Source organism: Schistocerca nitens, chromosome 3 (genome assembly GCF_023898315.1).
Source record: "Schistocerca nitens isolate TAMUIC-IGC-003100 chromosome 3, iqSchNite1.1, whole genome shotgun sequence".
NCBI lineage: Eukaryota > Metazoa > Arthropoda > Insecta > Orthoptera > Acrididae > Schistocerca > Schistocerca nitens.
This window is the reverse complement of record NC_064616.1, coordinates 392,244,315-392,532,672: the sequence shown is the minus strand read 5'-3', so window position 1 is coordinate 392,532,672 and position 288,358 is coordinate 392,244,315. Positions and strand designations below refer to the sequence as shown.

General features: G+C 42.2%; 1 pseudogene; it reads right to left on the bottom strand.

Annotated features, from left to right (window-relative positions):
* Positions 1 to 49,680: 49,680 nt before the first annotated feature.
* LOC126249247 (uncharacterized) lies at positions 49,681 to 239,492 on the bottom strand (annotated as a pseudogene).
* Between the last annotated feature and the right edge of the window lie 48,866 nt (positions 239,493 to 288,358).

Genomic DNA, 288,358 nt, shown 5'->3' with positions numbered 1-288,358 from the left:
CAGGAAAATATCGAGAAGTTGTAAATGAAAATTGCAATTTTAATTACCAACATCTTAAATTTATTCCATTTGATATTCATAATTTATCAAAATACGATGTTCAATTGTTTAATAAAGAATTAGCAATTCATAATAAAGGTATTGATGCAGTTCCAAATGATGAACAAGAATATATTTCCCTTACTAAATGTGTTGAAGATCGATTGACTTTTTTTGGGTAATTTTAAATTTATGGCTTCTAGTATTTATGAATTAGCTTCTAATCTTACAAAAGAACAATATCCAGAAACAGCACAATATATAAAAGGTGAACAAGTAGATTCAATAATTAGAATATATGGACCTGAATAATAATAATAATAAGAAACTAAATAACACAAAAATAATGCTGTAATTGAAGACAGAAGCAAGATAATATATCTAATGTAGATCATCAAAGTGCAAAACTAGTTTGGAAAAATTTATATAAACGGTTGTGATGAATATATAAGATCTTGTTTCCAGTTTAGCAGATATTTTCGAAAATTTTTTAATACATATATTAAATTTTATAAACTAGAACCATCTTGTTATTTCAATGCATTGGATTAGCTTGGGATGGAAGCTTAAAAATGATGAAAGTGGAATTAGATTTATTAAATGATTATGATACGATTTTGTTTCTTGAGAATGGAACTCAAGGTGGAATTTCTCAATGTATTAAAAGATTTGCAAAGCAAATAACAAATATACAGAAAATTTTGAAACAACAAAACAACCAACTAATGAACAAAATTTAGATACAAGTAATTTATATGCATATCCTGTGTCTCAGCACTAACTATTTAAAAGTTTTGAGTCGATGGGTCCAAACTATTTTAATGGTAAAAAACTTAAAATGCCATATGATTATAAATGTGGTTATATTTTCGAAAGTCATTTAGAACATCGATGAAAATTACATGATTTTCATGGAGATTTACATTTAGTGCATCTTTAACAATGGTTCAAACTTCGATTAAAATTGAAGAAAATTAATAGAATCTTATCATTTGAACAATCACAACAGTTGAAAAAATATATTGATTTTAATACAAAAATGAGAAAAAAATGCAGCTAATAATTTCTACAAGTTAATGAATCTTTCAGTGTTCATAAAAACTACAAAAAAATGAAATAGACAAACTATTAAATGCATAACACATCCAGAGAAAAACCTAGCTATGAACTAACTACAGTATTTTCAGAAAATTTAATGGCAATTCATATTAAGAAGGTTAAAATAACGTTTAGTAAAGCAGTTTATACTGTAATGAGGATATAGACATTTCGAAAACAAAGATGTTATGAAACCTATATATGGAGAAAATATTAGTTTAAGTTATATGGGTACTGATTCTTTCCTTGGTGACATATATCTTGAAGATTTCTATGAAAATAGAAATTCAAAGCTAAATGAATTTTATACAAATGAGTATTGAATAGATAATATTTATTGGCTTCAAAAGTAACCAAGGAAGTTTTAGGAAAAATTAAAGATGAAAACTGGAAAAATAATTTTACAGCAGATTAGTTTAAGAGTGAAATGTATGCTTAAAATGTAGATGATAAAGAATATAAAAAATCTCCAGGAGTTACAAAATCTGTTGTTAAAAATGATTAACTTTTGATAATAATAAAAATAGTTTTAATCACAAAAAAACAATATAGAAAGATAAATTTAATTTGGTCATTAAAACATGATTTGGATGTAGTTGAATATAATATAATTGTTATAACTTCTGATGAAGGTTAATGTGTTGTATTACAGGATAGAATTAGTACTTTACATAATATATTTTATCATAAATTAAATACAACTAAAATAACTGGTGATAAAATGATTTTTAAAAGAATTAAACAGTTCTATAGAGATTACATAAAAAATAAAAAGTTAATAAGGTTTTTGTATTTCGTTACGACACAAAAATGTTTAAAGTCTTCATTAATAAAATTAACAAACACATATTACCCATAAACATTCAACTTTTACATAATCTCTTTCAACTTTTTTTATAATTTAAAGCTAATTTCCTATCTTTTGAATGAATGTGCTATTCATTATGAATATATTCAGAAGAATTCCTTTCCATATTCTCCAAAAATAAATGGTTTAGTATACCATTTACTTGCTTTTTAGATCTTTACAACTTGATTTATGTATTGTTACTTTAATTTCATTATGAATTTATATTCTTGACTGTACAGTGGACAAGGCATTTTATTTTTCCTTTCTACTCATAAGGAAACAGTCATGTAAAGTTGTTAGAAAAAATGTATTTTTTTTACAGAAATGAAGTCGTATAGGGCTCTAAAAATAATAAACTTATTTACAATAAGAATGTTCTATAAAGTAAGAAAGATAATAATTATATTTGATTTAATGCAAATCAAATTTCTGATATGTTAGGAATTGAATGTCCAGGAAATGTAATTAAAGGACATGTTAAACAAAAATATTGCAAAACACGCGAAAATTTTAATACCACTGAATTCATGCTACTAAAAACATTATCCAAATACAAAATATATTAATGAACCAAATTTATTATCTGTAGTTATGATATCAAAATTGCCTTTTCAGGAAAATGTTTAAGGTTGGTTTTACGATGAAGTTTTCCCATCTATTAGAAAACACTGTGAATATAAAATGACTGAAAGAATAACTAATGTACAAAATTAGAATATTATGTAAGATGAAATACCAAAAAAAGAATTGAAGAAATAAATACACGCTGTTGCAAAGTCATTAGATGAAAAAGTATATATAACGTAACAAAAACAAATATAATAATTTATTACCTTCGAAAGTTCTTCAATATCTTAGATTATTATGCGCAAAACAACAGTTTGACGATATAACTAATAATGCAAACGTTTATATGAACTAAATTTGCTAGTACTTTTCCCATAAGTGAATTTTAAACAACATTCATAAGTATTTTACACTCATCCAGTATCAAATACAACACATCCATTATTTGATTCAAGCAAATGAAATTTAAAACTGTCTAATAATAATGACATTAATTAGTTTTTGTTAAACTTTATTTGAACATACAAGTAAACTCTACCTGCTTTCATGAACCAATGTAATTAATGAAAAATGATATTTAATATCAAACAAATGTAGATTTTCAATAACAAATTCAATTTATATGTAAATATAAATTGCTTTCGCTCTACTTACCCAACCATTGAGTGTATTATGAAAACCTAACCACTTAACATAACCTTTATTTCCTTTTTTCATTAGAACTTCCTGAATTAGGTAATCATCAGGAAAATTCGTTTTCAATAGCTCTTGTTCATAAAAATTAGTTCACTGTTTAAATCTTTCAAACGAATTGTGATATGATGGAAATGATTACCATCTTTAATTATGAAACTTTCTGTTGTCCAATTTGCCGCACAAAAGTTCCTTTAAGTTTAATTATATTACCAATATCAACAATTTTATATTTAGGTTAGTATTTCAGAAATTTGTAATGTTAATTTATCAACAAGATAGTTTGAATTACTTTATTTACATTTTGGTGCCATTTTTATAGCTGAATGTTTAGTGTTATGATATACATCAACTAATTTCAAGACTAGGTCAACCCATACAGACTTACCTTGAAAGAAAATTTCTTCAACATCTTTTCTTTTGATGTTGTATTAAATAGTTAAACAAGAGTTTATTTTAATTGACTAAAAGTTGAATAAGGATTCCTGTCGAATGTTATCATTAATTCTTGAAATTCCTACCATTAACTATTTGCCAACTTTTGGTGATCTAGTGGTGAATATTTCTGTACCTGGAAAGCCCCAACCAATTTTTGAAAAAAAGTTTACATTTTTTATTTATTTTAGAAATACTTTTCATCTCTCCAGAGTCCATCAGGACTAAATCAGTTTATCAAAATTGTTGTTGCAAAAGAAATCAAATTTTTTCTTTTTAAATTATGTCTAATTATTTTATGTGATTTGTTAACAATTTTGTCTACAAATATTTAGTCCTAACTTTTCAATGTATTTATTCTTTTGGGTTTTAACATATTGAACATAGCCCTTAAATTCCTTGTGTTCCATTTTTTATGTTACTTAATCAGGATGAAGTGTTTCAGTAAAATTTTGCACTTCAGAACCACAAATGTGTTATCGTTCTTCATATATAAAGAATAAAAAGTTTCTAAATTACTTTTAATTGATTGATTGTAATGACTTCTTTACTTTTACATCACTACCAAATTTATAATTTAAACTATTAAATTTCGGATCTAATAACTTAAGTTTCCTTTGTAGTAGACATATTGAAATTTATGTTTAATGAAAACTTGCTTTCATGTTTTTCTTTCTTTATTTATTTTGATCTATGACACCATTTGCCTTAAATCTGGGAGTATTTTCTGTATTTTTCTTTGTGACCACATTGTTTAATTCTTCTATTATAATACAACCAATCAACTGTGTTAAAATGTTTGTATATTCAGTTTTTTAACATGATTTCATAATTCACTTTGCAAATAATGTTTGTTAACTACAATATTTGAATATGTGGGATGATTTACATTTGCAACTCTTCTACCTTTAAGGCCAATATAATCTCTATGCACATTAAAAATTTTTGTTTCTAATGAATCTACCGACTGTTATACTTTTTCATTAACTTTTCGATCTACTCATGATTGTAACCTTTGATTTCTGATTGATAGTCTTAAAATTTAGTAATTAAAAACAAATCATTTAGACATAGTAATATAATAATTTGAAATTTAATAGAACAAATGTCTACAAATTCCTTCGAAATTTTGTATTCGCTCAGTACTGTAGTATAGATTAATTTTTTCCCAAATAGTTAAATAATTCTTTTGGAATATTTCCTACATATGAATAAAAAACAAATTTTATTCCTTTATTATTATTATAACAGATTTAATGGGTTCCAATATGATCAGAAGCATCAAAATTTTCTACTCTACATTCTAATTTTTTTGGTTCATTACATATAAACGCCAAGAAAATATTTAATTTTAAATGATTAACTAATTATTGTATGTGAACATTATATAAAAGATTTTTAAATTTTTAATTATTTCTTTGCAAATTTTTTACCACTTTTCCTTTCTTTTCCTTTCCAAATTATATATTTCTTATTCTTATAATTCTTTATTTAAAACACTGTTTGCAATTGCTGCAGAAACACTAGCAAGCGAACCAAATGTTTCTAAATAAGGTAATGCAGCAAATAGTAATGGAAGATATGCACATTTGTGTTGTGTTAATCATCAACCTTCTCTCCCTTTTCGTGGATGTTCAATAACCTCTTGCACAACACCAATAGTTAATGAAACAAGAAAATTTCCACCAGTATTTATCTCTTCCATGCATTTTGAGCATCAGTTAAAAATGTTTCAATAACATGTAACTGTTCAATATTGGGTTGTCACTTGATAGCGAAGTATATTCAACTGAGAAGATATTAATCTATACAGATGAAACAATAATGAACTGTTATAAACGCCATCAATTTTTATTAAGTTCTAAACCCAATTGTAATTTTCGTTATCCATACATAATATTATTAACTGTCATTGCATCACTTGCATACATTATTTCTTTTGCAAATAACTGGAGTTTTTTATCAACTTCATACCTTTTTTCATAATTCAATATTATACTATTGAGAAATATTCTGTTGTTTATATGCTTCAGCTACTAGATTAAATCCTTGAACTCTTCCAACAATTCTTTCTTTTAATTTGGTCTGGACCATAAAATCTGTAGCCTGCAAGATACATTTCGAATGGAAATTTGTCAACTAAGATATTTACTAATTCTTTTCCATACCTTCCTTTTTTCAAAAATATGTTTGGCAAATTATTCACAAATATAATTAAATAACGAATAACTTTGGGATAATAAAATCTCTAAATATGTTTGTTAACATTTGTGTTATAACAAGTTTTCAATATGGTAATTTATATATCTGGCTAATTCTTCACCATGCATTACTGTAAATCTGTCAATTAAATCTCTAACATTATTCCCACAAACATATTCGACTGGTTTTTCTGAATTTTTTTTCTAAACACTCACCAACTTCAATTGGTTCAATTGGTTCTGGGCACTATGGGACTTAACATCTGTGGTCATCAGTCCCCTAGAACTTAGAACTACTTAAACCTAACTAACCTAAGGACATCACACACATCCATGCCCAAGGCAGGATCCGAACCTGCGACCATAGCAGTCGCGCGGTAATCACCAACTTCTTGTAATGAATCATTACTTTTTTTCTCAAACACTTGGAATATTGTTCAATGATTCCTTTATCAAGTAATTATAGTTATTTCTTCTACTTGATTTTATTTGTTTGGGTTACTTTCATTATATACAGCATTTGACCAATTTTCACCAATTTCTATTCTATCACCTTTGAATTCTAGTGGTAATTTAGCAATATATTTATAAGTACCAAAGGTCTAATCCAAAAATAGGATCCTCACTATCATTGATAGTTTCTAAAATAATTTCAGTTATGTATATTATTTACAACTTGGTCTTTTCTTTTTTCTCTTTCTTAACTTCTTTGTTTTCTTCAACTGCTTTCATAACTTTTTCTCCTAACCTACTTGATATCCCTCTTTTTAAATTTATGATATTTAGTTCTTGGTTGTTTTTCTCCATTTCTTAAACTCTTCTTTTAACTATTCTTTTACTTTTTTATTTCATTTGGCTTTTTTATCAATTTCTGGATAGTATTTTCATGACATTAATAGGAATAAAATTATGATATTTTTTTATCTTACATTCAATATTTACATTTATCGTTTATATACAAATGATATATTTAACGATTATGTTTAAAGTTTATGTTTTACATATAAATTCAACATTTTTATAGTGAACATTTCTATGTTCAATGCGTTTGTTTAACATCTAAGAAATTTTTATGTGAGTGTAACATTTTTGTAGACTTTAGTGCTTTATATATTTCATGTCCAACATTTCAAAAGTACTTAATCTTTTCTCGATATTTTCCTTAATTAAATTTTTTTATATATCTATTGTTAGAATACCAGATTAACATTTATTACAGCATTTGCTATGTAATTCTTTAAATTTATGAAACATTCAATGACCGCTAATAAATATATGATAATTGTGATTTAAATTTGTATCATGTTGTTTAAAAATATTTAAAAAATTGAAAGTATACCAGGTAATTGTTTTGGAGTTTTTGAAAATGCTTCACTCTTCCTCTAGTAAAATATTCTGTAATTATAGCTTCATTTTGGAGAATGAATTCATCAAAAATTGAGACTACGTTTTCTTCACATTCATCTAATAAAATAATTTCATTATTATTTTCAATAGAACTATCAATATTTTAGTTAATTTTATCTTCAGTTTCTTCATACCTTTTTATAAATTCTTGATATCTTGGTTGATCTAAGCTTTATGAGTAAACGATTAATTTTTTTCAGTACAACCACCCTGGTGCCAAAATATAATTATCAATCATTACTGTTGATTTTCCACAACCACTGGGACCATTGACCACATATCAAATAGAATTTGGTAAACGTTTACCATGATTATTTTCTAACTTATTTTCTGGAATTAGTATTTTTAGTTTCCAATCTGTCATGTATTTAGGTAATTTTTCCTAATTTAAATTAGTTAATTATTTCAATTTAGTGATAATTCTTCAGTTCTGAAAGAACGATTAACTGTTGCAATAAGGAAAACTTATAAAACAAGTTGGTCTTTATTCCACCATTCTAACGTAATATTACATCGAAAAATAAATTATTATATTGTTACAGAGAAACAATAGAAATACCTGTTGGATAATATAGTCAGTACAACTTAGAAATATTCATTCATTCAAAAAATCTAAATATTCATATTAAAGATAATAAAATTTTAACTAGAAATGTAATTGAATGTGACAATAATTATACATTGATATATTTTTTTCTATTTAATATTCAGTTCATTCAATATAACAAACTGTTGCTAAAGGTATTCTTAAAATTATTCCATTTGAATTAATTAATGTAAATTTAAATTTGGTAATGGAATGTTCATTAAACTTAAAAGTATCTTTTTGATCGAGAAACTAACATTATTGCTTCATACATACCTAATTATGAATTTAGTTGCGCAGTAGCTTATGATCCAAATTATCCTATACAATTCCTATTACCAATACTATTCAAAATTTTGAAATAACTATAACTGATAAAAATGGTAATTGGTTTGATTTCAATGGAGTTAAGGTAACAATGATTTAAAAATAGAATTAATGAATTTTTCATTGAATAAATCATGAAACAAATTGAAAGTTATCAATTTTGCTCATTTCCTGTTGATGAGAAAACAAAAAATAATTAAAATCATCCTAACAAGGACACTGAAACTAATATTAATAGTAGAGATGGTTGCATTCATTCTAATTTATCTCAACTTTATATGACATTTGATGCTATTCATACAGATAGAACTAATTTTTCTGCAAATGATGGTAAATACGTTATGAAACTAATTGGTAACTATGTTTTAAAATTGATTGATATTATTATAATTACAAAGGGAAATATTATTTTATCTAGAACTGAACATCCTTTTATTTCTTGTTCACCTCTTATTTATTTAAGTTCTTCCCACCATACCAATGGAGAAATTTAAAGTAATGAAAATGACATTCTTATTCCATCCGAATTATTAGGCGGCTTTTTTTTAAAGATTATACAGAAATTATGTTCAAAGATGATTTTACTGTTATTTTTACTTGGACTTCGAGAAAAGATCAAGAAGGTACTACTCTCCATTGGACTACAGAGAATGATAATTCTACACTTCTAAAAGAAGGTAAAGTTGTTGCTAGAACTATGGAAATTCGTGTTCTTGTTGTTAAATATGAACTAGAATATTAATTTGAATTAGACTAAAACAGATTGAAAAATCCAAAAATTCCACATTGCTGGTTTACAGGGAAAAATAAATTTTTAACTAGTTATTACTAATTATTGTAATTCAACAGTATTAGACATACATTAACTTATCTTCATAATTTTCCAAAGCAATCTAAAGAACAATCAATTAATTGATTATTCATTATTAGAGCAAATTAAAATACATATTATCAATGATAAAAATGGAACAAATGAAGTTTTTCCACAATATTGGTACACCAAATACCTTCTTAAGGGCGTGTGATTCTTTTACAGATTTTAAAAGAATAACTCAGTTAAATATTGGTGTCAATATAGGTCTTTTCAAATTCATTCAAAGTTATCCAATCTGTGTAATTAAAATGCTACTCAAATAACAACAATGAAATTATCTACATTCTTTAATGACAATATCGCCGATGACACTCTTTCATATGTTATTATGTATAGTAAAGAGAATTCAACTTATGATTTCCAACATAGAATGTACACCAAAAACCTTTAATTAAGTATATGAATGAGAAATTTTAAGAAATTAAAAATCTTTTAAAACTTCTTGCTTCATTCCTCCCTTTAAAAGTTTTAATTTTTTTATCCTCAGTTTTTTTCTGTGTAAATAAAATCGTCCATGAGTGGTAGCACTGAAAATGTATCAACTGAACTTAACAATTACAGTAGTGGTTGTGCAGAAATGTTCACTAAATTATCAGAACTTAAAGAATATAATTACCAAAGCTAACCATATACAAACAAAATTTAGAAGTAAAATTTTATTACTTCTAGGTGAAAAATATAAAATTGCTCTTCCACATCAATATACCAAAATCTTTAAAAATGATTATGGTAATCAGATATTCTTTTAAATCTACATTTTGTAAATTGAGGAAAAAGGTAAATAAAGATATTGTATTAACATATCCATATTATTGAATTTGAATAGATATTGATTTAAATTAAGATTTCCTTTCCTATAATTTTCTAAGTTTTCTAAAAAGCTCAACTTTGTTCTTCATTTTTCTTTGCATTATATTTCGTCTTTGGATGCAGAGAAATGAAATTTTTTGTTGAGGGAAACAGCCAAATTGGATTCTTGGTTTGCATTATGGAAGTTTGACTGGGAATTGCTTTTTGCACCAGAACTCTCTCACACATACTACTTGATTCAAAAGTGACTAGTGAAAGAAATTTCAGTTCCACATATGAAATTTTCTCAAATGTGCATAGCAAATTTTATCCAAAACGAGTTGGTTGATGGCAATTATGCGGAAAGGGAACAATTTGGTAACCATTTTACTCCCCTTAGATATCTAATTTCTTAGGAGATCAAGATCACATATTTACATTTGGACCAATAAAGCAGATGGTGTCATAAATAAAAAAAGTGATGTTTCTTTATGACACTGACGGAAGTTGCCAGTTACATAACTTTCCTGTGAAACTGTAAACGGTTTCCTAACTTTGTTATTGCAGAACGCAAACTATTATCTCTTGTGGATCACAATAATGTCGAGAATAGAACATACCACCTAGAAATATTCGTCTACAGTGCAACCAAATTGATGTGAGTGTAGTTCCATCAACTGCAGGTAATATGCAAGAAGCAACACCAGCCAGCAGACACACGAAGCTGGTAGTGAAATGGTCACATCAGCAGCATGGCGAGCGCGCCATATCAGGCAATCTCTGCCCACCCCACAGCGTACTTTCAACCTCAGCCTGCCCACTTTAAGGATTCGTGTTTGGACAAGCCACGAGCAAGCGCATTGGGCGTGAGTGAATACAAGCAAGCTAAATGCCCTATTTGCAGACCTCCATTTCTTGCTGCAATTTGCCACCAAAGCAATGCACAACTCAGTCTTCCTTTTTCACGACTAATTTACATGCCAGGTAAACCACTTGTAGCCTCACACAAGGTTTAAACAAGTCCATAACCAACCAGGGGACTGCGTCTACTCATCATAAGCGATTTTGTCAGAATTTATGGTATATGCAGGACTTGGTCATTAATGACTCATGTAAGTACTAGCTGCAAATGGCGAAATGTCAACAAAAAAAAATTTTTTTGGAGCAGGTCGGATGAGGCATGAACCATTTAAGTTAATATAGTTTCCATCAGTAGTGGACCAAATAGAGAGGTCGTCCATTTTGTTATTGCATGTTGCCTGCATCAGCGGCAGGTATGAACTCAGGGGCAACCTATTGTCCTCAACTCATTGACAGGTACTTAAACTATTGTTCTCCTTTGATTGAAAAGTACTTAACCTATTGTTCTACTGAAAGGTTCCTTCCTTTTGATTGACAGGCACTTAACCTATTGTTCCCAAGCCCCTCCACCAACCCACCACAACTCTCAGGAACGCCCCCCCCCCTCGCTGCTACAGGTACTTTCAGGTCTGAGTTATTGGAATAGCCCCTATCACTCTTATGAATTTGATTGACTATTTAACTAAATTGATCAATTGGTTAACCTGTCACATTCTGGTTAACCTCCTCCCCTCCCACCTCCCATCTCCTCCACAGAAAATGATGGGAACTTCAAATTCCATCAGGACAATGCAACACACCACAGATACCTCTACTAACCTAAGAAAATGGTGGGAAAAAGAAGACTTTGTCTACCTCCACAAACCTAAGTCATTTGACCTACATCTCTGCCTAGGAATTGGCTAGAAAAAGACTCAGCCTGTGCTGGATAGGATGGACATAAGCCTTTGTTTTCACTCTTTATTTAAACAATTAGAGGCAGTACTCCAATCAAGTGTGCTCATCCCAAGGTCTGGAGTCCAACTGCCCTGATACACAGTGCTGCCATCAGAGGGTGCTGTCATACATTCTGTGATGTAATCCAAGATGGCGGTCTGGTGGTGGAGAGGAAATTCAAGGGTATATTGGTTATTTATAAAAAAAATCAGTTTGTGGGGTTGGATTTACCTTGCTCATCATTATCTGCTGTTTGGAAACATGTAGGTGTTGTAAGAAGTAATTACACGGAGCAAACATGTTGCATAGTCTAATGTTCGGCACTGTACTCTGGGTGTCTTAACCTAATGTTCGGCCCTTTGTCGTCTCTTAAGCTATTGTTGTGTTATATGGTGTACCTTGTCACCCTCAATTCCTTAAACTACTGTAGCGCCTTTGATATCAAATTAAGTAATTAGTTATGTCCTCCCACCATTTTTGGGCACACTTTTCAAATTTCACATTCTTTTGAAGGCCATTTCTGGCGCATTCATAGTCACCCACCCCCACAAACTCTTGTACTGTGTTTTACATAAAAAATTATGCAAATTAACCTTGTGTTCAACACTTGACCTGCTTTTCTGCTCCGTGTCACCCACTCAAACACACCCTCCTTTTTGTACTGCTAACGCCACACTGATATAAAAAATTGTTAAAATAAATTAGATCTATATTCTTCACATGTATAGAGTAGTTCTTTTTAATTTGCAGCACCCTATTGGTCTGTGAAATCGATGGAATAGAGTTTAAACAAAAGATCGCTAGTAAAATCTTATCCTGCCACTCGACACCCAACACTGACATCACAGACACTGCACATGTCTCCAGGAGTTGGGAAGCACCAGCGGTCCCCGCAGAGTAACGACATGGCTATCAGCTGCCAAACCATGTGTAGGTGTCAGTTTGGGTCCCGCAAGGATGAGGCAGCAGCTTCTCCTTCATACATTACACCTGAGAAACGCCTGTCAAAACATGTGTTAACCGAGGCACTGTTGCTGGTGCAAAGACACATAAGTATACTGAGGGTCCAGCAAAGAGAGAATGGAGCAATACTTCTACAAATAGCAGAGAGTACATTCTTCCTAACAGTCCTAATGGGACAAGCCATCCCTTACTCAATTTACCCGTCAAACTGCTACTGCTGAAGGAGTGGGAGCACTGTCCAGCATTGTTTCCTGCAGATGAGACATTCAGCAGCAAAATTATTTGGTACACATCACTACACTGCATTGATAGTTAAACTCCCCGAAGTTGTCTACAGATCATCAAATACATACAAGACTCACAAGAATATTGGGAGCCAGGAACACATTTACCAGTGTAACTACAATTAAATACTAAGATTGTTGCTGCAGTCTGACACTGATCGATGTACAGATAATGTCTCCTCTTGACGGCACTGTTTCTGGAACGAATCTCAGTATCTGTAGTGCACATAGTTTTCCATGTATAAATCTCTCTCATACCCTCACGGTTATCGATGCACTGAATCTATATGTAACTCACGATAAGACACACACTAATTTTCTCTGGTCACGCCACAACATAAGACACAGTAACATTACACTGAAATGTCTAGACATCTTACACAAGCAATGCAGTTATCTTTTATATCTGTACAGTGCCATAAAAATTATGGTATGCCTACACTCACACCGGCTACATGTTTCGATTCTTCTCAGTCCTAAGAAATTATATGACAAAGTCTTCGAATCAACGCTTCTGGAAGGCGCTGCATCCTTCCAAGATTCTCTCAAACAAGTGTTATGAAGGACAGGAATCCGGCACTATGTGATATTGAATACTGCACTCGCAGACGTAATGCTCAGAAAGACATCATGGATGCATGTTGGTGTACTGTAATCAACATCTCTATCGAAATAACAAGAAGAAAAATGTGAGGGTACACTATGGGGTGCCAATTAGGGGACGTATTGTTAAAGCCATATTGACCATCTCGTTTGTACACTATAGCAGCCTCAATTGAACACTTGAGTTGGTATATGGTGCAGCTGTTTACGAAAATAATCTATCACAACTTACATTCGGATATGCTCCTCAGTGCATTGAAATCACAATTCACCACGTACAATCTATCCTTCCATTACGACTAGACATAAGTAATGTTTTTTGTTTTATGTGAATAGTAGTTTGATTATTTCCCACAAACATATGTCGGAACATAAGCCACGGTACCTTTACTTTCAAGCAGCAGCATGTGCACCAACAATTAAACTTTACAAAGAGGTGTACAGATCGTCAAATACGGAAAGACTCTTAGTCAAATACCCTATTTTGCCACTGGGGACAAGAGCTTGGATATTAGAGGGTGAAACCGATCTCCAACCTTCAATATATCATTGCATATGATGTCGATGTAGGAAACATATAATTCGTATCTTACTCCACACAAAAATCGCCCCTTTTACTACATTAGTATACCTATCGACCACCAGACAGTCGTACATATACCGCAAAGACAGACTCCTCACAGCATTGGATATTTTCCTGCAGCCGATGGTCACAAGTCATCCACTCCCAGCACGTGACCAGAGCGCCCTCAGTAGACTGAAGTCACTCTCAGAACCGTTCTACAAATTCGGGTTCCTTTCCCCTCGGCCAAAACGTATTAATGTTTCTGGTCCTGACGTAAATGCTTGTTTGCTTGATTTTCTACAACCATCTCCAGACCGTGGGATTAAAATAATCCATGTATTTTCGCATGGTTTGATATAATATTATACAATTTTTGCGGTAGTTCTCGACAGCAAGCATACAACAATAGCCTTCCAATCCCTCGCCAATAATTCCGAAAATATGGACTAGAAAGTATTTCTCTACAATCTCGAAACTTTAACGAGGTGGAGCGTGCTGTAAACCATTGAGTAACTAGTAAGTGATCCCGCCTGTGAAGACCTTTACGTGAGAACTCGAAAAAAATAGAGGAAACTGACATTTCCACTCATTAATACCGATGTCGGTGATGGTACAGATTCCAAACCATCATTATAATTTACGAAGTCAACTAAGCTGTATCTTATGTTTAGAGAACCAACAAACATGTCTTGCTCCCGTCTTTCACCTGCTAGAGGCACACACCACAATCGATGTTCCCTCAAATTTCCTAACAATCAGGAAAGCTATCCAACACGTACTAAGTATTGGTTTGCTATTCGACTATCTAGGTGACAACACGGTTAAGCAGCTGCATTCCTACACTCCAGTAGGCCTCTCCATTAGCATGGCTCCTAACAGTAATGGGAAACATGAATCATTCCCGCCACAGGCCACTGGTGCTGCACGCCAAGCATGCATAGACAGAATCGTCCTAGGAGAAAAACCAGCCTCATATATATTTTATGCCTGTACTTACGACTAAAGGTTACGATTTCGGTCTCAATTGACCAATATTTGACAATGAGTGAAGTATCGGAAATGTATCCTGCTGACAGCTGTGCCTCTGGAAATAGAAACATCAGTAGCATTCTTATGACATGACATACTCTTCCCTTCACTATCACAGTACTCCACGTCAAATCGATACCTTCCTTACGTCTGGACTTAGTCATTTCCTTTGTACATGTCAGAACTCAAACACATACTTTATAAGTTGGACGCTCAAGGCGAACCCATCACGCTGCCTCTACTACTAAGTATATACATTATCAATAACTGATTGCTGGCGGTACTAAATAATACTGACTGAAAATCAACAATGGGTGGACATGTCTCGTAAGTTTCTCTTGCGAGTGCTACCACTGTTTCTTAGAAAGAGAGGTGTAACCATCTTACAAACTGCTATATGTTAAAAAAAAAACACAACCATTTTACTATCACAAGTGGTCTTGGTTCTACAGGGGCACACAAGTATCCATTTTAAAAGCTATACTGGCTTTAAAAAATTTGGATATGGGATTATCTACGAATGACGTTGTTTTTCACGACAAATACCATGACACTGATTATAGACGGTGATCGCTAGAGTATGTATTATCAGACCAGAAGTGCTGTTACACGTCGCAAACGGTGCAACCTCGTAATAAAATTACCAAATTTTGGAAGTGATTCGGCTAACAAGTGTGGTATGAAACCAGTATTTACAACTAGCCTACACCGCCACCACTAGATATTTTTTCCAGTATTTGTAACATATTCTATCTCGGTGCCATGCCAGAGGTTCTGCGATATATACAATGAGTTATAGGCGGTGACTGATTGAGAAGGATTAGAAAAAGTAATAGATGGTGTGACGATTGAGGTCGTAAGAAATGTACTCTAGCTTTTCAGATCTCTAGTGCTATGCGTTTGGTAGTAATTATGTCTATGATTTGGAATCAAGTCTTTCCATTAAACCACATACCTGAGTTGGATTCTATGGTGAAGAAGACCTTTAATGATAACAGGCACTAGTGAATGATATTTCTGGCACTTTCATATTTCTAAATGAGCCAGCTAACTCGAACCTACCTGCTAGAGTAAAATTCCAATATGGGTTTAGGTAGCCCCTATGCACCTTTCAACTACCCCTCAGACTCTTCGCTACTGTCCCTGCAGCTTTGTACATGTAGTCATTCCAATGTAAGTCGGAACTGAGTAAAAGTCAGAGAAAGCTATAACTACCACCTTCTGCAACCCATGTAGAAACAGGCAAAGCTGAGTTACTGCGACAGAACTGTGTTTTGACCATTCGACAGAAAGGAAGCCTGGTCCTGCCACATGAGGTAGTATAAAAGACAGTACAGGCAGGAACTTGGGAAGGACGTGGATTTTGCTACTGCATTGGGGTGCTTCTCCTAACTACAAGCAGGTTCTATGGATCCACGTCCTGAGGGCCCATTCACGTCTATCGCCTCAACATTTGATCATCTTTATTCTGTAGCATCCACTAGAGAATAATTATGAACTATAAAAGCTCCACACACTTCATTCGATAGAGAACTCAATGAGATTTTTACTGCATCTCCCTCCTCCCATATATTGAAAACAAAAACTGTATGCATGCTGGCATTGAGCACATGGGACGATCCTATTAAATATACGGATATTGATCTACTGCACAGACCAGTTTAAAGCTTCATCACCTGTACTGTAGGAAGATGACTGTATCCCACAGACTATACTGTAAGTTGCAAGAAACGCTCCCTGTGACCCTGTGTCGTTGTTTGAAACATCGTTTCTTCCTGCTGTAACATGCTTTGTATACTGCCATACATTTTGTTTTTCAGCCACGACTTCGAGGTCTGTGTCAGGTTCTGAACTGACATTTACACATTCTCATCCATTGCCTCTCGCAGAAAACTAGACGTCGCACAGTGTAAATCATGCTGTTACTGTGGCTACCATAGCACGCCATACACATTATACGATTTTAAACAAAAGAAAGTTACAACATAAGGACCCTGAAAGAGTTTGGCCGTGTTGTGGAGTGTTTCCAATCTGCTGTCCGAAAGTGATTGATGACCTCTAGATTTAAACTCATCTGTCACAGTGACGAAATAGCTGATGGCTCTGTGTGCTGTTTCGAGTGTTTCATCATACTGCAGTCGTGTACACGACCACCGCTTCAGTGCTATCCATTCTTAGTTGCTGTCCCTCCACCAAAACTCTTTCTCCAACTCAAACAAGTGATATCAGTCAATAATTATGTTGTAACCAACAGCATAGCAGTGGGCGGATGGGGTGGAAAAGACACCAACAATGTAGTCTAATAATAAGCATCAAAGTTAATAGTGCAAAGAATGTTAGCAATTTTACAGTAATTTCGACACCGAGTAATTATGCGACAGCATGATTCCCAACAATGACTGCAACGTGAGGAATCAGTCGAAATGGAATGCAGAGCCATCAGCTATTCTGTCACTGTTACAGATGAGTTTAAATGTAGAGGTCGTCAATCACTTTCGAACAGCAGTTTGGAAACTCTCCCCAACACTGGCAAACACTTTCAGTTTCCATATGCTGTAACTGTCTTTTATTGAAAATCGTCAAATGTGTGTGGCGTGTTATGGTAGCTGCAGTAACAATGTGATTTACACTGTGCGACGTCTAGTTTTCTGCGGGAGGTAATGGATCAAAACGTGTAAATGTCAGGTCAGAACCTGACACAGACCTCAAAGTCGTGGCAGAAAAACAAAATATATGGCAGTGTACAAAGCATGTTACAGCAGGAAGAAACGATGTTTCAAACAACGACACAGGGTCACAGGGAGCGTTTCTTGCAACTTACAGTATAGTCTGTGGGATACAGTCATCCTCCTAAAGTACAGGTGATGAAACTTTAAGCTGGTCTGTGCAGTGGATCAACACCTCTAAATTTAATAGGATCATCACATCTGTTCGATACCTCCATGCATGTGGTATTTGTTTTCGATACATGGAAGGAAAGAGATGTAGTAAAAATCTCATCAAGTTCTCTTTCGGATGAAGTTTGTGGAGCTCTTATAGTTCATAATTTTTCTCTGGTGGATGGTACAGAATAAAGATGATCAAATGTTGGGGCGATAGACGTGAATGGGCCCTCAGGACGTGGATCCATAGAACCTGCTTGTAGTTAGGAGAAGCACCCCAATGCAGTAGCAAAATCCACGTCCTTCCCCAGTTCCTGCCTGTACTGTCTTTTATACTACCTCATGTGGCAGGAGCAGGCTTCCTTTCTGTCGAATGATCAAAACACAGTGCTGTCGCAGTAACTCAGCTTTGCCTGTTTCTACATGGGTTGCAGAAGGTGGTAGTTATAGCTTTCTCCGACCTCTACTCATTTCCGACTTACATTGCAATGGTTACATGCACAAAGCTGCAGGGACAGTAGCGAAGAGTCTGAGGGGTAGTTGGCAGATTCATAGGGGCTACCTAAAACCATGTTGGAATTTTACTGTAGCAGATATATTCGAGAGAGGTAGCTGGTTTCTAGATATGAGAGTGCCAGAAATATGATTCACTACTGGCTGTAATCATTAAAGGACTTTTCCATAGGATCGAACCCAGGTATGTAGTTGAATGAAAAGACTTCATTCCAATACATAGATATCATTTGTACCGAAAGTGTAGCACTAGAGATCTGAAAAGCTAGTGTACATTTCTTACGACCTCAATCATCACACCACCTATTACTGTTTGTGATCCTTCTCAATCAGTCATCACCTACAGCTTAGTGGATATCCCAGAACCTCTGGCATGACATCGTTACAGAATTTGTTACAAATACTGGAGAAATTTCTAGTGGCCGCAGCGTCAGGGAGTTGCAAATACTGGTTTCATACCACTCTCGTTAGCCCAATCTCTTTCAAAATTCGGTAATTTAATTATGAGTGTGCGCCGTCAGTGATGTGTTGCCACACCGCTGGTCTGATAATATATACCCCGGCGATCACCGTCAGTACTCAGTTTCACGGTATTTGTCTGGGAAAACAACGTCATTCGTAGGGAATGCCAGAGATGGATTTAAAAAGTCGGTATAGCTTTTAACATGGATACTTGTGTGCACCTGTAGAACCAAGACCGCTTGTGATGGTAATAAGGTTGTGTTTTTTTTTGTTTGTTTTTTTTTTTTCAACATATAGCGGTGTCGAAGACATGGGGGTAGCACTCGCAAGAAAAACGTATGAAACATGTCCATCCATCGTTGATTTTCGTATCGCCAGCAATCAGATATTGACGAAGTCTTACACTTAGTAGTAGGGGGTGCGTGATAGGTTCGCCTTGAGCATCTGGCTTCTAAAGTATGTCTTTGTGTTCTGTCATGTACAAAGGAAATGACCATGTCCAGTCGTAAGGAAGGTATGGATTTGACGTGGAGTACTGTGATGGCAAAGGGAAGTGTATGTCATGTCATTAGAATGGTACCGATATTTCCATTTCCAGAGCCACAGCTGTCAGCAGGGTGTATTTCCGATACTTCGCTCATTGTCAAACGTTGGTCAACTGAGACCGCAATCGTAACATTTAGTTGTAAGTATACGGATAAAATATGTATGAGGCCGTTTTTTTTCCGAGGACGATTTTGTCTATGCTTGCTTGGCGTGCAGCGTCAGTGGCCTGTGGCGGGAATGATTCATTTTTCCCATTAACGGTAGGAGCTGTCAGAATGGAGAGGCCTGTTAGAGTGTAGGAATGTAGCTGACTTAACCATGTTGTACTCTAGATGGCCGAATAGCGACCCAATATTTGTTATGTATTGGATAGCTTTTCTGAACGAGTGGAAATTTGAGAAGACTCAATATGGAGGTGTGTTTGTGCTGGACCGTTATGCTCTCCCACGTAAATTGTTCAGTTGACTGGTCCTGCACATTCTGCGCCTTTATTTATTTGAGGGAACATTGATTGTGGTGTGTGCATCTATCAGTTGAAAGACAGGGCCGGCCGTTATGGCCGAGCGGTTCTAGGCGCTTCAGTCCGGAACAGCGCGACTGCTACGGTCGCAGGTTCGAATACAGCTTCGGGCATGGATGTGTGTGATGTCCTTAGGTTAGTTAGGTTTAAGTAGTTCTAAGTTCTAGGGGACTGATGACCTCAGATGTTAAGTCCCACAGTGCTCAGAGCCATTTCAACCATTTGAAAACAGGAGGAAGACATGTTTGCTGGTTCTCTAGACATGAGAGGCGGCTTAGCTGACTTGGTAAATTATAGGGATGATTTGAAGTCTGTTACATCACTGACACCGGTATTCACGAGTGGAAATATCAGTTTCCTCTATTTTTTTCGAATTCTCATGTAAAGGTTTTCTCAGGTGGGATCAGTTTCTAGTTACTCAGTGGTTTACAGCACGTTCCACCTAGCTAAATTTTCGGTTTTCCATTATATATATATATATATATATATATATATATATATATATATATATATATATATATATATATATATATATAGATATAGATATAGATATAGTGCGAGCGATCAGTAGGATGCTTCTGTGTGCTTGATATCGAGAAGGACTCCAAAAATGGTATTATATTATGCATACCATGGGAAAATACATGTGTTCTTGTCATCCCAGAGTCTGGAGATGGGTGTAGCAAAGCAAGCAAGCAAGCAGGTCCTTACAAGAAACAGTAATGTGTTCGTGCTGATGGAAAACGAGCCCGAATTTGTGGAACAATTCTGAGAGTGACTTCAGTTTGCTGAGGGCGCTCTGGTCACGCGTCAGTAGTGGATGACTTGTGACTGTCTGCTGCGGGAAAATATCTAATGCTGCGAGGAGTATATACAGTGCTGTCTGTCTTCGCGGTATATGTACGACTGTCTGGTGGTCGATGGCTATTCGAATGATGTAAAAGGGGAGATTTCTGTATGGTATAGGATACGAATTGTATGTTTACTACATCGACACGGCACGCGGCGATATATTCTGGGTTGGAGATCAGCTTCATGTTCTAATATTTCAGCTACTATCTTCAGTTGAAAAACAGTGTAATTGAGTAAGAGTCTTTCCGTATCTGATGATCTGTAGGACACTTTGCAAGTTTTAATTGTTTCTACACATGCTGCTACTTGAACATAAAGGTACTGTGGCCTATGTTCTGACATAAGTTTTTGGGAAGTAATCAAACTACTATTCACATAAAACAAAAAACATTACGTATGTCTAGTCGTAATGGAAGGATAGATTGGACATGGTTAATTGTGATTTAAATGCACTGAGGAGCATAACCAAACGTAAGTTGTGATAGATTCATTTCGTAAACAGCTGCACAATATAGTAATGCAGGTATTCAATTGGACCTGCTATACTGTACAAACAGGATAGGCCAAACGGCTGTAACAATACGTCCCCCATCAGCACCCCTAAGCATACCCTCGCATTTTCCTTGTTGTTCTATCAATAGTGATGTTGACTACAGTACATCAACACCAATCCATGAAGTCTTTGAAAGCATTGCTGCAGTCCGGAACCGCGGGACTGCTACGGTCACAGGTTCGAATCCTGCCTCGGGCAAGGGTGTGTGTGATTTCCTTAGGTTAGTTAGGTTTAAGTAGTTCTAAGTTCTAGGGGACTTATGACCTAAGATGTTGAGTCCCTTAGTGCTCAGAGCCATTTGAACCATTTGAACCAAAGCATTGCGTCTGAGGGTGTAGTATTCATTATCACATAGTGCCGGATGCCTGTCCTTCATAACACTTGTTTGAGACAATCTTGGCAGGATGCAGCACCTCCCAGAAGCGTTGATTCGAAGACTTTATCAGATACTTCCCTAGGACTTAGGAGAATCGAGACATGTAGCCGGTGTGCGTTTGGGCATACCATAATTTTTCTGAGTGCTGTACAGATATAAAAGATAACTGCACTGTTTGTGTAAAATGTCTACATATTGCAGTGTAATGTTACCGTGTCTTATGTTGTGGCGTGACCACAGAAAATGAGTGTGTGTCCTATTTTGAGTTATATATAGATTCAGTGCATCGATAACCGCGAGGGTATGAGAGCGATTTTTACGTGGAAAATTATGTGCACTATAGATACTGAGATTCGTTCCAGAACCAGTGCCGTCAAAAGGAGACATTATGTGTATGTCGATCAGTGTCAGACTGCAGCAACAGTCCTAATATTTAATTGTAGTTACACTGCTTATTGTGTTCCTGGCTCTCAATATTCTTCTGAGTCTTGTATTTATTTGATGATCTGTAGGCAACTTTGGAGGGTTTAACTATCAATGCAATGTAGCGATCTGTACAAAATAATTTTGCCACTGAAAATCTCGTCTCCAGAAAACAATGGTTGATGGTGTTCCCGCACCAGCAGCAGCAGCAGTTTGATGAGTAAATTGAGTGACAGCCTGTCCTGTTAGGATTGCTAGGAAGAATGCACCCTGTGCAATTCTGGGAAGCATTAACATATCTCACTCAGTGATGGACCCGCAGTGCAGCTATGAGTCACCCTGCCAGCAATGGTGCCTATGTAGACATGTGTTTTGACAGGTATTTCTCGGGTGTCATGTATGAAAGAGATGCTGCCATCTTATCCTTGCGGGACCTGACCTGACACCTACGAGTGGTTTGGCAGCTGACGGCCGCTTCATCACTTCGTAGAACCTCCGGTGCATCCTGAATCCTGAGGACATATGCTGAGCCGGCGGTGTCGGCGTCGGGCCTATTTTGAGTTATACATAGATTCAGTGCATCGATAACCGCGAGGGTATGAGAGCGATTTTTACGTGGAAAATTATGTGCACTATAGATACTGAGATTCGTTCCAGAACCAGTGCCGTCAAAAGGAGACATTATGTGTACGTCGATCAGTGTCAGACTACAGTAACAGTTCTAATATTTAATTGTATTTACACAAGTTAATGTGTTCCTGGCTCCCAATATTCTTCTGCCTTTTTGTATCTTTTAATAGTAATTTTTTGCTAAACTATATCCCATGTATTTCACTGACCAACAAGGTGCTGCGAATTGAAAAAACTATCCCATACATGTGAAGAATATCAATTTAACATGTGGTTATATCAACGTGGTGTTAGTGGTACAGTAGTTAAGGGGAGGGTGTGTGTGAGTGGGTGACATGGAGCAGAACAGGAAGTTAAGGGTTGAACACTCGGTTAATTTGCAAAATTTTTATGTAAAACACAGTACAATAGTTTAAGGGGGTGGGTGACAAAGAAGAATGCGCCAGAAATGGCGTTCAAAAGCATGTGAAATTCGAAAAGTGTACCAGAAAATGGTGGGAGGACATAACTAATTAATTAACTTGTAACAAAGGTGGTACAACAGTTTAAGGAAATGGGAGTGACAAGGAAAACCACTTAACAGAACAATACCTTAAGAACCGACAAAGGGCCAAATATTAGGTTAAGACACCCAGAGTACTGTACCGAACATTAGGTTATGCAACATATTTGATCCAATTAATTACTTCTTATAAGACGTACATGTTTCCAAACAGCAGAGAATGATGAGCAAGAGAAATCCAACACCCACAAACTGATTTTTTTAATATAAATAACCAATATACCTTTGAATTTCCTGTTATGAAATCCTTCCTCTCCACCACCAGACTGCCATCTTGGATTACATCATGGAAGGTATGACAGTGCCCTCTGGTGGCAGTACTGTGTACTGAGTCAGTTGGACTCTGGACCTTGGGGTGAACACACTTGATGGCAGTACTGCCTCTACCTGTTTAAATAAAGGGTGAAAATAAAGTCTTATGTCCATCCTATCAAGCACAGGCTGAGTCCTTTTCTAGCCAATTTCTAGGAAGAGCATCGCTGAATGACTTAGGTTAGTGGAGGTAGCCAAATTGCCCTTTTTCCCGCCATTTTCTAAGGTTAGTGGAGCGTGCCATGGCGTGTTGCATTGTCCTGATGGAATCTGAACTTCCCATCATTTTCTGGGGAGGAGAGGGGAAGGGAGGGGGCTTACTGGTGGATGAGAGGTTAATTAATGGATCAGTTTAATTAAGTAGTCAATCAAACTGATAGGAGTGAGAGGGGCTATTCCAATAACTCAAACCCGAAAGTGTACCTGTAGCGGTGAGGGAGAGGGGGTTTTCTGAGAGGTATGGGGGTGGAGGGGAGGGGGCATTGGAACAATAGGTTAAGTGCCTATCAATCAACAGGAAGGATCCTTTTAGCAGAACAATAGGTAATGTACCTGTCAGTCAAAGGAGAACAGTAGGTTAAGTACCTGTCAATCAAAGGAGGACAATGGGTTTACATCTGAGCACATACCTGCCCCTGATGTAGGCAACCTGCACTAACAAATGGACCAACTCTCTCTTTGGTCTACTATTTCCATGCACAGGCAGGTGTAGCAAACAGTGTACAAAATGGTATCTTGTGAGCGCGAGGGCGCGTTCACACGCAGAGAGTTTTTTCTTTTTTCTTTTCCATTTTTACGTTCCTTACGCTGTCGATAAACGGAAAAAATTCTCAATATAGTGTACTTATTAATAGTTTCATAAAATGCTTGTAAAGCAAAGGCAAAGGAAAATTTGTTATTGAAAATAAATTTCCAAGAATGTATTGTATTGACAGCGTCTATGAGTACTCTGAAGTAACTTTCAGAGAAGGGATTTTAATAAAAGCGTACAGTTTCTAAGAAGAGATTGTAAGTAAAACGTGTCGGACTTCGAATTCCGTTAATTTATATTTTAACCTTCGAGTAGCCGACGACAGCTGCTCGCGAGCAATAGGTTCCCAATGCAGGTAAACTCGGCCGATTGGCAGTTGGAGACAACGCTAACTACGGCTACGAAGCCCATACGCTTGCTGGCTGTCAACCAAGTAACGTGACGTTTCCTAGAATCTTCTGAAAGCATAGTGAAAATACTGTAAAAAATACAAGTTGACCTAAATCTCTGATAACGTAAGTGACAATATTGATGTGCCTAGGACATTAGTAGAAGAAGAACTGTAACCACACGTCGATAGCATGCACTGCGAAGCGCCGAAGCCACGGATGAAAACGGTAGTAATAAACGGAGAACACGTTCAAACTGGGCATAAAATAAACGAGCAAATAGTGGAAGCGTTATCTGAGTGCACGTCTGCGTGCGACGATGAACTGATTTCGTCCAAAGAAGTCGAGGAATGGGGGGAATATGAAGAATTGGAACGTGGCTCTTTGTCAGTGACTACGAACCGGATGAGAAAACCGTGACAGAAGATTTATATTTCGTTCCACTCGATTACAAGGTAATTGTTGTTAATGTTTCCAAAACACATCAAAAGTGGATTTTTGAAGAGTCTATAAACGAAACGAGCATCTTGATTGAAATATATTGGAGATTTGAAAATTTGGAAAGAACACAATAAAAAAAGGAGAAAACGGGAAGGATAACTACGAGTATAACACAACTGATATCTGGACATACGATCGCTTCGTAGAAGCGTAGAGTCGTAACCAACACGTCACTGCAACAAACTTTCAGCTCTGGGCACTTGCTTCTGCGAGTCAGTTTCCAGATTTGGAATTCAAAGTCTCGGAAAAGTGGGCCAGAGAATTAAAAAAAAAAGATAGCAAGAGATTCGTCAAAAGAAAATTACGAAATCTGAGTCCGAAAGAGAGACTGCCATTATTAAGGAAACCCTTGCTGTGGCAGAGACGTCTACACTCGAGCTCTGAAACCAATTTACGACAGCGATTTTATTATCAACACCGATCAAACAGGTAAGTCGAGAATTCTTATTGGTGAACATAAACCTAAATACTCATTTTACGTCGTGTATGGTAAATTTTTTGCAGCTGTGTATTCTCTTTCCAGGTTGTCAGTACGAATCGATCTATAACCGAACACTGGACCATCGAGGGGCTAAAGTATTCTCGTGAAACGACAGGATATGAACAAAATAACTCGCTCGTATATAATGCAGTATCCATAACTCTTTCTGGTAATCATTACCCCAAAGTCTAAATATACGTACAAGAAAATACTGGCTGTCTTGGACCAAGGATTGTAAATATTGGTGACGACAATACGGCCTAATATACGAAAGTCGTCATTTCTTCATGAAAATCGGGGAAACAAACAGCCTAAAACAATTTTTTTTTGACTGATATAATGAAGCCCTTCTTGCAGGATAACAAATTTCTTCTGTTAAGTGGTTCTTAGGGAGGTCAAAATAATTCACAATTATACGATAAGATTTTCGAATATGATGGAGGATTCCCACTATGCAGTATTAAAGTGATTCCTCCCGAACGCACTCCGCTGGTGCAATCCTGCCATGCCTGTTTTTATGCTCAAGTAAGAAATTTCATTAAAAGTTTCAAAAGTGCTCTTATCTTATAGATAAGACATTTCACTGCAGAGAAAAAACTATCCTCGCGAATATTTTGCGAAATGATGGTTTGTTGCCAAACTGTGAGATGAAACGGAACTTTATATGAACGTAAATCAAGTCTGTTCTTCCATAGAAACTTCAAAACAACCATGTAATTCTGAAAATGCGGCATCTGTAACGCGTGCGAGATTCCGAGAAAATTACTGCTTCGCCTGGCTTTTTAAGACGTCAATTGCAAGCTAATGAAAGTATCTACACTGTCTGGAAAAACTCGTAACACCAAGAAGGAGTTGTATGAAAGTTGGTAGGCGTGTTTCTACATCTGAAATTCAATGTCTATTCAAATTTCGCGCCAGTGGCATAAGACAGCAGCTAGTAGCGCTACTATGAGCATTCAAATCAAGTTTGGTTTAAATACACGCTGTAACGGCCGTGAGCGTTAGTTACCTTTGAGACTGGACGTGGTGAGTCGATGTCAGTGAAGAATGACATTATCAGCACCTCACTGAGTTCGAGTTGGATCGTGTAATAGGGCTACGAGAAGCTGGATGTCTCTTCTGCGGTATTACACGAAGACTTGGTAAGAATGTCGCCGCTCTACATTACTGCCGGCAGCGGTGGTCCCGAGAATGTACATATGGTCTCAAGAAGACCGAATTCCGAACAGCCATCTGGCACTACTGAAAGGGAAGACCATCGTCTTCGGCGAATGGCTCTGGTGCATTGTACTGCATCTTCAGTAGCAATTTCAGCATCAGTGGCCACCACAGTGAAACAATGAGTTGTTACAAGTCGGTTACTTCAAGAACAACTAGAGTCAGACGCCCTGTAGCGTGCATTCCAATGACCCCAAACCACTGCCATTGGTGACGTCAATGTTGACAAGCGAGAGCTTATTGGAGTGCAGTGTGGCGGTCTGATGCGTTTTCTGATGAAAGTTGGTTCTACGTCGATGATAGTGATGGCGCTGTGTTGATTAGAAGCAGGCGAGTTGAGGTATTGCAACCAGGCTTCCTGTGTGCTAGACTGATTGGACATACACCTGGAGTTATGGTCTTGGTTGCGTCTTTGTATGAGAGCAGGAGCACTCTCGTAATTTTCCCATGCGTCCTGACTGCAAAATTATACAACAGTTTAGTGATTCGACCTGTCAATCATGAACAGCATCCAAAATGGTTCAAATGGCTGTGAGCACTATGGGACTCAACATCTTAGGTCATAAGTCCCTAGAACTTAGAACTACTTAAACCTAACTAACCTAAGGACATCACACACACCCATGCCCGAGGCAGGATTCGAACCTGCGACCGTAGCAGCCCCGCGGTTCCGGACTGCAGCGCCAGAACCGCACGGTCACCGCGGCCGGCGAACAGCATCCCAGGGGGTGTTTGCCAACAGGGTAACGCTCAGCCACATAACGTTGTTGTAATCCAGCGTGCTGTACAGAGTGTGGACATGTTGCCTTGGTCTGCTCGATTACTAGATCTGTCTCCAATCGAACAGGTATGGGACATCATCGGGCGAAAACTCCAGCGGCATCCACAGCCTGCATTAATCGTCCCTGTACTGACTGACCAAGTGCAACAGGCATGGAACTCCATCCCACAAACTGATATTCATCTATGCAACACAATGCATGTATTTTTGCATGCTGGCATTCAACATACTAGTAGTTACACCGGTTATCCAAGTATGAGTATTTCACTTTTGCAATGGCTTATCTCACACATTAACCTGTGATCTTAGTGTTAATCACTTAAAAATGTCGGCTACATATACGTATTCCGAAATCTCATTGTTCTATATTTGTTATTTTTTGTGTTGTGATTCATTTTCCCCGTCGATGTATGTTTATTTACAGTTCTGCTGTACGCTTTATAATTTATTCGTCGAAATTTATTTTCAAATTCAAAATTTCCTTTCCCTTTTATGAAAATATTTGTAAATACTGAATACTGAGCATTATTTCGGTTTGTTTGCAATACAAGGAACGTAAAAATTGAAAACAAAATCTGCACAGGGGCTCCATCCCACGATCCACCGATTACCATTTTGTACTCTTACCGCTGCGCCCTGCGCTGTATGTAAACAATTTTCACCTAAATGGTTCATGTCTCGCTCGACCAGCGCCAAAAATGCCTTCTCTTTTTAAACATTTGGCCACCTGGAGCTCTCACTTCTGTCATTTACCCTTCTGGCAAAGATCTGCATATACCATAAGTTTGGACGAAATGGGTGATGACGAATAGGCGTAGTCTGCCTGTAAGTAAGATGATGATTATGAGTTAGCATACTCCGAGGAGCGTAGGGGACGTTGCGGGAAACCCGCAACCGCCGTACTAGGCAAGGTCCTAGCGGAGGTGGTTTGCCATTGCCTTCCTCCGACCGTAATGAGGATGAATGATGATGATGATGATGGTGAAGACGACACAACAACATCCAGTCATCTCGAGGCAGGGAAAATCCCTTACCTCACCAGGAATCGAACCCGGGACCCCGTGGACGAGAGGCGAGAACGCTACCGCAAGACCACGAGCTGCGGACTGTAAGTAAGACAGAGCTATGATAATTATAAACATGCTGTAAAATAATAAATTTCACATTAGCCAAAAAACTAACACTTCTCCCTTATTCCATTAACTGGTGTGGCTTATCACGATATTTATCTGGCAAAATTAGTTATTTATTCACCTACCGAAACCTGTAAATATTTTTAGTTGATGATACAAAAAATAATTACGTCACATCAGCGGAAATGAAGTCAGTAACGCCATACAACTCTATGATACAGTTCAAATCAGTTTATCTTTGTTCTCCAAGTAACGCTGATTATCAGTGTCTGTGTTCAGTTACTGGTAACCTTCCAGGTTACAAATACTCAGAGAAAGGGGTTGTAAATAATTTTCAGCCACATTGCTACCTTCGGAAATTCTTGCGTGTTTCTTCAGTGCAACTTGAAATTCACCGTTTACATCACGGTGAGAAAACTTTCTGTAGGGTGCATTTTTGCATTTTGATTTACTGGATGTTTCAGTTGTATAATTATTCGAAGAATACCCTCTTGTACTGAGAGTGTACTGAAAATAGTTTTTAGTACCAGATTTATCAATTAAGTTGTTCCAAAAATGTTCAAATGTGTGTGAAATCATATGGGACTTAACTGCTGTCATCAGTCCTTAAGCTTACACACTACTTAACCTAAATTATCCTTAGGAAAAACACACACACCCATGCCCAAGGGAAGACTCGAACCTCCGCCGGGACCAGCCGCACAGTCCATGACTACAGCGCCTTAGACCGCTCGGCTATCAATTGAGTCACACTGATCTTCAGTGAATAAAAATTTTGATTTTTTAGTCGTTTAAATTTTCCAGTTTGAGCAAAGTCACAATTATTACTCATTAGTGTCTGACGGGAAGAAAAATCTGAGCTCAACGCATTAAAAAGTTTTCGTAAAAACCGTATGATGCAACAACGCTAGATTACTCCACTTCTGGCAATTAAAAGACTTTTGTTCACAAAATTTCGGGAATGTATATACCTCAAAATTCAGTTTTCAGCTTCATCACTACCTCTCTTCGGTATAATTTCATTACACTTAAACATAAAATCCAAATCATCTACACAACAACGCATTTCAAAATTTGGAGTCCATATTTCTCTCTAGTTGCATTCTGAACAAGCTGATAGAAATGGTGTATGGTGTCGGAAGTTCTTATTGAACACCCATTGTTATAAGAGGAGTATCATAATACTTATATCTTAGATTTTACTTGCAAGAAATTTATTAAGTTCCTGGGCTTTAAGGAGATGTAATTCACCTTCAGCTTTGATTTTATTCACTCCTTTTTCTTACCCACTGATACGAAGTGCTTATAATCTAATCTCACGTTCGCCACATAATTTTCAAGTATCAGATTTTGGGTTTTTTAAAACCAATATTGTATTCTGAAACAAAACATCCTCAGCACCTGTATGTGATTCTATTTTATTGATTACAAAATCGAGACAAATGTATAAAGATGTAGACGCTATGAGCCCATTTACCAGTATGACGTTGCACCTCCTCTGTCCTCTATGAATGCACCGATTCGGTTGGGAAGGGTATCATAAAGCCGTTGTATCGTCATCTGAGGCACGATGCCCCACAATAGTTTTGTGTGATGTTTACTATCCTGGATACTGACATTGATACAGAGCTGACATATGAGCTGGTCCAACATACGTTTTATTGGGCACAGATCTGTGTATCTTGCTGGTGACGGAAGAACCTCCGTATTGTGCCGACAGTCCATACAGACACGTTCCATCTGTGGACGTGCATTGTCCTGCTGAAAAATGTCATATGATAATTTCGCATGAGAGGTAACACATGGGGATGCAGGATGTCTATGACGTACCATCCTGCCTCCAGAGTTCCTTCAATCACTACCAGCCATGACCTAAAGTCATACCCGATGGGTCCTCTCACCACGACGGCAGGAGTAACACCACGGTGCCTGTCTAAAACACTGAAATAACAGGACCACTACCCATGTTTCAGCCGTACTCTCCAGCGATGGTCATACAGGGTAGTGTGGAACCGCGACTCAGCGCTGAACACAGTGTAAGGCCATTACCAGCAGTCCATGCTTCCCAGTCACGGCACCACTCGAAACACAGCCGTTTGTATTCCAGTGTCAACGGCGGTCTACTCGTGGGACATTAATAGCGTAGTACGACTGCTTCTAGTTTCCGACCAATATTCCGGATTGACACACCATATTGGAGAGAGTCCATTACTGGATCCAAGACGGCAGGCACAAATGTGAGGGACTACTGTGTGCTTGGTGCACAATATGTCGGTCCTCCCTTACGGTAGTCAGACATGGTGGACTGCAACCTTGACAACGAGTATGCTTACCCACTTGTTCCCATGCAGTCCATTTTCTCAAATTTTGATACTGCGCAGTTCGACTAGCTGCCCAAATGGAGACTCACAGTAGGATGCATTTCAAACTCTGCTTGGTGCTGATAGCGTTATGTCACGTGAGTATATGGCATCTTCGTGCCCTCTCCAGTGATAACTGAACATGTGACACTGTTCACGCAGCCTTACGTACTCAACGAAACCTTGTTACAGCATAATCATGATTAAGACTAATGCTCTCTGGGCGCTGTTCTAACTGTCACAGAGATTTACAACCCTAATAATTCTAATATCCGCGTGTCGTTTGTACATGTGCGAAGTTGTAACATCATCCTACCACGTCTTCTGGGTGCTTCATATTAATTGTCAGGCTGTGTATTTCTGTGAGTTATTCTGTGGCCATGACCCAGTGGTGGAAATACTCAGTATGCACTAATCGAATTTATGTTCTGACATAATTGTTAAAAGTAGTTCTTAGTAACAATATATAAAGCTATATCATCCTCTAAAAGACGTCTGGAAAATCTTTGCATAAAAGATTTGCTGTGCCACTATGATTAAAAAATGTTTGAAAATGCCCTTCCAAAGCAAGGACACTTACTGTTCATTTTTTCCTCAGAAGGGGAAGGTTATATAACGGCTCCATGTGAGCCGCTACATGGCTTGTTACAAGAGTCACATGCTCAAAACACACCTGGGTGCCCTTCGGACACTCAGGGAATTTTAATCCGGAATTATGTTCTATTATCACTATCAGTATAGTCTGCAAATGTGAATGTGGGTCGTCTGCTGATATATGCGTGGGCTTTCTGCTGTGGGTCCTCTGAATGTGGAGATGCAGTTTAGGCAACCATTGTATCACGTAGAGTGCAACTGCACTGGACCAGAGAGACATAAGTTCCCCGCGCGTTAGCAGGCCCCGTTAGGTTGGCAAATAGCCGCTGTGCAGACTTTCTGAGCCCTTCCGCCCACCGTGTGTGGATCCCGGACGAGGGGAGACGGTTAGGCATTCCCTGCTGAGACTGGTGAGTATAGATGCTCTGCATGATGACTCTTATATTCAACTTAGTTAGGACATATAGTCAGGTTGTATTAATTTGTAATATTTTGGTATCACCGACGACGGGCCAGCATTTCATATAACCGTACCATAAAGTAAAGTGAGTGGTCAAGGAGTTATTTTCATGATTTTATTAAATAAAATGTTGTTGTTATATAAAATTCTTTGTCTCACAGCAACGTCTTATTTCCGTTACATTTCCAGTTAAGTTATCCAAACTTTCAACTTAAAGGTAACCAATAATCAGAAATTTTGTAGTGATATTTGCTCATGCAAACGGTCGTAGGCGTCTCTCGCAAAAGATACAGGTGCAATTTTTAAGTTGAGGATGCCTCAATAAATTATTAAATTTCCACAGGTATCACAATTCCAATTTGTGAATAATCAGCGTTGCAAATACTGCGTTGCATATACCGCGTTGGTTGGTGATTTTATTTGTGTGATTTTGGGGGCAATTTTCTTTGGGTCCTATATTCGTGTATTTTGGGGAATTTCAAACTGCATTACGTGTGACAATAAATGTTGGGCTGCGTGTGACGACTGTGCTAGGTTGCGTGTAATTATAGCTTGCGCTAGGCTACGAAAAATAATTCGTCGTGATTCGCGTAGTCAAGGTAGGGAACTTGTTTTTCCTTTGAGCGAAGCTATACTAACTACGTATTTCATGCGAAAGTATGATCCCAGTATACAAAATAGAAACACGTGGTCGCTCGAGGAGCGGTGCGAGGATAAATAGGTCAGGAGCAGTGGAAGTTACCATTAATCAGGTAGCCGCGGAGAGAGAGGAGACAGGCGCGAGTGAGACAAGCAACGGGATTATCCCCGATTTCAGTTGCGCTGCGGCAATGCTGAACTTAGAAAATGTGCAGGCTACCTCACCGACGGGTAGCGGAACTTCGGACCGAAGCACGAGTGCGAACGAAACCGAGACAATAGTGAGTAGACAAAGTACGTCGGCTAACACAAACCCGAATAACATGTGGTGGCTGAGTTGGTCAGGATGTTAAAAGAAAGTGTGGCGTAACGGGAAGAAAATAATACGAAATTAAACTCAAAACTCGAGGACTTTATGCGTGAAGTAGATACGGAATTAAACTCAAAACTTGAGGGCATCATGACCAGAGTAAGTGCGAGATTTGAAGAGAATAAGGCGCTACTTGAAGAGATTCGAAAGGACGTCGTAAACGAGGTCACCGAAAAATTTGAAGTAGTAGGTAGTAGATTAAGCGCTGTCGAAAAAGGACAGAAAAGAGTTCACGTCGAAATGAGAAAACGTGGAGAAAAATTAGAAAAGGGACTCCAAACGTTAACAGAAAGATGTAATAGCGAAAAGGAAAAGGTGATAATACGGATAAAAACCGTCGAAGTAAGTCAAGAAAAGGAAGATGCAAACACTAGGGCAATCGTGGAACGTGAGGGAAAAGTAGGAGCGGTAAAAGTGCAAAATAGGGAGGAAATAAAGAAGGTGAAAGAAGAGTTATAAAAACTCGCGGAGAAGGTTGCAGATATTACAATACCGGAGAGAAGCGAGAACGCTTCGTTGCTGAATGCAGTAGATAATGAAGAAATCAAATAATTAAGGAGATTTGAGGAAGGCCAATGCGAGGTCAACAGGCGACAACGCGATGCTACAAACGAGGTATGCGAACGCGTGGCTCACGTGCAGGATCTTCTCGAGTGCGGACTCGAAAAGAGAAACCACGTGCCCAAAGGCGCACAAGACAGAAGCGAAGGACGTGATTTCGGATATTAGGAGGACTACGAAGAAACTAGCGAGCTTAGGGATATTGGGAAATGTCGGGAAGGACACAGAAATCCACGCGCCGCTTCGTACAGGAGGGAAGCGGAAGGGTTTGACTACAAACACTTTGTGCGAAATTTCGAAGTCTTCCGCAACTCGGTGAATGGGATAGACCCACGCGCTTGGCTTGAACAATACCAGTTCTGTCTACCACCCGATTTGTCGGATAAATATAAAATAGAATTCATGTGTGGGCATCTCGGGGCCGAACCCGCTGCGCCAATAAGAGGTGTAGCGCGCACGTGCACGACGGTACGCGAGTTTCTCTCGGCCTACAGGTCCGACCGGTTAAAGCGTAACATAATGATGTTACCAAATTTAAACTAATCTGGTTTGGCGAGTCCTGCGCGACTGTTCGAGCACATGCTGCAGAACAACCAGTTTCTGTACAACCCTCACAGTCCGGGTGAAATGAAATGGCTCTGAGCACTATGGGACTTAACATCTATGGTCATCAGTCCCCTAGAACTTAGAACAACTTAAACCTAACTAACCTAAGGACATCACATAACACCCCGTCATCACGAGGCAGAGAAAATATCTGACCCCGCCGGGAATCGAACCCGGGAACCCGGGCGCGTGAACCGAGAACGCTACCGCGCGACCACGAGCTGCGGACAGTCCGCGTGAACTGATAAGGCTGCGTATATGGAAACCAGCTCAGCTGCGCCATATAGTACAAGCCAGACGATGTAAGGACAATATAGAATCATTTAAACTACTCTTACAGGAGTTAGAGTACGACATCGGCGAGTGGGGACAGGGAAAGGAACAGTTCGCAGATCAGGAAACCGCTACGGTCGCAGGTTCGAGTCCTGCCTCGGGCATGGATGTGTGTGATGTCCTTAGGTTTAAGTAGTTCTAAGTTCTAGGGGACTGATATCCTCAGAAGTTAAGTCCCATAGTGCTCAGAGCCATTTGAACAGTTCGCAGAAAGAGACGAAGTAGGACAATGAAATGAAATGTCGTGTGGCTAGGGCCTCCCGTCGGGTAGACCGTTCGCCTGGTGCAGGTCTTTCGATTTGACGACACTTCGGCGACCTGCGCGTCGATGGGGATGAAATGATGATGATTAGGACAACACAACAGCCAGTCCCTGAGCGGAGAAAATCTTCGACCCAGCCGGGAATCGAACCCGGGACCTTAGGATTGACGTTCCGTCACGCTGACCACTCAGCTACCGGGGCCGGACGAAGTAGGACAAAAGCGTAAACCGAGTCGCGACCGCAGTAAAACGCGGAGACGTACGGGGTCACGGGTAGGCAAGTACTCAGACACTAATTACCAACAGTATAAAGGTAATTGGGGAAACGAAAACAAGTATGGTAAATATACACACTAATGGCGTAACGGCAATCACGACGCGCGTGATTACCGGAACAGAAGAAAATACGATCACGGTAACCGGCCGAGCTCATGACGAAATGGCGGTGAAAAATACGGGCAGGCGGATAAGAAAAGGGACACTATACCTGGTGATGTGGATATCAGACCGGCTGATCTGCGAAAAAAACCCACCGAAAATGGAGGGAAAACAACACTTATGACCAATGCAGATCAAGGGAGACGGTATTAGGCCACACCCAATGACGGAAAGTTGCAAAGTACGTTCCATAGGTCAGGAAGATATTAGGGAAACACTACTTCAGGAACAAACGGATAACAGAGTTTCAGCATTTATTCTGGTGATTGCCATCTCGGTGATAGGGGACCACTGAACTGTGTAATCGACATGGTGGGTCTGATCTCGATTATTACTGAGGCTGCATTCCGAAAATGCGGTGAGGCGGAAGCTTGGCCGACATTGCCGTTGCGAGGGACGAAGGTGAAAGGGGAAATATACGGTAAAAGTGAAGAAGTCAAGTGGCAGACTAGGATCATGTTCAAATGCCAGGATGCGGAGTTCGAGGAAGACTTCTTCATTGTGCCCTTAATGAACAAAGAAGTAATTTTAGGGGTGGACTTCATGGACGCTCACCAGGCTATTGTAGACTTGGATGGAGGTATCATGTCACTAAACAGAGAGGGGAACCCCGCTGAATTGAAGTTCGATAATTGGGTCATAAGGGATGAGTCTGAAGCCAGTTGCCTACAAATTCTCACTTGCCCGGGAGTGCACCAAGAACCGGAGACTCTCGTAAACTGTATCAGCGGAGTGAGCCTATCGCTATCCGCGCACGGAAGGGATGGGGTTTTCAGAAAAATAATCGAATAAAGCATGCACAGTGAAGGAGACATGCCAGAGGACGCCCTTTCAGTATTGCTAGAGGTTTTAAGAAATCACGAGAGATTATTTTCGGAGGCATCGGGTGCGACAAAAGGCTTTGAAATCAAGTTCCAAGTAGGGGAACAAAAAACGTTTTTTCGTCAAGCCGTACCCCATTCCATTAGCACCTAAAGAAAAAGTGAAGGCAGAGGTCGCGAAGATGCTCGAACAGGACGTAATATAATGCGCCGTGTGTTCGTACAACTCACCGCTTTTAGTGGTATCGAAAAAGGATGAATCGCTGAGATTGGTGCTGGAATCTCGGCAAATCAACATGGTTATTAAAGCAGAAACAGACAGACCGGAGAGCATGGAAGAATTATTGCAACGTTTCCATGGAATGAAGGTATTAACTTCCATTGATATGAGAGCCAGTTACTGGCAAATCGTGTTGCATCTAGAGTGTAGGCAGTATACCGCATTTTTGTTTTATCGGAACTGCTACCAACTTAAACGGCTTCCGTTCGGACTGAATGTTTCCGCGGCAGCGTTCATTCGAGGCCTGAACAGCATCCTTCCTGAGGACCTACGTGAGATAATAACATTATACACTGAAGATGTGCTGATAGCAGAAAAATCCTAGGAAGAACACAATGAGGTGTTGAACCGTTTTATTAGACGCCTTTGAACGAGCCGGTATAACAGTGACCCTAGATAAATCTCATTTTGGGCGTAAGAGAATAAATTTTCTAGGTCACATAGTATCGGTGGACGGGATACAAACCGATCCAGAGAGAATTAAAGCGAGTGCCGAATTTCCAAGGCCAACAATGAAGAGGCAACTAAGAGGATTCTTAGAAGTCGCAAATTTTATCAAGGAATTTGTGAATTTTAAGCGTGCTGGCCACGCAACGTCTCTGCGCGCTAACCGGAAAGAATACGATTTGATATTGGGACGCTCAAGCACAGGACGAATTCGAAAGGTTGAAGGAGGGATTAGTAAATGCACCTATTCTCGCACACCCAGACTTGAGTCGCGATTTCTACCTCATGATGGACAGTTGGACGAACGGTATTCGCGTGGTTCTGTTTCAAGGAGAAGACGCTAACGATTCTCCGACCTGGAAGCCCGTTTTATTCGCGATTAGAATGCTATTGCGAGCAGAAAGAAACTACGCGGTCACGGAACTCGAGGGCCTGGCGGTTGTCTGGGCGTTCAGTAAATTTAGATACTTTTGATACGGAAGGAACATGAAAGTATTTACCGACCATCGGGCACTACAATTCCTGATGTCGGAAAAGTTGGCCCACGGCAGGTTATCTCGCTGGGCGCTTTAGCTACAAGAATACAATTTGACAATCGAGTATACACCAGGGGAAAAGAACCTGATTGCAGACGCTCTCTCTCGGGCTCCTGTAGGCCTAAGAAACGGAGCAGACGGTGAACCGGGTGAAAACAATTTCAGCATTTTGTACCTGAAAAATGTCACCTTCGGAAACTTTGTGACAATGTCAGTAAAGAATGTCGGCCGCAAACAAGACAGGGATCCCATACTCAAAGAAGTGAAGGAAAAGTGGAGGGACAGAAATCAAGCTGCAATCCGGCAATATTGCAGGGTAGAAAACGGGATTCTTTTCCGGAACCGGAGAATAGAAGACCCGCGATGGTTAGTGCTAATACCTGTTGAAATGGTCAATAAACTAGTGTGGTACACCCACCTAAACTATGGACACTTCGGGGCACGGAAGAGCTTTCAGAAGCTACGCGAGGCGTGCTATTTTAATAATATGCTAAAAAGAATACAGCGGTTGATCAGAGTGTGCAAGCCGTGTCGAAGGACCAAGCCACCCACCACATCTTCTGCCTCTCCGATGTACCCGATAATTCCAAACAGGTGGCGAGAAGTCGCTGCGGTGGACTTGTTCGGGCCAATAACTCGGACGAAGTCTGTCTACGCGTACGTTCTCGTAGCTGTGGAACTAATATCAAAATTTGTCTGCTTTACTCCGCTGAGGAAAGCAACGGGGAAAACGGTGGCGGCGGCACTTGTTAACGATAACGGGAGGTCGGGCCGGTCAAACGGTAATCTCGAACAACGGGCCGAAATTCCGGTCTCAACAAATGGTTCAAATGGCTCTGAGCACTATGGGACTTAACATCTATGGTCATCAGTCCCCTAGAACTTAGAACTACTTAAACCTAACTAACCTAAGGACAGCACACAACACCCAGCCATCACGAGGCAGAGAAAATCCCTGACCCCGCCGGGAATCGAACCCGGGAACCCGGGCGTGGGAAGCGAGAACGCTACCGCACGACCACGAGATGCGGGCCCGGTCTCAACATTGGCTGCAGATGTTAAAGCGGAGAAAAATAAAAGCGAACTTTATCTCGCTGTTCCACCCATCTTCTAACCCCACAGAACGCGTCATGAAAGAGTTAGGGCGGCTGTGTAGGCTGTACTGTTACCGCAAGCACAATATGTGGGACGTGCATATAAAGGCATTCCAAGAAATTCTGAACGAGTTGCCGAATGCGACAACGATGTTGCCACCGGTATTAGTACTGAAAAATATGGAGCCTCCGAACCGAATCAAAGAACTGGTAGCATGGCCAAAGGAAAGACAACTCCGACACAAGGAGATCATAGACATGGCTTCGAAGAACATAAAGCGCGCTGCCGAAATAAGGCAGAAGACATACCAAAAGAAAGTACGAAAGCTCGACTTCTATATTGGACAAAAGGTGTGGTTTCGATCACACAAGCTATCAAACAAGGGGAAAATGATCTGCAAAAAATTCCTTAGCCTTTACAGTGGACCTTACCGAGTGTGCCGTATCCCTCACCCCAACGTTATCGAGGTCCTGACCCTACAGACAAAGAAATCGAGAGGGCTGAATCACGTATCCAACGTGAAACCCCTCATAGAATAGCAATGTACCAATGTACAATTTATGAAATATAGGTCAATATCGTTATTTTGTGTATTAAATATCACTCATAGATTTTGTGTCCCTAGTATTAGATTGTATATTGTCAACAAAGCAATGTAGGTCGTCTATGCTAGAGTCAAAATGGCAATAACAATATTTACAGGGAAGATTTAATTGTAGAAGAAAAGATAATACATTTTGTGGGGAGAATTCATGATGCAGCAAATAAGTCTTCAACAGCGTGAAGAGGAATGAAGCAAGACGCCACATAAAGGGAGCCAGGGGCACGGAAAGGAAAAACAAAAATAAGGAAGCCAGAGGAGTAAATTACCGTATAAATTTAGGTTGTAGAATGCATGGTAGACACTGAAAATAGTACTTTGAGGTAATGGTAGTTATGTGTTTGTAATTGTTAATGTAGCATTGAAATAGTCTCTAATCATTTGATATGCATGGTAGAAATTCTGCATGTTCTCTGTATTACGTGTGAAAGCAGCTTGAAATGAATAGCTATGCATACGAAAAATGTGACGTCAGCAGGAATGCTTTCCGCGTAGTTAGTCAAGATTTCCTGTGTGTGTTGCGTATCTCCGTAAAAGAATGTGAAATTTGAGGCGTGAATGACATGAGAGTGTAAAGAAACGAGTGGGTTCTTCTCATACTCGATATTCTAGCTTCCTAATCAATGTTGATGCACAAAGCATCGATAAACGATTGATGGAATTAATATTAAATTTGTTTCTTATTTACCATTAAGTAAAAATACTACAAGTGTTGTAAAAAATAGTCCCTGTTGTAAAGCTATTGAGGGAATGATTATAAAATCAGACTATTGTAAATTAATGATAGAGTATTTGTTTACGTAATAGTCGGCTGAAACACAAGCCATGGTAATACAATTTGAAAGTTAACGCCCATAAGGCATAATATGAAGAATCTTTAAGAAGAGATAAATGTTAGAAAATTATTATGAAGGGTGTATTGAGAACAGTGTTCCCCTGAGCACAGATTCCCGGCAAGAAGCAGCTAGCAGCTGGGAAAAGTGGAGGCCACAGGGGAAGGCGGTTAGCGGTTGACGATGGGGCGAGCGTGACGCGTCTGGAATTCCCTGATTGACGGACGCTGCTCGCGGCCGCCGGAGGCGACATCTACATCTACATTTATACTCCGCAAGCCACCCAACGGTGTGTGGCGGAGGGCACTTTACGTGCCACTGTCATTACCTCCCTTTTCTGTTCCAGTCGCGTATGGTTCGCGCGAAGAACGACTGTCAGAAAGCCTCCGTGCGCGCTTCAATCTCACTAATTTTACATTCCTGATCTCCTCGGGAGGTATAAGTAGGTGAAAGCAATATATTCGATACCACATCCAGAAACGCACCCTCTCGAAACCTGGCGAGCAAGCTACACCGCGATGCAGAGCGCCTCTCTTGCAGAGTCTGCCACTTGAGTTTGCTAAACATCTCCGTAACGCTATCATGGTTACCAAATAACCCTGTGACGAAACGCGCCGCTCTTCTTTGGATCTTCTCTATCTCCTCCGTCAACCCGATCTGGTACGGATCCCACACTGATGAGCAATACTCAAGTATAGGTCGAACGAGTGTTTTGTAAGCCACCTCCTTTGTTGCTGGACTACATTTTCTAAGGACTCTCCCAATGAAACTCAACCTGGCACCCACATTACCAACAATTAATTTTATGTGATCATTCCACTTCAAATCGTTCCGCACGCATACTCCCAGATATTTTACAGAGATAACTGCTACCAGTGTTTGTTCCGCTATCATATAATCATACAATAAAGGATCCTTCTTTCTATGTATTCGCAATACAATACATTTATCTATGTTAAGGGTCAGTTGCCACTCCCTGCACCAAGTGCCTATTCGCTGCAGATCTTCCTGCATTTCGCTACAATTTTCTAATGCTGCAACTTCTCTGTATACTACAGCATCATCTGCGAAAAGCCGCATGGAACTTCCGACACTATTTACTAGGTCATTTATGTATATTGTGAAAAGCAATGGTCCCATAACACTCCCCTGTGGCACGCCAGAGGTTACTTTAACGTCTGTAGACGTCTCTCCATTGATAACAACATGCTGTGTTCTGTTTGCTAAAAACTCTTCAATCCAGCCACACAGCTGGTCTGATATTCCGTAGTCTCTTACTTTGTTTATCAGGCAACAGTGCGGAACTGTATCGAACGCCTTCCGAAAGTCAAGGAAAATAGCATCTACCTGGGAGCCTGTATCTAATATTTTCTGGGTCTCATGAACAAATAAAGCGAGTTGGGTCTCACACGATCGCTGTTTCCGGAATCCATGTTGATTCCTACAGAGTAGATTCTGGGTTTCCAAAAACGACTTGATACGCGAGCAAAAAACATGTTCTAATGTTCTACAACAGATCGACGTCAGAGATATAGGTCTATAGTTTTGCGCATCTGCTCGACGACCCCTCTTGAAGTCTGGGACTACCTGTGCTCTTTTCCAATCATTTGGAACCTTACGTTCCTCTAGAGACTTGCGGTACACGGCTGTTAGAAGGGGGGCAAGTTCTTTCGCGTACTCTGTGTAGAATCGAACTGATATCTCGTCAGGTCCAGTGGACATTCCTCTGTTGAGTGATTTTAGTTTATTTTCTATTCCTTGGACACTTATTTCGATGTCAGCCATTTTTTCGTTTGTGCGAGGATTTAGAGAAGGAACTGCAGTGCGATCTTCCTCTGTGAAACAGCTTTGGAAAAAGGTGTTAAGTATTTCAGCTTTACGCGTGTCATCCTCTGTTTCAATGCCATCATCATCCCAGAGTGTCTGGATATGCTGTTTCGAGCCACTTACTGATTTAACGTAAGACCAGAACTTCCTAGGATTTTCTGTCAAGTCGGTACATAGAATTTTACTTTCGAATTCACTGAACGCTTCACGCATAGCCCTCCTTACGCTAACTTTGACATCGTTTAGCTTTTGTTTGTCTGAGAGGTTTTGGCTGCGTTTAAACTTGGAGTGAAGCTCTCTTTGCTTTCGCAGTAGTTTCCTAACTTTGTTGTTGATCCAGGTTGGGTTTTTCCCGTCCCTCACAGTTTTACTCGGCACGTACCTGTCTAAAGCGCATTTTACGATTGCCTTGAAATTTTTCCATAAACACTCAACATTGTCAGTGTCGGAACAGAAATTTTCGTTTTGATGTGTTACGTAGTCTGAAATCTGTCTTCTATTACTATTGCTAAACAGATAAACCTTCCTCCCTTTTTTTATATTCCTATTAACTTCCATACTCAGGGATGGTTCAAATGGTTCAAATGGCTCTGAGCACTATGGGACTCAACTGCTGAGGTTATTAGTCCCCTAGAACTTAGAACTAGTTAAACCTACCTAACCTAAGGACATCACAAACATCCATGCCCGAGGCAGGATTCGAACCTGCGACCGTAGCGGTCTTGCGGTTCCAGACTGCAGCGCCTTTAACCGCACGGCCACTTCGGCCGGCTACTCAGGGATGCTGCAACGGCCTTATGATCACTGATTCCCTGTTCTGCACATACAGAGTCGAAAAGTTCGGGTCTGTTTGTTATCAGTACGTCCAAGATGTTATCTCCATGAGTCGGTTCTCTGTTTAATTGCTCGAGGTAATTTTCGGATAGTGCACTCAGTATAATGTCACTTGATGCTCTGTCGCTAGCACCCGTCCTAAAAATCTGAGTGTCCCAGTCTATATCTGGTAAATTGAAATCTCCACCTAAGACTATAACATGCTGAGAAAATTTGTGTGAAATGTATTCCAAATTTTCTCTCAGTTGTTCTGCCACTAATGCTGCTGAGTCGGGAGGTCGGTAAAAGGAGCCAACTATTAACCTAGCTCGGTTGTTGAGTGTAACCTCCACCCATAATAATTCACAGGAACTATCCACTTCTACTTCACTACAGGATAAAGTACTACTAACAGCGACAAACACGCCACCACCGGTTGCATGCAATCTATCCTTTCTAAACACCGTCTGTGACTTTGTAAAAATTTCGGCAGAATTTATCTCTGGCTTCAGCCAGCTTTCTGTACCTATAACGATTTCAGCTTCGGTGCTTTCTATCAGCGCTTGAAGTTCCGGTACTTTACCAATGCAGCTTCGACAGTTTACAATTACAATACCGATTGCTGCTTGGTCCCCGCATGTCCTGACTTTGCCCCGCACCTTTTGAGGCTGTTGCCCTTTCTGTACATGCCCGAGGCCATCTAACCTAAAAACCACCCAGTCCATGCCACACAGCCCCTGCTACCCGTGTAGCTGCTTGCTGCGTGTAGTGGACTCCTGACCTATCCAGCGGAACCCGAAACCCCACCACCCTATGGCGCAAGTCGAGGAATCTGCAGCCCACACTGTCGCAGAACCGTCTCAGCCTCTGATTCAGACACTCCGCTCGGCTCTGTACCAAAGGTCCGCAATCAGTCCTGTCGACGATGATGCAGATGGTGAGCTCTGCTTTCATCCCGCTAGCGAGACTGGCAGTCTTCACCAAATCAGATAGCCGCCGGAAGCCAGAGACGATTTCCTCCGATCCACAGCGACACACATCACTGGTGCCGACATGAGCGACCACCTGCCGATAGGTGCACCCTGTACCCTTCATGGCATCCGGAAGGACCCTCTCCACATCGCCCGCATCTCGTGGTCGTGCGGTAGCGTTCTCGCTTCCCACGCCCGGGTTGCCGGGTTCGATTCCCGGCGGGGTCAGGGATTTTCTCTGCCTCGTGATGGCTGGGTGTTGTGTGCTGTCCTTAGGTTAGTTAGGTTTAAGTAGGTCTAAGTTCTAGGGGACTGATGACCATAGATGTTAAGTCCCATAGTGCTCAGAGCCATTTTTTGAACCTCTCCACATCTGGAATGACTCCCCCCAGTATGCACACGGAGTGCACATTGGTTTTCTTCCCCTCTCTTGCTGCCATATCCCTAAGAGGCCCCATTACGCGCCTGACGTTGGAGCTCCCAACTACCAGTAAGCCCACCCTCTGCGAACGCCCGGATCTTGCAGACTGGGGGGCAACCTCTGGAACAGGACAAGCAGCCATGTCCGACCGAAGATCAGTATCAGCCTGAGACAGAGCCTGAAACCGGTTCATCAGACAAACTGGAGAGGCCTTCCGTTCAGCCCTCCGAAATGTCTTTCGCCCCCTGCCACACCTCGAGACAAGCTCCCACTCTACCACAGGTGAGGGATCAGCCTCAATGTGGGCAGTATCCCGGGCAGCCACAGTCTTAGTTCGATCGGGGGATGCGTGGGATGAGGTGGCCGTCCCCGACAAACCCACATCCGGACGCCCCACAGTGATGCCCATTGGCAACAGCCTCAAGCTGTGTGACCGAAGCCAACACTGCCTGAAGCTGGGAGCAAAGGGATGCCAACTCAACCTGCATCCGAACACAGCAGTTGCAGTCCCTATCCATGCTAAAAACTGTTGTGCAAAGAACGTCTGAACTAATCTACAGAGAGCACAAACAATTCGACACAAAATTTAAACGGTTATTAAAATACAAGATTGACTAATAGATGCAGTAATACTGCTAGTTGCGCACTGCTCGGCGGCGGAAGGAGACTACGCGATTTTACACTATTCAGGTACTGGAAATGGAAATATCGTGTGACGAAGGCCTCCCGTCGGGTAGACAGTTCGCCTGGTGCAAGTCTTTCCATTTGACGCCACTTTGGCGACTTGCGCGTCGATGGGGATGAAATGATGATGATTAGGACAACACAACACCCAGTCCCTGAGCGGAGAAAATCTCCGTCCCAGCCGGGAATCGAACCCGGGCCCTTTGGATTGACAGTCTGTCACGCTGACCACTCAGCTACCGGGGGCGGGCTCTAAAACGAGATGCTACGCTCTCAAATACTATAATACGCACGAATTTATGAATTAAACAACGCACGTACCAAAAGCACGCAAAGAAATTAAGAATTAAACTATGTAACAAATAAGTGAGCTAAGAGTATACGACTTGCTGCTGCAGCTGCTTATCCAACGGCGGCAGGGAGCACACTGGCTGTGACCAACCGACACTGGCCGTTCAAAACAATAACAGAAGACAGACGACTACGCGATTTTACACTATTCAGGTACTAAAACGCGATGCTACACTCTCAAATACTATAATACGCCCGAATTTGTGAATTAAACAATGCAAGTACCAAAAACACGCAAAGAAATTAAGAATTAAACTATGTAACAAATAAGTGAGCTAAGAGTATACGACTTGCTGCTGCAGCTGCTTATCCAACGGCGGCAGAGAGCACAATGTAGGCCCTCTCCACCGAATGCCGGAGATTTGCCACACTGGACATTTGCCACCCTGGACATTTGCCACGCCGGACATTTGCCACACTTGCCCCTTCGCCAGGTAGCGATCCCTCAGGTAAGGGACGCCATTCCTCGTACTTCTTCTGTCCGCTTTCAAACCGCCGACTCCACATCTTACTCGATACAACCAATACGTAAGGGAACTTCTTCTTCGACATGTTGGCCAAATACAGAGTTTCTTTTCCGAAATCGAAATATTTATAACTTTTGGCAAACGAAAGCAATACCGACGGTTATGTCAGTATGTAATTAGTTCTGCCAAATATAAGTATAGATTCCTCTGTGTGTACGGTACCTTCCTTTCACACTTACTGATTGCGATAGAAACAGTCCATCGCCATGGGAGCAACAAGAAAGGAACGATGTAAAGAGAATGCGAATGTACGCTAATCATTTCTTTTCGATCACTGCATTTGTGCCTCCTTTAATTACTACAACTGCATGCCCAAAACACAATAAGGAAAGAAGAAATGGTTATGTGAATGTTTGAAAAGAAGAACGACATACTCCATATTAATTTACTCTCTAAAATGCGATATCCCTTGCGGTGAAACATTAGTTAATAATGTGTACAGGGACAATGTTCAAACCATGACTGAAAATACGTTCACTAAATACAGATAAGAACATCTATGATTGACATGTCATCTAAAGTCGACGTACATTTTTTAAATGTTAGAGATAAGGAAATGAAGTAATACAGAACGCTATGCTTGTAACATACGTTGTTGTTCTACATTCTTTAGCTCTGGTATTTACAGGGTCACAGAGAAAGCATCCTAGGTTTTGGAGGGAAAAGCCGTAATTGTAATGATCTGCACTACAAAAGAAACAAGAAGCACAATTTAAGAAAAAATAATGTAATGTGTGTTTCAGCTCACAAGCGACATTGAGGCAGATAGTTCCTATGACTTAATATGTGCAGAAGTTATATTCGACAACCAGAATAAATTAATAACTGGCTCCTTTTACCGACCCCCGATCTGAGATGAAACAGTTGCTGAACAGTTCAAAGAAAACTTGAGTCTCATCACAAATATGTAGCCTAGTCATACAATTTTAGTTGGCTGTGACTTCAATCTACCTTCCGTATGTTGACAAAAATAAATTTTCAGATCCTGTTGTAGATAGAAAACAACTTCCATAATTGTTCTAAATGCTTTTTTTTTAAGATTATTTTGAACAGTTAGTTCATGAGGCCATTCAAATTGTAAATGGTTACGAAAACACACTTGACCTCTTAGCCACAAATAATCATGAGCATCACGACAGATACAGGGATTAGTGAACACACAGTCGTAGCGAGGCTCAATTCCATAACAAATAAATTCACCAAAACTAAACGTGAAATACACTCCTGGAAATTGAAATAAGAACACCGTGAATTCATTGTCCCAGGAAGGGGAAACTTTATTGACACATTCCTGGGGTCAGATACATCACATGATCACACTGACAGAACCACAGGCACATAGACACAGGCAACAGAGCATGCACAATGTCGGCACTAGTACAGTGTATATCCACCTTTCGCAGCAATGCAGGCTGCTATTCTCCCATGGAGACGATCGTAGAGATGCTGGATGTAGTCCTGTGGAACGGCTTGCCATGCCATTTCCACCTGGCGCCTCAGTTGGACCAGCGTTCGTGCTGGACGTGCAGACCGTGTGAGACGACGCTTCATCCAGTCCCAAACATGCTCAATGGGGGACAGATCCGGAGATCTTGCTGGCCAGGGTAGTTGACTTACACCTTCTAGAGCACGTTGGGTGGCACGGGATACATGCGGACGTGCATTGTCCTGTTGGAACAGCAAGTTCCCTTGCCGGTCTAGGAATGGTAGAACGATGGGTTCGATGACGGTTTGGATGTACCGTGCACTATTCAGTGTCCCCTCGACGATCACCAGTGGTGTACGGCCAGTGTAGGAGATCGCTCCCCACACCATGATGCCGGGTGTTGGCCCTGTGTGCCTCGGTCGTATGCAGTCCTGATTGTGGCGCTCACCTGCACGGCGCCAAACACGCATACGACCATCATTGGCACCACGGCAGAAGCGACTCTCATCGCTGAAGACGACACGTCTCCATTCGTCCATCCATTCACGCCTGTCGCGACACCACTGGAGGCGGGCTGCACGATGTTGGGGCGTGAGCGGAAGACGGCCTAACGGTGTGCGGGACCGTAGCCCAGCTTCATGGAGACGGTTGCGAATGGTCCTCGCCGATACCCCAGGAGCAACAGTGTCCCTAATTTGCTGGGAAGTGGCGGTGCGGTCACCTACGGCACTGCGTAGGATCCTACGGTCTTGGCGTGCATCCGTGCGTCGCTGCGGTCCGGTCCCAGGTCGACGGGCACGTGCACCTTCCGCCGACCACTGGCGACAACATCGATGTACTGTGGAGACCTCACGCCCCACGTGTTGAGCAATTCGGCGGTACGTCCACCCGGCCTCCCGCATGCCCACTATACGCCCTCGCTCAAAGTCCGTCAACTGCACATACGGTTCACGTCCACGCTGTCGCGGCATGCTACCAGTGTTAAAGACTACGATGGAGCTCCGTATGCCACGGCAAACTGGCTGACACTGACGGCGGCGGTGCACAAATGCTGCGCAGCTAGCGCCATTCGACGGCCAACACCGCGGGTCCTGGTGTGTCCGCTGTGCCGTGCGTGTGATCATTGCTTGTACAGCCCTCTCGCAGTGTCCGGAGCAAGTATGGTGGGTCTGACACACCGGTGTCAATGTGTTCTTTTTTCCATTTCCAGGAGTGTATATCTATTTATAAAAGCAACCAAAAATTCGGTTGATGTCTTTGTAAGAGACAGTCTCCAATCCTCCCAAACTATGTAAGTGAAGACCATATGTGGCTTAAGTTCAGTGAAACAATATCAACAGCACACGAGAGATTCATACCAAATAAATTAATAAGAGGCGGAACTGATTTCCCATGGTACACGAAACACGACAGAAAGCTGCTGCAGGAGCACCGAAAAAGGCAAGTATAATTTAGACGAATGCAATATCTTCCAGATTGGCGAAGTTTTACTGAGGCTCGAAATTTAGTGCTGATTTCAATGCGAGATGCATTTAATAGTTTCCACAACGAAACTCTCTCTAGAAATGTGGCGGAAAATCCAAAGAGATTCAGGTTCTATGTTAAGTAAACCAGCGGAAAGGTTCAGTGAGCGATTAGGAGGAGGAGGAGGAGGGGGAGGCAAGGGACTCAACCCTTCGGAGCAGGTAAAATCGTGGCAAATGTCCGGCATGGCAAATGTCCGGCGTGGCAAATGTCCGTACACCCTCTCCGAATGCCGGACATTTGCCACGCTGGACATTTGCCACGCTGAACATTTGCCACACTTGCCCCGTCGCCAGGTAGCGATCCCTCAGGTAAGGGACGCCCTTCCTCATACTTCTTCTGTCCGCTTTCAAACCGCCGACTCCACATCTTACTCGATACAACCAACACGTAAGGAACCTTCTTCTTCGACGTCTTGGCCAAATACAGAGCTTCTTTTCTGCACCACCCGACGCAAGCGGCTGCCACTCCAGGCGGTCGAGCAGGAGCACGAGTAGCACAGGGGCATGGAGAGAGGTAGCGAGCGACCCACACCTGCCGAGCGCCCACACTGACAGGCGACACGCCCCTCAACACTGGGGGAGTCGCGCAGAAACCTCAAATAGTCACGGGCAGTCTGTACGGACGACCCGTAAGGCGACGCGCTGCCAGCTTTGCAGCCGTTTCCAAATACAAAACTGAAGAATGCAGTGACCGCAAGAGGCGAGCTTGGCTGCCCTAGGTCAGGCGTTGCGATGCGGCAGGATGGATGAGAGAAGAGGGACGGGTGCATGTAAGGGACGTGGCACCAGTGGTGACGTGTTAGCCACACCACCACACCCACAGTGTCTGCAGTACCGAATCAAGAGACATGTCAGACGCACCACCAGAGTCGGGCATGGCAGGACTGTACAAGGAAGAAAGGAGGACTACTGTAAGATGTCAGCCAGGCGGGTCCAGGCACTCGCGACGTGGCGAGAGGCGATGACACCTGGGGTGAGTTCATCCTGCACTGGTGGTCTACGCTCAACTGATGCGGAAACACGTGCAGCCATGTCCTGTTGCTGCTGTAAACACGGGGCACCACAGGTCCTGTTGAGCTGCTGCCAAATCGTGAGGGAGAGGCGAGAGGCAAGGAGACTGTCCCTCTGCGTGACAGAGGGACAGTCTACAGTCCCTACCTGCACAACGAGTTTATTCCCTCCGCCCGACAAGTAGTCCAACACGGATGTCCTGCAAGTGCCCCAAGCCAATAGTGGAGTGTATAAAAGTGCTCGAAAGTGCCACGTATTGAACAAAGGTAGTGTGTGGTGTTTTTTTTTTTTGTTTTTTTTTTTACAGCGGGCCTGATTTTATACTCATATTACCTTTATGTAATTTTTCAAAAATGTTCGTATTTTAATGATAGAGAGTGATTTCTTAAAATCTGTGATGTAGCGAAAAGGAAACTTTACTTTCAAACTGGTCTTTTTTTTCTAACTAAAGAAAATATGGACCAATGTTAAAGAAAGGACTTTTCCACAGTAATCCGACGTTCAGTAATGAAACTTAAAAGTATTTTAACCACTTTATAGGATAATATCAGAAATTTCAATCATATTTGTTGGTCAATTTGCAAAAAAAAAAAAAAAAGAAAATATTTATGAAGTGCCAAAATAAGTTGGGGAATGTTGTATTACCTGAACTTGGTTAAGTTTCTCATGTAAGTAGCTTAAATTTTTCAGGTTTAAAGATTTTATATGTTTTTCTCTGTCTTGTAGATCATTTCAAAGGGGAACACACTTACATTAAGATACTAATAATTTCAGTGCACAAAAGTTGATTATCGATTTGTATACATGTTTTATTCAAAAAGTGGTTCAAATGGCTCTGAGAACTATGGGACTCAACTTCTGAGGTCATTAGTCCCCTAGAACTTAGAGCTAGTTAACCCTAACTAACCTAAGGACATCAGTCACATCCATGCCCTAGGCAGGATTCGAACCTGCGACCGTAGCGGTCTCGCGGTTCCAGACTGCAGCGCCTAGAACTGCACGGCCACTTCGGCCGGCATGTTTTATTAGAAGTATGTATTTGTACAGGAGCATGTGAGAGATTCTTGAGATTTCGAATGTTTAGAACGTAGAAAATAATCATGTCTTTGGTAACAACTTCAAAATGGCACTCACATAACATTTAAAACGGAATGCTTGACCTAGGGAATAGATGAAATGACTTGCGTTCCGCTTAAATGCTAAATCAAATCATGTATGTTGCGCAATGATGTTTCAGAAGGGCATGCGCCTATATGTTACTGCGTTAGGGTTGTGTCGATATTCACTGAAGGAGAATAATTTGTTAATAGCTAATAATTTCCACATATTATGTTGTATATATTAGATGATTAGGATTTTGTGTAATTAAAATTAGTGGTCAACCATATATTTACATGACGCAGCTCTTGCCACTATGATTAAAATTTTTTTTGAAAATGCACTTCCAAAGCAAGGACACTTACTCATCATTTTTTTCTCAGAAGGGGAAGGTTATGTAACGGCTCCATGTGAGCAGCTACATGAGTTGTTACAAGAGTCACACGGTCAAACCACACCTGGGTGCCCTTCGGACACTCAGGGAATTTTAATCCGGAATTATGTTCTATTATCGCTATCAGAATAGTCTGCAAATGTGAATGTGGGTCGTCTGCTGATATATGCGTGGGCTTTCTGCTGTGGGTCCTCTGAATGTGGAGATGCAGTTTAGGCAACCATTGTATCACGTAGAGTGCGACTGCACTGGACCAGAGAGACATAAGTTCCCCGCGCGTTAGCAGGCCCCGTTAGGTTGGCAAACAGCCGCTGTGCAGACTCTCTGAGCCCTCCGCCCACCGTGTGTGGATCCCGGATGAGGAGAGACGGTTAGACATTCCCTGGTGAGTACAGACACTCTGCGTGATGGCTCCTATAGTCATCTTAGTTAGGACATATAGTCAGGTTGCATAAAATTGCTGTTTTTTGGTGTCACTAATGATGGGCCAGCATTTCATATAACCGTACCATTAATTAAAGTGAGTTATTTTCATGATCTTATTAAATAAAATGTTGTAATATAAAATACTTTGTCTCACAGCAACGTCTTATTTCCGTTACATTTCCAGTTAATTTATTCAAACTTTCAACTTAAAGGTAACCAATAATCAGAAATTTTGTAGTGATATTTGCTCATGCAAACGGTCGTAGGCGTCTTTCACAAAAGATACAGGTGCCATTTTCAAGCTGAGGATGCCTGCCAAAGCTTTGCAGAAAGCAAGTATTATGCATTTTGTGCTTTACTTTCTTTATACCTCCGTTCAAAAAACTCAAGACAGTAAGAATATGTTACTGACTGTTCAAAATCAGCTATATCTTGGAATTCAGAATACGTATTTACTAAAAAAAGCTATAAGATCGTTTTTCTCGGAATTTTTGATGGAGATTAGAGTCAACCGACTAAGTCTGAAACGGTCTGCCACATGTTATAAACAATACTCTCCATAACGGTCTCATAATTGAGGCGCTGGGGGCTAGATAATGGTAAGCCACATTAAATAAATTTTGTAGGGATTACATGCTAAGGTTCAAAAATTTTCATAAATAACGAGATTGACACAAAAGTATGTCCATTGTATTGTAAGGTACTGCAAAACTTAATGTAGACTTGTTACATGAAATATAACGGTTTTAACTAGTGTGCTTAGTGTGAAACACTACGAAGTACAAGGAATACATATATTTTTGAGGCTTGTCATTGTATACTATCAAAGTTTCAGATTTCCGGAAAGCTTTTGACACCGTTCCTCACAAGTGACTTCTAATCAAGCTGCGGGCCTATGGGGTATCGTCTAAGTTGTGCGACTGGATTCGTGATTTCCTGTCAGGAAGGTCGCAGTTCGTAGTAATAGAAGGCAAATCATCGAGTAAAACTGAAGTGATATCAGGTGTTCCCCAGGGAAGCGTCCTGGGACCTCTGCTGTTCCTGATCTATATAAATGACCTGGGTGACAATCTGAGCAGTTCTCTTAGGTTGTTCGCAGATGATGCTGTAATTTACCGTCTAGTAAGGTCATCCGAAGACCAGTATCAGTTGCAAAGCGATTTAGAAAAGATTGCTGTATGGTGTGGCAGGTGGCAGTTGACGCTAAATAACGAAAAGTGTGAGGTGATCCACATGAGTTCCAAAAGAAATCCGTTGGAATTCGATTACTCGATAAATAGTACAATTCTCAAGGCTGTCAATTCAACTAAGTACCTGGGTGTTAAAATTACGAACAACTTCAGTTGGAAAGACCACATAGATAATATTGTGGGGAAGGCGAGCCAAAGGTTTCGTTTCATTGGCAGGACACTTAGAAGATGCAACAAGTCCACTAAAGAGACAGCTTACACTACACTCGTTCGTCATCTGTTAGAATATTGCTGCGCGGTGTGGGATCCTTACCAGGTGGGATTGACGGAGGACATCGAAAGGGTGCAAAAAAGGCATCTCGTTTTGTATTATCACGTAGTAGGGGAGAGAGTGTGGCAGATATGATACGCGAATTGGGATGGAAGTCATTACAGCAAAGACGTTTTTCGTCGCGGCGAGATCTATTGACGAAATTTCAGTCACCTACTTCCTCTTCCGAATGCGAAAATATTTTGTTGAGCCCAACCTACATAGGTAGGAATGATCATCAAAATAAAATAAGAGAAATCAGAGCTCGAACAGAAAGGTTTAGGTGTTCGTTTTTCCCGCGCGCTGTTCGGGAGTGGAATGGTAGAGAGATAGTATGATTGTGGTTCGACGAACCCTCTGCCAAGCACTTAAATGTGAATTGCAGAGTAGTCATGTAGATGTAGATGAAACATTTGGTTTCACTGATCACAATTCATGTTGCTCTCAGCCTAATCTAAGATACTGCCATCAATTAATTCAGGTTCATTTACCTGCTCTAGGGTTTCATACTGAAGGATAAATAATGTCCATTAATGTACAGGTCCATGGCGTCAGGAAGTTCTTTTCCTTATAGAAATAGGCCTACAATATTGTGGTGTTAAGGTCAAAATCCACTGTGTCTGCGTAGGATGGCCACACTTCTTAAGTTCAATTTCGCAGGACTCTCAGTGAACAGTGTGCTTCTGGAGAACTGAATTAGGGTTTGGGACCAAAAATTTGAACTCCACGCTTCTGAAAAGTTAATAGGATGTCCACCCATTACTAGATTTCTTTTTGTTACGTTAGGCGTTGTCAGTATTCCTCCTTACAAAGGAAAAAAAAGGCAAAAGTTAGTAACAGCATGAACTTACGAAACTAAACTGAACAGTATAGCAGTATAACAGTTTGTAATGGCAAGCCACAGTAACCACTATAGCAAGCACCTAGTGGTATCCATCACAAGCGTAACAATCACTTACAATCAATGAGCTATAAATAAACATCTTACAAATTGGACCACTGTTATGATTTCATGAATTATTTGGATTATTTAGGAGTACTACATGTACTGCACTGTCGTGACAAGTCCCCATGATCACACGCTATAATATCGCATGTCACATAATTACATATTGTGGATGCCTGTTTCTGATGATGATGCCATAGACCATGGATTTGGCTGCTCATACACATCTAGAATCCTATCGTCACACATAACACACTCTTCCTTACCGGTTCCGCAAAGCATTATTTCATCTGAACAAGTGTTGCTTTTCCATCTGCAAGGCGACTAAAGCACAAAAATGATATGGTGAGTCTTGGTGCAGTACGTGAGAATAGAGTGTGTACTGTCATCTACTGATTCCTTGAAACACTAATCCACCAGTGGCTTGCCATCCTCTACGAGATATGAAAAATACAAAAGTCTCAATATTGCTCAGTGTCTGGCTTACCATTCTTTATCTCCGAGTACCTCAATTGTAATGAGAGTTGTTGAGTGATAGGCCAGTGGGGCCCAGTGACTGACTGGGGGTCGAGAGAAATACTTAATTATACTACAGTGACACATCTCGTCATTGCTAACTTGGGCAGATACCCAGACGCCCAGCAGCTGGCTGGCTTCCAGCCCAACAAAGAGGTACATGCGTCAGCTCCCCTCAATAGTGACGTCAGGCCGGTAGCAACGCACTGCCGCGTCAGTCAGCTAAGCTCATGACGTTATCGGCGCTCTCGTTCTTGTGCTGCCACTGCGTTCCCCTGTTGAATACCCTTCCCCGGGTGACTCAAGCCCAGTTTGCCTCCACAATAGTGAGAAGGGAGGACTGCCATAGACAGGACCCAAACCACTGCCCCTGGCAGAAGTCTTGGCGTAGCAGGCGTGAATGGCAGGTCGTTGGTGATGTGGCACCAAGTCCCACCTGGGGAACTTACTGTGAGAAGGAGTTACCCTACCCTGGTGTCAACCTAATGCCTGAACATGGAGGTGCCCTGTCATTTCGTCGTCTAGCATAGCTCTGGGGTCATGGTAATGCTACTGGACTCTGAATGTATCTTCTTCAAAACTGACAGTTATTTCTAAAGCTGCAGGGAGCATTAGTGTTGCTCTATTACCCACTATAACATTGTTCTAGCCTTGATGTGGTGACACTCTCCTGTCTACTGCGGCTATTACCACTGTGCAGTGCAAGGTTCTGTTGAGCATGGCTAGTCCCTCTCAGAATCCTTCTGTGTACATATTCCTATGGGCTATATGTCACCACACTGCACTTTCGGGCCAGTGGTAACTAACACAATGCCTTACGGCAGCTTGCTTACAAATTTCCACAAGTCTTACTTAAGACATTTTCCCACTGCCTAGGGGAGACTTGGCACCTTTGGTCTTGCTCGGGACCAGTTCCCCACAGTGACCACTTCCACCATCGTTACATAAAATATAAAACACACTCTCAAGATTGTACTAAATGGGCAATTTAAACACTATACATTTACTACATTAAATTTCATGGCTGCTTCGTTGAAAATTCTTCAGTAAATCTATCGTCTACTGTTTCTGTGCCCACTGCACTCTTTGCCCCTGCATGGCATCCTCTACACCTCCAGTCATCCTTAAGCTCTAAGAATTTCATTCTCCATGTCTCAGTTGGTGGACTGGGGGCACGACTCATCGTCTCAGATAAATAAAATGCGAAGATAAATCAGAGTCATTATGGCTCTAGGAATTGTGGCACTCAAGGTCATACTTAGCCATTGTTTACCGTCGAAATACTGTTCATCATGCTGCATTAGTTGCATCACTGTGATCCACCGGTCCTGGGCGGCCATCATCTGACTCAGTGAATGAACTAGACTTCATTCCCAGGTATCATTCAAGAATGTAATGTTTCGTTTATGCCACATCTCCGAGGGTTCATCCAGGCAATACAGCTTCTGTTGTGTTATACTGAAAAGATTATCTCCCATCAGTGCAGCTGGTAAATGAAATGCTTGTCCCATAATATCACATATGGATGAATTAATTAATAACCTGTGGCCCTTTAGCTCTAAACATCTTGCTCCCATGAGCTTTCCTTGTTCATAATAACTTGCCACCACTATTATATCGTCATACACCGAGTATACCCAATGTAGATCTGCTAGTTGGAACTACAGCTTTGGTTCCATCACCTCCTTTTGACATGATCGGCCCTGTGCCTTGCCTGTGAAAATTTCATGGCGCTTGAGTTTCCTCCTGTATATATCTTGCGAGCAGAACATATGGTGACCACCCCATTTTTGCACTGCTGCAAGGTCTCCCTCGGTCATTACCACATGCTGATCCCTGTCTTCTGCTATTAGTGACACACCATCTTCATTTACCTGCTCAAACGTCTCCAGTATTTGTAACCTAACTGGATAGGTGTGCTCTGTGTAACACCTGAGCAATACATACTTGTCCACCACCTGCACCTTCACTGACATGTACAACCGTGCAGTATATGTTTTTACTTCCAAAGTTGCTCTATTATAGTAGAAAGGCAGGTTTTAATTGCTAGGCTCTGCTAATAGCTGTAGTTCTGACGGTAATTCTTTCTGCACCTTCCTTCAGGTATTTCTTTGGTGACAGTATAACTGGACTCGAAGGCGTATGTAGTGCCTGATGAACAGCTCCTTGCAAGCTCATCAACTCCACTCTTGTATATCAGATACTATATCCAAGTGACTGCTATAGTCTTGTTGGCATTACTGTCACATCCAGTAGTTTCATCTAGGCTTGAACTGCCTCTAAATCTTTATTTATGGTGCTAGCTGATGTACTGTCATAATCCATAACCTCTCTAGTTAGCTGTCGAAGCATGCATATGTTGTTCAGCGCCGGCCGTTGTGACCGAGCGCTTCTAGGCGCTTCAGTCCGGAACCGCGCTGCTGCCACGGTCGCAGGTTCGAATCCTGCCTTGGGCATGGATTTGTGTGATGTCCATAGGTTAGTTAGGTTTAAGTAGTTCTAAGTCTAGGGGACTGATGGCCTCAGATGTTAAGTCCCATGGTGCTTAAAGCCATTTGAACCAATTTTTTATTTTTATTTTTATTTTTTTTATTTTTTATTATTTTTTATATTATATATATATATTTTTTTTTTTTTGTTCAGCACAGCACTCCAAACTTAAAATCAACGTGCAACGCCACTCTACAGTCACCCTATTCCCTTCTGCCAATTCGCTTCCGGCTTCCACTGTCTTATTCAGCTCACATACATCAGTTCCAAATACTGCGTTGAGTATCCTTCCTCCCACATCTATCCATCCCCCTTTTTTTTTCCTTGTAATTCACGTGGTACCATTCCTACTGTTGTTTGCATTTGCCCCTTTACGATCACATACACTATGAACAACTTCTTGTTCTTCTCTAACACAATGCTGAGACCTCCACTACTCCTTGCTGACTGTTGAAAACCCAAAGATATATTCTCGAACATGATTAATTTGTTGTGTAGTTCCCACACATTGAATATCAACTTTAATGCCCATTTGTGACTAGACACTACCATATTCTGCTGCCTGAAAGGAACTCTTCTATCCAGCTGAAGATCTTGCAGTGTCCCTCCTGCGCATGCTTAATAATATAGAGTGATGGGTACCTGCTGGTCCAGCATCGCCCCCTTCTCGATATAAAGAGAGAAAAGGTCCATTATAGTCAGCACAAAACGATTCCTTGCTGGACTTTGATTAAGTGATAGTAACACATCCAGCTCAATAAACCGAAATGATTCTGTTGCTCCCAGCAACTTCTGCAACAATATTTGTGTTTGACATAGATCTGCATGTTAAGCACACTGCACATAATTTTTTGACGTACTGACTGACATCATCTTTCCTTGTCTTCCACCAGTACTTTTCTGGTACCCTCCCACTTGTTGCCTTTCAACCCCCTTACCCAACAAAATGTAATCACGCATTTCTCTCGGTAGCTCCTGCTTTAGCATCGCTAGTACAATCACACATGGTCCTACACTCATTGTCTTACAAAACAAACTACTCCCACATGCTGAACTGCTGTTGGTTACTGTACTGCTTAAATTCTCTATCAGCACTCTGCATTGCTTGCCACTCAGCAAGGTCCTGATCTAGTGTCTCTTTCTCCACAAGTTCCTGCTAGTGTGTCCATATTTTTGTGCTTCTTACCTGATTTGTGGATCACTTCATACTCAAGTTCACCGAGCTCTAATTACCATCTCATCAGTCTACTGGATGGGTCCTTCAAACCTAGTAACCACTTCTTCCTCCTGTACAAATAACATTGCATGTATGTCACTCCATACACCAGGCTAAGCATCTCTCTCTCCATGGTGGACATAATCTCTCCAGACTCCACTCACCGTCCTTGATGCAAAGGCAATAGAATGTTCTTCTCCATTGATTTCCTATCTCAAAATGCATCCGAGAGCATGGTTTGGCCCATTGTATGATATAAATTCCTCCTGAAAATCCAGGAAAACCAAAACTGGACTCGACGTCAATACTTCCTTCAACTTATCAAATGCTTTCTGACACTCCTCAGACCACACAAATTTGTTGCTCTTCCTCAGGGGGTGACAAGATCTAACTCTAGACTCTGTGAATCCAACTCAAATCCCTCACACTTCTCTGCTAGTTTAGTATTCGCAAAAGTATTCTCTGTTCTCAACCGCGCTACCTCGTTAACTAATGATTGCACAGCTTTGTGTCTGGTGACACCTTGGGTCTCTGACAACGCTGTTACATTACCCTTACTCATATTTACGAATTCCACAATAACAACCCGACATAGAAAGAACAGATCACTCCTTCGTTACAGAGACTATCACATTTATATCTGGTGTCTAATTACGAGCCACCTGAACTTCCTGGACTGACTCTCCAGACTCTCCATATAGTCAAAAGGATGACATGTAAAGCAAAGAAGTGCCACAGATTTGGCACAACTTAATTACTCTGCGCACACCATCTGGCTCTAACTATTGATCCTCACAATTACCCATAAACTTGGAGACATCCACCGATTCCTCTAGCCTAACAGTAGTAACTTTGCAGTAACGATGTCCGTGACTCTCAACCCCTTGATTGTCACCGAAACACAAACAACAGTTTCACTCACCCCAAAACGAAGATCCCGTAGGCTACGGTTCAGACGTCGCACTGCGGTGGGTGGTACACCCTCCGCTGTCCACTGGCGGTGACATCAGATCCCATGAAACCACTGGTTAGGGGTAGAGGTGGAATGACCAGCCGGTGGGGCCCAGCGACATACTGGTGATCGAGAGAAATATTTTGTTACACTTCAATTACACATCTCGTCCTTGTCAAACAGAGGCAGACACGCAACACATATTTTAGTATATGACTCGTACATCAGCCTTCAGTATCTGTTTTACGTTCCCATATCCATATTTCCAGAATAATGAAACATGTAGCTCCGTGTATTTGTAACGGCGTCAAAGAAAAATAATCAACTGTTGGACCAAAAATAATTTCTAAATGAATATTCTGCGTTTAGTAACAATAAGAGGAACATCATATAAAATTAATATATAGCATGTAATGACCTACAGGATGCATCACAACTAATAGAGAAAACAGATACAGGTGAAATTAGACGATAGTAGAAGGAAAAACGTTCCAGCAAACATGCGCCCGCAAAGGAGCCGTTTGCCATATGAATGGGAGTGTGTCTTTGTAAGCTACCACTGACTTCAGTATGAAATATAGTTATAGTTAGTTCGAATCTATTTGAAATTGGGGTGAAATATCACGTATGGCCTTTGCGGTACATTTTACTGCTGATGTAATAAGGCATGTAATGCGTGAATATCGCCAGGGTGAATAGGTCGACGAGAGCCTGTACTTCGGACTCCAAGATATCCTGTCCGCAATTCTCACGATTTGTCTGTTTGGAGTAACTTCGGGAGTGATTTGTACAGCGCTACCGTTGATACCGTTGAAGAAGTGGAACAGCGAATTGTACAGTCTCCTCAAGATTTAAGAGATCTGCATCGAAATGCGAGGACGACACTTGAAACACCTCTTTAACAGGAATGAGTGTACAGTTTGTGACATGTAGAGTAATATAGTGAAGTAGTATTGCGTTTATTATTAAGGTAGGTAACGAGTGAAACTTGACACACATTAGATGCGGTATCAGTCGAAAATATTACGTTTCAAGTACATTTCAACTAACGAGGGCAGTATTTCATTCTGAAGTCAGTCGCGTATTTTAAAGACACGCTTGCAGTCACAGGGTTGGACAAAAAAATGGAAACATTGTGATAAATGCATGCTTGAAAATAAATGAAGATGCTAGCCAAACCAGAGGGTAGCGCTGTTGTATTTGACCTCAAACAGCACCTGTGCAAAATCCTCAATATGTTGCAAGTTCGACTGTGGGCAGAACAGAGTTCTCCATAGTTGTGTCCGAGCAAAGTGAATGCGAACGCTGGAGAGCTGTAGGTGCTTGTACAGTGGGTGCTTCCGTAACCAAGGGAGCAAGAATGATTGGTGTTTAAAGAGACATGCAGACGAAAGTTGTTTTGAGTGACGGTGACAGACGATCACTGAATATGACCGTCGCGAGAAACTGGACGACAGCTGCAAAAGTCACTTCAAAATTGATTCTCACACTTTCGAACCCTGTCAGCACCAAAACAACACGAAGAGAGTTCCATAAGGAGCAGGGCGAGTAGGAGTTTAAAAATCACTCATCAGTGATGCAAATTCCTGTATCAGGGAAACATGGTGCCGAAGCCATAAAACGTGCACTACATGGCAATGTAAGAACTTCATTGAGCCGTATGAGTCTCGTTTCAAAATCTTTCCAAATGCTGACCGATTTTACGTCTCGTGAGTGAAACATGGCCTCAGTTCGGCGATGACTGGGGCAACAATATAGTGGTACTCCATGAGCCCCATGGTTACCCTGCAAGGTCGCGTTATTGCCAAGGATTATGCGACCATTTTGGTTGATCAGATCCATCCAGTGGTACAATGTTTGTTCCTCTGATGGTGATGCCGTGTTCCAAGATAACAGGGTGTCTATTCACATAGCTCTCATCATCCAGGGATGGTTTTTTGAGGACGATGATGAATTGTTGTACCTTCCTTTGTCACAACAGTCACCAAATGTCAAATTGTTGAGTCCTTATGGTCTACTTTGGAGGGAAGGGTGCGTAATCGCTATCCATCTCCGTCAGCGTTACCTGAACTACCCCTATTCTGCAGAAAGAATGACGTAAGATTATCCTGAAAACTGTACAGAACCTGTATTTATCCATTTCGAGACTACTGGAATTGTTCTGAATGCTAACGGTTTCCTAAACAGGATGAGTCATGGCACTGTGTTGTGTTTTTGGTCCAGTGCTGGCTTGTTTGCATAGCCTTGTTTATTAAAAAAATTTTGCTTCTGCACTGGTGGAAAATATGACAACACCAAAAAATAATTAATGAAGATTAATGGAATTTGGTAATAATTTGTCTAGTCATTAACATTGCAAGATCACGGGTTGTGGATGACGCTGGAATTGTCCGGTGATATCCCATACCTGCTCGATTGGAGACAGACCTGATGATCGAGGAGGCCAAGGAAACAATTCGACACTGTGTGAAGCATGTTGGGTTACAACAGTAGTCTGTGAGTCAGGGTTGTCCTGTTGGAAAACATCCCATGGAATGCTGTTAATGAATGACAGCGGAGCAGGTCTAACACCAGACCATAGTACAGTTTTGCAGCCAGGGTGCGTAGGAAAACCACGAGAGTGTTCCTGCTGTCATGCGAAATCACATCCCAAACCATAACTGAAGGTGTAGTTCCAGTGTGTCTATTACGCAGATAGGTTGTTGGCAAACCCTCGTCTGGTCTCCTAATCAACACACGGTCATCACTGTCACCGACGTAGAATCAGCTTTCTTCAGAAGATACAACAGACCCCCACTCGGCCCTCCAATCAGCTCTCGCTTGACTCCACTCAAGCGGCAAACGGCGGTTGCTTGGGGTCAGTGGAATGCACACTACAAGGTGTCTATCTCGGAGCTGTCCTTGAAGTAACAGATTTTTAACAGTTCTTAGTGTCACTGTGGTACCAACTGCTTTTCAGATTGCTGCCGCAGATGCAGTTCGATGGGCCAGTGTCATACGACGTAGACGATAGTCTTTCTTCTCGGTAGTGCCACGAGGGCGTCCGGAGTCTGACCTTCTTACGTGCATACATTTTCGTGACCACCGCTGCCAGCAATACATACAGGACTATATTCCGGGCGGATCTTTCTACAATATCACGGAAGGAACGTCCAGCTTCCCGTAGCCCTGTTACACGACCTCGTTAAAACTCAGTGAGGTGTTGATAATGGCGTCTTTTTCGCCTTAAAGGCGTCCTTGACTAACGTCAACTCACCACGTCCAATCTCAATGGTAAGTAACGCTCACGACCGCTACAGCGTACATTTAAAGCAAACTTTGTTTGCATCCTCATAGTAGTGCTACTAGCGCCACTCATGTGGGACTCGCGTCAAATCTGAATAGACATCATCTTCAGATGTAGAAACACGTCTACCAGTTTTCTTTTATATCATACGACTCCTTCTTAGTGTTGCGAGTTTCTCCGTCAGTATATTATCTAGCCTTTCGCCAGTTTCAGTTTTCACTGTTAACTGTGTTACATCTTCTATATTTCGCAGAAGTATATAATTAGAATTCCTGCATACAACACAGACACAAAACAGAATAAGAACCAGAGGTTGAAAATGCCGCTACAGTTGTAAGGTGAACACGGGGCCACTAGCACGGCAGTTCATTATTTGAATGAGTGATTGATATTTAAAATGAAAAACGAAGAAAAGGAAACACTATGCGTGGTAAAGGAACATGTTGAAGAGGTCAGTACAGAACTACAGTAAAACTGACGACGTAAAATGTATGTCTACACCATAAAGCGCAATGAAAATTTTCCTTTTACGCGAGTGACATGCAACTTTTTAATTTTTTGGGGGTTTACAGGGTGATTATAATTAAACTTGCAAAACACTGTAGAAATAACACCACTGGTCAGAATGAATTCAAATTGCAACGGACTATTATCGGAAAAGAGGGAAAACGTATGGCAGAAGAAAAAACATTGTGTGAAGATTGACCAATAGATGGCGCTGTATGTGTCAGAATACGTAACTGAAAACACCTGTCACGCAGACGACACATTGAAGTTGGTATAAACATGCCGGGTGCACGGCTTTTCCTCCTTTCGCGTCTGCGACGTTCGCCATGACTGTCTCAGTGCGGGATTGCGCTCTGCTTGTATTACAAGAATGATGAGTGTGCACACGTCGCTCTGCAGAAGTTCCGGACACTGAACGGTTTGAAAAAAGGCGTTGGTCCGATGACTGCCGTTAGTATGGAGAAAATGATTCGAAAATTCGGAAAGACGGGTCCTTTTGGTGTGCAACCTGGTAGACGGAGGAAACGAATTGATTTGACGTCAGTGGAAGCAGTGGCCACAGCAGTGCAGGAGCAGACGAGTGGTGGTGTGCAAACGTGTAATGCACGGAGAATTGCCCGAACATTGGACGTACCCGTGAGCACGGTGCGTAAAAACCTACGAAATATTCTTCTTTGCTATTCATTCAAAATTACCCATGTGTACGAGTTGCTTCCTGTTGACCTGCCAGCAAGAGAGACCTTTACTTCAGGATTTATTGCTATCATGGAAGTGGACAACAATTGGCAGTGGAAGATTTTGTGGACAGACGAAGAACATTTTCATATGATACGACATGTCAATACACAGAATTGTCAAACGTGGGCAACGGAAAATCCACACGCAAATCAAATAGTACCACTTCATTCTGAAAAAGTCACTGTGTGGTGTGAGTTTAAGGCATCATTTGTCATAGGGCCATATTTTTTCGATGAGACAGGTGCTTCCGGTACTGTAACCTGTACCGTCACTGGTAAGCGCTATATATAAGGTCCATCGTCGGAGGCGTGTTTGGAGGCAACCAGGTCAGGCTCAGCCTTAGACTACGACTGGGCGAATACCGTTTCGTGAGCGCAGGAGCTCGCAGATGCCCGCAAGGCCCGCCGCGGCTCTCTTCCCCCCCCCCCCCCCCCACACCTACCCCTATGCCAGCCAGCAGTACCCGCCCAGCCACGCACGTCACTGCACCGCGCGGAGCCACTCGGTTCGTTTAATTACCGTCGTTTCTGCTGTCTGTGTAGACATAGCGTTCGGTGTTTGTGATGAAACATAACTAGAGGGTGGAGAATGGCTGAGGAGGAGTTAAAATCGTTGAAACAAAAGTCCTTTGAACCCATACTCGTTAATCCACAGTGGGAAGAAGAGTACTTTTTTGTTGGAACGCAAAGCGAACCTCAGTATTTGATCTGCAATGCAACATTGTCTTCACGGAAGAAGAACAATGTGAAGCGACATTATCAACTGCTTGACGAGAAGGATATTGTTGGTTTGAATAACGAAGAAAGAAAAGCCAAACTAAACGAACTGAAGCAGAAATAGGAGAAAGACGTACGTATACATGTAGATAATTATGACATCGATTTATGTTATTACTTTTACTAATAATATGTTATGTGCGTTTTCCGGCACTTTTACCTCCTCCTGTGCGTATTTACAGGACGAAAACCTCATCATCCACAACGATGCAGCGATGACGGCAAGCTAACATGTAGCTCTTAAAATAGCTAAAACAGCATGGCCCTTCGAGGATGGAGAATTTGTGCAAGAATGTTTTGTTGCTGCCAAAACAATTTCGTGCCCAGCAAGTCCTCCTGTTCTTGAAACCGTAGTGCAGGTGGAACACAGATACGTCCGAGGTCGTGTCACACTTATGAACTCGGCACTGGTACACGGTTATCGGGATGCTAATCATATGTGTCACAACGTGGGTGTGTGGGACGCAAATGTAAAACGTGCTTACCCGAAGTTTGTGTATCCTCTGCCATGCAACGGCTATCCATGGACGGCTGAAACACAGTTTCGAACCACTGTAACACGTTCTGCTTTCATGGCCACAAATAGGATACAGACGTAAAAGATTAAAAAACTAACGCACTTGTATTTTAAACGTTACGTTATATTTACACAGACGTGTGTAGTTCAGAGGAGGGTTGCTACGTACGGATAGGACTTAGATTTTAATTTACATCATCTTGGATGTTTTTACTGTGATTCTGAATTAGCATCTCGATATTTGGTGTGAAATTACTGGTCATTAGGCGCACTGCACTAGTCAGATGAGCATCAGTAAGACTACTCCTAAGCCTCGATTTTGTCAGTTTCTTCATGGAGAAAACACTTTCGCACAAGTATGTTGTTCCAAAAAACTATACACACAAGCAGCTATTTTAAATAACAATGGAAACTGCTCACGTGGGAAATATTTGTAAAAGCTTCCCAAGGTTTCTGCAGTGCGGAACTTATCCTTCAGTACACGATTGCACTGAAATTCAGTGAGTTCCAACTGAATTTCAGAAGGCACTTTTTCAACGTTAAATGCTAAAGGAGTCGCAAGAAGGTTGACATCGCATTCCAGTCAATTTGAGTCCGGAAATCTACTATCAAAAATGCCTTCGAGAGACTGTAGCTCCGTTAAAAACCCATCAAAATGTTCTTTGAACCTCTCCTGTACCAAACTGTTTTCGCTAACAACTAGTGCAACACTCGGGAAGTGTACACTCGACACTTCTGACAGTTGCTTTGCCCACAAAAGCAGTTTTCTCTTGACTGCCAAAATAGTGTCAAACACTTCCCTAATTACCTTATATCTCTCATGCAAAGCTACATTTAAGCTATTCAAATGCTTGGTTACGTCAGTTTAAAACTTAAGGTCTAAAATCCACTGTGGGTCGTCCAATTCTTTCACTGGTTTTCCTTTCGCATCCATGAATAACGCCACATCTTTACGTAAATTAAAAAATCGTTCTAAAACAACACGTCGACTCAACCAGCGTACTTCACAAAAATATGGAACATCGCCGTATTCAAACTCGAGATCGTTTTGAATTGTCTGTGTCCCAAACCGCGCGGTCTGAGAATGTTAATTGTTTTCATAACCACGTCAATGATGCCAACTAATTTGGCACATTTTGCAAGCAAATAAGCACGGTGAAGAACGCAATGTATTGCTAGTAGTTCCTGCTGGAAACCGACGGCTTTCACCTTTTTCCGTATCAAAGCCACGACACCAGACTTACGACCAATCATTGCAGGAGCCCCATCTGTTGCAAATGATGAAATTTTTTCCCAACATAACTCGTATTTCTCTATTATATGTTCTACGCACGAAAATATATCGTCGGCCGTTGTTGTGTAATGCATTGGCACTAAATCGAGGAGTTCGTCAATCACATTAAACTAAACATCAACTCCTCGCAAAAAGACTGCAAGTTGAGCAACATCACATACATCAGTGCTTTCGTCCAATGCTAATGAAAAGAAAACCAAATCTTTGATCCTGTATCTCAACTGAGCTTCCACATCATGTGCCATTTCTTCACTGCGCCTGCTTGCTTGCTTGTCCGTACTCGGTTGTGAGTGCGAAGCGCTCTCGCAGCGGCACGGTTACCCCTCGTGCAGTGTGCATACCCAAGCAGCCAGACACATCGCACAGCTCTGCTACCCGCACTGCGTGGCCTTATAGCTGCTCAGCGTTGCCCTCGCGGCTCACCATGCGGGCAGCTCTCGTGCCCACCCCTGCCTTAGATACACTGTCCAGCGAGTGCAGCATGGGGGAGATTCCATGTTGTTTTGGAGTGGCATTATGTGGGGCCGACGCACGCCGCTGGTGGTCATGGAAGGCACCGTAACCGATGTACGATACGTGAATGCCATCCTCCGACCGATAGTGCAACATTTTCGGCAGCATACTGGAGAGGCATTCGTCTTCATGGACAAAAGTTCGCGCCCCCATCGTGCACATCTTGTGAATTACTTCCTTCGGGATAACGACATCCCTCGACTAGAGTGGCCAGCATGTCCTCCAGACATGAACCCTATCGAACATGCCTGGGATAGACTGAAAAGTGCTGTTCAGGGACGACGTGATCCACCAACCATTCTGAGGGATCTACGCCGAATCGCCATTGAGGAGTGGGACAATCTGGACCAACAGTGCCTTGATGAACTTGTGGATAGTATGCCACGACGAATATAGGCATGCATCAATGCAAGAGGACGTGCTACTGGGTATTAGAGGTACCGGTGTGTACGGCAATCTGAACCACCACCTCTGAAGGTCTCGCTGTATGGTAGTGCTACATGCGATGTGTGGTTTTCATGAGCGATAAAAAGGACGGAAATGATGTTTATGTTGATCTCTATTCCAATTTTCTGTACAGGTTCCGGAACTCTCGGAACCGAGGTGACACAAAATGCTTTTTGAATTAAAAACTTGCATCCTACTCGTGCAAAGGGAAATGTTTCATTGCGTTTTATAGTTTATACATAAATTTTAGATAGCTTCCACTCAGTTTTACTGCAGTTCTGTACTGCCCCATTCAACATGTTCCTTTACCAAGCACAATGCACTCTTAATGTCTTTCAAGTAACTTTCAATATCATCTTTCTTTTTTTTTCGTTTTTCATTTTAAATGTAAATCACTGATTCAAATTGTGCACGGCCGGGCTAGTGGCCCCGTGTACTTCTTCCCATCAACAGAAAGCAGTACTTTTGCCGCTCTGGTTTACCAGTTTGCTTTCCCCTTCGCGTACGCTACTCAGTGTTCTGCACTCGCAGGTAGCACACCGCGTCTTGTACTGCGCTCCGAGTCACAGCACGAAGTGTAAGTGTCAGCCGGCCGAAGTGGCCGTGCGGTTAAAGGCGCTGCAGTCTGGAACCGCAAGACCGCTACGGTCGCAGGTTCGAATCCTGCCTCGGGCATGGATGTTTGTGATGTCCTTAGGTTAGTTAGGTTTAACTAGTTCTAAGTTCTAGGGGACTAATGACCTCAGCAGTTGAGTCCCATAGTGCTCAGAGCCATTTGAACCATTTTGTAAGTGTCCTGGTATTCTTGGCATATTTCTTCAGCCAGGCAGTTGTCTGTAGAACTATCTGGTGTCACTCTGGCATTGACATGGGTTTTACAGCACCTAGCCCGACCGGTGGTTTAAAAAAAATGGGATATTTCTTTTTGTTTTTCATGTGTATTGCTGAGTGTTAAAATTATTTCCCATCTTTTGCTATTTTCAGTAAGATACCTGAAGATGGGCGTATAAGATCCCGAAACCGGTCGTATCCTAAATAAAAGAACCTTACAACTGTAGTGGTATTTTCAACCTCTGGCATAATGTTCAGTTGCGGATGTTCCTCCGACAAGATTGTATGTAGAATAAAAACATTGAAACAAGCTATAACTAAAATACCAAGAACACCTCATTTTCTAAAAATTCACCGGGAGTCTGTCTCTCATCTACATGTAACTATTTGTTTATTTCCTGCACAAATGGTGTCCAATGAGGATTGGTTGTTCACTCCAATGTTACTAAATCATTGCATATCATTCTTGTCCATCAGATGAACAGTGGTTACCTTAATTCTGATTTTATCTTTCTTTTTAATTAATCTGAAGGAAAACTATGTAGCATCATACTGTCCAAAGGGATGGAATGCCTCACAATCTTCCATTAATTCTTATAATGCAGAATAATTTAAGTAGTCGGCATAATCACATTTATTTCTAACAACATTTTCAGTTTGCGATGGAATCGGCCGTCCTCAGATCATAAAAATCCAGGCTGTTCTTAAGAAACCACGTTTCCGTCTCCGTCTAGTAAAGAACAATGATCACATTAAGTCCTTTCTTTTGCAGAAGTAGCTTGTACTCTATCATACAACAAGTAGCACTTCTTTGAAAGCATGTAGTATACTTAACTAAACAAGATTGGAAGCAAATATAATTTTTTCTAATGAAGTTTATTACGTGCAGTATTGTTTTTCTGCTTTAGATGATATGCAAGATTTTAATAAATAGTAATTTTACCCACTGAATTGATATATAATTAATGCTCGTTTTATTGCAGCTCCACAAAACCACAGAGGAAGGACTCAAGGTAGAAGTAGGCTTTGACGGACGATGAAAGTTGTTTCATTGCTTAGGTGCCCTAGACCTCATCAAATCAGTAGGATACGATATTTCAATTATAAACGGACAGGCAGTATTAACCTCCCGGGTATCGCAGATGAGAATTATACATTTATTCGTGTTGACATTGGATGCAATAATAGAAGTTCTAATAATCGTGTTTTCTCAAGTAGCTATTTGTGAATAGCTCAAAGCAAACTATCACCCCCTCAGCTCCTGAAACACTTTCTCTTAGGAATGTTTCAGTGTCGTTTAGTTTTGTTACCGATAATGAGCTCATTACGAAAACATGTTTACCGAAACCGTACCCTCTTACAGGTCAGCCAGTTTCCAACCTCATTTCATTATGACCAGGCCAGAGCTAGAAGAAAAGTTGAAAGCAGCTTCGGTATTTTCGCTGACAGTACTCCGTCAGATAGAGCTTCTCCACCGAGACACAGTGCTGAACATATTACTGACAATATGCACCTTCTAAAACTTTTTATCTTAAACGACTCCACGTATTTGTGCAATGGAGCAGTTGACCTGGAGGTTTCCGTGAAACGATGGCTGATAGAGAAGTGAGAAACAATCTTAGAGATTACTTTACGACACTTGATGGTGAACGGACATGGCGGTACCTACACATTGCAACCGAAATGTGAAACTGTAGTCCGATAAATGTACTTACGAAATTCCCCTCTGTAGTTAAAGGAGATAGTCTAGCATCTCTGGAATTCAAAGCATCAGAGAAAGGGCTTTTAATTTAGTAAATCTGATCACTTCTGTTTCCCCTTCATAGATTCCGAAGCTTCTTCAATTCGTGACAACTTAAAACCAACGAAATATTTATACGTGACGTAACTACTGTCACAGAATATATTTCAAATGGTTCAAATGGCTCTAAGCACTATGGGACTTAACTTCTGAGGTCATCAGTCCCCTAGAACTTAGAACTACTTAAACCTAACTAACCTAAGGACATCACACACATCCATACCCGAGGCAAGATTCGAACCTGCGACCGTAGTGGTCGCGCGGTTCCAGACTGAAGCGCCTAGAACCGCTCGGCCACTCCGACCGGCACAGAATATATTTGCTACTGTACAAAATGAAACTGGTGTTGTTGACTGAAATGTTAAATTGTGCAGAGAATGAAAATTTTTTTACGGTTGCCTTCAAAACTTTATTATTCGTTCTGTCACTGTAATCGGGCATTTTTCATTCCACAGCATTTTTGAGTCGGTGAAATTCGAATAACAACTTCGTTTCGTCCACAGACCAAAGGTTTGATGCTATTTCCTTTATGAGCGAAGTGCAGTCACGATATCTACTCTTAGAATACAAAAAGTAACCGAATTCTGTGAATTCTGTGACTTTGTCTCCGAGACTGAAGATAACGGAACTGCTGTTTCCGGTACATCGACTCTTAGATAGCGAAGGGTAGCATTCAGGAAGTTTATCTCCGATCGGTGTCCATTTGTAATTTCAGCGAGAAAAGTGTCTCCGCGACAGTCGCCGATATTTGGTGTCAAAACAAACGCATCTTTAACTGTGACGGTCCCGCGGCCGAAGGAACGGGCTCTCAAATGTATGAAGTTGTGTCAAAACTGAACTGCAGAGCCACAGTCCTACAAATAACGCCTCTATCGCCTGCTTTTAGTCATAGAATTACTTCAGTTAAAGTCAAAGAGGCAAATGGCTTCATAATATGATATGTAGCCGGGTGGTAGGTTCCAATTACTGTTCTCCATTAAATTCTTTGTGCTGGTCTGAAGGCGATGTGGATCTATGATGAATGGTGTTTTTTCACGATGACCCGCGGCCGCCAGAAACTATATAATTTCGATTCTTCTTAATTCTGATGTATGAGTACAACATTTATTTACTCATCCAGCGATCAACTCACAAATATATAGGATTTGTCATCATAATACAATGAAAAAGTTAAAAGTTCAGTGCAAACAGACACATTCCAATAGAACGGGGTTTGGAGAAGTAGCAGGAATCGGTTTGGTGGCTGGCGACTGGTGATGCCAGTGTGGGACTTGTACCAGATCGGACTGATAGAGGCAACAGGGAAGGTTCGAAGAAGATCAGCACGTTTCTTTATAGGTTCATTCAGCAAGTGCGAAAGCTTCACGCAGCTGTTAAGCGAACTCCAGTGGCAGACGCTGGAAGAGAGTCATTCGGCATCACGGTTTGGTTTACTGTTGAAGTTCCGTGACCGTACATTCCTAGAAGAGTGAACCAACATATTGCTTCCTCCTACGTGTATCTTACGAAAAGAATCTCAAGATAAAATTAGAGAGATCGGAGTCCATGTGGAGGCTTACCAGCAGTCGTTCTTCCCGCGAACCATACGCGACTGGACTAGGAAAAAGGGGAAGTGACAATGGTACACAAAGTGTCTTCCGCCACACACTGTGAGGTGGCACGCGGAGCATAGATATAGAAATAGGTAAAGATGATGTCGTTACGTAAAACTAATTCACACGCCATTAAGATGATTAAATAATTCATTTCTTATACAGGCAATGCGAATTTCTTGTCTATCTTGCAGGAGAAGTTCGTGTACTGTAATTAGAACTGATAGTAACCATGTACTGCAAGAAATGAAGTATCTCCTCCCTAGCGTTGTCACTAAACGTTATAACATGATGGATTTGTCATTGAAAAAGAAGTACCGAAAGTTTATTACTGAATTTAGCCAACAGTACATTTTTGGGCTACCAGAAGCATGTTCAATATTTTTACGTTTGCACCTAGCTGTGGGCAAAGACAGCTCTGAATTGGACTAAAAAATTAGAAAGGAGCCCGCATACAGACACGTAATAGGGTAAACTTAGTTACAGCACATTGATTTACTGCAGCTAGTCCCCATAGGAATCACTTGAAGAAAGGCCTAAACCGTGAGGGGGAGACATGAGGGGACGACTAACCACATGGCTAATATCCCGAACATCGGTTTGAGGCAGAATCCTTGAACAAATTCTCATTTCGAATATAGGAAATTTTCTTGAGACCAAGAAGCTTATGTCCAAGAACAGCATGGTTTTAGAAACCATCGCTCGTGTGAAACTCATCTTGCCTTTTTCTGACTTGATATATTGCGGACTATGAACGAAGGGCAACAGGCAGGTTCCGTATTTCTAGACTTCCGGAAAGCGTTTCACACGGTGCCCCATTGCATGCTGTTGAAGAAGATAAGAGTGCATAGAAAGGGTTCACAGATATGTGAGTGTCTCGAAGGTATGTTAAGTTATAGAACGCTGTATGTTGTCCTCGACGGCGAGTGTTCGTCAGAGACAAGGGTACCGTCAGAAGTGCCCCTGGGAAGTGTGACTGGACCGATGTTAGTGTCTGTATACATAAATGATTTGGCGGCACGGTGGGCAGCAATCTGCGATTGTTTGCTTGTAATGTGTTGTATGGTAAGGTGTCGAAGTTGAGTGACTGTAGGAGGATGCAAGACAATTCAGACAAAATTTCTGGTTGGTGTGATAAATGACAGGTAGCTCTAAGAGTAGAAAAATGTAAGTTAATGCGGATGAGTAGGAAGAACAAATCCGTAATGTTCTGATACAGCATTAGTAGTGTCCTGGTTGTCACAGTCAAATCGTTTAAAATCTGGACATAAAGCTGCAAAGTAATATGAAATGGAACGAGCATGTGAGGATTGTGATAGAGAAGGCGAATGGTCGACTTCGGGTTATTGGGAGACTGCTAGAAAAGTGTGGTTCATGCGTAAAGGAGACCGCACATAGCACCTATTCTTGAATGAATGTTTGAAATCCGTACCAGGTCGGATTAGTGGAAGACATCGAAGCAATTTAGAGGCGGGCTGTTAGATTTGTTACTGGTAGGTTCGCACAGCACGCAAATGTTACGGAGATGCTTTGGGAACTCAGATGGGAATCCCGGAGGAAAGGCGACATTCTTTTCGAGGAACACTTTTGAGATAATTTAGAGAACAGGCATTTGAAGCTGACTGCAGAATAATTCTACTGCTTTCAATATACATTGCGCGTAAGGACACGAAGATAAAATACGAGAAATTAGGGCTCATACAGAGGCATACAGACAGTCGCTCTACCCTCGCTCTCGTTGCGGGAGCAACAGGAAAGGATGTGACTAGTAGTGTGTAACAACAACAACGTTGTCCTATTGTACATATAATAATTTTTTTCTTCTGAATTTTGATAAATTAGTGTAATCGATATTCTGATTTCATTTCTTTTCTTTTCATGTCATTGTGTTAAGAAAACTGTAAACAAATTTCTATGTGAATATTAATGTTTATGTCAAATTTCAAACAATATTGTAACAGAATTGAAATGTAAGAAACGTTGAATCTGTTGTAAGATGTTAAAGTTGTAATTGTGCTTCTGGTCCATACGTAGGCAATGTATTGGGATATGTAGAATGCAAAACCTCTGGTGAATACCCTGTCTGTAGGGGAGCGGTAAAAGGTGGATGGCAGGCGAGCGCGGGAAAATGCACACGGGCGCTGCACGGCATAACGGGCTCAAAAGTAGTAGTCGGAGTTGGCATTGGTCTGAGCCACACGTTCTGGATCGAGGAGGCTCTCCTGGAAGACGTAGTTTCATTGAGCCACGGATGTGCCGTCCCGACGCCTATACAGCATGGCAAAATTCCATAGGCACTAAATGGAAAAGAATTGCGACGTTAAGAAGAAGCAAAGTGCCGATACATCAAGAGCCATTGCTATGATTGTATGTGTGCCCTGTGCCTCGCCATCTCGCTGCCTGCCGACCGCCGCATCGATAGGAACAGATTGAAACTTTTAGTACTGTATTCGTGTGGACCAGTGTTACTTTTGTTCCATACTGTTCAATAACAACTTAAATTTTACCAGAACTGTCCTATCATTTAATTATCCTCACAACTAACCTCCTTTCCACATGTTCCACATGTTGTGCAATCCGAGTATCCCGAGATGAAGATTTAAAGTTTATGTTAATAATAATTACTTGCAGACCTAGCTATGTTAGAATGATGTTTAAAGAACTGTTTTGTTAATGAATCTATAGGTAAATAACAAAGGTCTGATAAAGTGGGAAAATAATTTTGAAATTGGTTTAGTAATGAAGTTTAATTATTTTGAGGCAGATATCATGGTATTTTAAATGAGCAGGAAATAAGATAAAAAGAGTAGTAATTCATATATTGGAAATCTTGAGTGCTTAATGCTTTCAATAGTTAATATTTACAATACAGTGATCATAACAGTTTCAGGGCCCCTCCCCCCTCTCTTTCTTATTCATTTTAATTCTGAAGTGTTCTAAACTGATTAGACTAGCAAAGTTAAAGCCAATACAAAAAACCAAAAATTTATCAGTGTTTTATATTTATCAAAATTGACATTGTGTGTGTGTTTCGAAATTGCTATTTCTAGGGTAACCTATGCCCGATTTTAATCAGATCAATAGACAGTACGAAGTTTCGTAGTAAACATTATAGTGTAATGTTGTGGTTCAAATGGCTCTGAGCACTATGGGACTCAACTGCTGAGGTCATTAGTCCCCTAGAACTTAGAACTAGTTAAACCTAACTAACCTAAGGACATCACAAACATCCATGCCCGAGGCAGGATTCGAACCTGCGACCGCAGCGGTCTTGCGGTTCCAGACTGCAGCGCCTTTAACCGCACGGCCACTTCGGCCGGCCTGTAATGTTGTGTATTTATGGTTTATCCATATTGGTACAGAAAGTGAAATTATCAGTTCAGTAGATTTTCTGGTTCTAAAATTTACCATATTATGCAGTGTTACTACGTGTTGTTATTAGTGATGGGGAGCTCGTGAATGAGTCGTTCAAATGAGCGCTTCACTCCAGTGAAGTGTGAACTAACCACTCAATTTCAATGAACTGACACTTCAAACTCTTCACAGATAGCATACTCTACACTTTTGTCTAGTTCACTCACTCTCTTCCACTCTCCCTTTTCCACTACATCGGCGCTACGTCACTCATTCTTCCTTCACTTCAGTCCTCCCTCTACTGCCTGTCGACGAATCGCGCGGTGAAATACACTTAGAGCAACAGTTGCACTTCGCTTTCCCATCACCTAAACCGGCGAAGAAACCCCAAATTTCACTACTTTTAGGCGATCGTGAGTTGCTAGCCATTGTATAAGCGTGAACAGAAACAAAAGCTGCTTTCCGAATAAAATAATGAGGGATGTTACCTGAAATCGTACCAATGACTACAGGTGACAGTTTACGTTTTGAATTTAGAGGATTATTATTCTCAACAACAATAAAATATACAGGAAAACTTCTGAATAATTACGTAACGTAGGTATATAGACTTTGTGACAGTGGTAAACACACTCATTCCATTTTGGATTAAATTTTAAAAGGAACATAAAATTGGACTGCATTTCGTTGGTAGCCCTAGTTTTCAGGCCATGAATAAAACAAATAAGGTTTCACTTGGCAGATGAAGACTTATTTTGGCGCTTCATGAGAAAATGTCGAGCAAGATTAAACGTAATACCTTCTTTATATGTGACATGCTTCTCTGTTCATCTTTCCTTTGTCCTCTTCGACCATGCTCTATTTAAGTTAACTCACGTCAGACGCTGTAAGACGCAAAACGTTGCGTGCACGTTAATGCATAGTTCGGCCATCTGTTGGTAAAATTATGAAGTATTACGAAGCTTTATTGTACGAGCGAGGCGAAGCGAGCGTAGCCGCGGCTGAGCGGCGAACTGGGCAACTTCGCCAGGCTTCCGTACTTCATGAATGAACTACTTCATTTGAATGCTTCACGGCAAAGAGTGAAATGAATGAAGTAGCTCACGGGAATGAACGAGTTCGACCCATCTTTAGTTGTTATGCTCGAACGTACATCAACTTGTACAGGGAAGAAACTCAGTTAATGCCTGATTAGGCTGGCGACAGTATTATTAACAAATTGGTAACATCTTCTGTGTTGTTTCTTGTCCGTCCTGACGTGTAGTTGCATTTCGGACTTGCTTGACGTATCATTGTTATTACTGAGTGGGTGTAAGTCTGATTTGCCTCCATTCAGGTACACGCGGTCAATGTCTATACAAAAATCCTTTCTCTTAAGGTGAAGCCCGTCAACTTACTATAGTACAGGCTTTAAGGAGTATCGTGTGCACTAGCGCAACGTTACAAGTGGTACGAGGTACCCTCCGCCAAGCGTCGTACGGTGAATTGCGGAATATCGATGTAGCTGTAGATGAAGATGAAAGCTCTTCTCATGACGTCGCAAGGCGACGGAGACGTACTACGAACCGTCATGTAACTCGAAAAACATGAAACATATTCGCACTTGCGAATATCATCAACCATCAGGTGTACAATGGAATGACAACATTAAAAACTTATACTGGACCGTGACTAGAAACCGGATTCCGCGCTTTCTCGAGTGGTCGCCTTACCATTAGGTTATCCGAGCACGACTCACGGTCCGATCCAAACTTCCATATGTCGTCAGCCATGTCTCTACAGCCTGCACTCGTACACCTATTATGTATATTCCCGTACAAGTGGGACATTGCAACTGAAAGTCTCTTGCCCCAAGTCGACAGATAAATGCGATATTGCAGCGTCTGTGTTGTTTGGGAGTCCGGATCAATGCATGTCTGAAGGAACTTTGTATCGTACTTCTGAACAACACAGACACTGCATTATCGTAAAACTCGAAAGGGGTCTCCGAGAAACTGAGACACAATGAGGGAGAACAACCGGATGCTGGTGCTTTATAGACTCGTCTTTCGAATTTCCCTTTGAGTCAAGCCCCCAATTACGGCTCCGGTACGAACACAAGCGACTGTGACCTGAAAGAACAGCCCCCGACTCTAGTCTGAGTCAATGGCGAGTCTCCCGTACAACTTGCAACACCTGCCCAAGTCGTACCGGAGGCAGCGGACTGTACAATAACACTCCGCCTAACGGACAAATTCGGCACTCTGTCTACTGGCCTAAGGCTAACGAGGCTGCTTTCCCGCTCTTATTTGCAATATCACCGCCTACTCAAATAAATGCTCTATTATTGCTGCACTTCAAGCGATGAAAGTGGAAGTAGATGTGAGATTTGTGCAGTGAATAGCTCCTTTGGAGATTTACAATTATGTTCAAAGAAAGGCAGCACGTTTTGTATTATCGCGAAATATGGGAGAGAGTGTCACTCAAATTATACAGGATTTGGGCTGGACATCATTAAAAGAAAGCCGTTTTTCGTTGCGACGGTATCTTCTCACGAAATTTCAATCACCAACTTTCTCCTCGGAAAGCGAAAATATTTTGTTGACACCGACCTACATAGGGAGAAACGATCACCACGATGAAATAAGGGTAATCAGAGCTCGTACGGAAAGATATAGGTGTTCGTTCTTGCCGTACACTATACGAGATTGGAATAATACATAATTGTGAAGGTGGTTCGATGAACCCCCTGCCAGACACGTAAATGTGATTTGCAGAGTATCTATGTAGATGTAGAATACATTTAATTGGCCAACTAACGTTTATGTTTGAAACACAGCTTTTCAAAGAGAGAAACAGGTCAGAATATACACTCCTGGAAATTGAAATAAGAACACCGTGAATTCATTGTCCCAGGAAGGGGAAACTTTATTCACACATTCCTGGGGTCAGATACATCACATGATCACACTGACAGAACCACAGGCACATAGACACAGGCAACAGAGCATGCACAATGTCGGCACTAGTACAGTGTATATCCACCTTTCGCAGCAATGCAGGCTGCTATTCTCCCATGGAGACGATCGTAGAGATGCTGGATGTAGTCCTGTGGAACGGCTTGCCATGCCATTTCCACCTGGCGCCTCAGTTGGACCAGCGTTCGTGCTGGACGTGCAGACCGCGTGAGACGACGCTTCATCCAGTCCCAAACATGCTCAATGGGGGACAGATCCGGAGATCTTGCTGGCCAGGGTAGTTGACTTACACCTTCTAGAGCACGTTGGGTGGCACGGGATACATGCGGACGTGCATTGTCCTGTTGGAACAGCAAGTTCCCTTGCCGGTCTAGGAATGGTAGAACGATGGGTTCGATGACGGTTTGGATGTACCGTGCACTATTCAGTGTCCCCTCGACGATCACCAGTGGTGTACGGCCAGTGTAGGAGATCGCTCCCCACACCATGATGCCGGGTGTTGGCCCTGTGTGCCTCGGTCGTATGCAGTCCTGATTGTGGCGCTCACCTGCACGGCGCCAAACACGCATACGACCATCATTGGCACCAAGGCAGAAGCGACTCTCATCGCTGAAGACGACACGTCTCCATTCGTCCCTCCATTCACGCCTGTCGCGACACCACTGGAGGCGGGCTGCACGATGTTGGGGCGTGAGCGGAAGACGGCCTAACGGTGTGCGGGACCGTAGCCCAGCTTCATGGAGACGATTGCGAATGGTCCTCGCCGATACCCCAGGAGCAACAGTGTCCCTAATTTGCTGGGAAGTGGCGGTGCGGTCCCCTACGGCACTGCGTAGGATCCTACGGTCTTGGCGTGCATCCGTGCGTCGCTGCGGTCCGGTCCCAGGTCGACGGGCACGTGCACCTTCCGCCGACCACTGGCGACAACATCGATGTACTGTGGAGACCTCACGCCCCACGTGTTGAGCAATTCGGCGGTACGTCCACCCGGCCTCCCGCATGCCCACTATACGCCCTCGCTCAAAGTCCGTCAACTGCACATACGGTTCACGTCCACGCTGTCGCGGCGTGCTACCAGTGTTAAAGACTGCGATGGAGCTCCGTATGCCACGGCAAACTGGCTGACACTGACGGCGGCGGTGCACAAATGCTGCGCTGCTAGCGCCATTCGACGGCCAACACCGCGGTTCCTGATGTGTCCGCTGTGCCGTGCGTGTGATCATTGCTTGTACAGCCCTCTCGCAGTGTCCGGAGCAAGTATGGTGGGTCTGACACACCGGTGTCAATGTGTTCTTTTTTCCATTTCCAGGAGTGTATAAGTATGGTTTTATGAGGATAAGACAGGAGGTCGGCTGCGACTTTGCTGAATGAACTAGCTAGGCATTTATCAAAAATGTTTTAGGGATACTACCGAAAATCTAAATCAGTATGGCTTTACAGAGCAAATTCCATCGGCCCGGTTATGAGATTAGTGTCTTAACTAGTACACTGTCTCACTCGGTTAGTCCCTGCTGTAATAGGGCTATCAAGAAGTTCCCGTTCTAAGGCCGTACAGTTTAGAATCGGTATGCCAATGAGGCAGAATCCCCGTGAACATTGAGTCAATCGTCCCGCCGACGCACATGCTAAAGATACTCGTCAGGTAAAACACCGCATCCTACTACGTGCGGAACACTTGTAAGTAGTTGCTGCACAACTTCATCCGACGGAGTAGTCGACCCTGCAAGGCCTTTTTTAAGGGACCGGAGGTGTGGTAATCGCATGGGGTGAGATAAGGACCATAGGACGGGTGCTCGTGTGTCTTGCACTTGTCATCTGTAATGGGTGTGGCTGGACTCCCAGATCCATCGGCGTCTTATGTCGAATTGCGACTAGCACAGCATTTGGGACATTATTCCACAAGGTGGTTTCCGACAGATAAGGCGCCCGATATAGATTCTTCATTCTCCGGTGGATGTCTACAGATTTTTGTCCCCCGACAGCCAAGAAAACAAAAACGGCTCCTTAGTCGCGTTTGGACGCAGTTGAGAATAACGTCTCCTTACTTTACGTTTTCACAGCTACCGCATGCACGTCGGAAAGACACGAATGCCGCACTGAACTCTTGACTAAATGTTGGTGATTATATACCCCCGTCGGAGTCGCGCTACGTTGCATGTACGCCGCAGCAGTGACCTCAAACTGAAACTGTTTGATCGCCATTATATAATGTAGTTTGATTTACGCACATTTTGCACCAGATAACTTATATTATAAGACAGACGGTTGCACTGCATTAGTGCACACTCTATTGTCTCCCGCTAGTGACTACTGGGTCACGAATATGCAGCTATGCCCCTCGCACTGGTTTCAGTCTGTTCGGAAAACTGGCTATCGGCCCGTAAATTTGCAACTATGCCCCATGCACGTCTTCATGTCCACCCCTCATTCTACCTGAAAAACTGAGTCAACATCCCCTCATGATAACTGAGATATTGAGATCAGGACAATGACACGACATTGTCATCACCTACTATAGATCTTGGCACTGCTCCTTGTAAAAGCATTACACTACCATCACATTTGTAACATGACACGGTTTCCTAATTGTCCCATTTCATTATTAACCATGAGTTCTCTAAATAATCTTTAATAGTGCAGTATGCTTTACTCATGATTAATGTTTTAGCTGCGTTTTTAAACACATGTATTTTAGTGAAATTTATTATCTCCCTGGGTAAGCAGTTACTCAGTTTTATTCCTTGACAGAAATTGCATATCTGACTTTTCTGTCTATTTTGCCTTGGTAAATCTAAGTCCAAAGTGGTTCTTGTTCCATGATTATGTATAGAACTTGATTGGTTGGTTGATCTGCGGGAGGGAACGAAACAGCGAGGTCATCGGTCCCATCAGACTAGGAAAGGATGGGGAAGGAAGTCGGCATTGCCCTTTCAAAGGAACCATCCCGGCATTCGCCTGAAGCGATTTAGGGAAATCACGGAAAACCTAAACCAGGATGGCCGGATGCGGGTTTCAGCTGTCGTCCTCTCGAATGCGAGTCCAGTGTGCTAACCACTGCGCCACCTCGCTCGGTTATATTTAGAACAATTAGTGAAATACTTAACAATATTTTCCATGATTTCAACAACAGATTTGTAAATGTACTCGCTTGGTACAGTAAAGACATTCAGTTTTTACCACTTCTAGTTAGTATTCTTACGAGAATCCCATTGCCAAGAACAGAGGGTCCACAGGAATTGTCTGTCACCACGACATATTGGCTGTTACAAACTGATGATACGAACCTAAGAGCGCAACATGATGATGACACTCTTTCTACGAGTATGGTTGTGTGTTCATTCCATGTTAAATGACAAACAGTATTCAGCGCTAAGAATTTTGTCTTTCTTACACAGTCTAAAGATTTTTCATCTATGCTTCGTTTTCTCTCTTGATGCTGAAATGCAGCTGTTTGTTTTTCTTGTATTCAATACAAATTTATTGCATGCTACCCATACGTAAACGTCCTTCATGTTTTCACTTCCTTTCTGTAACAGGAGTTCTGGTGTTTTGTCAGTAACTATGATCTTGTTGTCATCAACAGAGAGAACCTTTTCTCCGTGTATAATACTGTCTATACTGTCTGTAAAGCCATTTGTATATATTAAGAACAGAATTCGACTCAGTACACTACCCTGAGGCACATCTGTGTTTAGGTGTTTCTTAGCTGCCAACCGTTCTACAAAAATGCATTATCGGCAGAAACGTGTACTATCTCTACCTCTAACACCCTGTTTTCCATGTGAGACCAGAAACATTTGTTTCATACTCCCGTTACACGTAGTCCTAGTAGCACTTTAGTAGTTTCGTATGGTCAACAATGTCACACGCTTTGGGCAAGTCGAAGAATATATCCCTAACACAGTCACCCCGTATTGTACTTCCCCAACTTCGGAAAAAACTGTGCTTCTTTAAAAAGGCTCTATTTATTCATGTAACTAATTAATATATTTTTCATGATTGAACCAATTATTTTTCAGAACGCAGACAGTAGTGAAACTGGCCTGCAGTTTTCAATACTCTTGGCATTACCATCTTTCTTAGTATGGGCACAACTCGTGCATTCATTAGGCACTCTGGTACAATACCTGAAATAAATGCCTCATTTACTATATTTGTTATTGGGGGTTGTACGCTGTTTATAAACTCCTTCATGACAGAGAGTGTAACCTCATATAGCCTGCTGACGACTTATTTTTTATTTCTGTGTTTTTCTTATGACTTCAGACTCTGTTCTGGGAAAAACGACAGTGTGTTTGCTGTATAACACTTTGTGAGTGCTACATGTATTTTAGAACGATTTTACCACAACTTCTCCGCAGTATCAGAGATATAGTCATTTAAAAAATTTGTCAGTTCCTGTAAAGTTTGTATTATTCTACCTCCACATTGATTTCTATGTTATTTTATTGGCTGCGTTTTCCAGTTTTATGTTTTACGACATACCATAACACTTTGCTTTTATTTCCTGCATTGCAGATCATTTCGTCATTAAATGAGTTTTGCAGCAAGCAGTACTTTCTTTATTTTTGTGCATATGATAGTAATACAGGAACTGTGAGCTATTGTAGTGCTTTTGTAAAAAAAGTAGTTGTGTGGGAGGACTTTCTAATACCCGGAGCTAACCATCTACTTACCTCACCTATTCTTGTTGAAGTCACTCATTAGGAAAGGTCCCCTCAGAAATAAATTTAAAGGCTATGCAGAAGTTGGAGAAGTTAGCATCTACACTGTTTTTCGTATACATTTCATCCCAGATTTGATTTGGCAGTTTCTTCTTAAACGTATGTAATTCACCACCCGAGAAGATTCTTTCGTAGGTTTGCAGTTCTGTGGGTTTTACGAAACCTGTCTTTAGCTTTATTATCTGTCAGAAATTGTCAGTAAGGCCAAGATCTTTTATTAATAATTTAGAATTTTCCTTCTCCATATCTCTGAGTGCATGATCTAAGAGTGGTTGTGAACTGTTTCTTACTCTAGTAGCGGTGTTACCACTGGTTCCTCCGCGTGGCTCCCCACCCTCCCCCACCCCCCACCCCACACCCCGTCGGAGGTTCGAGTCCTCCCTCGAGCATGGGTGTGTGTTTTGTCCTTAGCGTAAGTTAGTTTAAGTAGTGCATAAGCTTAGGGACCGGTGACCTCAGCAGTTTTGTCCCATAACACCTTACCACAAATTTTCATTTCCATTTGTTCCACACCAAAAGCGTTCAAAATACGACGGCTATTCCGAAAGTAAGGTCCGATAGGTCGCGAAATGGAAACCACGGTAAAAATCAAAAATGTTTTATTTGCAACAGTTAGATACACCTTGCAGCTACTTATCTCCATAGTCGCCGACCCGACTTAGACGTGTATCGTAGCGTTGTACCAACTTTCCCATACCCTCGCTATAGAAGGCAGCCGCCAGTGCTCTCCGCCAATTCTCTACGCTGGCCTACGGCTCGTTGTCTTGTGCCGAAATGTTGTCTTCATAACCAGCGGTTCATGTGACCTGAGCTGAAACTCAGAGGGAGACAATTACGGGCTGTATTGTGGGTAATCTCACATTTCCATTTGAAAACGATGCAGGAGAATCTTCATTGCCCCTGCAGAATGCGGCTGAGAATTGTCTTGAAGACGAAACAGCACGACAGTTATGTAATGTTAGCTGCATAGCTTCAGGGGAAATTTCTCACCAGGCCCCCGTACTTGGCGGCAGACACTATTTTCTAGACATCTTTACGCACTCACTGCGAGCTCAGAAATGAGAAGAGCGACGTGATGCTAACTGGGGTTATACTAGAGACACTACCCAACACATTTGTGCAAAGCATTATCGGATTTTCATAGTCGTTTCCATTTCGTGACCGATCGGACCTTACTTTCGGAATAGCCCTCGTATTTTGGAAGTTATTAGCAATATTTTCCTCAAGACTTGTGTTATTGTTCAAGCCTCCACATCTTATTATGTTAGTTTTTGGAGCTGAGACTCTTTCTAGGATTTCAATCAATCTGTTGAAGAAACTGTCCACTTTACCACTAGGCACGCGGTACACTTACAGAATACTTAACTTCTTGAAAACATCTAGCTTTGTTAGTTCAACAGCTGCCAGTTCAGAACGTTTATCTACCCTAATTGCGATCAGATATTCTCTAGCTTAAAAATGTGTGCCACCTCCGATATAAATACCCTATTGCCCACACTTTAAGGTAGTTCTGATTCCTGAAAAGAGCGAGGAATTACGCAAGAATTGATATACTTAGGAATGAAAAATTCGAAATGAGTTTTATGTATATGCTATTAACGACGAAGAAACTGAATACACAGTAGGGTCGAAATATCTTAATAACATGGGAGACGAAAAACTATCCAAGATAATCCTGGACTGCTGTCCGAAAGGAAGCAAAGAGATGTCATAACCTTTATGAAGAGGAAACCGACAGATGGCTAAACTCCGTATGCGAGACAACGACAGCGTACAGAAATTTTATAAAACACTTGGTGACCTGTTAATTAGCATAAAGATTGCTTTGGTGTAGTCATTCGTCCCACTTTCTGTATAACTCACAGCCTGGCAGTCTGTTACTTTATCATCCAATTTTCTAACTTGAGTTGTGTGATGGTTGTAGCATATAGTGTAAAATAGTAGCCTTTAATAGTCAATTCCAGTAAGTATTATGCAGTTTTATAGTAAAAATTCTGTACTTCGTTTTCTTTCAATTATGGATTTCCAGATTTTGGGTACGCAACGGATATTGGCGTTTTTCTTAGTCATTTGCTGATGCTGCTTCTTATATTTCGTTTGGTGTGATGGCTGCGTCTGTCATGCTATGGTGCACATACGTTGAGTTTAGTTCAGAATAGTTAGCGGGATGTTCAATAGCTAATGTTTCCGAGTTCTTGCTTTGATTAGGGACAAGTCAGTTTCATAATTATGGTATATTTTCTCAGTGAAAAATATGGCAACTTTCTAACCAGATGAGATGGAGGAAGAGGCAGCCAGTGTTTATGTCTGTATAGTGTACAAGTAAATCTCGGAGCTATGGTTACACAGATCGCTGAACACGGACATACTAACAAAAGCTTAATCAATACACACAGTTTACTGCCAAAACAGTGGACAGATCTAACCTGAGTTGTGGGATTACGCTGAAGGAAACATAATGACCTCTGGGGCCTACAGTCTGGCAAATACTGACTAACGTCGTACTATATTATTTCGAATGGCAGTTGAGGAAACCAGTTGCGGAAATGTCTGTTAAAATTGGTGTGGCTTACGAAACGGTTTTTGAGTAGTATGTGGAACAATAGAAAGTAACGGTAACTGAGCAGACCGCATTGCGATGACCATTCTCTTCTGTTCTAAATGTAATGCAGAGCGGTCATAATAACAGCCATCTATTAATCGTAAAAAAGGTTGTCAAGCCAGTGTTTATGTAACTAGTAGCTTAAACCCTCAGCCGTAGGAAAGGCAGCGTATATCTCTGTCGTTTCATGTTTTCACACGATGTGATTTTTTCAAGTTGTGGTACTGTGAACAGGCATACAAGAGCTGTGAATTGTAAAATATTGGTCTTTGCACGCTAAGAAGTATAAACTACTTTTTGGCTTAGCGTAAAGGTGAACCAGGATTCTTGAACAGATATCCGAAACCACTTGCACCAGCCGCGCAGGGTAGCCGCGTGGTCTGGGGCGCCTTGCACAGCCCGCGCGGCTCCCCCCGTCGGAGGTTCGAGTCCTCCCTCGGGCATGGGTGTGTGTTTTGTCCTTAGAGTAAGTTAGATTAAGTAGTGCGTAAGCTTAGGGACCGATGACCTCAGCAGTTTGGTCCCATTAGACCTTACCACAAATTTCCAATTTCCACTTGCACCATAATACTATTCACTCAGTCCTTTAAAATCTTAAAGCATGTTAACTGGCAGTGTTCCTCTGTAAGCCATTGGTTCTCTGCTGTTGACAACAGCTATCTTTTTACCGTGGTATTACGTCGCTGGGAGGCGGATTACCCGAGAGCTGTGACATGCCACGAGACATATATATTTTCTGTTTTGTATTTTTAGTTTTATCGTGAGTGAGGAACGTTTTTCAAGCAGGCTGTATCACTTCATTTCTATAAACGATTTACATGTATATACACATCTGTTTACACAAGAATGAAGTAATATTTTAGGCACTGGAAGAACTTAATTGTTTTCGAGGAACAGCCTATAATTTGTGCATAAAAATAAGTTAATATGAATGATTCATTACAACCAGGAAGCGCCATTTATTAATACCATACTAACATGTTTCATTAACAATTTAAAGCCATACTCAAAAGAAATAAATCATATTACAAAACGCTTTTGTCCAGCAGGTTCGAACAGTGTTAACCTCTATATTTGATAAAGATAAATACAATTATTTTTAAATAAACGGCTGATATATAACACCTCATTGTGGAATTAAATGATTTTTGAAGGTAATATATCGATTACACCCAAGGGCGCCCATACCCATGAGCAAAGTTAGGCAGCACGCCTCCCCCTCCCCCCCCCCCCCTCCCAGCTCTACGGGGCAGGAAGATATATAGTTTATCCAAGTGTTTTTCTTTCAAGAACACGATTTAGAAGACTGTGTTACACGGGTTTCTAACAGGGCTGGAAATGGAAATTTAGCACGGCTACTTGCACGTCGCCATTCATCTTTCAAAGTATTAAAAATACACCCTATCGCCAGGTCTATCCCACCCAAACGTACAAACTGCCGTATGGATGTCCTTGGTTATAGCCAAACTCTTTGTCATCGAAATAAGAATAAAAACTGAATACCAGGATGCTCGAAGCTATATTTCGACACCACTAGGCTGCTGTATGACGTCCTTATTTTCTAATGCTATTGCCACTTGTAACATTCAATTTCCACTGATTTTTAGTGGGTTAACATCTCTGTTGACTGTAAACCCTTAACACATTTAACTGTTATTATTTACTCTACATATTCGTTTTCACTCTCCTATCCACTCCATTACTTTGAAATTCCAAACTACAAGCGTTCTCTCTCTTTTTACATAGTTCTTTTTTTCTCATATCTCCTGAACGTTAATGGTGCTTCTCCCCGCAATCCTTTCTGTATATATTCAAATACGACTCCGTGAAAAAAGATACTAAAAATTGCTCTTCGTACATTACTGTACATAACTCAACCTTCAAAGCACCATCGAATCGTGTTTACAGCGGCTTAGTGGGAATGCCAGTAGTGGTGTGCGAACATTTCCGCCTTTGACGTGGTCGCAAAGCGCAAGGAAGCCAACCTACGCTGGCGCTCGCCGTATGACGACCTCTGGCATTTTGCGTGGGTGTATGCTCCGGGGACGCTGCGCCGCGTATTGTGCGCTGGACCTAGTTTCGCTCTGTGTCGGGAAGTTGGCGTTCACTTAAGGAAATGCAGGGTATGCTGCCAACACCTTTTTCCTCTTCTCTGTCACGTACACAAATTGTGTGCACTAAGTGTCACGCAGCAGTTCTAAGCAAGTTACCGAACACACGTTGTAAATATGATAGCGACTACTTAAGTCTCTATTTCTGTCTATCTGCTATACAGGGAAATGTCGCAATACTTAATACTAACTAAAAAAATAGATTCTTAGCTGCTACATTTCCTTGTCCTCTAACAAATACGGGATTCAAGTAGAGGGTTTCATTTATCAATGTTTGTTCTCGATTAAAGGCACTGATATGGTCACTAAGGGCATAAAGCGAGGGATGCTTGCATGATCAGACGTTTTTAATGTTTGAAATAGGATCTGATGAGCGCATACTCCCTCTAAAAATAAATTCTTATATATAAAAATACCTTTGTCATCCGAAAAATTTAGATGATACAATTTCAGGCACAAAAATTAAGACATCTGGTTCCTGAGTTTTAAACCTGGAAGCTATATTAAAACTGATACAAAAATTTCGGTAGAAATAAAATATCGAAACTTCATTTGTGCACTACGTCGATGCTTACTCTGTTCCAGTGGTGATTTAATATTGGATGGAAGGATTCGATTTTAAAATGTGAATAACGTTCTAAGTGAGGTAATTTATCCATCGATGAAAGTAATTCAGTAATGCTTCTCTTGACCCTTTAAGTTACTAAGGTTTTGGATACAATTTAAATGTTGGCAGTAATATCCTGTCAGTAAGCGATCAGAACAACGTGATTGCTGTCCTTCCTTGAATGGCGATATTAAGTAAATACTATTAAAAACAGTCTTGATCATGATTTATTTAACAAGGTGACCGGTTTCAACCACTACTGTGGTCATCTTCAGACCATTGAGTAGGAACCTCTTTCTGTTGAAGAATCACTAGAATCACATGAAAAGTAGTGATTCTTCAACAGAAAGAGGTTCCTACTCAATGGTCTGAAGATGACCACAGTAGTGGTTGAAACCGGTCACCTTGTTAAATAAATCGTGATCAAGACTGTTTTTAATAGTATTTATTTATAAGACATTGATCACTGCTGTGCCCATAATGTATTCAAAAGGCGACATTAAGGATTTTGCACCTTAATATGAGTATTTCACACGCAGACAGGAAGAGGAAATGGATGTACTCGACTTATAGGCTGAAGACATAGTAGTAGTAGCGTTAAATGAGAGATGATCATTGTCTCTGAATTTTAAATCTTCGCCAGTTATATTCCACATTTATTATTGTTACGGCGTAACATCAAGCGCCGGCACGTCGGGCATGAATGGAAGAGCAGAGAAGGCTGTGAAACGACGTCAGCCAATAGTACGCTGACGGATCCCTCTCTAGGACGACACCGTGACAGCAGCAGCATAGGGCAGAAAAGAATATAAGCGCATCGCCGCGCCGCTCCGCATAGCCGCCGCCGGAGTTGAAGACAAGCCGTCCTCCGAACGCTACAGCAGTGACTTATGAACGTTATTATTGTACTTGCATTGGAATTGTGTATACGGAAGGACACTGATTATTTGCATGTCGCCACTTGCTTGCGACACGCCTATGTGAATACGCAAAGTTAAGTACTGTCATTTATCTTACTTTAATAAACTCTATTAATACGATTTGTTTGAATTGTCTAGCGATTCGAGAAAGGAGCTTCCTAGGCACCCTATATTACGCGAGTGGGCAGAACATAACAATTACCTTTATTCTTTCCTTCTAAGACTTCTTAATTTGAGATATTAGTTTCACATGTAGGGCACTTAATAACTTCCAGGCAATAGACCGGAATTTTCGCAAAGATTCTTTCGTTTTTCACGCAGTCATTACTATATTATTCGATGAAATATTATTCATCACCCCTTTCTAATAAAGTCAGTCGTGAGAATTGCCGCCGCACGCAAGACATTTTATATACAGTTATTCATCCCACAGATTGTGTGCTTCTTAAGGTAACATGCCTATAATATCGATTATGTGGCTCACACTCATTTCTCAATATTCCGTAGCGTCTCCAGAAGTTTTTACAGGTGTTTCTTTGTATTGACAAATGCATAGCCAGACGGTGCTTCATATTATGAGCTTCTGTGGCCACGTTTAAGGTCTTTAATTAAGAAACAAACATTCTTAAAATTCAGCATTCATGATGCTCTAACATAATAAATTCAGTTTTTGTATGTTAATTGTCGAACTTTAGAATGACATATGTTTCATAACACGAACCTTTCTGTTACATATGTCACCTCAAATAACCACTATCTTACAGCGGTCAACTGACAAACGCACTCTGTATACGTATCCGTTTTAACAATATTTTTACGTAATGATGTTTACCAGAACTTTTCACTAAATTTATTTTCCTATCGTAGAAAGTTACCAGGAATACCAGTCTACACCGTACAATGCATCCCTCGAATTTTTCGTGTGAAATAGGAAGCTATGAATACAGCTTTCTAATATATATAATTAAGATTTGAATAATGTCATCAGTAGCAGGCGTGGATTATATCCAATTACATGATTAACTATTGACATAAAGAAGTCATGGTGAAACGGGATAATTTCGGTTCGACATCTTATGATGTAGTACCATGTACTTGTTAACTGAGGGTAGCACGGAGGATGGGAAAAGCCATATTTCAGGATATTTGATATATGAGACACTTCGTCTCCGCTGCCGGAGAGTTATTGATTGCTTATTGGACCAAAATGTCAAGAGACTACCACAAATGTCTTAGTGTTGGTAAGCCTGCGCGCAAGGGTTAATTCCAGTCATAAAAAGCATATGAATCACCCAAGCTACCACCTCCTACCTTGCATTATACCAACGGATAGAACTGTCACAAACCAGCGTATCACTCACCAGTTCACTTCTGAAAGAAAACGTAAGAAAAGCCATCTTCCCCCGATGTCATACAAAATCAATCAGTCCACACAAATATCTGGTAACGTATCGTACCAGCGCCACCGAACAGAGGAAAACTTTTATTAGACTTCCAAAGATTGGCAGACATCGTGTGTTAGGAGAAGTGACGGTACATGAAACTGATAGTAAGTGAAAACAAACGTGACGTGATTCTTCTCTCTGCAGTGACATAGGTAATAAAATGATCTTACTGGTGAGGGAACTGTTTCTAAGAGAGCAACTGAGAGCCTTCGCAAATCTTCCGTCTTGCGTGACAGGCAAGTCTTGTGAACAACTATCCCTGCCCGAGACCTCTAGTAACAGGAATCACCATCACCCGATGCTCTTCAACAACCTCAGATTCGTTGAATGAACAATCCTTGGAAATGGGTTTACCTAATCCTGCATGGGATGCTGTTTAGGAAGATATACGGGTTTTGGATTATACCGCTCTCTCTCTCTCTCTCTCTCTCTCTCTCTCTCTCTCTCTCTCTCTGTGGTTTATGGGAAGATGTTGAACTATCGTGTATAAGAATAGCTACCGCGTAAACGGCTAGTCGGAGTGAAACGTTGGACTGTACTCTGATAGAGATCGGCGAATGTAGATAATAAGGCGTGGTGGAAATTTAACGGCCTGGCACAGAGGTTGATCTCTCCGAAACTATGCTGCAATAAAATAAGTCAGGTCTAAAAACGCCTGCGGAACAGTTCCGTTCTATGTGAATTTTTAAAATAGTGGCGAAATGTGTGCTTCTTTTAAATGGTTAAATTGGGAACTTATGCTCTATAAAACCTTTTGCTGTTTATTGGTAACACAAATTCATCCAAATTTGGGGAGACTTTATGAGTAATCAGCCCCTTCATATGTTTCTCACTTTTTATCGGGAAATGGGTGATTATATTCAATCTTGGCCTAGCCTCTTAATCAGAAAATGTAATACGGGAAAATTGCTACATAATCAGTTGGACATTGAGTGACTGAAAACGACACTCACACCTATGTAAGATCAAAAGAAAGGTAATGATGCCTTTTTCGTGAATGGTTTTGTAAGGAAAATCAAAATGTGACTCACATTATTTCGTAGACATATGTACAAAAATAAATGCGAAATTGAATTTCTCAGAAATGTTTCCACCGTTTTGAAGAGAACCTTGCTAAGATATATTCTGGTTCATTACTACAAATGATTCATGAGTTCACATCTTCACGTGAAGATTAAAACTAAACTCAAACCTGTTGGTGGAAGATGACGACGTTGCACCACAAAAGGCACAGGTGACTTCATGGACTGATGAATTGAAACATCATAAGTACCTGCTTAACAGCGTTTGTTCTACATTGTAACGCAACGATTCTGTAGGTCAAGGATCTGCTAAGTGCTTGTTAAGTTCCCGCAGGTTCATTGCAGAACATATCTATACACAGTTAATCCAATCCCGCAGATTACGGGCCTGTGACTTACGAGCTCGGACATGGCGCCCTATAAAGTCCCAGATATGTTCCATCGCTTTCATATCAGGCCAGTTTGGTGACCAATTAATCATCGTGAGTGTACTATTATACTGATCCAACTACTGTACCATGATTCCAACCTTGGTTCAAATGGCTCTGAGCACTACGGGACTTAACTTCTGAGGTCATCAGTCCCCTAGAACTTAGAACTACTTAAACCTAACTAACCTAAGGATATCACACACATCCATGCCCGAGGCAGGATTCGAACCTGCGACCGTAGCGGTCGCGCGGTTCCAGACTGTAGGGCCTAGAACCGCTCGGTCACTTCGGCTGGCTTCCAACCTTGAAACACGGAGAGTTATCCTGCTGGAAGGTGACATTGCAATCGAGGAAGACACCAAGCATTAAAGAGTCCAGGTGGACTGCAAAAATGTTGGCATGGTCCTCAGATGTCTTCCTGCCTTCGATTACTACCACCGATCCCACGGAAGTCCAAGTGAACGTAACCCATAGCATAATACTGCCCCCCACCGGCCTTTGTTCGTGGTACGATGAATGCTTTGGGCATACATATACAGACACGACCATCGACCTGGTGAAATAGGAAACATAATACATGCGATGAAGCGACACGTTTCTATTCACCCAATCTTGATGAACCGGTGCCCACTGCCGTCTTAACTAACGATGCCGTTGGATCAACGTGGGAACACGTAGGCGTTGTCTGCGTTAGAGCCCCAGGTTCCACAATGTGCTTTTAACAGTGTGCCCCGAAACAGGTATACTTGCACCATCATTCTACTCTATCGTCAGATCTGCCTCAAATCTCCGTCTGTCCTGCTGTACAGAGCGGGCAACCTTCCGACTTCCATGTTATGTGATGATGAGTGGCCGTCCAATAACTTGTAGCATACTCGAAGTTTCACCATTTATTAGTATTTTCCCATGGATGTTCACGATTGCATCACGCAAACAGCCGACTATCTTCGAGGTATATGAGATGCTGGTTCACTGGCGACAGGCCATAATAATCTCTCTTTTGTCAAAGTCACTTACGCCAGCAGACTTTCTCATTTGCGGCCCGTATCCTCACAAGGATGATGCCCCATTGGTCTCATATGCTTTCCTTATCGCGTCACGCGCCTACAACACCACTAGATAGCCTTTAAACCCGCAGTGGGCAGTGGTCATGGCATTTGAGCTCATCAGCGTTGAGTCAAAAAAACGATGGTCGGTGATGTCTAGAACTCATAAAGGATTCTTGTTATTTATTTTCACGCTAAGATAAACCAATATCTCCCATACCTATGCATATGTTCTGGGGAAACCACATCATAAGTAGAGCTGCTGCACATCCACCCTATTCTCGAACTATCGCTTGACTTGAGACTATTCTCCCATCTGAAGGTATTTTCCGGTTGAAGAATTCACACTCCAATAGCAGCTGAACATTGGAGTCACGCTGGAAATCTAAAAACAGCAATTCAAATATGTAACTAACAATTATAAAGATATTTGCACTCAACAAGACATGTTACTATGTGTGGTGGAAAGTAGAGTCGAACTCAAAAATATCCGAACGACCTGAATTGCATTTCACCTGATTCGCATGCAACCCACATTACGCAGCTGTCTAGCAGGTGCTCTAATCGCTCCTTGGTACAGTCGTTTGACTATTGAAAATGGCTCCAACAAGTCACCACTAGAAAACTCGGCTCTGTATCGCAATAATTCAAGATGTAAAGTAATACCACGATACTACAAATATCAGGGAACACCTTATCACAGATATGACTGTCCTTAAGGCTTGTAAGCTAACATTTATTGCAATAAATGACATACCTGAAATGTTACCACTCTCATTAGTACGTCAGATAGGTAATGCACGTAGTAAGTTCGTCATATTCACGACTTCCTCTTCAAAGTAACATACAGTTCTTGTTAATAAAGAAAAATGACATTAAAATTGAAGTTATTCAAAAGCAGCTAGTTGAGAATATGTATGAACTCCAAATGACACGACGAACAGCCTCGTTCTGCATATGGATTGAAACCCAGGTCATGCAGACTAAGATTTCGTGACTGACGGAAACTAACAGTCATTCCTGACAAGGCATACAGAGAGTGATATACTTCGATTTTAGACAGTATCAGTTAGCAAATATCAGCTTTAAATTACATAACGTAAACATTTTCAACGGACGCGAATTCCTACCCAGCATCTATTATTCCTGTTAACGAAATACGAGAGATGTTAAATATTGCTTCTTCACAGGTAACTTACTTGAAATGCCGTGAGGTAAAGCTTTGTGTTTGACAGGGATTCGAACCCAGAACCTAATCGGATTGTTATCGAAGCACAATCAACTGTGACATATCGGATTTTCTCGGCAGTAGCTAAGTGTTTTTACTGAAATGACGAGAAGAAACATTAATTTTTTGCTTCCCAGGACTCCAACCCGGAACCTATCGCTGTTCTATTCTAGAGAAAACGAACGTTAACTATGTGTTTGTTACATCAGCAGCGACATGTGAGCATGTTTGAACTAGAAATAATATGACGAAGAGTTCAGTGCTGACTGGGAATCGAAATCCACACATACCGTTGTTGACTACACACAAAGAGACGACACCTACAGATTTTTTCTCCACCAGCAGCTCGGAATAACATCCGAGAACTTACAGTGATCTCTCAAATAGCCCTGTGTCTCACTGGGAGTGAAAACCGTCATATATCGTTAGTGTTGACAACGAATGAAAATGCATTAAAAATCAAAATTATTATCCACCAGCAGACAGGTGATCTCATGCTAGAGCTTGATAATACATAATGAAAACTTTAGTGCCAGGACACCATTCGAACCCATTCAAGCGCAATATGTGGAGATGTCGAGGAATCTACAGTTCTGAACTAACAACAAATTATAGTCGAGCTGTATTGTCACAAAGGGATCAAATTCCGCCTTAAGGGCGGTCTGAGTTGCATTCCAAGTTCAGAACCAATTTTATCGACATACAGAAGCTCAAATAAAAGATGGAATAAGAGTCCTTACTGGTGATAGAGTTCCCACATTTCGCCACTCCTGACTTTATTGTGGTTCAACCTTATGTCTACTTGGTAGAGAAGGAATATCATGTTTAATGTGAATTTCAGACCACAATGCCATTATACCTTCTTCACTTGGCGTAGCTAGAAGATATTAAAATCTGTCTCTCCCTATTAAAAATAATGGGCAGAAGTTGGAATCGAACCCAAATCATCATTTTAAGAACCCATCACCAATCCAAAAGACCACCAACACCACTTCCGTACTACCCATTTTCTATCATAACACTATTGCGGCACACTCGATAAGAATTCTGACTCACAGGCTCCCTGTAGTGGTTTGCACCATGTTCAGCAAGTTCATTTACTTGGTTGACCAAATCGCCATGAACTAGGTGCCTCGGCTACCCACCGCATACATTCGACTCTATTTTGCAATCACCAAAATAAAATCACGTACTGCCACCTACACAGAACTTTCTACAGTGTAGAATGTAGATATTGAAATTGGGTGTGTTCCTTTCCAGTTGAGCTACTCTGTTGCCCTATCTGTTTGTTGAAAACGTCCTGCAATGCAAAAGAAAAGCTGTAACTGTCTGTCTCTCAGAAGTCTAGATCTGGTCATATGGATTATCTCACTGCAATGTTCTTGACTTCTGGATGCGCTCTAGTAGATGACAGCTAGTAGCTTCACCGTAGATAATATGTCGCGAGTTCTATTACATTGCCTGCTACGTTTTTTACAACGCAATTCTGGTGTCTGCTGAAGTTACCAATTTAATGGGACTTTGAACATAATTCCCTTCACTTCTCAACCTAAAATAGCCGCATGTGGAAAAAGGGCTAACTTATGCGACTTTTTGTTCTTTTTAGGTTTAATAGACAGTCAGGCAGCAGATGCATCTCGAAGCTTTTGTATTATGTATGGGGAGAGCGCATCGTGCCAAAATAGCCAGAAAAGTATTTTCTACATTAGCTGTCGTCTGGTAGTGGCATTTTATTCTTCGTCAAACCTTGTTTGGCAGCTTTATCTCAGAACAAGTTTTCTACATGCATGTAATCAATAAACTGCATGTGCATTATCAGACTGTCATAGATAACATCAGGGAATTCGCATGTATCGTTGATGATTAATTTCTCTCTCATGTTTAGTATTGTTTTAACAACAATAAAAGAAACCTCACGAAAATTGTGCACTACTTTATAAGAAATGAAATAAACCTACCCATGACAACCTTACATACCCTTACGATGAGAGTCTGTTTGACAAAACTGAGTATCTGTACACAAGCGAGCATCTATCGGCACGAATTAGTAAAATACTACTCACTTAGATTTCGATTGGGTTTGTGTTTAATTGGTATACTGTGTCATACTCAAGAGGTAAGCAAATGTGGCATTTCATAAATAAAGTTATGTATTCCTAGAGACCAAAAATTTGCTTGTCAGCAGCGGAACGAGGCGTTACCTGTTGTGCAGCATTGTAAGTTTTTTACCATTGCACTATGAGCTGAAAGTATTTTCTTGCGATTTCCTTACCTTTCACAGAAGGGATAAAAACGTTACAATCAGCGAGAATGGAACCGCAAACCATAACAGACGCTTCTTCAGAGGTTGTAACAACAACGACACTGTACTATTGTACATATAAGTAATTTTTTTTCCATCTGATTTTTCGATAAATTAGTGTAATTGATGTTCTGACTTCAATTCTTTTTCGTTTCATGCAATTATGTTAAGGAAACTGTAAACAATTTTCAATGTGAATATTAATGTTTATGTCAAATGTCAAGCAATATTGTAATAGAATTGAAATGTAACAAATGTTGAAACTATTGTGAGATGTTTAAAATTGTAACTGTGCGTCTGGTCCATACGTAGGCAATGTGTTAGGATATGTAGAATGCAAAACCCCGGGTGAATACCCAGTCTGTAAGGGAGCGATAAAAGGTGGATGGCAGGCGAGCGCGGGAAAATGAGCATGGGCGCTGCACGGCACAACTGGCTCAGCAGTAGTAGTGGGAGTTTGGCATTGGTCTGAGCAACACGTTCTGGAGCGAGGAGGCTCTCCTGGAAGACGTAGTTTCATTGAGCCACGGATGTGCCGTCCCGACGCCTATACAGCATGGCAAAATTCCATAGGCACTAAATGGAAAAGTGTTGCGACGCTAAGAAGAAGTAAAGTGCCGATACGTCAAGAGCCATAGCTGTGGTTGTATGTGTGCTTTGTGCCTCGCCATCTTGCCGCCCACCGACTGCCGCATCGATACAAGCAGGTTGAAACTTTTAGTACTGTATTCGCATGGACCAGAAAATGAACTATTCAATAATAACTTAAATTTTACCAGAATTTTCCTATCATTTAATTATCCTCACAACTAACCTAGATAGGGTCATTTCCAAATGTTGTACAACCCGAGTGTCCCGAAATGAAAAATTGAATTATGTGCTAATAATAATTACTTACAGACCTAACTATGTAAGAATGTTGTTTAAAGAACTGTTTTGTTAATGAACCAGTAAACGAATAACGAAGGTCTAACGAAGTTGAAAGATAACTTTAATATTGATATAGTGCTGAAGTTTAATTATTTCGAGACAGATATAAAGGTATTTAAATGAAAAGTAAATAAGATAAAAAGAGTAGTAACTTATATACTGGAAATCTTGAGTGCATAATGATTTCAGTAATCAATTTTCTTAATACAGTGATCATAACAGTTTCAGGGTCCCCCCCCCCTTTTTTTTATTCCTGTGAATTCTGAAGTGTTCTAAATTGATTTGACCAGCAAAAGTTAAAGTCAATATAAAAGCCAAAATTTATCAGTGTGTTATCTTTATCAAAATTGACATTGTGTGTGTGACTCGAAAGTGCTATTCCTAGGGTAACCTATTCCCGATTTTAATCAGATCAATAGACAGTACGAAGTTTGGTAGTATACATTATAGCGTAGTGTTATGTATTTATGGTTTTTCCATATCAGTACATAACGTGAAACTATCAGTTCAATAGATTTTCTGGTTCTAAAATTCTACTATACTATACAGTGTTACTACTTGTTGCTTTGCACGAATATCTGCCGACTTGTACAGGGAAGAAACTCAGTTAATGCCTAATTAGGCTGGCGACCGTATTATTATTAAATTGGTAGCATCTTCAGTGTTACTTTTGGTACATACTGACATGTAATTGCATTTTGAACTTACTTGACGGATCATTGTTGTTAGGGAGTGGGTGTAAGTCTGATTTGCCACCATTCAGGTACACGCGGCCAATATCTATACGAAAATCCTGTCTCGTAAGGTGAACCCCACTCACTTACCGTAGTACAGGCTTTAATGAGTATTGTGTGCCCCACGCGCACGTTACAAGTGGCTCCCGGTGACAGGACATCCAGTTGTTTTCGGTCACAAATTAACGTCAATACCGAACAGTGGAGGTTCAGTGGCACGAATTGTAATAATATTTAGTAAAGTAAATAGCAGTGAACGTCAAGTACGGTAGTGGGGTATAATTGGCGTTCAGTATGGACAAGAACGTAGCCACAGTAGATGTGCCGAGCGTAATGGAATATGCGGCTGGCAATGACAGGAGTTTATGCGGGCAGATAACAGATGGCGATAGCGGTAGACAATTGGCGTACATACAATACCACGAACATGTTAACGAACAGATTGAAATGTCGAGATTGCCTAAAACACAGCAAGGAATAAAACAGGAAGTAGAGGGTGACCTTGTAGATGATAGTGGGTATGTGAATGAATCCACTGACATGTTTGATTCACCACAGATAAAGAAAGAACCGAAAGAAAATTTTGAAATAGGATACACCGATTCCGTGGAACAAAACAGTGTGAAAATTTTAAGCATGAACGACTTATTTGAACGATTAACCAAACAAACTGCAGGACAGAGTGAGCAGCTCAAAACACAGAATGATCAGCTTAAAACACACGTTGAGGAGCAGCTTAAAACACAGAATGATCAGCTTAAAACACACGTTGACGAGCTGCTTAAAACACAAGTTGGTCAGCTTAAAGCACAGGTCGAAGAACAAGGAATTAAAATTAGTAAACAAATAGAACAGGTAGAACAAAACGTGGGTAATTTAAGCTCTGTAGTAAATACTATGAAGTCTGAAACTGATACAGTTAATAAAAATATGAATACTATGCAGGGGGAAATTGATAACATTAACAGCAGGTTTGATGTTGAAAATCCCAACATCCAAGAGAAAGTAGAGCCTCTAGTTGAAACAAAAGTAGACGAACAAGTTTTCGGTCTTAAAACCGAGATCGTAAACGAATGCGAACATGGAATCTCACAGTTGAAAAAGGCAGTTTCAGATACTGAAAGAGATTTAGGCGAAATAGTTACTGTATGTGTACAAAAGTGAGAACAAATTACATCGAAAATTCAAGGCAAAATTTTCGATATCGAGAGTAAAATCAAAGATAGGCCTGGTGTTGTCTGTAATGGCACGCCACTTGCGAAGCTGTTGGAAGGTGAGGAACGCTTCGATCCCGCCAAGAAACAAAACGGATGGCATCCGTTGGATTTCATCAAAAATTGCGAGAGGATGTTTCCTCAACACTTGTCTGTCAGGAGAAGATAAAAGTAGTAATTAGCGCCTTAGCAGGTGACGCTAAGCGCTGGGGAATTAACTTGAATACCGAACTAATGACGTTCGAAGAGTTTAAACAAAAATTTACGGAAGAATATTGGTCCGAACAAAAACAGGATCATTTGTGGCGCGAGTTTATCATGGCCAAACTTCATGATAACAGGGGCAGGAATTCTTTGAAAGATTTCTGCGAATATTGGTACCGAAAATTGACACATTTAAGAGGGAGAGCTATATAAAAAGCTTCCAGAAGATTCGAAGAGATATGTGGGAAGCAATCATCGTAGCTTCCAAGCGTTTCTCGAAAGGGTCGAAGACGAAGATCATTGGCGCGAAAATCGTGCCAATTATCAGAATTTTATTAACAGGAATAACCGCAATAATGGCGAGAGGAAGGACGGCGATGGGTTTCGCGTCAACATGATACAGAGAGGTAGAGGCAGAGGAAGAGGAAGAGGGGGTTATCCAGGTCGCGGTAGAGGGTACACCGCGCAAAATAATAACGACGCGAGAAACTGATTTCAGCGAACGTTGCGGGCCAAACGGAAGCGGACAGAACATACCGGCCCCGATTTAAGAAATGTTACCGGACTGACAGTAAAGTTATGAGACAGCTTAGAGACAGGCGTGGAACGACGCAACGTGTTGTTGCGAAACAAGCGTCAGGTGCGAGCGCAGATGACTCTTCTTCGCCACGCAGAGCACTACATGTTAACAGGCGAGTGGAGCATCAGAGGGCAACGGCCCAGCCTAGCAGAACAGCTGTTCAGAGAGAAGCCGCTAGCAAGGCGGCAGAATTAGGTACAAACATTGCCGTAAGAGCTGGTGAATACATTACGGAGTGGTAATCCCGTGGCGAAGGAAATAGTAGATGGAACAGTGGATACACAGAGAGGTGCGATTAGCAGTGTTAGCAATGAAGTAAATGGCGAAAATGAATTAGGAGAAGTAAGTGATTGGGCTGTGCAGATCGAGAATCTGTACAAGGGCCTCCAGAAATGTGAGTGGGAGGATTTTAAGAAGCAGTATGAGGCAAGGATGTTAATTAGTGAAATAGGAGATAGTAGGGACGTCGATAAGGTGACGTGGCCCGAATTTGAAGAGGAGAGAATAAATAGCGCCGCGCAAAGTACGCGTGCTGCCGATAGGACAATGATTAAAGATAGGAAGGAATTGGAGGATGAAATCCTAAGCATTGGACGAGGAGGTAACTTCTGTTAACTATCCGCCAACAATACAAGCTGTTACCGAAAGGCACCGTGGGGAAGGGGCAGGTAATTACCTACGAGTAACTGAATTTCACGATGATTACACTAAATATGAAGTAACAGTGGATGTGAGTAAAGCTGATAATGAGGCCGTTTTGCCAAAAGAGGATATTGAGTTAAAATCAAAATCTGACGAAAATGCAGAGGAAGAACTTAGTGCCTGTCTCAGAGAAGCTTTTATGTTAGAACCTGAAAGCGATCTAGCATGGTCGGATTCTGACGATGGTTCAGATGACGAGTATTTCGGTACTAGTGAAAATAATGGGATTACAGCTAATTGCGATATTGTACCTACTGATGACGAAGTTTCAAAACACAGAAAAAAGGAACCACCTGACGACTCAGTGTTTATTTTGCAAAGAGTTCAAGTAAGTAAAGACTTTGAACTCCTGAAACCTAGAAAGCCACCAGATATAAATGGTTCACAGGTCAGGAATGTATCTTGGGACGATGTCACAGTCGACCAAGGTGCGTTGCGGAAAAAGAAAAAAACAGGAAGGGGCATGATTTAGAGTCTGGGGTAGGTTTATATTGGACTTTGAGAATGTCATGAACACAGTACATCATGAATCTACTGGGTTCCCACTGGAAGAAATTTTGTTAGGCAGCAGAAGTAAAATTTTAATTGAGGAAAAACTAGAGTTTCCACCTTGTACAAGCTTGGGGTTGAGTCAAAAGAAAGAATTAGTCAGAAAAAGGGCAAGGCAAAAAGCTGAATCTAGATCTAAAAGACATGATAAAAACCTGAAAGTTTCAAAATTTAAGATTGGGGATTATGTTCTTATAAAAACTCATGAAAAATCTAGTGAACTGAACCATGAAATTTCCAAATTTAAATACATTTATAATGGACCATATATAATACAGAACATTCCACACAATAATGCTTACTACCTGATCTACCCAAAATCCAAGAGACCTTTAGGTGTAAGAAACGTTGTGGACCTGAAACTGTATGTTCCTAGGAGTGAGTGACCTAAGTACACTCAGAAAGCAATCTGCAGTAAATATGCTGTATCTAATGATGAAATTATTTTATTCTAAATGTAACAAATCTTTGTAAATGTATGTATACTAATGTCAGTGTGATAATGTACATATGTAAGTTTCAGATTACCAAATGTACTATAAATGTAAAGATGTATGGAAAAAAGGGCTAAAAAGAAAAAGCAAATGCTGCAAGCCAGATAAAAGATGGGACTGCCAAAATCAAAGTGGGCAGTACGTGAGTCGTGATATAAAGGACTGCCAAACACCAAAGAGGACAGATAACTAGTCAAAGGAGAATTGTAAGTGTGGTGCAGGTGATGTAATAAAATGATGCGAAATGGACTGCCCAAATCTGAATAGTAGGCAGCAAATATGTGTAGTAATTTTTCTAAATATTATTGTGTGTTTATTAGTAAATAAGTAAATGGACTGCCATTCAATGCAAGCAGCAACAAATTGTCTTATAGTGTATATAGGTATTTGTATATGCTTTGTAGTTAAGTGTTTGTGTTTCAGCTTTTGAATTTAATTTTCTGAGAAATTTAAAAATAAGTAATTTGCTATTTAAATCATGTTCTGATAGGAGGTTGGACTGTGCCAAAGGCACTTAAGTAAATGATAGGTAAATGTTCTCGATATATTAAAAAGTATAGACCTGTATGATGTGAGTGAAAGGAAGTTTTGTGATATAAAATTTTATGATGGCACATTCACACAAAGATTCAGAATCCCTGTATAAATACAAAGTTCAGTGTTCCCATCAAATTTGCACTTAGTGAAATATACTGGAAACAGGGGCATGTGTAACAACAACGACACTGTACTATTGTACATATAAGTAATTTTCTTTCCATATGATTTTTCGATAAATTAGTGTAATTGATGTTCTGATTTCAATTCTTTTTTGTTTCATGCAATTATGTTAAGGAAACTGTAAACAATTTTCAATGTGAATATTAATGTTTATGTCAAATGTCAAGCAATATTGTAATAGAATTGAAATGTAACAAATGTTGAAACTATTGTAAGATGTTTAAAATTGTAACTGTGCGTCTTGTCCATACGTAGGCAATGTGTTAGAATATGTAGAATGCAAAACCCCGGGTGAATACCCAGTCTGTAAGGGAGCGGTAAAAGGTGGATGGCAGGCGAGCGCGGGAAAATGCGCACGGGCGCTGCACGGCACAACTGGCTCAGCAGTAGTAGTGGGAGTTTGGCATTGGTCTGAGCAACACCTTCTGGAGCGAGGAGGCTCTCCTGGAAGACGTAGTTTAATTGAGCCTCGGGTATGCCGTTCCAACGCCCACACTGCATGGCAAAATTCCATAGGCACTAAATGGAAAAGTATTGCGACGCTAAGAAGAAGTAAAGTGCCGATACGTCAAGAGCCATAGCTGTGGTTGTATGTGTGCTTTGTGCCTCGCCATCTTGCCGCCCGCCGACTGCCGCATCGATACAAGCAGGTTGAAACTTTTAGTACTGTATTCGCATGGACCAGAAAATGAACTATTCAATAATAACTTAAATTTTACCAGAATTTTCCTATCATTTAATTATCCTCACAACTAACCTAGATAGGGTCCTTTCCAAATGTTGTACAACCCGAGTGTCCCGAAATGAAAAATTGAATTATGTGCTAATAATAATTACTTACAGACCTAACTATGTAAGAATGGTGTTTAAAGAACTGTTTTGTTAATGAACCAGTAAACGAATAACGAAGGTCTAACGAAGTTGAAGGATAACTTTAATATTGATATAGTAATGAAGTTTAATTATTTCGAGACAGATATAAAGGTATTTAAATGAGAAGTAAATAAGATAAAAAGAGTAGTAACTTACATACTGGATATCTTGAGTGCTTAATGATTTCAGTAATCAATTTTTTTAATACAGTGATCATAACAGTTTCAGGGTCCCTCCCCCCCCTCCCCTTTTTTTATTCATGTGAATTCTGAAGTGTTCTAAATTGATTTGACCAGCAAAAGTTAAAGTCAATATAAAAGCCAAAATTTATCAGTGTGTCATCTTTATAAAAATTGACATTGTGTCTGTGACTCGAAAGTGCTATTCCTAGGGTATCCTATTCCCGATTTTAATCAGATCAATAGACAGTACGAAGTTTGGTAGTATACATTATAGTGTAGTGTTATGTATTTATGGTTTTTCCATATCAGTACATAACGTGAAACTATCAGTTCAATAGATTTTCTGGTTCTAAAATTCTACTATATTATGCAGTGTTACTACTTGTTGCTTTGCACGAATATCTGCCAACTTGTACATGGAAGAAACTCAGTTAATGCCTAATTAGGCTGGCGACCGTATTATTATTAAATTGGTAGCATCTTCAGTGTTACTTTTGGTACATGTTGTTGTGGTCTTCAGTCCTGAGACTGGTTTGATGCAGCTCTCCATGCTACTCTATCCTGTGCAATCTTCTTCATCTCCCAGTACCTACTGCAGCCTACATCCTTCTGAATCTGCTTAGTGTATTCATCTCTTGGTCTACCTCTACGATTTTTACCCTCCACACTGCCCTCCAATGCTAAATTTGTGTTCATACTGACGTGTAATTGCATTTTGAACTTACTTGACGGATCATTGTTATTACGGAGTGGGTGTAAGTCTGATTTGCCACCATTCAGGTACACGCGGTCAATATCTATACGAAAATCCTGTCTCGTAAGGTGAACCCCACTCACTTACCATAGTACAGGCTTTAATGAGTATTGTGTGCCCCACGCGCAGGTTACAAGGTCAGATCCTCACAACAGAGCTAGCGAAGAGATATGTGTTGTGCAATCATCATACGAGGCCAGTAGGGCCTAGAACTCGTAAACCGCTATTTAAACGACGAATTTAGTGGCGATTTCCACATGCAACGACTTTCCTGGGCTGAAAACCGTAAATTTACAATCTTTTGTTACACCTCAAGCGACAATAATTCAGATTATTCGATGGAAATGACAGGAAAATCAAGTGAACTTTGAGGCTTAATTCCGTGCACACCGGGAAGTAACTCGCCGACCACAGAGTTTCCAAATATACCTTGCCTCGTTGCCAAATCTCAGTTACAGTACTAGCAGGAATAAGACGAACCGATGTGATCCTATAGCGGGCTGGGAAGTAACCACAGCCGGCTTCTCAAAGACGCGGCTGCTACGGCCTGGAATACGTAATGGGTCTGATTCGCATTTCTGTGACCAGGTTTAGGGACTGGAGCGTAGTTACTAATAATACTCAGAACTGACTGCAAACTAAGCATCATAAATCAGTAACTCTTATAGTTGTTTTTATATTTCTTTCGTAACTGTATTCAAAACTAAGAAACTCATTCACTGACGTTTTCGTGCCTCGCCGATAGTCGAGCACACCAAACAAATAAAAATGAAAAAGTATGTGTATGTGTGTGTGTGAGAGAGAGAGAGAGAGAGAGAGGGAAGAGAGAGAGAGAGAGAAGAGAGAGAGAGAGAGAGAGAGAGAGAAAGTGTGAGAGGGGGGGGGGGAAGAGAAAAAGAGAGAGAGACAGACAGACAGGCAGACACAAATAAAGATTAAAAAGAATGAGGGAGACGGTAAAAAATTGAATACCAGTATGTAAACAAACCTTTAATTAAAATAACACATTCCACATCATTACGAAATGTCGTATTCATGATCTATGGAACAAGTATTAATCTCGTCTAATCCAATCTAATCATATTGCTGACTAGCCATGAAGAGTCATGAATTACCGAAATTTTCGCCAATATCGGTAACCGATTCTAAACTTGAAAATAAAAGACGACAGTTTTTGTAATAAACCGGGACTCCTATCTAGACCCTTTCACTACTGTTAACTAATCACGAAAGATGTCTGATATACCTCCATTCAGAAGTAACAATGTGTGTATGCATGTAATGATGAAGTGCAAGATGTGAAGGTCTGTGACGGAGGTACGAACCCAACACGTAATCGGATTGTTAACTAAGAAAATCAAACGTTAAGCATCAGTTTTTCTTACCAGCTGGTAGGTGTTTGAATCTGAAATGAGGATACTAATTTTTGTGCTTGAGCGGCAATCGAACCGCACTCCTATCGTTCTCCTTTATCGTCCATGCTTAAGTATCAATTGCTTACTCACCAACTGTAAGACGTGTGCGTGTTTGACCAGAAATTGTTGGCAAAACATGAACTGACATTAAAAATAAACGTTAATTTTCGCTAGCAGGCCGGTGTGCACGCAATAGGCCTTGAAATGAAATTATGAATATTTTTGTACTGGATCAGGAATCGGACCCACATACTTACCTTTGGAGACGACCTAGAGAAGACTGCAGTCTTTGAAAAAGGAACGCAATGATTGAACTGTACTGTTCCTAGAGATTCAGATCCTCGAAGGGGGAGATACGAATCTGAATCACAGTCCAGCACCAAATTTTTCAACGTCTCCAGTTCAATCAAGTACAAGTACAAGTAAAATTAAAGCCCTGTTCCTTTAAATGGCTATCGGTTCATCAAATAAAATAAGATTTTTTAATGTAACTAAGTTTACTGACGACAGTATTTTTGTTTACAATGACCTCCGCCTATGTCATTTCCTAAAGCAAACCGGCTCTGTCCAGTTGGGAATGAAGGAACGTGATGTTTAATGCGGATTCTGGATTATAACGTCTTTCTCTTGAGGTTACCAGAGGTAAAGTAAATATTTTTGTGCCTCTTAAAAGTAAATGCCTGAACCCACGCATTGCACTTGTGATAGTTCGCTCCACTAGACCATTGTGGCCACATTTCCCAGCCCCAGGTGTGTGCTGTAACGGATGATGTTCTTAGAATACAAAATCAGTCACGGCGAAAAAAAATGCGAGTCTATTAAATGGTTAAGTAGAAGCAAGTTTCTGGCGCGGAGATTATGCTATTCTCACTTCAGCAGGATGTAAAGACTCTTCTAGGCATCATAGTCTTGATGTGAAGCAATTTTGAACTTTTCACTTATTCAGGAAATTTCTTAGTTCAAGAAAATCCACTGTGAAGTGTGAAGTTACCGGATAAATGGATTATTACCGTAATTATTACTATCATTTTCTTCATGCCTCTGCTGGAACACATGTGCTTGAAGATCATTTCAGGCATTTTGGCCATTATAGAGGTAGTTGCCCAAGAACAGGTTCTTTCCTTGTCAACTGAATCCTTTTCGTGTGAATATCAAACATCAGAAATTACTCATAGATTACATTAAAACTAAAGTAATTGATGAAGACGTTACTTGATAACAAAAACGTACTGTTTTCTTCATTTACTTGCGCCTAGAAATGGCTGTCGAATGCTGCCAAACCTAAAGCCAGCAGATCTTACTGCCTTCCGATATACGTCGCTGTCAGTTCTTCCATATGATTTGGTCGACGTGACCTATTTCAAGTTGTGTATGACAGAGAATGTTTTAGAAAATCAATTGTTTCCCTTTGCAATAAAAAGAACGATTTTCATTCTTAGCTGTCCAAGTTCAAAATTTTCGCATTATAGTTCAAATGTAACATTCGCTTCTATATTACAGGAAAGTACTTCACAGTTCCAAAACCCGCATCCGACTCATTGTCCTTACACTCAGTTCAAAATGGTTCAAATGGCTCTGAGCACTATGGGACTTAGCTGCTGAGGTCATCAGTCCCCTAGAATTTAGAACTACTTAAACCTAACTAACTTAAGGACATCACACACATCCATTCCCGAGACAGGATTCGAACCTGTGACTGTAGCGGTCGCGCGGTTCCAGACTGTAGCGCCTAGAACCGCTCGGCCACGACGATTGGCTTAGAATTAGTCACTGACCATAAATTCTAGCTCAGAGTGACACCAGTTTAAGTAACCTAATGTAGCTAAGACTGTTTCCTAGTGCTCTTTCTCACCGGGAAATATGCAGTTCACTCATTGGGCTCCATAAGTACACTGTAACAGTAATTTCTGTGTGTATACAATGCATACGGATTGTAGAATTTAGTGGTGCTCTCTCTTCTACTTCTGTATACAATATGCGTGACTTAAACGGGCCTTTCATCATTACAAGCCCTGGGCGTTGCAACATCATACTGATAACAGTAATGTGCTTATACTGACAACCTCACTGTTCGTTTTAGCTGATTTTGTAATCATTTAAATAAAACAACATGACCTTCCAGTGGGAGACATTTCGTCCCCATTTTCCTCGTGTGAAATTTGTCACTAAGCTTTTTGCCTTCCAACCAGCGAAATGCGGCAGAGTACGGCCGGTAAACGATTCACAAACCACGAATTAGTGTCGTTAAGACGATTTCTTTAAACACTGGCGCAGCTAAAGGAATTTAGTTTCTTCTTAAATCGTCTTATGCAGCAACATTCACAGGTATCTCAAATAGGAAAAGCTCTTTATCCAAGTACGAAGGTTGTAAAACAAACTTCCCACAGTTTGTGTGAGGTTGATCTTTTCGTCTGATAGCACTGCGTAGGTATTTTGTCTAAGAGGTATCCCAAGTATTGTTCCTGTAGCTGTGGGTTTAATTGGTTGAAAACGAGTTTAACAGCAGTGGGTACAGCACTGCTAAATATTCAAAATGATTATCAACCTAAGTCTGAGTCCATCCACAAACTGAGGCGTATTTATAATATTGAAGCTAGACCGTGTATCCTTGTCTTCCTTGAGTGTGCATCGGAAGGCGTTTACACGCACTTGTACGAGGGTAATCCCAAAAGTAAGATCTCCTAAGGGAGACGCATGTGCCAACGCAGGCTCGAATGAGAGATCCTTAATTTTAATGCTAAGCTGAGACCACACTAGTAGCTGCATAGTGGCAAAGTGATATAGAGCAAGAGAACGAATACTAATGTCTCAGGTTCAATCCCTCTTTAAGCCCACGATTTATATGTGTCATTTTACACTTATGTCCCGTCAGGCAGTGTTTGTTGATGTGAAAAATGCCGAGTCGCACAGTGGTGCGAAAGCCACGTTAAACTGTTGCTTCCCCTATTAACTGGCTAGGTAAGTCAACTCAAAGGTCGGAGGAAAGCAACGGCATACCACCTCCAACAAGACCGTGCCTATTAAAGCACTGTGGTGTTCAAACCACTCTTCCATCTGATGACTGCTTTACTTTCTATGCGTTCCAAAGTTAATGATCTTCAGGTTATTAACATTTTTGTGCTTTCATGCTGTAGCTTTGATACCAGTAAATGTAAGTAACTGGCCGAGCGCTGTCACCGTTGGAGTTGTTAAGGTGGTAGACTACGATGCTGTCGACCCCAGTTACAGTCTTGGTCATGGCTATGTTACAGTCGAATACCTCCATGTGACTTTCTGCGTATTTCAAGATAACAGTTTTATACACTTGGTACGCATCCAAATTGATATCTGATAGAGCTGTATTTAGCAACATGATTCAGATATGTTTTCTGTGCAATATACCGGTCAACACGTCAGTGCAGCGAGATTTCGTTTGTGTGATGCGCATGGTGCAAGAAATATTTGTGTTTTGCTTGCTTCTGTGTTAGGTTTCACCCCACTGAACGCAAGCAAGCTCACGAATAGACTGTCAATAACTGGAATTACGCAATAATACACTTAAAAGTTGTATTTTTGCATTATGTGTCCCAATGAAAATAACAGTAAACAGGATATATGCCTACTTGCTTATTATTCGCGCTTCTCGATGCTTTCCTCAAAAAATAAAAGTAAAAATAAAAAGAGAGAGACAGAGAGAGAAAACAGAAATGTAATTCAAACATCAGCTCTGTGACGCCATGTTCGTCTCGTGATTTAAAGCAAGGATAATTGATAGGTAATATCCCGTTGTACTAGTGATATGTATGCCCAAAGGGTTCTTTCTTTTCTCTCTGCAAACAACCAGAACAGAATTCAGTAACAAAGTGGTAAGAAGACGGTTACTGATACTGGCGAAAATTTCGGTAATTCATGGCTCTTTATGGCTAGACAGCAAATTGATTATATTAGATGAGGTTAGTACTTGTTCCATAGATCATGAATACGACATTTCGTAATGATGTGGAACATGTCATTTTAATGAAAGATTTCTTTACATACCGGTTTTCAATTTTTTATAAAAAATTTTACCCACCCTCTCATTCCTTTTTATCTTTATTTCTGTCTGTCTCTCTCACTTTCTCTCTCTCTCTTTCTCTCTCTCTCTCTCTCTCTCTCTCTCTATCTCTCTCTCACACACACACATACACATACTTTTTCATTTTTATTTGTTTGGTGTGCTCCACTATCCGCGAGGCACGAAAACGTCAGTGAATGAGTTTCTTAGTTTTGAGTACAGTTACGAAAGAAATATAAAAACAACTATAAGAGTTACTGATTTATGATGCTTAGTTTGCAGTCAGTTCTATTATTAGTAACTACGCTCCAGTCCCTAAACCTGGTCACAGAAATGCGAATCAGACCCATTACGTATTCCAGGCCGTAGCAGCCGCGTCTTTGAGAGGCCGGCTGTGGTCACTTCCCAGCCCGCTATAGGATCACATCGGTTCGTCTGATTCCTGCTATTACTGTACCTGAGATTTGGCAACAAGGCAAGGTATATTTGGAAACTCTGTGATCGACGAGTTATTTCGTGGTGTGCACGGAATTAAACCTCAAAGTTCACTTGATTTTTCATGTCATTTCCATTGAATAATCTGAGTTATTATCGCTTGAGATGTAACAAAAGATTGTAAATTTACGGTTTTCAGCCCAGGAAAGTCGTTGCATGTGGAAATCGCCACTAAACTCGTCGTTTAAATAGCGGTTTACGAGTTCTAGGCCCTATTGGCACTCGTATGAGGATTGCACAACACATACCTCTTCGCTAGCCCTGTGGTGAGGTGTTGACCCCTGAAGAAGCGTCTGTTATGGTTCGCGGTTCCATTCTCGCTGATTGTAACGTTTTTATCCGTTCTGTGAAAGAGCTACAAGCAGTCAGATCAAACACCGATAAGGAAATCGCAAGAAAATACTTTCAGCTCATAGTGCAATGGTAAAAAACTTACAATGCTGCACAACAGGTAACGCCTCGTTCCGCTGCTGACAAGCAAATTTTTGGTCTCTAGGAATACATAACTTTATTTATGAAATGCCACACTTGCATACCTGTTGAGTATGACACAGTATACCAATTAAACACAGACCCAATCGAAATCCAAGTAAGTAGTATTTTACTAATTCGTGCCGATAGATGCACGCTTGTGTACAGATACTAAGTTTTATCAAACAGACTCTCATCGTAAGTGTATGTAAGGTTGTCATGGGTAGGTTTATTTCATTTCTTATAATGTAGTGCACAATTTTCGTACGGTTTCTTTTAGTGTTGTTAAAACAATACTAAACATGAGAGAGAAATTAATCATCAACGATACATGCGAATTCCCTGATGTTATCTATGACAGTCTGACAATGCACATGCAGTTTATTGATTACATGCATGTGGAAAACTTGTTCTGAGATAAAGCTGCCAAACAAGGTTTGACGAAGAATAAAATGCCACTACCAGACGACAGCTAATGTAGAAAATACTTTTCTGGCTATTTTGGCACGATGCGCTCTCCCCATACATAATACAAAAGCTTCGAGATGCATCTGCTGCCTGGCCATCTATTAAACCTAAAAAGAACAAAAAGTCGCATAATTTAGCCCTTTTTTGGTTTGAGAAGTGAAGGGAATTATGTTCAAAGTTGCATTAAATTGGTAAGTTCAGCAGACACCAGAATTGCGCTGTAAAAAATGTAGCAGCGAATGTAACACAACTCGCGACGTCTTATCTATGGTGCGCAAGACTTACCGTGATGCTAGCCGGCCGAAGTGGCCGTGCGGTTAAAGGCGCTGCAGTCTGGAACCGCAAGACCGCTACGGTCGCAGGTTCGAATCCTGCCTTGGGCATGGATGTTTGTGATGTCCTTAGGTTGGTTAGGTTTACTAGTTCTAAGTTCTAGGGGACTAATAACCTCAGCAGTTGAGTCCCATAGTGCTCAGAGCCATTTGAACCATTACCGTGATGCTACTAGCTGTCATCTAGCTAGAGCGCCTCCAGAAGTCAAGTACAGTTCCTCCAGAACTTCCGCATTCCACAGTGCTGTGAGATAATCCATATGACTGGATCTAGATTTCTGAGAGACAGACAGTTACAGCTTTTCTTTTGCATTGCAGGACGTTTTCAACAAACAGATAGCACAATAGAGTAGCTCAACTGGAAAGGAATACTTCCTATTTAAATTTCAGCATCCTACCCTGTTGGAAGTTCTGTGTAGGTGGCAGTTACGTGATTGTGTTGCGGTGATTACAAAATAGAGTCGAATGTATGCAGTGGGTAGCCGAGGCACCTAGTTCATGGTGATTCGGTCAACCAAGTAAATGAGCTTACTGAACATGGTGCAAACCACTACAGGGAGCCTGTGTGTCAGAATTCTTATCGAGTGTGCCGCACCAGTGTTATGATAGAAAATGAGTAATACGGAAGTGGTGTTGGTGGTCTTTTGGATTGGTGATGGGTTCTTAAAATGATGGTTTGGGTTCGATTCCAACTTCTGCCCATTATTTTTAATAGGGAGAGACAGATTTTAATATCTTCTAGCTACGCCAAGTGAAGAAGGTATAATGGCATTGTGGTCTGAAATTCACATTAAACATGATATTCCTTCTCTACCAAGTAGACATAAGGTTGAACCACAATAAAGTCAGGAGTGGCGAAATGTGGGAACTCTATCACCAGTAAGGACTCTTATTCCATCTTTTATTTGAGCTTCTGTATGTCGATAAAATTGGTTCTGAACTTGGAATGCAACTCAGACCGCCCTTAAGGCGGAATTTGATCCCTTTGTGACAATACAGCTCGACTATAATTTGTTGTTAGTTCAAAACTGTAGATTCCTCAACATCTCCACATATTGTGCGTGAATGGGTTCGAATGCTGTCCTGGTACTAAAGTTTTCATTATGTATTATCAAGCTCTAGCATGAGATCACCTGTCTGCTGGTGGATAATAATTTTGATTTTTCATGCATTTTTATTCGTTGTCAACACTAACGATATATGACGGTTTTGACACCCAGTGAAGCACAGGGTACTATTTGAGAGATCACTGTAAGTTCTCGGATGTTATTCCGAGCTGCTGGTGGAGAATTATTCGGTAGCTGACGTCTCTTTGTGTGTAGTCAACAACGGTATGTGTGGGTTTCGATTCCCAGTCAGCACTGAACTATTCGTCATATTATGTCTAGTTCAAACATGCTCACATGTCGCTGCCGGTGTAACAAACCCATATTTATCGTTCGTTTTCTCTAGAATAGAACAGCGATAGGTTCCGGGTTGGAGTCGTAGGAAGCAAAAAATTAATGTTTCGTCTCGTCCATTCAGTTAAAACATCTAGCTACTGCCGAGAAAATCCGATATGTCACAGTTGATTGTGCTTCGATAACAATCCGATTAGGTTCTGGGTTCGAATCCCTGTCCAACACAAAGCTTTACCTCACGGCATTTCAAGTAAGTTACCTGTGAAGAAGCAATATTTAACATCTCTCGTAGTTCGTTAACAGGGACAATAGATGCTGGGTAGGAATTCGCGTCCGTTAAAAATGTTTATGTTATGTAATTTAAAGTTGATATTTGCTAACTGATACTGTCTAAAATCGAGGTATATCACTCTCTGTATGCCTAGTCAGGAATGACTGTTAGTTTCCGTCAGTCATGAAATCTTAGTATGCATGACCTGGGTTTGAATCCATATGCAGAACGAGACGGTTCGTCGTGTCATTTGAAGTTCATACGTATTCTCAACTAGCTACTCGTGAATAACGTAAATTTTTAATGTCATTTTTTCTAAAATAATAAGTACTGTATGTTACTTTGAAGACGAAGTCGTGAATACAACGAACTTACTACGTGCATTAGCTATCTGACGTAATAATGAGAGTGGTAACATTTCAGGTATGTCATTTATTGCAATAAATGTTAGCTTACAAGACTTAAGGACTGTCTTATCTGTGATAAGGTGTTCCCTGATATTTGTAGTATCGTGGCATTACTTTACATCTTGAGTTATTGCGATACAGAGCCGAGTTTTCTAGTGGTGACTTGTTGGAGCCATTTTAAATAGTCAAACGACTGTACCAAAGAGCGTTTAGAGGACCTGCTAGACAGCTGCGTAATGTGGGATGCATGCGAATCAGGCGAAATGCAATTCGGGTCGTTCGGATACTTTTGAGCACGACTGTACTTCCCGTATCACTGTTACTTTCCTTCTGTCCTGTTATACTCGCGGAAGGTGTGTACCGAGAAGGAATGTTTGTAAGCTTCCGTTTGAACTTGAATATTTACAATTTTTCTTTGGTGGTTTGGTGTCGAGACACGTTTAGGGAGAAACGAGATGTTGGTGAATTACTCTATAATCGACATTGCTGCAATTTAGCAGCAAACTGTAGCATTACGCACAAGGTCTCTCTTGCAGTGTTTGCCATTGATGTGGATAAGAATCACCGTGAAGATTTCGCTCTTTCAACGCGAACCCTTGACGAAACGCGCTGCTAGATTTTGGAGTTTCTGTATTCTCTCAGTCACTCGTGCCTGATAAGTGTCCAAAACTGAAATATAATACTAAAGTATTGTTCTCACGAGGCTCTTTTGAACTGCTTCCTCCGTCGGTGTAGTAATAGATGTGGATTCTTCCAATAAAACTATATGGCATCTATCTTTCAAGTGGTTATTTTTACGTAATGGCTCCATTATTAATGGCTCCGTATGCCTACCGCTACCTTATCTAATGAGTGGGCCTGTTTCCAACCATTGTTTGGTAATCGTCTAATCTAACAACAACGGGTATCTCAGCCCATTTATGTGTACTGCGTTACATTTCGTATCAGAATTTAAGGTCCGCCACTTGCTCGTACAAAATAATAATGAATTAAATGTGACCGCCTCCTTGAAAGAAAACAGTTGACTTAATTCCCCAAACGTGTTTCACCACAGTTTGTAGTGTGTTCAGTATTTTTTTTTTTTGTTACTTCTAAAAGATATACGTACAAAACTGTATGCAGTTTTTGAATATGAAGCTGTTGATATCAGAGCTTTTTCTGTTGTTCAGAAATAATGTGTCCGTTGGATTTTAGCTTTCGCTACCTGATGTGTCCCCTGTGGTGGTCAATCGAAATCAGCTACTAGTCTAAATTAATACAGCATGGTACTAAAACACAGGACTGTCAAGCCATTGTCTCCATTTTTTCCTTTTTTTCACCTAGAATATAGCCAAAGAGCCATGTACAGTCGTGCTCAAAAGTATCCGAAAGACCTGAAATGCATTTTGCCTCATGCAACCCAAATAACGTAGCTGTCTAGCAGGTCCTCTAATCGCTCCTTGGTACAGTCGTTTGACTATTGATAATGGTTGCAACAAGTCACCACTAGAAAACTATGCTGTGTATGCAATAACTCAAGATGTCAAGTAATACCAATATACTAGAAATATTAGGGAACAACTTATCACAGATAAGACTGTCCTTAAGGCTTGTAAGCTCACATTTATTGCAATAAATGACATACCTGAAATGTTACCACTCTAATTATTACGTCAGATAGGTAATGCACGTAGTAAGTTCGTTGTAGTTATGATTTCTTCTTCAAATTAACATACCGTACTTGATATTTAACACAAAATGACATTAAAAATTCAAGTTATTCACGAGCAGCTAGTTGAGAATATGTATGAACTTCAAACCCAGGTCATTCTGACTAAGATTTCGTGACTGACGGAAACAAACAGTAATTCCTGACTAGGCGTACAGAGAGTGATATACCTCGATTTTGGACAGTATCAGTTAGCAAATATCAACTTCAAATTACATAACGTAAACATTTTTAACGCATGAGAATTCTACCCAGGATTTGTTGTCCCTGTTAACGAAATACGAGAGATGTTAAATATTGCTTCTTCACAGGTAACTTACTTGAAATGCCGTAAGGTAAAGCTTTGTGTTGGAGAGGGATTTGAACCCAGAACCTAACAGGATTGATATCGAAGCACATTCAACTGTGACATATCGGATTTTTTCGGTAGTAGTTAGATGTTTTACCTGAAATGACGAGACGAAACATTAATTTTTTCCTTTCTAGGACTCCAACCTGGCACCTATCGCTGTTATATTCTAGAGAAAACGAACGTTAAATATGGGTTTGTTACACCAGCAGCGATATGTGAGCTTGTTAGAACCAGAAATAATATAACGATGAGTTCAGTGCTGACTGGGAATTGAACACCACAATTATCGCTGTTGACTACACACAAGGAGACGTCAGCTACCGAATTTTTCTCCACCAGCAGCTCGGAATAATATCCTTGAGCTTATAGTGATCTCTCAAATAGTTCTGTGTCTCACTGGGAGTCAAAAACATCAGATATCGTTAGTGTTGACAAGGAATAAAAATGCATTAAAAATCAAAATTATTATCCAACAGCAGATAGGTTTTCTCATGCTACACTTTGATAATACATAATGAAAACTTTAGTGTCGGCCCAGGATTCGAACCCATTCACGCACAATATGTGGAGATGTTGAGGAATCTGCAGTTTTGAACAAACAACAAATAGTGGTTGAGCTGTATTGTCACGAAGGGATCAAATTCCGCGTTAAGGGCGGTCTGAGTTGCATTCCCAGTTCAGAACCAATTTTATCGACATACAGAAGCTCAAATAAAAGATGGAATAAGTGTCCTGTGACCCTACATAGCGTTTGTTTCGTCACTAGAAATAAATAAATAGTATAAGAAAGGTTACTGGTGACAGAGTTCCCGCATTTCACCACTCCTGACTTTATTGTGGTTCAACCAAATGTCTACTTGTTGGAGAAGGAATATCATGTGAATTTCAGACCACAATGCCATTATACCTTCTTCACTTGGCTTGGCGAGAAGACAATAGAATCTGTCTCTCCCTATTAAAAATCGTCAGTAAATGTTGGAATAGGACCCAGACCATAATCATAGCAATCTATCAATCCAACAGACCACCGAACCCTCTTTTCTGAGACTCATTTTTCCATTATAACACCGTAGCAGCACACTCGATGACAATTCTGACACACAGGCTCCCTGTAGTAGTTTGCACCATGTTCAGTACATTCATTTACTTGGTTGACCAAATCGCCATGAACTAGCCGCCTCGGCTACCCAGTGCATACATTTGACTCCATTATGTAATCACCGAAATAAAATCACGTAACTGTCACCTACACAGAACTGCCAACAGAGTAGGATGCAGAAATTTAAGTAGGAAGTGTTCCTTTCCATTTGAGGTACTCTATTGCGTTATCTGTTGGTTGAAAACGTCGTGCAGTGCAAAAGAATAACTGTAACTGTCTGTCTCTCAGAAGTCTAGATCTGGCCATATACATTATCTCACAGCACTGTGGAATGTAAAAGTTCTGGAGGAACTGTTGTTGACTTCTGGACCCGCTGCTGCTACATGACAGCTAGTAGCGTAAAAGGTAAGCGTCGCGCAACGTGGGTGAGACGTTGCGGGTTCTATTACACTCGCTGCTACATTTTTTAAAATGCAATTCTGCTGTCTGCTGAAGTTACCAATTTAATGCATCTTTGAACATAATTCCCTTCACTTCTCAACCCAAAATAGCCGCATGTGGAAAAAGGGCTAACTTATGCGACTTTTTGTTCTTTTTAGGTTTAATAGATGGCCGGGCAGCAGATGCACCTCGAAGCTTTTGTATTATGTATGGGGAGAGCGCATCATGCCAGAATAGTCAGAAAAGTATTTTCTATTATAGCTGACATCTGGTAGTGTCATTTCATTCTTCTTCAAACCTTGTTTAACAGCTTTCACTCAGAACAAGTTTTCCACATGCATGTAATCAATAAACTGCACGTGCATTGTCAGACTGTTATAGATAACATCAGAGAATTCCCATACATCGTGGATAATTAGTTTCTCCCTAATCTTTAGTATTGTTTTAACAACACTAAAAGAAAACTTACGAAAATTGTGCACCGTATTATAAGAAATGAAATAAATCTACCAACAATAACCTTATGATGAAAATCGGTTTTAGTAAAACTGAGTATCTGTACACAAGCGTGCCTCTACTGGCACGAATTAGTAAAATACTACTCACTTAGACTTCGATTGGTTCTGTGTTCCATTGGTATGCTGTGTCATACTCAACAGGAATGTAAACGTGGCATTCCATAAATAAAGTTATGTATTCCTAGAAACCCAAAATTTGCTTGTCAGCAGCGGAAAGAGGCGTTATCTGTTGTGCAGCATTGTAAGTTTTTCACCATTGCACTATGAGCTGAAAGTATTTTCTTGCGATTTCCTTATCGATTTTTATCTGAATGCTTGTAGCTCTTTCACAGGAGGGATAAAAACACTACAGTCAGTGAGACTGGAACCTCGAACCATAACAGACGTTTTTCACAGATCAGCACGTCACCACACAGACAGTGAAGAGGTATGTGTTGCGCTTACCTTTTTTGGAGCCAATAGTGGCTAGAGCTCGTAACCGCAATTTGAAGGACGATATTAGTTGCGATTTCCATGTTTAACGACTTTCCTGGGCTGAAAATAGTAAATTTACAATCTTTTGTTACACCTCAATCGATAATAACTGAGATTATTCAATGGAAATGACAGGAAAAATCAAGTGAACTTTGAGGCTTAATTCCGTGCACAGCAGGAAGTAACTCGTCGATCACAGAATTGCCAAACATACCTTGCCTTGTTGCCAAATTTCAGTTACAGTAGGAGCAGGAAGAAGCCGAACCGATGTGATCCTACAGTGGGCTGGGAAGTGACTATAGCTGGCGTCTCGAAGACGCGGCTGCTACAGCCTGTAATACGTAATGCGTCTGATTCGCATTTCTGTAACTATGTTTCGGGACTGGAGCGTAGTTACTATAATACTTAGAACTGACTGCAAACCAAGCATCATAAATCAGTTACTCTCATAGCTGGTTTTATATTTCTTTCGTAACTCTACTCAAAACCAGGAAATCATTCAGCGAAGTTTGCATGCCTCGCTGATAGTGGAGCACACCAAAAAAAATAAAAATAAAAAAAGAATGTGTGTGTGTGTGTGTGTGTGTGTCAGAGAGAGAGAGGAGAGAGAGAGAGAGAGAGAGAGAGAGAGAGAGAGAGAGAGAGAGAGAGAGGGACAGAGATAACAATAAAAATGGATGAGAAAGAGGGTACAAAATTGTTGTAAGGAAATTGAATACCGGTACATAAATAAATGTTTCATTAAAATGCCACGTTCCACAACATTACGAAATGTCGTATTCATGATCTATGGAACAAGTATTAACCTAATCTAATCATATTGCCGACTAGCCGTGAAGAGTCATGAATTACCGAAATTTGCGCCAATATCAGTAACCAAATCTTAACTTGAAAATAAAAGACGACAGTTTTTGTAATAAACCAGGGCTAATATCAAGACCCTTTCATCCCTGTTAACTAACCACGAAAGATGTCTAATATACCTCCATTCTGAAGTAACAAAGTGTGTATGCATTTAAAAATGAAGCGCATGATGTGAAGTTCTGTGATGAGATGTGAACCCAACACGTAATCGGACTGTTAACTAAGTAAAATCAGACGTTACGTATCGGTTTTCCTTACCAGCTGCTAGATGTTTGAATCTAAACCCAGGATACAAATTTTTGTGCCTGAGCGACAATCGAACCGCACTCCTATCGTTCTTATTTCCTATACTGTTCCGACATATTCAGATCCTCGAAAGAGGAGTTACGAATTCGAAACACAGTTCAACACCAAATTTTTCAACGTCTCTAGTTCAAACAAGTACAAGTAAAATAAGAGCCCTGTTTCTGTAAATGGCTATCGGTTCATCAAATAAAATAAAATGTTCTAATGTAAGTAAGTTTACTGGCGACATAATTTCTGTTTACCAAGACCTCCACCTATGTCATTCCCCAACGTAAATCGACTCTGCCCAGTTGGGAATGAAGGAACGTGATGTTTAGCAACCTTCTGACGCGGAGATTATGCTATTCTCACGTCAGCAGGATGTAAAGACTCTTCTAGGCATCATAGCCTCGATGTGAAGCCATTTTGAAATTTTCACTAATTAAAGAAATTTATTAGTTCGAGAAAATCCACTGTGAAGTGTGAAGTAACCAGATAATTCGATTATGACCGTCAATATTACTATCATTTTCTTTATACCGCTGCTGCACATGTGCTTGAAGATCGTTTAAGACCTTTTGGTCATTATAGAAGTAGTTGCCAAAGAACAAGTTCTTTCCCTGTCTATGGAATCAATTTCATGTTAATACCAAACATCAGCAATTACTCGTAGATTACATCAAAACTAAAGTAATTGATGAAGACGTTACCTGATAACAAAAACGCTCTGCCTTTTTTCATTTACTTCCGCCTAGAAATGGCTGTCGAATACTGCCAACCAAAAGCCAAGAGATCTTACTGCCTTCCGATATACGTCGCTCTTAGTTCTCCCATATGATTTGGTCGACGAGAGCTGTTTGAAGTTGTGTATGACAGAATGTTTTAGGTAATCAGTTGTTTTCCACTGCAAGAAACAAAGATTTTCATTCTATGCTATCCAAGTTCAAAATTTTCGCAATATTAGTTCAAATTTAATATTCGCTTCTATAATGTAGGAAAGTATTTCACAGTTGCAAAACCTCCATCCGACTCAGTGTCCTTACACTTAGTCGCTGACCATAAATTCTAGCTCAGAGTGACACCAGTTTAAGTAACCTAATGTAGCGAAGACTGTTTGCCAATGCTCTTTCTCACCGGAAAATCAGCAATTCACTCATTGTGCTCCATAAATACACTGTAACAGTAATGTCTGTGTGTATGCAATGCATACGGTTTGTAGAATTTAGTGGGCTCTCTCTTCCACTTCTGTATACAATTTGCCTGACCTAAACCCTCGCTTTATCAATACAGGCCCTGGGCGGTGCAAAGTCATACTGACAACAGTAATGTGCTTGTATTGACAGCCTCACTGTTCGTTTTACCTGATTTTGTAATCATTTAAATAAAACAACATGGCCTTCCAGTGTGAGACATTTTGTCCCCCTTTTCCTTCTGTGAAATTTGTTAGTAAGCTTTCTGCCTTCCAACCAGCGAAATGCGGCAGAGTACGGCCGGTAAACGATTCACAACCACGCTTTAGTGCCGTTAAGACGATTTCTTTAAACATTGGCGTAGCTGAAGGAATTTAGTTTCTTCTTAAATCGTCTTATTCAGCAACGTTCACGGATATCTCAAATAGGAAAAGCTTATTATCTAGGTACGAAGGTTGTAAAACAAACTTCCCACAGTTTGTGTCAGGTTGATCTTTTTGTCTGATAGCACTGCGTAAGTATTTTGTCTATGAGATATCACAAGTAGTGTTCCTGTATCTGTGGGAATCATTGGTTGAAAACGAGATTAACACCAGTGGGTACAGCACTGCTAAATATTCAAAGTGATTATCAACCTAAGTCTGAGTCCATCCACAAATTGAGGCGTATTTATTATATTCGAGCTTGTCTGTGTATCCTCATCTTCCTTGAGTGGGCATCGGAAGGCATTTACACACACGTATACGAGGGTATTCCTAAAGTAAGGTCTCCTAAGGGACACGTAAGTGCCAACGTAGGCAAAAATGGGAGATCATTAATTTTAATTCCAAGTAGAAACCACAGTGGCAGGTGCATGGTGGCAAAGTGATGAAGAGCAAGACTACGTATACCAATGTCTAGGTTCAGTCCCTCGTCAGGTCCACAATTTTTATGTGTCATTTTACACTCATTTCCCCTCGGACAGTGTTTGATCATGTGAAAAATGCCTAGTTCCACTGTGGAACGAAATCCACGTTAAACTGTAGGTTCCACTATTAACTGGCTAGGTAATTCAACTCAAATGTTGGAGGAAAGCAACGGCATACCACCTCCAACAAGACCGTGCCTATTAAAGCACTGTGGTGTTCAAACCACTCATCCGACTGATGACTGCTTTACTTTCTATGGGTTGCAAATTTAATGATCTTGGGGTTATTAGCATTTTTCTGCTTTCATGCTGTAGCTTTGATACCAGAAAACGTAAGTAACCGGCCGAGCACTGTCACCGTTCGAGTTGTCTGGGTGGTAGACGACGATTCTGCCGACCCCAGTTACAATCTTGGTCATGGCTATGTTTCAGTCGAATACATCTATGTGACTTTCTGCGTATTTCAAGATATACTTTTATACACTTGGTACGCATCCAAATTGATATCTGATAGAGCTGTATTTAGCAACATGAATCAGATATGTTTTCCGTGCAATATACCGGACAACACGTCAGTGCAGCTAGATTTCGTTTGTGTGTTGCGCATGATGCAAGAAATATTTGTATTTTGCTTCCTTCTGTGATAGGTTTCACCCCACTGAATTCTAGCAAGCTCACGAATAGGCTGTCAATAACTGGAATTACGCAATAATACACTTAAAAGTTGTATTTTCGCATTATGTATCCCAATGAAAATAACTGTAAACAATTTATATGCCTACATGCTTATTATTCGCGCTTCTCGCTGCTCTCCTCAAAAAATAAAAATAAAAATAAAAAGAGAGAGAGAGACAGAGAGAGGAAACTGAAGTCTATTTGAAATATCAGCTTGGTGACGCCATGTTCGTCTTGTCATGTAAAGCAAGAATAGTAGATAGGTAATATATCGTTGTACTAGCGATATGTATGGCTGCAGGTTTATTTCTTTTCTCTCTGCAAACAACCAGAACAGAATTCAGTGACATAGAGGTAAGAACACCTATGCAGTGGGCCATTTAAACACTCAGCCTTTCTTGGTTATCTTGTTAATCGTCTGTAATGCAGTAAACATCCTTGATTACTGATTTGTTATTAAGAACATTTTTATTGTTATTCGTCACCTCACAACAGCTTTCCTACCACTCATTGCTGCCTACACACGTAGCGAATGGATCAGGATGAATGGAATGTGGAATGTTTTGTCATGGAGAATATACACATTTACCTCGGCGTCTTGTGTACAGGGTTATATGAAAATGTCAATAAGAAAAGAGGACAACGGGATGCCGGTGATGCAGGCAATAACACCCAACTATTTCTGTCGACTTAACACCACGACGACAGACAAATTGGCGTCTCACTGTATTTTGATTATACACTACTGGCCATTAAAACTGCTACACCACGAAAATGACGTGTTACAGAAGCGAAATTTAACCCACCGGAAGAAGATGCTGTGATATGCAAATGATTAGCTTTTCAGAGCATTCACAAATGGTTGGCGCCGGTGGCGACACCTAAAACGTGCTGACGTGTGGAAAATTGCCAACCGATTTCTCATACACAAACAGCAGTTGACCGGCGTTGCCTGGTGAAACGTTGTTGTGATGCCTCGTGTAAGGAGGAGAAATGCGTACCATCACGTTTCCGACTTTGATAAATGTCGGACTGTAGCCTATCGCGATTGCGGTTTATCGTATCGCGACATTTCTGCTCGCGATAGTCGAGATCCAATGACTGTTAGCAGAATATGGAATCGGTGGGTTCAGGAAAGTAATACGGAACACCGTGCTGGATCCCAACGGCCTCGTATCACTAGCAGTCGAGATGAAAGGCATCTTATCTGCATGGCTGTCACGGATCGTACAGCCACGTCTCGATCCCTGAGTCAACAGATGGAGACATTTGCAAGACAACAACCATCTGCTCGAACATTTCGACGACATTTGCAGCAGCATGGACTATCAGATCTGAGACCATGGCTGCGGTTACCCTTGACGCTGCATCACAGACAGGAGCGCCTGCATGGTGTACTCAACGACGAATCTCGGTGCACGAATGGCAAACCGTCATTTTTTCGGATGAATCCAGGTTCTGTTTACAGCATCATGACGGTCGCATCCGTGTTTGGCGACATCGCGGTGAACGCACATTGGAAGCGTGTATTCGTCATCGCCATACTGGCGTATCACCCGGCGTGATGGTATGGCTTGTCATTGGTTACACGTCTCAGTTACCTCTTGTTCGCATTGACGGCACTTTGAACAGTGGACTTTAGCCGGCCGCTGGTGGCCGAGCGGTTCTGGCGCTATAGTCTGGAACCGCGCGACCGCTACGGTCGCAGGTTCGAATCCTGCCTCGGGCATGGATATGTGTGTGTTGTCCTTAGGTTAGTTAGGTTTAAGTAGTTCTAAGTTCTAGGGGACTTATGACCTCAGCAGTTGAGTCCCATAGTGCTCAGAGCCATTTGAGCCAACAGTGGACTTTACATTTCAGATGTGTTACGACCTGTGGCTCTACCCTTGATTCGATCCCTGCGAAATCCTACATTTCAGCAGGATAGTGCACGACCGCATGTTTCAGGTTCTATACGGGCCTTTCTGGATACAAAAATGTTCGACTGCTGCCCTGGCCAGCACATTGTCCAGATCTCTCACCAATTGAAAACGTCTGGTCAATGGTGGCCGAGCAACTGGCTCGTCACAATACGCCAGTCACTACTCTTGATGAACTGTGGTATCGTGTTGAAGCTGCATGTGCAGCTGTACCTGTACACGCCATCCAAGCTCTGTTTGACTCAATGCCCTGGCGTATCAAGGCCGTTATTATTTGTATAGATCTGAAAATGAAAAAGTGCAGATCTGCACTTTGGTTTCTGTCGTAATGGGCATAATTTAAGTTTCTTCTCTTCTGAATTTTCAAATGAATTGATTATTACGTGGTACAGAATAATTATTTAACTATGTTTCTTACAGCTTCCATTTGCACCAACATTTTTCTACATTCTCGTGCAATTCATGAAATTCTACTTGTATGATCACAAGACTGCACATATATGCAATTGATTTCGAGGTGCAAAGTGTTTGTTATCTTACTTTTCGTGACAGGTTTGCAAAGTTGATTTCAATAGACTTTTTATTGTACTGAAATAATCTTTTGTCACAAAGTAACAAGGTAAGTGTTTTATTCGTATATATTTTGTGGGAAACTGTAATCGTGATGGAAGATTACACACCTGAGTGTTTGACACAACTGGTAGGAGAAAACGCTGCATATTAACCAAAGCCCGCACCGCTCTCCGTATCCTCCTATGACACAAGCACAGGATTCTCCTCCCATAACGCTACAGAGCTGTTCCTAAGACAGCTGAGAATTGGCAACATCGTCACAAACATCTGGCAACACTGTGACAGTGCAATCACTTCCGCGTACGGTACTGAATTGACTCGTTAAATTTACGTTACATTCCCTTTCCATTTGAATGACTCGTGCTACATAATCCTCATGTAATCTAAGACACTGAGACAGAAAATTCAATTTTTTTACTAAAGAAATGCTATTCTTCACATAAGTGACAATTTTGTTATCTTTCACGAGCATTATGAGGCTGAGCGACCAACATCATGATGAGAGTAGCATGCTGGCAGCAGTGTGTCCGTAGCCCCGTGGTACCACCCATATCTCGTGTCGCAAGGGTTCAAGGAGTCCTCAGTTCTAACTGTGGTAGGGAAGCTTTTTTCTCTGATTTATTTTATGGGGATGCGAATTTCCAGGAAAATTCTGTAAGGAAATCAGGAGGAAACCTTTACACATCAAATCCTCTTGGGAGCTCGACACAGTAATTTGTGTTAATGGTCATCGATCTCGGCTTTCTGACTGCCAAGCTGCTTCACAATAAAAGCGTCTCTGAAGAACTTCGAATCGACTACCAACGATACAAAATTCAATGTTGTTCTTCGCTTAAGGCTCATATGCCAAGGTGAAAAGTATGAAGGAAAGGAACCTCTTGGTTACTACAGGGCCTCTATGCTAAATTTCCACAGTAGCAATTAGGAACTCTCTGCAGACATTTGCTAATAGCGGCTCTAGCAACTTACTTTGTCTCTGGGTAGCTTCAAATATGGGCAGTTTTGTCGCCTTAAATCCAATTGAATATTTTAAATATCACTTTTGAACAGCATTCACTTTTCCATTATTTAATGTATGGACCTCAAAACAAGCAATTTGCCTTAGGAACTACAGAACAGGTTATGAAAGGTATTGACACAATGTTTCGCATCCACTTACCATAGGGAATCAAAGAAAGAAACCAAACACATTACACTGCACTTACTCTCTGTGCCTGGACACATATGAATCCATGACAAAAATAAATTATTTGAAGAATCTCCCGTGAAAGGAAAAAGAACAGGATGTGATGCTTTAATTATAGCGCACTGGATCAGAAACAATGCAATTAATCCCGTGCCACATTGATGTATTGCATACTAGTGTAATAAAATACTCATCAAATAAAAACGGTTTTGTGTGAAACACAAATCGTAGACAGATTTTATGGATCACCACTCAACAACATTAAAGCTTTTACACCGTCGAGAGTGAGGAGTGCAGCAGACATTGTCGGCAGAAGGCGAGGCAACACAGTGCCTCAGCATCCACTAGTAGGCAGCAAACCGGTCCCAGAGAACTCACAAGCATACAGTGTTCAGAGGCAGATGGTCGGCCAAGAAATCTCTGGCTAAAATAATGTTGAACCAAACTGTTATTACCGATGTGACAGAAAGCGAAAAATATTGTAGACTCGCTTGATATATACTCATAGCTTCAGCAGCGAGAGGAAAGGGGCGATAAAAATACTGTCGACGTGTGCTTTTGGTTACCAGATGTCGTATTAGCTAGTCTCGCGTTTTACCTCAAGACTAGTGTCGTAGACAAGAGTGATGTACTCAGACTGCAGTCACGAGTTCCTTCGGGAAGTGTAGCAGTCTACAATGTTGCCAGATCGGGCATATTGCCGAACATAGAATTCAGAGGGGAGCACAACTCTATTGTCCACCTTACTTGTACGACTCGGCATCAGTTTTTTTTTTTTTCCTAAGACTGTATCTGCACCACCTATTGCACACTTAAGAACCAGAAGAATTAAAAAAACAAAATTAGTTTATGAGAGCATCGTTATATATAGCGTTAGAAGTATTCATTGTATTGTATACATGTGTGTCTACATCTACATCTACATCTACATTTATACTCCGCAAGCCACCCAACGCCCCGATGCCCACTCAAGTAAGACAAGGGTACACAGTCTAGCTTCAAAATTATAAATACAGCTCAGTTTGTGGATGGACTCAGACTTAGGTTGATAATCATTTTGAATATTTAGCAGTGCTGTACCCACTGGTGTTAAACTCGTTTTCAACCAATTAAATCCACAGCTACAGGAACAATACTTGGGATACCTCTTAGACAAAATACCTACGCAGTGCTATCAGACGAAAAGATCAACCTGACACAAACTGTGGGAAGTTTATTTTACAACCTTCGTACCTAGATAATAAGCTTCTCCTATTTGAGATATCTGTGAACGTTGCTGAATAAGACGATTTAAGAAGAAACTAAATTCCTTCAGCTACGCCAATGTTTAAAGAAATCGTCTTAACGGCACTAAAGCGTGGTTTGTGAATCGTTTAACGGCCGTACTCTGCCGCATTTCGCTGGTTGGAAGGCAGAAAGCTTACTAACAAATTTCACAGAAGGAAAAGGGGGACGAAATATCTCACACTGGAAGGTCATGTTGTTTTATTTAAATGATTACAAAATCAGGTAAAACGAACAGTGAGGCTGTCAATACAAGCACATTACTGTTGTCAGTATGACGTTGCACCACCCAGGGTCTGTAATGATAAAGCGAGGGTTTAGGTCAGGCAAATTGTATACAGAAGTGGAAGAGAGAGCACCACTAAATTCCACAAACCGTATGCATTGCATGGAAAGGATTCCGTAGCCAAGGAAAGAACCTGTTCTTTGGCAACTACCTCTATAATGACCAAAAGGCCTTAAACGATCTTCAAGCACATGTGTTTCAGCAGCGGTATGAAGAAAATCATAGTAATAATGACGGTCATAATCGAATTATCCGGTGACTTCACACTTCACAGTGGATTTTCTCGAACTAATAAATTTCTTTAATTAATGAAAATTTCAAAATGGCTTCACATCGAGACTATGATACATAGAAGATTCTTTAAAACTTGCTGACGTTCGAATATCATAATCTCCGCGTCAGAAGCTTGCTTCTACTTAACCATTTAAGAGACTCGCATTTTTTCCACCGTGAATAATTTTGTAAGCTAAGCACATTATTCGTTACAGCACACTCCTGGGACTGGGAAATGTGGCATCAATGGTCTGGTGGAACGAGCTATGACAAGTGCAATGCGTGGGTTCAGGCATTTACTTTTAAGAGGCATAAAAAATTTACTTTACCTCTGGAAGCCCAAAGAGAAAGACGGTATAATCCAGAATCCGCATTAAACCTCACGTTCCATCCTTCCCAACTCGACAGAGCCGGTTAACATTGGGAAATGACATATGTGGAGGTCGTGGCAAACAGAAATACTCCCGGCAGTAAACCTACTTACAGTAGAACATTTTATTTTATTTGATGAACCGATAGCCACTTTAAGGAACAAAGATCTTATTTTACTTGTACTTGATTGAACTAGAGACGTTGAAAAATTTGGTGTTGGACTGTGATTCGAATTCGTATCTCCGCTATCGAGGATCTGAATCTCTCGGAACAGTATAGTTCAATCGTGGACGACAAATAAGAACTATAGGAGTGCGGTTCGATTCTCGCTCAGGCACAAAAATTTGTATCCTTATTTTAGATTCAAACAACTAGCAGTTCCTAAGATAAACCGATACATAACATTTGATTTTACTTAGTTAACAATCCGATTACGTGTTGGGTTCGCATCTCCGTCACAGAATATCACATTATGCACTTAATCTTTAAATGCATACACATTTTGTTACTTCAGAATGGAGGTATATTAAACATCTTTCGTGGTTAGTTAACAGGGATGAAAGGGTCTTAATATTAACCCTGGTTTATTACAAAAACTGTCGTCTTCTATTTTCAAGTTTAGATTTGGCTACTGATATTTGCGCAAATTTCGGTAATTCATGACTCTTCGCTACTAGTCAACAATATGATTAGATTAGATTAGATAAGATTAATACTTGTTCCATAGATTATGAATACGACATTTTGTAATGACGTGGAACATGTCATTGTAATGAAAGATTTCATTACATACCGGTATTCAATTTTCTTACAACTATTTTGTACCCTCTCTCTCATTCTTTTTCATATATATATATACATCTGTCTCTCTCTCACACACACACATTTTTTTTTTTATTTGTTTGGTGTGCTCCACTATCGGCGAGGCACGAAAACTTCACTGAATGAGTTTCTTACTTTTGAGTAAAGTTACGAAAGAAATAGAAAAACAGCTATGAGAGTTACTGATTTAAGACACTTAGTTTGCAGTCAGTTCTGCGTATTATTAGTGACTACGCTCCAGTCCCTAAACCTAGTTACAGAAATACGAATCAGACGCATTACGTATTCCAGGCTGTAGCAGCCTCGTCTTCGAGAGGCTGAGACGGTTCTGCGACAATGTGGGCTGCAGATTCCTCGACTTGCGCCATAGGGTGGTGGGGTTTCGGGTTCCGCTGGATAGGTCAGGAGTCCACTACACGCAACAAGCGGCTACACGGGTAGCAGGGGTTGTGTGGCGTGGGCTAGGCGGTTTTTTAGGTTAGATGGCCTTGGGCAAGTACAGAAAGGGCAACAGCCTCAACGGGTACGGGGCAAAGTCAGGACATGCGGGGACCAAGCAGCAATCGTTATTGTAATTGTCAACTGTCGAAGCTGCGTTGGTAAAGTACCGGAACTTCGAGCGCTGATAGAAAGCACCGAAGCTGAAATCGTTATAGGTACAGAAAACTGACTGAAGCCAAAGATAAATTCTGCCGAAATTTTTACAAAGGTACAGACGGTGTTTAGAAAGGATAGATTGCATGCAACCGGTGGTGGAGTGTTCGTCGCTGTTAGTAGTAGTTTATCATGTAGTGAAGTAGAAGTGGATAGTTCCTGTGAATTATTATGGGTGGAGGTTACACTCAACAACCGAGCTAGGTTAATAATTGGCTCCTTTTACCGACCTCCCGACTCAGCAGCATTAGTGGCAGAACAACTGAGAGAAAATTTGGAATACATTTCACATTCTCAGCATGTTATAGTCTTAGGTGGAGATTTCAATTTACCAGATATAGACTGGGACACTCAGATTTTTAGGACGGGTGGTAGGGACAGAGCATTGAGTGACATTATACTGAGTGCACTATCCGGAAATTACCTCGAGCAATTAAACAGAGAACCGACTCATGGAGATAACATCTTGGACCTACTGATAACAAACAGACCCGAATTTTTCGACTCTGTATGTGCAGAACAGGGAATCAGTGATCATAAGGCCGTTGCAGCATCCCTGAATATGGAAGTTAATAGGAATATAAAAAAAGGGAGGAAGGTTTATCTGTTTAGCAAGAGTAATAGAATGCAGATTTCAGACTACCTAACAGATCAAAACGAAAATTTCTGTTCCTACACGGACAATGTTGAGTGTTTATGGAAAAAGTTCAACGCAATCGTAAAATGCGTTTTAGACAGGTACGTGGCGAGTAAAACTGTGAGGGACGGGAAAAACCCACCGTGGTACAACAACAAAGTTAGGAAACTACTGCGAAAGCAAAGAGAGCTTCACTCCAAGTTTAAACGCAGCCAAAACCTCTCAGACAAACAGAAGCTAAACGATGTCAAAGTTAGCGTAAGGAGGGCTATGCGTGAAGCGTTCAGTGAATTCGAAAGTAAAATTCTGTGTACCGACTTGACAGAAAATCCTAGGAAGTTCTGGTCTTACGTTAAATCAGTAAGTGGCTCCAAACAGCATATCCAGACACTCCGGGATGATGATGGCATTGAAACAGAGGATGACACTCCTAAAGCTGAAATATTAAACACCTTTTTCCAAAGCTGTTTCACAGAGGAAGATCGCACTGCAGTTCCTTCTCTAAATCCTCGCACAAACGAAAAAATGGCTGACATCGAAATAAGTGTCCAAGGAATAGAAAAGCAACTGGAATCACTCAACAGAGGAATGTCCACTGGACCTGACGAGATACCAATTCGATTCTACACAGAGTACGCGAAAGAACTTGCCCCCCTTCTAACAGCCGTGTACCGCAAGTCTCTAGAGGAACGGAGGGTTCCAAATGATTGGAAAAGAGCACAGGTAGTCCCAGTCTTTAAGATGGGTCGTCGAGCAGATGCGCAAAACTATAGACCTATATCTCTGACGTCGATCTGTTGTAGAATTTTAGAACATGTTTTTTGCTCGAGTATCATGTCGTTTTTGGAAACCCAGAATCTACTATGTAGGAATCAACATGGATTCCGGAAACAGAGATCGTGTGAGACCCAACTCGATTTATTTGTTCATGAGACCCAGAAAACATTAGATACAGGCTCCCAGGTAGATGCTATTTTTCTTGACTTCCGGAAGGCGTTCGATACAGTTCCGCACTGTTGCCTGATAAACAAAGTAATCGTGCGGTAGCGTTCTCGCTTCCCACGCCCGGGTTCCCTGGTTCGATTCCCGGCGGGGTCAGGGATTTTCTCTGCCTCGTGATGGCTGGGTGTTGTGTGCTGTCCTTAGGTTAGTTAGGTTTAAGTAGTTCTAAGTTCTAGGGGACTTATGACCACAGCAGTTGAGTCCCATAGTGCTCAGAGCCATTTTTTTAAAACAAAGTAAGAGCCTACGGAATATCAGATCAGCTGTGTGGCTGGATTGAAGAGTTTTTAGCAAACAGAACACAGCATGTTGTTATCAATGGAGGGTCGTCTACAGACGTTAAAGTAACCTCTGGCGTGCCACAGGGGAGTGTTATGGGACCATTGCTTTTCACAATACATATAAATGACCTAGTAGATACTGTCGGAAGTTCCATGCGGCTTTTCGCGGATGATGCTGTAGTATACAGAGAAGTTGCAGCATTAGAAAATTGTAGCGAAATGCAGGAAGATCTGCAGCGGATAGGCCCTTGGTGCAGGGAGTGGCAACTGTCCCTTAACATAGACAAATGTAATGTATTGCGAATACATAGAAAGAAGGATCCTTTATTGTATGATTATATGATAGCGGAACAAACACTGGTAGCAGTTACTTCTATAAAATATCTGGGAGTATGCGTGCGGAACGATTTGAAGTGGAATGATCATATAAAATTAATTGTTGGTACGGCGGGTACCAGGTTGAGATTCATTGGGAGAGTGCTTAGAAAATGTAGTCCATCAACAAAGAAGGTGGCTTACAAAACACTCGTTCGACCTATACTTGAGTATTGCTCATCAGTGTGGGATCCGTACCAGATCGGGTTGACGGAGGTGATAGAGAAGATCCAAAGAAGAGCGGCGCGTTTCGTCACAGGGGTATTTGGTAACCGTGATAGCGTTACGGAGATGTTTAGTAAACTCAAGTGGCAGACTCTGCAAGAAAGGCGCTCTGCATCGCGGTGTAGCTTGCTCGCCAGGTTTCGAGAGAGTGCTTTTCTGGATGAGGTATCGAATATATTGCTTCCCCCTACTTATACCTCCTGAGGAGATCACGAATGTAAAATTAGAGAGATTCGAGGGCGCACGGAGGCTTTCCGGCAGTCGTTCTTCCCGCGAACCATACGCGACTGGAACAGAAAAGGGAGGTAATGACAGTGGCACGTAAAGTGCCCTCCGCCACACACCGTTGGGTGGCTTGCGGAGTATAAATGTAGATGTAAATGTAGACGCCAGCTATAGTCACTTCCCAGCCCACTGTAGTATCACGTTGGTTCGGCTTCTTCCTGCTCCTACTGTAACTGAGATTTGGCAACAAGGCAAGGTATGTTTGGCAATTCTGTGATCGACGAGTTACTTCCTGCTGTGCACGGAATTAAGCCTCGAAGTTCACTTGATTTTTCCTGTCATTTCCAATGAATAATCTCAGTTGTTATCGATTGAGGTGTAACAAAAGATTGTAAATTTACTATTTTCAGCCCAGGAAAGTCGTTAAACATGGAAATCGCAACTAATCTCATGCTTTAAATTGCGGTTACGAGTTCTAGCCACTATTGACCTCGAAAAAAGGAATGCGCAACACATGCCTCTTTGATAGCTCTGTGGTGACGTGCTGACCTGTGAACAAGCGTCTGTTATGGGTCGCGGTTCCAGTCTCACTGAAGTTAACGTTTTTATCCCTTCTGTGAAAGAGCTACAAGCAGTCAGATCAAACACAGACAAGGAAATCACAAGAAATTACTTTCAGCTCATAGTGCAATGGTGAAAAACGTACAATGCTGCACAACAGATAACGCCTCTTTCCGCTGCTGACAAGCAAATTTTGGGTTTCTAGGAATACATAACTTTATTTATGTATTTATGGAATGCCACATTTACATTCCTGTTGAGTATGACACAGCATACCAATTGAACACAGACCCAATCGAAATCTAAGTGAGTAGTATTTTACTAATTCGTGCCAATAGAGTCATGTTTGTGTACAGATACTCAGTTTTATTAAAAACTGACTTTCGTCGTAAGGTTATTGTGGGTAGTTTTATTTCTTTTCTTATAATACAGTACACAATTTTCGTAAGGCTTCCTTTAGTGTTGTTAAAACAATCCTAAACATTAGAGAGAAATTAATCATCAACGATATATGCGAATTCTCAGATAGTATCTATAACAGTCTGACAATGCACGTGCAGTTTATTGATTACATGCATGTAGAAAACTTGTTCTGAGTGAAAGCTGTCAAACAAGGTTTGAAGAAGAATGAAATGACACTACCAGACGTCAGCTATAGTAGAAAATACTTTTCTGACTATTTTGGCATGATGCGCTCTCCCCGTACATAATACAAAAGCTTCGAGGTGCATCTGCTGCCTGTCACAGAAGTTAGCCCTTATTCCACATGCGGCTATTTTGGGTTGAGAAGTGAAGGAAATTATGTTCAAAGATCCATTCAATTGATAACTTCAGCATACAGCAGAATTGCATTTTAAAAAATGTAGCAGCGAGTGTAATAGAACCCGCGACGTCTCACCCACGTTGCGCAACGCTTACCTTTTATGCTACTAGCTGTCATGTAGCTGCAGCGGGTCCAGAAGTCAACAACAGTTCCTCCAGAACTGCCGCATTCCACAGTGCTGTGAGATAATGCGTATGGCCGGATCTAGACTTCTTAGAGAAAAAAATGGCTCTGAGCACTATGGGACTCAACATCTGTGGTCATAAGTCCCCTAGAACTTAGAACTACTTAAACCTAACTAACCTAAGGACATCACACACATCCATGCCCGAGGCAGGATTCGAACCTGCGACCGGAGCAGTCGCGCGGTTCCTGACTGAGCGCCTAGAACCGCTAGACCACCGCGGCCGGCTTCTGAGAGACAGTTACAGCTTTTCTTTTGCACTGCACGACGTTTTCAACCAACAGATAGCGCAATAGAGTACCTCAAATGGAAAGGAACACTTCCTACTTAAATTTCTGCATCCTACTCTGTTGGCAGTTCTGTGTAGGTGACAGTTACGTGATTTTATTTCGGTGATTACATAATGGAGTCAAATGTATGCACTGGGTAGCCGAGGCAGCTAGTTCATGGCGATTTGGTCAACCAAGTAAATGAATGTACTGAACATGGTGCAAACTACTACAGGGAGCTTGTGTGTCTGAATTGTGATCGAGTGTGCTGCTACGGTGTTATAATGGAAAAATGAGTCTCAGAAAAGAGGGTTCGGAGGTCTGTTGGATTGATAGATTGCTATGATTATGGTCTGGGTCCTATTCCAACTTTTACTGACGATTTTTAATAGGGAGAGACAGATTCTATTGTCTTCTCGCCAAGCCAAGTGAAGAAGGTATAATGGCATTGTGGTCTGAAATTCACATGATATTCCTTCTCCAACAAGTAGACATTTGGTTGAACCACAATAAAGTCACGAGTGGTGAAATGTGGGAACTCTGTCACCAGTAACCTTTCTTATACTATTTATTTATTTCTAGTGATGAAACAAACGCTATGTAGGGTCACAGGACACTTATTCCATCTTTTATTTGAGCTTCTGTATGTCGATAAAATTGGTTCTGAACTGGGAATGCAACTCAGACCGCCCTTAACGCGGAATTTGATCCCTTCGTGACAATACAGCTCAACCACAATTTGTTGTTTGTTCAAAACTGCAGATTCCTCAACATCTCCACATATTGTGCGTGAATGGGTTCGAATCCTGGGCCGACACTAAAGTTTTCATTATGTATTATCAAGGTGTAGCATGAGAAAACCTATCTGCTGGTGGAAAATAATTTTGATTTTTAATGCATTTTTATTCGTTGTCAACACTAACGATATCTGACGTTTTTGACTCCCAGTGAGACACAGAACTAATTGAGAGATCACTGTAAGTTCAAGGATATCATTCCGAGCTGCTGGTGGAGAAAAATTCGGTAGCTGACGTCTCCTTGTGTGTAGTCAACAGCGATATGTGTGGTGTTCAATTCCCAGTCAGCACTGAACTCTTCATTATATTATTTCTGGTTCAAACAAGCTCACATGTCGGTGCCGGTGTAACAAACCCATATTTAACGTTCGTTTTCTCTAGAATATAACAGCGATAGGTGCCAGGTTGGAGTCCTAGAAAGGAAAAAATCAATGTTTCGTCTCGTCATTTCAGGTAAAACATCTAGCTACTACCGAAAAAATCCGATATGTCACAGTTGAATGTGCTTCGATATCAATCCTGTTAGGTTCGGGGTTTGAATCCCTGACCAACTCCAAGCTCTACCTCACGGCATTTCTAACATCTCTCGTAGTTCCTGAGCAGGAACAATAAATGCTGGGTAGAATTCGCGTGCGTTAAGAAAGTTTACGTTATGTAATTTAAAGTTGATATTTGATAACTGATACTGTCCAAAATCGAGGTATATCACTCTCTGTACGCCTAGTCAGGAATGACTGTTAGTTTCCGTCAGTCACGAAATCTTAGTCTGCATGACCTGGGTTTGAAGTTCATACATATTCTCAACTAGCTGCTAGTGAATCACTCAAATTTTTAATGTCTTTTTTGTTAAATAACAATTATGGTATGTTACTTTGAAGAAGAAATCATAACTACAACGAACTTACTACGTGCATTACCTATCTGACGTAATAATTAGAGTGGTAACATTTCAGGTATGTCATTTATTGCAATAAATGTGAGCTTACAAGCCTTAAGGACAGTCTTATCTGTGATAAGGTGTTCCCTAATATTTCTAGTATATTGGTATTACTTGACATCTTGAGTTATTGCATACACAGCATAGTTTTCTAGTGGTGACTTGTTGCAACCATTTTCAATAGTCAGACGACTGTACTAAGGAGCGATTAGAGGACCTGCTAGACAGCTACGTTATTTGGGTTCCATGCGAATCAGGCGACGTGCATTTCAGGTTGTTGGGATAATTTTAAGCATGACTGTACTTCTGAATATTTCTCTCCGTTAAAAGTGTAATGCTATCCTCGCACACGCTATGCCCGAACTCGTACGGGACTTGGTAGATTAATCTGCCACGAGTAAAGAGTATGATGGGCAAAACATCTATTAGGAGCACTACGTATGTAGTGGTGAGGACATGTTGGGAATGTGGATCTCACGGGGAGCGTGCAAGGGATAAGTCCCTGCAGACGCGCTATCCTCTGTGCCCGCGGTGAATCAGATGGATAGAGCGTCTGCCATGTAAGCAGGAGATCACGGGTTCGAGTCCCGGTCGGGGCACACATTTTCAACATGTCCCCAATGAAGTACATGAACGCCTGTTTGCAGCTAGGGTGTCCATTTAACTATCATTTCATTTCTACAAAGCTGCATGGTCATCCACGGTAACTGTTCTTTCGGGAACAGATAGTACCGTCATATATAGTTAAAATATGACTTCCCGGCCATTGACCTTCTTGTGCGAACGCACACGCTATGCCCGAACTCGTACGGGACTTGGTAGATTAATCTGCCACGAGTAAAGAGTATGATGGGCAAAACATCTATTAGGCGCACTACGTATGCAGTGGTGTGGACATGTTGGGAATGCGGATCGCCCGCATCTCGTGGTCGTGCGGTAGCGTTCTCGCTTCCCACGCCCGGGTTCCCGGGTTCGATTCCCGGCGGGGTCAGGGATTTTCTCTGCCTCGTGATGGCTGGGTGTTGTGTGCTGTCCTTAGGTTAGTTAGGTTTAAGTAGTTCTAAGTTCTAGGGGACTTATGACCACAGCAGTTGAGTCCCATAGTGCTCAGAGCCATTTGAACCATTGTTGAATGTGGATCTCACGGGGAGTGTGCAAGGGATAAGTCCCTGCAGACGCGCTATCCTCTGTGCCCGCGGTGGATCAGATGGACAGAGCGTCTGCCATGTAAGCAGGAGATCACGGGTTCGAGTCCCGGTCGGGGCACACATTTTCAACATGTCCCCAATGAAGTACATGAACGCCTGTTTGCAGCTAGGGTGTCCATTTAATTATCATTTCATTTCTACAAAGCTGCATGGTCATCCACAGTAACTGTTCTTTCGGGAACAGATACTACCGTCATATATAAATTTTAAAAACGTCACCAACTCTGAATTTACCTGTACACAGTAGACCAATGGCTGTTGTCTTTCACGTCAGCAAGTTTCATATTAATTTCTTTATGTTTTGTGTGTTTATAAAGAACCCTCATCGGTAAAACTTTTAAACATCTTTTTTTCAAGAGTTCTATTTAATCGTTCCACAACTGAAGCTTTCAACCTGAAAAACGATGAGTTGTGATTAACCTTATTTTTACCATCATCTTCTTGAAATGGCTATTGTAAAATTTCCTACAAAAGTCTGTTTGTAAATGATTTGGAATCCCATGAGTCATTCTGTAAATTATTCTAAATGTATCTACAGTGTCAGTTTTAGTCATTAAAGCTGCAACCCCCATATGCCCGGAGTGCACATCAATTACAGTTAATAAATATTTATAACCTGTACTGTAGTTGGAATATGCAGTGAAGTCAACCAAATCGGCTTTATTAAGGTTATCAATTTCTTGCGTGGTAGCTGCTCTGCTCGCATAAGCTTTACGCACTGAACGATGCAGTTCTTCACGTATTCCTGCTATCACGATGATTACAGTGTCAGTGAGTGAAAACAGCAAGCTATCTCGTCAGAATGAGGTATCAACAATGACTCATTTCTTTATGTAATATGATACAGATTGTGACAATAAGTAAACAACACAAAATTTTCTAGTTACAAATTTTGCCACAAAAACATTATGTTTCTTCACTGTCCTAAAACATTAAAACTCTTTCACAACAGAATTAAAATTTCACTCTTCAAAACACATTAAATTTCTTTCACCGTTCAACAACAAGTCCATTCTGTTCTTTGCTGTCTTATGGGAAATCTCAAAAGTGACAATTACGACACCACTGTTCCAACAATTTCGCAATTAATTTTGCAGTCGCTGCATTGTGTTCGTCGACACGCCTTTAGATTTCAGCGCAGGAAGTCAGGGATAACCTATAACCTCTGTTATATGTGCATCATATTCTGGCAACAAGTCTTTAATCCACTTCACTTCCTCCAATATTTTCATGTGGATCCATGACTCTGGAGGAATAACTGCGCTGTAGCGGTCACTGCTCGGAATAAGATTTTTAGTGGGCGTCAAGGCTGTGTAAATGAGCTGGAGACAATACATGTGCAGGAAGTCTAGCTCGGGAGTTAGCGAGGGTGGCTGTCGTACACCCTGTAGCGTCAGTTAAATAGCGTTGTCTGGTAGCGTAATTCTTACTCATGATTTTGTTGTATGGACTATCTTCTCCGCCGCAGCAGAAGGAGTGCTGAATCGCACACTGGAGTACAACAAGGAATGTGGATGCAGCGCTCAGTCTGCTGCGGCCGTTATACAGGTCATGACCCAGAAGTGATGTCCTTCAAGTAGCCGGATCAGGAGTCTGCAGTAGTGAGTCTACCGCAGCTTACCTGTAACTCATGCGACCCGCTGGAGTACTCTTGAAGATGGACGTGCTCTTAGATATGTGCCAACAGCATATTACGGATGGCAGGTGTTGTGAATACGGATGCCAGGGACCCAAATCAGCAACACAGCGTACTGACATGGAGGCAGTGCCACATACAGCAGTGCAACATACGGCACTCGTAAGATGCCTCGACCAAAAGGTTGAAGGCAGTAGTTCTCAGGCCCCTAGAACGTCCATATCTTCTACCCGTCACGGAGGTGACTCGACAACAGTGACAGCTTGCAGTGGTGAGGTCCCACTATATCTGGCTAGCAGCTTTCTCACAGACGCAGTTGTCACTCAATCAGCGGGCTGCACATCACGATTCGCCAACCAAGTTATCCAGTAACCAGCCAGAGCGTCATTTTGTCGGAATCAGGGAGGCAGACAGACAGGATGACAGGACACTGACACTGAGATGAGAGTAGTTAAGCTGCACATAAGTTATCGCAGCTCGAGATGTGATCATCTGTCATAATTATCCGAAGGTGTCACAGAATTTGTCCTTACCTTGATGTCTCAGTTAATGTCCTTTTTTCTTCGCACTTTTGTCATTGTTAGAACGCTACAGAGTAGCTGAACTCGAATCTTCGATGTTATGGCACTGTATTGCAAGACTTGCAGAATGACGTATTGCGAGGTGTCATATTGCGCCATTTGCACTCCTTGATTATGACTCGGCTGAGTGTGGCAACGTATTACGAGCAGTTCCCTGACTTATGCAGCACCGGCAAACGTTGCGTGCCCCAGATACTGACTACGACACACGGTATGAGTCGGATCTGAGTCTGTGCTGTCTGCTCCAAGTAAATTTTAAAATATTATATGTGCATCTGGGAACTGGATCTGCTGTGTAGTAGCCCTTACTTCTTCAAAACTTCGTCCCGGATTTTGCTTCGGTGTCGCCTTAGAACGCTTCATTGTACATATATTAAGTTTACACTGGTATGTACTTTACACTCTCAGTTAATATCTGACTAGAGTGACTTACACTACTTGTTTTCACATAGATCTAGGTTTTGCTCTCTAATATAGTCGTGATCTTTCTCGTCCTACTTGCTGTAATCGAATCACATGTATCAGTAAAACTAATTCGTTTCCTACTTCTTGGTGAGCGCATCAAGCCATTCCATGGGGATCTGGTAAAAAGGTAGGTCTGGAAATCTGGTGACTTTACACCTCAGGCGTAGGTAGAGCATGAAAAGGACTAAGAAACATGGCTATGCTAGTAGTAGGCAGACATAGCAACGCTTTTCTCGTGCTGTTTATCTCTAAAATGTTGGATACGTTTGAATATATGTTCCATAGTAATACACCCCATCTCTGACGCAATTAGTTCGTCTACTGAGTGCAAGAGGTCCAGATTCAAGGTGTCATTAAGAAAAGATAGATTTTGGGTACTTTTTTTTAAAGTCTTATGGGACTTAACTGCTAAGGTCATCAGTCCCTAGGCTTACACACTACTTAACCTAAATTATGCTAAGGACAAACACACACACCCATGCCCGAGGGAGGACTCGAACCTCCGCCGGGACCAGCCGCACAGTCCATGACTGCAGCCCGTTAGACTGCTCGGCTAATCCAGCGCGGCGGTACTTTTTTCTGGCCAGTCCAACACTAGTGTCCAACCTAACAAATATATAGCAATTAGACTGCTTGTTTGAAGTTCTTTCCGCAGCTGGCCTAAAGTGTAATAAGGAAAAATGCTCATTCATCCAGGAAGAATTGAACTACTAAGATCACACAATTCCTTCAAAAGGCATTCACCTCACTACATCGCACTTGGCTGCAATTAGAGATTTGGCAGCGACACGTAATATAAAGGAGATCCCATCAGTCATAAGGTGTCTCGCCTATTATATCAACTTTATTAACGTGCTGCGCAAATTGCTGCACTGCTCAACCAGCTGCGTTAGAAAAATGTTTCTTTTGTGTGGTCCAAAGAATGCCAGAATGCATTTCACCAATTAATGGACGCATTGCTATGTCATTGATGTTTGATTGATTTTGAGCCAGCTAGCTGTGGGTACATCTTCTTATGGGATTGGAGCTCCTATAGAGCTTATTCTTCTTATAAAATTATTGCTTTTGCATCGAAAGCTCTTAACAAAGTGTAGAGTAACTACAGTTAGCTTGAGAAAAAATATTCACCATCATCTATGTTGTTACCAATCTCCACCAATATTTGTATAGACTCAAGTTATATTTGCTGATAGATTATTGGGCTGCAGTTACACTCCCTGTCTGCTCATCTTCATCCACAATCAGTCTCGTGCATCTGTTGTACACGACCATGTTGCAAAGGATGGTGTACGATGGGTGGGGTATGTGTTTTGTCGTTCAAAGAACGGACTGCCGAAACAAGGTAGGCTCGGTGCAATGAAACCACGGAAAAGTATAGTTTCTGCATGCCGTACCGATCAATGAGCAGCACTGGCGTAGCCACGCCTTCTAGAGCTTCACTAAACTACCACACTCGATGGAATGCTCACCCCAGTTTGCAATCAATAATAGAAACCACAGCCACAGCATAGTCTTAGATAGGCGACAAATGTATTAAATGTCTTATGCAGAACTTTGTCTAAACATTGTGTTAATAGCTCTTCTAGCGAATAGTCATGTAAATTTGTCTGTATCTGTTGAGACTTTAACACTCAGAAATAGTTGTAAACACTCAGAAGATTCCTGTGGATATGGATTGCACAATCTTCAGCGATTCTCCACATCTACATTATAATAAAGTGAACTAACAGTCTAAGGCGCTGCAGTCATGGACTGTGTGGCTGGTCCCGTTGGAGGGTTGAGTCCTCCTTCGGGCATGGATGTGTGTGTTTGTCCTTAGGATAATTTAGGTTAAGTAGTGTGTAAGCTTAAGGACTGATGACCTTAGCAGCTAAGTCCCATAAGATTTCACACACATTTGATTTTTTTGAACTAATAATTTATAGGTCAAAGTTCCACTCAGTCTCCTCACAGAGTGAACCAGAGAACCTTTCATTGTGCTGGGTACTTTTGTATAGCACAAGAAATAAAATGGCCCAGGTACATGACCTGAGCCTGTGCAAAATTACATTTTTCAGTAAATAGCTTAAGACGTATTGCCTGTAGTTTATTGAATACGTCCTCCAACTGTGTTACATGTTGGTTCACATCTTCCGAAAAAATTATAGTATCATTGAGAAACACCACGCATTTTTGAGGTTTTAGACGGCATAAAACCCCATCTAGCAATCTTTAGAATGTCACTGGTGGACTGTAAGCCCGAATCTCACGCTGCAATATTGAAAATGCCCGCCTGGGACTGTAAAGGCTGTTACGTCTGTCCTCTGGCAGTACTTCCATCTGGTGATCTCCGCTCCACAAATTCACTGTTGAGAAATATTTTCATGTCCGTAAGTTATGAAATGTCTCAGTGATATTAGGTATCGTGTGGGCGATGGTGGTGGTTGGAGCATTCTCGTATCTATGGTCGCAAAGAAAGCAATGTTTTTTGGTGCCATTTATCAGTTATTTTTGGAGAAGGACCATGAGTGTCCACAAGGGACTACCACTGCTTCTGTGATACTTTCTACCAACTGTCAGTCACTGAAATATTCCATGAGTGGTCACAAATGCTTTTGTATACGACACACCTTCCTATAAACTGGAGCATTCTTGTCTTTTGGTATGCAGTGTCGCGTAATAAGGGTCTTGAGTGATAGACCTTGTGCATCAAACAAATCATTAAAGTGTAACAGTAGTGCTTACTTAGCTCACTAATCACCACTTTGCAGACGACCCACTTTGTCACACAAGGAAGACTCACTGTCAATATGCTTATGGCTCTGATTGGTACAGAACCTATCTATTGCCCCTTCATCTCAAATATCCCCTGGTGTAGGCAACCTGCAATGTGTGGTGACAACCCCCTTGCCCTACTACTAACATAGCACATCTACATTTAACAGTTTCATGCCAAATGGCACCAATGTCAAGTGAAAGATATAGATAGAACAGCCTTCGTGCATGGCAACTCACACTCACAAAGATTGCAGCATGTAGACCTGGCAGGTTTTAAATACAATTCATGACAGGCACCCTTAAAACCAGGCAGTTCAGGAGGTTCACAAGGCATACAAGAGTTACCCTCAGATTAAACCGAACGTATCTACGATCCACCATGACGAGCCACTTACTTAATGAAAACTGTCAGTTACGAGGTAAACAATAAGCTTCTCACTCACCACCCCATGTTATGTATAGCACTGGCTGCAAGATGAGTGAAGCAGCATGGCAGAAGGCATGCTAAAAAGCACGCTCGAGTGCAACAAGGAATGTGGACGCAGCGCTCTGTCGGTTGCAGCTGTTGTTCAGGTCAGGATCCAACAGTGAAATCATGAAGGTGGTCAGATCATAAGTCTGCAGGCGCACGTCTGTCATGGCTCATCAGCAACCCACGTAACCCGCCCCAGTGCTCTCCCAGACGGACTTGCACTTAGTAGGCATTTGGCAACAGCATAGGGCGGGTGTCGTGAAGGAGGATGCCCTGTATCATATCAGCAGCTCAGCGTACAGCCAGGAAGGCAGTACCATCTACATCCTGAGAGGGGCTACTCAGGTGCCTCGCCTCAAAAGCTGAATGCAGTAGTTTGTAGGCACTTCATAGAGCCCTTCACCAAGGGAACCTAGGCTAGCCCTCATCTTTTACCAATCACGGAGGTGGCTCAACAACAGCGGCAGCTTGTAGCTATGAAGTCCACTTACAGCTTGCTGGCAGAGGTCTCGCAAGCACAGTCTTCACTGACAGCAGGCAACACATCATGATCTGCCAACTGAGTTATCCTGTGATTAGCAGGACAGTCTTTCGATTGGAACCAAACATTGAGACTGTGGCTTCATAAATGTGGGTATTTAAACTAGAAATAACGTCATTACGGCCAACGATGTGGTTATTTGGCCTGATTATCCGGAGACCTCAGCGGACTTGTACCTACTGTGGTGTCTCAGTTATTGACAGTTCTCTTTGCCTTCACTTTCCTTCAGTGCTAGGAAGTCACAGAGTGGCTGAGTTCAGATGTTACATGTTATGGTTCTGTGTTGCAAGGCTCGCAGAAGGACGTAGTGGGTGCTGTCAAATGACACTCTTTGAACTCCTTGATTACGGCTCGGCTCGGTATTGAAATACACTCCTGGAAATGGAAAAAAGGACACATTGACACCGGTGTGTCAGACCCACCACACTTGCTCCGGACACTGCGAGAGGGCTGTACAAGCAATGATCACACGCACGGCACAGCGGACACACCAGGAACCGCAGTGTTGGCCGTCGAATGGCGCTAGCTGCGCAGCATTTGTGCACCGCCGCCGTCAGTGTCAGCCAGTTTGCCGTGGCATACGGAGCTCCATCGCAGTCTTTAACACTGGTAGCATGCCGCGACAGCGTGGACGTGAACCGTATGTGCAGTTGACGGACTTTGAGCGAGGGCGTATAGTGGGCATGCGGGAGGCCGGGTGGACGTACCGCCGAATTGCTCAACACGTGGGGCGTGAGGTCTCCACAGTACATCGATGTTGTCGCCAGTGGTCGGCGGAAGGTGCACGTGCCCGTCGACCTGGGACCGGACCGCAGCGACGCACGGATGCACGCCAAGACCGTAGGATCCTACGCAGTGCCGTAGGGGACCGCACCGCCACTTCCCAGCAAATTAGGGACACTGTTGCTCCTGGGGTATCGGCGAGGACCATTCGCAACCGTCTCCATGAAGCTGGGCTACGGTCCCGCACACCGTTAGGCCGTCTTCCGCTCACGCCCCAACATCGTGCAGCCCGCCTCCAGTGGTATCGCGACAGGCGTGAATGGAGGGACGAATGGAGACGTGTCGTCTTCAGCGATGAGAGTCGCTTCTGCCTTGGTGCCAATGAAGGTCGTATGCGTGTTTGGCGCCGTGCAGGTGAGCGCCACAATCAGGACTGCATACGAGCGAGGCACACAGGGCCAACACCCGGCATCATGGTGTGGGGAGCGATCTCCTACACTGGCCGTACACCACTGGTGATCGTCGAGGGGACACTGAATAGTGCACGGTACATCCAAACCGTCATCGAACCCATCGTTCTACCATTCCTAGACCGGCAAGGGAACTTGCTGTTCCAACAGGACAATGCACGTCCGCATGTATCCCGTGCCACCCAACGTGCTCTAGAAGGTGTAAGTCAACTACCCTGGCCAGCAAGATCTCCGGATCTGTCCCCCATTGAGCATGTTTGGGACTGGATGAAGCGTCGTCTCACGCGGTCTGCACGTCCAGCACGAACGCTGGTCCAACTGAGGCGCCAGGTGGAAATGGCATGGCAAGCCGTTCCACAGGACTACATCCAGCATCTCTACGATCGTCTCCATGGGAGAATAGCAGCCTGCATTGCTGCGAAAGGTGGATATACACTGTACTAGTGCCGACATTGTGCATGCTCTGTTGCCTGTGTCTCTGTGCCTGTGGTTCTGTCAGTGTGATCATGTGATGTATCTGACCCCAGGAATGTGTCAATAAAGTTTCCCCTTCCTGGGACAATGAATTCACGGTGTTCTTATTTCAATTTCCAGGAGTGTATATTAACACAGACGCCCCACTCTCTACAAAGTTGGCACTCTTTGCGTTGTCCAGATACTGATGATGACACACGGTAAAGGTCGGGTCCGATTCTCTGCCATCTGCACAAAGTATTATTTATAAAAATGTTTATTTAAACCTTATCATTGGATCTACAGAGCAACAATGTGTATACTATTCAGCACAGTCTCCAATGGCACACTATCTGAGCCTATACTGTGATAATGGTGATTTTTCATCAACCATAGAATGATTCCACTATAGAATGAGATCACCAGAAGCACCATGCTGTTTCTGATGTGTTGGTGAATGTGCCAACACCTTGTAGATAGAGGAGGCCGAAAATGCACGCTATCTAACGCAGACGGGCGTGAATTCTGGAACAGGATAAGTAGTGAATTCTAATAAGAAAAGTATGCAGCTCCTCTAATACTTAACTTTTATTTATCCTTGTTGTGAATACAGCATTCTTGATGAGACATTTCATACGATAACTATCAAACTATGTAAGGCTAATGGCGCCTTGCTAAGTCGTAGCCATTAACTTAGCTGAAGGCTATTCTGTCTCTCGGCAAATGAGAGCAAAGGCTTCGTCCGTACAGTCGCTAGCAACGTCGTCGTACAACTGGGGCGATTTCTCGTACGTCTCTCGAGACCTGCCGTGTGGTGGCGCTAGGTCTACGATCACACAGTGGCGACACGCGGGTCCGACATGTACTAATGGACCGCGGCCGATTTAAGCTACCACCTAGCAAGTGTGGTGTCTGGCAGTGACACCACAGTTTCTAATACCACCCAGCACCTGAAATGAAAGTTCCTTCAGAAAAAAATCTTTTGTCGGTGGTGTAGAATCCTTGGCAGTTAAGGAAGTCATCGAATATGTTTATGGAGCGAAAAAGAAAAACAGCAATGGAAATCTCACGCAAAATCACATTCTTTTCCCAAGCATGAGAAATGTGGTTTTCTCCCCTTACTTTGAGTAAGATGTCTGCCTCCTGCACAATCATCGAATATGTTTCTGGAGCGAAAAAGAAAAACAGCAATGAGAAATCTCACGCAAAATCACATTCTTTTCCCAAGCATGAGAAATGTGGTTTTCCCCCCTTACCTTGAGTAAGATGGCTGCCTCCTGCACACTCAAGTGTGAAGTGACTCTCTACTGTTAGAAGCCTCCACAATCGCTAGTGTCTTATCAGTGTACTTCTCAGCAATCAGAGAGGTTTCTGGAATGAGCAATATATTATGTAAATCAAATTATCTTCCTAAGCATAAGAGAAGTGTTTTCTCCTCCCCAGCAGACTACTGATCATTTGTGACTATCAAGACTCGTTATTTAAGAAATGAATTCGCAGCTGTAAATATGATCAAACTCCAACAGCACAATGTACTGGTTACTATTAAAATTTGTGCCGGACTGGGACTCGAGCCTTAATCGTGTTGTCCATCTGAAAACGCCTCCAGGACCTACGTAAACATCCACATGTCACCGTGTGTCTACGTCCCGTATTCGCACAATTACTGTGATTCCCGCACTGGGAGAGACTATAATCATAAGTCGCGGACTTTTTTGGCATGAAATACTGTATTGAAGCGCCTGTGTTATTATGATGTACTCTGGGATGTCATTCAGACGTGCATTCGAGTCTGAAGGAAAAGGCACTGCTGCGATCGACAGGTGTATGAAATCCAGCAAATGTATTCGCAATTGCGAATATGATCAGACACTAATGTATTAGTGACAACTTCGTATGCATGATGAGATAAATCTAGAACGGAGTGAAAGACAGGAGATGTAATAGTTTTTACCAGACCGGCTAACGTTAAACCATGCTCTGACGTCCATTGTGATACTGATAGTAGTGCTAATAGAGTTGATAATTTATCTAGAGTACAGAAACTTTAAATAAAAATGATCATAACTTTGGTTTTAGGCGACTGAAACGTATTATAGTTACACTTTATTGCATAATGATTTAAATATCTTACTATTTCTGAAGGAGGCAGTAAATTGTCAAAGCTGTTAAATAGTATACATTACCCTTCTTCATGTTTGAACCAGGTTCATGTGAACCGGGTTCACTTTCCGTCTGGAAGTTAACAATCGCATTCTCATAGTTTTTAGGCGTTTTGGGTAAAGAATCTCCCTTAAACATGTCTCAAAAATAATATTCTTAATCAATATTAGTAAGCGCTCTTGTTGGAAGACTGTTTAAGGAGAATTTTTTTCCACCAAATACAAAGTCCATTTTTCCTACAGCGTCCTAAGTGCAAGTGCTTCCCTTCACGAAGTGCTATCGCTTCGGTTGCATCATTATGACTTTGCATATAAGCCAATTGTTTGTGAGCAGTCTTTGCACCATTAACTGTCTCAGCAATGCCTGCCCCTCCAACAGCTAATCCTCCTAGGCTGATAACGCAGCAAATATTGGAATGAGTGGTAATACTCGAGTTTTGGGAGTGGGTAACATACGTTCTCTGCAGAGCGATTTTGCTTTTGGAACAACTTGGGAAGCAATTTGACGACCTATTTTCGTGGCTGTTACGTGATTGCTGCCTAACTTCAGACACTTTAGACTACTTCAGACTGTTTCAGTTATTCTGTTTATTGTATTCTCGGCGATCTGCTCTTTTGTCTTCTTCTTTTACGTACCCATACCAATTTTAATTTTAACTTCCATTGCATCAGTCACAGCTGAAGCAGTTAATTTCTCACTAAAATTAACATCTTTTACCTTCACTCTGCAACATGCTCTTTCTCCCAGAATCACAAATTGTTTGGTTGCATTTCATAAGCACTTTTATGGCCATCACACGACGCATCTAATGGATTGCCTCGAACATCACCTCTATTTAACAGGTCGATCAGCTTTGTACCTGCCCCAAAGTTTGAGCAGTCAGGTATATGAAGTTCTATGAGGCAATTATTAATAATACGATTTAGAAGAGATCAATTTTTCTCGTTCGTCCTCATCTTATAGACACTGCTCAAACTCCACCACAAGACTGACGTCTTTCAACCTATGCAATGGTCTTATATAAAGGGTGACCCAACCGTCCATTAACATGTGAAAATTAAATACTTCTTGGAATAATGTAGGTAGACAGGTAAAAAATTGCACACTTGCTTGAAACGACGTGGGGTTTGATTAAAATAAAAAAAATTACACTAAATGATCAACAGATGGCGCTTCATATGTTACAAAAGCAATTAACATAAAAACTGATTTTTAGCAAAGAAGATTATCTTCGTAACAAATTCTCAACATGTCGGCTGTCATTCATCAATAATACCTGTAGTCGAGGGACAATGTTGTGAACAGCACTGTACAGAATATCAGTAGGTATGGCGAGAAATGATCATCGGATGTTGGCATTTAGGATCCCTAATGAGGTCGGACGATCATGTGTCGCAATTTAGTCTGTAGTACCATCCTGCATAAAAGTCGTACCATCCAGAATATGTTTATCAGCCATGCTAGGGATGATGCGATTGTGTAACATACCGACATACCTTGCACCTGTCACACTGACAGTCTGAAAAACAGCAGCTCACGATTTCTTGAAGAAAAATGGCCAGATCACGTTTGATGTGGTAATTCCACATCACACCGTGGCTTTGTTGTCATCCAATGGAGTTTCCACGACAGTTATAAGATTTTTCACAGGCCAAATTCTGCAGTTGTGGGTGTTGATAGACTGTCAGTGTATGAAATTGGCTTCATTGGTCCACAACACGTTAGACAACCAGCCGCCTTCTTACCCCAGTTTTTGAACTGCCCGCATACAAAATGCTCTCCATATCAAAAAATCGGTTGCTGACAGTTCATGATGACACTGGAGTTTGAACTAATAGCATTGGAGGGTACACCTTGGTGCTCTCCAGACGGTAGTGCGTGGAATGTTGATGCGACTTGCCACTCCACGAGTGCTGTCTTTACCATCTGGAGATCAACCTGCTAAGGTCTGCATTTCTTCCTGAACTGTCCGAGCTGCAGTGGAAGTTGTCTGGTCGGCCACTACTGGTCCAATCTTCTAAACAACGAATGTCTTCGAACTTCGTGATCATTTTATTCACAGTGACACTTGGTTCAAATGGTTCAAATGGCTCTGAGCACTATGGGACTTAACTTCCGTGGTCATCAGTCTCCTAGATCTTAGAACTACTTAAACCTAACTAACCTAAAGACATCACACACATCCATGCCCGAGGCAGGATTCGAACCTGCGACCGTAACGGTCACACGGTTCCAGACTGAAGCGCCTAGAACCGCACGGCCACACCGGTCAGCGACACTTGTCACAGACCTTTGCCCGTATGAATAACCTTCTTATGGCGATTAGGATCGTAAAGCTGGAGTAGCGGATTCTCTGTTCTTATAATAAAGCTTCAATAACAATGCCAGTAATAGTAAAGTCAACACTCGGCGAGTGCTGACGTATCTGACTCTCTCTCACAACAGATCAGATTATACACTAATCCCATGCGGCGTCACTGGCGTGTTGCTGTCCAGCGCCATCTGTTGGTTTGTTTTTGCACCCGTTTTGGTTTCAGTAAAAACCCGTGTCATTACAAGGTCAAGTTTTGTCTGTCTATCTACATTATGCCACGAATTAGCGCATTTTCAAATGATGAAGGAGTTTTGGGTCACTCTATATGTAGTTACCGTAAGGTAAAGGAATTTTTCTACAGTGTATGCAATTCTCATACATAGTAATGACAAAAATATCGCAACACCAAAAAAGAAACTAATGTAGAGTAATAAAACCTCGGGAATACATTTGTCTAGGTTACATATTTGAGTGATTAACATTCCATGTTTACAGGTTAATGTAAGCGTGAGATAAACCATTGCAAATGTGAAATGTTTGTACATTAATAACCTGTGTCCCTCCATAATCTTGAACGCAAGCATGCAAACATGCATGTATTGTCTTGTACAGCTGCTGGGTGTCATTTTGTAGGATGGAGTTCCATGTCTGTTGAACTTGCTCGGTCAATATAGGGATCGTTAGTGTTGGTTGTGGACGAAGCTGGAGTTTTCCGCCGATGATGTCCCACATGTACTCAATTGGAGACATATATGGTGTTCGAGCTGGCCAAGGCAACATGTCGAAATTCTGTAGAGCATGTTGTGTTACAACAGTGGGACGTGAGCGAGCGTTATTCAGTAGGAAAACATTCCCTCGAATGCTGTTCATGAATTGAGGCACAGCAGGTCGAATCACCAGACTGACACACAGATTTGCAGTCATGGTGGGTGGCATAGCCAAAAGAGTGCTCTTGCCGTCATACGAAATCGCACCCCAGGCCATAGCCCCGGGTGTACGTAGCAGGTAGCCAGGTTGGTTGCAGGCCATCAACTGGCCTCCCCTAACCAACACACGGCCATAGCTGGAACGAGGCAGAACAAGTTTTCATTAGAAAACATAACAGACCCTCAGCATGCCCTTCAATGAGCTCTCACTTGACAACACTGAAGTCGCAAACTGCGGTGGTTTCGGAGTGGTCCTTGATATAACCGGTGTGTACAATTCGTTGTGTCACTATGGAGCCAACTCCTGTTCAGATTTTTGCTGCAGGTGCAGTACGATGCGCCAGAGCCGCCCGCCGAGAACGATGGTCTTCTCTCTTGCTAATGCCATGCGGTCATCCGGAGCCCTGTCTCCTTGCGACACTACATACCCGAAACCACCGCTGTCAGCAATCGTGTACTGTGGATTCATTCCTGCAAAGTCTTTCTGTGGTACAGGAACATCCTGTTTCTCGTATCCCTCTTACAACACCACGTTCAAACTCAGTGAGGTTTGATAATGGCGTCTGCGTTATCTTAATGGCATTTTTGAGTAACTTCAACTCGCCACGTCCAGTCTCAAAGGTAATTAACGCTCACGAACGTTACGACGTGTATTTAAAGCGAATTTGATTTGTATTCTCGTAGTGGCGTTACCAGCACTACTCCTATGCGACAGGTGCGAAATTGAATCAGACATTAGCTGCCGGGTGGCACAAGAATCCTCAGTATGTTTCGAGACACAATTCAAGGAACTGCACTTCAATTTATAGTCAGTCCTATTAGTGATGACAGTGCGTTGCAACCACAAAATCTCAAACGTGGTGCTCTATTTACAGCTACAGTTACATGTATTATATCGTGTCGTTCCAACTGTGGAAAAACAAACGTGATTACTAATCTTCTCCTTCATGAAAATAGCCTCAAATTTAAGAATATCCATGTATATTCCTAATCGCTTCAGCAATACAAATATAAAATTCTAGCAAGGTGATTGAAAGATAAGACAATGATTGCCAAAATTAGCTAGCACAGTGGTTACCCGTATACTAAAAGTGATTAGCTAATTTCTACTTTTATTTTGCTGTGACAATTACAACTGTATTGAACATAGCTTCTAAGGTTCAGTGACCGTGTCAGAATTATATTGTAACAAATAAGCCCTCGGTCACAAATATTAAGTCAAAATTGACCTGGTTTCGACGCTACTATGAGCGTCGTCTTCAGAATTAGACTAACTGTACTAAAACATTAGGTATATAGTACATTAATAAATTTAAAGTTTTTACTGACTCGAAAAGATGCAGTACTTACAAGTCACATATTAAAAAAGATCTCGGCCGGAAAGGTGACGTCATGAACACTTGTGCGATGGCGAGCCGCTAAGGGCTGCTCGTACTGTGGACAAGGGTTGCCATCGCACAAGTGTTCATGACGTCACCTTTCCGGCCGAGATCTTTTTTAATATGTGACTTGTAAGTACTGCATCTTTTCGAGTCAGTACAAACTTTAATTTTATTAATGTACTATATACCTAATGTTTTAGTACAGTTAGTCTAATTCTGAAGACGACGCTGATAGTAGCGTCGAAACCAGGTCAATTTTGACTTAATGTTTGTGACCGATGGCTTATTTGTTACAATATAATTACAACTGCATTACCTGATCTATTACCGCTAACTACCCTGTAATCAACCAGTAGATCAGGAGGCTCTCACTAACCTCATCACACAGCTCCCTCGACCATTCCACGTAAGTGGGGAGTTTAATGCACATAATTCGCTACGGGACTGCCTCCACCTGTTATCTTGCTAGACAAGTTTAGAACCTTTTGTTCACAGAAGAGGTTTGTCTTCTTCTGAACAGGAGGCAGAGTACCCACCTCAACAATTCTGCAATGTCGTTGTCTGGCATCATTCTTTCGATGTTACGCTTCGTACTGAAAAGTGATCGAAGACTTGCAGTCTAGTGACCACTTCTGCCAGGTAGAGCAATGTTCAAAAATAAACCACCAAAACAGAGTCTCAGCGAAGGGAATTAGGCGTTATATAGTTAGCTCATTGTAACTCTAGCGTACAGGAAGGGCTGGATCATATCACAAAAATAATCCACCATGCCGCTGATACGTTCATTCCACAGTCTTCAGGCCGGCTACGAAGACAGTTCTTTCACTGGTGAGTTGGTGAATACCTTTCTTCCTTGAGGGACATGCGGGCGACTCTATGTATTGTCAGATATGGACCAACAGCAGAGAAACTCGCAGCCTTTAGCGCAGTGAGGGTCAAATTTGCCGATTCGTAAAGGACTCTAAAAGAGGACCATAGAAACATATCCTGAACTATATAGTTCGCTCAACAAAGAGAACGGTTGTATGGGAGGCAGTCAGGGAGATTTCAGAGAGACGTGAGAGGAGTCCAGTTACTCCTGCAGTCTAAACCAGCCTGAGACAAGTAATGCAGACAACTGCAAGCCAGGGCATAAGATCTTTTCTTTTTCTTCTCTTTCAACCACCACAAAATGCCGTTACCGATTCCTACCAATCAATATTCATCATTAAACTACTTAAAAAAAACCTGCTACCAGTTAGTGACGTAAGGTTTCTATTGAACTGTGAGCAAAGTAATGTTTTCGCAACTGTTGTCGAAATAAGATGAAGTTAGAAATTGTCAACCATATAGTCTCCACTGAAAAATGTCTAATTTTTTCTGAAGAATTATTTTAGAATTGACTGTGTATCACGACAGAACGCATTTCAAATACAATTTTTACCTCTGTTTTCTGTAATATGGTAGTTTTGATAAGCACAATGTTTGTGCAATGTAAACAAACGGCTAGAAACAAGCGGAAACACTCGACAGCTCAATAGTCCAAAGAGGGCAAGGAATTTAAAAATCAGTCGCAAATCCAATCTCTATCTGCAGCTGTAGGTTTCAGCTATTGAATATCTATCCTCTGGTTATGAACGTGCTAAAGTGATATAGTAACTTGTGCTTTCACAAGTTATGGGAGTCTGTGTCTTTCTTTAAACGCACTCAGGACAGCTATTCAATAGCTGAACTCTCGATCTGCAATAAACAGAAAATTTACTTTGTGACTGATTGCTGAATTCCTTTCCCTCTTTCGAAATATACTACAGTTGCTGTGTAAAAGTGTTCCAATGGAATCCAGATTAGCTCAGTCCTACTCCCTGACCGTGTCTTCAGCTACCGACTCCCAGGCCAGCGTATAGTATTTAGTGTTGAACTGTATGTGATCCTGAAGGCAGATCAGGCGCGACAAAAGAAAATGTTTCTCGTATGCCGCAAATGTGCCCAGCAGAGAAGATTATGCAAGTAATACGGACTAACTGCTCCTCATACAACAGCAGGCCGAGCATTTTTCATTCTGCTTGGTACTGAGGAATGTTAAAATTCAATGAAATGAGCTACGAGATACAGCAACCAAGGAGGCCTACAGGGAATATTATATCCCTATACACCGGTCCTCTTCAGGCTATCACTTCACAGTTGAATTAAAAAAACCTGCAGCAGAGATGAAGGGGTGGCAAAGATTGACGGACAATAAACTGAAATCGATAAACGTCCATGGCATACCTCATACCGGTCACTAGTGTCGCATGGAGGCATACTGATACACCTCCAAAAATTGCACTGTTTAATACTCCCGCATGTGGATCCGCTAATCTGTAATATTTTTGGTGTACGAATATCAGTATACCATGTTTCAACTGAGAGCATTTTATATCTGATCTAGCGCGGCAGAAAAGTTAAATGGGGACCGACCTTCTGCTTTAGCTACCAACGAGACTAATGTCGCAAAGCTTTTAAGATGTGCTTTTTCTCTACTCCAGTCTAACGTTTGGATTAGAAATTAAAGTGTTTCGCAGACTGTCCAGCTCATTCTTCTGATGTTTATGTGTATTGATCAGCCAGTGTGTGTGTGTGTGTGTGTGTGTGTGTGTGTGTGTGTGTGTGGTTATATAAAACATCTTTAAGGAACATATGTTAGGCTTTTTAGACTTTTAGGCACATTAAGAAGTGTAATTTCATCAAAGTTCAGTATAGGCGTTCACTGTCAGCTGAGACTTTTGCCTCTCTTGCCACAAAGCGCTGATAATTTTTCATTCAATCACTTTAAAAAAAATAATGTGACAACAATGAATCCAACGCCATCGACTGCCATCAATCATAGACACCACCCCGTTATTTCGATAATATACCAGATGTCTGCAGATATCTGCTGTTTCATTTTTTCAGTGTGTAGACAGAATCGGCCTACACATATACAGCTCAGGACATGTTTCATGCGACACCAAGTCTCAACGAAAAGCATCGCATGTTTCCCGTTACAAGCAAAATAATTTTTAAAGCGGAATGTTACGTACCCATTTTATAGAACGCTCCAAAATTAGTCTACTGCGACAGTCGTTTCAGCGATATATAATATTAGGGACAGTGAAACAGGAAAGATAACCAGCACTCTAGCAGCGACTTGCGTGCCGCCCTGGCCAGCGCAGTCTGGTACCGCCAAGCGTCACATGTTGAAGTACTGGTTATTCTTCCCGTTTCACCGTCCGTGTTAATACGTATCGCTAAAACAAGTGTCGCACTGTACCAGTTGGTGACTGCTATATAGAGTGGACAAGTAAAATGCCTACAATTTCTCCACCTTATCACTGAAATTTTTGTCTTCTTCATCTACCTCAGAGTCAAGTATCCCAACTTCATCAGAAATTTTGCCCATTTCATCCCGAATGGTTTTTAATTTTCCGTCTATCATTTCCTCGATTTCACTAGCCATTTTACCTACTTCGTCTTTCACAACAGAAGCTATTTCGGATTACACCGAATAAATTTACGTCACCCATATCGGTTCTAACAGAATCAATTTTGGATCCCAATCCTTTTATCATTTGCATTAACTGCTACATCATGTCTCCCCCAAATTCGTCTCCCTTGCCTGATTTCTATTTGCCCTACTACATTCACCGCCGATCACGCTCTTCCGCTCCGACTTAGGGATAAGCGGCTCGCTATTATTTTCGGACCTACAAAAACTGGCCGACTGCTTAATATTAGCGACGTCTACTACAGGCGATTGAACTACATAAGCTACAGCTTATTCTACATTACTTTACATTTTAACATATTTAAATAATCAAATAATCAAGGCTTGACCACTTTCACGTTCTAAATAAAGTAACAATAATATCCATTACATAATAAACGTAAAATTCGTCTTCATAAAACCAATACAATTGCCTTCCTAACTTCGAATGTCACGACCAGTAGCCTTGCACCAATATACTTTCTGATAAATAAATAAAGAACAGAAGTAACTACTATACACTAAACTTTACAACAAATATGTTTCAAATGGTTCAAATGGCTCTGAGCACTATGGGACTTAACATCGATGGTCATCAGTCCCCTAGAACTTAGAACTACATAAACCTAACTAACCTAAGGACATAACACAACACCCAGTCATCACGAGACAGAGAAAATCCCTGACCCCGCTGGGAATCGAACCCGGGAACAGAGGCGCGGGAAGCGAGTTCACAACAAATATTCTGTTACCTAATGATTCACTAACGTGTCATGCTGTCATCGTTCAATGTGTTTTGTGTGGAGGAAATGATGATCTGATGGTAACTGAAAATACTGATAATTTAAATTTACTATATCTTTTAAACAAATAAAGTCACAGAGTTGATGTCTACAACGTTTGTCATTTTAATGATGCGCATCTATACGAAATGTCGATCCTAAACTATTATGGACATGATCAATATTCAAGTTTTATTAGGATCACCATGAAAATGTATGGAGGGTAGCAGATTAAAATTACTGTGGCTTGATTCCCTGCATTACTACAGAATTAAATTCACTATTGGCCATTAAAATTGCTACAACACGAAGATGACGTGCTACAGACGTGAAAATTTAACCGACCGCAAGAACATGCTGTGACATGCAATTGATTAGCTTTTCAGAACGTTCACACAAGGTTGGCGCCGGTGGCGACACCAACAACGTGCTGACATGAGGAAAGTTTCCAACCGATTTCTCATACACAAACAGCAGTTGACCGGCGTTGCCTGGTGAAACGTTGTTGTGATGCCTCGTGTAAGGAGGAGAAATGCGTACCATCACCTTTCCGACTTCGATAAAGGTCGGACTGTAGCCTATCGCGATTGCGGTTTATCGTATTGCGACATTGCTGCTCGCGCTGGTCGAGTTCCAATGACTGTTAGCAGAATATGGATTAGGTGAGTTCAGGAGAGTAATACGGAACGCCGTGCTGGATCCCAACGGCCTCGTATCGCTAGCAGTCGAGATGACAGGCATCTTATCCGCATGGCTGAAACGGATCGTGCAGCCACGTCTCGAACCCTGAGTCAACAGATGGGGACGTTTGCAAGACAACAACCATCTGCACGAAAAGTAGGACGACGTTTGTAACAGCATGGACTATCAGCTCGGAGACCATGGCTGCGGTTACCCATGACGCTGCATCACAGACAGGAGCGCCTGCGATGGTGTACTCAACGACAAACCTGGGTGCACGAATGGCAAAACCTCATTTTTTCGGATGAATCCAGGTTCCGTTTACAGCATCATGATGGTCGCATCCGTGTTTGGCGACATCGAGGTGAACGCACATTGGAAGCGTGTATTCGTCATCGCCATACTGGCGTATTACCCGGCGTGATGGTATGGGGTGCCATTGGTTACACGTCTCGGGCACCTGTTACTCGCATTGACGGCACTTTGAACAGTGGACTTTACATTTCAGATATGTTACGACCCGTGGCTCTACTCTTCATTCGATCCCTGCAAAACCCTACATTTCAGCAGGATAATGCACGACCGCATGTTGCAGAAAATGTTCGACTGCTGCCCTGGCCAGCACATTCTAGAGAACTCTCACCAATTGAAAACGTCTGGTCAATGGTGGCCGAGCAACTGGCTCTTCACAATACGCCAGTCACTACTTTTGATGAACTGTGGTATCGTGTTGAAGCTACATGGGCAGCTGTACCTGTACGGCCAGAGGTGGTTGTTCTGGGTACTGATTTCTCAGGTTCTATGCGCCCAAACTGCGTGCAAATGCAATCACATGTCAGTTCTAGTATAATATATTTGTCCAATGAATACCCGTTTATCAACTGCATTTCTTCTTGGTGTAGCGATTTTAATGGTCAGTAGTAGTTTTCATAAATGTTTTCCGTTATGGTTGGTCTTAGGTTCGCATATTTAACACTGCTACGTATCCCTGGCCACAAAAGCCTTCTACTGTGTTTCCCTATGAAGTAGGTTCTCGTCTGTCTCAGTCGCACAGTACAGCGCTTAGGCCTCTATAAACATTAGACGCCTGTGAGTTTCCCCATCTCGTGGTGAATCTTCACCGTTTGTGGCACTCGGTATTGGACGACAGGGTTCGTTTCACAATTCCTGTCGGCTGACTCTTTCGGCCATATATTTGAATGAGAGCGCAATGCCCGTTAACTCACAGTAGCGATTAGTGATACTACATTAGACTTGTGGTCGCACCCGCCAGGGTAGCCGAGAGCGGTAATGCGCTGCTTCCTGGACTCGGGTAGGCGCACCGGCCCCGGATCGAATCCCTCCAGCGGATTAACGACGAGGGCCGGTACGCCGTCCAGCCTGGATGTGGCTTTTAGGCAGTCTTCCACATCCCGCTAGGTGAATACCGGGCTGGTCCCCACGTTCCGCCTCAGTTACACGACTCACAGACTTTTGAAAACGTTCGCACTATTTTATGACTTACACTAGACGCAGACAGCTGGGGTACATTACTTCCATCCGAGGGGGCTCGGGGTGGCGTCAGGAAGGGCATCCGACCACCCTCTGCAATTAACACTGCCAACTCCGTACTAACACAGCCGACCCCGCGTTGGAGCGGGACAAAGACCCGAGAAAGAAAGATGAGACTTGTGGTCGCTGATTCATATCTCTACGTTTGTTCTAACGAAAAATTCTGATATTTTTGTTGCCTTAAGACTGATACTTTTCCATTGTGAATAGGTGGCATGAACAACTGCTAAAAGTAATTCTCTAAAAATTCGTTCTACTGCAGTGTGTCAGGATTTCTAACCCTACCTACTGCTCAACATATGTACATCACCCAATCTGTACATCGAAGATACACAAAACTTATCTGGCCATTACTGTATAATTGGAGAATTCACTAGTGAATCCTTTTTCTTTTAAAGACTTTATCTATAGAGTTTATCTATAGCGCTATCTGATGACTTGGAGAATTCAATAGTGAGTTCTTCTTTTTTCCAGACGTTCTATAAAGAGTTTATCTATAGCACTATTTGATGACAGTGGGTGGTGGATACAGACAGCACAGTTCATATTCATTCCAACATTTACAGACGAAATCGATATAGACGTGTATGTATAGTTTCTTTGGATACTGTTTGTATTTTTATTTTTTTAGTGACACAGGTAAAATAGTGTAAGAGGCATATGACGCATAATATAGTACAGTAAGGAAATGATTTCGGTTCATGTTTATGTGACAAATTGTATCAAAAGTTAGGAGTTTTTGGATTATGGTGATGGTCGGATAGTTCAGTTGAGGAAAAGACAAGGTAAGATGGACCCAAGGACAGGATTTAGGCGACGGTTGTCGGCTGCACAAAGACGCATCGTGAAGGACAGGATCCGGACAGTGGGTTTGATGATAGGAACAGAAGGTAGGATGCTAGAGCGCAGTTTGGTTGCATCTCAAAGAGGCATCAGATCCTCCATCGTAATCAGGTAACATGTAACAGCTGTACAAGAGAATCAGAAATACTTAATGCAAGACTTAAACTTGTTGTGCTGAAACGAAAAATTTTCTTGACATACAAGCGATCTTTCACATAAGTGAGAATAACAGAGAATGACTTAAATACACGAAGTGAAGTTGTGTTTAGCTTGGGGAGACCATTTATATGTCATCTTCATAGCACTGCTCAGCGTTCAGCACTCTACTGTTTAAACTGTATTTCTCGCTTTGAGTCAGCAGATGAGTTCAATCGCAGCCTTGTAAAATTAATGTAAACGATATGCATGTGGAAAGTGTCTCTGTTGCGCCATTTTTCATCAGTTTTTACTTTACAGTTTAAGTCAATAATGACTGCGCAGAAAGTAGTTCACATCGTCAAACAAGTTTCGCCAGAAGCGGAAGTGACTGTTGGTTACACCACGCCCAAGCAATGAAATCGTTCAGTGTCCAACTTAGTGGGCGCTAGTGCAGATAAAACTTTCTCGTCACATTATGAGAGGATTTTAATCTTACTCACAGCACCAGGAGTGGGAAAATTGCTGATCTCGTCTCCGGTAAGCGCAAAATTCTTTACAGGGTTTTTGTTGGTGTGCTAGTCTGGTTGTCCATTTCAATACGGGCTAACACCATATATTGTTTAAGACTGTCTTACAGTTTCACTGCGCTCTCACGAATGCAAAAACGTTTTTTAAAATCAAGTTCACAGAATCGTAGTCTTTCGCGACATTTTTGTTACAAACAGATCCATTAATGTCGTCCCTACGGATCGAAATATTCTGTTGAAATACAGTAAAAGTAAGCTATTTATGGGATAGGCAAACACATATTTATGCCCTTTTACCTGTCTATCTGCTTCCCTCCCCTCTCCCGATCTATCTTCTCCTTCCCCCTCACACTATACATCAGCTTCTCCCTCTTTCTGTCCATAACCCCCTTCCCCCTTCCCTCTAAGTTCATCCCCTCATCCCTTCTAACTCAGTCATCTCTTCCTCCCTCTCTCTGTCCATCTCCTCCTTCTCTATCAATGCCAGTCACTTAATACGCCTTATAGCTGCCCATCCCCTCCTCTCCACTCTCTCTGCCATTCTCCTCCTGCACACTCTCTCTGTCCATCTCCTCCTCTCCCTTCTCGCTATCTGTCTCCATCTCCTCCTTCGCCCTCTCTGCCCATTTTCTCCTCCCTACTTTCTCTCTCCGTCACCAGGTTATCACCTCCACCCCAACAGTAAGTAGGCTGGTGGCTCTTACCTCCACAATATTTCTTTCGAGACTGTAGGTAATATGTGTACCAAGTTTGGTTCAAGTCGATTCAGGGATACAGGAGGAGCTTTTTACCCCTGGCTTTGCTAAAGTAAACACATGTCATATTCGTTTAACGTATATTAAACATATTTCGCACACATTTGTACACATATTTCGCCTGTATCTGTAGCGAATCTCACCCTGCTCTTTCGTTTTCACACAGCTCAGTATTTATGACGTTATATCTCCTGAACTATGTGTCCTATAATGATATACTTGTATAGCTACGTTTAGTGGTATATTTGAATACTGTCTGCAAAATGTTTAGAAAGAAGTAACAAATTAGAACACCATGCCTGATGCGGCAGTTCTGCTACATTAACAACGAAAATGTACTAAATGATTAACTTTTTTCCTTTCAACATTTAGTGAGGACTGTCAGAGAGTAAACGCTTCGTTAAAGTTTGAAACTTCATGTAAAATAACTTGCCAGTCACAAAGTGCATGCTTTCTCAAATACTGAAGGACTGAAGTACCGTATTCGTGCGTCCAGAGCTACACAACTTCTTCACCTTCATATGCGCTTCTTTCATAGGTACGTGGTTCTTACCCCTACAGCAATGATTTACAGACAGTAAGTGACATGTGTACCAAGTTTCGTTGAAATCCGTTGGCTTACATATGTACATACATTTTTACATACATAGATGTCTCCCTTTTTCGAGAACGGTCTTTGCAATCTGATAGTAAATTTCTTACAATGAGCTTAATTTAATTTTGTATTCAGTAGTACAAATTAGCACAGAACTTGAACGTGAATATATCTATATTGCATACTCATAAATATTGTTACTTCCTAGTGTCACTTCTGCCATTGCGAATGATAGGTACAAGATGCAAAATGCACACATTTGGTGACATCACTGTGTGAGAATGGTGGAAAACATCACTCCCTGTTCCCAACTATGAGGTAGAATGCGTGCTCACTAACCCCCCGGATCAAGGAAAGACAGACAGACTGTAAAAGTAACCCTCGGCACAAATCCAAGCACATTACTGCACTGGTATTTAATGGAAAATGGACTCTGTTGTGTCATATATTTAGAATGAGTGTAATATTTCATTTTCAGAACACGTATCAGAAGTGTTTCACTCCCAAGAATCCGAGGCTTTTTCATCGTCAGCCATTTCCCTTCTGCTAGCTCGTCATTTGTCAGGCACATCTGGCACATACAATATTCCTAAGAACCAAGAACTGCATAACTCAGTGCTGCATGTCGCACGGAGCGTGTCGTCTATTGATAATATGGCGAAGCCATTCACACAATACCTAGTGCAACCACCGAAGAATGACGCGACCTGACGCCCTCCTAGCAGCTACGTCTTTAGTAGGTCATGTGCTCTGCTATTGTTAGATAGTTATCGTGACGTGACATACTGTATATAGTTGAAGTGAACACAGTGTCAGTGTAGAGTGGGACACGAGCCCCACTCTGTAACATGTGTGTCTGTGATGGTGTGCAGAAAGTGTTAACGTTTTAACAACAGTGTTTGATTTGGCTTCAAGTTTATTTGAGTTTCCGGAACAGCTACTCAAGCACCTTGGATTTTTTTTTTTCCAAATCAAGGCAACAATGAACCTGTTTCTTGCAACTTGTGTGATAAAACTTACAAAACTTGTGGTAACACAACCAACATGGCTACTCATCTGAAACTTAAACATCATTTTTCCTACTTGCAAATGGCGAAGAAAGCACAGTCGATGTCGTCAGTACTAACTGCATCAACATCTGCAAACAGGCAAATGACTTCCGATGAAGGTGATGTCGACCGTGCAACAGCAGATGTTTCAGTGATGGGTCACATGGATGATTCTACGGTTGACGATGTAAATGTTATGTAATGGTCACACAAAATCAATGTTATCAAGTTATCTACGCTAATAGCCCAGATTTTCATAATGAAAATTGTATTTTACTTTCTTGAGAGCGCCAGCCGGTGTGGCCGAGCGGTTCTAGGCGCTTCACTCTGGAACCGCGCGACCGCTACGGTCACAGGTTCGAATCCTGCATCGGGCATGGACGTGTTTGATGTCCTTAGGTTAGTTAGGTTTAATTAGTTCTAAGTTCTAGGGGACTGATGACCTCAGATGTTAAGTCCCATAGTGCTCAGAGCCATTTGAACAATTTTTCCTTGAGAGTGTCGAGGTACATTGTCGTGTGCACACACACAGTAATAATTATTATATTCCTGAATTACTATATAAAAAATCATTTCGTCTTTCTCTCCGTCCGAATTCACGCATGAAGACCGTAATAATAATGAGACTTTCGAAGTAACAATGTCTGTTTGTTATTATTATTGTATTTATTAATTATTAGGTTATGAAGTAAACTTTTCTGCCTGCATCTTTTTGTTTTTAGCCTACATTGTGGAGTAATAATAATTCGTAAGTCACAGCCAATACTGGGGCAGAGATCTCAATTGTGCAAGGCTCTGATGCCAAGAAAAGGAAGCAACCGATCCTAAGACATTCTTTTGAGAGACGTACAAGGTTTTAAGGTAAATTGAGAGTACCGTACTTTGATTTTCAATCTGAATTTGTCGAAGATATTTATCTTTTTTTCATAACTAAATTTCAGTTGTAAAATACAATTATCTGAGTCAGGGTAATAAAGTTTCTATTCTCTTTTATTATCGTTGGACTAAAATTAACGAATCATAGTGGCAAATACTAAATTTTAGAGAGGTCTACCCCAAGCTTTAGAAATCTCGATAGTTTTAATATTATTAATTTGTGTTTCTAATATTTCTTATTCAGTATCGATTATAGTTTTTCAGAAGGTGGCCAAAAGCATTGTGACGTTACACAAGACTTTTATCTACATGATTTGTAAAGATGATTTGCCGTTTTCTGGCACGGAAAAAGTAGGAATGAAAAAAATTGTGCACACAATAATCAATAACTGTATTTACTTCTAATTGTAGGTGATTCAGTTAGTAGAACAGAGATATTACACAAGAAAGGCCATTCTTTAAAAAAAAGACCTGACTGAAGCAAAATTTATTTTACAAGTGACATACTGTCACCAACTCCATATCGAGTTTCTTGGTTTGACAGTTCACTTGCTTGATAACATCGCTGGTTCTTCTGTGAATATAAGAATATAAATCTATCTGTGGACAGACTGTCTCAGGTAAATTTTTTTAATAAACAGGTACATTCTAAATTATTATATCGAGTATATTAAGATAGCTAAGTTATATATATATATATATATATATATATATATATATATATATATATATATATATATATATATCGTAATTGTATCGAATACTCTTGCATGTTGGGCATTATGTTTCAGGCACACAGATGGCAGTATACCAAAGCTCGCTGGGAGGAAATTATAGAAGACTTTGGAATAGACAAAAATAAAATTATGTCTGTAAACGCAATGGAGGTGCAATTGTAGTGGTAGCGGCACGATTGCTTTTAAGAGATGGAAAGAGGATTCCTTGTATGGCACACGTACTAAATTTAGTAGTTCGTGGTGCACTAAAGGAAAATAGTACGTTTTCAGTGATTACAGATCAAGTCAGAACCATTGTGACTTATTTTAAACAATCAGATAATGCTTTCGACTTGTTAAGAGCTGGCCAAGAAGCATCTGGAAAAAAAAATGCGGCGATGTGTTGACTTTAATACAAGCTGTCAGGACAAGACAAGCTTTGTCATGCCAGACAGATTTAAAAGATTATCAGCATTTGTAGCTAAAATTTTGGCTACAAAACGTCAGTCAGATAGGATTACACCTGATATAGTTGCAACATCGCAGCTCAGTGTGATAATAGATCTTGTTGACTTTCTTACCCCTTTCAAACAAGCCACTGAAGAGGTTAGTGGCTCTTACTACGTGACTGCAGGTTTACGCATTTCTATAACAAACCTGCCTCGACAAGAAATGAAGGATGCAACTCCTTCTACTGGTTTAGGAGTGTCTTTAAAAATTGACTACGTGCAGGAGTATTAGATCTTTGGAAAGAAATCATTTTCTTGCCATAACTGCAATTTGGGATCCTCGGTTCAAGTGCATTCACTTTAATTCTCCTCGTGTAATATCAGCTGCACTAGTGGAAATAACTAAGGCAATTCGCTACGAGTATATGCCGATTGGTAAGTTGTCACCTGAACGAAGAGCTTCAGATGTAATACAAGAAGATTTCGACAAGCCTTCAGTTTTGTCTTGGCATGAAAAACTGATGTCCGAGAGCTCAGACGCACAAGAAATTCCAAGCTCTTATTCTCTGTCAAACGAGCTAAAACGGTACCTCGATCAACCAGATTTAAGACGGAACTGTGATCCGGTAAAGTTCTGGTTTGATAGTCATCATTTAACAATTTCTTTGTCAGAAATTTCTCTAAAATATTTAATACTACATGCCTCTTCTATTTCGTTCTTCCATATAACAGAAGCAGACTTAAAGGGGAGCAAAGTAAACAAAGACTTCTGTTAATGTCTGTTGTTCATGATTATTGGTTTTATTAATTAGTTTCTTGTATGTAAGTGATTTTATAGTACACTTTTTGCCTTTCATTGGTCAATTTTGGCTATAATAACGTATTTGTCAAATAGTTCAAATGGCTCTGAGCACTATGGGACCCAACATCTCAGGTCATCAGTCCCCTAGAACTTAGAACTACTTAAACCTAACTAACGTAGGGACATCACACACATCCATGCCCGAGGCAGGATTCGAACCTGCGACCGTAGCAGTCGCGCGGTTCCAGACTGAAGTGCTTAGAACCGCTCGGCCACCAGCGGCCGGCACGTATTTGACAATTTTTAAACATCTGTTAATCTGACTTCGATCAATTTTTTTAAATCCCTTTAAACATTGCAAATGTCGACACATATAACGGAATATCGATATACTTGTATCTATAGTACGGAGTCCTTTAAAAATATCGATCTGATATATATCGATATTTTTCAAAATTTGCCCATTCCTATGTCAAAGAAAAGAGATCTCTAGTTGGATAGCTGACTATGGAATTACGCTACATAATGGAAAAGCACCACTCTGCACATAGAAGTATCAAGGGATATCCAAAATCTTAACTTCATGAAGTATACAGGTAGCTGTATTCAGTGAAATCAAAATTGCAGCATTGTGGTAAGAACTTGCGAAACTTCAGCATAGGAAAGGCAAATTCTAATATTGTTTGGCAAGCCTCTGCAGACAAATTAAATGAATTTTTCTCAGTAGCTATCAGGAAACTATAGGCATCAGAATTTTCCGGCATTAGCTAAAGACGCTGAGAACATTGTTCATGAAGAGGTGACGAACTATCTTAAAACCTCTAATATTCACAATAAATACCAACCATACTGACAAAACCACCGCAGCACGGCCACTGTATTAATTACAATAAGTGACGACATCAAACATACCATGGCTATACTGAAGCGATCATATTAACACTACAAAGTTCATTGGTGAAAATTTTGGAAAAAGCAGTTTCTGTTATAGATCTTGATATGATTCAGTTCAAAAATGGTTCAAATGGCTCTGAGCACTATGGGACTCAACTGCTGTGGTCATAAGTCCCCTAGAACTTAGAACTACTTAAACCTAACTAACCTAAGGACATCACACACATCCATGCCCGAGGCAGGATTCGAACCTGCGACCGTAGCAGTCGCACGGTTCCGGACTGCGCGCCTAGAACCGCGAGACCACCGCGGCCGGCTGTGATTCAGTTACCCTGTGGAAAATAATAAAACATCTCGGCGTAATATTGATTGAGCGTCCACAATGGGAAGGAAATCTCTCTCTTGCCTCAATGCTTTCCAAAACTTTATATAAAATTTCCATATGAACTAAAGCAAAAGTCAGTCCAGTCCTTTAGTCATGCCAAATCATTACTACTGCTTTGCTCATCACCATAGTACAGTCCGCCCTCATAGCTGAGTGGTGCCGGCACGGTAGCCCGGCGTGTTCGGTCAGAGGGTTAGCAGCCCTCTGTAATAAAAAAAAAACTGAGTTAATCGATCAACAACGAACTTAAACGAATGTCTTACGACTTCCGTCCTGACCAAATGCAACGAACTAAAATTAACAAAATGAGATTAAAAAAATAGAAGTGGTCAGCGTGACGGGTTGCCGTCCTACGGGCCCGGGTTCGATTCCCGGCTGAGTCGGAGATTTTCTCCGCTCAGGGACTGGGTGTTGTGTTGTCTTCATCATCATTTCATCCCCAGGTCGCCCAATGTGGCGTCGATTCGATGAAGACATGCACCATGGCGGCCGGACCTGCCCCGCAGGGGGTCTCCCGGGCAATGACGCCAAACGCTCATTTCCATTTACCATAGTACAAACAGCGAAAACTCGAGACGACTGGTGATAACCACTAATTCTCGGGTAAGATACGTGTGTAACACGAGGTGATTTGGTCACGGCAGAGAGGAATCGATCAAATGGGCAACGTGCTTTTCACAAGCTTTGCTTCCTTCATCGCTTTCTTAGGCGTTGTCGACAGTGCTTCTTCTCTCACACCAAATACCTATTACTATACCATTACTTCTCTATTACATTGGATACATCCACAATCTTCACTGTAACTATGCATATCACTAAATCTTTATCCATTTTGTTCTTGGTTACAGCTATACGACTCCGGATTGAAGTTCCCAGCATTCTGCGTCTAATCGAAAACTACTCTGCATTACGAGGATATTTGTTACTTGGCTTCCGCGATATAGCTTCTCTCTCGGCATAGCTTCTCCTCTGAAACTCCCTGCCACATTAAGTGTGCGTCGGACAGTGACTCAAACCTGAGACCTTTGCTTCTCGAAGGCAAGTGCTCTACCGACTGAATTATACAAGCTCGACTTACAACCCGCCCTCATACCCTTACTTCCACAAGTACCAATATCCTACCCTCCTAGATATACAAATTTTCTCCTGCATGTATTGCTGGACTACCACTCCGGGAGGAAAGGGTTTTGTGACGAAATGACTTAGCCACTTCCCATGGGATTCTTTCCAGAAATTCGCTCTCTTGCAGAGTGCGCACAGATTTGAAACTTACTGCCAGTAATCTTGCAATAGTTGGAGGAATTTTGTAATCCAATAAACGAAAATGCCATTTAAATTAAATCCTTCACGATAATGACTCATAAAAAACTGTTGCAAGTATTTACTTATTTATTTCGAAGAACCGTTGCTATTTCACGATGTTCGCGGCTTTGGAACTGGGATAACATGGCCTTATGGTTCTTTATGTGTCGTTCACAAAAACCAGTTGCTACTAGTGCTGATATTAAGGTTTCCACTTTGCATACTGGACGTATATTGATGGATATGAGTCTCGTTCGCTCTTATTGTTTGTCAAAAATCTTTACAGAAGCATTCCATTGCAACTCTTCTTCACAAGTTACATCCTTTCGGTGGTTTGTCAGCACGTTCGCTTGGTCAGACACTGCCGGAACTTCTAATGAGTGACTTCTGTGCCACCTCCGTCCCGTCTCCAGTGCTACAACAACTATCGGTTATCCACTCACTTCATCCGTTTACAGCCCACACGGCTACACCCTTCTGACCACGCACGTTTGCTGCTGTAGCTGTGAACACTCTAAGAACTTTTAAGTGTATCTGTTCTTCATATCTGGGACACAATGAATCCGAGCAATGGTTCCTCCTGCAAAGCACTTGTTGCTATGGTGGTCAGGCTGGGTAACACGAAGGTGAAGTACAACAAATGAAGATACCTAAATCATACCGAACTGGTGGGCCATACATCCTTGTCAGCTCTTGCCTGGTACGTCGCATCGATAGAGTCTAAAGCGTTTCCTCCATTCGATATGTCTTGGGAGGAAAACTGACTTACGAAACAAGGAAAACAGTATTTACCACTCTACTTGGTCTGTACCAGAACTGATGGCGAATTCTTTCTGATTTCAAAATCATTATTCTTCTTAAAACAAATAAGTTACAAATACGATGAAGTTCCCTCTATAGATAAAATATGAAGCGTATCTATACTAATAAAAAAAGGCTGAATAGGTTTAGCGATATCCAGTTCATAAATAGAGCTCATAGAAGACTGAAAATGGTGTAGGGAATTTTTCGTCGTGATCTTTCATTGCAAACAGACGAGGAATTAAGGAGTCCATTTTGATGGGAGAGAGTTCACTTGATCAACTGCGCTCAACGAAGTCTGAAACAAAACAGAACGAACATTCATTGTGGTCTTCAAAGGGTATGCACTTTAGGAAAGATTGCCTATCCGTGCGACGTTGAACCATACTGTGTGTTAGTTGAAATACATTGGGCATGAGTAACCAGGTTGTACGAACGATTCAACCTGTGAAAAATAACGACTTCGTATTATATGTTCGGAAGGTCATTCCCCCCGTTCACCGACTTCCAGACATTTAAAAAAAACAGAGGAAATATAAGAGTAAACGATTAATTGACATACTATAAAGCGTGGAAGAAATACGAATGCTTATATCTTGTACAAATGACAATACATTTCACATAAATATTAGGTTTACAACTTTGCTTCTGCCGTTTTTCTCAAAATGCAAGGCTTCATAGTGAAAAGCCCATAAAAAAATTACGATTCAAAGTACTGGCCATCGCTGGCCTCTGCTTTGTTCCATGTTTCGGGGACAATACGAATCCCGTGACGGAAGAACTGGGCGTCTTTTCAGGAGATCCATGAATCGATCCAATTTTTAACTTCTTTATACACTCCTGGAAATGGAAAAAAGAACACATTGACACCGGTGTGTCAGACCCACCATACTTGCTCCGGACACTGCGAGAGGGCTGTACAAGCAATGATCACACGCACGGCACAGCGGACACACCAGGAACCGCGGTGTTGGCCGTCGAATGGCGCTAGCTGCGCAGCATTTGTGCACCGCCGCCGTCAGTGTCAGCCAGTTTGCCGTGGCATACGGAGCTCCATCGCAGTCTTTAACACTGGTAGCATGCCGCGACAGCGTGGACGTGAACCGTATGTGCAGTTGACGGACTTTGAGCGAGGGCATATAGTGGGCATGCGGGAGGCCGGGTGGACGTACCGCCGAATTGCTCAACACGTGGGGCGTGAGGTCTCCACAGTACATCGATGTTGTCGCCAGTGGTCGGCGGAAGGTGCACGTGCCCGTCGACCTGGGACCGGACCGCAGCGACGCACGGATGCACGCCAAGACCGTAGGATCCTACGCAGTGCCGTAGGGGACCGCACCGCCACTTCCCAGCAAATTAGGGACAGTGTTGCTCCTGGGGTATCGGCGAGGACCATTCGCAACCGTCTCCATGAAGCTGGGCTACGGTCCCGCACACCGTTAGGCCGTCTTCCGCTCACGCCCCAACATCGTGCAGCCCGCCTCCAGTGGTGTCGCGACAGGCGTGAATGGAGGGACGAATGGAGACGTGTCGTCTTCAGCGATGAGAGTCGCTTCTGCCTTGGTGCCAATGATGGTCGTATGCGTGTTTGGCGCCGTGCAGGTGAGCGCCACAATCAGGACTGCATACGACCGAGGCACACAGCGCCAACACCCGGCATCATGGTGTGGGGAGCGATCTCCTACACTGGCCGTACACCACTGGTGATCGTCGAGGGGACACTGAATAGTGCACGGTACATCCAAACCGTCATCGAACCCATCGTTCTACCATTCCTAGACCGGCAAGGGAACTTGCTGTTCCAACAGGACAATGCACGTCCGCATGTATCCCGTGCCACCCAACGTGCTCTAGAAGGTGTAAGTCAACTACCCTGGCCAGCAAGATCACCGGATCTGTCCCCCATTGAGCATGTTTGGGACCGGATGAAGCGTCGTCTCACGCGGTCTGCACATCCAGCACGAACGCTGGTCCAACTGAGGCACCAGGTGGAAATGGCATGGCAAGCCGTTCCACAGGACTACATCCAGCATCTCTACGATCGTCTTCATGGGAGAATAGCAGCCTGCATTGCTGCGAAAGGTGGATATACACTGTACTAGTGCCGACATTGTGCATGCTCTGTTGCCTGTGTCTATGTGCCTGTGGTTCTGTCAGTGTGATCATGTGATGTATCTGACCCCGTATGTGTCAATAAAGTTTCCCCTTCCTGGGACAATGAATTCACGGTGTTCTTATTTCAATTTCCAGGAGTGTATGACCGGAAGTGCTGCTCAGTCAGGTCGTGTGCCATCGATCGTAAAAGGGGTAGTCAGAGGGAGCAATGACTGTAGAGTACGGCAGATGGGATAGGACGCCCCTTTTAAAAGTTTTCAAGTTCGTTCTGACCCGCTTTGAGGCGCGGAGACGAGCTTCTGATGCTACAAAATCACCTTTTCATATATATCTGTGTATTGTGCCCGTTTATCTTTCAGTGTTCGGTTCAAACACATCAATTGCTTTCGAGAACGATCTGCTGTGATGGCTTCCGTTTGTTTCAGTGGCTCCGAAAACCTTCTTTCTTCCACTGCCATGCCAGTCTTCGACTCCAAAATCACCGTTTCTTAAGAGTCGAAACCACGTTCTTTCACTAATAGGTGCGTCATAATAGGCATTAAACATCATTTTATGATCCTCAGCCACAGATTTCAACATGTTAAAGCAGAAAATTAAACCTTACTGCAAACGACGAGAATTGGGATCACATGCTGGCATATTCAGTCGAGAATAACTTCATGATGCAACCACAAATCAAATAGTATTTTGATAGTGTTATGTTTACAAACGCCCAAGTTTACTGTATGACACTTACGACTCACCACATACTCCACCAGTTGCTGCTACTGTCATTTATTTGAAAATGGTGAAAGAAAAGTTGTATATCTAATACCGGGTCGTTATAATTAAAGTTCAGCTACTTACAGAACTCAAGTGTAGACTGCAGCTATCGTATGCCAGTGAAACTTGGGAGATATTCTGATGCCTTAATGTGCAACCGATTTATGCTGGGAAAATAATTAGTTCCAGTTTTGGTATTGTTTAGAAATGTTTCCATATGAAATGGGTTAGGAACAGGACGTGTGCAGAAAAGTTAAAATAGATGAGTAAGGTATGATATTGATTTAATTAATGAGCGCCACTTATTAAGCGCCGCCGGAGACGATGACGAGACGCTACATTCTTAAAACGATGTGATCAACAATTGCTCGCAGCATATCCGGCGGAATCTGAGCAACGGGTTCCTGTATACCGGCCTTCAGATTAGGTAGAGACCGAACGTGTTCTGTTAAACTCGTTCCCTTACGTAACTCCAAAGCCAAAAGTCACATGGAATCAGGTCGCGAAAACCTCTGGGGGTAACATGTTTGTGGGAGGTTACATTAAGCAGATCTTTCAGTGGGCGAGCGATATGAGGTGTTGCCCTATCTTGTATGAAAAAATTTGTTCTCATACAGCTGTAGTAGGAGACCTCGATAACGTGCAAACCTCTCGGTGTATTCTGCTCAAAGATGAACGGACCGAGAATAAAGGTGTTTGTGAATCGACACCGCACAGCCACATTCGGCGAGTGCAATGGCTTTCCGTGCACCACACGCAGTTCAAACAGTACCCCCGATTCGGCATTTCTATGTATTCACTGCACCCTGTAGTGTAAAATGTGCCTCGTTACTCCAGAGTGTTGCCCAGCCACATGTCATAGGCTTCGATCCGTGCCAGAAACCGAAGAGCAAATTTAGAACGTTGCTGTGGATGATGAGGTTTCATTTGCAGCACCGTGTCGATCTTGTACGGTTACCAGTGTAAAGCACACGGCGAAACGTTCCGTGCTGGTGACCATGGAATTGGCAATTCTCGTGACCCTGCACGAGCACTAGCACTACCTGGGGCACGTGCTGCATGGTTACTTACAGTTACAGTAATCTAGTCAATAACTTCCGTTGGGATAGGGTGCCTCCCTCTTCCAAGTGCCACACTAAGCTCACCCCTGTTCTCCAATATCATTATCATGTTCTTTGAACCTTTCAGTTTGCGACACTCACTGAATGCAGAACTGCAATTTCTGCTGCTCATATAAAACAGTTTCCTTAACAGCGCACAGCCTCTGTTCTAGATAGCCATACTGTTCACTCACGTAACGTTTAATCAAATGACAGAGTGGATGTCATACCGTCATACAAACAGTGTACAGCGCCAGATTTGCACCTGGTGTACACAGCTGGAACAAGTTTGTTTTCCAACGTAAATCCGTTCCCCATTAACGCATAAGCATATGTATGAGGTTTCGTTGTCATACAGTAATTACAGCCCCAACTAGATCTCCGTGGGTAGCTGAACTTTAATTATAACCACACGTTATGAACCGATGTCCCATATACAAGAAAACAAGTGGTCACTCTAACCCTTCAGACAGGGGGAGCCGCGAGAACCGTGGCAAGGCGCCTCAGACGACGCGGCGAAGAGACCGAAAAAAGACTCTAGGGCGGATCATTCATCTTCACTTCCATAAATCAGTTCAGACTCCCATACATTTTCAAACTGGAACTAAGACACTATGTGGAAGAGAACGAAAAGGACGAAGAGCAGACATAAAAGGGAAAGAAAAATATGGTAACCTAAATATCACCTACATAAATTATAAAGATTGACAATTCCTTACAAAAGGTAGTACAGGGATTGAATTACATTGTACATTTTTATAACTCACCTGAGCCCCACCTGAATACTCACGTGGCGACTATCCAATGGTGCTGTAACGACTACTTCTACCACCTCGACAAAACTGAACACCTTATAACGATTGGTTGGTATAACCAAACACGAAACTCACTTTCCAGCAAATTACTCCTATTCACAGAGATTATAAAGCTTACATCAAAAACCGAGCTTATCGTGGGAGTGCATCGGGTGTGGTTTATATGTTGGACGACGCTGCATGACCTCCACGACCTCGTAGTCGGCGGACATTAAATTTCGCTTCTCTCCTTCCTTTCTATGTTGGGCCATGAGACCAATTTTACTGAAACGGTATCTTTCAGTACTTCCCTAGAAATGTTAGCAAACGCATATACGGACACTCATAGTTTTCACTAATTTTAATATTCATCTGGTTGTGGATAGCAAGCCACACATCGCGCTTTTATTGATTAGAACGATGGAATTGGTCCGCCTCTACCAATCCATCGGTCACCGAACCTGTCGTTGAGAAGAGTACGAACACTTCGAGTGAAATGTGCAGGAGCTCCATCGTGCATGAATCACATGTTGTGTCGTACTTGTAAAGGCACATGTTCTAGCAGCACAGGTAGAGTATCCCGTATGAAATCATGATAACGTGCTCCATTGAGCGTAGGTGGAAGAACATGGGGCCCAATCAAGACATCACCAACAATGCCTGCCCAAACGTTCTCAGAAAATCTGTGTTGATGACGTGTTTGCACAATTGCGTGCGGATTCTCGTCAGCCCACACATGTTGATTGTGAAAATTTACAATTTGGTCACGTTGGAATGAAGCCTCATCCGTAAAGAGAACATTTGCACTGAAATGAGGATTGACACATTGTTGGATGAACCATTCGCAGAAGTGTACCCGTGGAGGCCAATCAGCTGCTGATAGTGCCTGCACACGCTGTACATGGTACGGAAACAACTGGTTCTCCCGTAGCACTCTCCATACAGTGACGTGGTCAACGTTACCTTGTACAGCAGCAACTTCTCTGACGCTGACATTAGGGTTATCGTCAACTGCACGAAGAATTGCCTCGTCCATTGCAGGTGTCCTCGTCGTTCTAGGTCTTCCCCAGTCGCGAGTCATAGGCTGGAATGTTCCGTGCTCCATAAGACGCGGATCAGTTGCTTCGAAAGTCTTCCTGTCGGGACACCTTCGTTCTGGAAATCTGTCTCGATACAAACGTACCGCGCCACGGCTATTGCCCCGTGCTAATCCATACATCAAATGGGCAAATGCCAGCTCCGCATCTGTAAACATTGCACTGACTGCAAAACCACGTTCGTGATGAACACTAACCTGTTGATGCTACGTACTGATGTGTTTGATGCTAGTACTGTAGAGCAATGAGTCGCATGTCAACACAAGCACCTGACCTCAACCCTCTTGACTTTCAGTTATGGGGACATTTGAAAGCTCTTGTCTACGCAACCTCGGTACCAAATGTAGAGACTCTTCGTGCTCGTATTGTGGACGGCTGTGATACAATACGCCATTCTCCAGGGCTGCATCAGCGCATCAGGGATTCCATGCGACGGAGGGTGGATGCATGTGTCCTCGCTAACGGAGGACATTTTGAACATTACCTGTAACAAAGTGTTTGAATTCACGCTGGTACGTTCTGTTGCTGTGTGCTTCCATTCCATGATTAATGTGATTTGAAGAGAAGTAATAAAATGAACTCTAACATGGAAAGTAAGCGTTTCCGGACACATGTCCACATAACATATTTTCTTTCTTTGTGTGTGAGGAATGTTTCCGGAAAGTTTGGCCGTACCTTTTTGTAACACCCTGTATATCGACGGAGTATTTCACCTCTGGTCTCACAGAATATTAACTAATGAGTGTCACACCACTACCAAGAGATTCTTCGAATTAGTTCCTTAATAGTTGAATCAACATATTGTCAGGAGCATGGAAAACGCCTCTGCATCAGTTATTTTATTTTAGGTCATTCCATAAATTATCAATTTTTTAAATACTGCATGAGGTGGCAAATGTGTTCTCATATTGTATGAAATTTCATTTCTTCGCCAGTAACACCTTACCCAAGGCAAAGTCTGGCTTTAGACTGGCTTTTTTAGTATACGTTTCTTTAAAAATAAACACTTGAAATTTATTGTTTCAGGTACGAAACACAAACCTCTGTACTGTGAGCAATCATACTGAGTCGTTCATTACAAACCTTGCAGCTTGGGAAATCCGTTTAAATTCCAGTCTAACTGAGTGATTCGATACTCTTAACAATTTTCTAGTAGAAATTCATCTTACTCCGGACAAAATTGGTTCAAATGGCTCTGAGGACTATGGGACTTAACTTCTGAGGTCATCAGTCCCCTAGAACGTAGAACTACTTAAACCTAACTAACCTAAGGACATCACACACATCCATGCCCGAGGCAGGATTCGAACCTGCGACCAGACATTAGTGCCGGACAAAAATGTTAAGAACGTAATTAGTGAACATTAGAGGTTTGGAAAAACTTAAAAGTTTATTCCCCTGCTCTGTCTAGTAATAACAATTGAGTTCGCTGTGTCTTGGAAGAGATCACAATTATGTAATCCACATGAAATGTGAATTAAAACGAGCAGTTTCTCGAAACTTCCCGTTACTATAAGTTACAGAAACGTTATAAATCAGTGTTAGCGTTAAGTTTCTGTTTAAGCTCCAAGACTGAGTTCCCAATGTTCTCAAATAAAGTGGTAAATAATTTATTACCTCTGTCGTCTGCATATTTGAGCGAAAACGTTTTTCCTTCTTACGCTTACACAAAAAATAGATACGGAAAATAAATTCTCGTCGGAAGTGATTTGGGACTGTCTGCAAAATCTGAGGTTCCTGACTTCAAAATTATGTGCCATGCAAGACATTCAGGTCCTTCTTACTGAATTCCAAGAAAGTGTTGAACTAGATAATTGGATAATGAAAACCTCTAGGTAAACAAAAGGAGTAAAATGCTAGATCTACATATTGGGCGAAAGCCTTCATCAGCCGTTGTTGTGTGTTGTAACTGAAATGAAAACAACATGAATTCATTAAGGCTATTAAAACATGTACTTGGACTTGAATTATTTGCATGTTGTAGTAAGTACTTTCTTTAACAGGTGTCCAAGGATATCAGATTATTGTAGCACGGGGTCACAGGTCGAAAACGTTTAGGAACTACTGCTCTTAGTTATCTGCAAAATTAGCTACGTGGCACCACAGGTGAACGATACATCCATCAAATATACTTCTTAAAATTAAAAACAGAGTGATGAAGGGACGCGAACCGCAGACAAAGATATTCGAAGTTTATTGAAAATTTTCTTGCCTCACGTACGTAAAGGAATATTCTTCATCTGGTAATGATGTAACGACCTTCTGGATGAATTTATTCCTGAAACAACAATTAACACCTTAGAGATTTATGATAACGAAATTAGAATGTTATGGTATGTTATTTAATGTATCTGAAACTTATTATGGTATTGCAATACGCCATAAATAAGTCATCCACATTTTCGAAGATATTCCATTATGTTTATCGATAATGACAAACACAGTTCTACTAATTGCACTCTCGCTAGAGGCACTGCAGGTGCCGGCTGTTGTGGCCGAGCAGTTCTAGGCGCTTCAGTCCGGAACCGCGCTGCTGCTCCGGCCGCAGGTTCGAATCCTGCCTCGGGCATGGATGTGTGTGGTGTCCTTAGGTTAGTTAGGTTTAAGTAGTTCTAAGTCTAGGGGATTGATGACCTCAGATGCTAAGTCCCATACTGCTCAGAGCCATTTGAACCATTTTTGAGCAGTACAGGGAAACAGGTATAAATAGAACTTCTTATATCACTTGCGACGCACCTGTGGTACTAGAAACAATACAAGCAAATCCTCTGGCATTATTTACAGTTTTTCGGTCAAGAGATTCTGAGTGCGTGCGTTCAATAGTACTATTTCCTGCAAATGACAATATTGAGGTATACCGTCATCTTCAAATAAGATCTCCTATCCAGTTCTGCTTGTTTAAGGCACTTAACTAATAATTTAAATTAACGAAAAGCCCTTCTTCGGACTTTTTCGACGTCGTCAATCCTATCCGATAATTATACCGTACCGCACAGCAATAATCTAGCAGAGAACGGACAAGTGTGTTGTAAGCAGTTCCTTTAGTAGACCTGTTTCATCCTCCAAGTGCTCTTCCAATAGAACGTAGTCTTTCATTTGCCTTCCCCACACCATTATCTATATGATCGTTTCAAGTTAAGTCGTTCGTAAGTGCAACTTAAAGGTATTTAGCTGAACTGACAGGCTTCAGATTTGAGTGATTTAACGTGTAACCGTAATTTTGTGGATGACCTAATAATTTTCTTTATTCAGAGAAAATTGATACGTTTCCCACCCTACAGATACCAAGTCTAGCTCATTTTACAATTGGTTTCGATTTTCTGATGACTTTGCTAGACAATAAATGACAGCTTCATCTGCAAACAATGTAGTTTGGCTGTTCAGATTGCCTCCTAAATCGTTTATATAGATTAGGAAGAGCAGAGGTCCTGTAACATTTCCTTACAGAACGCCAGATATCACTTCAGTTTCACTCTATCGTTCTCCGTCGATTACTACGTCCTGCGATCTTCCTGACAGGAAATTACAAATCCAGTCTCAGAACTGAAGGGATACTCCATAAGCAACAATTTCATTAGAAGTGTCTTGTGAGGAATGACGTCAAGGCTTCTGGAAATCAAGAAATATGAAATCAGTTTGACATTCTCTGTCGATAGTACTCATTACTTTGGCGAATAAAGAGCAAATTGTGTTTTACAAAAACGAATTTTTTTGAATTCGTGCTATGCACAAATAGACCGTTACCTTCGAGGTAATTCATAATGTTCTAAAATCCTGATGCAAGTCGACGTCAGTCATTTGGGTATGTAATTCATCAGATTACTCCTACTTCCTTTCTTGCGTATTGCTGTATCCTATCCAGCTTTCAGCCTTTTGGAACGGATCCTTCGTCAAGTGAGCGCTTGTATCTGATTGCTAGGTATGGGGTTATTGTCTCAGCATACTCGGAAAGGAACCTAATTGGTATACTATCTCGACCGGAAGACTTGCCTTTATTTAGCGATTTAAGCTGCTCCGCTACATCGATGCTACCTACTTCTAAGTCACTCATGTTGGCGGCTGTTTTTGATTGGAATTCTGGAATATTTACTTCGTCTTCTTTGTGAAGGGATTTCGAAAAACTGTGCATAATAACTTCTCTTTAGTGACGCTGTCATCGGCAGAATTACCATTGGTATAGCACAGTGAAGGTATTGATTGTGTTTTGCCGCTGCCGTAGTTTACATACGACAAGAATAACTTTTGATTTTATGTCGGATTTTGAGGCTGAGTTTCGTTTTGGAAGCTATTAAATGTGTCTCACGTTGAATTCCGCGCTAAGTTTTGAGCTTCAGTGTTCTTTTAAATTGAGCATGGTTTTTTCGTTACGTTTGGAGCAGTACCCTGACCTATTCTGTGTGCCATGGGTGATCACTACCAGCTTTCATTAATTTATTCGGTATAAATCTGTCAATTGCCAGTGATACTATTTCTTTGAATGTAAGTCACACTTCGCCTAGTCACATTTCACGTAGTTGGGCGTCAAGTGAATTTTTACCTGCTTTAAAAACAGATATATTTTGGGTTTACTTTCGTTGGATTTGCATTATGCGGTGTCCAGTCTCATTACAAAGAACTTGCGGTCACTAATCCCTGTATCCATCATGATGCTCTCTATTTGCTCAGGATTATGTGATGCAAAGAGGTTAAGTACGTTATCGCCACCATTCGCACTTCGAGGGGGCTCTTGAACTAATTGCTCAAAATGAATTTCGGAGAAAGCACTGATAACAATTTCTGACGATGTTTCATATCTGCCACTGGCTTTGAACATGTATTTTCACCAACATATCGAGGAATGACATAAGTTACCACCAACTATAATTGTATCAGTGAGGTACCTATTTGATATGAGGTTCAATTTTAATTTGAACTTTTCAGAAACTATATCATCTGAGTCGGGGGCTCGGTAAAAGGAACCAGTTATTAACTTTTTCCGATTGAGAAGTATAACCTTTAACTGTAGTACCTCATACGAAATATTCTTCAATTTTGTCACAAGGTAAACTACTTCTAACATCAAGAAACACGCCACCACGAAACGTATTTAATCGAGCCATTCCGAATACCGTTAGCTCCTTTAGAAAAATTTCGGCTGCGCTTATCTCCGACTTCAGCTGACTTTCGATACGTATAACAATTTGAGGTTCAGTGGTTTCTACTGGCGCTTGGAGCTTTTGTTCGTTCCCAACACAGCTACGACACTTTAAAACTACAATACTGATAGTTGCTTGCAATATATACCCTCTTCCTGCGTTTGCCCTACACGCTACACAGTCACCTACTGTGTGAAGTCGACCACTGACCTATTAAGCAGAGCCCAAAAATCCACCATATTATTTGGCAAGTCGAGAAATCTGTAACCCACGTGGTCGTAGATGCATCTGAGCCTTTGATTCAGACTCTACGCTCGGCTCTGTACCAGAGGTCCGCAATCGGTTCTGCTGACGATGCTACACATGGGGAACTCTGTCTTTAACTTGCAATTAAGAATGGCAGTCTTTAACAGTTCAGCAAGCCGCCTGAAACCAGAGAGAATCTCTTCCCATTAAATGCGAACCACATCATTAGTATCGACATAACTGGAGTTGATTGCACCTGTGTTCTTCATGGCAACTTGAGGAACCCGCTCCACATCTGGAATTAATCTTCCCGATATGCACACGGAGGATACACTGGATCATTTCCCTCCTTGGCAGCCATATCCCTAAGGAAGATTATTATGCGCCTAATACTGTAGCACCTCACTATCAGTAATCATACCCTCTATTAACCTTCAGATCATGTGGCTCTGGAGGCTTCCTCTAGAACAGGGCAAGTGAATGCATCTATTGCAGTACATTCGTCAGCTACGGACAGCGCCCAAAACCTGTTTGTCAGACCAACTGGGGAGGCCTTTCGATCAGTCCCTAGGACTTGTCTCCCACACACTGAAACGACTTCCCACTCGATCACAGGTGAGGTGTCATCTTCAGTGGGGGCAGTAACCCAGTGGCAACAGCCTCAAGCTGCATGCCGCCTGGAGTTGCGAGTAAACCATCACCATTCTAGCTCGCATCTGAAGGCAGCAAGCACAGTCACAGTTGATACTGAAGATGGTGGGACTATAGATGAGACAGTTACTGAAAATGGTTCAAATGGCTCTGAGCACTATGGGACTTAACATCTGATGTCATCAGTCCCCTAGAACTTAGAACTACTCAAACCTAACTAACCTAAGGACATCACACACATCCATGCCCGAGGCAGGATTCGAACCTGCGACCGTAGCAGTCGCGCGGCTCCAGACTGAAGTGCATATAACTGCTCGGCCACAGTTACTGAAGCACAGGACTGAAGGTACAAACACTCTCCTGCTGCAGACACGGAACTATCAAGTTCCACAACTGTAACTAGCTATACACATGAAAGACAACGTCTGTCGCGAAACCAAACAGCGGGAATGTACTCTAAACAGTTAAAATAAAACTCCTCCTGAAGCTACTAGATACACAAACACGCAAGAGATTTAAGAATTTAGAATACAATGCGCACAGTAAATAGAAAAACTTAAGTCACTTCCTGTTATTAAACGCTTGTTACAACCAACAAACGAAACACTATGATCTGACTTACTGTGGCTGATAAGAGAGCTGCTGCCCACCGTACGACTTCGACAACTGAACTAACTGTTCACGCGAAAACAAAATGCAGTTATCGATTAAAACTTGGAACTGTGGCTGCACATAGGCTCTTGGTGCTGTTTCCACCTGGCGTCATTCTTGCATTCCTGAAACGTTGTGACCACTTCACCATAGTGACAGTTAGTTATTCCTAATTTCGTAAATATTTTTACATGATTTAGAAATGATTCGAGATGATTACATTTGAAAGCTTCGTATTTGCATGTGCTGTGTACATGGTAAGAGGTACAGAGCGATAAGAAGAGAGGCCGCCGTCACACAGGCACATCACGCGCCCGGCGCCTTTTGAGTTTGAGAAGCCGTCTCTTGATGGCGCTCGCTATTCCGGACTATCTTCTACTTCCACTGCCACGTCCATCAGCGTATCGTTCACGTCTGCTAGTAGTGTCACCAGCTGCCAGAGAGGGAACGCTGTCACCAGTGGACTACTTTGCTTCCACCTAGTACCGGCGCGGATGGAGACTTCCCGCAACAGGCGCAAAACACTACGCGCCGCTGACACACTCGCAGTTCCTGCAGCACTACCAGTTCCTAGATTTTGTGCAGTTCAGCCGTTCCTACAATGTAGTTCTACGCTACGTAGCACAGTTCCCTGAGTTCTTTTCAGAAGACTACAGTTCCGACTTGGCACACGCCATTTACTGAGTAATAATTACTGTCAAATACGAGTGTCTGAGTAATATTTTGTCTTACTGTCTAAATCATAGACTGCCAAGAGACAGCAAAGTTAGAGTTTCATTGTATTAGGTATAGGATATAAATTTCCACCCAACAAATTGTTACCAAAGTAAAGCATAATTTTGTATCATAACCATTAGTAAATGTCATTGATTATTACTTTTTGTGGTGAAAATTTCTGTTCAAGTGGCGCCATATCAAACACGTGTAATAGTAGATATTAACTGGCGCGCATACTGCCACCTTTTTAGTGAACTATAGTAATAATACGTTTACTGCTACCGTGGATGTTTGAGCTGAACTGATAGTAACATTCTGTTGCAATATCTCAACATTGGCGACGAGGTAAACATTTTAAGACCATAATACCAACATTGGCGGTAAGGAAAAGTGAAAATTTCTAACAGTTTCTACCGATACCCATTACTGGTGTTATTGGACAGATCTCAACACATCAAATACGAACGCCAAAAGTAACTATTACAATTTCAGCTGTTCCCGCCATCATTTTCGGCATGTGATCGGAAACTACAGGCCTGTAACAACTATATACGTCTGGACAGCAGTTCTTCACACATTCACACTTCAGCTAATGTAGAACGGACATTCTGTTAACTAGCTTATTCGGGCACCACTGTACTTCAACTGCTCCGTAAACCGTCACCTACTTCTTAACCTGAGATTTTCTCCTATTCCGACATTAAAGATATGTCCGAGAAATATTTTCAGTCCCAAATCCAGGTTGGCTGCTACTGCCAGACATACTTCCTGAATGTTTCACGAAGTCAGATCAAAGCTATACAGAATAGATTCCTCAATAGCTGGACCTGAGTAGGGAATGAAAATTTCAGTATCAAAGTGATATGCACTTTCATGACGATAAATTAAGGAAGGGTCCTCTTAGTATAACAAACACTTATGTAGGGTTTACCATTCATTTTGGCATACGGGCAAACGCATGTATCTGTTGAGCATTACAGCGATAGGGCGCTGACGTGTTCACTACATGTCAACAAACGGCACGGCAAAGCGACCGCCGCAGCAAAACCTGGAAAATACAGGATGAGCAGACCGTCCGACTTAAACAGGCAACAAGTTTAAAAATGCTAAATTACAATCTTGTTCACGCTGTGGAAACGGCCAATAAGTTTAGGACTGTTTAATTGCAGTCTTGTTCACGCTTGGCGTAAGCCACAAAAGATACTATTGGTTCTATCGAAACGCATATTGTAATTACCGGAAAAAGACATGATATATGTCTTGGGTGCAAAACGAAGTACAACCGACAAAAAAGTCAGACACTCAACCATACCTCAGTGGTTAATAACAAAATGGCTCTGAGCACTATGGGACTTAACATCTCAGGTCATCAGTCCCCTAGAACTTAGAACTACTTAAACCTAACTAACCTAAGGACATCACACACATCCATGCCCGAGGCAGGATTCGAACCTGCGACCGTAGCGGTCGCGCGGGATTAATAACAAAAGTTCAAGTACAGTTCATAACGAACATGGCCCAATTCATAAACTTTTGCTGGCGAAACGTCAAGTGAATGGTATCTTTCCTGTCAATAACAAGCCGTTACCTGTGACTCTTATAGTTAACGAAGTGCCGATCAATTTTCATATTGGCACAGGATAGTCAGTTTCAATCAGCCAACTGACCTACTGAAAATTAGGACTGCCAAAACTAACGCAAAGTCAGAGTTCGCTGTTCAGTTGCAGCATTTAGGAGATTCAAGTAAACGGTCAACTTTCAACAGCTGTACGAAAAAATTACGAAAGAGGTTACATTATTAGTTTTAAAGTCAAATAACACAATGAACTTAGTATTCATAATCTAATCAGAAACCTTTTCACATGAATCACCTGAGTACAAATGACACCTCCACCAATACACTGACCTTTTATAACTCTTCTACGGGAACTACCGCCACTTGTATATGTACATATCGGTATCCCATTACTTTTTACCTCAGTGTATGCAATGCGGCAAGCAAGGAAGCAGGATGCTAATGAAGCCAGCCAGCTTCATCTGCATCCCTCTCCCTCACCCCCGCCCCTCGAGGGGAGTGACGCTGTGTGCGTGGCAACAGGTACAAAACAATACCCGAGAGGCCACTACCACAGAGGCACATCACTCCCTTGTGCCTTCTCCTCCACCTCCAGACAGCCCTCGCTGTTAGGAACTACCTTCTTCTTCTGCCGCCACATCCACTGCGAACAGTGCTGCCAACCTTCTGGCAACAGGTGTAAAATACGATGTGTCACTGACACACTCTCAGTTCCTGCAGCACAAGCACTACCCACAGTTCCTGCAGTTTAGCCGTTCATGCAGTGTCAATATTTCCTGCAATTACGCTAAAGAACACAGCTCCTTCAGTTCTTTGCAGAACGTTTACTTAGTAGCCACTATTTACAGAGCAGTAAGTACTGTCAAATACGAGTGTCTTAGTAATACTTACTGTTGCACTGACTGTAATAACACTTGTCAATACAGTGGTGGATTTGTGGCTTTATTCTTGGGAGGCCAACATGATACTACAGCACATTATTACTATTTGAACAAGATGGAACACCTAACTTTGCTACAATCCATGTCCACAGGAATATCATCAGTATTTGGACTGGTCGCAGGTTCGAATCCTGCCTCGGGCATGGATGTGTGTGATGTCCTTTGGTTAGTTAGTTTTAAGTAGTTCTAAGTTCTAGGGGACTGATGACCACAGATGTTAAGTCCCATAGTGCTCAGAGCCAGTATTTGGAGTGTCACCGAACATTGACGTATCACGTGGCACAGAACTAGATACTAGTATCTTCTCACATAATACAGTTAACAATACACTTTTATGCAGAATTCTGTCCAGTACAATTGCCGCACTGCTAGCCCGGTAGGGAGAGAGACGAGGTTGTCGTCTTCAGTAATGATTGCGGACTGGGCTGAGCGGTACTCTACCCTCCCGTAAGTAAGCGTGCTGATGTGGTAAAGTATGGAATCTCTTCTGGGCTTGTTACGCCACCGCCTCTAATTCGTCGTTACTTCTGGCAGCGACTACGTTTACTTTTGGTTCCGTCACAAGGTACCTCGCTTTTCGGACGACACCACACTTTCAGCTTTAGTGACTAAATATAGACTTCCAAGAGACAGAAAAGTTATTTAGATTTTCATTCTATTTGGTATCGAACATCAACTGCCAAGTCCGCCTCCATAGCTGAGTGGTCACTGCGGCAGAACGCCATACGAAGGGCCCGGGTTGGATTGCTGGCTTGGTCGGAGATTTTGCCCGCTCGGAGACTGGCTGTTGTGTTGTCTCCATCGTCATATCATCCTCATCGACACGCAAGTCGCCGAGGTAGTGTCAACTAAAAAGACTTGCACCTGGCGACCGGTCTAGCCAACGGGAGGCCCGAGCCACACGAAATTTTATTTTTCATCAAATGCCACGCAACAGAGTTACCAAAGTTAAGCACAATTTTGAATCAGAACTATTAATAAATATTATTGGTTATTTTTTACTTTGTTGCCACGTTTCTGTTCTAGTGCCACCCTATCGAACAAGTGTAATAGCGGATTTTAACTGGCATGCATACTGCCACTTTTTTAATGAGCTATAGCACAAATACGATTTCAGATATTGTGGATGATTGGATTGAACTGATAGAAACATTTAGTTAAAACATCTCAACAATGTGTTTACTTAGGCATCATCTACTGAGTTTTAAGTCCTTAAATGGCTTGAATTTACAAGGTTTACAAGGTATTTCTATACAGTTCTAATTACCATCTCTAAAAATAAAGTTATGTAATTATTTGTTCGTCCTCGTTCTTCCTACACATTGGAATTCCTGCGCCACAGTATAGTAGCACGCCGCCAGAGGAGCCAAAGCTGAATGGAGATAAAGTGGGGTATAGTGCGATAATTTGTAGTCTGCATTTGAAGACGAAAAACTATGTAAGAATCCAAGTCGAATTGTTGGAAGTGTATAGCAACGATGCGTCGTCATATAACATAGTGGTAGTCGGTACAGAGTCTTCCGGTGCTGTCAGTCAGGTATGAACAACGAAGACCGAAATAGCAGATAAATCTCCTGCAAAGAACGGAAAATTGCAAGAAATGTGAAAGCACTGGTGTCCAAAGGCAGGCTATGGTTGGAAATGTGAAAATCATTCACTAAAAAATTTTCTACATCTCACGCGACATTTGGAAAATGAAGATCGCTTTTCACTGGGGTCTGCGACTGCTTTCATCCATTCTAAATGCACATCGAGCCAGGGTAGCAGTGAAAATATTGCAGTTATTTCGTGTAAATTGTGATGACTTCTTTAGCCGCCTAATAACCATTGGTGAGTGCTATGTATCAATATGATCTAGAGGCCTAGGAGCGTTGCAAGCACTGGAAACCTATGGACTCACCAACGAGGTAAACGCTGAAGACTCAACCATCATCAATCAAGCTGATACTGAGTAGTTTCCGGGCTGTCATGATTTGTTGCTTATAGATTCTGATCTTACGGATCATACTTCCGAAACATCCTACTCTAGTTACGAAAGGCTCTCCAAGGGAACGCTTTATTGCTCCACCCTCTCTCCCCCCAAACACTAAACACCGACCTGCCACAGTATTTTCTTGACATGGCACCCAGTGACATCTTCTTTTCTCGGATGAAGAAATGTGTGGCAGATATTTCACAGAATGACGCTGAGGTATGGAACGCTCCCTGAACTGTCAAAACGACGATTAAACTTGTAGACAAAAACCGACTCCACTACGAAGATTCTCGACGGAAGTTTGATTGTTTCTAGACGGTAATTGATACTTTATGCCTAACTCTCGTCATAACAACGAAGAATATAGTATTTGATACTATTTCTGATTGTGGAATCCATTTTAATTTAACTACAAAAGTTAACATTTTAGTCAGCGACCGTGGTGGTCGAGTTACTATCGGATAGACTACTGGCTCCAGCACTCTAGGTCCCTGTTTCAAGCGTTGTAAGGAGCAGGAGCTTTTCCTTCTTCCAAGACGGCCCCAGGTCTGCTCAGCATGCTATACAGTTGGTACTGGGGACCGCGAACAAAACGCGGCCGAGTCACTGGGCTCGTCACCTTCTTCTTCCTAATACGGCAAGGTTGAGTTTGTCGTACCACAGCCTAAGTCGCACTCCAGTAAAATCTGATCCCAAGTTTACAAAATGCAAAATCAAGTAGTGTAAAACTGAACTAAATGGTCGTTCGAGTAAGAAAGACACGTGAGCGGACCGCTGGCTGGCGTGACAGAAAAATAGCTAACAAGTGCTTTTGTTTGACTGCTATTATTACTTTCCCTTGCTAATTTGTAAGCAATTTCAGAGAAGAATATGATGATAAAGTAATTGTTTTGTATCACGCCAATTTTCGTGGTACTCAGCCATTCACCGAAGCATAATCAAACGGTAGTAAACTTTGATGTTATGCCTGTAGTTCTTGTTTGAAACGGTAGAGGTCTCACTGCCTAAATCGAACCTGTGGAGAATTCGTTACTCGTACCAGTACGACTTAGGCGTTGATGGAAATTGCACACCAAATACAAACTGTTTGTTTCATCTGATCAATATGACGAAGGTGGTGCACAATAAGTGGAAGCAGGAGGATAAGCACGAAGCTCTACTGAGACATCGGAATGGTGAAACAGGGTTTAATGAAGCATGTAGGAGATATAACATACCGAAGACTACACTGCGTCGTCATTTGAAGGATTTAAATAAAACATCATCATTTGGAAAACTAATGATATGACAGCAGAGATGGAAGAGCAATTATCGCAGCATATAATTAATTTAGGGACTAGTTTCTTCGGAGTAACCATCGCGGAATTAAAGAAACTTGGCTGCCAGCTCACCGAGAAACATTAGCTGCAGCATCGTTTCGATAATGAAAAATGATCGCCGGTAAAAATGGTATTACAGATTTATGAAAGATCATACCACTCTGTTCTTGCGATTTCCCGAAGGTATATCGATGGCACGATGGAAGGTGGTTCATGAAGAGCGTGTTAATGGTTTTTTTGATAAATATGAGAAAATACTAGATAAACATAAGATTACTGCTAGCAAATATGTGGCGTGGATGAAACCGCATTTTTAACAGTTCACAAACTGTCTGAAATAACTGCCCCAAAAGGCAAATACCAAGTGGACGGAATCACAAGTGGAGAAAGGTATTCAAGAATGACATATCTATCTGCAATGAATTCAGCACGTGACTTCATACCTCCGATGCTTATATTCAAGCGCAGAAGAACGAATGATGTCTTCAAAAGGGAAGATCCACCAAACACAGCATTTGGATGCTCGAAAAACGGATCGATAACATCAGCACTGTTTGCCCGGTGGGTAGAACATTTCATAAAACGTATAAAAAGCAGAAAAAGGGACCAGAAACAAATTTTACATTCTCTGGGTGCACACAGCACACACATAAGAAATTTAGAGGCAGTTCAGCTGACTTGTTATTGTGATATAATCATGCTATGATTTCCTGCCCACACGACTTATGGTCTACAGCCACTTGACAGATCGTTCTTCAAAACATTAGAAAACACCTATAATGAAGTGACATCTTCGTGGCTACGGTCAGATCATACCAGTGTTATAAAACAAGCTAACATCACAGAATTCCTGGATAATGCATTCCCCCACACAGTTTTAAGGTAACAGGTTTCTGGTCATATGGCACACAGGACATTTTGACTTCTGCTGTATATATTGTTGATCAATCCGACCAAGAATAGGCTGAGGGAAATGAAGCATAAAACGCGAACATCTGTAAGACCGCCTAACGTTGTAACAACTTCCAGTGACCAGTCTGGACATTCTACAATGTCTCAAGAATGTGGACCGGAAAAATTTGCCGAAATTAACTGTCAACAAATGGTCTTACTTGAGCGTTTTATCTCGTCACCCGTGCACAACAACAGTGTTATAAAAAAAAAGAAAAAATAAATACGAAACGTCCTAAACCAACAATGAAATTAACATCAATTCCTTAAAGAAAGCAAACAGAAGTCAAAGAAATGGCAAATAAAAAGAAGAAACCTTCGAGTAAACCCACAAAAGAGAGACAGATGGGTGAAAACTTCAACAAGAATAAAAAATAAAGGACAGAGTTGACTGGTTACGTCAGCTACATAAGATAGACCGAGAAGAAGACAAGATTCAGTGTATCAAATGTAAAGGTTGGGCACACGACCTATGCGCTGACGTGTAAAGTAAAGTTAAGAACAGTTTCTGTGACATGTGTTCGGACTAACTGATTTTCCATATGCCGTTTAAAGGAATTTAATTTGTAAAGAATTTATATTTTGTTTCCTATGTGTAATTCCATTACGCGTAACTATGGAAGTAACCTTACGTTTATAGTTCGTAATTCGTTACTGTGACGTTTTGTTACATTATTCCATCGATTTATTATGTCGTCGCTGAGTTCGTATCTTAAGTACGACTTAGGGTATAGAGAGTACGGATTAGGAAACCTGGCTTCTTAATCGTACCGAAGGTACAGATCTCAAACATATTGAAAATACATTTTGAGAAAAGGTTGTTGTATTTACGTGGAACCTGCTTCATAGCTTAAAAAAATAAAGACCCTGTGTACACCAAATAAATTGTGTTATTTAAAGTACCCAACGACATACAGTCATTCTAACTTAAGAGGTACGTCTTAAGAAACCTTATCCTACCACGACAAACGAAAGGTTGCATAGTACCTGCAGTCAGGCCAAAAGCCCGTCCACTAATTGAGCACTACAAAATTTATCTTTCTTTTAACAGTTTGGTTGTTTTATGCTACACACACTACCAGTTTGCAGTTAAACTTTCGTGTAAAGAATAAGAAAGCAATTTCAATAAGGTTTGAAATTTCTTTTGCTGCGTTCCATTTTAAAACGTCTCTAGGAGGAACCACAACTCTTTTCTTCCTTCTGTAGTACGTGCAAGATAGCGACCATGTGTCTCAGAGACACAGGTGTTTCTCCTTCCTTTTCTGAGCTACAATCTTATTCTCTGACTCTTCTCAAACTTGGACCGGAAGACGGACTGACTGATGTCCACCTCGCTTTTCTATAGCGCCCTGATTGTGGTTACTTACTTTTCTCCCATCACACTTTATTTTGCTCAGTCATTTCAGTTAACTCAAGTTTGATCTCCGTTTCCGTGTTTGACCTCAATTCTTACAAAATTTATAGTACAGTTAATGCAGTGAAGATCGCCAATGTGGCACATGTTTCGCGTGCTGAGTAGTTGTATCTTAACCATCTCGTGTTTAACCGGATTGAATTCCTCACGCAACACATTACAGCCATTACACTGCAAGAATGGGAGGAGATGAGGGTGAAATGTTCAGATACCCGCACAATCGTAGTCCCTGAAAATGCTGAGAACGCACTGTTGGTGCCACAGCTTAATACATTCTATTCATAGAAATATGTGCCTATTTAGATCACGAGGTGTCTGGGAAACGGTTATCATGACAGGCAGCCGCTGCTGTAGCGGAGTAGCACCTATGGGAAGACAGCTCCTATCGAAATGGTTGCCACCATGGCGGATGGTCCGCAAAGGGTAGGATCAAACTTCCTCACGCTGGTGGCCGCGAGATCCCAGTAGTCAAATCTGAGGGAATATATGGTTTCAAGACAGAAACGTAGGACCCAAGACTTTCCTTCATCTAATACTGACCGAGCGAGGTGGCGCAGTGGTTAGCACACTGGCCTCGCATTCGGGAGGACGACGGTTCAATCCCGTCTCCGGCCATCCTGATTTAGGTTTTCCGTGATTTCCCTAAATCGTTTCAGGCAAATGCCGGGATGGTTCCTTTCAAAGGGCACGGCCGATTTCCTTCCCAATCCTTCCCTACCCCGAGCCTGCGCTCCGTCTCTAATGACTTCGTTGTCGACGGGACGTTAAACACTAACCACCACCACCATCTAATACTGAACATCATAGTAGGAACATAGTTTCAGAATAAATAGTAACAATTATTATCCTCAGTACTTAGTTTGCACCTGAACTTATGATGGGTTCGTTTTAGCTTCAAGACTGTTTTTTTTTTTTATTTAGCCGTTGAGTAAAGGTTCTGGGAAGTAGCATGAATTAGCTAACCGATGAATGGCTCTATTCTAACCTCCAGTCAATCACAGACACTGCTCTCATCTCAGAATTTAAGCGACATTTCTGTAGCGATCACCAAACACAAGAGTCTACACTGTGCAGGGTGTAATTTTTCACCGAAGCAACTCATTTCGGACAGATGAAGTGCTGCATCTAAACCTGGAACCTCTTTTTGTCCGCAGTATCGAGGGGTGGCCAATAGATGCGATATTGATGCTTCTATTCTGGCTTTCTAAGAGGTCGCATAATGTGAAAAGATAAAATTAATAATATTAAACATTTGGTGTTCCTACTTCTGCAGTGGCCGTTTTAGCAGATAAAATTAATGGATATTAGGCCCATCTGTTATGCAAACACCTTGTTACATTTAAATTCAAATATGTTTCAGCACCTTTGTCCCACTGAACAAGTTCTAAGTTATAGTTATTCTACGAAAATTAGACCTAAAAATAGCTGTTTTTTGAGTTACTCTTGTATGCCGATCCTCTGCACATTAATTAGCTTATGTTAATGTGAATTTGGTTTGTGAGTTAACACATCACTTTATATTTAAAGTGTAATTCTGTTGTGCGAAACTATGTTTTTCAAACCAGTTGCGAAGAATTGTGGAACGATGGCAAGGCGCACTGTCATCCATAAAAATTCCATCCTTTTTGGAACAGGTATCCGAACATAACCATTTCCAGTCAATAATCGATTCACTTGGACCAGGGGACCCAGTCCATTCCATGTAAGCAAAACCCGCACCATTGTAGGGCCAATACCAGCTTGCACACTGCCTTGTTGACAACTTGGGTCTGTGGCGTCGTGGTCTTTGCACCACACTCGATCCTTACCATCAGCTCTTACTAACTGAAATCATCTGACCAGGCCACGTTTTCCCAGTAGCCTAGGGTCCATCCAACACGGTTACAAGGCCAGGCGAGACGCTGCAAACGATGTGCTACTCGCAGGGGACTAACGTCGGTCGTCTGCTGGCACAGCCCATCGAATCCAAATTTCGCCACACTGTCCTAACGGATACGTTCATCGTACGTCCTACGTTGATTTATGAGGTTATTACACGAAGTGCTGCTTGTCTGTTAGCACTGACAACTATACGGAAACCCCGCTGCTTTCGGTCGTTAAGTGAAGGCTGTCGGCCAGTGCGGGTCCATGGTGAGAGGTATTGACTGAAATCTGGCATTCTAGTCACACTTTTGACATTGTGGATCTCGAACTATTGAATTCCCTAACGATTTCCGAAGTGGAATGTCCCATGCGTCTCGCTCCAACTACGATACCACGTTCAAAGTCTATTAATTCCCGACATGCGGCCATAATCACGTCAGAAACCTTTCACGAGAATCACCCGGACACAAATGACAGCTCTGCCATTTTATACCTCGTGTACGCGATGCTACCGCCATCTGTAGATGGGCATACCGTTATCACATGACTCTTGTCGCCTCAGAGGATAAGCCTACCATATGAATTTACATGTGTGTGTTTCCTGTGTTCTGGGTTTTTACTTTATTTTGTGTATTCTGTATCCTGTTTGAAATTCCTGTTTCTACAAAACGTTGTATACTCTGAGAACCATTAAATCGTAGTATGTGAGAATGTGACATCTTGTTTTGCCTGTAGGTTCTTGCTCTCTTGTGTCTTGCATGTGGATATTGTCTACTCGTTGCGTTGTTGTGTGCTGTTGTGGAAGGTCTTTTGTGCGTGAGTAATATTCGTTCTTTTTTCATTTACATATTTGATGGTTTACTATCTCTGTCATAGAGGAATCAAAACCATTTTCCAATGATGTTTGTCTTACTGTGTTTAGCTTATGTGTGTAATGCAGTGTGCTTGTGGGTGTTGTGATTAATGGGTGGAGTGTGAATCTGAAGTTTACTTGTTTGTGCTTGTGTGTGGTGCTCGTGGTTGTCAAAAATGGTTCAAATGGCTCTGAGCACTATGGGACTTAACATCTATGGTCATCAGTCCCCTAGAACTTAGAACTACTTAAACCGAACTAACCTAAGGACATCACACAACACCCAGTCATCACGAGGCAGAGAAAATCCCTGACCCCGCCGGGAATCGAACCCGGGAACCCGGGCGTGGGAAGCGAGAACGCTACCGCTCGTGGTTGTCAATTTCCTGATTACAGTGATTATGTGGTGAGTGCAAGGTATTTTAGTGTTGTCTATTTTTGTTTATAATTTGAAACATATTTTCGTTGTGTACCTGTATGTGTATGACGGTAATCAGTAACGCATATTATGTCATTGACATAGCGGTACCTGTATATAACTTCACATTTTTGTTTTGTTTCATTACCTGTCTGCTGTCTGAAGATTTGTTCTCTAAGTTTCATGAATGTTTTGGCTAAGAGGCCACTAACCAGGTTTGTTATTTTAGTCCTTGTATGATAATGTTGTGCTTTCTGTGTCATTCTTACTATCTGGCCTTTTAATTTTTAATGTTTATCAGTGTTTGTTGTATATTACTCTGATACCTTGATGTTGAGTTGTTTTTTAATTTGGTGATATTTCTGTCATTCAGGAACTCTATTGGTTTATCTATGCATTACTCTTTATTTATGATCACCGTTATGTCCATTTTTTGTGCATTTATTAGTAAGGCATTAAGCTGTTTTAGTATTTGTTCTAGCTCCTTGGATGCGATTTCTCCGTGTATTCTATTACCAGAGATTATGGTGGTCTTATATGTTTCGATTACTTGTGTTATTTCTGCAGTAACTAGTTATCTTCTTAAGTTTGCAGTATAGGTTGATGTGTTCAGTTTTTCTTGTTCGTTTATAATGCTTTCACATTCTGTTATGAGGTCTTCTGTTGTTTTGTGGGACATGTGTGTGTTAATGTCACTGTTTGCTACGTTGTCAAACAGGCATTTTTATTGTTCGGTGAGATTATGTCAGTCAGTTTGATGATTTTGTCATGAAGATTATATGTTTGATTGTGATGATGGTTTACAGTGGGTATAAGTGTGCTGCTTATTGTTCTGTATAATTTTTTGTTCTTGTGATCCTGCTTCTCTTACATTACTTTTTGTATGTGTGCGTTTGCTCTTTCTTTTATTTCCTCATGTGAGCTGATAATGCATATTTATTGGCCAGTTCTTGGTGTGATTTGTAAACATCAGTGTTGAGCAACATTTTTTGGCTGAAGTTTCCCAATTTCTTGTTTTAACCACATTACCTCCAACTGACTTATCACTTATCTTCCTACAGAAGACACGCAGCTCACAGAGATTTTTATTCGTCTGGAATTACACTGCGGTGACTACAGTCATGGTGATATGCACATATGCAGATGTCGGTAGTATCGCCAACACAACATACAAAAGGACAGTGCATTGGCGAAGCTGTCATTTGTATTCTCGTGATTCATGTGGAAAGGTTTCCGACGTGATTATGGCCGCACGGCGTGAAGTAACAGACTTTGAACGCGATATGGTTGGCGGAGCTATACGCATGGAACTTTACATTTCGGAAATCTTTAAGCAATTCAATATTTTGAGATCCGCAGTGTCAACAGTGCGCTGAGAACTCCAAATTTCAGGTATTACCTGTCACCACGGGCAACACAGTGGCCGACGATCTTTGCTTAACGAGCGAGAGCATCGACGTTTGCATATAGTTGTCACTGCTAACAGACAAGCAAGACTGGGTGAAATAACCACTGAAATAAATGTGGAACCTGCCACGAACTTACCCATTAGGACAGAGCGGCGAAACTTGGCGTTAATGGGCTAAGGCAGCAGACGACCGACGCGGGTGCCTTTGCTAACAGCCTGATATCGCCTGCAGTGCTTCTCCGGTAGGTTCCTACACCACTGGAAAACCGTGGCCTGGTCAGATGAGTCCCGATTTCAGTTAGTAAAAGCTGGTGGGCGGATACGAGTGTGGTACAGACTCCACGAAGCCATGGACACAAGTTGCTGGTGGCTCCATTACGCTGTGAGTTGTGTTTACATGGAATGGTCGGGGTGAATCGATCACTGCCTGAAAATGGTTATGTTCGGCTACTTGTTCCCAAAAATAATGAAATTTTTTTGGATGTCAATACGCAATGTCACCGGTGCACAATTGTTTGCGATTGCTTTGAAGAACATTCCGGATAATCTGATCGAACGATTTGACTAACCAGACCTCCCGATGTTAATAGCATCGAATATTTAAGAGACATAATCGAGAGGTCAGTTCGTGACAAAATCCTGCACCGGTCACATTTTTGCCATTATGGACGGCTTCAGAGGAAGTATGACTCAATATTTCTGCAGAGGAGCAGTGGACTTCCAACGACATGTTGAGTCCATGCCATGTCGAGTTGCTACACTGCGCTGGTCAAAGGATGTTCGGCACGATATTACGGGTATCCCCCGACTTTTGTCTCTTCAGTATGCATTATGAGCAACCCATTTTTTACTAAAATGTCTACTGAGGACTGTCTTATGAAGTATTGTTAAGGTATTCCTATATTTATCGTAGGGCTTGCTGGGATATGCCTGGCTAAACAATGAAATATTCATCATTTGGTTTCGCTGCTTTTTGAGATGAAATAACTGGATATACTATCTACCTGTTATTGAAACACATATAAACAAACATATTTCACCACTTTTGTGCCGTTGTTCATGGATATTGTTTATAAAAATCTGTAAAACGTAAAAGTGCTTCAAATTGTAATTATTCTATGAACATTAGACCTGAAAACAGTTTTAGTCTGTCTTTTTCATTACCTTATTTGTTCATATTATTGGGTTATGCAGGTTACTCTATACATTACTGGATGTTGGTAGCCTGTTATCTGCAACTCACGTGTATCGTGTCACATAAATGTATACCTGCGTTCCAGTAAATGAAACAGTCAACATCATCACACAAGAACTAAAACAACAGACCACTCTTACACATTGAGGAAATAGAAACCGTACTTAGGATCATAAGATTACAAAACTATTTTGTGTTCGACAAATAATTTTATTCACAAAACGAAGCACTGTCAATGGAATAGCCAATTAGTAGCCTCTTAGCCAATATACTCATGCACAGCATAGAAAAGAAGATAAAAATACAAAATTACTTAATAATTTTTTCATAATGAGGGACCACAGTCATAATAAATTTCTTCAAAGGCAGTACCGCCATTAGACTATTGTTTATTGTAATAAACAGCAGACCAGTGGCCATACTGACTTTAAAGAGACAAAATTACTTACTGGTAACCCTCCCGGATGGCCGTGTGGTGTAACGCACTGCTTCCCGAGCGAGAGGGCGTGCCGGTCCCCGGCGCGAATCCACCCGGCGGATTAATGTCGAGGACCGGTGTGCCGGCCAGCGTGTGGATGGTTTTTAAGGTGGTTTTCTTGTGATTTGTCATGCAGTAATATAGGTGATTAATTTTGCTCGGCTGATGTCACTGGATTTGGCGCAGTGTCGTGAGAGCCAGGATGTCTGGTTAGCACGGCAGCACGCAACTGTGATGCGACTGGACAGAGCAGCGATTCTAGAGGTCCGCACGTGATCCTGTCAGATCTGAATGCTCCAGAAATGACATCTGTTCTTCCCAGTGGCGCACACAAAGGATGGATTTATATTGTTCACATTTGCGCACGAGCAGCGCAAACTATTATAGAAAAGCGCAATATATCGTGATAAAGAGGATGCAAAAGCGAATCTGTTGATATGGATGCGTGTTCTGCAGATATAGTGCCACACAGATTAGTTCAAATGAAACGCAGCAATCAGTTAATAACTTTTACAGTTTTTGTCAAAACAAGTGAGATCAGGTTATCAATTTATAGTGCCATCGATGCACATCGACTGAGATATTCACATGTTTCATAAAGTAATTAATTAACCTGCGAGATAATTTTTAATTGAATTTTTGACTGAATTCAGATAGGTACAGTAAAAGCAAGTCAATACACGTTGGCAGATGTGTAATCACCACACAACCTACAACATTTTGTTTTAATTTTTAGTTAACTGTTTACAAATTTGGGTAGTATTGCCCATTATTCGGAATTGATCACAATTATGTTAATTCTAATTGTAGCATTGGATACAGCAGACAAATTCCTGTAAGGTAGAGGTGCCATAAGTGTCTATGCTGCAATTGGTGAAGGCACAGAGATAATGAACTAATATGATCACTGCTGCTAAAACTTTGTCCAAAGTTTTGAAGGTAGGAGATCAACTGTTGGCGGAAGTAGAGCTGCGAGGTTAGGTCTGGCACACAGCTTTAATACGCTAGAATGTTTCATTAAGACGTGTTGCTAATTTATAAACGTCGACTTCCCATCTTTCAAGCCCTCATAGCAGGCCGAATGATTGGGGCTTTCAGCCTAGGGTGCGCGTTACTGGCCAGCTGAAGACAACCACACTTTTACTCATCATTCACAGGATCTCAATCACCTCCTAATACCTTAGCATACTCTGCTAGTGCACGGTTACGGAACTGATAAGTGTGGATACTTTTCACACTTTGGCTTGGCTCTGTCAAACTGAAAGAAGAAGACGTGTGTTCGGCAAGCTTCCACCCACACGTGAACAGCCTGTTTCCACTCTCTATCTGTCGGTACAGAGCTGTTCGATTCTCATCTTTGTCCGCTGTTGCGACTGTTGCCGTCACTGCTCTTGCTGACAGTGGCAAGTGCTGTGTTCGGTAAGCCTCTCGCCACTCACTGCAATCCGGCTCGCGTCGGCGACACATCCGCCTTGTGATGTAGCCTCATGGCTGTACGTGTCTTCAGAAATGTGGACGCAAAATTCGTCCACTGTAAGTGTCGCTTCACGTGCCTCTCACAGCAATAAAGCGTTATGAGTTGAGAGAAAGTCGGCTGATAGCCACCACCATCTTATGCAGCCATCGGTGAGAGACACCATGCATGTAAAATATGCTTTTATGATCTTATTATTGCTTGATATTTTCCGAGTGTGATATGACATGGATTTTTAATCAATTACAGTATCATTATCTCCCTACGCCTTGTTGAAGAACGCAAGATACTGTGTCAGGTTAGTTTGGTTCGTTGCAAACATCATGTTTCTCAAATATAGGGTACGAAAACTTTACCGCAGTCAGCTCGTATGCAGCTAGAAATATGGGAGCGAAAGCAGTGGATGTTTTGAGGCATTGTAGGAGCAGATGAAGACGATTGACGCGAACATTGTCAGAGTTAAGACTCAAAGGTAAGGAATCAGCAAAATTTTTCACGTTTAAAAGCTTACTACAAATTAATTATGACGGCGGTTACAGTACTGTTCATTCAGCAGACAGTTAACTCATGAGTACGTACCTCGTCGCATGCGAAGTATTTGTGTCGGTCTTATGGTTTTATTTCCTTTGACATTTTCACCACACTCTCTTTTCAATAAACTGTGGACGTATTTTCCTTTCTACGTTCCGTTTTTTGTGGATCATCAATAGTCCGTTGAGTATGCATTCATTGCGCAAGACAAGAAGAATAGATCGTTTATTAATTGAAACGTGGTAGGCTCGAACCACAGTATATAAAGAATAGGCTCATACTGTTAGCAATACACCATTCGACAAAAAATTGAAGCATCTGTCTGTTTCTCGTTAATACATTGCGTTTTGTATCACGTTGTTCCCACCAGTTGTATGTGCCTCCTACATGGGTACTGAATTCGGAGATCAGTGTCTATGAACTACTCTGAGTTATAATGAAGACGCAGTACAGAACGATAATATTTTGAAAACTATTCAGGAAGCACAGTGAGAAAAAAATGGTTCAAATGGCTCTGAGCACTATGGGACTTAACATCGGAGGTCATCAGTCCCCGAGAACTTAGAACGACTTAAATCTAACTAACCTAAGGACATCACACATAGCCTTGCCCGAGGCAGGATTCGAACCTGCGATCGTAGCGGCCGTGCGGTTCCAGACTGAAGCGCCTAGAACCGCTCAACCACACCGGCTGGCGCACAGTGAGAGATCATGTTTCTGCACATGGACTCTACTTTTGGCCGACTAGCTCTGCATGCTCTCTGTAATTCCGCCTTGTTCCTAGACTGGCACAGTTTCTTTCGAATATAACTTTTGACTACAGCCCTTGTTACCAGTGAGATTAGCATTCGAAATAAGCCGACTTTTCCCGAAATTTTCCAGCGTAATCCGTATAATTCAACAAATGAAGTCTGCTTTTGATTCTGTTAATCCGTTTCAGTAGCCTTTTGCCCAATAACCTACTCCATCCTGCCCGAGTGCCACTGAGGATATGATACACACCAACAAATAGCTCTGAGCTCTATGGGACTCAACATCTGAGGTCCTCAGTCCCCTAGAACTTAGAACTACTTAAACCTAACTAACCTAAGGACATCACACACATCCATGCCCGAGGCAGGACTCGAACCTGCGACCGTAGCAGTCGCGCGGTTCCGGACTGAAGCGCCTAGAACCGCTCGGCCACAGCGGCCGGCTACACACCATCGTTCTGGAAAAGACTCAGAGTACTGCAAAATAGTCCTGAAGCACGTCAAAGTCACTTAAAAAGGCTAGAACTCAAATGAATTTGTAGTGTGAATTACCTTTTCGAAAAGAGCTAATCATTCAGTGTTACCGCAGGGGTGAGCTTAGAAAGCACGTCTGCATGGAGTTGTCTGATGTTTAAGGAGGTTTTAAAAAAGTTGTGTGTTATGGTCACAAATGTGTACAGGAAGATGGCATGGTTTATATTAAGATTTATAAGTTTTATGTGATAAAAATGTGTCACAGTGGAGTTTGTACTAAAGCCCTCTGCAGTATTATTAAAAGGGCGTGCTAAAAAGTAATGCCTCTGAATTTGTTACGTGAAAACTCTTAAAGCTTTTCAAATAAACGAAAAGCTATTAACATACTACATCTCTGTTCTTCATGTCTGCACATCTGCAGCCCTCTGACGCTAGAGGACTTCGAATTGTAGCGTACATCATGGTGATGTGTAACGTAACTAGGTCGGTGCGAGAGAAAAAGCGTGCTATAATCGAGTTTCGAATTCGAGAAGTTCGTCCACACGTGAGACACCTTTTCCTTCAACATGACAATGCCAGACCACACACGACCGTTGCGACATCTGCAAGAATCCTACGCCTCTGGTTCACAGTCATCGATCATCCTCCATAGCGTCCCGACTTGGCACCAGCCGATTTCCATCTGTTCCCAAAACATAAATAACACCTTCGAGGACTTCACTTTCATAGCAATTAAGCTGTGTAAACAGAGGTGACGCTAGGGTTCCGTGAACAAACTCAAAAATTCTACCATGACACTGTTAACAAACCGGTTCCCGTTGACAGAAATATGTTCGTCGCCTTGGTGACTATGGTGAGAAATAAATATGTAGACATGATGAATAAAGATGTAGAATGTTAAGAACGTATATTTGACTGAAAAAGATTTAAAAGTTTTCATATCCGTGTCCAGTCCAAAACTCAAGTATCCAGAGTACGTCCGAATGGTAAAATAAGTCTTTTGCAAAGGCTTTCGTTGTAAGGACAGACGGTAGTTGTGAACTCCGGTGCCATTTCCAAGCCCCCTTTAGCCACAGCACCCAACAGCAGAACCCGCTACCGCAGCCTAGTTTCACGTTCTTCCTGTACACGTCTGTGACCATATCCTTTTCAGAACCTGACCGCGCTCTAGGTAAGAAGTCTAGTTGTAAAGTATCACCATGCATTGCCCAGTCAGCTTCCTCAAAACACATTAAAAACCTGCCAATAACTGCACAGCCGATTGACGAAATGGCTATTTCCCAAAACATAAATAACACCTTCGAGGACTTCACTTTCATAGCAATTAAGCTGTGTAAACAGAGGTGACGCTAGGGTTGCCACACGTTGACGTAACGCTGCGAGTGTTAAACAGCTGGGGTGTGTCGTCAGCCACGTGCCTTCGTGACGGTAAGTGGATCATCCTGCCCTGAAATTACTCTGCGTCACGATATTCAGTCTGCACCACGCCACTAAAGACGCTCTGCCGACCGGAGAACTCAAGAAAACTCCACTCAGAACTGAAAACATAGAACTTATGGGCTTCACGCTCTGACAACCAAAACTTATATTCCAACCTATTTTCTGAGCTGACTAAAAGTTCTTTAACACGAAGACTTTTCCCTTCAAAACAAAAAGTATCTCTCTAAACGCAAAATTGTCCAACTTACACCACACAAAGATTCAGTACGCATAAAGTCCTCAATTCTTGACTTCCACATTGATCTGCTGAACACATAGTCTATGAAACACTTTGGGATGTCCCTCTTAGCCAACCAAGCCCCGAGCAACCCCTGCATTCACGTTACTCGTTAATCCTCAGTGTTGTAATTAGTTAATCGTATGACTACTGTAGACGACTTTCCCAAAAGCCATTTTTGAACACTAAGTCGTTGACGAATAACGCTGAATGACTTGTGCCTTATTTTCCGGACGGTCTCAGGTGCTGAGGTAACCGAGCGGTATTTGTTGGCTTTGTGCAAATCATTTCAGCGCCGTTTGTGGTGGCGTTTCTTGCCACTGTCAAAACTTCACAATGCACTGACCTTAAAAATTATAAACTGTTAATCTCTGAACAGAAATCTTTTCTATTAATAGGTTACTGTACTGACATAACCACATAAATTTCAGACTTGCATTTTCCACTAAAAAGTAGACATCTTTCAACGGCTTTCAACATTTTTTTTTCTCTACGACTTAAGTGACATGTTGCATCTGATTTACTTACTGTTTCTTCCTTGATACCTGAAAAAAATATCAGGTTTTCTGCATATATTTCTTACTCAACTAATTTAAGAAATGAAAATAATGATAAAAGCAGGTCTTCCGGTCCAGACGGTATACCTGTTAGGTTCCTTTCAGAGAATGCTGATGAAATAGCTCCATACTTAACAATCATATACAACCGCTCGCTCGACGAAAGTTCCGTACTCAGTGATTGTAAAGTTGCACAGATCACACGAATATTCAAAAAATGCAGTAATAGTAACCCACTAAATTACAGGCCCATATCATTAAGGTCGATATGCAGCCGGATCTTGGAACTTATATTGTGTTCGAACATTATTCATTACCTCAAAGAGAACGGTCTATTAACACATAGTCAACACGGATTCAGAAAATATCATTCTTGCGTCCGGCCGCTGTAGCCGAGCGGTTCTATGCGCTCAGTCCGGAACCGCGCTGCTTCCACGGTCGCAGGTTCGAATCCTGTCTCGGGCATGGCTGTGGGTGATGTCCTTAGGTTAGTTAAGTTTAAGCAGCTCTAAGTCCAGGGCACTGATGACCTCAGATATTAAGTCCCATAGTGCTTGGAGCCATTTGAACCATTCTCGCGTATCTTTATTCACACGAGGTGTTGAGTGCTATCGGCAGGGTATTTCAAGTTGATTCCGTATTTGTAGATTTCCAGAAGGTTGTTGACACCGTACCTTGTAATCAAATTGCATGCCTATGGAATATCGTCTCAGTTATGCGACTGGTTCATCATTTCCTGTCAGAGAGCTCACAGTTCGTAGTAAGTAACGGAAAGTCATCGAGTAAAACACAAGTGATTTCTGACGTTCCCCAAGTTAGTGTTATGGGCCCTCTGCTGTTCCTTACCTATATAAAATATTTAGGAGACAATATGAGCATCGTCTTATGTTGCTTTCAGATGATGCTGTCGTTTATCGTCTAGTGAAGTCATCAGAAGATCAAAACCAATTGCTAAACGATTTAGATAAGGTATCAGTATGGTGCGAAAACTGACAATTGACCCTAAACAATGAAAAGTGGGAGGTCATCCAAATGAGTGCTAAAAGGAATCCGTTAAACTTCGGTTACACGATAAATCAGTCAAATCTAAAGTCCGTAAATTCAACTAAAGGTATAGAATTACAATTACGAACAACATAGAAAATATTGTGGGAAAGGCGAACAAAAGACTTCGTTTTGTTGGAGGAACGCTTAGAAGACACAACAGATGTACTAAAGAAACTGCCTACACTACGCTTGTCCATCAGCTTTGGAGTGCAGCTACGCGGTGTGGGATCCTTACCACACAGGATTAACGGAGTACGTTGAGAAAATTCAAAGAAGGGCAACACGTTTCGTACTATCGAGAAATAGGGGAGAGAGTGCCACGGACGTGATATAGGACGTGCGGTGGAAGTCATTAAATAAAATACGTTTTCGTTGCAGTGGGATCTCCCACGAAACTTCAGTCACAAACTTCCCTCTCCGAGTGCGAAAATATTTTGATGTCACCGATCTGCACTGGGAGAAACGATCATAATTATAAAATAAGGGAAATCGGAGTTCGCACGTAAAGATATAGGTGTTTGTTCTTTCCGCATACTTTTCGAGAGTGTAATAAAGAAGAATTAGTGTGAAGTTGGTTGGATGAACTCTCTGCCAGGGACTTAAATGTGATGTGCAGAGTAGCCATGCAGATGTTGATGTACGAGTAGATGTAAAGTGTTAACAGCTATGTGGACAGAATTAGGATCACTTGGCGTAGGCATTCGATGGGTTGCAAACAATACTGATCATTATGTAACGTGTGAAGAACGTAGACCATTCATATCATGCCTCAATGCTGAATGTATATGTAGTGGAAAGTATGCTCTCAAGTCATTATTTCAACGAGATTTGAGAAGCGTATTTGATATCACTTCATCACATCAAAATTCACTGTAATCCAAAGTAATAACTTTTTCACTTACTTTTTGTAGGATGAGACCTGTTTGAATGCTTCACATACGATCTGTTCTTTTGACCGAAGCAGAATGGGCGCTTCGTCAGAGCCAGAGCGCAGTTCAGTTACTTGCAACATTTAAGTTGTGCAAAAAGTCTGTAAATGACATAGCTTTCACTATCTCGTTATGTAGCTTTTCAAAGCATTTCTTAAGGTAGGGAGACCTTCCTGTGCACCAAAGATGGATAGCAAATGCCTTACACATATTGGCTTCTCACCGTGTGATGACTTCTTGTAAGACTTGGCTGGAATGCTCGATTTACGAAACTTACGAAATAACCACTGTACAATCCAAAATTCACGATCCTACCTTTTCAGGTAGCACAATAATTCTACCATAAACTCCCCAAGGTCAAGACATGTATCAGTTCATGAAAATCAAAAAACAGGTTTTGTTCATTTAATCTGAATCAATTCTGACAGAGGCAAAACGTCAATGCGTGCGAAAGCTTTTAATTCGTACACAATCAAATATGTGTGGGCAAGAGAGCATTAATTATAACTTCCGTATAACTGATGCAATGTATATTCTTCTTATACGGAATATATGCAGATTGCTCGATCAAATGTCTCCCATATTCTTCGGGGATGTAATAATGGTCAAATCAACAAAATTTCCAGTAAAAATCTGTCCGAAAATAATACTTGTTGGCGTAAGGAAGATATTTTAACTGTGTCTTTTTCTGCAGGATTCGTTTACTTCTGTAGATAGTCCTCTGATTGTTACGTCGTTTGACACAGAGGGCATAAATTTGTCTCCTACATCAACGATTCCGTATGAATAATTTTGAGGTTGTGCTGACATCACAAGGGTAATGATTCAGTAGAGTGTGAAAATGTAAACATTGAAACACCGACCTATTACACCACGAGGAGAATGACAGCCTTAGTATTCGGCTAAGGCTTATAACAATATTTCATTTGGAAAGAAAGTTGGAAACCAGAAATTTTAAGTGTCTAAATAATGTTCATACACTGCATAAATTTTCCATATTTCTGTTTGACAGGAGATCCACGTCGACATTGGTGAACAGGGAGGCACATGTGCCACTAGATTTTGATTCAGGAATAATCTCGTATTTTTAAATAATGTGTCGAGAAGTCTCTAATATTATTCTTCCAGTACAAACTATGATCACGCTTCGTTTCGAGAGAATTGTCTCAGGATATAGCAGATTTTCGTCATTACTGAACTACACTCCGTTAGATTTTCTTCTTTTGATTGCATAAATCTTGACGAGTTCTCATACCAGAGACAGCTTAGAAGCTAAAATTTCGATCGGTTACTGTGTAGTGGGGCAACGGCCTTGCCCCAGAGGATACACCGGTTCCTGTGAGATCACCGAAGTTAAGCGCTGTCGGGCGTGGTCGGCACTTGGATGGGTGACCATCCAGGCCACCATGCGCTTACCAGGTGGGATTGACGGAGGACATCGAAAGGGTGCAAAAAAGGGCAGCTCGTTTTGTATTATCACGTAGTAGGGGAGAGAGTGTGGCAGATATGATACGAGAGTTGGGATGGAAGTCATTAAAGCAAAGACGTTTTTCGTCGCGGCGAGATCTATTTACGAAATTTCAGTCACCAACTTTCTCTTCTGAATGCGAAAATATTTTGTTGAGCCCAACCTACATAGGTAGGAATGATCATCAAAATAAAATAAGAGAAATCAGAGCTCGAAAAGATAGGTTTAGCTGTTCGTTTTCCCCGCGCGCTGTTCGGGAGTGGAATGGTAGAGAGATAGTATGATTATGGTTCGATGAACCCTGTGCCAAGCACTTAAATGTGAATTGCAGAGTAATCATGTAGATGTAGATGTAGATGTCATTTTTCGGGGTGCACTCAGCCTCGCGATGCCAATTGAGGAGCTACTCGACCGAATAGTACCGGCTTTGGTCATGAATACCATCTTACGACCGGGAGAGCGGTGTGCTGACCCCACACCCCTCCTATCCGCATCCTCCACCGGGGATGACACGGCGGTCGGGTGGTCCCGGTAGGCCACACGTGGCCTGACGACGGAGTGCTTTCCTTTCTCCTTACTGTGTAGTAGAGACTAAAAAAAATTAACAGACAATGCGGAAAGTGAAATGTCTGTGCCATCGCTACTCACTGGCCCGACTGATTTTAATAAAAAGAGAGGAAGACTAAAATTCCTGCTCTCTAATTCCTTGATTTTCTCCATGAGTCTTTTCCATCGCTAGTATATGTTGTTGAAAAAATAACAAATAACCAACCAGTTACAAAATGGAAGGTTTATTTCAGCTCCTTGAGCATGGTTTCAACGTTTACGCAAATGTCTTTTTCAGAGGGAAGTTATGACAATCCAAACAGATTAACAGTGATTTTATTCCTTTTTTGGACAGGCAGTACAGTTAAAAACACTTGTGAAACACTTGAACACTAAGCACCTGAACACTTGGAAAACACTCAGCACGACAGAAGATACAATGACCACTAAAAACAAAGCACCGTGTACTTACACTAAAACTGGAGAGGGACCTGCCGTGGCGCTGTTGATTGTAGATGAAAAGAAGTGTGAGTGTGGAGGGAGATAGGAGAATGGTGATGATAAGAACTGAGGTGTGTTGAGAAGTGTGGACGAGACAGGAGTGGCTGTGGGGGACAGGGACAGAAGGATAAGTGGTACCTGGAACTATAAACTGCAGACGAAAAGTAGGTGGCGGAGCAACAGGGAAGATAAAAGGAGGTGGTGCGATATGGGGAGAGAGGAGGAGGAATAAGAGGGTGAGGAAGATGAAAATGAGGCTCTTGCGGAGATTTGGGGACGGTGGGAGGATAGGGTAGAGTGGATTCATAACTTGTAGGACTAGCAGACGTCGTGCAGGAGTTCGTGGTCCAGGAGAGAGAGAGATGGTTGAAATTTCTTGGGATGTGGAGGGTACACAGATTACTGGAGTTTTTTTTCTTTATTGTGATGTCATTCCCCTGCCCCATATGGGCAGGGGAGGGCTGTCAGCGGCACAATCCGCTGCTCTTCAGCCAAGTGACATGACAACTAATACAAGAATAAAATGTTACATATAAGGCGATAAAAAAGGGGGACATAAAACAGAGTAAGGGGAGATAATGGAGGTAAAAATACACTGACATGGAGACGTTCATGAGGGGACATTTAAAAAAGTCGACATAAAGTTTAAAAAAACAGTTGGCGATTTTTAAAACACAAAGAAGACACTGAACTCAAACCCACAGGTTAAAAGTCGGCCACAGTAATAAAAAAAACTCCAGAACAACACACTTTAAACCCACTTGGAGCACACACGATGAAGAATAAGTCTGCCAGGTGGCACCGGCCGAGGGAGAGGCTGGAGAGGATGGAATAGGAGGGGAGAACAAGGTGCAGCAGGCGAGGGGGCAGGATGAAAATATTAGGAGGGTACACCAAGAGGCAGAAGACTGGTGGGGCAGGAGATGAAGAGGGAAGACAAGGCAGGAAAGAGTGCAGAGACACTGAAGGGGAGCACATGAGAGGGAGGGGGAGTAGGAGGGGAAAGCTGTTCAGGAGAAAGAAGGGGCAGGAGAGGGAGCTCTGAGGAGGAGGCAGGAGGAAGATGGGGTTAGAGTTGGAAGGAAGGGTAGATGTCAGGGCGAAGCTCATCATCCAGAAGGGGTAGATGGTGGAAGGGGAGTTGGGAAAGGAGGCCAGAGGGTGTGGAGATGGAGAGAGGGTGGGACACAACGGAAAAGGCGCGCCAACAGGCTGGGGATGGAGAGGAAGGGAGACACCAGGGGGTGAGGTGGATCAAGGCGGCAGACAATATACAGTGTGCGGATGAGTTCAAGGAAAAGGAGAAAGTGGGGCAAGGGGATGAGGTCCTAAAGGATGCGTGTGGGGGACGGAAGGCAGATGCGGAATGCGAGGCAGAGCGCATGGCGTTCGAGGATTTGGAGGGGTTTATAGAACCTGGGAGGGGCGGAAATCCAAGCAACGCTGGCATAACAGAGGATGGGGCGGATCAAGGATATTACTGCAGGAAGAATGTGTTACCTACATATAGGTACAATAATATCGAGTTACGAGTACAAAAAATTATACAAACTTAAGGAGGTGTGTTAAAATATATCCAAAGGGCGACAGTAAAATATGAAATTTCACTTCCATAGTAATTAAAACATGCACAACATGGTGGTTGTATTTCCCGTCACATCAGCAACGTACTGCTTGTGCAGTAGAGTCGCGTACGCAATGCTTAAGCTAAGAAAGCTGCCGTCAAGAGAGGGCACTTGTAGTGTGCGCAGTCATTCACAGTCTCGCACCCTCTGAGTGCTGTCCCTTGCCGGCAACTTGCCTTAGCTCAAGCGTTGCGTACGCGACTCTAATGCAGTAGCTATACATTGGTGATACACACTGCGTTGACAAAATTCATGGGACATCAATATGCACGTATACATACGGCGGTAATATCGCACGCACAAGCACACAGGGTACAAAAGGGCAGTGCCACGGCAAAGCTGTGATTTGTACTCAGGTGATTCATGTCAAAAAGTTTCCGACATGATGATGGCCGCACGACAGGAATCCATAGACTTCGAACGCGGAATGGTAGGTTAAGCTAGAAGCATGGTACTTTCCATTTCGGAAATCGTTTAGGGAATTCATTATTCCGAGATCCACAGTGTCAATAGTGCCCAGAATACCAAATTGCACCACGGACAACGCAATGACATTCGCCCTTCACTTAAAGACTGAGAGCAGCGGCGTTTGGGTAGGGTTGTCAGTGCTAAGTGTGCTATGTAGCTGAGCCGCAATTGTTCGCCACTGATTTGAAGAATGTTCTGGACAACTCAAGCGAACGATTTGACCACCCATCGAACATTTATGTTTCATAGCCGAGAGGTCAGCTCATTCAGGAAATCTGCAGCACCCATATTGCGAAGAGCGTGCCGAGAATACCAAATGTCTGGCATTACCTGTCACCACGGACAACACAGTGGTCGGCAGCCTTTATTTAACGATCCAGAACAGCGGCGTTTGCGTGGAGTTTTCATTGCTAACAGACAAGCAGAACTGCGTGAAATAACCCCAGACAACAATGCAGGACGTATGAGGGTCGTATCCGTTAGGACAGTGCAGCGAAATTTGTCGTTAATGGGCTATAGCAGCAGACTACTACGCGAGTGTCTTTGTTAACAGCACTACATCACTTGCAGCGCCTCTCCTGGTCTTCTAACAACATTGGATGGGCCCTAGGCAACTGGAAAACCGTGGCCTGGTCAGATGAATGTCGATTTCAGTAGGTAAGAGCTGATGGTAGGGTTCGAGCGTGGCGCAGACCTCACGAAGCCACGGATCCAAGATGGCAACAAGGCACTGTGCAATGTGTTGGTGGCTCCATAAGGGTGTGGGCTGTGTTTACATGGAATGGACTGGGTCTTCTGGTCCAAATGAATCGATCACCTCTCTCATAATATTAAAAGGGAGCCCTGTCAGGAAGACACAAATGTAAAACTTCCAAAGAAGTCATCGCTACCCTCTGAAGGTGGGCCCAGCCCCGAAACTACTAGTGATACAATGAAATTATCCCAAAAAAGAAACATGTGGCTGGTTGCAGTATTCGCTACAATGTAACTTACGAAAACAGCTGTATGTTCTATAACTAAAATCGATAACATAAAATCGTGATCAAAAGGTTTATATAAACCTTTAATTTTGCAAATGGCTGGCAATTTGTTGTTTCTTCAAAAACATTTCATCCTACAGTTGCTGCTCCAGCCACGTATAAAATTTACTAATATGTGTACGATGCTACAGGATGACAATAACATAGGTTAAGCTAGAAGCATGGTACTTTCCATTTCGGAAGTCGTTAGGGAATTCATTATTCCGAGATCCACAGTGTCAAGAGTGCCCAGAATACCAATACTATCATACACCGTATCAGCCAACATGAATCGTATTCTTCAGGTCGTTTAGATACGTTGCACCGTCCTAACTGCAGTGTTTATCTGGTTCTGAAGTAAGAGAAAAAAGCTTGGGACTAAATTCAATGTTGGCATGGAAGTTATTTCATGTCGATGGAATAAATTATTTCAAATGTAACACCCTATTAATTAATAATACATTAGGTCTGTCATTGAACAGATTTTAATATGGATAAACTCACTCTGGGATGCCTTACGATCATTACCGACAATGTTCCTCATTCTGAATCAACGTTCTCTTGCGGTAACAGAAGAGTTTGCACTAAAGGGAAAACATTACTGTTGGAAGGTACTAACATGTTGAAAAGTATCCAAACGATCAGAATGGAACTCCGCCCGATTTCCATGTATCCGACATAACGTAACGTTCTTACAGGTTATCTAATATATTTTCAGTATTGTCGTTCGACAGCACGGTGTGGTTTCCTGCAGGCGAACACTACAGAACGTTGTTCTGTATGGTAATCAGTCCAGATGTAAATTAATGTCATGACATCACAAATAGGGACGAGACATTTGTGAACTTAAATGTATTACAGTAAGTGCCATTTCAAAGATGTTCCCACCCTCATTAATATCTGAGACAACTATAGCCTTAATTCTGCCATACAAAACCATTCAACGGTGACTAATCCAAACTACGTATTTCTGTACGTAAGTGAATCCGTAAGAATGTCTTGTATCTCAAAATTCAATGATAACCCGAAGTATTTAGGTTCTCGAAAGGTTTTTCATCATGTCATTCGTTTGGAGAGGAGTTTTGAATTAACCAGTCACGAAAACCACGATTAAAAGTGTCAAGAGCTCTATGAAAACCTCAACACCAACTACGTATCACTAGTAACTTCAGCGTACCGATATCGACACGTAGATCTACGTGCAGGTCTAAAGTCAAATGCCGCTTTTGTTATCTTACACAAAGTTATATAAAGTACCTAAGGTATTATTGAGCAACTAGTTTGCATATGTTTGATATTTAAATAACGTGTCAAACTAATGTCTTCTGCATACAATTCAAACCCAGCACCTACAGCCAATGCTAACTTAGTATACCTTTCGTCCCTGACCGAAACTCAAATTAAGAACACATCATCATTATTAGCTATGCATAAAGAGACATGAAATATCTCGTTTCTCTTCAGTATCAATTATAGTTCTCTACTTGATATTACATGACAAAATGTTTTTGTACAGGAAATGTAAAATATGGGTTCACTCAAAAGTAACGAAGTGTGTGCATGCTTAAACTTGACGTCAAGTCTTGTGCTAGACCGGGATTCTAACCCAGAATTTGATCGGAATGTAAAACAAGCACAATCAGGTGTCAGATATCGATTTTTGTTTTCACTAGAAACGAGATGATAGAAACTGAAATGATGAGACGGAATGTTTTTGGATCATCGGGATTCGAAACGGGCATTTATAGGGACGGACGGGGAAGGAAGTCGGCTGTGCCCTTTCAAAGGAACCATCCCGGAATTTGCCTGAACCGATTTAAGTAAATCACGGAAAACCTAAGTCCGGATGGCCGGACGCGGGTTTGAACCGTCATCCTCCTCAATGTCATAATGGACGCGACAGTTTTCAATAGAGTAGGCTTCAATTGATCAGGTTTCTTCTGCACCCTGGAATGAGCGACATCAATTTTTTAACCATCGGGTGGTAAATGTAGAGGGTCTTCCTATTCTCTGCCATCTTGTAAGGTCACTCTTTCTGTTGTGTTTCATCGCCGAAACGCCGAATGGAGCCTGCGACGGTAAACATTGCACTGTCCCTACTTACAGCCGGAGTTACACTACTTGTTTCGCCACGAATAGTGACGCACGAGAAGGCAGCGTTTATAACCGTCTCGGCAAGGAGGGTGCCTTGTGCAGGGCCTGGGGTGTGTGGTCGCCTCTCCCATCACCATGTCTTCCTCTGATTTACGATAACGGTCCTCGGTAAGAGAAGGTGCAGCTGCCTACTTGGGTTGCAAAGCGACATCAGTGGGCGTTCGCGTCTTCGCGACAGTGGACACGCTAATCTTTTCAGTCAAAACATTGCACGAGAGCGCGTCAGCGTAGCACTTCGACCGTTGGAACAGCAGCAGCCGGCTCGTTGCGCGGGGAAGTTGCGTTGGCCTACGCTCACTATATTTTGCTAGCACATGCCCAGTCGAGCTGCAAGAAGAACAGGTGGGTGGCAGCGCACTGTACGAGATGCATATCCGAATGCCACCGACGGGCAGATACGATGGTATATGCTTCTTCAGGTCGATGCGACCTTTCCAACCTGATACATGTAAGCAAACGACCACTTTTCATTAGCCACGCTAAGTACGGTATCACAGGTACGTAGCCATGATGAGATATTGCCATTTAAAAATTCGAACGTCAGATTGAATATGTGTGCATTACATATCTCACGGCAAGTATGTACGATTTGTACGTCACTAACTGAGCGATCAAGGTGATCAAATTTTTGAAATCTCAAGATCCTCAAGTATCCATTTCTGAATGTCTAGAGCATTATGAAGCGCAGTGTTCCGATCGAAAATGGACTGGATACAATCTGTTCTATTTAACATGTTACTTACAGAACGCCATTACGGCACACACGAAATGCTGACGAACCTCACGCGATACACAAACACACAGCGGCCGCAGCGGTGGACGAGAGACCGCTGCCCCATGTCTGCTCGCTGTCACGGCTGCCGTTCGACTGATCAAATACACTACCGAACGCAACATGCGGCTTGCCCACAATAGGGATGCGCTACACAGATGAGAATTCTATCTGGAGGTGTATTACAGCCCATTCAACACATTGATTTTCTTGTTCGACGGCATCTCCGCTCACTAGTTACCTCGACTGCCCATATGTACTTTCGACTTGATTTTGTAATTATTCAAACAAAATCACGCAAACTGCCGTCTGCATGAATTGGCAACACTCCAGTATGCAAAAATTCTATAGAAAAGGTTGCTTTCCACTAGAGCTGAATTGTTGCTGCTTGTACTGGTTGTCTGGTAGTACAAGTCCTGCAGCGTACACGCAAAGCCGAAATATCGACACAGACACCTCTTTAGTTCAAATAACTTACGGTCTCACCTCTTTAGTTTTTTAAAACCGAGTTTCATCTGATGTAATTGCATAGGTAACCGCGTTATGTGCACTGCTCATGCGGCATATGACGTAAATAATACAGAGGTATCCAATCTATCACCGCGGAAAATTTACCTCTAAAAAGTAGGTTAATGCATATGTTGGTACAGATTTTCTTTGCTGTGTTCTAAGATACATTCACATCTACATGCAACGAAACTTCGGGTTTAAGGTAACAGATAATTATTGTGAGAACCATCGTTTCATAAAATCAATTTGTTGCTGCGCTATGTGATAAAAGTATCCGGACAGCTGGCTGAAAATTACTTACAGCCGGACGCGGTTCTAGGCGCTTCAGTCCGGAACCGCGCGACTGCTACGGTCGCAGGTTCGAATCCTGCCTCGGGCGTGGATGTGTGTGATGTCCTTAGGTTAGTTATGTGTAAGTAGCTCTACGTTCTAGGGGACTGATGACCTCAGATGTTAATTCCCATAGTGCTCAGAGCCATTTGAACGATTTCAATGACTTACAAGTTCGTGGCGTCCTCCATCGGTAATGCTGGAATTCAACATGATGTTACACCACCCTTAGCCTTGATGACAGCTTCCACTCTCCCAGATATACGTTCAATCAGGCGCTGCAATGTTTCTTGGGGAATGGCAGCCCACTCTTCACGGAGTGCTGCACTTAGGAGAGGTATCGATGTCGGTCGGTGAGGCCTGACACGAAGTCGGCGTTCCAAAACATCCCAAAGATGGTCTATAGGATTCAGGTCAGGACTCTGTGCTGCCCAGTCCATTACAGATATGTTATTGTCGTGTAACTACTCCGCCACAGGCCGTGAATTATGAACAGGTGCTCGATCGCGTTGAAAGATGCAATCGCCATCCCCGAATTGCTCTTCATCAGTGGGAAGCAAGAAGGTGCTTAAAACATCAATGTAGGCCTGTGCTGTGGTAGTTAAAAAATGGTTCAAATGGTTCTGAGCACTATGGGACTTAACATCTGTGGTCATCAGTCCCCTAGAACTTAGAACCACTTAAACCTAACTAACCTAAGGACATCACACACATCCATGCCCGAGGCAGGATTCGAACCTGCGACCGTAGCAGTCGCGCGGTTCCGGACTGCGCGCCTAGAACCGCTAGACCACCGCGGCCGGCCGCTGTGATAGTGCCACACAAAAAACCAAGGGGTGCAAGCCCCGTCCATGAAAAACACGACCACACCATAACACCACCAGCCGGCCGCTGTGGGAAAGCGGTTCTAGGCCCTTCGGTTCGGAACCGCGCTGCTGCTACGGTTGCAGGTTCGAATCCTGCCTCGGGCATGGATGTGTGTGATGTCCTTAGGTTAGTTAGGCTTAAGTAGGTCTAAGTTCTAGGGGACTGATAACCTCAGATGTTAAGTCCCATAGTGCTTAGAGCCATTGAACCATAACACCACCGCCTCCAACTTTTACTGTTGGCACTACACGCGCTGCCAGATGACGTTCACCGGCCATTCGCCATATCCACACCCTGCCATTGGATCGCCACATTGTATACCGTGATTCGTCATTCCACACAACGTTTTTACACTGTTCAGTCGTCCAATATTTACGCTCCTTACACCAACCGAGGCGTCGTTTAGGATTTAATGGCGTGATGTGTGGCTTATGAGCAGCCGCTCGACCATGAAATACAAGTTTTCTCACCTCTCGCCTAACTGTCATAGTACTTGCAGTGGATCCTGATGCAGTTTGGAATTCCTGTGTGATGATGTGAATAGATGTCTGCCTATTACACATTACAACCATCTTCAAGAGTCGGTGGGCTGTGTCAGTCAGCAGACGAGGTCGGCCTGTACGCTTTTGTGCTGTACGTGTCCCTTCACGTTTCCACTTCACTATCACATCGGAAACAGTGGACCTAAGGATGTTTAGGATTGTTGAAATCTCGGGTAGAGATATATGACACAAGTGACACCCAATCATCTGACCACGTTCGAATTCCGTGAGTTCCACGGAGCGGCCCATTTTGCTCTCTCACGATTTCTAATGACAAATGTGGTCGCTGATATGTAATAGCTGGCTGTAGGTGACAGCACAATTCACCTAATATGAAAAACGTATGTTTCTGGGGGTGTCCGGATACTTTTGATCACATCGTGTACATAACCACCAGAGGTCTAGTGCACAAACTTAAAAAAGGGTTCAAATGGCTCTGAGCACTATGGGACTTAACTTCTGAGGTCATCAGTCCCTTTGAACTTAGAACTACTTAAACCTAACTAACCTAAGGACATTACACACATCCATGCCCGAGGCAGGATTCGAACCTGCGACCGTAGCGGTCGCGTGGTTCCATACTGTACCGCCTAGAACCGCTCGGCCACATCGGCCGGCCACAACCTTAAAGAACAGTAATTTACATAAATTTATATGAAAGTACAGAGTGGTCATAATTAAACTTACGCTATTTGAGCCATTGTATACGGAAAACTGTTTACCGAAGAGATGTCAAACTTTGTAAGAATGAAACCCAGACCGAATGCTGCACGATTTGCACTGTTGACGGGTTCCAGGAGAAATAAGGAACCCTCAACGAACTTGTGACATCATAATAGTCGGGTTGTCCACCACTGTTTGCGAACGATTGGCTTCGTGGAGAGCATACGAGCAATCAATATGTAATTAAGGAGGAACCAACTAAAGGTTATAACTGTGCCGTGTGCTGGCGAAGGCTTACATAAATTTCAATGCTCAGTCAAGGATTATAAAATTCTTCTGAAATTGTTACTCGCCCCCAGCTGGAGACGGCTGCTGCCACTCGTAAGACCTGCAGTGTCACTTGCTGTGACGTACCCGCACCGGATAGTTTCGTCGTACGCCTCGGTTGTTGGAAGTGTTAGTGTCATGACTTACCGTTAGGTGCCGGTACTAGTACGGTGGCGTAGGGTTGAAACACAAGATGGCGTTCATTACAGTTGCAGACAGGCAACATGGGTCTGGACAAGGTGAGTAGGGTGTAAAACTGTGTTATCAAAATAGCAGAAATAGTGCTGGTGCCCTTCGCGTGTGTCGACGCATTAAAGGAATGCGGAGGGGTCATCTTTCTGCACCGGTGTTGAAGGAGAAGAACTTGATTCAGAATTCGAATTAACTGCCGATTTAGGAATTGTTCCTGAAAGATGCCGACGGCCAATTGAGCCATAAATTATAGAAGTTACTGTTGCAATGTCTGATAATGCTGGACGCAATGTGCAATCTTCAAGCAATGCACGAGCTGTGTCTCGACAGTTGAACTTCCCAGGGTTCATGGTTCGAAAAGTGTTGCGAACAATTTGGAAATGGGATCTCTAGTGCGGCTCCAGGCTGTGGTGGGTGCAGATGGTCGTTACATTGAGTAACTTTTGTAACTTGGAACCCAAACGTGGTACACGCTTAACAAATGTTACTCTCTATAGGCGAAATTAAAACGTGTTTCTTTCAATGGTTTATTCATTGTTTCTTTTTCGCATGTTCTTACCAATATCATTACAAAGTTTCATTGTCTTACGTTAACTCGTTTTTCATGGGGGCCTTCTCAAGTAGCGAAAGGTTACGTATAAACCCCCTGTATTTAAATAAAGGAAATAATGAAATATATCTCAGGATTTTAATGCAGCCTTACCACAGGATTAAAGTGCACTATCAGTTTATCCAGATTAAGCACAGGATATACACATAGAAGCAAAAGAGTTATGAAGTAACGGACCTGCAATACCAAGCTGAGTGTTCGTAGGTAATGGCTAATGTAATCCAAAGGCATTACGCAGTGCACCTAAATCAACTAAACCGGGTGAATCCCTAATGCTCAACGCGTTCACCCAAATCTGTATCCAATAACCAGGTAACCATAACGAAGTTCAGTCGCTGTTAGCAGTACTAGCACTCACCAATACACAAGATGACGAAGTCCCGCATGAGTGCACATCGAAATATTCTAAATACCGAATACACTTGAGCACAGGAAATTCTGTGGCAATTCAGCGTAACAAGAATCTTAACCAACCAGCTAGGGACATCAAAAGGTCGTGAAACTTGCCCTGTTTGCCTCTTTATCACTTTCCTCACATGACCGACTGCTGCAGTAAAGTGAGTATCTGGGAGTTCAACCACCTGTCCATTGGATATCAGAATGAGAGTTTCACTCTGCAGCGGAGTGTGCGTTGATATGAAACTTCCTGGCAGATTAAAACTGTGTGCCGGACCGAGACTCGAACTCGGGACCTTTGCCTTTCGCGGGCAAGTACTCTACCAACTGAGCTACCCAAGCACGACTCACGCCCCCTCCTCACAGCTTAACTTCCGCCAGTACCTCGTCTCCTACCTTCCAAACTCTACAGAAGCTCTCCTGCGAACCTTGCAGAACTAGCACTCCTGAAAGAAAGGCAAAGGACCCGAGTTCGAGTCTCGGTCCGGCACACAGTTTTAGTCTGCCAGGAAGTTTCATTGGATATCAGTTTTCACAATTTTAAATATTTCTGATACACATAATTCACAGATTTAAACAATTTTCAGATCGAAATTATTTCGCTATACATTAAACATCATAAATTATTCTATGTACTACTTTACTGAACTTGCCACTTCCTCACCATTTCTCTTAAACTGATATCTTACAAATATTACCTTACAAATTGTTTATAATATTTCGTGTATTTGTGGAGAACTCTTTATTTTTACAATCAGTTGTTATTTACTAACTAATTTATTCATAACAGTTAGTCTCTCTGTTCTGCACTGTGATAAATTTACCATTTAATAGATGGTGTGCCGTGTACATTTGTGGTGTGCTGTTGTAGATTTTTTCACTGTTGTTATCAACAATTTTACACATAAATGTTTACAATTTTAATAACATTTCTTGTGTAAATGAGTTAAGAGTTTTATTCAACTCGTCTCTTTTTCTATTTCAACACTGTTGTCAGATTTTCAGCAGTTTGTCTGGAAGTAATATTAGAGTTTGTAGTGAATATTTGAAGCATAAATTTTAATGCAGAATCTCACCATATTGCTTAGCATCCGTACCCACATGGCAAAACCACTTTCCTTTGCCGATGCGGAGTTTCCAGTTGGCTTCCGCTTAACAGTCCTCTACTCTTAACCATAACTCCTCTCCTCTTTACTGCAGCAGCTTGGAGCTCACCCCACCGCTTGCATACCTACTTGACCTAGTCATCTTGCGAATACTTCTCACATACATTACGCTCAAATGAACCTTTACCTCTTTGATAAATTTATATATAGCGGGCAGACTACTTGTAATGTTGCTTACATCTACAAAGATACAGCGCAAGCGGTGGGTACCTTGTACCATTGCTAGTCAGTCTCTCTCCTGTTCCACTCGCAAATGCAACGAGGATACATCACTGTCTGTGTGCCTCCATGAACGAGCTATAATCTCTCTTATCTTTTCATCGTTGTCCTTGCACGAAATATACGTTCACGGCAGCAGAATCATTTGCAGTCAACTTTAAATGCCAGTTCTCTAAATTTTGTCAATAGCGTTTCGCGAAAAGAACGTTGTCTTACTCCAGGAATTCCAAGTTGAGTTCACGAACAATCTCTGTAATATTCGCATGCTGATCAAATCTGTCAGTAACAAATCAAACAACACTCCTCTCAATTCCGTCTACAGGGTGGTCGAAAATTCGCGTTACAGTCTTCTAGGACTTGTAGAGGGTAGTGAGTACATAACATTTTGAATAGGAACCTATGTCCGGAAACGTATCGTTTCCGTTCTACGACAGTTTCAGTGCAGATGATTATCGCATCCACACCCACATGAGGAATGTACTTAGACGTCACCCAGTACAATTGTTTCAGTTCATTTGAAAAGAAGACTGACTCGTTCCTTTATTACTTACGCATTTACATTACAACTTACACCTTATTGCTTGCGTTAGTTGACAACAACAAGAACCCAGTTTCCACGGCACCAGCCGCAACGTACTGATGCATTACAACAGCGGCTCGATGTGGCGACCACTAACGTGGTTACACACATTGTATCTCCGAAGCATGTTCTGGTGCACTCTCTCCATTCCACGTGGTGTCTCTTCAATGTCTTGCGCAGCGGCCAGAGCTCGTGCCAGCAGATCTTCCTCTGTCTCTACAGGTGTCTCATAAATTAGGCTCTTCATACGACTCCGCAAGAAGTAGTCCATAGGGCTTAAATCCGGCGACCGTGGCGGCCACGTGGTTGGACCACCACGGGCTGTCCATCTTTCACCATACCGTCTGTTGAGATGTCTCCGGACAGCTAGTGAAAAGCGAGGTGGTGCTCCATTATGCTGAAACGACATTTCATGACGGGTATTCAATGGCACAGCTTCCAAGAATGGGTCCATTACGTGTCGTAGGAAGACTAAGTATGCGGGACCCGTGAGCTTGGATGGAAGGAGGTATGGTCCAGTCACATGACCGTCCATAATACCTGCCCACCCGGTAATTCCAAACCTGTCTTGAAAACCCTGAACATGCGTGGCATTAGTGTTTTCGTCCGCCCAGACAAGGCTATTTCGAGCATTCAGAACGCAATCCCTTGTGAACCTACATTCATCTGTGAAGAGAACTTGACGTGGAAACAGGGGCGCGTCGATGCAACGGTGCAGGAACCGTGTGCATAAGGCGACGCGTTGTGGAAAGTCTGCTGGACCTATAGCGTTTGTAACTGATACGGATGTAATTTTTTCTCATGCAGGACGTCCAAGACGGTACTGTGATTAACAGCCATTGCAGTCGCAATTCTTCGCGAGCTAGTTGACGGGCTATCTTCAATGCGACGCAGTACACCTTCCTCAAATTCGGGAGTGCGGCGTCGCCGTGAGGCACCACAGTCCTGCCTCCCCACGGTGAAGGCACCCGTTTCTCGTAGTCGTTGTGTAACTTGGTCAGTTTCTACGATGGAGTGTGAGGGTGTGGAAAACGTTCGTGATACAGCCGACTAGCAGCTCTTCCGCTACCTCCAGCTTCTCCATACTCAAGGAGCATGTCTGTGTATTCCGCAAACGTGTACTGCGCCATGTTTCCTCTATCGGTGATCCACAGGTATTGACTCGGTCTCACAGCAAAGCGGTCAATAAGTGACATCTGGGGATCGTTTGACGTAGTACACGTCATCGTGTCTATCCTGTTGCATAACAGGACAGAGAACTCTGAGACGTTTCTCTTGCCCTAAGCAGACGTTGACGAGGTACACATCTGAATTGACACTGTCGTAGAACGGAAACAATACTACCCTCTAAAATGGTTCAAATGGCTCTGAGTACTATGGGACTTAACTTCTGTGGTCATCAGTCCCCTAGAACTTAGAACTACTTAAACCTAACTAACCTAAGGACATCACAAACATCCATGCCCGAGGCAGGATTCGAACCTGCGACCGTAGCGGTAGCGCGGTTCCGGACTGAGCGCCTAGAACCGCTAGACCACCGCGGCCGGCTACTACCCTCTAAATGTCCTACAAGTTTGTAACGGGAATTTCCGACCACCCTGTATGCCCTCCTTTAATTCGACCTGCTGGGAATCCCAAACGCTCGAGAAGTACTGAATGATAGGTCGTACTCATATCCTGTACACGGTCTCCTTTCTAGATGAGCCGTGGAGGTTGTTGCATAACTGGCACATCCATCTTTTTATAGACGCACGAATTTCTACTGACTTCTACATGTAGACGTTTACGTTTCCGTTTTGAACAGAAAGTGCAAAAAATCTGCTTCTCAGCATCTTTCGAATTTTGTTACAGAACCACGATGAGTCCTCTTTGCCCTTAATCCAGTTACTCCAGACGTACTTCTACATAGTGTGATTTACAATCAGTTTAAACGCTGCCCATAGTTCCTCGTTGTCAATCATACTTAAAATAAATGATGTCCATGCATTGTCTAAGTAGGATGCTAACAACTGCTTATCTGCTCTTTTCAAAATAAAGCTCTCCTAGCCTTCTTGATGGATTTATTAACTTTAGTAACGATCGTCACCACGATGACAGCCCTATCTATTTAGCGAGCGTGTGAACTACAAGTGCTACACTCTAGAGGACAGCCCTGCTACCGTCTTCAAGGAGTAAATGGTTACTCATAAAGCAGAGTTGTAGTGCAAAATCCAACTGAATTTACAGCTTCAACATGGAAGAAGGGTAACTGTAATTGTTCTGTCACTGAAAACCAACGCACCACTAGACGGAAAGCTTGGCTGACGGCACTGAAGAGTAAGGATGGTGAGCAATTGACTCCTGCCACTGTGCCGTGCGGGGTAGTCGACGCTCGGCCTTGGGCGTCTTGTCACGGTAGGTTAGTTTAAGTAGTGTGGTGTCACCGCCAGACACCACACTTGCTAGGTGGTAGCCTTTTAAATCGGCCGCGGTCCATTAGTATACGTCGGACCCGCGTGTCGCCACTGTCAGTAATTGCAGACCGAGCGCCACCACACGGCAGGTCTAGAGAGACGTCCTGGCACTCGCCCCAGTTGTACAGCCGACTTTGCCTGAGATGGATTACTGACAAATACGCTCTCATTTGCCGAGACGATAATTAGCATAGCCTTCAGCTACATTTGCTACGACCTAGCAAGGGCCGTATTCAGTTGATATTGAGATTCTATTAATGTATCATCAAGAGCGATGTTCTACAAATGTGGATTAAAGTTAAGTATTCCAGAAGCTACGTACTTTTCTTTATAGCATTCATTACGTATCCCGTTTCAGACCTCACGCCAGCCTGCGTGAGTTTAAGCACGTGCCTTTCGGCTTCCTCTCATTGTGTCTAGGCTGTCTTGTCTAGACACAACAAGTTGTGTGTAAGATTAGCGACCGATGACCTCATTAATGTGTCCAGAAGAGAACCTCACAGCCCAGGATATGTACCAGTATTGCACATTACATCAAAATGATCTTGGTTGTAGGTTTCAACAGATGATACTACTGCGAGATACAAAAGAAGAAAAGGGAGGCACTAGAGGAAAGAAGAATCTGCACGGAACTACAATGATGTACTTCTTTATGAATCTAAAACATTTCAGGCAAGTACCCAGACGGAGTACAACAACTTAAATCCTTGTAATGGCATAAACATACCCTTTTGTAGTTTAAAAAGTGAATGTGTACTGACTGGTTTAATGTGGCCCGCCATGAAATCCTCTCCTGCGCTAACCTCTTCACCTCAGAGTAGCACTTGGGCCCTACATCCTCAATTATTAGTTGAATGTATTCTAATCTCTGTCTTTCACTACAGATTTTACCCTTTAAATTTCCCTCTTGTATCATGGAGATTATTCCCTGATGTCTTAAAGCATGTCAGTGTTTCCCATGTATTCCTTCCTTCGCCGATTCCGCGGAGAACCTCCTTGTTCCTTATCTTATCAGTCCATCTGTATGTTAAAGTTATTCTGTAGCAGCACATCTCAAACGTTACGATCCTCTTCAGTTCCGTTTTCACCACTGTCCATGATTCACAACCATAAAACGCTGTGCTCGAAACGTAGATTCCTAGGAATTTCTTCCTCAAATGAAAGCCAGTGTTTGCCACAAATACACTTCTCTTGGCCAGTAAGGCCTTCATTGCCTGTGCTAGTCTGCCTTTATGTCCACCTTGATTCGTCCGTCATGGACAATACTGCTTCCAAGGTAGCCGAATTTCGTAACTTCATTTACTTCATGATCCCCGATTTTGATATTAAGTTTCTCACTATACGCATTTCTGCTACATCTCACTACTTTTTCCGGTTTACTCTCAAACAATATTCTGTACTCCCTAGACTGCTGACTCCATCCAACAGATCCTGCAGTTCTTCTTAACATTTATTGAGGATATTAATGTCATCAGCAAATCTTATCACTGATATCCTCTAATCCCGAATTTTAACTCCAATCTTTAACTTTTCTTTTATTTCCGTCACTGCTTTTCGACGTATACATCAAACAGTAGGGGCGAAAAACTGGGTTGCTGTCATACATCCTTTTTAATCCGAACACTTCGTTCTTTGTCTTCTATTCTAATTGTTCCTTCTTGATTCTTGTACATCTTGCACAATTTTACATTGTCAAACACTTTTTGTAGGTTGACGAATGGTATGAGCACGTCTTGGTTTTACTTCAGCCTTGCTTCCATTATCAAGTACAACGTTAAAACTGACTTTCTGGTGCCTTTACCTTTCCTAAAGCCAAATTGATCGCCATCTAATTAATCCTCAGTTTTCTTTTCTATTTTTGTGTGTATTACCCTTATCAGTGGCTTGGATGCACGAGGTGTTAAGCTTATTTTGCTATACTTTTCGTACTTATCTGTCCTTGATATCTTCAGAATTGTGTGATGATATTTAAGTCTGATGGGACGTCGGCGGTCTCATAGATTTTGCACACGAGTGTGAATAGTCGTTTGGTTGCCGCTGCCCCCAATGATCTTAGCAATTCGGATGGAGTGTTATCTACCCCTTCGACCTCATTTCATCTCAAGTCTACCAGAGCGCTTTTAAATTCTGAATCTAATGTTGGATGCCCTATGTCATCCTTATCAACTCCAATTACTTCTTCTAAGACGTCATCAGACAAGTCTTCCCTCCCATACAGGCCTTCAGTGTACTCTTTCCACTTATTCGTTCTCTCTTCTGCGTTTAACAGTGAAATTACCATTGCACTGTTAATATTCCCGCTCGTGCTTTCAGATCTAGCGAATGTTATTTCGACTTTTCTGTATGCTGAATCAGTCCTCCCGGCGATCACTTCTTTTTCGATTTCTTCACATACTTCCTCAAGCCGTATCGCTTTGGCTACCCTGCATTTTTTACTTATATCACCTCTTAAGGGATTTATATTCCCGTATTTTTGTCTTTTCTTGAACGTTTTTGTACTTCCTTCTTTCGTCGATCAATTGAAGTATTTCATATAATACCCAAGGTTTCTCCGCAGTTACCTCCCTTGTACCTATTTTCGTGTCTTTCCTTTTTAGTAGTGTCCACTCCTCTTCAATTGAGCTACTTACTCTGGTGTCCGTTTTCCCAATATTTACATCCTTAGCGAAATTAAAACTCGCCTCGTCATTCCTCAGTACCTCAGTATCCCACTTCCTTCCACATTGATTCTTTCGGACGATTCTCTTGAATTTCCCTCTTGTCTTCATCATTACTAAATTGTGATATGAGTCTATATCTGCATCTGGGTAAGCCTTACTATCCAATATGTGATTTCGGAATCTCTGTCTGGCTATGATGTAGTCCAGCTGGAACCTTCCCGTGTCACCCAGTCTTTTGCAAGTATACCTCCTCATCTTGTGATTCTTGAACAGAGTATCCGCTATTACCATTTAAAATCTATTGCAAAACGCAGTTAGTCGTACTCTTCCGTCATTCCTACCATCAAGGCCAATATTCCATAATCCTTTCTTCTATCCCTTCCTCCAAAACCGTGTTCCAATAGTTGTTAGGATTTCATCTTCCTTTATATACTGAATTAATCGATCAGCATCCTTATATACTTTCTCCGTCTCTTCATCTCTTACTTGCAGCGTCGGCATGTACATCTGAAATATCTTTGCCGGCGTTGGTTTGCTGTCGAATCGTATGAGAACAATTTCATAAATCAACTGTTCACAGTACCTCTCTCTCTCCACCCTACCTCCCTATTCATAACGAATCTTACCTTGTTATGCTATTTACTAGTGCTGTTGACATTACTCTATATTCGTCTGTGCATGAAACATTCCTTTCTTTCCCTTTCACTTACAAACATCCAGGTTGAGCCTTTGCATTTCCCTTTTCAGGTTTTCTAGCTTTCCTACAGTAGTGGAGATGAGTTTGTAAGAGCGCATTTCGTTAGTGTGGATTGCCTACATCAGCGGCAGGCACGCACTCAGGGGCAAACCTACTGTTCTCCTTTGATTGACAGGTCATAAACGTATCTCCTTTGATTGACAGGTACTTAACCTATTAATCTGCTAGAAGGATCCTTCCATTTGATTGACAGGCACTTAACCTATTGTTCGCCCAGCCATTCCCCCTCCCCCCACCCCCTCCACCCTCTCTGCTACAAGTACACTTTCAAGTCTTAGTTACTGGAATAGTTCCTCTCACTCTTATCAATTTGATTGACTACTTAATTAAATTGATCAATTAATTTACCTCTCACAAACTAGTAAATCCCCTCCCCTCCCCCTCCCCTCCCCTGAAAATGGTGGGAAGTTCAAGTTCCATCAGGACAATGCCACATAGCACAGGTACCTCCACTAACCTAAGAAAATGGCAGGAAAAAAGGGCACTTGCTAACTCCAATAACCTAAGTGATCCAACTGCCACCTCCTCCTCCTAGGAACTTGCTGGAAAGGGACTCAGCCTGTGCTGGACATAAGCCTTTATTTTGCATCCAATATTTATTTAAACAATTAGAGGCAGTACTTCCATCAGTTTATTCACCCCGAGGTCCGAAGTCCAACTGATGTAGTACAGAGTACTGCCACCAGAGGGTGCTGTCGTCCATTCTGTACTGTATTCAAAGAGAGCAGTCTAAGGTGGGGGGGGGAATAGCAGGGAACAGTGTAGTCGCCATGGGGTCTGGAGGCCAACTGACTTAGTACACAGTACTGCCACTAGAGGGTGCTGTCGTCCGTTAATTGACATAATCCAAGATGGTGGGGAAAATGGCAGGAAACAGTGTGTTCAGGGGGTCTGGGCCTAGTACACAGTACTGCTCCCAGAGGGAGCTGTCGTCCATTCTGTAACATAACCCAAGATGGTTGTATGGATGGGAAAATAACTCAGCCTGCACTGTGTTGCTGAAAAGAGGAAGGCATGTACTTTATTTATTTTGGAATAGTTTGATTAGGGATGAATTTGAGATATCATAATTATCACACCAATACAAAACACACCCTCCGACATGCTTGGGGTCACGCCACACAGCCTACAAACCTGTAAACTACTCGTAAATTATTGAAATAACACTCTGCAGACACACAAACAACTCCTAAATTACCGAAATAATTTCAGTACACAGCACACAGGCATGCCAACTCCTCTTAAATGATGCAGAACACTCATGTGCAGACACTAAGTCAACTCATAAACTGTCCAAATAACACATAGTACAGCCTACAGACCTGCTTGCAAAATAAAGCAACAGACACGCAAACAACGTGTGAAGACACCGCTCGCTGCCCCCTGTCCACTGGACCTCACAGGAGGCTACCGCACGTGCTCCCAGAAGTCGGTATGCACCAGCAGCCCCTGCGAAGTGATGTGGCTGTCAGCTGCCAGGCCACACACAGGTTCCTGTTCAGGTTCCTCAAGCATGAGGCGGCAGCATCCCTTTCATACTTGGCTCCTGAGAAATTCCTCTCAAAATAGGTGATCACCTAGGCACCGTTACTGACGTGACCGGATGGGACCAAAGACCTATTTACAGAGCACAGACACTCCAAGGGCACGCGTGCATTGACACCACCATGAGCCATTGCCAGATGCAAGCCTGCATAAGCCATCACTCTCATGCCACTGCCGACGGCATGTCAAAGTCAACTCTACAGTTAAAGTTCTTCTAGTGTTATACTGACGTCACATGTCTATCTAAATACACGCCAAGTCATCCTCTGGGCTACATGTACATGTGTTCACTTCTGCTGTTATGATCCCTCTCTCTTCCTGAGGTCCAGCAAAGACCTAATTGTCGAGCGACTCACCCTCACAGATGCTGCATAAATCCATTCCAGAATAGCACAGGGTGCATTGTTCCTCACGATCCTAGCAGGACATGTGTGATGCACATACTGATGTCACAGATCATGCAATAGAAATCTGTTTGACCACTCGCGATTCTAAAGGGACATGTGTGACTTGTGGCTGACGCATCATTACACATAGCTACATACCATCGCAAGTGCATCTAGCAATGTTCTCAATGTTATATGGAAGTCAAATGGCTGTGTAAAATAAGTACTAAGTAGCAATCTTGGAAACTATATAGTCTCCCAGAAATACTAAACGTGCACCTTAATAGCAGCTTTCGTGATGTCTCGGCTTGTATGCACGGAAATTCTTGCCCTAACAGAACCTGTTTACGAAAATAGCGCGGTATAACGCCGAATGCATTCCTTCTGATGGTCCTAACGTGGCACCCCTTCCATCTTGTAATACCCTTTCCCTTCAGCATCAGGCTTATAAAGTATGTGTTTGTGTTCTAACATGTAAAAAGCAAATGACTATGTCCAGTCGTAAGGAAGGTATGGATTTGACGTGGAGTACTGTGATAGCAAAGGGAGGAGTATGTCAAGTCATAAGAATGGTACCGATATTTCTATTTCCAGAGCCACAGTAGTCAACTGGTTGTATTTCTGATTCTTCACTCATTGTCGAATGTCGTTCAACTGAAACCACAATCGTAACATTTATTTGTAAGTACAGGGATAAAATATATATGAGGCCTTTTTTTGTTTTCTAGAACGATTCTCTCTATGTGTGCTTCGCATGCAGTGCCATTGACCTGTGGCGGCAGTGATTCAAGTTTCCCATTAACTGTAGGAGCCGTCCAAATGCAGAGGTCTGTTGGAGTGTAGGAATGTAGATGACTCAACTGTGTTGACCTCTAAACGACCAAATAGCGAACTAATACTTAGTATGTGTTGGATAGCTTTGGTGATTGTATGGAAATTTTTGAGAAGATTGAATATGTATGTGTGTTTGCACTGGACAGTTATTCCCTTCCATGTAAATTGTCCACTTGACTTTTTCTACACCTTTATTTAGTTGAGAGAACATCGATTGTGGTGTGTGCATCTAGCAGGTGAAAGACAGGTGGAGAACACACTTGCTGGTTCTCTCTAGACATGAGAAACACCTTAGTTGACTTTGTAAATTATAGATATAATTTGGAATTTTTCACATCACCGACATCGACATTCACAAGTGGAAATATCATTTTCATCTATTTTCGTCGAGTTCTCATGTAACGGTCTTCGCAGAGGAGATAAGTTTCTAGTTACTCAGTGGTTAACAGCATACTCCACCTAGCTGAAGTTTAAGGTTTGTAAAGAAATAATTTTGGGTCTGTATCTTCAGAATTATGTTACACGAGCGATCGGTAGGATACTGCTGTGTGCTTGATATCAAGAATTACAGCGAAAATGGTATAATATTATGCAAACCATGCGAAAATGAATGTGTTCTTGTAATCCCAGAGTCTAGCGATGGGTATAGAAAAGCAAGCAGGTTTGGACCTGAAACAATAACCCCTTTTGTGCCAAGGGGAAACGAGCAAGAATTTGTAGAACAGTTCTGAGAGTGACTTCGGTCTGCTGAGGGCGGTCTGGTCACGTGTTGGGAGTAGATGACTTATGACCATGGCTACAGATGAATATCTAGTGCTGTGAGGATTATATATGGTGCTGTCTGTCTTCACAGTATATGTACGAGTGTCTGGCGATCGATAGCTATATGACTGATGTACTAGGAGCGATTTTTGTTTGGCACAGTATATGAATTGTATGTTTGCTACATAGACATGGTAAGTGGTGATATATTGGTTAGTTGGATATCGGTTTCACGCTCTAATACTCAAGGTCCTGTCCTCAGTTGGACAGCAGTGTAATTGAGTAAGAGTCTTTCCGTATTTGACTATATGTAGGGCACTTTGCGAGGTTTAATTGTGGGTGCAATATGGCTACCTGTATGAAATAGTTTTTTGCGGCTGAAAGTATCACCTGCAGAAAGATAAAAAAAGGCGGACAGTGCTTCCACACCGGCGGAATCAGTAATTCGGCGGGTAAATTCGATAAGAGCCAATCGTAGATTCATTCACAAGACATCCTTTGTGCTGGGATATACGAGTCTCCACATAGTGGTGAGAACGTTTGTATATGTTGAAAGCAGGAAGGGTAACCATGATGCATGGGGTGCCACGTTAGCTCCATCAGGAGGAATGCAGTCGGCGTTATTCCACGCTATTTTCGTAAACATGTTAGGGCAACATTTTCCGTGCATACAAGCCGAGACATCACGAAAACTCCTACAAAAGCACACATTAAGTATTTCTGGGAACTATACAATTTCCCGAGAGTTTGACGTAGTTCTTATTTTCGATAGACATGTGACTTCAGTATGACATTGAGAACGTTGCTCGATGCACTTACGATGGTATGTAGCTACACACAGCGATGCATCAGCCACACGTCAAGTATGTCTCATTAGGACACGAGTGGTCGAACAGATTTCTATTGCACGTTCTGTGACGTATGTTTGTGCATTACAAATGTCCTGCTGGGATCATGAGAACAATGCACCCTCTGCTATTCTGGAACGGATTTATGCAGCGTCTGGGCGGCTGACTCGCTCAGCACTTAGGTCTTTGCTGGACCTCAGGTAGAGAGAGGGATCACAAAAGCAGCAGTGAACACATTCGTACGTGGCCCAGAGGATGACTTAGTGCTTATTTAGATAGACATGTGACGTCAGTATAACACTAGAAGAACTTTAACTGTAGAGGTGACTTTGACATGCCATCAGCAGTGGTGCTAGAGTGATGAATCATGCTGGGGCTTGCGTTCAGCAGTGGCTCGCATTGGTGTCGATGTGTGCGCGCCCTTGGAATGTCTGTGCTCTGGAAATAGGTCTTCGCTCCTATCCGGTCACGTCAGCGCCAGTGCCTAGGTGATCACTCATTTCGAGAGTAATTTCTCAGGTCTCAAATATGAAAAGGATGCCATCACCTCACACCTGAAGGACCCGAACGGGCACCTGTGTGTGGCCTGACAGCTGACAGCCACATCACTTCGCAGGGGCTGCTGGTGCATACCGACTTCTGGGAGCACGTGCGGTAGCCTCCTGTGAGGTCCAGTGGACAGGGGGCAGCGAGCGGTGTCTTCACACGTTGTTTGCGTGTCTGTTGCTTTATTTTGCAAGCAGGTCTGTAGGCTGTGCTATGCGTTATTTGGACAGTTTATGAGTTGACTTAGTGTCTGCGCATGAGTGTTCTGCATTATTTAAGAGGAGTTGGCATGCCTGTGTGCTGTGTACTGAAATTATTTCGGTAATTTAGGAGTTGTTTGCGTGTCTGCAGAGTATTATTTCAATCATTTACGAGTATTTTACAGGTCTGTAGGCTGCATGGCGTGACCCCAAGCATGTCAGTGGGTGTGTTTTGTATCAGAGTGATAAACATACTATCTCTAATGCAACCCTAAATAAACTATTCTAAAATAAATAAAGTACATGCCTTCCTCTCTCCAACAGCCCAGTGCAGGCTGAGCCATTTTCTCCTCCAAACAGCCATCTTGGGTTATGTAATGAAACAGACGACAGCGCAATCTGGAAGCGGTACTGTGTACTAGGCCCGGACCCCATGGTGAACACACAGTTTCTCTCCATTTTCCCCACTATCTTGGATTACATCTACATCTACATACATTCTCCGCAATCCACCATACGGTGCGTGGCGGAGGGTACCTCGTACCACAACTAGCATCTTCTATCCCTGTTCCACTCCAAACAAAACGAGGGAAAAATGACCTCCTATATGCCTCTGTACGAGCCCTAATCTCTCTTATCTTATCTTTGTGGTCTTTCCGCGAAATGTAAGTTGGCGGCAGTAAAATTGTACTGCAGTCAGCCTCAAATGCTGGTTCTTTAAATTTCCTCAGTAGCGATTCACGAAAAGAACGCCTCCTTTCCTCTAGAGACTCCCACCCGAGTTCCTGAAGCATTCCCGTAACACTCGCGTGATGATCAAACCTACCAGTAACAAATCTAGCAGCCCGCCTCTGAATTGCTTCTATGTCCTCCATCAATCCGACCTGATAGGGATCCCAAACGCTCGAGCAGTACTCAAGAATAGGTCGGATTAGTGTTTTATAAGCGGTCTCCTTTACAGATGAACCACATCTTCCTAAAATTCTACCAATGAACCGAAGATCACTATCCGCCTTCCCCACAACTGCCATTACATGCTTGTCCCACTTCATATCGCTCTGCAATGTTACGCCCAAATATTTAATCGACGTGACTGTGTCGAGCGCTACACTACTAATGGAGTATTCAACCATTACCGGATTCTTTTTCTTATTCATCTGCATTAATTTACATTTATCTATATTTAGAGTTAGCTGCTATTCTTTACACCAATAACAAATCCTGTCCAAGTCATCTTGTATCCTCCTACAGTCACTCAACAACGACACCTTCCCGTACACCACAGCATCATCAGCAAACAGCCGCACATTGCTATCTACCCTATCCAAAAGATCATTTATGTGGATAGAAAACAACAGCGGACCTACCACACTTCCCTGCAGCACTCCAGATGATACCCTCACCTCCGATGAACACTCACCACCGAGGAAAACGTGCTGGGTTCTATTACGTAAGAAGTATTCGAGCCACTCATATATTTGGGAACCAATCCCACATGCTCGTACCTTAGTTAGGAGTCTGCAGCGGGGCACCGACTCAAATGCTTCCCGGAAGTCTAGCAATATGGCATTCGTCTGATACCCTTCATCCATGCTTTGCTAGATATCATGTGAAAAAAGAGCGAGTTGCGTTTCGCAGGAGCGATGCTTTCTAAAGCTGTGCTGATGCATGGACAGCAACTTCTCTGTCTCAAGGAAATTCATTATATTCGAACTGAGAATATATTCGAGAATCCTGCAAAAAACCAATGTTAAGGATATCGATCTGTAATTTTGAGGATCCGTCCTTCTACCCTTCTTATATACAGGCGTCACCTGCGCTTTTTTCCAGTCGCTCAGGACTTTACGTTGGGCAAGAGATTCGCGACAAATGCAAGCTAAGTAAGGAACCAATGCAGTAGAGTACTCTCTGTAAAACCGAAATGGAATCCCATCAGGACCTGGCGATTTATTTATTTTCAACCCATTCAGTTGCTTCACAACCCCAGGGATGTCTATTACTATGTCCTCCATACGGGAATCTGTACGAGACTCGAACAGCGGTATATTTGTACGATCCTCCTGCGTGAAAGATTTCTCAAATCCTAAAATTAAAATTTCAACTTTCGCTTTGCTGTCTTTCGTTGTCAGGCCAGACTGATCAGTGAGTGACTGGATGGAAGCCTTCGACCCGCTTACCGATTTTACGTAACACCAGAATTTCCTTGGGTTTTCAGCAAGATCTTTTGCTAAGGTATGAGGGTGGTAGTGGTTGTATGTTTCGCGCATCACTCTTTTTACAGCAGCACGAATCTCTACTAACTTTTGCCTACCCTCATTCTCCCGATCTTTCTTGTACCGTGAGTACAACTGTCTTTGCTTCCTGAGCATTCTCCGAATTGTGCTGTTAAACCATGGTGGGTCTTTTCCACCCGTAACCCACTTTTTCGGCACATACTTGTCCAATGCGTGATTTACAAGTTTAAAATTTGCCCATAATTCTTCCACGTCCATCGTACCGGAAGTAAATGAAGTCGATTCATTTACTAAGTGGGATGCTAATAACTGCTTATCTGCTCTTTCTAGTAAGAATACTCTCCTAGCCTTCTTGACCGACTTTTTAACTTTCGTAACCGTAGTCGTAATGACAACATCATGATCACTAATCCCTGTCTCAGCACTGGCACCGTCGATGAGGTCTGGTCTGTTCGTGGCTACCAGATCCAAAATATTTCCATTGCGCGTAGGCTGTCGATTTAGCTGCTCAAGACAATTTTCGGATAATGTGTTCAAAAGTAATTCACCCGACGGCTTGTCTGTACCACCTGTAATGAATCCATAGACATCCCAATCTATACTAGGTAGGTAGAAGTTACCCCCGACTAATATAGCATGTTCTGGGTACTTCTGCGATACAGAGTGTAGACTCTCTTTGAATGATTCTAGAACTGTCATGGTGGAACCTGGTGGCCGGTAATAACACCCAACAATTAATTTTATTTCTCCTAGTACTGTTAAACGTGTCCAGATAACTTCACAATCACACTCTACTTCGACCTCAGTAGACACAATATTTTTGTCAACTGCAATGAAGACACCACCTCCTACGGTGTCTAATCTGCCTTTCCGAACATCACGGAACGGACACCAGCACCCTCTGGTGGCAATACTGTGTACTATGTCAGTTGGACTGCAGGTTTCGTGGTGAACACACCTGATGGCAGTACTGCCTCTAATTGCTCAAATAAATAGTGCATGCAAAATAAAGGCTTATGTCCAGCACAGGTCAAGTCCTTTTCCAGCCAGTTCCTAGGAGGAGATAGCAGTTGGATAATTTAGGTTATTGAAGGTAGTCAAAGCGCCCTTTTTCCCGCAATGTTCTTAGGTTAGTCGAGGTAGCATTGTCCTGATGGAACTTAAACTTGCCACCATTTTCTGGGAGAGGGGAGTGGAGGGATAGGGGAGGGGAAGTGGTGGGGAATGGGATGGGAGGGGGAGTGGAGGGGTTTACCAGTGCTTGATAGGTTAATTAATTGATCAGTTTAATTGAGTAGTCAATCAAATTGATAAGAGTGAGAGGAGCTATTCCAATAACTCAGACCTGAAAGTGTGCCTGTAGCAGCGACGAGGTAGGGGAATTGGGGGAGGGGGAGTGGCGGGTAAACAATAGGTTAAGTGCGTGTCAGTCAAAAGTAAGGATCCTTTTAACAGAACAGTAAGTTAAGTGCCTGTCAATCAAAGGAGAACAATAGGTTAATGACCTGTCAATCAAAGGAGAACAATAGGTTTGCCCCTTAGTGCATACCTGGCACTGATGTAGGCAACCTGCACTAACAAAATGCACTCTCACCAACTCTGTTCCACTACTTCCTACTACATTCAAACTTCTGCCACTTCATGCTCTGACTCATAGAATGTTACCCCATCATTGGTTATTCCATCTTTTGTCATGTTCTCCCCCGCCTTCGAAGTCCCCTCCCTGAAATCCGAATGGGGACTAATGTGGAATTTGCCAATGGAGAGATCATAATGACACTTTTTTCAATTACTGGCCACATGTCCTGTGAATACACATTATGCGTTTTTAATGCAGTGGTTCCATTGTCTCCTGTATCCTCATACGACTCATCATTGCTCATTCTTTCGCCTTTTCAGCTGAGTTTCCCACCCCAAGGATGTGCGAGTGCTCTGAACCTCTGTCCCGTACTCCTCCATCTTTGACAATGCCGTTGGCAGAACGAGGGTGACTTATTATGCCAGAAGTCTTCGGCCACCACTGCTGATGATTTTCATACAAAATTTAAGCAGTAACTGGGTTCGAACCTGGGACCCAAGATGTTTTGATTAGTAGTCACGACGGTACACCTAGATAAGATGTCCATAAAAAATAATGAAGGAAACATCACTGTGCAGCTGGTATAAAATCAAAGGCGTTTCATATTTTACTTTCGTTGTAAACTTGTGTTCATCCAAATTGCGCTTTAAGCAAAGTGAATATGCTTCTAGTCTTTTTAATGAAAATGAAATTAGGAATTAGTTTTACTGTTTTTGCGATGTTTTTTAACAGCAGCAGGACAACTGTGTCGGCTATTTTCAAATTTATTCTGTAGTCGTTGTATTAAAAGAACTAAGTAGAGGGTATTTTGACCTCAGTAATCTACAATACACAGCACTATATCAAATTCATTCGAAAACGTTTTGAAAATTCTACTTGTATAATAGCCAGGAGAAAAATTAATTTGGAAAGTTCCGTAACTGTTCTTATAGAGTTGGACGCCATACCCAAGGCACGCATTGGAGTACAGCTGACCTCTCGGTCTCTCATTCATGAAGTTTTCCTCTTGTGCTGCTAGAGCCGGTGGCAGTTATAAATGCTGCATTCTCTCGCTCCCTGTATTGACATTGTTGGCACAGCCCTCGCCGATGTGGCGTGAACCGGTTTATTGCCACCACTGGCTCATGCAGACTGCCACCAGGTGGACCGACTTGTTATAGAGGATGTTTCCGTAGGAGCGTGCAAAAATTTAAATTGACATAGAGGATGCTCCACTGAACAATTTGAGGCAGGGACTTAGGGAAGCCAGCTCAAGGAGATAACAGGAATAAAATCAAATTGCTGTGTAATTTTTTTACATTAGTTACAGTAATTTTCAAATACCATCATTGACCTAATGAATGTACCATTTGTACTGTATCTTACAAAATATGCTGAAACTGACGGCAATTAACCTCAATGCAAGCAAGGCACCGGAGAACAAGATTCTGACGCTCCGTGACAAAAATCCTTGGTGTGTTTCGAATCACATCACAGGCAGATACAATTTTGGCAGCTAACTCCATCTCTGTATTCACTGGCGTTTCATACAGAAGTGACGTTAGATAAACCCATAGGAAATGATCATCGGGATTTAGGTCAGGTGGCCTTGCAGGCCACGGAATAGGTCTTCCCTGTCCAATCCAGCAACCAGCACTGAGACTGTTGCGGACATCCACACTGAAGTGAGGAGGTGCACCGCCAGGTTGAATGAGTCTATCGTTGATTCACAGCACGTTCCGTCATGGAACAATGCAAATACCATAGAACAGAGCCACCTTTTGGACAGGTAATCGTGTTCGTCCTCCTTGTTGCATTGCAGGTAATAGAGAATGTACATGAAAATAAACAGCATAGTACGTGTAAACGTGAGCGCACGTTAATTGTAAATAAGCTGGAAAACAGTAATGCTACACAAAGCGGTAGATAAGTTTACTTCCATATCACCTTAAGCTTGCTTATACGGCGCCAAGTTCCCCACCTCAAATTGTTCAGTGGAGCATGCTCTATGTCCTGTTACATTTTTGCAAGCTCTTACGGAAACACCCTGAATACGCAGTATAACGCTTTTCGAGACAGCCACTGAATTTTGGTGTGCTGTATGTGGCTATTTGCGTAAGACTTGTTGTACTTAAGACTATGCGTATTTTATCGAAACACTCAGGAGTGGCTTCGAGTTAATGACGCCACGCTGAAATGGGATCAACGTTGTTCTACCCGCTCGTGAAGTGGAGTAGCTGCTAACGACATGAGGTTTTTTTTCTTTTTAACTGCTTAGCTACCTAAAGCTGCCATGCGAAGCTGCGGCAGTAGGTCAGAAAAAGTTCGTAAATTGAGGAGGAACTGTCCATAGCCTTTTGTAGATTGCGACGGCGACTAGCTGCCTCGCAAAGGGAGTCTTCAAACATATGTTGTACTTATGACGCAAACTTCAAACGTCATTACAGTCTTAGCAACTTCATCCAGCCTATGTCGAAAGCGCTTAATGTTTCAGTGCGGACGTCCTGGTCTGGAGCTAACCGCACTAGAACTTCTCGAATCAGAAAATTTGTATTTGAAACTTTACAGTAAGAACAGACAAACTGGAGTTTTATACTTAGGCTCGATAGATCTGCAGTCCTGGTTACGTGTGGTCGGTGCTTTTTTGATACTAGCTGCCTTTGCGGCGGTGGGCTGAAAAGCAACGCCTCCGAAATTTTCATGTGAAATCTCTCAACTTTTTTTTCAATAACACAAACGTTATTAACATTCCACGCCATTATTCTTCATGTCTACATATTTACAGCCCTTTGCCAGTAGAGGGCTCCGAATAGTAGCGTATAACATGGTAGTGTGTAACGTAACTATGTCGGTGCGTGAATAACAGTGTTCTGTAATCGAGTTTCGAATTCGAAGAGTTCGGATAGTCCACACAAGAAACACTCTCCCCTTCAGCATAACAATGCAGACCACGCGCAAGAGGTGCGCCATCTGCAACAATCCGACGCCTTGGGTTCACTGCCATCGATCATTCCCTCCACAGTCCCCACATGGCCCAGTCTCCCTTTCACCTGTTTCCAAATCTTGAAGAACGTTTTCGAGGACTTCACTTTTATAGTCAGAAAGCGATACCAACAGAGGAGGGGCCATGGCTCTACAGTGACGTTATCAACCAACTGGTCTCTCGTTGGGAGAAATGGGTTCTTCGCCAGGGTGATTATGTTGAGAAATTAATACTTATATATGAAGAATAAAGAATTTGACTCTTAATGACAATGTTTTATTTTAAAAGATTTAACAGTTTTCCCATAAAAGATTCGGTGACATTACTTTTCAACATGCCCTCCTATTTGCATTGTGTCCACAGCAGCTCGACAACAGATTACAGAGAGCAGAGAAATCTTTGCTCAGAAGGGACTAATAGCGGGCGAAGTTTTTGCGCTACTTCATATATATCACTACTTAAAGAGAGCAGTAACGCTCGTTGAGGAGCTGAGTCGACTATAGTGTTTTCTTCACAGCACACCAAAAAGATACCAGTCCCTGTATTCCATTCGCAGAGAACAACTTTAAAAGTCTACAAAAACACTTGAAGTGAGAAAGGCTGCTGGACTTGATTGGATATTCATATAGTTAACTAAACACCTGGGACAACATGCTACAAACTTGTTACAACAATTCTACACAAATGTTTTGGAAGTTGGTCAAGTTTCTATCAAGTTAAAAATATCCAAAACATTTGCCAGTCTAAAGCTTGGAAAACAGCATGATCACTCATCAAGCTACTGTTTTATACCACTGCTAAATGTCTGCTATAAAGCTATTACAAAATCTAGTCTATAACAGAATTTATCAACGTATCGATGAGGCTGTCCCTTCCTACCAAGCCCGATTCCCTACAAGGCGAAACTGTCGTGAGTAATTTCTGGCCCTAATCTCCTATACTGAAACCGACTGTCAGAAGAAACTAATATCTAGTCTGGCATTTGTTGAGTTAACAGCAGCCTGTGACGCCGTATGGCTAGATGGTGTGATTTCGGATTGAAGACAATTGTTGTAAGTGTCAAATTTGCTAGAGAATATACTGAAAAACCTCTACTTTAACGCCACAGTCAAGGATGTCACTAGTAAATCCTTCATGACCAAGAACGAATTACCGCAGGAATCAGTTCTGTCCCCACTCCTCTTCAGCAGTTATACACATGACGTCCCAGATGCAAACTGCGAAACACTCTCTTATGCTGATGACATATCGATACCCACACTAACTTAGGACTATGGGAAGGCGAGCGAATACTCAATAAAGACCTAGCTACCTCAATTAAAAATCCCAAGAAGTGCAGGCTATGGTCGAAAACTGAAGTATCGTCTTTCCATCCAAGCATTCGCATAGCTACTAGAGAACTAAACGTATTCTTTTATGGTAGAAAGGTAAAACACAGTCAGTTCTCAAATATTTTGAAGTATACCTAGTTAGTTCCCTTACCCTTAAAAAGCACTTCAAAACCACACAACAGAAACTGAAAATCAGAAACAGCTTCATTAGAAAAACTGCTGGAACATGCCGGGGAACACATGCGAAGATACTATGCATGGCGACACAAGCACTGCTCTATTTTTTGCTGAGTATTGCTCTCCTGTATGGAGTAGAAGCTGCCACGTTAAAAAGATAGATACAAAAGAATGATACAATGAGGATAACATCTGGAACATTCAAATCCACATCTCTTCCATGGCTACCTGTTCTCTCGAATATTGTCCCTCCTTACCTAAGACAACAACTACAGATGTCTCAAGAGTGTAACAGGATTAATCATATCACCAAAGATCTGTCAGTAAACAATACATTAAACTCCTTGACCTATAATAGGCTTAAATCTAGGGAACCTGTCTAGAATAAGATTCCAGCTACCTATGACTGGTTCTAGTTCTAGTTCATAGTGCTTTTTGCAAAAGGTTTTACTCCTTTCATTGTTTAAAAGCAGCGTTCTGGCTCTGATGTAGTTATACGAACTGTAAAGAGGAAGTTGTCCGCAGCTCGTGGTCGTGCGGTAGCGTTCTCGCTTCCCACGCCCGGGTTCCCCGGCTCGATTCCCGGCGGGGTCAGGGATTTTTTCTGCCTCGTGATGACTGGGTGTTGTGTGCTGTCCTTAGGTTAGTTGGGTGTAAGTAGTTCTAAGTTCTAGGGGACTGATGACCATAGATGTTAAGTCCCATAGTGCTCAGAGCCATTTGAACCATTTTTGTAAAGAGGAAGTTCATCAGTTTTGTAATTTCACTAAGAACCCAGATGAATTCCAGCAACTCAGTTAATTTCCAGTATTCATGAATATCAGACCTACAATACACTTCTAATCCAGTTTCAAAATTTTCTTTGTCAATCATAGGATGTTCTTGAGTGGTCACTACTATCTCTCACCGAGCGAGGTTTCTCAGTGGTTAGCACACCGAACTAGCATTCGGGAGGACGACGTTTCAAACCCTCGTCTGGGCATCATGATTTAGGTTTTCCGTGATTTCCCTAAATCGCTTCCCCATCATTCCCTAATCTGATTGGGGCCGATGACCTCACTGTTTGGTCCCCTTCCCCAAATGAACCAACCAACCAACCTATTCTCTCTTGCGGTAGATGTTCATTCTTAATACTAGCGAAGCATTTCTTGTTGAACAATGCAAAAGTTACTAAGTGTTTAGTGAAAGAAATCCTGTCCATTGTATCAAAACATATACAGTCACACTCCTCGTTAGCTTCTACCATGATTGTCTTTGAAGGATTCTCACAGTACTTTGACTTCCTTAATTCTAACATAGCAGTTTTGAATATTATTGTATATTAATGAACTTTAAAAGACTAATTTGTCAAGACTGCTTTCGTTGATAAATTAATTCAAAATGAAGCTTAATCTTATGAAAAAGCTGTAGCCAAAACTTGAAATTATCATCATTCTCGTATTTTAAAATTCCTGTTAATTCTGCAATGGTTTGATCCGTATTCGATGTTCACTGAATTTCAGTAAAACTGTTCTTTAAAGACTGCAAATTTTCATACTCTATCTTTGTGGTCCGTATGTTGAAGTTGCGCCTTGTAGAAGACTGGCGTGGAACGCTCACGTCCATAACCTTCTTGAGAATGGATACACGTTAAGATTATGTTGGGACGAATATTGGAATATCCAGAACATTAAAGAAAAATATTCTTGCGTTTCGTGTAATACTTGCTGCATTTCTCATTATTAAGTTACGATGACGTGCGTAACAGTGAACTAAATGTGCATTACTACAAACAACTTCGATTTTTGCTTGGAATTCTGCTTTCCTCCCTTTCATGACATTTGCATCAACAAATGTCTGTGCCATCTGTTTTTGTCCATTTTCCTGAAGGATTATGTCCTATTATTCTAAAATACGTTTTGATACGCCATCTGCAATTTGATTTACTGGAGTAAAGAATCTTCAAAATGAATCAAACATATCCCCTCTCAATTCGTACCGTAGAACAGTAAGCATTTAAGTCTGTTCCGAAACATCTATTGTACCAAATGGTTGAAATGGCTCTGAGCACTATGGGACTTAACATCTGAGGTCATCAGTCCCCTAGAATTAGATTTACTTAAACCTAACTAACCTAAGGACATCACACACATCCATGCCCGAGGCAGGATTCGAATCTGCGGCCGTAGCGGTCGCGTGGTTCCAGACTGAAGCGTCTACAACCGCTCGGCCACAGCGGCCGGCTCTATTGTATCATCAAGCATGAGAGCTACAAATGAAATTTTCTTGTTTGTGTTCTTACCTCCTTTCTAGTAAGCAGTCAAGTACCTCATTGTGAATCACCCCACAAACACCTTCGAAGAGTGCTTCGGTTTCTACGTGTTTCTTTAAACCTGAATCTAATTTAGATGCAAAAATTACAATTCCTGTAAAACCCTTGGACGCACTGAAAAGTATCTCATCATGTCCATGTAAGAGAGTTTCAATGTTTCCAAGAAAGAAAAGGCAATCTATCATTTTCGACCAAATTTCACATTTTTTTTCATCTTTATATTATGTTCTTTGGTTGAAAGTCTATAGCCCTCATTTAGTTTTTCCTTAATACTAACACTTGCTAATAGTGACAGTGAAGCTACATCACAGCGTGCGTCTTTGAATACTCATGGTTTTCAGTTCTTATATCATTTTGTTTAGATTTCTAAAACCATCTTTTGTCCACCGTAGATCACCTCCTAACAGCAAACACGTAAACTAAACCAATGCATTCCTTGCTTCATAGGCGCAAAGCCATCTTCTCCGTTGGTACCATTCAGAACTGAAGCAACAAATATATTTCTTGTCGTTCGTATGCATGGCCGAAATATTGCTAGGGCGTGCTAAAAAGTAATGTCACTTAACTTTTTGTGGAAAAATCTCTTTAAGATTTTCAGATAAAACAAACGGTATTAAAATTCTATATTTTTAAATTTTTATTCTTCATGTCTACATATTTGCAACACTATGCCGCTAGAGGGCTCCGAATTGCAACGTGCAACATCCAAGTGTGCAACGTAACTATGTCGGTGCTTGAGATACAGCGTGCTGTAATCGATATTCGAATTCGAAGAGTTATTCCATATATGGAGTACCCTCTCCTTCAGCATGGCAATGCCAGATCACACACAAGCGCTGCGACATCTGCAACAATCCGACGTCTTCGGTTCACTGTCATCGATCATTCTCCATACAGTTCCCTCTTAGCATCATCCGAGTTTCGTCTTTTTCCATAACTTAAAGAACACCTTCGAGAACATCACTTTTTTACTAATGATGGGGTGCAAGCAGAGGCGAGGTTGTGGCTCCGTCAACAACGTCAAACATTCCACAGCAACGGTATTAACAAACTTGTCTCTGGTTGACAGAAATGTCTTTGTCGCCAGGGTGACAATGTTGAGAAATAAATATGTAGGTATGAAGAACAATGATGCAAAATTTTAATCATGTTTGTGGTATCTGAAAAGCCTTAGGGGTTTCATACAAAAATTCGGAGACATTCCTTTCCAGCACGCCCTCGTACAATACTAGATGAACGACCACATTTCTTAACTGTAACTGTCTTATGGCCGGAGAGCTGTGAAAACGTAAGTTTTTGAACGTTACTTACAGTCATATAACTTATGTCTTGGAGATGAAAGACCATAGATACAGTACTTTTCTTAAATATGGGAACCCAAAAATGAGTCTCATACAATAGCTGCAAGCAAGATAATAGTCCAATTGCACACTTTGTATCATTCTAGAAAATGGTTCATGGTTAAGCACAACATACGTGGAGTAAGAAAAGATACTATCTTCCACAAGCGCGCTATGTTTCGTACTGCAGAAGCAACAGTGCTCCCTCTTCCCTCTAGCGTCGCGTGTAACTCCCTATGAGCGCCTGCACACAACAAAAAACGCACCACTGTGATGGTACAGCGCACAGTTCCATAAAAATATTTTTATATCTTTTTCGCAAATCTGGGAAAGACTACTGACATTAAGCTTAACGATTATATATTGTATAAGTATATCGCAAGAATTAAAGTAAAAATGGCTCGTTATAATGAATGGTATTGATAATGTCAAGTGGAAATAGAGGGTGATGCAGTTCCACACTGTTTATACTCGAGCCACCACTGGTAGGATGTTACTACGACAAAAAGCGTATTTATTAGATTAACAGTTTTCTTATTACAGATCTCAGACAGCATTGCATAGTGATCAAACATGGTCTAATACTGCTGTAAGGTGAATCACAAAGACTGGTTTTGTGTCTTTAAATTCGTGTATTTAATATATGGGTGAAAACTGCTGTCGGATCTATCCATGAACATTATACTTCAGTACCACGCAGACAGAAGGAATATGTTCCTCCCTACACCGAGCAAGGTGGCGCAGTAGTTAGCAGAGTGGACTAGCTTTCGGGAGTACAAGGGTTCAAACTCGCGTCCGGCCATCCTGATTTAGGTTTTCCGTGATTTCCCTAAATTGATTCAGGTAAATTCCGGGATTGTTCCTTTGCAAGAGCACGGCAGACTTCCTTCCCCATCTTTCCCTAATTCAATGGCACCGATGACCTCTCTGTTCGGTCCCCTCCCCCAAACCAACCAACCAACCATTCCTTCCCCCCCCCCCTCTCTCTCTCTCTCTCTATCTCTCTCTCTCTCTCTCTCTCTCTCTCTCTCTCCTCCTCCTCCTCCTCCTCCGTCTGTCACTCACACACATACACACACACACACATTATACACTCCTGGAAATGGAAAAAAGAACACATTGACACCGGTGTGTCAGACCCACCATACTTGCTCCGGACACTGCGAGAGGGCTGTACAAGCAATGATCACACGCACGGCACAGCGGACACACCAGGAACCGCGGTGTTGGCCGTCGAATGGCGCTAGCTGCGCAGCATTTGTGCACCGCCGCCGTCAGTGTCAGCCAGTTTGCCGTGGCGTACGGAGCTCCATCGCAGTCTTTAACACTGGTAGCATGCCGCGACAGCGTGGACGTGAACCGTATGTGCAGTTGACGGACTTTGAGCGAGGGCGTATAGTGGGCATGCGGGAGGCCGGGTGGACGTACCGCCGAATTGCTCAACACGTGGGGCGTGAGGTCTCCACAGTACATCGATGTTATCGCCAGTGGTCGGCGGAAGGTGCACGTGCCCGTCGACCTGGGACCGGACCGCAGCGACGCACGGATGCACGCCAAGACCGTAGGATCCTACGCAGTGCCGTAGGGGACCGCACCGCCACTTCCCAGCAAATTAGGGACACTGTTGCTCCTGGGGTATCGGCGAGGACCATTCGCAACCGTCTCCATGAAGCTGGGCTACGGTCCCGCACACCGTTAGGCCGTCTTCCGCTCACGCCCCAACATCGTGCAGCCCGCCTCCAGTGGTGTCGCGACAGGCGTGAATGGAGGGACGAATGGAGACGTGTCGTCGTCAGCGATGAGAGTCGCTTCTGCCTTGGTGCCAATGATGGTCCTATGCGTGTTTGGCGCCGTGCAGGTGAGCGCCACAATCAGGACTGCATACGACCGAGGCACACAGGGCCAACACCCGGCATCATGGTGTGGGGAGCGATCTCCTACACTGGCCGTACACCACTGGTGATCGTCGAGGGGACACTGAATAGTGCACGGTACATCCAAACCGTCACCGAACCCATCATTCTACCATTCCTAGACCGGCAAGGGAACTTGCTGTTCCAACAGGACAATGCACGTCCGCATGTATCCCGTGCCACCCAACGTGCTCTAGAAGGTGTAAGTCAACTACCCTGGCCAGCAAGATCTCCGGATCCGTCCCCCATTGAGCATGTTTGGGACTGGATGAAGCGTCGTCTCACGCGGTCTGCACGTCCAGCACGAACGCTGGTCCAACTGAGGCGCCAGGTGGAAATGGCATGGCAAGCCGTTCCACAGGACTACATCCAGCATCTCTACGATCGTCTCCATGGGAGAATAGCAGCCTGCATTGCTGCGAAAGGTGGATATACACTGTACTAGTGCCGACATTGTGCATGCTCTGTTGCCTGTGTCTATGTGCCTGTGGTTCTGTCAGTGTGATCATGTGATGTATCTGACCCCAGGAATGTGTCAATAAAGTTTCCCCTTCCTGGGACAATGAATTCACGGTGTTCTTATTTCAATTTCCAGGAGTGTAAAACGAACCAAAAACACTGTGACAAAATGATAATGATGACTGTGTATAACAGCTAATGTTAGACCTATACCAGCCACTATACCGTGGCGGTTAAACTATCTGACATTAAATGCCATAGATTCTTCAATATTGTTGCCCCAGAAAAGTCTTATTAACTCAAATTTAGTTTATGTTAGTTAAATAAGGAGCAATTATCACCCTGACTACGCGTGCTAATGACACTCTTCTACTAAATAAATCACTTTGTTACCTCACTGTCAGGCAGGGTAGTGGCGACACGTCCCAGACTGAGATTACCTCGTGTCTTGTACTGTGATTAGGGGTTCCAACGTCTTTGATTTATCTCTGGTGGGATGCTGAATTATAATACGGTTTCCCCAATATTTAAATCCTGGTGAAAGTAATAAAACAGAATTCTTCTTATAATAAATTCTCAAATCAGTTTGACATATGTTGGTAAGCAAGCAAAAACCGGAGGCCGTTTAAAGAAACGCACACCCATTACGTTATGATACAATTAAACTTTAGCAATGGTATTTCCTGTCGTACAAAGGACAAAGCTTTTATTCCATTTCGTTGCAGTATTAATATCAAATTGGTTGCGAGATAAACTAATGGGAACTCAAATATGCGACGATCCAAAGAAAAGTGGAGTAGACAAAAATTTGCCTTAAATGACGAATCCGATTTTGTTACAGTGTAACGAAGTTTTAAAATTAAATAAATTGAAGACCAAGAGTACTATAATATTGAAACATCGTAGTAAAATTTTACCCTGAGTCTTCCAGTTGTTTTTTGATACCTCTAAGCTTTTTTCACGACTGTCAGAAATGAATAACTGAAGCAAATCCACGAAATGTGTGAACAGTACTTATCGCAGAGCGCGGTCCCTGCACAGTCATCACAGCGATACCGCCATTAGCCCGAGGTTCTTCCAGCCGTCACATACAGAGCATCTGGCCGGCTAATTTACACTTCAAACACAGCGAGCTAATATTATTACAAGCGGGAGTGGACACGTGCTCGACAAGTCTCGTTCCACCGGTGGCTGCCACAAAGCCTTTCAGTACCGCCGACACCCACGCTTCAGATTTAACTGACTTTTAGGACAAAGAACGTGACAGAGCAATTCAGGTGACCTCGATAAAAGAAACTCTACGGCGTATATGTATTTTTAATGATTCATCCACTCTTTTCGATTGCTTAAGGGACTTCTACCAAACGTAATGGTCAATCAACGTGCAAAAATGCAGGTTGGAACAATTATTGCTTTAGTTATTTCGGACGCCGTACGGAAACTTCTTCTTCTTTCGATTAACCCATTCGGAGGATACGATGAATCAACTTTGGCTACTCTTCATTGCATTAGATTTCCTTAGTTTCTAAATTTCCTTCTTCTATGTAGAGTGTTGTTCTCTTTTTTCTCGAGTCCACATTCGTCTAGTTGTTTTCTTTCTCTCCTGAAATTCTGCCTTTTGAACTGCCTTTCTGAAATGTGTTCTGTTTTCTGTTGTGTCTATTGTAGTCCCACCGTTTTCCACGTCCTTTTCAGTCTCTATGAACCATGCGGGCTTGGATTTGTAGATATTGAGTAATGTGAAATCCTTTTGCTTGGTCTGTTGTTTTCCATTCTGAATATATGTCCAAAAAACTGTAGTCTTCTCTTACTCATTACATCAGTTAGTTTTTCAGTTTTCAAGTATAGATCTCTGTTTGGTCTTAACCTGTATTCACCGTTATCGTTTCTTTTAGCTCCCTGTATTTTCCTTCAAACTCCTCTTACGACCTTCTCAAGATCTCCATTTCTTGTTAGTTTAAGTGTTTCCGCCGCATACAGAGCTTCAGTTCTGGCCACTGTTTGGTAGTGTCTTAATTTCGTGTTCCAGGACAAGGATTTTTTGTTATAAACATTTTTGGTCATTTGAAACACTCTTTCCATTTTGTGCACTCTAGTTTCTATAGCCGTTCTCTTCTTTTGCATTGTATGTAATCTACTCTCCTAGGTATTTAAAGAATCTGTTCTGTGTATTGTATTGTTGTCAACTGCAATATTTTGAGGAGCATTACAGATGTTTGTCATGAACTTTGTTTTTTCAAATGATATTTGTAGTCCTACTTAAGCTGATTGTTTTTGCAGTTCTCTTATTTGTTGTTGGGCATTATCTAGCGATTCTGTAATCAGTGCCATGTCATCTGCGAAGGCTAAACAGTCGACAGTGATCTTGTTTGGATTTCTTCCTAGTTGAATCCGTTTAATATTGATGGCCTTCATCCATTCTCGAACTACTTTCTCTAACAAACAAGTGAAAAGCAAAGGTGACAAACCATCGCCCTGTCGGACACCTTACTTTATTCCAAACGATTTTGAGAGCTCTCCCCATATTTTACACTCGATTTTGTATTCGTCAAAGTTGCTTTAATTATTTCAGTTGTGTTAGTATCGAGCAGTATCAAGCAGCGTATATCTGTCAATTGAATCACAGGCTTTGTTAAAATCCACAAAAGTATTTAGATATTTTAAGTTCCTGAGTTTCCTTATTTCTATTATGTTCTTCAAGTTTAATATTTATTCTGCACATGACCTTCCCTTCCTACATTCAGCCTGATACTCTCCTAGCTGTTTGTCAAGTATTTCTTTTGCTCTTTTTAAAAGCGCCTTAGACGAGATCTTATAGGTCACTGGTAAGATTCCCCTATAATTGCTAGGGTCTGTTTTCTTCCCTTTTTTATGTAGTGGATGTATTAGTGCAGATGTCCATTCTGGTGGTAAGCTGCGTGTTGTCCAGATTTCTTTGAGTATTTCTGGTAGACATTGTATCATGTTGTCACTAGAGTACTTCCATAGTTCAGCAACTAAATTATCCTCTCCAGGTGCTTTATTATTTTTAAGGTCTTTTATGATTTCTTTTATTTCTTCTGTGGTTGGCGGCTTTGAGTCCGGTGGTGTTGGGTTGACAATATCGAAATTAAATCTTTCTTTCGATGGATCACAGTTATGTAGTTCTTCAAAGTCTTCGGCAAGTATTCTACAGTTCTCTATGCTATTGTATACAGTTTTCTGCGATTTTGGGTCCGTGAAAAATAGTCTAGGTGCAGTGAATTTCTTTAAGTTACTTTTGAAAGTTTTGTAAAAGTCCCTAGCATTGTTCTGTTTGAAGTTGGAGTCTATCGATGCCAGTTGGTCTTTCATGTATTGTACTTTGATCATTTTAAGGCCTTTTGATGCTTGCTTCCGGGCTTCTTTTATGGAGTTCCTAATTTTATCATTTTTATTTGCATTCCATATGTTCCACGCTCGTTGTCTTGTTAGGATTAGTTCGTCACACTCGTCGTTCCACCAGCATGTTTCCATTTTTTGGTAAGGAGAATGGTTTCTTCTGCTGTCTGTACTATGTCTTTTTGAAGTTGTTACCATGTTTCAAGTGTTCAATTTTCTAAAAGTGTCCTGAATATATCTTCCTTAGTTAATTTCTGAGTCCAAATTGGGGTACATTCATCATAACTCTTGGCTTCCCTTTGAAGATGCTGAATCCCTCTGAACCAAATGAATGTTTATCAGTATACCTTGTTTCATGTACTGCTGTTATCATTATATTTTTCTGTTTTATAAAATTTATTAACGTTTTACGTTTTCCTGTTTTTAGAAGTGAGTTTACGTTGAAAGGTACCAAATAGTTTATATTTTTGTGTTTAATTTTATTTGTTGCTGGCTTAAGGTAGGTTTCAGGACGCTCCGACTCATCCTTCGCACATTGCTGTAGGCCCCCAGAATCCGAATGCCTACTTTTAATTTCCTTAGAAATTGGAGATTGGTTACTCCCTGGCGAAAATCTCTTACAAGGTGCGTATCAAGAATTCTAGTCGAGATTATTAGCTCCGAGGAACGGTTTTCAGCCGCACCACTGGTGGACAGACGCTGACCACTTAGCCGCTTGTTTCAAGACAGACGCCAAGTGGATTTTTATTCTTTGGTTGTCTCTTCCGCTAGTTCCGCCGTACCGAGAACTATTCCGTCCGCCTTCACCACCGTTGAGGTCTTCACTGTAGTCCTATCAAGAAGCCCTTACAAGGTACTATCACCCGGACCAGATGAAACTTAGTTTTTTAACGAGGTTGTTACTCCTCTCCCTCCTCCTTCCTCACCTCTTGTATGGTGAGGCCCCGTGATTGGGACCGGAAACTATTTTAATTTATTGAAAACTTATGCTGTACTGAGAACTGAAATCACAAAACGCTTTACGTGTAAATGATGACTGATTACAACATTGATTAGGGCCGGTAAGCTGATGAGAGTATGCTAGGGTATTGATCATAATCGCTGCTCATGAATATCAGTTTTATTCTGCCATGTAGATTCAAGCTACTAATTTATTCTTTTTACCGTTTTATTAATGTACTGAGGTCAGTTTTAACATCGTATAACGTTTATTGTGACTTTCAGAAATTTTTGTGGACTGATAAACTCTCTTTACCGGCCTAAGCATTGATATCTCATCAGAAGTGAACAATTGTTTCACATACTGTCATTGTGTCACATCAGGTTCACTTTAAACTAGGAACAACCTGTAAAATATTGACGACCATATGACTGGGCTACGATGTCATACATTTCCTAAACTAACTTTTCGCTTATCACTACACTTAAATTTGGGCTCCGTGAATATGGCTGAGGGAACATTTTTTCCTAGCCCCTTCCTATACCGCCGGCAGGGGTGGCCGAGCGGTTCTAGGCGCTTCAGTCTGTAACCGCGCGACCGCTACGGTCGCAGGTTCGAATCCTGCCTCGGACATGGATGTTTGTGATGTCCTTAGGTTAGTTAGGTTTAAGTAGCTCTAAGTTCTAGGGGACTGATGATCTCGGAAGTTAAGTCCCATAGTGCTCAGAGCCAGCCTTCCTATACCATTTCCGCACTATTATCTGTAAGCCATATTGTCAATACCCTCTAATTAAGGCCGAATTTCTCTGGCTGTGCCCTAGTCGTCATACTGTGAAACGTATTTTGGAGAAAGTAGTGTGTTTCTTGTCTCATAATGGAACGTGGGTCCTTGCAGTTTCGAGAATAGAGTCGCACGCGAAGCATAACGTCTTTCTTATAATATCACCCACAGGAGTTTCTTGGCCATTCTTGCGACGCTCTCACTTTCGACAGAGAAGCCTGTTACGAGTCATGTAGTTCTTCTTTGAATCTGTCTTTTCCATTGACCCATAATGCTAAGTGCTCCTGGTCGAGAAATGAATTTCAGAAATTAGTCGACTGAGGAGTTGGAAAGAAACCACCGCGCGTGAAATACGCCTCCTGAGGGGTATTCTGGTAACAATCAGTGTGGCATCTGATGCCCCATACCTACTCTTACGTACTACAGTCGTTCCTGTTCAAATCGTTCAAGATTGATACTCCGAATTACTTAACGTCTATGAATGATTATAGTAGTTGATTATAATTATACAATCATAGCTTTCTTCTTTTTTCGCACATTTCATTATGTAGATTTACGTTAAGAATCTCTGCTGCAAGTTTTAGTACCAGTTATTTATTTATAGAGTGCATTATATCTATTCCCTTAGAAGCTACCCTGATAAGCCAAAACGTTATGAACACTGCCCACTGCAAGGCTGGATGCCTCCTAGTGGCTTTGTGAGCACGTGCCACATTAATAAAAGTATGTAAGCCGAGCAGAGACGGATGGGGGTTTACCCTAGCGAAGATATGCATTGTAAATGGAGAAATCCACTGAGACAAGTGACTTTTCAAAGGGCTCATTATTATCACGCAGAGTCTGTGAACGAGTACCTCGAAAACGGCGAAGCTGCCGGAATGTTCACGTGATACTGTCGTGAGCATCCACGGAAAGTGGTAGAAGGACATTGATGGTAGTGGGCTCGGGATCATCGAGATTGGACCGTGTACCACTGGCAACGTGTCAGCTTGTCAGATGAATCACGGTTTTGCTATACCAGGTCGACGATCGTCTCCACAAACGCCATCATCCGGGTGAACAGCTGCTCGAAACGTACACCGCATCACGGACGGGGACTGATGGGAACAGTATTATGCTATGATAGACATTCTGCTGAGCTTTCATGGGACCTGTGGTAGTAATCGAAGACACCAGGTTATCTGTGGACCATCTGCATCCCCTCATGTTGGATATATTGCCTGATGCGATGCCACCTTTGAGCAGTATAATTGTCCTTGTCTCGAAGCGAGAATCATGCTGCAGTGGTTCGAGTGGCATGATAGTGAAATCACGTTAATATTTGAACACCATATTTGTCTGATGTGAATCCGAGGCTCCCATATGGGTCGCTATCGAGTTCCATCACCGCATACACAAATCAGCAGCCAGTTATTTACGGGAATTACATGACTTGTGGGTAGCCACTCGGTGCCACATAGCTCCACAATCTACCAACGGACTGCAGAATCTATGACATGCAGAATCGGTGATATATTGCGCTACAAAGATGGTCCAACAAACTATTAAGAAGGTGGTAATAATGTTTTGGTTCGTCAGTGTATATTGTTTATAAAAAGCGGATTTTTCGTCTGTACCTTTTCTAATAAATCACACAAGTTAGCTCATTATTGCACACACACTATGGCCCAACCCTGGTCCTATTATCAGCTAATTATTTTTTTTCTTGTTATTCATATTATAAATGCTTCAAGCGAAGCTGAGTTAAAAATAAAAAAGAGCTAGTACGGCTTGTGGAAACGGATAGGCTCTTGCAACCTAGCATATAGTATTGCTCTCTGGATAGTCTTGTAAACTAGAATTGTCATATAAAATTTAATATGGCTTTCTTTCGGAGACGACGCACGTTCTTTAGTCCCCTACAAATAAGGTCAAGTAGTCGCAGAAACCAAGACTCCTAGGAGACTTGCTCATGTAAGAAAAGAGGAGAAAAGGAAAGAGGAATTATGATAAAAGTTTACTGAACATCGACATCATTATCATTAGAGGATCAGCAGTATGTCAGTTGCAGACGCGAGAGGCGAGGAGCTGTCCCAGCACTGACCTGAAGTGATTTAGAGAAACTGCAGAATACCTAAATCGGGAAAGATAAAAGAAAATTTAAATCATGCTCTTATACAATTTCATCAAAATGCGTTAATCTCCACGTCGAATTGCTAGTTGACAGAAGCGCTGAAAAGTCTCTGCATTAAACCGCCCAAGTGCAGAAAAAACATACACAGCTTCTACAAAGTTATAGATCTCTTGCATCTGCACATTATTTTGAAGTAAGTCACAGTGCATCTTGCGGCATTCACTGATGAGCGAACATGTGCGTCTTGCTGTGTCGTCAGACGGAAGAAATTGCTTCTAGTCGACCAGTTGCTGAAATTGTTTAAGAAATTTTGCACCAAACATCCTGACAGAGTGATACGAGTTTCTTTCTGCCAGGCTGACACACTGATTAAGGGTTGTTATTAACTGGAGAAGAGGTTGATCCAAGAGAAAACACAAGTTTTGACATATAAACTAATCAGTTTACAACCACAGCATTAGTCGACTATGTGGCCTCGATGTTTGAAACAATTTGAGATCTTTTCTGATCCCACGTAGATCGAGGAGTTGATGAAGGACCCACACAGATATTTCAAGCCTCATCCAGAGGGATCTGGTCGCATGGTGTTGTTGGAAGTTTCAGTTTTCTATGACAGAATTTCATCATTTTGCTGTAAACTGCGTGATTTTGTTGCAGCAGCAGTTATAATATTACACCCAGTTCTCTGAAATGACGTTCACAGTTTTTGTGTAAACTAATGTAAACGGCGATCAGAATGTTTCCGTCCGAATGCCACACTAACCTCTTGCCTAAATGTACCTGCATCGGGATCGCGTTGGGTTGCATATATATGCTGCAGCGGAAACATTTTGATCGCCCCTTACACACGGTCTAGATGTGCAATTGTTGAACAGCTGATCGTCTAGACGAACCGAGTGGCCTAACAGTATCTCCTCAACGACTGTTCAGCGAGCGTTGCTGCGTATGGGCCTACTGAGCAGGCGCCTACTTCGTGCACCCATGCTCACTGTTCTTCATCGGCGCCGAAGGCTGTACTTTGCACGCCAATACGGTAACCGGACGTCCACTGAAATGCGACAGGCGGCCTTTTCAGATGAATGATGTTCCATGCTACATCGGACAGATGTCGGTTGGCGTGCACGACGTGAAAAGTTTGAAAGCAGGCACCCCGCAACAATCGTCGGAAGGGCCCAGGCCGAAGGACAGAGCGTTATGATCTGGGGAGTGTTGTCGTGATATGCCCTGCGTGATCTCGTCATTCTGGAAGGCACAATGGATCTACACAACAGGTATGCAACTGTCCTTGGGGCCACGTCCACCACTACATGTAGTTTTCTTCTTTTTCTTCAAATGCACAATGAAATCTACCAGCAGAACAATGCAGCATGCACACACAGCTTGTAGTGTGGCTTGAAGAACTCCAGGATGAGTTTATTGTACTCCACGGGCCACCAAACTCCTCGGATTTAAACCCAATCGAGAGTCTGCGGGGCCACTGCGCAGTTCGCGCCATGGACCATCAACCGAAAAACCAAGCGTAGCAAGCCGCCGAACTATAGTCGGCATGGCTCCAAATCCCTATCGGTATCTTCTAGTATCTCATTTCCTCTTCCTGCACCTATCGCAGCTGCCCGTTCTGCCAAAGGTGGTTATTAAGGCTTTTGACAGCTGTCACATTAATGTGTTACAGTGGATAAGGTGATATCAGCAACTTTTTGCTTCAGGACGTTGCTGCAGCGTATATGCAACGTAGCGTAACTTCGATGCGGGTGTACCGGGTGATCAAAAAGTCAGGATAAATTTGAAAACTGAATAAATCACGGAGTAATGTAGATAGAGAGGTACAAATTGACACACATGCTTGGAATGACATGGGGTTTTATTAGAACCAAAAAAATACAAAAGTTCAAAAAATTTCTGACAGATGGCGCTTCATCTGATCAGAATAGCAATAATTACCATAACAAAGTACGACAAAGCAAAGATGATGTTATTTACAGGAAATGCTCAATATGTCCATCATCATTCCTCGACAATAGCTGTAGTCGAGAAATAATGTTGTGAACAGCACTGTAAAGCATGTCCGGAGTTATGGTGAGGCATTGGCGTCGGATGTTGTCTTTCAGCATCCCTAGAGATGTCGGTCGATCACGATACACTTGCGACTTCAGGTAACCCCAAAGCCAATAATCGCAAGGACTGAGGTCTAGGGACCTGGGAGGCCCAGCATGACGAAAGTGGCGGCTGAGCACACGATCATCACGAAACGAAGCGCGCAAGAGATCTGTCGGACATTTAGAGAACTTTGTTTTTCTTTTGGTTTCTAATAAAACCCCATGTCATTCCAAGCATGTGTGTCAATTTTTACCTCTCTATCTACATTACTCCGTGGTTTATTAAGTTTTCAAATTTATACTGACTTTTTGATTACCCGGTATATGCACCGACATGTAGGTACGGGATTAATGTGGCATTCGAGCCTTTCCAACGTGCGTACGGTAAATGCGGAAATTTGAACTATAGCGACGTTATTACCAAATGCGTCCAAACAGGACCGAGTGCTGTTATTCTTTTCTTGGCTGCCGAAGGACTAATACCGGTAACCATCGGAGAATTAAGAATATGTATGGGGCAGCATGTCTGTTGAAAAATACCGTTGTGGAATCGTGCAACAAGGGCTGCCGCTGCTTCATGATCCCCATATCGCTAATGTTGTAACGGTAAAGTTAGTCAACTCAAGTGGAAGACACTCGAGAATATTTCCTTTTGTCCTCCCTCCCTCTCTATGTGTTTATGAAGTCTTCGATCCCTGAAAAAGGTCTTGAAGGATCGGTGATTCCCGTCGGACGAGAATGTGCAGCAGACAGCTACGGACTTCTTCACGCAGCAGGACACGGTGTTTTGCCAAACAGGTATCTTCAACCAGGTGTAAAGGTGGAATTATTTCCTCAACGCTCACAGAGATCTTGCTTGACGTCGATTCTAGACTGTGCGGTCTTCGAGCAGAAACTCTTTGATGGCCCCTTATACCACCTTACGTCGCTTAGCATTAACTACAGAAAAGTCTGGCTTATGCGTAGCTGCCCGGCCATTGTACCCCAATCTTTCTAACTCCCTACGTACAGATATTGTGCTAGCTGAACTACTAGTGGCACCTTGAAACTCACGAGTGATTCCTTCCACCGATTTCATGTGATTTCATACAGTCATCCCCCGCAATGCTCAGCGGTTTCTGTCCACGGTCATGGTTCAGCTGTGGTCGTTCCTTCCCGTTTCCACTTCACGATCTCATTGCCAACTATCGACTTGGCACCTTTATAAGAGCTGAAATGTCTTTTATACATTTGTCACCCAGGTGACATCGATCGATTCAGCATTACATAGGGGCGTCCGGATACTTTTGATCAGATATTGTAATTTATGGTGATTAAAAGATGATATTTATTAGAAGTAAGAGATAAGAGCGATGAGCCATCAGCTGCAGTTGACCCTACGGGCTGACATTCACCTCGACAAGTTTATTCTGTCCAATTATAAGCCCGCTAGGCCAGATTGTGTAGGTCAAGCCATGTAGGTTGCACGAGCAAAATGATCTGTTTCATGTTGTGGGTAGGCACGCGCTTGCTGCGGCTCATGCAGTCAGGCACACTGCTGCAGTGGCTGCAAAGTAGGCGACATCGGTACGAAATAAAAGTTCTGACTTGGTGTCCCAGGGCAAAGCCAAATCTCCACAGGCATGGAAGAGCAACTCGTTCTCGAATGAAAACGTCTTTAATGTGAGCAACCAGTTCCTCGAGGGAGTCCTCAGGGAAAGGCCGAACCATCGAACCAGTAGATTGTGCAAGAATGATGCGGCACTGATACTCAAAAACTTTATTGAAAAAAGCAGGAAATGGTTACCACAGACGTCGATGCATCACTGTGTGCGATTTATCAAACCCTGAGCCATACATAATGGCTCTGTCTGAGGGATGACCGCAGTGAACACTTCTCTGCTCTGCTGTGGCTATAACCTGATTACATCTGAACCTTCAAATTGCCCTGCGGATGAAAAACGCAAGACTGGGCGATCGGGCCGGGAAGGAGATGTTACTGTCTTCACTTTTCTCACCGAAAACGTGTGCGTACAGTGAATGACTGGTGTGTGTTGTTGCTCTCGCTTCTGCTTTGGTCGCTCTGTATTTTAACAATGTAACGGGCTCCAGAATATTACCGCTAGTCTTGTAATACAACCCTTTAAAACTTTTGTGGTTTGGTATGTCTTATGTTTATTCATATTTAAGGAGAAATATCATTGAAATTTTCTGGCAGATTGAAACCATGTGATGAACCTTTGTCTTCGGGGTCCAGTGCTTTACTAACTGAGCCACCCGAGTGTCGTCACAGCTGCACTGTCACCAGCACATCTTGGGAGATCTGTGGCGATCGATGGTTCCTCATGAGATACTGGCGAAAGTAAAGCTGTGATGGGCTGGCGTGTTTCGTCTTGGGCTGGCCACAGACAAAGGTGCGGAGTTCGAGGCTTGTTGCAGAATACAATTTTAAATTATCAGAAAATTTCATACCAGCGTACACTGTGCTGCAGAGTAAACATTTCATTCTATAACTGACATTAATTACACCAAATGCAAGCGCTGCCTAAGTCATTCCTGTTATTCTTACGATTATCCAGCTACAATAGTCTCCTGCATAAAGCACCCTCATCGGAAAAATATTGGGCAGCAAACCAAGGCTGATAAATATTCCCTTTGTCTGAAAAACTCTAGGACCGGTTTTTTATTTAAAATAGAAAATTGTGCTTACCAAGCAATGGTCCTGCCTCCTATGGAAGTAGTCCTGTTGGCTATCTACACACAGTTGCCAACTCTTATGGAGGTCTTAGAAGTAAGCAGGGAAATTTTCAACCTCGATGCTTGTAAGCTCATTTGTCACAGCCTATTGGATGTCTGTGATATCTTGATGAAGCTTTCCTTTCATTCGCCTTTTCACTCGCGGAAAAAAGAAAAAATCGCAAAGCGAGGTATGGGGCGAATATGTCGGCTATGGGATAGCAATAACAGAATGTCTGGCCAGATACTAGGTAACAGATAAAGCAGTATGGGCTCTTGCATTGCCATGTAGTAAGAACCAGTTCTGAGAACGCCACAAATCACGGCAGCGACGTCGAACTGCTTGTAGCAAATGTTTCCCAATTTTCATGTAAAGAGTTTGGTTCACTGTTTGACCTGGATGAACATACTGATGGTAAACTAATCTTTTACCGTCAAAGAAATCGACCGACATTGTCTTTGCTCTCCGAGGTTGTCTTTTGACTTTTTTCGCGGCTCGTGATCCAGGACTCCGCCATTCAGCACGTTGACGCTTCGTGTGGCGGTCATACTGGTAGCACCTACTTTCATCCTCAGCAATAATATTTGACAGAAGTGTGGGATCAAGTCTGGCTCTATGCAGTAGTTCAGCAGAGATTCTTCGTCTTCCCTCTTTCTGTTCGTCTGTTAGTGTGTGAGGGACGAGTTTTGCATTAATTTTCCGTTTCCCTGAATTTTCGAGTAAAATTTTATGACAGACGTCACGATTCAAATTAAGTTTTTGTAATATCGCACGCACTGTTACATGGCAGCCTTCTCGCAGTAAGTGACTTACACAATACATGTTTGCATCGACATACGCGGTCGACCGGCGACTAAATCTGGAATCGTATTGCACTGAATCTCTGCCCCCACGAAAGCTTCTGTGCCACAATACGAATTCTTGGAAGTGCCTCGTCTGCATATACTTGCCTAATCATTGTCCACGTTTCATTAGGGGCTTTTCCGAGTTTAACGCAGAACTTAATGTTCACTCTTTGCTCACAATCAGCATCCATTATGTCACCGTAACTAATGCCTCAAGAAACCAAACAGTATGCTGCTAAGCACAGCCCTGCCACCTAGTGAGTTTGCACAGAAACATGGCCAAGGTCATTTCAAAGATGCACACGTACCAGGTAACATAAAACCACCATTTATTCCCTTTTAGTAGTGCAAACTCAGAAATAAAAAGAAACCTGTACTGGAACTTTTCTGATGAAGGCAGTATTTCATATGTTTTGTAAATATGAGTTTTCCTCTTTTGCTTCGTTTGCACATAAGCGAAATTAATTTCATTTGTATTCTTTTGCAGCTGAATGCTATATTTGTGTATTTGTGTCCAACATGTCTCGCCTGTTCATGTTAGGCATATATATATTGTTGGGAGACCTCCAGTGGTACTACTTGGCACATCATTTAAATCTCACCATTTCTGTTTACAACTATATGGTTCTGGTTTTTTACACTTAACGTTCATTTTCTATCCTTTTAATACACCCATGTGCTGCTCTGTATCTACTAGATCCATATAATACAGATTTCTTCAGATTGATGTGTCACCTTGAAACTTACGTTGAGAACATATGTTAGGGCTAACTGAGGGATAATAGGTGTTATGTGGGAGTTATAGAAAATGAGAGTAGTTTGGGTTTGTTGGGGTGGGGATAAACGGAGAGGGTATGTTGTGGGGCACTGTTTGTTTGTGTGTATGTATGGATTTCTGATGATAAAGTATGAATTAATGAGAATATTGTTCTCCTGTTATTCCTCTTCTACTCACTGAGCTTATTTTGATTTTTTATTTATGGCCTTCTGCATGAAACATCTAGTCGAAAACGAGGTCGTTAGAGATGGAGCAAAAGCTCGGATTACGGAAGGATGATGAAGGAAAGCACCTGTAACCTTTCGAAGAAACCATCTCGGTATTTGCCTTAAGCGATTTTGGGGAAATCACACAAAACGTCAATCAGGATGGCAGTACGTGGGTTTGTGGGTTTCAACTGTCGTCCTCCCGAATGCGCGTCCCGCGTGCTAACCACTGCGCTACCCCACTCAGTCGGAGAATGGAGTCATTGACTGGGTTAACTCATTTAATTATACCTATGTGGCAGTCTCATCAATCCACTCACCCTTATAATTATTGTCTTGAGTTCATCTAGAAAAGAAAAAAAAAAAAAATTTCATTTGTATTACTTACGAGTATTTGTGGTGGTAAGTTCAGAAAGTGTTTCAAATGGCTCTGAACTCTATGGGACTTAACATCTGCGGTCATCAGTCTCCTAGAACTTAGATCTACGTAAACCTAGCTAACCTAAGGATATCACACACATCCACGCACGAGGCAGGATTCCAACCTGCGACCGTAGCAGTCGCGCGGTTCCGGACCAAAGTGCCTAGAACCGCTCGGTCACAAAGGGGTAACTTCCTATGGGAGCAAACTGCTTAGGACATCGGTCCCTTGGCTTACACACTACTTAATGCACGTTAAACTAACTTACGCAAAAATCAACACATACACCCATGCCCGAGGGAGGACTCGAACCTCCGACGGGGAGAGCCACGCGTACTGAGGCAATATGTCTCGGACAGTGCTGCTACCCCGCGCGGCTGCAAGTACGTGTAACAAATGTGTTATTGAAGAAGAGAACGAAAATAAACTACAACTGCTACCTACGTATTTTCCCCTCGACGACTGGCAACAAACATCACGAGATAACGCTGGAGAATAGTGTCGGGTTATGTAATTGGATATCGGCAGCTGTTGCTGCAAATAACCATCTCCCAGAGGCAAACAGACATCGATTGCATCTAAAAAGAAACAAAACAAAATATCGTGAGTAATGTTTGCAAACGTGTGTGTGTGCGTGTGTGTGTGTGTGTGTGTGTGTGTGTGTGTGTGTGTGTGTGTGTGTGTGTAGCCAATCTATTGTTGTAGAATAGATACAGAATGAGCTACTATAACTTAGGTATTTGCCACTCAGCAACTGGCATCATACGCCAAGAGCCTATGCTGGAGTCAGCTCGATTAATTTTGTTGTTCCGAATGAAGTAACATCTGTCAGCACAGCGGTGCGTTCATTAATTACTTCTGGAGGACTCCGACGTCAAACTACAACACATACAAGATATTATATCACTTTATTATAGCTTGAACATGACGAAATATGTAACTTTGGAACAATACATAACCACAGGAATGTAATATGTGTTTGTTATGACCTCTGAATATATATCACTTGATGCAGTGCAAGATAATAGTCTCTTCTCTCAAAATAAAGTTATCTATATATTATGTTACATAGTGTATGTAACATAGCCCTTTCATAGCTAACACTGTAGAGAGACGGTGCTGTCTTCTTTGGCAATGACTGGAAAACTCGGCTCAATGGTACTCCATTCTCACGTAAGTGAGCATGCTTGGGCCCACGAGAAGTAAAGCCTTCTCAATGATCTTGTGATGTCACACAAGTGGGCTTGTCCGCCATACTTTACGAACACTTTCATCCTTGCAGGGACCACGGGTAATCAACACATAATTGAAAAGCTACCCACTAAATGTCTTAGCTTTGTCGTGTGCTATCGAGAGCTTGCATGCATTTAAATATGCAGTCAAGAATTATTAAACTCGCCTGAAATAATTTCTCGCTCTCCACCAAAGACGGCTGCTGGCAATTGTAAGACCTGCAGTGTAATGCGCTGTGACGTAAGCACCAAAGCCTGTCTTTCTTGTGGGCCTCGATGCTCCCTCAATGGCGTATGGAACTTCTTGAGGGCAGATGTGCATCAACGACTTTCGTTCGTCATTGTGTCTGGCAGCCACTATGTTTCTTGTGTTCCATCGCGAAGTGCCAACCTTGCCTTGGAATCTCGTTCTTTGGATGACATCACAACTTGGATATCTGGTACAGAAGGACTTGGAATGGGTCAGTTACTTGAACCTACAATTTAGCAAACTGGGAGCTGAACCAATGCCAATAATGGACGGGAGCATGGAGTGTATAGTTATTGGGCTGGGTGCAATTCATCCATAGCCATAATAGCAATTTCACTGAAAAATTCTACGACAAACAGAAAAATAGCATTTCCTTCAATAACTACAGTACCTCGTCTCCCACATTCCAAGTGATCCACAGAAGTTCAGGGCATAGTGTGGGCTGTGTCAGTGTGAGTAGAGCAGTGCAAACGGAACGACGGTACTCACAGTGGAGCAGTGGGTGTTCGTTGTGGAAAGTTAAGTGACAACAAAGTCGTGGAAATTGTGGAGTCAGTTGTTTGCTGAAAAGTTCAATGATGTCAGCAAAGAGTTCCATGCAAAGCTTCGTCCGAAAATGGCGACACAGTGGATGTGTTTAGAACAAGTCAAAAAACATTGCGATACGTGCCTGCGCGCCAAAAAATGTAGCTGCATTTCACCAGAAAATGCTTCAGAGTCCTACCAAATCATTCCAATACCTCTCACAAGAGACCAGCATATCACTTCGATAATGTGGACGAATACTCCACATGGACCTGCACACACATCCCTACCGAGTGTCCATTGTTCATGCATTAAAACCAGGACATTCTTCTCAGCTCCTCCAATTTTGTGAGTGGTTATTCAAAGAGATAACAATGAGTTCCTTCGACATGGATCTGCTCTTTGTGTCTGATGAAGCCTGGTTTCCACTGAGTGGTTATGTCAACTTACAAAATCAAAGGTTCTGGGCAGCGGAGAATCAGCATAACTTCTATGAAACACCATTGCATAATCTAAAGGTTGGGATTTGGTTTACAGTGTCTGCACGCTGCATTATTGGTACCATTTTCTTTCATCAGATGCTGACTTCGGCGTGTTACGTTGCCAACGTTTAGAAACCATTTGTGCCAGCATTAATGGGGGAGGAAAAGATCTACAGTTACTTCCAACAGGATGGAGCAACTGCTCAACGGCCAGCAGAACCTTGCAGCAAATTTACACAATCTTCACGCCTAACAGAATTGTTAGTGGAGGTCAGTCCGGTGGCGGCCCTAGCTAGCCAGCCAGGTCACCTCATCTGTTAGTGTGCGATTACTTTATGTGGGGAGCCCTTAAATCTAAGGTATATTGCAACAATCCTCATACTCTTCAAGAACTGCAGCAGAACGTTTCGGATGAGACTGCAGCAATTCTAGCTGTCCAGCTTCGATCTACCTCCTGCAACTTTCTGACCAGAGCCCAAAGGTGCCAAGAGATGAATGGTGGTCATTTTCAACATCTGCTATAGTCAGGGAAGACTGTATTTTCCTTCCACTGCTGTGTTTCTTTGTATGCTGCAGTTCTGTTCTCATGGCCACTTTTATTTGCCACACCCTCTACCTTCTGTTAGTGGGTTAAGCTCTTCAGAGAGAGACCATTCCTAATCCAGCTGCTCTAATTCCAACAATTATCCTTCTGCAACACAATGACTTTATATTTTGTCGACACGCCTCTGCATACTGGGCCAGCTAAGGTGCTACACATCTTATGAACTCCTATGAAAAATTTTCTCTGTGTCTGTTTATAACTTTTTCAGTCTCAACAGTCAATGCATTTACTACATGCAATAACTCAGAAGGGTTTCCTTGCTTTCTTCTCCAGTTTTTCTTTACACAATACTTACAGGAGGAGTTTTTTTACACCTTCAACCTTTTTTCGATATCATGAACCTTTACAGTTACCATTTTCATATCATCTCGCAAATCTGCATATCAGCAGTATGGGGTTTCGGGGTCTCACTGATATATTCAGTACAGATTTTTTAAGATTTTGAAGATTGTAAGGCATCCGCATTTTACGGGCCTTACATGAGCTCAGTCCGTAATGACAGTATGATACAGCATAAAAGGAGAAAACAATATTATCAACAAAAAGCAATTTCAGTAATCTCATGTACTGGTAACTAACAAAACAACACATCGTTGAATTGGGTTGAGTTCTGTCTCAACTCCAGTAACCAAAAGGCTATAAAAGACGAGGAAACGAATTGAATATAGGACCGTGGATGATATTTTGGGTAGAATCAAGTCTTATGACCAGATGTTAATGTGTAGTCAGGTTCGAAAAATTCGTGAACAGCAACGCTTAGAAGGGCACTCAAAAATGGCAGAAAATAATAGATTAAGACAAAGAGAATTAATGGAAGATCTTGATAGGATCGAGTTGGATATGCAACAGGTAGATCAGCGTGAACAACACGAGACAGAATAAATAGAATTACCGAATGGGACCGAAAATGCAACACATGATGTTCAGTATGGTCTAATGAATGGACATGAGAACGGTATTGCTAATGAATCAGATGCTGAGTCTATAGATAGTGATTTACAGCAGAATGAACCAAATGTAATCATATTGAATCAGTCAGGCTTGCAATTGCATGAAAGAACGAGTCTTAGTGCTCCGACACTATGTTTGGAAGTGAAAGAAACGGTTCATGAGAAACGAGACAGGGAATGATTACATCAGATGACAACAGGCGAAAATGGTGTAGCTGAAAACGCCAACGTATCTGGAATGTTGCAGCGTTTATTACAACAATCTCAGGAATCAGAAAGGCGTATAAAAGGGCGCATAAGACAAGGCCAAAAGGAATCAGAAGGGCGCATAACATTAGGGCTGAAAGAAACTAACAAGGAAATACAAAAAATGCATGATAATATTCAAGACCAATTAGATCAAATACGAACTGAAGCTAAGGAAGTAAAAATCACACTTCAGACGCTCGATACAGGGCACAAACAATTGAGAGCACACATTGACACTGTCCTAACAGACATGATTACGTTACGTGAAGTTACGCAACAGAGTGTTAAAAAGGTTATACAACAGGTCGAAGTTTTTGCCATCAAAGCACCGATACATGTTATTGCTAAGACGACGTTTCTCAAAAGAACGACAAAAGCAGCATTAAAGAAATTCGATGATCGTATTTTAAAAATACAGGAGAAAAACGAACATCAATTTCAACGGCTGAGATTGGAAGTTTTACGTTCGATCGAAAGTCGAGATGACGTAAGGAGTCGCAGAAGACGATAGATTCCACTCTAGTGTCGGTAGATGCTACTGGGAATATTGCAAAATCAACATATGTCGGTAATACCACAGAAAGGGTACGCGAAATTACGTGTGACGTAAGACGGAAAGACACATGTGGATGTCAGTCCGAAACTGTAAACCGAGAACGGGAAATTAGTCCAAACCAGCGTATGACAGAACATCATGGTAACCGTAGGGAATAGTGTGGATTGCGACAACTTGTTCAAGAAAGAATAACAAGTCAATCGGGAATTCAAGAGTGTGGTTTGCAGCAAAGGTTCAGTACGTCAAGCACAAATCGTGACATACGGTGATCAAACCATAGAGACGCGTTACGCAACGCCACAACCTGTAGGACGAATATCGACGGGTTACAGTATGGCGTCTAACGAGCCAGAATTGCTTACACGTCAAGATACAGAGCCGGTCGCAGGCGTTATGCATGCATATTGTGCAGTGAGATCTGCAAGTGATTCTACGGCACAAATGACACAGGATGAGTAGATTTGATGCAAACCTAGGACAGAATTCCAGTCTTCAAAACCCAGAAGGTACATTACAGAGAGAAGCCAGAGGTTTTGATGGTAATCACTTTCTTACAGTGCGGAAATACCAGCACTATAAGGAAGATGCAAATATTCTCCATCCCCGCACATTTATTTGGCAATTTAAAGTAGGAATACCGACACATTGGCCATTGAAACATAAGTTAGATTTCATTTGTGCACATATGGAGGGAAGTGTTGCTGAAACTATGCAGAAGATAGCGGAAACTTGCGGTTCGTATGATTCGTTTAGAGCTGCCTTTATAGCAAGATATTGATCACCTGAGGCTCAGATGAGATTAAAAGATGGATTATTACAAAATTTCTCACTCGAAAATTCGCTTGAGAAAACAGCAGTAAAATTCTTTGAGAATATGACTGAAAGTAACAAATACTTAGATAACCTATACAGCGACGGACAATAGATTCAAACATGCAAAACGAAAGTAAAATGAACTATCAACAAGCCTTGATAGGACGTGCGGGCAATAATGTAGAAACTTTCAAAGGTGTTTGGAGATATGTAGAATTCACATATGAAAACGACGCTCAAAGACGTCACGATTCAGGACAGAATAATTTAGAAAGAACACGTAATAATTAAGAGAATAATTATATTAGTAACAATGGTAGGCCGGTATTCGGATTGAATTCTGGACGTAAAGGGAATAATTACGGAAATGGGAGTAGTGGAAACACTAGACCACAGCGTAATGGATACGGTTTTAATAGTGGTTGGAACAGGCGGAATATAGATGGAAATAGGAATGGAAACAGGAGAGTTCGGGATAACCGAAAGACTGATTTTAATTAGCGATCGCCAAATCCATGGAGAGACAGAAGATGGGGAGGTGGTGCGAGAATGCAGCCACAGGCAAATACTTCGGGTAATTACCGGAAAAACGAACCACAGACGGAGGTTGAATTACGTCCACCAAATCCTGGGAAGCGTGAGGATTGACTGACGTTAGGTATTGCAGGAGTTCAAGCAGATAATACACTTCCTGCAGAAATGAATGACAAGGCGACGGCAGCAATAAACAGATTAAGGTGTGATGTACAAGAATCGAAATTGGGAACAGGAACGACAGAAAGATCATCAAAGGTATCCGTACAGATACTGCGAATAGGGAGGAAGGCGCAACTGAAGTGTTGGGACGAGACAGAGTGGATTGACAGTGACCATGAGGTTGAACTCCCAGCATTACCTAGTAATGAACCATTCCGTTTGACGAAGAATTAATGTATATGGTGCACATGTTTGGTTCTGCACAAATGAAAAATGATTTTCAGCAGGATAATGCAAATCCTACTGTAATCGGTAACGCTACGATTGATCAAGACGATAGGATTAACCGACAAAATACGGCTAATATATGTCATGGGAAAAAAAGGGAAGTAGGGATAAGTACACCTGATCAAAAGTGCGACATGCTGCAAGATCTAAATTACTAAAATCCTTCCACAAAACTTTGGAAGAAAAGCAGAAAGAGTCTGAGGCGTTGTGAATACAGGGAATCGAACAAAATCGTGAAGAACAAGTATATAATGGATAGGAAAATAACAGGGCAAATATTTCGTCTGGATCGGAAAACGAAGCAGATAATAAAGTATGTGAACAGTCTGATAAATCAAATTCAAAGGTATACAATTTTGGCACATATGAGGACATAGTATGGTAGTATTACCGCGACTGTGTAATCATCACACCAGACACTGAAAACAACGTTGTAATAAATGACGCCACAGCTGAAAATTTGAATCAGCAACTCTCAGTGACAGAGAACAAATATGATAACGGGTTGAATCAGGGTGCGAGTACAGACACAATTAATGTAGAATCTGACAAATCCCCAGAATCTAAGTGTGAAGTACTGTCACACTTGAATATTTGCCAGACTCTAAAATCCAAATTCGAACAGAACAAAGATCCAGAAGGGTTAAGGGTGAAACATAAGTGAAGAGACAAGATACCATTTTTATTTGTAGAGATAACGATTTAATAATTGCCAATTCAATATGTCCGAGTGTTAAATATTTCGTTATTGAATGCTAAAAGTAATTGAACATGATTGTTGTGTATCCCTTGACCCCTGAAAGCACAGTTAATAAATTATATGTGCGATGAAAAAGGGAACAGCTGTTTTGTCTTCCTAGAATAGATCCCAAACTTCCACTTTTATTAATTCATGCATTCTAGTTATGTAAGAGCAGCATTTCTAATTAATTTGTTATGACTCACACCTAATATTAGCTACCTTACAGGGTCTGATTCATATTTATATAGAATATCAGAATATCCGTTGAACACCCTGGCCTTGAGAAGACAGTTTACATGCGATATCCATTTGCATGTATAGCTTACAAGATTTGCAATTTTCTGTCGACGTATAAACTGATGTTTGGCTTATGCTTCATCCCATGAGAATGAGAACATTGTATACATGTATTTTTGTCTACAGGCTGCAATATTTGTTACATTTACGCACTGGTACACTACCTTTTCAGCAGAATCTCCTGGAGGTTTCATTTATATTTACTTTCATTTAATTTCCTCATTTTGTCAATAATGAGAAAGCCATACGACATGATGTTTGGGCCATCATCGCTTATGGTAACAAATTCATTGAACGTCTTGGTTGCTACATGCTCTTGGTAAATATGGTTTAAATTCATATTTCCGTGTTTGAAACTGACAACAAAGTTTGCATTTTTCTCTATCAACTGCTTCAGAATCAAGGAGTATGTCTAGTGCAGATAGAAGACTTCGACTTTCATGAGATGGCCAAAACAAAAATATTTCCGTACCTGATCCTAATTTCCGACTGCAACATCATCAAATAAGAATACGCAGTTTGACTTCACTTTCTCAGGCAGTTGAATTTCACTTTTTTCGCTGAATCGCCTACAACCACTAATATTTGGGTGAAATAATGTTTTTGAAAAAGCACGTACATGCTCGTAGCAGATCCCCACAGGATGTGATAACAATTCTCTTCTTACAACCCGAAGGTCCAAAATTACAGCAAATATTTTATTGCGAAGTAATAATCCATTACTTTCCTTCTTCTGGTTTGAGCACCATTGCAGGACCAGGCGGTTACAACAAGACTCTTGCGGCAGGAATTGTTCGTTCACTTAGTCGTGGCCACAAATATGCGCTCACATTAGCATACAGGGTATTTTATAGAGCACACACACATGTAACTCTTCTACTTTTTATTAATTAACTCTTACATGTAGCAGAGTATATGGGCATACTTATTACTTTTCCGCCTACATCCGTGCAAGGCACGAATCATGCTCTTCTGATGAGTGAGGAGTTTGAGGAACTAAGGCCATCAAGTTACTCCACAATGTCTCTTATAAATGACAGACATGCGTTTGCCAGCGAAGTCAACGGTCTAGGGCACGCTTAATCGCATAGCTGGTGTACACTAGATTCTTAAACATCTGCTCCTGTAAATGTATACACTCTCTGTTATTACAGAGCGGCTTTGAGTACGAGTGATACTTGAGACATGTCACAAAAAATCATCTAAACACAAGTTTGGTAAGCTAAAGTGTGGATCTATTCTAAAACAAGTACAAGCGATTTCTTCATACAGCTGCACTCTGTGATGATAAAGTTTAACCTCCAATCCCATGCCAGAACTGCATTTAAAATACCACTAGTATAAGTGAACTTGTGGGTGGAAGGAGAATTGGAGATTATAAATTTGTGGTAAAGTCTTATGGGACCAATCTGCTAAGGTCATATGTCACTAAGCTTACGCTTAGGGACCGAAGGAGGGTGGAAGGAGAATTGGAAATCAGAAGTTTCTGGTAAAGTCTTATGGGACCAAAATGCTAAGGTCATCGGTCCCTAAGCTTACGCACTACTTAATCTAACTTAAACTAACTTACGCAAAGGACAACACACATACCGATGCCCGAGGGAGGACTCGAACCTCCAACGGGGGGAGCCGCGCGGACCGTGACAAGGCGCCTGAGACCGCACGGCTACCCCGCGCGGCGAAGGGGAATTGCTGCAGTCTTTAATGAAGATTCAAGTAGATATATTTTTAAGTACAGCAATAGCCTAATGCGCATGCTTCTAAGAGTTCTTATAGTAATATTTAATGCATGTTTAAACAAGCCGTATTTTGAAGTACTGGATGCTGGATATACAGGGTGATTCTAATTAAAGTTATACTTTCAAATCGCTGTAGAAATAACACCACTGGTTAGAATGACGTCAAATTGCAACGGAATATTGTCGGGGAAGGAGGAAAACGTATGGCTCAAAATGTAGGAATAGATGGCGCCGTAAGCATCATAATTTAAAAGTGGTCGACTACAAATGACAAATGAATCATACAACAATGCCTGAGGTATACGTTTTACGTTAAACAAACTGTACTACTCAGTGTGCATGGGTGTACAGGTATGATACTGCTGGTTACGTAAGTTCATCCACCACGGCAATGCCATATCACATCGGGAGAGAAAAGTCGGTTTTTAATTGTCCTGAGGACAAAAACAGCATAAAAAGCATCAACCAAATTCAAATCGGATTATTCATTTCCGAGTTACTGGCACGAAACATGTTCAATATGCTGTCCACCGTTCTCTCCAACAAGTTGAGATCGAGAAAAGCACGGTCCACAACTGATCGAAGTGTTTTCGGGGTCACATTCACAATGTGTTGCGCAATGTGTGCGTTCAATACAGCTAAGTTTACGGTCGGAACACTGAACACGACATCTTTCAGATAACCCCACAGACAGAAGTCACATGGATTAAGGTCAGGTGATCAGGATGGCCAGGCTGTAGGGAAATGGTGGCTGATAATTCTAGCACTTCCGAAATGACGCTTCAGCAGCTGCTTGACTGGATTAGCAATGTGCAGAGGTGCGCCATCTTGCATAAAAATGATCTCATCATCACATCCACGCTGTTGGAGAGCTGTAATGACGTGGTTGCGCAAAAGACACTCATAGCGCTTACCAGTGACGTTACAGGTAACAGGACCGGAAGCACCTGTCTCTTCGAAAAAATATGTCCCTGTAATAATTGATTCCGTAAATCTTCACCATACCGTGACCTTTTCAGGATGAAGTGGTACTGGTTGATTTGAGTGTGGATTTTCCACTGCCCATATTCGACAATTCTGTGTATTGACATATCCTGTCAGATGTATGTGGGCTTCGTCTGTCCACAAAATCTACCACAGCCAATCATTGAGCGCTTCCATGAGAGCAAGAAATCCTAAAGGAAAGGCTGGCAGGTCAACAGGAAGCAAGTATTGCACATGGGTAATTTTGAATGGATCGCAAAGATGGGTATTTCTTAGGATTTTACGCACCGTCCTCACGGGTATGTCGAGTGTTCGGGCAATTCTCAGAGCACTACATGTTTGCACAACACCAATGGCTCAAATGTCTCTGAGCACTATGGGACTTAACTGCTATGGTCATCAGTCCCCTAGAACTTAGAACTACTTAAACCTAACTAACCTAAGGACATCACACACATCCATGCCCGAGGCAGGATTCGAACCTGCGACCGTAGCAGTCGCGCGGTTCCAGACTGTAGCGCCTAGAACCGCTCAGCCACTCCGGCCGGCACAACACCAATAGTCTCCTCCTGAATTGCCTTGTCCACTGCTTCCACTGACGTCGAATCAATTCGTTTTCTCCCTCTACTAGGTTGCACACCAAAAGAACCCGTCTTTTCGAATTTCCCAATCATTTTCTCCAGCCCCACGGCAGTCATAGGACCAACGCCTTTTTTCAAACCCTTCAGTGTCCTGAACTTCGGTAGACCGAAGTGTACACAGTCATCAATCTTGTACTACAGCTTTACAAGCAGAGCGCGATCCTTCATTGAGACAGTCATGGTGAACGTCGCAGACGCGAAATGAGGAAAAGCTGTGTATCCGGCGTTTTCCCCCTTCTCCGATAATAGTATGTTGCAATTTGACGTCATTAAGACCAGTGCTGCTATTTCAACAGCGTTTTGAATATTTAACTTTAATTATAATCACCCTGTATACCTTGAGTAAAAATCAACATTCCGACGCAGTAGATCACAGGACTCTTGCCATACATACTGTACTTGGATTTTGATAGTGATTTTGGTCTATCTGAAAAGGTAAAGAACACTTCAAATGTGTATGCGTTCAGCAAGACACAGCGTAAGCAGTGAAGGGGGTCACCAGAAAGCTTTCCAAAGCGAAAATGAAAACAGAAAACTTTCATTCAATCGAAGCCATCAATACCATACCAGACGTAAAAGTTGCTACGGTCACAGAATAAAACAAAACACAGTAGAGGAGAATCAGGTGGATCTGAATCAGCGATAAAAAATCTTTAGAAATAAAGAACAACATACCTCTAATTTACAATGAGTTCTACAACAATATATCCCATTCGCAGACAGCAGTTATCATTGGTGTAAGAAAAGTAAGTGGAGAGAGAAGAGGACATCGTCAAACAAGGGGATGAGGAAGAGTGAAAAACGCACAACACAATTGTACAGCATCACGAATGTTCCCCAAGAAGGACATTATTCGAGAGATATCACAGAAGAAAATGATAACGAGTCTATAGGCATCGACTGTGAGGGGATTATGGAAAGTGATTACGAATAATCTCGTCTGTGTGTTAATATATTTCAAAAAATGATGTAAGGGCATTACAATCTCTAACCATGTCTACAACTGTACACAGACAAACTGATCATAAGGGTAGATACCTGATGTCTCTATAGCATCTCACATAATTTGTAAACAGCCGTCGAAATTCGGGAGTCATTTGCTCAGGTTGCTTCAGCAAGCATTTGCACCACTTGCACTCTCAGCCACTCGAATATTTTACAGCAGCAGCGTATGCAACTTTAGAAAACGTACAGATAATTCATATGTCATCTTTGGTTTCGGTATAAAAGACGGTACATTGAGTTCTAGAGTCAGTTCATCACTATCGACAGTGTCAAAATAAGCAAGGTTACGATCATTGATGTTAAATGCAGAGCAATGATGCTCATTGTTAACAGCATTGTGCTGTGAATGCATGATGCCGGGCTAATGGACCCCCTCCTATTAAACTTTACTTTGTGGCTCTAAAAAACAAGATGAGGTACATAAGTGATTGCCATCTTCACGTATTTTTTCTTCCTTTCTTAAAAATAATAATATGTGCATAGTCACAACAGAAGAAATCTTCTATAGTCTATAACACAGAGAAATTTATTTAATATTACGTATTTTGATAGATCTGTAGTGATTCTTAGCAGCGGATTTAAATCTAATTGTTTGTTGTTACAGCTGTATGGCTGTGTTCTTGACACACTTATTTTATGTCTGTTTCTTATATACATGTGTTGACGCATACTACTAACAGAAAACCCAGGGAACTCCAAACACCACTACAGACAAACTGGTAATAATCGTAAAAGTAACCACCAAGCAAAATTACTTTCAATTTAATAGTTCATTCTATTTACAATAGGAATTCCTTCCAATGGAAAGCCCAGTTTCATACGCAGTAGGGGAGGCTGTATTGTTGTTCGTGTTGGATGGCTAGAGGTGAACTCCATCTAGTTGCTTACAAGGACCTAGGATGCTGTCCTGTTGTATTGACCGAGCGTGATCACTACAAGAGAGATCTTCAATACTTTTTACATGCCATTAGCAGATGGATGTTTGAATGACATCACTGTGGCGTGCACCAATTCAGCAGACAATTTCCTTTTGCTGTAAGGCGGTAAAGCCCACATAGTATAAGCTAGTAATAACCCTTCGAGATGTGGACAGACTTAACATTCTACATACGCCGCATTAACACATTTACAACTGGAAATACATTGCTCTCTACTGATCTCCACTGTGAGTGTAGGTTGCCTTCATCTCTGTTACATCGTTGGCAGTATTTGTCGATTTTATGTCATCAGAGAAGCATTAAGAAGAAGTTTCCGACATAAAATGAAATACAAATTATGTTGTCGCATGGCCTAATCACCTCAAATAACACGAATGAAGCCAAGAAAACTAACGCCCGATCTGACGGCCAAAACACAGCAAACTGTGCCTCATGACTTAACTAAATAATATACTCAAAAAAAGAGTGGATTGTAATCCAGGAAACCGGTGTACAGTTCGTTCATTAACAGCTGTAAGTCCTACCTCTCTTCCCATGAACCCTTTCAACATTTACCATCCCCATTTTTGCTACTTGATTCTCTCCATTCATCAAAAAATTATCATCGCAGATTAACACTGCATGGACATCCTCGACTTATAAATCTGCCAAATCGGGTGAAAGTCAGTTGTTGACTGTTAGCCTTTGCCATCATCCCAGTAGTGTGTTGCCAATGTGAAATGTCTGTAAGCTTTCTCTGTCACATCGAACAATATGTCGCAAAGTTTAACATGCAACACCTTTATTCGGAAGGAGTACGGTCAAGATTCTGACTGTGGCTTTCCGGGATTTCCCCAAATTATTTCAGGCTAATGCTTGACTGGTTTCTTTTCATGCGTTATGATTGGTTTTCTTCCTCATCGTTGTACAACTGGGCTACAGCTCCATCTCTAAGCACGCCATCTACGGCACGTTAAACCCCAAGGTTTATTACAGGCTACGTCTTGTGCTGATAGACATAGGAAAGAATATATCTTTAACAATGTGTGCTTCACAATACCATTCATTGTCAGGATGCTCTTACTGTAGAAACGCTCATACAGAGTGCATGCACAGCAGGCTACCGTACGAGTACTGCTATTTCATGCACACTGGCTGTAGAAGTTTCATTCATTACCTTCATGACTTACAGGTTCTTTACATACTCAACAGATCGACCTGAAAAAGAAAGCGTCCAATACTACATGTCGAAACCTTCCCTGAATTTTTTTATAAACGACGAATATATGAAAGAAATAGATTGTCATAATATTACCTGCTAAGACACACTCAAGTATTTTTCTTTCAATGTTGGAAACTGTCAAATTCCTTACTCGCCAGGCGACTGGAGAAATGTACACCGCTGCCGTACCTGTGGCATACAGCACATGTGCAACACTGCTGACACGTATCCTTGGCTGTCGGCACATCAGTAAAGCGAATTTCAGTTTCCGTTGATAGTTTCAATGACATAGTTGTTCGTAGTTACTATTCAATCGAATTTGCAACTCATTTAATGTCCATAATACAGGGTGATTCAAAAAGAATACCACAACTTTAGGAATTTAAAACTCTGCAACGACAAAAGGCAGAGCTAAGCACTATCTGTCGGCGAATTAAGGGAGCTATAAAGTTTCATTTAGTTGTACATTTGTTCGCTTGAGGCGCTGTTGACTAGGCGTCAGCGTCAGTTGATGCTAAGATGGTGACCGCTCAACAGAAAGCTTTTTGTGTTATTGAGTACGGCAGAAGTGAATCGACGACAGTTGTTCAGCGTGCATTTCGAACGAAGTATGGTGTTAAACCTCCTGATAGGTGGTGTATTAAACGTTGGTATAAACAGTTTACAGAGAATGGGTGTTCGTGCAAAGGGAAAAGTTCTGGACGGCCGAGAACGAGTGATGAAAATGTAGCACGCATCCAGCAAGCATTTGTTCGCAGCCCAGGAAAATCGACTCGCAGAGCTAGCAGAGAGCTGCAAATTCCACAATCAACTGTATGGAGAGTCCTACGAAAAAGGTTAGTTATGAAACCTGAACGTCAACTACCCGAGGCGATGGATCGGCCGCCAGGCAGCCCGTGACAGAGCACTTCATCACTGGCCTCCAAGAAGCCCTGATCTTACCCCCTGCGATTTTTTCTTATGGGGGTATGTTAAGGATATGGTGTTCCGGCCACCTCTCCCAGCCACCATTGATGATTTGAAACGAGAAATAACAGCAGCTATCCAAACTGTTACGCCTGATATGCTACAGAGAGTGTGGAACGAGTTGGAGTATCGGGTTGATATTGCTCGTGTGTCTGGAGGGGGCCGTATTGAACATCTCTGAACTTGTTTTTGAGTGAAAAAAAAAACCTTTTTAAATACTCTTTGTAATGATGTACAACAGAAGGTTATATTATGTTTCTTTCATTAAATACACTTTTTTAATGTTGTGGTATTCTTTTTGAATCACCCTGTAATTAGCAGTTTCCTTTGCGGAATCACTAGGCGTTAACAATGAAGATAAAACTGACTTACTTTTCTTTGTGATTTATTTGAATATATTTGCCATTAGCATCTGTATTTGTGCAGGTTACACAGTTTCACAGTAATGTCGAAGCATTTAATGATTTCATGTTTGCTAAGATCAAATATGGAGAACGTGGTATGCAATCGAAATCACCTACTTCTCCTAAAACTCATATATGTATTATTTAGTAGTTAATTTCTTGGACATTCATCTCAGTAAAGCCGACATTTCGTCAGAAATTATGAAAACACTACAAGAAACTGAAAATAACTCGGATATTCCCATGAATTTTGGTTCAGACGGTAATTTTTGTGCTACTTAAAGTCCAGAACTAAAATACAGTACATTCCAGGCCCAAAGGGAACATGTACAGTAATAGCTTTCAGTGAGAAAAAAAATGCTGTAAATTTTTAGACTGAACGAAGCAGGGAGGAAACGCTTAATCTGAAGCGGTATGCAAAGTTGGTTTCATTTCGTAAAATCTGAGCATGAATAGTATAAATGAAAGAAAGATTTACACAAAGTACGAAATATGCCCCACAATGTAGCTCGTGAAAGTTTGAAACAAAAGTTATTTAGACGACTTAGGACTGCTCGTGATAGTCAATGCACCATTACCAATGGAGAAATACGGGACTAGGCGCTCTGAATTGAAAGTGCGCTGAAAATTACTGATTTCCAGGATTCTTCGACTTGGTTAACCACATTCAGGAAACTGCGCGGAAAATTAAGTAGCAAAATTTTGAAGTTTACCTCAAGTAAGCGTCTAGAGGGGATGTCATCATTACGTACTACCGTAGAGAAATTCGTAGTTGATATGAAGGAGAAGCTTCTTACTATCCCCTAGAAGCTCCATATAAATCCAGTCAGCCAGTAGATTTATTGCAAATCGCACTTCATCATTTCGAGCGAAAAAAGACATAATAACTAGTGCTATCGATGAATGCTATGGCACATTAGCCAGTGAATAATATCAGTGGATTACTGTTTCCGAAGCTTTATCCTTGTCTTGAGAAACACCAAGGTAAATTAGGACAAAAAATTTTAAAAAATTCTGCTTACTTTGTAACGCTCCCGTCCTATTCGAACGTACGTTAGCTCTATGAAGCCTGTACTATAATAAGTTCACGGGCTTCACCTTATAAACAAGGATTTTAGTACATAAGTTGACCGCGTGTACCTAATAGAAGCAAGATCGGACTTATACTCAGTCAATAACTACAGTGATGCATCAAGCAAATGTAAAGTATAATTGCTCGTTCGCATGGACAAGAAGTATACACAGTAGATGCTACCTATAATTAATAATTCGGTCGCCAGCCTACTTAGGCAATGAGTGAGTTTTTTCCTTGTACAAGTGGTTACATGTACAAGCATAGTAACACGCAGTAATGATGCGTTATATGGCAAAGTTTGGAACCAGAAAAATCCACTGAACTAAAGCTTTCTCTTTTTATACTAATTTGGACGAGATAAATTCACACAACACCACACAGCAATGATTACTACGAACTGCATTTTGTATATTGATCAGACTGAAATCGGGCATAGATTGTCCTAGAATGAGCAGTTTTGAAAGCACACATACAATGTCACTATTAAAATTGGAAAACAACACTAATACCCTTAGGTTCAATATAGAACTTAACTTTACTGGTCAAATCTGATCAGCACATTTCAAGAATTGAAAGAACGGACAAGAGAAGGGGGGGGGGGCCCTGAAACTGTTATGGTCGTTATACTGAAACTATTAAGTACTGAAGGCAAATTAACACTCAAAATTATCAATCTATGGATAACTACTCTTTTGCCTTACTTCTGAAAAATTTAACTGTCATTATTTCTGTCTCAAATTAATTACATAACATCGCTAACTCAATTCAAAAAACTCTCTTCCAATTTAGTCATACTTTTGTTCTTTACCAACATTTGCAATAACACACAGAACTTTTAAACTTCTTTATAGCATAGATTTATCTACTGATAATTCTTATTAACACTAATTTTTAAACTTTCAGTTCAGGATACTCGGGTTGCACAATACGAGGTAAGGATCCTGTCTAGGTCAGTGATCAGGATAAGTCATGGCTAAAGCAATTCTGGTAAAAGTCACGTTATTATTGAACAGTTAGAAACATTTTCGACACTGGTCCACACAGATACACTTCTAAAGATGAAATAAATGTTTGACCTGTGCAAGTCGGTGCAGCGGTTGGCGGGCAGCGAGATAGCGGACAGCACGGCACACATACAAGCACGGCTAAGGCTCACACTACATCGGCACTTTCCATCTTCTTAGCGTCGTAATCTTTCCAATTTTGTGCCTCAGAATATAGCCATGCCAAGTAGTCGTCGGAATCGGTGCATCCGAGGCTCAATGGAATCCACTTTTCCTGGGTAGCCGCCTCGGTACAGTACGTGTTCCTCTGACCGATTCACAACTCCAACTGTTGCTCGCCTCCGACTGTGATACTCAGCCCGTTGTGCCGAACCGCGCCCAGTGTGCGTTTTCCCGCCTCGCCTGCCTCCACCTTTTCCCGCTCCCCTACAGGTAGGGTATTCACCACAGGTTTTCTACTACACATATCCTAATGCATTACCTACGTATGGACCAAGTGTATAAATTACAATTTTCACATCTTACAATAGTTTTAACATTAAATACACTTCCCTTTGATTACCACATTATTTGAAATCCAACATAAATAATAATATTCATTTCAAAAGTTACTCACAGTTTCTTTAACATCACGATACGAACCGAAAAAGAAGTTCAAAACATTGCTTACAATAATTTATCTAAATTCATAAAGAAAAAAAATTTATTTATATGTACAGTTGTCGTTACACATGCCCCTGTTTCCAGAAAATTTTCTTAAGTCCAAATTTTATGGGAACACTAAATCTTACAATTATACAGTGGTTCTGAATCTTTACTTAAACGTCCAAAAAGATTTACACTACATATTTCCTTTTACTTACTGTATATAGGTTTACACTCTTTTAACACATCAAGAATAATTATTTGTCATTTACTCAAGTGCCTTTTGCACAGTCCAACTTCCCATCATAACATTACTAAAATAGTAATTTAATCATTTTTTCTAAATTTCTTAAAGAAATAGTTTAAAATTCTGGAATACAAACATTTAACTACAAAAACAATTGCATATTTTGTATACACTATAAGATAATTTGTCACTGCTTGCTTTGAATAGCAGTCCATTTCCTTACTTACTAAACAAAACACACACACACATATTCAGAAAATTAACTACACATATTTACTGCCTATTATGCGGATTTGGGCAGTCCTTTTCACTTCATATTGTCACATCTCCTGGATCACATTTACAATTTTCCATCGACTATTTATCTGCCCTCATTGGTATTTGGCAGTCCTTCATATTATGGTTCATACACTGCCCATTTTCATTTTTTACAGTCCCATCTTTTATCTGGCTGATAGCATTTATCCTTTCTTTTCAGTCCTTTTCTCCATACATTTTTACAGTTACAGTACAATTGGTAATCTGAAACTCACATAACTTCATTAGCACACTTTCAAGGGTATACAGACATTTACAAAGATTAGTTACATTTATAATAACTTGGGTTCAGCATAAGATACAGCACATTTACTGCAAGTCGCTTTCTAATTATCCTTATATCACTCATTTCTAGGAACATACAGTTTCAGGTCCACAATATTTCTTACACCTAAAGGTCTTTTGGATTTTGGGTAGATCAGGTAGTAAGCATTGTCGTGTGGAATATTCTATATTATATATGGTCCATTATAAATATATTTAAATTTGGAAATTTCATGGTTTAGTTCACTAGACTTTTCGTGGGTTTTTAAAAGAACATAATCTCCAATTTTAAATTTTGAAACTTTTAAATTTTTATTGTGTCTTTTAGATCTAGATTCAGCTTTTTGCTTTGCCCTTTTTATCACCAATTATTTCTTTTGATCCAATCCCAAACTTGTACAAGGTGGAAACTCTAGTTTTTCTTCAATTAAACTTTTACTATTTCTGCCTAACAAAATTTCTTCCGGTGGAAATCCTGTAGTTTCATGATGTAATGTGTTCATGACATTCTCAAAATCCGATATAAATCTGCCCCAGACTCCAAATCAACAAAACAACAATTCACTTTCAGGTAACACTGAGATATAGTAATAATAAAGTCATGCATAATACTAATAATATATACAAATACAGTATCCTGCCCCCAGTCTCTTTATTAACAAGGCAGTCTTTTAGGGTTCATAAAACAGTCACTTAAGTCTGGTGGCTTTTTAGGCCTCCTATTTTCTACATCTTTCACTAAACCATTCAGATCTTGCCAACGTTTCGTTTCATCAGGTGGCTTTTTAGGTTTTGAAATTTCAAAGTCTTTAGCAAGGTACAACATTCCCTGTTCTGCTATCATTTTATCAGGTGGTTCCTTTTGTTCCTGTAATTCACACTCCTTCAAAACATCTATTAAGACGTGCCCCAGTATAGTATCATCTGGAGGTTCCTTCAAATTATGCCCCTGTTTTACATTACCGAATAATTCATTCGGTTTTTGCCTACTTCTACTTTCTGTATCTTTCTTTGGAAAAATGTCACTAATTTTCTCATACCCTCTTTCAGTAAAAGTATATTCACTTTCGTTTACACCTACAAATTCATCGTCACTAGAGTCATCATTACTCTCTTCTTCACCATCAGATTCACTTAAGTACGCTACTTTTGAACAATAGGGAAAGTTAGTACATTCATTTTCGTCTGTATTTGCGTATCTTTCATCATCCGAACTATCGTCGGAATCCGACCATTCCGGATCGCTTTCAGGTTCTAACATAAAAGCTTTTCTGAGACAGGCACTAAGTTCTTCCTCTGTATTATCGTCAGGCTTGGATTTCAATTCAATCTCCTCTTTTGGCAAAACGGCCTCATCCTCAGCTTTATTCACATCCACTGTGACTTCATATTCGGTGTAATCCTCGTGGACTTTAATTACTTTCAGGTAATCATCTGCCCCTTCTCCACGGTGCCTCTCGGTAGCAGCTTGTACTATTGGCGGACTGTTAGCAGAAGTTATTTCTTCGTCAATGCTGAGGATTTCATCCTCCAAATTCTTCCTACCCTTAATCTGCGTCCTATTGGCGGCACGCGTACTTTTCGCGGCGCTATTTATTCTCTCCTCTTCCAATTCGGGCCACGTCACCTTATCGACGTCCCTACTATCTCCTTTTCCACTAACTAATTTCTTTGCCTCATACTCCTTCTTAAAATCCTCCCACTCACATTGCTTTAGGCTCTTGTACAGATCGTCGATCTGCACACGCCAATCAGTTACTTCTGATAATTCATTCTCGCCTTTTATCTCATTGAAAACACTGCTAACCGCACCTCTCTGTGTATTCACAGTTTCCTTTATCGTTTCCTTTGCCACGGAATTATCACTCGTAAAATTTTCATTAACTCTGACGGCTATGTTCGTATCTACTGCTGCCGTATTTCTAGCGGCTTCTTTCCTAACAGATGTTCTGCTAGGCTGGGCCGTTGCCCTCTGATGCACCACTCGCCTGTTAACATGTAGCGCTCTGTGTGGCAGAGATGACTCATTCTGGCTCGCAGCTGACGCTTGTTTCGCCACAACACGTCGCGGCGTTCCATGTCTGTCCCTAGCCTGTCTCATTACATTACGGTCGGTCCGGTATCTTTTCTTAAATCGGGGCCGGTATGTATTGTCCGCTTCCGTTTGGCCCGCAACGTTCGCGGAAATTAGTTTCCCGCGTCGTTATTATTTTGCGCGGTATACCCTCTACCGCGACCTGAATTATTTCCTCTACCTCTTCCTCTCTGCATTACATTGACGCGAAATCCATCGCCGTCATTTCTTTCATCATTGTTTCGGTTATTACTGTTACCAAAATTTTGATAATTGGCACGACTTTCGCGCCAATGATCTTCGTCTTCGACTCTTTCGAGAAATCCTTGGAAGCTGCGATGATTGCTTCCTACGTACCTCTTTGAATCTTCTGGGAGCTTTTTATATAACTCCCAGATAATTTCTGAATCTGATCTTCGGCCTCTTAAATGCGTCAATTTCCGGTACCAATACTCGCAGAAATCTTTCAAAGAATTCCTGCCCCTGTTATCATGCTGTTTGGCCATGATGAACTCCCGCCATAAATGGTCCTGCTTTTGTTCAGACCAATATTCTTCCGTAAATCTTTGCCTAAATTCTTCGAACGTCATTCGTTCGGTATTTAAATTTATTCCCCAGCGCTTAGCATCACCTGCTAAGGCGCTAATTACAACATTTATCTTTTCCTGATCAGACGAGTGCTCAGGAAATACTCTCTCGCAATTTTTAATGAAATCTAACGGATGCCACCCGTTATGTTTCTTGGCTGGATCGAAGCGTTCCTCGCCTTCTAACAGCTTCGTAATTGGTGTGCCATTACAGACAACACCAGACCTACCTTTAATTTTGTTCTCCAGATCGAAAATTCTGCCTTGAATTTTCGTAGTATTTTGTTCACAAATTTGAACACATCCGGTTACTTTTTTATCTAAATCTCTTTCAGTTTCTAAAACTACCTTTTCCAACTGTAATATTCCGTGTTGACATTCGTTTACGATCTCAGTTTTAAGACCGAAAACTTTTTCGTCTACCTTAGTTTCAACCAGAGGTTCTACTTTCTCTTGGATGTTGAGAATTTCAACATCGAATCTACTATTAATGTTTCCAATTTCCCCCTGCATAGTATCCATATTCTTGTTAATGGTATCAATTTCAAATTTCAGAGTATTTACCACAGAACTTAAATTACCCACTTTCTGTTCTACTTGTTCTATTTGTTTACTAATTTTAATTCCCTGTCCTTCGACCTGTGCTTTAATTTGATCCACCTGTGTTTTGAGTTGCTCGTCAACGTGTGTTTTAAGCTGTTCATTCTGTGTTTTGAGTTGCTCGTCAACGTGTGTTTTAAGCTGTTCATTCTGTGTTTTGAGCTGACGTCCCTGTGTTTTGAGTTGCTCGTCAACGTGTGTTTTAAGCTGTTCATTCTGTCCCGCAATTTGTTTGGTTAATTGTTCAAATAAGTCGTTCATACTTAAAATTTTTATACTGTTTTGTTCTACAGGATCGATGTGTTCCGATTCTACTTCAAAAGTTTCTTTCGGTTCTTTCTTTATCTGTGGTGATTCAAACATGTCAGTGGATTCGTTCACGTACCCACTATCATCTACCAAGTCACCCTCTACTTCCTGTTTTGTCCCTTGCTGTGTTCGAGACGATCTCGACATTTCAATCTGTTCGTTGACGTGTTCATGGTATTGTATGTACGCCAATTGTCTTCCGCTAACGCCATCTGTTATCTGGCCACGTAAACTCCTGCTACTGCCAGCCGCATTCTCCATTTCGCTTGGCGCATCTACCCTGCCTACGTTCCTGTCCATATTGAATGCCAACTATACCACACTATTATACTTGACTCCCACTGCAGTTTATTTTACTGACTTTTATTGCTATTCGTGCCACTGAACATCCACTGTTCGGTATTTACATTAATTTGTAACCGACAACAACTGGATGTCCTGTCACTGGGAAGCCACTTGTAACGCTCCCGTCCTATTCGGACGTACGTTAGCTCTATAAAGCCTGTACTATAATAAGTTCACGGCATCTAGAGGGTTGGATCCCCTCCTTCGAAAGCGTCAGATTGCAAAGCCTGGCTACTCTCAGGGTGGAATCTCCGTCTTCGAAGATTGTGTGTGTTTGTCTGTGTGCCCGCCGCTTGTTGCTGTCGCTGTTCGTTCGTCCGTCCGTCCGTCCGCCTGCCTGCCTGCCTGCTCGCTGTCCATCGCCGTCGTCGTAACTGCCTGCCTGCTCGCTGTCCATCGCCGTCGTCGTAACCGCTGCCGCCGCCGCCGCCGCCGCCGCCTGCTGTTCGCCGCCGACCATCGCCGACGCCGATGCTGACGCCGCCGTTGCCTGCTGCACGTCCGTCTGTCCGTCGCCGTTCGTCTGCAATGAGTACTCCCACCTCCACCGTCATCTACACCTCCCCCTCCCCTTCTCCCACAGTCACTTCCTGGAGTGCCGCCCCTGGCCTCCCTCCTTCCGCCTCCCCTTCCCTTCCCCCGCTCACACATCCCCCTATCTCCTCCCCTGCTGTATACCCACACCTCTACACCCTTCCTCCAGCTTCCACACCCTCAACAGCTCCCACTCCTACCCCCGCCCTCACGTACGCCTCTGTTGCCGCCTCTGCTGCCGCCCCTCAGGTCGTTGGCTTCCCCTCTCTCACCGACCCCGTCGCTTCGTCTTCTGCATCTCCCGCACGCATCACGTCGCGCCGAGCCACCATCGCCACCACTGAACCAGCTGCTTCTCCCGGTGCCTCCGCTACGCCACAGGGATCTGCCACCCGCCACCTCCCTCTCCTCCCCGTCCCTCTCCCCTCCTCCCAGCCTCCAGTCTCCAAAAAACCCCAAAAGCGCGTCCTTACCGACTCTGCTCCCGAGACTTCCCACAAAAAATCAACACCACCTCCCCCTCCCCCTCCCCCTGCCGTCACCATGGACACCACCCCTCCTCCTGCCACCCATACCTTGGCCCCCACCCTCCACACCTTCGTCCTGTCAACTCCCGATCCTAAGTTCCTCGACGCTCGTACCCTCACCAAGGAAATACGAAAGTACTTACCTGGTACTCCCATTTCCCAACTCATTCCCCGCAGGGACTCAGTCCTTATCAAGTCCCCGTCCCCATCCTTTCACACAGACCTCCTGCGAAAACTCCCACGAGTTATGTTTGGCCCCCACGCCTCTCTGACACCCTTCCTTTCCGCTTCCACTCCTCGTCAGCCCCAGCCTCCCCGACGCCCCCCCACCTACACCGCTGTGATCACCAAGCTCAGCCCGGTGATCACAGAGGATGAAGTGTTGGTAGAACTGAACTCCCACCCGGACTTGGAAATCCGCTCTGCCCGCCGTATCCACAATGCCTCTGGTCCCACCTACCTCATGCGGGTATTCTCTGAATCCGCCCCATCCATAGACCATCTCCTCACCCAGGGTGCCCTGATATACCACCGTCGCCACCCTGTTGAATCCTCCAAATCCCCTCCCCAATCCTACCGTTGCCAGCGGTGCCTGATGTACAATGACCACCTGACTCCCAACTGCAAAAACCCCCCCACCTGTCCCCATTGCAAGGCCTCCCACTTTCTTAAAAACTGCCCCAACCTCGCTGCTCCTCCTTCCTGTAATACCTGCAATGGCCCCCATCCCACATACTCCCACAAATGTAAAGCTAAACCCCCTCCAGCCACCCCTGAACTTACGGTCCCAGTTCGTCCCGTCGATCCCCCTGTCCATCCCAACAATTCCCTCCGTCCACCCCCCACGGCCGAGGACATCATCCGGTTCATTACCGTTGTCCTCCAAAACATTCACCCTTTTCAGCGCCCCCACACCTTCCAACAAATATCCCTTGCTGCTCGCTCTGTTTTCCACCTGAACGCCTTCGCCACTTACTCCCACAACCAAGCCCACTTCACCTTCACCCGCCTCGACACCCTAGTTTAAGTCTCTTCCCTTCCCTCTCTTCCCCCCCTCCTTCCCGTCATGGCGCGGCACGAGTCTCGCATCCTCTTCCAGAACATTCGCTCCTTCCGCTCCAACAAATACCTCCTCATGCACACCCTCTCCCACCACCAGGTCGACACCTTCCTCTTGAACGAAACCTTTCTCCAGCCCCACCATTCTATCCGCACCTCCCCCTATATCCTCCACCGCACTGACGCTCCTGGTCCTCGTGCGCAGGGTGGAGTCGCGATTGGCCACCTTAAGCATATCCCTGTCCGGCCACAACCTCTCCTCAATGACCCCACTGAACACCTTATCCTTAGCGTCTTCTTCCCCTCCCTCACCATTACCTGTGCCACCATCTATGTCCGCCCCACTGCTCCTCTTCCTTATGACTTCATCTCACACATTGACCACACCTTCTCCACCTATGTGATTGCCGCCGACCTCCACATCCATAGCCGCACTCCTGCTGCCCTTCGGCGGTGGCATCAGTTCCTCTCCACACTTCAAGGTGACCTTGTTCCTCTTCCCCAGCACACCCGACCTGAAAGTAACACCACCCCCGATGTTGTCATTGCCTCCGCCAACCTCCTTGGGCGTATCACTGTCGCCGTCCTTGACCCCACAGGTAGCGATCACCTCCCTGTCCTTCTCACCATCACATCTGCAAACCGCCCCCCTCCGGCTCCGCACCCTGCACCCCCTCCCAAGGTCGTCCATGACTATCGCCGTGCTAACTGGGATGCCTACCGGGACTCCATCTCCGCCCAGGTCGAAAGCCACCCTCTTACCTATCACCATCCTGACGACATCAACCACGCCTCGTCCTTCCTTCAGCAGGTAATTACTGACGCCGTGGAGGCCCATGTTCCTACTAAAACCATCCACCCACACCGTCCCACTCTCCCTCCGCGGGCTGTCCTCCTCCTCCGTGAATCCCGCCGCCTCTATCGCTCCTTCCTGCGCACTCGTGACAGGGATACACTCCAACGCCACCGGCAAATACAGCGCCACGTACGGAACCTTATTACAGCAACGAAACGCTGAGACTGGCGCCAGACCTGCACACAACTCAACGCCACCCTCCCTATCAACTCCTCCAAGTACTGGTCCGCCTTCCATCGTCTTACTGGTTCCCTTTCCGCTCCCCACTACCCCCTTCTCCATAACGATCGCCCCCTTCCTGACAACCTCAGTAAGGCCAACCACTTCGCTTCCCACCTTTCCGAGGTCTTCTCCATCCCCGATGATCCCCACTATGATTATTCTCTTTTCCCCACGGTCATGGAATGTGCCGATACCTCGGTCGCTCCTCTTGCTCCTAGTCTCCAGTACTTGGGGCAGTTGCCCCCCTCCGACATAAACACTCCCATCACAGCACAAGACATTAAACTTATCCTCCGGTCCAAACGCAACACCGCCCCTGGTCACGACTGTGTCACCTACTGTCACCTTCGCGAAAGCCCCTATTCCTTCCTGACTGTCCTCGCCCATCTCTATAATGTCGTCCTCTCTACTGGCTTCTACCCTGACCTGTGGAAGACCTCCCGCGTCCTCTTATTCCTCAAACCCAACAAACCCCCTGCTGCCGCCTCTTCCTATCGTCCCATCTGCCTCACCTCCGTCTTCAGTAAGGTCTTTGAATCCATCCTCTCCCGCCGTATCCATCAGCACCTTGCTCAACACCACCTCCTCCCCCTTACCCAGTGTGGCTTCCGACCCTCCTTCTCTGCTGACGACCAACTCCTCAACCTTGTTCACCTTCTGTCCCTCCAGCTCAACTCCCGTCGCTCCGCCATTTTTGTTTCCCTTGACCTCCAAAATGCCTATGACCGTGTATGGCATCCCGGTCTCCTCTTTAAACTCCAAACCTACGCCCTGCCTATCAATTTTGTCCGTCTGGTCGCTTCCTTCCTCTCGCACCGTCCTTCCTATGTCACCCTCCACAACACCAACTCCCGTATCTTTTATCCCACGGCTGGCGTCCCCCAGGGTTCTGTCCTCTCCCCTCTCCTTTATCTCTTGTATACAGCTGATATGCCCAAGCCACCCCCACCAGTCCACCTTCTCCAGTATGCTGATGACACCGCCTTCCTGGCTCTCTATCCTACCCTTCAACGGTCTCAACGTACCCTCCAAACCCACCTTAACCAGTTCACCACTTGGTGTAACCAGTGGTTCCTCCGTCTCAACCCCTCCAAAACCCAGGCAATCATCATAGGCCGCACCACTCGCTCCTTCCGCCTCCATGATTTCTACCTCACCCTTTATGGTCGTCCTATCCAACTCACCCCCACCCTGAAATACCTTGGCCTCACCCTTGACCGCCACCTCACCTGGACCCCTCATCTCCTGACCATCCAACAGAAAGCCCATTCCCGCCTCCGCCTTCTGAAACTCCTGTCTGGCCGGACATGGGGCTTGCATCCTTCTCCCATCCTCCACACCTACAAATCCCTCATCCGTCCTATCCTCTGTTATGCCAGCGTTGCCTGGATCTCCGCCCCCACCCGCTTTTACAAGGCCCTCCAAATCCTTGAACGCCATGCGCTCCGCCTTGCCTTCCGTATCCGCCTTCCTTCCCCCACAAGGCTCCTGTATGAACTGATCCCCTTCCCCCACCTCCTCCTGTTCCTCCAACATCTCCGCATCCTTTACATTGTTCGCAGGCTTGATCCCCCCCACCCTCTGGTTTCCTCCTTCCTCTCCACCCCCCGCCCGTTGCCGCGCCTCTATCGCTGTATCCCTCCCTCTCTCCACCTCCACACCCTCCATCTCCTTCATCAGGGCAATTTCCAACGCCTCCCCCTCCCGGATGACGAACTTCGCCGTGACATCTACCCTTCCTTCCAACTATAACCTGGCCTTGTTCCCCCCCCCCCTCCCCAGGGCCCCTTTCCCTCTTTCCTCCTTCTCCCAGAGCGGATTTTCCTCTGTCCACCCCTCCCCTGGGACCCTGCATCCCATACTTGCCTCTCTCCTTCCCACATCCCTCCCTCCCTGGCCCTCTTCCACGCGCTCCCCGGTCACCTCCCCCATCTCTTCCCCTCCCTCCCTTCTTCAGGTCTCCCTCATCTCCTAGCGCCTGGCAGATCCTCTGTGTTGCTCTTCATCAGTGTGCCACATCAGTGTTGTTTAGTGCTGTTTCTCGTGTGCGTCAAGAGGTGTGATTTTAATTGTGTCCTGCCTTGAGGTTCGCCGTCAGTGTTACGTTATGTGCTATGCCATACGTCGCTACATTTATGCTCCAGTCATACTGTGCCTCGTGTTCTTTTAACTGTCGCAGTGTGTGGCTTTTTGTGTGTGCTACTTTTAAACAGTTTTTTATCTCCATTTTAGTCACCCCGTTTTTTTGTCTATTGCCTTCCATGATGTTCCCCTTTTTTTATATCTATGTTCACCTTATTCTCTCCTTTGCTGTTTTTAACTGTCTTCTATTGTTTTGTTCTATGTCTTTCGGCTGAAGAGCAGCGCCTATGCTGCTGCCAGCCCACCCCGATGGGGAATTGAAATACAATAAAGGAAAAGAGGGTTGGATCCCCTCATTCGAAAGCGCCAGATTCCAAAGCCTGGGCTACTCTCTGGTTGGAATCTCCGCTTTAGAAGATTGTGTTCGTCTGTGTGTCTTTCTGTCTGTCTGTCTGTCTGCCCGCCTGCCGCTTACTGTTGTAGCTGTTCGTCCGTCCGTCCGCCTGCCTGCTCGCTGTCCGTCTCCGCTGCTGTCCGTCTGTTCGCCGCCGCCGCCGCCGCCTGCTGTCCGTCCGTCTGTTCGCCGCCGCCGCCGCCGCCGCCGCCGCCGCCGCCGCCGCCAGCCGGTGCTCGCCGCCGCTGCCGCCTGCTGTCCGTCCGTTTGTTCGCCGCCGGTGCTCGCCGCCGCCGGTGCTCGCCGCCGCCGGTGCTCGCCGCCGCCGGTGCTCGCCGCCGCCGGTGCTCGCCGCCGCCGGTGCTCGCCGCCGCCGGTGCTCGCCGCCGCCGGTGCTCGCCGCCGCCGGTGCTCGCCGCCGCCGCCGCTCGCCGCCGCCGCCGCCGCTCGCCGCCGCCGCCGCCGCTCGCCGCCGCCGCCGCCGCTCGCCGCCGCCGCCGCTCGCCGCCGCCGCCGCCGCTCGCCGCCGCCGCCGCCGCTCGCCGCCGCCGCCGCCGCTCGCCGCCGCCGCCGCTCGCCGCCGCCGCCGCTCGCCGCCGCCGCCGCTCGCCGCCGCCGGTGCCGCCGCCGCTCGCCGCCGCCGGTGCCAGTGCTCGCCGCCGCCGGTGCCGGTGCTCGCCGCCGCCGCCGCCGCCGCCGTTGCTCGCCGCCGCCGCCGCCCTGGTCTTCATCTGTTCCCAGTTTGTGTCATTTCCTTTTCGTGCTGTGCGTTTTTTCTTCCTGTCATGTCCGCCCCCACCACCCCCGTCACTACTACCACCACCGCAATCATCTATACATCCCTTTCCGCCGCCTCCACCACTATAACTTGGTGTGCCCAGTCCCACCCCCCTCCTTCCATCCCACCTCTCCTCACTCTCCCTTCACCCTCTATCTTTGTCGCCCCCTCTCCCGCTTCTTCCTCTCGCTCCTCTCGTTCCGATCCTTTCCCCCACTACCCCAGCCTGTCACTGCAGCTCCGGCTCGTGTGGTGGCCTGTCGGGCCACTGTCCACGCCCAGCTCTCCCCGTCACCTTCGCCATCACCGCCGCCACTGCCACCGTCATCGTCATCGGCGCCTTCGCCTTCGCCTTCACTGTCACCGTCACCATCTCCCGCGCCGACTCCAGCCCCGGGACCTGCCCCTCCCCGCCATATTCCAGTTGTTCCCATCCCCCACACCTCCTCCGCCGCCGTCAAGCGCCCCAGTGGCACTCCTGTCTCGTCTGCTCCAAAAAAGGCTCCGCCTCGTCCCCCTTCCCCCACCCCTGATGCCATGGATGTCTCCCCGCCCGTCCCTGCCCCCTCCTCCTCCTCCTCCTCTACCCCCTCCTCCTACCGCTACCTCCTCTCCCGTCCAGATCCCTCCCTCCTTGAAGCCCGGAACCTCACCCTCTTCCTTCGCCAGAATTGTCCTGGTGCCCCCATCTCCCTCCTCACTCCTCACCG